This window comes from Emys orbicularis, chromosome 1 (assembly GCF_028017835.1).
Source record: "Emys orbicularis isolate rEmyOrb1 chromosome 1, rEmyOrb1.hap1, whole genome shotgun sequence".
Classification (NCBI taxonomy): Eukaryota; Metazoa; Chordata; order Testudines; family Emydidae; genus Emys; species Emys orbicularis.
In genome coordinates this window covers 73,627,464-73,915,821 of record NC_088683.1, presented here as the reverse complement: position 1 = coordinate 73,915,821, position 288,358 = coordinate 73,627,464, and the positions used below count along the sequence as shown (strand labels likewise).

Sequence of the window (288,358 nt, the reverse complement as noted above, 5' to 3'; positions counted from 1 at the left end):
GAGCCCGCCCCCCCCCCTCCTGCACCCCAACCCCCTGAGCCAGACCAGTGAAAATGAGCGAGTGAGTTACTGTGGGGAGAGCGAGCGAATGTGGGGAGAGCGAGCGACAGAGGGAGGGGGAATGGAGTGAGTGGGGGGGGGCTCGGAGAAGGGGCAGGGCAAGGCTGTTTGGTTTTCTGTGAGTAGAAAGTTGGCAATCCTAGATAGCTAGATAAATGCAAAATGGCAGACCGCATAATGTCAGATGAGAATATATCATGAGTGAATCTGCACAAATAAAGCCTCCTTTTTGACTTAGACAAAGGTGTTCTGAAGGCCTGAAGCTAGATTTTGGTGAGTGAAAAGAGAGGTTTGCTGACAGTAGTAAATGGAGACAAATCTCCGTTGGTCAGATAACCGAAAACAAAGGATCAGTGTGAAAAGAAAACACCATTGCTCCCCAGACAGTAAAGAAAGCTGTATTGCAGGCATAACAAGCCCAGAGTCATGAACAAATGAGGCCTAGAAGAGTCAGTGAAGCCTGCTTCCTTCTAACTCCCGCAGCAAATGACACATTATCCACAGCTGAACTGTTTGACTCACTCAAATTCTAGCCACATCTGCTCTGGGAGTCAAGAGACCGATCTGGGATTACAACGTTATTAATTATAATTGTAATGTGTACAGTGCCTTTCCTCCAAAGATCTCAAAGTGCTTTACAGGCATTAATAAACTAAGGGCTTGTCTACACAAACAGTTAGTTCATGGCAAGCTGGGTTGGGAATCTACCAACACTAGCCTGCTGCCGACTAAATGCCCATGTGCATGTTCACAGATCAAAGTGCACAAATGAAATTTTAATACACGTCAGCAGGGTCCACGCAGCCAGTTAGTCTGCAGCAGGCTAGTGCAGAGTAGATTCACACCCCAGCTTGCCGCGAACTAAATGTTTGTGTAGCTAAGCCCTAAATCACCCAAAACTCCTGTGAAGGAAGCTTTATTATGCCCATTTTAAAGATGGGTGAACTGAGGCACAGAGAGGCTCAGGATAAAATAGTGGCTTTGTGCCATTGCTTGACTTGCAGGGGTGAGGAGGAGCTGTATGCCGGGGCTGTTCCTAGGGGCATTTCATCAGAAGCAAACACAATGCCCCCAGGAGCACTGGAGAAGCACACACAGCAGCTCTTATGGCTACATCCTTTTACAGGGTGAGCTTGTGCTCTGCCTATGCTAATATAGCTCTTGGACAGTGGAGTGGGCAGGAGAATCATAATCCCACCATTGCCCCATCCTTCCATGTTTCCATCTCGAGTGTCTACCACTGCTCACAGCACTAGAATTCCTTGGTCCTTGTGTGTCAGTAGCACGAGGACAAGGAATGTGCCTGGCTCGTGAGCTGGAGTGCAATGGTGGGAAAGGTTTTCTGGGCCCTCCTTATCCACACAAGGCTATATACAATCTAGCTGTAACTAGTGAGTAGCAAACCTGGGAACAGAACCCAGGAGTCCTGGCTCTTCCACTGCCTTCTTTAACCATACACAAAACCATCTAAGAAGCTTACTATTGGATATAGAAGAACACATTGGTTCTAGAACACTGACCACAAATTCAGCACTAGTCTATCTCCAAGGATAAATTTGCGTTTTGTCTAAGCATTGAAAGTTAGTCACGTAGTTATATGCTAAGAAGTCCATTTCCACTTTTCTCTGACCCTCTTTCTTCTGTTTCTTGTTCTTAATTTTATTTAATCTTTCTGGAATATCCCACAGCCATAAAGAAAGTGTAATGAAGCCTGCACTACCAGCATCCTGTTTCTTCAACTGTCTTCCTTTCTGTTTTGTGCCCAGAATAGAATGGATAATTTAGATGATTTCACTGATGATTGAACATAACTGTTACTTCAGCACAGCCAACATTGCAGGAAAAGTAATAGGCATAATTGTCCTGAAGCAGCACTTAATCTAGGGATCTTGAGGGCAAATTCTTCTAGAAAGAAACATTTGTATAAAATATGTTATTTGGCACAGTCTTGCAAATGTGTGGCAAATTGCGATTTCTCACTTCAAATCTGACTTTCTAAAGTCTCACAGGAACTATTATGATCTTTTTTTACATTTATTTCCTTTGCCAGGCTTCCTTCTTATAATTTCAACCTCTTTTCTTCCCATAGTCCTGATTTCCCCCCCCCCAATATTTTTGTTCCTTTTTTCTGTTTACTCTTCTGTTTCTAGTCTCCTCTACTTTCTTCCCGTACCTAGGGTGAAGTAAATGATTCATTTAAAACACTTTGATGAATTTTGCTGCATTTTCTATTTGCAAACTAATTTTTAGTCTATTTGTAAAATGACCCTACGTCCTAATTTTACCAGGACAGTCCTGTTCTTTTTCATACGATCTCCTTGTTTCCCAGGATCGTCTTTCAGAACACCTAAAATGTCTTCCTAGTCCTAGTCTCTTTATCCATACAGTCCTAGCTTCCAACCCCTGCCATCCTCTACTAGCTCCCAGTCCCAATCTACTCCATCTGCTCTCTGCCCCTGAGTCTAGAAAGTGCTGCTCAGCCCTTGTATCCCTGGGCTAGAGCATGTTCAGCACTGACAGACTATTTGGAGAATTAAGATGCTGAACTCTACGAAGTCTATACAGAGCATTTGTGAACTGAGATATTTTAGTGACATCTAACCTTGCCAAATGTGGACTGTTTTTCACAGGACCAGCACAAGACAAATCCCTGACATCACAGGGCCCCCTTGCCAGATTTCAAGTCCCTGCTCCAAAGCCTGGAGGTGGGTGCTAGAACTTCTCAAAAAACTGGCATCAAGAATTATTTTTTTAACGTGAGCAAAACAGTGTATTTCCCCCTAACTGTATTCTCAGAAACAGCGGAACAATTTTTGCTGAAACTTTCCAAAAAAATTCGGCCTGAGGCAGACACCTGGCATGGAAAATTTCAGCTTGACTGGTTAAAATTTGGCAACATTATAAGCCACTGTAAACAGGGTCTTATAACAGGATGTGTCAGGCAGCCTTATCCATAAGCAGTGCTATAAGCTCTCCCTATAATTAGTAAGATTCATACTCTGAGCAATATGAAAAATAAGCAGTGAATAAAATCCAGTAAACATTTAAATACGGCAATAGAGTACAGAGCAGGAACACCAGTAGTTTGTACACTAGAAATCCATTTAGTTCCATGCACATTAGTCACAAGGCAAGTAGAATGAATCAAATGAGTATTCAAAGGGGCAGAGAGATGGACAAAATGACCTGATGAGTCTTTTTCATCTCTAATTTCTGTGAAGTGAGTCAATTAATCTCAGGTGAGGTATACAAGTTTACAAAGGCAGCAACTAATGAGACAGTAAAACGAGTTAATGTAACACAAAACCTCCATTTAACGGATCCTTTTCAAAATCCATAAAGGGCTGCCATATGTCATAGTAGCGCAAAGAAGCCCGACCAGCCTTATACGCTCAAATCTCAGAAGGCTACAGTTCATCAGCATAGTTAAGCCAGTGCACAAATCAGGAGATAATCACAGACTCTCCATTAATTCAAATCACTTTTCTTGCCAAAAAGAGCACACTGTATAGTAGAAGCTCATCATGCCAACTCTGGTAATGTGCTGGCCTGTGTCAATGTGTATCACTGCCCTCTGCTGGGCAGAATCAGACTGGACTGAGTGTTTTGTGGTCTGTCATTGTCTAATCCAGTGATTGATCTGTAAAAGAAAGTGATTGTGTGCTCCCTTCCACACAGCTCTTTCCCCCACCCCAAATACCAACCCCTTTTCTCATAAGATGTGAAAATAAAGTATGTTCCTCCCATTCAAGTACTCTTATTTTCCTATAGTGACTAGCCTAAGAGGATGTCAATCTATGTCCCACGGTATTGGGAATCTTCTTAAGTCAAAGCAAATTCAATGAGTTGGGTGCCTAACTCCTTTAGGCTCCTTTGAAGAACTCAACCCATGTTTGTACTGAATATTCACGTAGCACAGACCAAACTCCCAATATCTTGCTCCAGGATTCACTAAGCTGGTGTAAAACCTGGGGTGGGTTCTCTGCGGACAGTGTAGTCCAGGGATCGGCAACCTTTGGCACGTGGCCCATCAGGGAAATCCGCTGGCTGGCCGGGACGGTTTGTTTACCTGCAGCGTCCACAGGTTCGGCCGATTGCAGCTCCCACTGGCCGCAGTTCGCCGCTCCAGGACAATGGGGGCTGCTGGAAGCAGTGACCAGCACATCCTTTGGCCCATGCCACTTCCCGCCGCCCTCATTGGCCTGGAACAGCGAACCGCGGCCAGTGGGAGCTGCAATTGGCTGAACCTGTGGACGCGGCAGGTAAACAAACCATCCTGGCCCACCAGCGGATTTCCCTGACGGACCGCGTGCCAAAGGTTGCCAATCCCAGGTGTAGTCAATATTTGTTCCAACATCCTGGTCATGAATCTGGAAGTGACATTCCCCTACTACAAGAGGAAACTTATGAAGGTTTGCTTTTAGCTCAGGTAGAGTTTATTTGAGTAGATGGTGTCCCATGTGGTACATACTGTACTGCACTTTTGCATCTTCTTTGTGCTTTAGCTTTGAGTCTCTCAAGTGAAACACAAGAGACATTTTTTAATAAGACACAAAGATTTTGGGACAAATCCTTGGCCTTGGTCCAGGCCTTCTCCACCACTTTGGCAATGGAAGAGGCATAACTGGCCAGCTGAGGATTCCCAAAATCCCTCTGTTGCTTAAAACTGGTTTAGCTGGCTCCTATTCCCCCTCCCTGACCCACAATGTAGGGCTTGTATTGGGAACATGGATGGAGTGCTGCTGCACTCTATTGATCCCTGGCCATAGCCAGCAGAAATAATATAGGCTGCTGTAAAATATATCAGGACGGGTGGAAACTGCCCCTGTGATCAGGGAGCTGCAAGTGGCTCCTTTGGGGCTCCATCATTTAGCTGTGCCCAAAGCTTATTGAGCACAGCTGAAGACTGAGCCCTCCATATTTTGTTAAGACAAAGGCCATGCTTATAATACTATTTTTGTAAGAATTTTGGTGGGGTCATGTCTATGACATGTCAGAAGGATATTTCTTGAGCGGTCATTGCCATCTACAGTAGTAACACTTGCAGTTTGGCTATCACAAGGATCTGAAAGCCACATGCAGATTTCTAGTAATGGTGTGTCTTAATGTCAACTGACCAAATCCTTCTCTGACACTATCAATGCCAGCATAACGGCAACCACATTGCTTCTCTTCGGGTCTAGCCTAACGTCCCGCTCCCAGGGAACTGCACTGGCACAGATCAGGCAAAATGAACAATGCTACTTCTGAATATTTCACTGGACACATTAAATGAAAAACTGACCTTGCACATGCAACCAGAGGTGATTGTTATGAATGGGTCATGCAGTGGTGGAGAACAGTCCTCAGTGAGTAAAGCCAAGCTCTCCCAGGGACAGAAGAAAAAACAATTCCTTCCCCTCTGTGTTCTTTCTCTTTCCCATCAGCCTAGCAGCCCCTAGACCAGGGGTCGGCAACGTTTAGCATGCGGCTCGCCAGGGTAAGCACCCTAGCGGGCCAGGCCAGTTTATTTACCTGCTGACGCGGCAGGTTTGGCTGATCGCGGCCCCCACTGGCCGCAGTTCGCCGTCCCGGGCCAATGGGGGCGGCGGGAAGCGGCGCGGGCGAGGGATGTGCTGGCCACAGCTTCCCACCACCCCCATTGGCCCAGGATGGCGAACCGCAGCTAGTGGGGGCCGCGATCGGCCGAACCTGCCGTGTCAGCAGGTAAATAAACTGGCCCGGCCCCCTAGGGTGCTTACCCTGGCGAGCCGCGTGCCAAACGTTGCCGAGCCGCGTGCCAAACGTTGCCGACCCCTGCCCTAGACCATGCCATTGATGGAAACTTCACCACATATGGAAGAGAAGAAGTAAGTGTTGTGTTTACATTTTATACAGTGCTTCAGCCAGGTAGTGCTGAGTGCAGTGTCTCAGCACCAAAGGGAACATTAGCAGGACCAACCCAATGGCTACAGGATAAACCTGTCCCTTCCATGCACTGACAACACCTATTACTAAGGGCAGCTTGATGAAAGGATTTGGACCATTGATCTAGTGAAAAGCATGTTAAACCAGAAGACTGCCATGCTGGTACTCAGTCATAAAGAATTTGAGTAATACACGACAAAGAGTCCTGTGGCACCTTATAGACTAACAGACGTATTGGAGCATAAGTTTTTGTGGGTGAATACCCACTTCGTCGGATGCCCATGAAAGCTTATGCTCCAATACATCTGTCAGTCTATAAGGTGCCACAGGACTCTTTGTCGCTTTTTACAGATCCAGACTAACACGGCTACCCCTCTGATACTTGAGTAATACAGTGTTTGTGACATTGTGTTAAATTGCAATGACATTCAATATTATTGCACTACCCCAATACAAATAGTATAATGCATTGCCATCATATCATTTGCAACTCCGCTCATTGCTCTAGCTACTCTTACTCCTCGCCCTCACCTTCCTGGCTGCCGAGACCAGGGGATATTTTCTCCTTTGCTCCCTCCTCCCTTTCCATATGGGTCATTGTTCCCTTAAACACTTAAGGGCGTTTCAAATTCTCTGGTAGTACATAGCACATCTTCATAGAGAGCTTGTCTCAGAGCCCTCTATCTCTCCTATTCAGAATCACTTAACAGCGACATGGCAATACTGCAGTTGCATAGATGGAAAAGTAACCTTAAGAAAGCATGTAATATATTTTAACTGTCTATTAAATACATCTTAGCAACTGGAAAGGAAGAGGAGGAACCAGCACTATGTAACAGCTCTCCATGGACTATCAACAATTGCTCTGTGGAACACAGTTTGAGCCTATAAAGCCTCTAATACAATTGACATAGAAGCAGCTCATATTCCATGGTCAGACAACACAATTGCAGATGCTATCGCTTGATATTCTGCCTCTTAGCTGGCTATACTTCTCAAAAGGTTTTCCAAGGTGAACTCAGTGAAGATAGAAATGCCTTTAACAAATCAACTAAGCTACTAAATAAATAAACGTTAATGAAATGTGCTGTCTTGTCTGTGGACCAGCATCACACCATATACACCTTTCCTCCTTTATAACTGCTATCTGGAGCTTTATTATACAATATTTATTATTATTAATTTGTATTATTGTAGTGCCTCTGACATCTTAAAAAAATGTATGATCCCTGATTCTAGGAAAGATGCAAAGACTTAAACACAGAAACAATTATTATTGCACAAGGGTCGAGTGCACCAGCAGCATTATGGGCATTTTCCCCTAAGGGGCAGTTTGCATTGTTGAACTTTTCCAGCTTATTCATTACTTGTTAGAATACTGAGCACCTACCTCAAAGTCACCAGAATTCAAAGAGGACTAGGGTAAAAGCCTCTTCTCCACAGCACTTTTGGAGAAAAATGGTGGAAAATGTTACATTTTGAAAGTGAGTTTTAAAGAAGAGGAGAGGGCATTGGGTAAATGAAAATAGCTTATGCATGAATCAGACCTCCCACCAGGAGCCAATGGGCCCAATTCTCCACTGCCTGGCATCATGTATAGGGATTTATATCTGTGGAAAATGAGTGTGCAAAGTCGGTGTAAAAACAATGCCAAATTAGATTGTCAGTGTTTTACACCCACTTTACACAGGTAGAAATGACTACACAAAGTGAAATGACTACACTAGCTAAGGGTACGTCTACACTTAAAACACTATAGCAGCACAGTACGTGACACTTACTACAGTGATGGGGGGGCATTTCTCCCACTGCCGTTGTTAATTCATCTCCCAGAGAGGTAGTAGCTAAATCAACAGAAGAATTCTTCTGTCAGTCTAGCACTGTCTACACTAGGGGTTGGGTTGGCATTGCTATATCTCTCGGGGGTGTGACTTTTTCACACCCCTGAGAGACATACCTATGCCAATGAAAGTTTTCAGTGTAGACCAGTCCTTAAAGGTATTCTTCACTTAGTGATAGAAAAATAAATGGTTAATACATTACCTCTCTAGAACTTGGGGGAAATGTCTACTCTCCTTGACTCTCTTCAGTCAGCCAGGCTGTCTCCCAGATCTTTCCCCTACTCCTTCAACCAACTGGTTTTTAAATCCCTGGATCCAGGTCATCTCATATCAGTTTATCATCTCTCAGGGTGAGGTTACAGCAGCCTTCCCACATAGTAGTGCTTGATCTAGTACACTTTAATACTCTCTATTCCCCATACAATAATTCCACCTGTCTTGAATATTTATCTTAGATACTTATATGGCCCCCATTATCACAGTATGAAAGTGCCTCACAGCCTTAGTGTCTTTATCCTCCCAACACCCTTGTGAGATTGGAAAGAACTCTTATCCCATTTTACAGAGGGGAACCTGAGGCACAAAGAGACCAAGTGACTTGTCCAATATCACATAGAAAATCTGTGATGGAGAAGGGAACTGAATTCAGCTGTCCCAAGTCCCAGGGCAGTGCCCTAACCACTGGGCCAATTATTATTGTCCCATTGTTCAGGTATCAACCCCTCATCTAGCTCTAGAAGGTTCCCCCACCTTCTTGTCTCCAATCTGACCCCTCAACTAAGACAAGGTGGACAACTCAAACCAATTAATTCTTGTTTTTCCTCTTCATTCTCTGAGGGTTAGATTGTGACTAGAGCTACAGCCCTGAGCAAGGAGTGGCTTAGGCTGTCCCAGGAAGCATTGTGCCTTGGAGACACACTGGAGTCACATTCTTTTTCTTCTTGCTCCCTTGGCAGCAGTCAGTTATAACCTCTTTTGCCCAGGTTGTCTCAGCTGCGCTGGCCAGCAAGTAGGGTAGAGTGGAGCCAAGGCTCTATCCTTTCCCTGCCTATCTGCTCCAGGGAGGGAATAAGAAGGTAGACAGCACTAGCATATTCTTATTTCCTTCTTATTCCCTTGTATGGGTATGTAGTCCATGCCACAATCTAGCCCTAAGTCTGACTCTTTACCCAGATCTCAAGGCTATTTCCTGCTGCTGCCTACTTGCCAGCTTTCAGCAGCACTGGTACACACCACAGAAAGCTAGTGCGCTGCTCTTGCTGTGTCTGAAAGGAGGAAAGCCTTCCGGTGCATATTAGTGCCTACTGTGAGTGAGAAGGCAACAGATGAAAAACAGGTGTAAAAGGCTTGGGGACATCAATGATCCTTCAAGAAGAACAGCCAGTAGAAAATAAGACATCTTAAACAGTAGAAAAACATCAATGCTCCTTATCTGGTCACAGTTATTAAGGGTCTGTTTATGCTGCCCTCCTTCACACTGAATAGAATGTGTGACAGAAGGACTGGTCTCTGTCAATAAACCATATTTAATAGGGAGCAAAATTAGGGTAAATCTGAGTTTTGGAAGGCTAATTACTTCTCTGAACCTGGACAAAAGATGTGGAATGGAGCTGACCAAGCAGCCAAGAAGCTATCTGCTGGAGTAAGATTCTAAACATTTGTAAGGGGATGAATTAGCATCTTCTTATAAATTCATAGTTTGTAAATCCCAGAATGGACCACTCTGATCATCTAGTGTGACCTCCTGTATAACACAGGCCATAGAACTTCCCCCAAATAATTCCTGTCTGAATTACAGCATGTATTTTAGAAAAACACCCTATCTTGATTTTAAAATTGCCAATGATGGAGAATCCACTAAAGCTCCGGGGACATTGTTCCAATTATTAATTACCCTCACTGTTAAAAAACTACATCTTATCTCCAGTCTGAATTTGTCTAGCTTCAACTTCCAGCCACTGGATCATGTTGTGTCTTTGTCTGCTAGACTGGGGAGCCCATTATAAATATTTGATCCACAGATAGGTACTTATAGAGTGTGATCAAGTCACCCCTTAACCTCCTCTTTATTAAACTCAATGGATTGAGCTCCTTGCGTCTCTCACTATACAGCACATTTCTAATCCTTAAATCATTCTCATGGCTCTTCTCTGAACCCTCTCCAATTTATCACCATCCTTCTTAAATTGTGTACAGGGGTGTAGGTGACAGCACCTTACTTTGTGAGTTGTCCTGTTGCTTTTAATGTGACAGCTTGCAAAATAAGGTACTTAAAGTGAGTAAGCACAATAGAATCAGGCCCTACTAAGAAGTATTTTACTATTTATCACATATTGTAAAACCAATTAATACAAAAAAACCTTCACCACAAGTTACTGTAAGGATCATCAGGACTTGAACTCAGAGCTGTAGAGTGATCTGGCAACCAATAGCACCACACTGCCACGTGGCTGCAGCTGTAGCCTGTTACTCCCTGTGACCCACAATCCACAGAGGTGCAACACTCCTGGACATTCTATCTCAAGAGATCTGACTGACAGTGGTCTTAGTGATCCCTGGTTGGCTCCTTGTCCCTATATAAATCCATGGCGCGTACCAGGAAGTGTCCAGGCAATAATGTGGATTCCTAGCTAGCTACCATGACTGAATTCTTCCATTGACCTAGATACCACCTCTCGGTGAGGTGGATTACCTACAGCAAGGGGAGAGCACCTCCCATCACCGCAGTGTCTACGCTGAAGCACTACAGAGGCCCAGCTGCAGCTGTGCCATTAGCATTTTAAATGTAGACATAGCTGGAGTTTCTAAAATTGCTGGAACAAAAACCCTAATATCATAAGGGAGGATTGCTGTTACCCCATGTAATGCTGCTTTTACAAATGGGCCTGGGATTATATTGGTTATAGATTAGAACCTAGTGGTTAAAATGAGAGGAGACAAGAATCAACCCATGTTCTCAGTTTATGCAACGTGTATGGGTTTGTGGAGTGTGATGCTTCTTACAGTTAAGGCTTATATCACAAGAGAAAACCAGATACTATAAAAATCTCAGTATATTAAAAGATGCCAACTCAGCCAATAATTCAGGAATAATATAACAAAGTATATAATATATAAAGATCTATATTGTGTATAGAACACCACAAGTGCACATAGTGCTTTACTATAGGCCTGATTCTCCATTCTCTTGCATCAGTCTTATGCCAATGGATTTATACTGCGCTACAGAGTTTTCAGTCTAGTTCAGATATATTTGATACGCCACTTTAGCTAGGTAAGGGTTGCAGACGTTGTCAGTTAGCAGACCAGCATTAAGCAGCTTTGCAGAAGAAGAAAAGGTTTAAAGAGAGATTTAAGAAGCAATAAAGCAAATAAAAAATAACTGCCCTAATAGAGTTCCAATTTATAGTCAATCATTCTAGCGAGGGAATTAATAGCCTCACCACTATAGTATCTGAGGGCCTCAGAAATATTAAGATATCCACACAATGCCTTTGTGAGGTGGGGAAGTATTATTCCCAATTTACAGGTGGGGAACTGACGCACAGAGTGATTAAGTAACATGCCTAAGGACACACACAATAATGTCTATGGCAGAGACAGGAGTTAAAACCCTAATCTCCTGAGTCCCGGTCCAATGCCTTAGCCACAAGACAGTGGATAACAGTGGTTAAATAATCTGAGTTGCACAATCTTCATTGTAAATTATTTTTAAAAAATTAGAAATGTGGCTTTCAACTTAAAATAAGGATTTGAGCACATTTGAATCATCTGTTCAGTACTGAGAAAGGTTCTCCTTGCTCTCTGGAGTCTGAAATGCACCTCCACTGGCAGTGGGTTTAACAAGCACCTACTTGTCCTCTCTGATATCCCTAGGTTGGAGAATCCAATCCAATCCTTACCGAAGCAAATGCAGACTCCTATTGATTGAAAAAGAAACTGGATCTGGCCCTCTGCTTGTGGTTAGCCGGCTGTGTTAGTGAGAACACCCTGCCCTCTGCTGGACAGAAGATCTGTTCTGGCTCCCTTTTATTTGCAGTCTCCAGTTGTACCTTATTTTTTTCCTCAAAGCCAGATGTTCCAGTCAGTTTTGATTTTGATTTTTTTTTTAAAGTAAATTATTTGTTATTAGTTACAATGCTACTCCTGATTGTTTTATTATCTTGTGTGTGTAGCTTTCTTGGTTAATTCATTTTGTCTCAAATGTTCTGTTCTAGTCTCTAAAACTTCCAGGGCTGATTAGCACTTTGAGGACATTCATGGAGCATAATTCTCCACTTTGGTTCAACATAATCACCTTACATTCATGTTATCTGGATGTTTTCTAGACAAAAAGGCTTATGTCACAGTATTTTGTTTACACTGATTTAGGCACAGGATGAATCAATTTAATACAATGTTCCTGCAAAGCCAGCTTGTCAAGCTGACTAGAACAGAATTCAAAGTCATATATCCTGAAGTAGTTTTCCTACCCACTACAGCTCTTTATTTATTGCTTTACCCACAACATCTCTTTAGACCACTCTCAGAGAACAAGAATAAGAAGTTTCTGGATGCCTAAGTACACCAATGGAAATGACTGAGCTGCCCTAGATCCTTTGTTCAACCACAGTACAGGTGGGCTGAGCACTTCACTGAACAGATGTGCCTGTTTCAGCAAATATGCTTTTCCATGCATTAGATTATCAAAGAATGAAAACAAACAAAGGAATAGAGGACTAATTTCTGTACATCCTCACCTGCTGTAGAACTATACTTGTCTTTTCTTTAGGAAGCAATACAGCAAAAACAGCAGGAACCAACTTAGGGCTGGCTTTATTTTATACTGCCTGTCATTTGCAGTGCAGTGACTCATGTAAAACTTTGGTAGGTTCTGACTGGTTTTGTATTGCCAGTTCAGAAAGTGAGCTCTCACAGCTGGAACTCAATTCTTTGGGATCCCTGGGACTACTGTCTTTCTGTAGGACTTCAAGCTAGCACGTGTCTTAGACAAAGCACAAAAACCAGGCTTGATAGGTTTTTCCATCATACGGTATCTGGCATCTGTTTAAACTTCTTGAGGCTATCAGGAGAAAACACCCATTATAGCATGAGTTCCGTTAAAAAAATATTAAATGGTGCTTCCCTGTGTACCCTAGAAAGCAAGTATTATTCTGCAGCTTTATTAAAGACAACAGAAGCCATGACCTTTGCCTCAGTAAGCAAGTGCTTCATACACAGGGCATGTGCATACCCACACATGTCCTGTTTCCTGTCTTACCTCCCCAAGTAATGTAGGTTTGGTAGAAGCCAGTAGCTATCTGTTTCATTTGTACCCGTTTTAACGTGAGTCATTCTCCATTCTGTACTAAACCCAACAGAGATAAATTGAGCACATTGATGTGGTTGGTAGAGTCTTACAGAGCCCCTTTATGCTGTCAACACATATACATGCAAAATAAGTTTTTATTATCTATGTAAACACTGCTGATATTTACTCCCAAAATAAACCTGGCTTTTCAGTATGATGCAACATCACACTGCAGTAAAAAGCAACAATACAGCTAGACATATGGAGAGCTTTTCCTGCCCTCAGTTCCACAACTTAGAAATATAGGTCAAACATTTGGGTCCCTATATTTGCCTAAATATGGATTTATTTGCCTAAATATAGGCACCCAATTCTGAAAAATCTTAATTTATAGTTCAATAGTTTCCAAAAGTGTCATTCTCAAATAATTATTTAAATCATAACAATAAAAATGGCTGTTTGCAGTGTTGTAGCTGTGGCAGTGTTGTCTCTCTAATACAAATTATTGTTAGTCACTCTAGTGGCATGTAAATCAAGAAAACCAATACTAAAGACACATAGGTTGAAAACATTGGTACTCTGCTTAGTGCACATTTAGAACTGTCAAAAAATCAGATATTTTATGTCCTGATGAACAGCTGCCTATATTACAAAGCAATAAAAAAAAAAAAACCAGGGACAGTATAAAAATAAAGAAAGGTAGTGTAAATAGCACCAGTCCTATTTATTATTTATTTCTTCAAATGTACAAAATACAGCTCTAGGCACTTATCCTATGGTTTGGGAACTTATCCCCTAGGTTAAAAATACAAAATAATGCAAAAGGGCTGCCCACGAATATAGCCAACCCAACTCACAGCCTGCTCTCTCCTAAATAGCTAGTGAAAAGAGAAAAAAAGATAACCTTCTGGGTACTCTGTAAAGTCTAACAAATCCAACTCTGGCAGACCATGGTCCTGAGGAATTTGCTATATACAACAGGTCAAGTGCATGCTGACAGTGAATGAGGAGCCTGGGAAATTTTATCACAAAGCTATAACCTATAGTAGCAGCTGTGGTACACCTCCGTTGATCTCTATTTTGTGGAGTTACAATGTCCTAGCATTTTTCATGGTCTTCCGCCTAATACCCAAGGCACTTGAGACAGGACAATTTTCCCCCCCACACTCACAAGCCTGTTCCTGCTGCTGTAGATTATAATTGCCTCATGAACAGCCAGAAAGACAATACGGGGCCCGTGTGGTGCCATAGGTTAGAATGATAATTAATTATTTTGATTTGAAGCCATGTAAAAACATGAAAAATAAGAAAAATATCAATATATAAAATGGTTCCTTAGCTGTGTTCTATGTACACTTAATAGACGCATCATACACTCAAGCAGTGTCAGTATTGTTAAAGAATTAAGAGGGATATACACAGCTAGGAGATACTACTTAATCAAAACCAACATTCCCCTTGAGTATGATTTACCAGACTCTGGCATCTTCTAAATATACTGATTTTGAGATTATAATATTTATTAGCTCATCTGAACCTAATGTACCAAATTATAATAATAATTATAATTAATGGAGATATCCCATCTCCTAGAACTGGAAGGGACCTTGAAAGGTCATCAAGTCCAGCCCCCTGCCTTCACTAGCAGGACCAAGTACTGATTTTGCCCCAGATCCCCAAGTGGCCCCCTCAAGGATTGAACTCACAACCCTGGGTTTAGCAGGCCAATGCTCAAACCACTGAGCTATCCCTCCCCCCTTCAAAAGCTGGTATTGCCCCAAGATGGTATAGTAACTTTGAAATATTTTAATTTACCCATTTCCAGCCATCTAGTCAAATGAGGAATTTCTTTTGGGATGTGTGAAAGATGTACAAATGGGAGATGTGGAAGAATCAGTAAAGCTGAATATCTGCTAAGGCTTTTTTATTAGAGACAAAGTGCATGAGGTAATATCTTTTATTGGGCCAACTTTTGCTGGTGAGAAAGACAGGCTGCCGACCTTATACAGAGTTCTTCTTCATATCCAGGAAACTAACTCACAGTATTTCTGCTAAATACAAGGTGAAACAGGTTGTTCAGCATAAGTAGTTAACACATTGCGAGGGACTATTCAAGGTGAAATGGCCCAATACCACTGTTCCAGTCATAAGGAGGAAAGGAAGAAGTTGCTAGTGGGTTATAGATTGTTGTAATAAGTCATAAATCCAGTGTCTATTCAGTCCATGATTTTTAGTGTTTAGCAAAGTTATGAATTTGGGCTCCCAGACTTGTCTTTTGAAAGCATTGTGCAGGTTTCCTTTGAGGATGAGGACAGAGAGCGATTGGTTTATGAAAAAGTTCTTTTTGTCTGTATCATTTTCCTGTATGAGTTCATGAGAGAGTAGCAATTGTCTGGTTTCACCACATTGTTATTGGGGCATTTAGTGCATGGGATGAGATGCACCACATGTTGATAGGCATGTGTAGAACCCATGGATCTTGAAAGGTGTGTTGTGCAGGGTGTTGATCATTGTAGATATGTCTGCAGGTTTTGCATCTGTTGTACTGGCAGAGTCTGGTGCCACTTTGAGTTGGTGTGTCCTGGTCTATGGGAAGCTTGTGCCTGATGGTAAGCTTGGAGAGATTGGGGGGGATTGTTTAAAAGCCAGAAGAGGGGGTTTAGGAAAGATTGATTTCAGGACGTGGTCCCCCTCGAGTATGGCTTGTATTTGCCTGATGATACCCCAGTCGGGGTTCCACTATGGGGTGGTAGGTAACAACTAGGGGTTTGCAGTCAGAGGGAGGTTTATTTCTGTATGGAAGCAGGTTCTCTCAGGATTTTTGAGTGGCTCATTTCATGATACAATCTACTTCTTTGGTAATGTCCTTGTTTGATGTAGTCAGTTTTGAATGTCTTAAGGACAGACTTTTTCCCCAGAGCATATTCTGTGGTATCTGAGTGCCTGGCTGTAGATAACAGATTTCTTGGTGTGTTTGGGGCGGTTACTGGCTCTATGAAGGTGAGTGTGGTGATCCGTGGGTTTCTTGTATGTAGTTGGCTGCAGGTTTCCATTGTTGTAGACCAGGACACACCAACTCAAAGCAACACCAGACCCTGCCAGAAAAACAAACAGATACAAAACCTTCAGGCATATCTCTGCAGCTACAATGATCACCACAACCACAGACACCGGTTTCCTCCAGGCCTCAGGGCTGCTGAACACCCCGCTCTGCCCCAGGCTCCACCCCCACCCAACCCTTTCCCCCAAACTCCCACCCTACCCCACCCCTTCTCCCAAGCCCCCCCCACCTCTTCCAACCCCCGTTCCACCCCTTTGGGGAGGCTAGCCCCCAGCTCTGCCCCTTCCGCCCGTGCCCTCCCCACGGCTGGAGCCCCAAGACCTCCTGCCCCCCCCCCCCCCAGCCGGAGCCACAATTCCACCCCTCACAGGAGCTCCAGGCTGGCTGAAGCCCTGAGCACTCCCCACCTCAGCTAGAGGCACCCCGGGCTGGCCACAGCCTGGAGCAGCCCCCTGCCCTTTGGCTGGCCAAAGCCCTGAGAACCCCGCCCGCCCCTTCCCCAAGGAGCCCCGGGCTGGCCGAAGCCATGCTGTGCCTCCCCTCCCCGGACCCAGCCAGCCCTGGGGGAAGAAGGGGGAACCTTTTGTTACCTAGAAGACACTTTTGATATGCCCCATGCAGGTTCCGGGGTGGCTGAGGAGGCAGTATGTGCCTCCTCAGCTACCCCAGAACCAGGATGGGGCATAATAAAACAAAAACTTCACCACCAAACCCCGCAACCAGGGGCCCGGCAGTACCACCAGGGGAGGCAAAGCAAAGCCTGCTCAGCCTATTATACCCGCCGCCCCTACCCAATAGCAACTTATGTGGGTGAAACCAGACAATCACTGCACCCCCCCCGCCCCCAATGAACTAACACCTGAAAATGATAAAAGACAAAAACACCCTATCACCTGTGGGTGAGCACTTTTCACAAAGCTATCAGTCCCCATCCTCAAAGGAAACCTGCATAACATTTTCAAAAGATGAGCCTGAGAGCTTAACTTTGCTAGACTCTAAAAATCATGGACTGAATAGAGACAAATGCATCCGAAGAAGTGGGTTGTAGCCCACGAAAGCTTATGCTCTAATAAATTTGTTAGTCTCTAAGGTGCCACAAGTACTCCTGTTATTTTTGCGGATACAGACTAACACGGCTGCTACTCTGAAACCTGAATAGAGACACTGAATTTATGGCTTATTACAGCCATCTGTAACCCACAGAAATAGCCACCCCACCCCCTTTTCCTCCCCATGACTGCAGTGGTTTTAACTGGCCACTTCACCTTGAAATGTATTAACTACTTATGTCAACAAGCTGTTTCACCTTTAGAAGAGCTCTGTATGACTCAAAAGCTTGTCTCTCTCACCAACAGAGGTTGGTCCAATAAAAGATATTACCTCATCCATGTTGTCTCTCTGATATGCTGGAACCCACATGGCTACAACACCACCACATACAGCCAGGCTTTCTTATATTAGTCACTCAAGCCTGGGTAAGTTAAATTGTAAATGAAAAGCCATCACTAAGCTTGAATACACAAGTACATTGATTTAACTAAATTATGTTTTTATATTGACTTAAAGTAGTGCTGTTATGTAGACACAGTTAAATCATTTTACAACTGGCTTATCTTGATTACCAGCTGAAAGTAAATCAGTATAAATCATTTTAAGTGTGTCCACACCAGGGGTTTGCGCTGGTCTAATTAAATCAATTTTAAATGATTTAATTAAACTGCTGCAACTTTTGTGTATAGACATGACTTGAGATACTGAACTGGTTAAGGCTTGCTCAGCATGGCAAGAATACATGCAAAATGTTTCTCAAAGTGTGAGGCAGAGGTACCATCTGCAAAGCTTCTCAGAATAAATAGAAAGGGTAAATCCCAATCCCACTAGTTGAAGTCAATGGAAGTTTTACCATTAATGAGGCCAGAATTTCACTTAACATGGAAAGAGACAAGATGCAAAGAGGAGAAGAAATACAGCCCAAGTGTAGAGGAGATGGAAGGAAGAATGATAGAAACTAGAAGCAAAGGAGATGGTGAGGGGGAAAAAATGAGAGTGCACCAATGGGTTTTTCTGTGCCTGTGTCTTGCAACTCACATAGTAATTAAATTAGTATTCCTTTACCCTACCAAATGCTGATGGCTATTATAGGCAGACCTGGTAGTTAGAGCTGACCAGAACTGTTCTGATGGAATGCTTTTCCATGCAAAACTACTAATTTATTGAAAGCAAAACATTTCATGGAAACATGTCAATTGTTGACAAATCTTCTAACAGAACACAAGCATGGTTTGAAACTCAACTGCCAGGCTGGTTTCCTGCCAGCTAACCTGCCTAGCTCCTCAGCAGCCTGCCTGAAGGACTATCTTGGAGTTGGGACCCCAGTGCTTATAGGATCTGCCGTTTGGAGGCAGCCCTGCTATACAGACTGACCTGGAGCCAGGCTTTCAGACCCCTGGGCCCACCTGCTTCCTGGGCTATCCAGCTCCTACAGCCTGGGGATGCAGCTGCCACAGGAGTGGAGAAGTTCAGGGAGCCAGCTGGCCTGAGAATCTGTCAATCCTGGAAGCCCTGAGATCTCTGACTTGGTGACAGTTAGCATAGTGTGGCTGCCATGGAGTCAGGGACCCTGGAAGCCCAGGCAACAGCTGACTGAAATTGACATGATTCTTGGCAGTTTCACAGCTGCTGGACCACTGAGTCCTGAAACTGACCACTGCTATAAGGTGGTGGACAGCTGTGACATCATATGATTCTTGTCAATTTCAATCAGCAGTTGCCAGGACTCTAAGGGAGCATATCTGGTTTCAAAAACAATCTGCTGGTGTTTCCAAAACAAAATATTGTGGGATTTCGGTTCCATGAAAACTTGAGTTTTTTGCTTTTTGTCCCCATTTGTTTTCTGGAAACTCAAAAATCACAGAATGGAAATTCTGTTTCTCAGCCAGCTCCAGTGGTGATGCCTATAGCTAAAGGTTGCTCAGCACATCTCATTATAACATCCCATTTTCAGTTGCTTATAACTTTGTCAAATTGTAACTGTTTGAGATGAAACTTTCCATGCTGGGTGTCTGCCTCTGGCTACATTTTTCTGAGAGTTTCACCTAAAATGGTTCAGCTGTTTCCAAGACCCAAATTGTTTGTCTGTAAGCCTGCATGGCCATCCCTCCTGGTCCGTCTCTGAGGGAGGCCACACCTCTTCACTGTCAAGCCCTTAGCACCGCAATCAATTAGTGGGGGATTAGCAGTCTTTAGAGTTCAGTCCACTAGATCTGTACTGGGCAATAGCAAGTCTAAGAACCCCAGCCCTCAGGCAGGGCAGGGCATGAACAGTTAGGGGCTCTGGCCTGCAGTCAGGGCAGAATAACACAGTCTATAAGCCCAGGCCCTTAGCCTGGGTTGGGCAGCAAGCAGTTAGGGGCCCTGGCCTGCAACCAGGACAGAGTAACACAATCTCAGGGCTCAGGTAGGGGTGAGCACCAAAACACAGGCCTCCTTGTCTAATGCAGGGAGGCTGCCTCCCCAGGGGAGGGAGAATAGCAAGGGGCCTGGGCCCACCCAACTCCAGCAAGTCCCAGCCCCGGGGGGGGCCCTAGCAGTGGCAGAGTGGTCCGCCATTGGGTCAGCTGGGATCCACCCACAGCATGCCGACCTAGTATCAGGCCAAGGCCCAACCAGACTGTCATCTTGTTTCCCTGGGCTACTTCCTACCTTCCCAGGGTTTGGTACCTCTGTGCTGTAGGTGTCCTCTGTCTCCCTGGGATCAGTGGTCAGTGGTAGCCCAGCCACTCGTCAGCACCTCGGTCAGTCGGGGGTTCTGGGAGCTCTGGCCAGTCCTCAGGCAGCAGCCCCAGGAGTTCCTTCTCAACATCCCACTCAAGCAGCAGAGAAGAAGGGTTTGTCTTCCTCAACAGCTCCATCCCAATGAGCTGCATGGACTGCCTTTTGTATTTCCGCTTCCTGTCTCACCCCTCAGCTTTCAGCAGGCATGGCTTCCCTGGTTCTGTAGCCCCGGTATGCTGACTTAATTCCACCTCCATGAGAGGGGCAGACTCAATGTCGATGTAGTTAGGTTGACGCAGTGTCAGTGTAGACACTGCGCTGCTTACATTGACTGCTACTGCCTTTCAGAAGCCATCGCACAATGCCTCACACTGCCAGTACAGTCAGTACAAGTGCTCCTGGTGAGGACATGTACCGTCGACACAAGGAGCGTAGTGCGGACACGCAAAAGAAATTTAATTACTGCAGCAGCTGTATACTGATGTAACTTAGATTGACATAATTTTATAGGGTAGACATGCCCTAGGATTGGGAGCAAAGGATGGAAAGAAGACTTAGATTAGATGAGGAGCTGTAGGGTGGAGGGAGAAGACTGGGACTGATTGGGCAAGTAGATTGGGACAAGTAGCTGGGGGGGGGGGTGGCGTGGGGAAGAGGAGATTGGGCAAGGAGACTAGTACAAGGAGCTTGGGGGAGTGGGATTGGCTGGGCTAGGAGACTGGGACAAGCTGCCTGGGAGGGGAAGACTGGGAGCCAGGAGGAAAGACTGTGATTGGATGAGGCACCCTGGCTTAACTGATCAGCAGTTAAGTCAGGGACTGAGCAGGCAGGGAAATGGGTGGAAAGAAGACTGAGACTGCCTGGGAAAAGGTATTGGGACAAGGAGCCTGAGGGGGAAGATGGGGATGAGGAGCTGGGGGAGGGTGAAGATTGAGATCAGATGAGGAGCCCAGTGAAAAAGGATGTTGGGAGAGACTGCAACTGGATAGGCTATGAGACTGGAACTGGGACAAGAAGCCTGGGGTAGGGCAGTGAAGAAACAGGACAGAGACAGACTGAAGGGGACATGGACCAAAGGGGTCAAGATTGGGAGCAAGAGGGTCTAGAACCACTACAATATATTCCCCCTCCAGAATCTGAACTGGAACCCAAGATTCCTGATGTCACCATTCCTCTGATGTCAACAAAGAGCTGTGAAATCCAGTGGCAAAGTGTCTCTTGCCCCTCTCTAGTGTAGGGCCATGCAGAGGATGACAACCTATCAGCTACTGTTAGCTAAGTGGCAGAGGTCTGTGCTGTGGATCTAAAGATTCCAACCTTGCTGATGATCTATGCAGGTGTCAACACGATTCCTTATGATAGAATTGCTCTTTTTTCAGTTGTTTTTTTAAAACCTAGTGTAGCCAGGTGGTCACCTGCTCCTGCCCTGAGGGGTTTAAAACAGCCCTGGAGGAGGGCTGTGGAAGGGCAAGACGCCTGGGCTGATTGGGAGGAAGCAGGCTCAGCTGGGGCCACGCCCCAATCAGGGCCCAGCTGGCCCTATAAAGGCTTGAGCCAGGAGCTCAAGCAGGCAGAGCCTCCCTCTGAGTGGAGAGAGAAACAGATCTGGCTGCAGGGAGGGGACCTAGAGTGAGGCAGGGCTGGGGAAAGGCCGTGGGGGCTGGGAAGCCCTAGGCCAGCAACTCCCCAAGCTGCAGGACCTGGTCCTAGGCCCATATAGGTATTGGGGTTGCAAAGGGGCAGCCTGAGGGTGGGTAAAAGCAGCTAGTCCAAACTCCTTGTTGCCTGTGATGATTGGCTGATAGACTGCAGTCTGCCCCAGGCCATGGGGGCTAGATGGTGACTGGCAGTAGCCATGACTGAGGTGATGTGGGGATGGGGGTGGGGTTTCCCCTGGTTGGGGAGACCCAGAGAGAGAGAGTGGGGTACTGCTAGGGGGCAGCACCCAAGCCAAGGGCACTGGGGTCGGGGAGGGACACCTGGCCTGCAGAGGGTGCTCTGACAACTGGTGAGCTAATTCCCAAGATGACCAGCAGGAGGTGGCGCCGGGGTGAGTCTGTGCCTGATTACACCTAGGAGATTACAAATGCCAAAAGCTACATTAAAAGAATAATAAGGTGCAAAGTCAATCACTCAAAAATTAGGAAATCCCCAAGTTAAGATTGCCTTTACAAACTTAATTTACAGCCCCACCTCACTTTGTCAAGAATCAGAGCCTGCAGCAGAGCCAGTTTGGAAGCTGGGGCTGAAGCAGAGCCAGTCTCTGTGCAACCTAACAGACACGGCTGGCCTGTAGTAGGCTGCTTGATGGGCTGCACTGCTTGATTGGTTGGAAAGGTCAGCACAATCAGCTCTTAAACCCAGCAGCAGTAACAGTTGCTCAAAACATTTGCCAATGGCTGTGATAGTTCCTGTCCCTGCTTGTTCCCAGTCCTGTCTCTGCCTCTCCTAACCCCAGGTAACCCAGTTCTGACCCTCTGCTCTGATTCCTGATCTCAGACTTTGGTTCAGAGCCTTGGTTCTGGTATCTGTCCTCTGACTCTCCCTCTCCTGGTTACCGACTCCTGTTCTGTCTACTACACATGAGCACCAATGTCCAGTTCACTGACACCCTCGTGCGTGTGCTTTATGATACAATCTTTAATTACATAATCACATACTATTTTTTTCCCCCACAGAATCCCAGACTCATTCAGTGCACAGGATGGCCCTGCTCTGGGGATGACTCATGGCTGTGTAAATGGTTATATAACTATTTACTGCCTAGTATATGCCTGTGGGGGTCACAATAGGCATATTTTAACAAGTAATAAATGTAATGGTACATATTATTGGTTCTGAGTTATGCGGAGAAGATCACCAAAGTAAATAAGAACTTGAAATGGATTTTATTTGGTTGACTAAAGGGATAAGTTGGATAAGAAAAAAAAAATCTGAACAAAACAGAACTCTAGTGTAGCTCACTACTGTCTATTTGGATTTCATTCTGCGATGTGCTCGCAGATATCTGTGTCAATGCCCAAAGTATTTCACCGACAGCATGAAAATATCTTGCTACTGCAATGACCAAAATCATTAACTGTGAATCCTTTGTATCTGATCGCATGTTATTTATGGTAAGCAGGTAAGTACAAAGGTGTTTCCAAAGGACCCCAGGCAAAACAATGTGATGGAGAGATCTGTCAGGAAATTTGCCTGTCACACCCAGCTGGCTGCAAAATAAGCCAAGGGGGGGGGGGGGGGATGAAGGATGTTCTGCTTGATCCTCCAAACTTTCAAATGCCTCTTCTTCCACTTTGACAAGAATGTAAAAGAAAGCAGGCAGCAGAGGAGAGGCATTTCTTTCTGTGATGAAACCATCAGCAAAATGCTGAAGCAGGTATATTAACTTGATGGTCAAGTACAGTATGTCACACTAGTCAACAGGAATAGTAAACAGGAGAGTTTTGCAAGGGAGTTCTCCAGGTGAAGGAGGAGAGACTGTGACCCTTGGGGTGTTTGTTGTGTGCTTGCGTGATTAAATATTATAGTGAGTTCTGTTGTGGGGGCAGTGTGCTGAGCCAAGAGGCCTTCTAAGCTAGGCTGAGAGTTTACTAAGGAGGTTCTAGCCTGCCATACTTTGATCCCTAATCCCCTTTAGGATATGTCTACACAAAGAAAAACCGCAGTTGACTTGGGTTCTCAGGGCTCAGGCTGCAGGGCTGTTTCACTGCTGTGTAGACTTCTAGGCTCGGGCTGGAGCCCAGGCTTTAGGACTCTGTGAGGTGGGAGGGTCTCAGAGCTCTGGGTATCTAGTTGCTGTGTAGACATAGCCTTAGGACCCCTTGAAAAGGGGGTGGGGCTAGCTCAGGGAGAACAGGGTTTTAAAAAGACAGCTCCTTAAGTGACTAGAGGAGCTAACAAACCAGAATTTTGTGAGGGCCTTTAGAGAGGGAGTGTGAGAGGCAGATACACCACAAACATACTCTAAATTAGGCCAACAACCCTTCACCCCTCCTCCCCCAAAAAACCTGCAGAGAAGTTGAGCAGCAGAGTGGGGGGCTATCTAGTTTATTGCACTGAATGCAGCATGTATGATTATCTGCCTTGTGAATAGGTGACGTGTACATGTGGTGTAAGCAGCTCATGGTCCTCAGAGACATAGTACAGGTGCTTGAGGCCAGAGTGGCTGAACTGGAGGAGCTAAGGGAGACAGAGAGATAAATAAAGGAGACTTTCAGGGACATAGTAGAGTGGTCCCATCCCAGTCTAACAGCCTCTGTCCTGTTAAGAAGGATGAAAGTCTCAGGGAAGGAGAACATCAAGCTGGAGAGGAAGGAAACAATCCCACAATCAGGACCATCTTTCCAGATGATATCATGCTATCCTCTCACACTGAGCATACTCCTCCTGCAGAGGGAACCCCAGTTACTAGGAAGAACCAGGTAGGAATAATGGGGATTTGAAACACAGATAATTACAATAATAGATAATTGGGTTTGTGATCACCAGGAGAACCACATGGTAAATTGCCTGCTGGTCTGAAGGTTGTAGATCTCACATGAAATCTAGACAGACTTATGTGCAGTGGTGGGAAGTAGCTGGTGGTCATGGTACATGTAGGTACCAGTGACATAGGGAAAGGTAGGAGAGAGATGTGGGAGGCCAAATTTAGGCTACTAGGTAAGGGATTGACGTCCATGGTAGCATTCTCTGAAACACTTCCCATTCCATGCACAGGGCCAGGAAGACAGAGAGAACAGCAGTGTGTCTGTGTGTGGATGAGACAATGGGGTAGAGAAGAGTGTTTTAGATGTATTAGGAACTGGAGGACTTTTGGGCAAAGAGGAGCCTAGATGGGAAGAATGGGCTCTACCTAAACCAAAATGGAAGTGGACTACTGGCACATAAAATTAAGAAAGTTGTAGAAGATTTTTTTAAACTAAGGGCTGGGGGAAAGTCAACTGGTGCAGAGGGGCACATGGATTGGGTGAAGACATCACTTAGGGATGAATTTAGGAAAGCAATTTGTAAAGTACAGGTAGGAACTAGTGCGGAACAGTCAAACGTAAAAGAGTCCCATTTAAATATAACACAAGAAGGCAAGTAACTGAATACTGACAAAATGTACATGCTAAGGTCTAAATACTAATATAGGTGAACTAGAGTGCCTAGCATTAAATGAGGATATTGATATAATAGGCATCCCAGAAACTTGGTGGAATGAGCATCAAACAATGCCATGGATTCTGAATGGATAGAAATTCCATGCTTGAACAATAAGAGCGTAGCAGTAAGAATATACTATCAAGCAGAGGTGGATTATCGCACAGGCCAATGGGGCCTATGCCCAGGGGCCTGGCCAATTTGGGGGCCCCCGCAGGAGTGCCAGAACTCTGCCCCCATCCCCCCACTCCTCCTCTCCCCCCTGCCTCTCGGCCCTGCTCCTCCTCTTCTCCCTGAGGTCCTGGCCAAGCTGGAAGACGGAGCCTGTGGTATGGAGAGTGTATTCCTCCCACCATCCCCCAGGCCCGCCAACAGAAATTCCAGGGCCAGGGCTGTTCCTAGCGGGGAGGGGCCCGTGGTGAAAGTGATACATCCGTCACTTCCGGGACTGCCCACGCCGGCCCGTGGGGCCCCCCAAAGCATAGGGCCCAGAGCGGTCTCACATGCCTAGGCACCCTGCGGTCCACCCAAGCGATTTAAAAGGGCCCAGGGCTCCCGGCTGCCACCACTACCATGACAGCGGCGACGGCCGGCGGCCCCCGGAACCTTTAAAATCGCCTGGGCCCCTGGGCAATTGCCCCTTTTTCCCCCCACATCGGTGGGCCTGCCGTCCCCCATGCAGAGGTAGGCCAGCCTCTTGCCCAAGCCCCGCGTAGAGCTGACCTGAGCCCCCTCTCCCTTTGCCCCCTGCACCTCCTGCGTGGAGCTGGCCCGAGCCCCTCTCCCTTCCTCCCCACCTTGCCTGGAGCTGGCCCGAATCTCTCTCCCCTCCCACTGTGCTGGCCCAAGCCTCTCCCTCGCCCCGCGCACAGCTGGCCCAAGCCACTCACCCAAGTTCCCCTCCTCTCCCGTGCAGGGCTGGCTCAAGCCCCACCACTCACCATCACCCCCAAGCCCCTTTTTGGCAAAACTGGGCATTTGTTTCATTTGCAAACAGGACAAATACCAAGTTTGCCAAAAAAGTCGGGATGTCCAGGGCCAAAACGGAAGATATGGTCACCCTGAACCAGAGGTCCCCAAACTTTTTCAGTCATACCCCCGCCCCCACCAGTTCACAATCCCCTGGGAGCTGGGGCCAGAGAAGGGAGCAGGAGCTGGGGGGCTGTGGTTGGGAGCGAGACTGGAGATGTGGCTGGGGCGTGGCCAGGAGCAGGGCCATGGCTGGGAGTAGAGCTGGGGCGGGGGCAGGGCTGCAATGGGGCAGAAGGCACAGCAGGTCTGGTTGGCGCTCCCTGTCCACCCCCCCAGGGGGGCAGACCCAGGCCCTACTGTGTCCCCCGAGCGTTCCTACATGCCCCCTTAGGGTGGTGTGCCCCACAGTTTGGGGACCACTGCCCTAGGCTATGGTAAGAGCCACCCAGGAAGCCAGGTCAGCTGTGGGGAGCCCCAGGCCTTCCACCTGCCCTGGGTGGGGTGCTGGGGTGCCTGAGGGCAGTCCTCGGCCCATGTCCCTGCCCCCCAGGGCAGGTGGAGGGTCCAGGATTCCCCACAGCAGCCCGGGCTTCCTGGGCAACTCTTACCATGGCCTGGCTTCTGGTCAGGTCAGGGGCTGGGGCCTTGGTGGAAGGGGAGGAGCAGGGGGTGGGGTGACTGGGTACATGTCCCCTCAGGATGGGATGCAGAGATAAAATTTCTAGACACATTAAATGTCTGCTTCTTGGAGCAGCTAGTCCTGGAACCCACAAGGGGAAAGGAAATTCTTTATTTAGTCCTAAGTGGAGCACAGGATCTGATCCAAGAGGTGAATATAGCAGAACTGCTTGGTATTAGCGACCATAATGTAATTAAATTTAAACATCCTTGTAGGGGGGAAAATGCCAAAGAAACTCACCATAGTACCATTTAACTTCTAAAAGGGGAACTACACAAAAGCGAGGAAGCTAATGAAATGTAAAATAAAATGAACAGTCACAAGAGTGAAATGCCTGCAAGCTGCATATAAACTTTTTAAACACAGTAATAGAGGCTCAAATTAAATGTATTTGGGGGAAAAAAATGTAAGAAGACCAAAACAATGCTACCCAGACTAAACAACAGAATAGAAGAGGCAGCTGGAGGCAAAAAGGCATCCTATAAAAATTGGAAGTGAAATCCTACTGAGGAAAATAGAAAGGAACATAAATTCTGGCAAGTCAAGTGTAACAGTATAATTAGGCAGGCCAAGAAAGAATTTGAAGAGCAACTAGCAAAAGACACAAAAATGAACAATAGTTTTTTTTAAGTACATCAGAAGTAATAAGCCTGCCAAACAATCAGTGGGGCCCCTGGACAATTGAGGTGTTATTAAGGAAGACAAGGTCCGTTGTGGAGAAACTAAATGAATTCTTTGAACCAGTCTTCACTGCAGAAGATGTGGTGGAGATTCCTACACCTGGCCATTCTTTTTAGGTGATAAATCTGAGAAACGGTCCCAGATGAAGGTGTCAATAGAGGAGAGGAGACTTTGGAATAAACTGACAGATTATACATTAGTAAGTCACCAGGACCAGATAGTATTCACCCAAGAGTTTTGAAGGAACTCAGATATGAAATTGCAGAGCTGTTAACTGTGGTATGTAACCTACCACATAATCAGCCTTTGTACCAGATGACTGTAGGATAGTTAATGTAATGCCAGGGTTTTTGTTGTTGTTGTTGTTGTTGCTGTTTTTGGGGGGGGGGGGGAGTCTCCAGAGGTAACCTTGGCAATATCAGGCCAGCAAGCCTAACTTGAGTACCAGGCCAATTGGTTGAAATTACAGTAAAGAACACAGCTGAACATGATACGTTGGGGAAGAATCAACATGGCTTTTGTAAAGGGAAATCATGCCTCACCAATCTATTAAAATTCTTTATGGTGGGTCCACAGACGTGGACAAGAATGATCCAGGGATATAGTGTACTTGGACTTTCAGAAAGCCTTTGACCAAAGGATCCTAGACAAAGTACGCAGTCATGGAATAAGAGAGAAAGTCTTCTCATGGATCAGAAACTGGTTAAAAGACAGGAAACAATGGGTAGGAATAAATGGTCTATTTTCACAGTGGAGAGAGGTAAATAGTGGGGTCCCTCAAGGATCTGTACTGGGACTGGTGCTATTCAATATAGTCATAAATTATCTGTTCATTCCCTCTGAAGCATCTGGCACTGGCCCCTGACCCAATATGGCCATTCTTATGTTCTTTCACTCATTGGAGAAAGCAATTGAGATTTGGGCTGGGCTTCCCTGCTCTTTCCTAGTGAGTTATGATGCACAGGATGCTGAGGAAAATGGCAGACAGATGGAGCTGGTGATTTATGTGTAGTCAGAAAAAGTAACTGTGAGTGTTCAAAGGAGCCATCTGCAAGCTCTGTGCACTGCTTTTACAACTCATTCATTATTCCTGGAGTTGACACCTTCTGTGTGATACTGCACCAAGAGTGTTCTGTGATACACAGACAACAACGTGCTATGAGGAAGTTGTAGCAAGAGCCATTTGGATGAAGCCTTCTTTCATCCCTGAGAATAGGGGCTTATCTGAGCCTTTTACATCAGACAGGCGGCTCATGGAGAAAATCTCCAACTGTATACTTCACTGGATACACTGGTCACAGTTCCGGCAACTCCACCTGTATTCCCCTTCTGTGGTTCAGCAGGGTCACCCACTCCTAGGCTTCCAGTTCCCAGGCCGTTGCCTCTCTTGGGCAGAGACATGAGTCTCTCCCTCCTGACCGGGTGTATTTCCAGATGTGATGGTCTTTGCTTGTGGGGAATGTTGCCTAGTGGTCTCAGGCTTAGGCCCTTCAACTTGCAGAGAGGGGTTTTGGTAGGGGAGCCCAGGCCCTTCCATTGCATCAGGCTCTGGCCTAGAGAGCTGTGGGGGCAACCAAAGGGTCTGACACGAGTGCTTAATTTGTGCCAGAACTTGCCAGGGCTGAGCACCAGCACCTGGAGGCTTGGCAGTTCATAGCCCCGGCACCTCTGGGCTTGCTGCATTAGTTATGAAAAGAAAAATATTGCTTGAGCCCCAACGCCAATTGGTTGAGCTCCAGCACCTCTTTCATTTCCAATTAAACGCTGTCTGACACCCAGAAGCACCTTAAAACTGCTCTCCCTGGGCCACTTCCTACCACCCCGCTATTGTCCAAAGTTTGCAGTCTGTAACAGGGGAGGGTGTAGGGCGTTAGCTCACTGCTTGGCACCTCGTTGTGGCCAGGCATGGCATGGTAGCTCTCTGCCTCGGTCCTCTGGCCGGGTCAGTTCCCTTCAGGGGTAGCCCGCAAACAAAACATGGGGAATCAACACAAATAAACTGGGTTAGTAGGTAAGAGGAGGAAATGCCTCCCTCTCTGGATATAACAGAAGCAGGTCGTCCCTTCCTTCAGGGAGGGGCCTTCAGACAGATGTTGATGGGAGAGATCCTGCCTTCCCTCAGTAGCTGCAAGGCAAAGATCCTTTCTCTTCCCTGGCCTGCCCCCAAGTGTGCTGTTCTGCTCTTTTAATTCCTCCTCCAGTCTGAGCATCCCTTGCAGGTGTGGCTGGGCAGGGCTGGCTGAGCCCAGAGAAGCTCCATAACCCTTTGTTGCCCAGTGTGGGGTTTGTATATCCCATCACACTAGGCTGCACAGCTCCTTGCCAACACTGACTTCCCCAGCAAAGTCAGGCTGCCTAAGCAGGCCTGCTTTACTTTTCTCCTCAGAGATGGTAAACAGTGACAAGGGCATCCTCTACTCCCACAAGCTGTCCCGTTGGCTTAATGGGATTAGTGATGTGCATAATAGATATGAGTAAGGATTGCACAGCCATGGCCCAAACTCCGACCAGAAGCACAGCCTGCTACTGAAAAAAGCAATGACATGAACGTCAAGATTGAAAAGCAGAGAAAAATAAAATAGATCAAAATACAAGTACAGTAGCAGAAGTGACAGTGCTTGCTGTATGGCCATAATGGCGTCTTCTAAAAACTCAGCAAGATTGTCTGACTGTGTCCTACCACAGGCAAGTAGTACAATCTGACCTCCTCAATACATAAATGCAAAGACAAATCAAAAAATGGAAATTCAGCAGAGTTTTATTTTGCCCCACATATGAATGCAAGAAAGAAGGACTCTGAGCAAGAATCCCTCCTCAGGCTTCTTTCTATCTGAATCCTTAAGATCACTGTCATGTCACAGGCAGATTAGACTTTGAAGAAATTAGTAAAAGGAAGTCTGGTTCCAACCTGGACACCAGGGCCAGTCTTCATCACAAGTTAGGGATATTGCAGCTAATGTTATCTCTACTCCCACAGTTGTCATAATTGAGAATGCAACAGTAGTAATCTGTATCAAGCAAGAAGAAAAATTGTGTCTCATTTCCCATAAGCAGTAGATTTACACATCTTGAAAAAAGGAAGCAAAGTGTTTTATCATTTGGAAAGAGTGAGATTTACAAAACTAGTCCAAGAAACAATAATAGAATGATTCTCCCTGATATAGATAGGGCTACCTGAATGTGTTACTGTCCCGCAGAGAAACTATGCATTATTTGCAGGCATTCTAAATAATTCTTCCTGCAGGGCTGTAACACAATCAAGTGACCATGACTGTGAAAGGTATCATATGATTTTTGACCACATATCATCACGGTCATTTGACTCTGACCTTTCCTTTTCCAAGCACTGTAAATCTCCCTATCATCACGTCTGCACTATTGCCTACATATATCACTGCCCCACACCGCTTCCGCTGAAATTCTCTTTGATACTTTCCTGACCTCTCCCTTTGTTGCGTACTGAAAAATCATAAAGCACCGGCTTGGAATTCCTTAGCGACAGGATCCAATCCTGCACCTATTGAACTCAATGGGAGTTTAGCCATTGTATCAACCAATTCCTTAACTTTTCTTAAATAAATGAAAAAGAATGAGACCCCTGAACAGCAGTTAACTAGATTAAAAGCCAGCTCACTTCTCCAGACATGCCCCAGCTGCCCTGCTGCACAGCCCTGTCTTCAGACTAGATAACAGCCAACACTGCATTTATCACCTTGCAGGGCCGTAGCAACAAAGAACGTGGCCCCCTCCGAACGGTGGCCCCCTCCGAACATATGTCCAGGCGGGGCCCCTTACAATGCAGAAACTGGAATGCGGTATTTATTTTGCCACTTTTAGGGGCCCCCTTCCTTGCGGGGCCCCCTCCGGTCGGAGGGTACGGAGGGCGCTCGCTACGCCTCTGCCACCTTGTACTGTTTACAGGCATGTGTAGCCAACTGGAACACAGGAACACACATTCTAACCTATATGCATACACCATAGGATAATTAAGCCTTTAATTAATTAACTAAAATCACTGTGCATAACGCAATCTAACAGCAACTCCCTTCTTTACGGCTCACCCATGTCCCAACACTGCCTGTATTTTAAAACCTTTTTTTTTACTAGTAGTACAGTGTCATCCAGAGGCCCAGATCAGAATCAGAGCCCTATTATTATTGTTTAGTTTTATTTCTGTAGCATCTATGAGCCCTAATCACAGACCAGAACCACACGCTGCTAGGTGCTGTATGTGTTGGTAGTCCATCACTACTGATGAAGACGATATTGTTGCAGTTCTCATCTATGGCTACGCATATGACTCCAAGTCCAAAACCTGATGCACAGAGTTGGCTGCACTGAGGGCATGGGAAGTCTGTATCTATGATGTTTGATGATGCAACTCTGTTTGCCTTTCACGTGCAGCCTGGAGATGAATTTGTCAATCCTGCTCAAACCAGTTACATGCTGATCTTGTCAGAGACCACCAGTGAGTCCTATTCTGAGCCATTTGCTCAACTTCTTTGGGATTGATTCACTGGAGACTGCACTTCAAATTATCTTTGAAGTGCTTACATGGATGACCCTTCTTTCTTTTACTCTGACTCAGCTCCCTATACAAGATCTGTTTTGGAAGACGGTGGTCTTCCATTCTGATGACATGTCCGCTCCACATAAGTTGTGCTCTCAGCAACATTTCCTCAGTACGGGTTGTGTTTTCTCTTTCAAGGGTCTTAATATTAATCACTGTCCTGCCAGCAAATGCTCATTAATGAGCAGAGGAAGCACATATGAAATTGCTCAAGCTGTTTAATGTGACGTCTATAAAGAGTCCATGTCTCAGATCCATACAGGAGAGCTGTTAGAACCACTGCACTATAGATCTTCAGTTTGGGGGAGACACAAATGTTATGTTGGTTAAGGACTTTTGTTCAAAGTCAGCCAAGGGCCTGGCTGGCTTTACTAATTCTGGAGGAAATTTCCTTATCAAGGGAACTGTCACATGAGATGGTACTGGCCAGATACTTGAACTGATCCACATTTTTCAATGGTGTGCCTTGGATGAAGTTGGCTGGCACTGGGGCATTGAAAAATAGGTCCTGGTTGGAACTAGACCTCTGTCTTCCCAAGACTGATGGTGAGGCCAAAGAGCTGGGATGCTTCAGAAAAATCTATCAACGATGATCTGAAGGTCGTCTTGTCTCTGGGCCATCAAGGCTCAGTCATCTGCAAAAAGTGCCTCGACGAGAAGTCTCTGCAGCATCTTGGTCTTAGTATTGAGTCTTTGAAGATCAAAGAGGGAGCCATCGAGTTATAGTGGATGTATATCCCCTGTCCCCCCAAGTCCCTTGTGGCATGGCTGAGGACACAGGCAAAGAACAAGTTGAATAGCACTGGAACAAGTACGCGGTCTTGCTTCACTCCATTTGAGATTTTGAATGCATCGGAAAAGTCACCACTGGTGAGTACTTGCCCTGTCATGTGATCATGGAACAGACGGATGATTTGTATGAACCTTCTTCGGCATCCCAGTTTATGCAGAATAGCCCATAGACTCTCTCTGACCGTATCAAAAGCTTTGGTCAAATAGATGAAAACTGCATACAGGTCCATTGTTTTGCTCTAAACATTTTTCCTGGACCTTACAACAAAGATCAAGTCCATAATACTATGAACTGGTCTGAAACCATACTGCACTAATGGCAGATTCTCCTCAGATATGTTTGCAATGAGTCTGTTCAACAGAATGCGAGCTAGTATTTTCTCTGCTGTACAGAGGAGAACAATGCCTCTGTAGTTTCTGCAGTCAGCTTTGCTGCCTTTGTTTTTGAACAATGATACAATAATAGCATCTTTGAAGTCTTGTGGCATTTCTTCTTCCTCCCAAATGCTACTCAAGATGTCATGAAACACCTTGATGGCGTTGAGGCCTGCTACTTTATACAGTTCTGCTGGAATACTATCCTTTCCTGAGGCTTTGCCAGAGTTCAGTTGTTTGATGGCTTTCATAACTTCCTCAACTGATGGAGGGAGGTAGAGATCCTCTTTGATGGGTTTCTCAGGTAAATGATCAAAGACACACCAATCAACTGTGGATGATCTATTGAGTAGACTATTGAAGTGTTCAGCCCCTATCTGTACAATTCCCTCCTTGTCTTTGATGAGGGTTATGCCATCTGCCAACTTCAAGGGGGCTGTGCCAGATTGATGGTCCACAGACTGCTTTGAGAGAGTCAAAGAACATCTCTGCATTGTTTGTATCTGCATAATGCTGAACTTATGCAGCTTTCTTTTCCCACCACTCATCCTGCATTCTCCTCAGTTCAGACTGGGTCTTGCTTTGTAGGTACTTAAACCTATCTTTCTTTGAGATGGAAGTGAGATCATTCTGTGATTCAACAAATGCTTTATGCTTGTCACTTAGGAGTTTGGAAATGTCCTTGTCATTCTCATTGAACCAATCCTGGTGTACCCTTATCTTTGGCCTCAGCACTGATTTAGCTGTGTCAATAATCACGTTTGAACTGGTTCCATTTTTCTGTTTGGTTGCCAGTGCGGGCATGAAAAAAGCTTGTCATCAAGTGACTGCTGAAACTGCACCTGATAGTTGGCGTGCTTGAGTTTTGCTATGTTAAAGGCTATTTTATTAAGTTTGGGGCACTTGCTCTGTGAAGGGACTATATGCAGGTTAAGCACTACTCTTACCAATCTGTGGTCTGTCCAGAATTCTGCATCATGCATGGTTCTGGTAATTCTGACATCACAGATGTCTCGGTGGTGGGTGATAACATAGTCAATCAGGTGCCATTGTTTGGACCGTGGGTGCATCCATGTAGTTTTATATTTATCATTTTGCCTAAAGATGATGTTAGTAATGAGCAAACTATTCTGCACGTTTACCCAAGAGGAGGAGGCCATTGCTGTTCATCTTTCCCACTCCATGTTGTCCTCTAACACCTCTCCAGTAACAGCTGTCTCTACCAACTCTGGCATTAAAGTCTCCGAGCAGGATGAGCTTCTCATATGCAGGGGTTGATCTGATGATGGAGTCCAGGTCAGAGTAGAACTGCTCCTTGCTTTCCTCTGTGCTGGTCAGTGTAGGTGTATAGGCACTGATGATAGTGACATGCCGTAGAGGATTCAGGGAAAAAATCGAAGTTTCATGAGCTATTCATTCAGGCTAACAGGCTGGTCAGGAAGTTATTTCTGGAGAGATGTTCTTATTGCAAAGCCAACTCTATGGATCTTGTCTTCATCCTCTGCTTTTCCTATCCAAAAGAAAGTGTAATCACCTCCTAGCTCACGGATGGAACCTTCTCCAGCCAGTCTAGTCACATACAGTGCTGCAATATCAATATTGTACTGGGCAAGTTCTCTGGAGACAAGAGCTGTTCTTATCTCAGGCCTTTGTGCATCGCCTCCATCTATAAGGGTGCAAACATTCCATGCTCCTAGAATGAGTCTTTTCTTCTTTATTAAGTATCAGGGGGTAGTCTTTAAAGGTGCCACCGGACTCCTTGTTGTTTTTCTTCTTTACTGTTTTTCGACCTCTGTAGGATGATCTGCCAGCTGTGGTAGTCTGGCCAGATGTTATGGGGCAGGCAATGTTTAGGGCACCTTTTCTAGCCCCTTCCCTTAAAAAGCAGTGCTATCCTAAGAAGGGCTGCTCGGTTGCCTAGGCTGCTGCCGAACTTTTCCGCTGCCCGGGGGACAGAGCTGAACGGCAACTAGTCCCGAGGCCATCTACGTGGCTACAACTGCCAGCGGTCATCTTCACCTGTTGCTTCGCCATACCCCTATCACCACAGGACTTGGATTAAGGATGTAAGGATGATGAAATTTGATAAAACAATGTTAATGGGATGAGAGTTGTGAGAAAACCTGTGCAGGAAATTTTTGAGTGAGAAAACTGTTGCACAGGGGCAGTCCCACTCTCGGCCGTGGAAGCCAGATTCAAGTGGCATGAAGAATCATTACAGCTGGGAACTTCCTTAGCTGCTGTGGGTGACCAGGACATCTTCAGTGGCTTGTCATGCTCTCCATGCCCCACAGCATGTTGCTGAATCTCCTTCATGGCCCAGTCCGCCAGAACAGTCTTTGCATGCTAGAGAAAGGCAGTTTCCGAATCTCACCGAGGGTAAAAGATCCATCGGCTATCCTCACTGTATAAATGGCTATCCTCACTGTGCTGTATAAACACAGAACAAAAAGGTTAGTGCTTTTGTGCTGTAAAAACATACAGTAAGAGACAGACTATGCCTCAAAGAACTCCCAGTCTAATTTAAGAAAATACTCAAGTAGGTGTAACAAAGAAAGGAAGTGGGGGGTGGGCGGGAAGACTGAGAAGGAGGGAACAAGTGACTACATAGACCAGTGTTTCCCAAACTTGGGACGCCGCTTGTTTAGGGAAAGCCCCTGGTGGGCTGGGCCAGTTTGTTTACCTGCCGCGTCCGCAGGTCCCACCCATCGCGGCTCCCACTGGCCGTGGTTCGCTGCTCCAGGCCAATGGATGCTGGAAGCGGTGGCCAGCACATCCATCCGCCCGCACCGCTTCCCGCAGCTCCCATTGGCCTGGAGCAGCGAACCGCGGCCAGTGGGAGCCGCGATCGGCAGGACCAGTGGACGCGGTAGGTAAACAAACCGGCCCGGCCCGGCTCGGCTCGCCTGGGGCTTTCCCTAAATAAGCGGTGTCCCAAGTTTGGGAAACACTGATATAGACAAGTATCAGGGGGTAGCCGTATTAGTCTGTATCTACAAAAACAACAAGGAGTCTGGTGGCACCTTAAAGACTAACAGATTTATTTGGGCATAAGCTTTCGTGAGTAAAAACCTCACTTCTTCGGATGCATAGAGTGAAAGTTACAGATGCAGGCATTATATACTGACACATGGAGAGCAGGGAGTTACTTTGCAAGTGGAGAACCAGTGTTGATAGGGCCAATTCAATCAGGGTGGATGTAGTCCACTCCCAATAATAGATGAGGAGGTGTCAATTCCAGGAGAGGAAAAGCTGCTTCTGTAATGAGCCAGCCACGCCCAGTCCCTATTCAAGCCCAGATTAATGGTGTTGAATTTGCAAATGAATTTTAGTTCTGCTGTTTCTCTTTGAAGTCTGTTTCCACCTGGACTTCAACAATTTCCACCCCACCATCAACCTCAGCCTGGACCAGTCCACACAAGAGATCCACTTCCTGGACACTACAGTGCAAATAAGTGATGGTCACATAAACACCACCCTATACCGGAAACCTACTGACCGCTATACGTACCTACATGCCTCCAGCTTCCATCCAAGACACATCACACGATCCATTGTCTACAGCCAAGCCCTAAGATACAACCGAATTTGCTCCAACCCCTCAGACAGAGACAAACACCTACAAGATCTTTATCAAGCATTCGTAAAACTACAATACCCACCTGGGGAAGTGAGGAAACAGATTGACAGAGCAAGACAGGTACCCAGAAATCACCTACTACAGGACAGGCCCAACAAGGACAATAACAGAACACCACTGGCCATCACATACAGCCCCCAGCTGTATGTGATGGCTATCACCAGACCACTGATATAGACAGATACCCAGGCACAATTAGCAGATTTAGAGTTGAAGTGTTTTGTTGTTGTTGTCGTTTTTGTTTTTAATATAAGCAAAGAAGTTAGTGATCTCAGTATCCCTGCAGGTGATCTGCCGAGCCATTTTAATCTGGCAGTTTACCATACATCTCCTGATAAACTGGGTCTTGAGGAAGGATTTAAAGGCAGACCAAGCAGGAGGTTTATGGATTAGTCTGGGGAGGGTGTTCCAGGAGTAAGAGGCAGCACTGAAGAAAGCATAGGGACATCTGTGGGAGAAGTGCCAGCAGACTCCTAGATAGAGCCCACATCAGCTCTATCCTCAAACAATTCCATTGGCTACCCTTTCATTTTAGGAATCAGTTCAAAATTGCCCTTGTTTTCTTAAACCTTCTGAGACTTGTTTCAGTCACCCTTACAAACCTTGTCTACCTTTAATCCCTTCCCTGACCCTCCACTTGTCTAGCCCTGCCCCCTCTCTGTCGCTACATACAATCTCGCAACTGTTAGATTGAAAGCCTTCTTTAGCTCTTGTTATCAGAATCTTCTTTCCCCTTCCTCACTACTTCTAAATTATCATTTGTTTTCAGGTTTCATCTCAAGACATTTTTTTCCTATGCCTATACTTCCCTCTGCCGTTGCTTTTTATTTTAGCTTTGTAGCTATATCATTTAACTCTGTAAAGTATTTTGAGATACACTTGTAGAATGTTATACGCAAATACTCTTTTATTTTGCTTTCCGTTATACCACTGCAAATCTAAAGTAACTCCACCAAATTTAACTGAGTTACACCAGTGTAAGTGAGGTCAGGTTCAGGCCCACTGGTATTCAGAATGTTGAGAAATATCAGAAACAATAATCTGGGCCCGGATTCTGCCATCATTACTCATGGTGAGTATTACTTTATTTGGCAAGTAACCCCATTGAAATCAAGGTAGCAGAATCTGCCCCCAAATGGCTATTTCTCAAACTTCTCAACCTCTTGAACACAATGAGTTTGAATGTGATCTTACTTTCATGGGTGTAGCTCAGTTGAAATCAGTGGAATCACTCCAGATTTACCACAGTGTGACGGAGCGGAATCAGGTCAGAAACATGCAGTGAGGGCTTCCATGACGCATAGCAAAGGGCTCAAATTTAGAGCAGTCATTTTTGTCAAGTGTACAGTCACTTCTGTGGTTACTCTACTGATGATTAACGTTTTGTGAGTGACTTACTACAATAAATGTGCATCATGTGTTGGTTTGGCTTTATGCAGTTATTTTTGTTTTTCTATAAATATGAAAGGACTCCTGAATGGGCAACAATATTTTTCATGTCACTGAACAGTTAGTTTGCTCAAAACTAGAAGCCTCAGTACCTTCCCCACAGGCTTTCACAGCCTATTCCTGCCTGGCTGGTACTCGCAATCTCTCCCCAGGTTCTCTCTTCCACTCTCTTTATGTCCTGGGAAGGAGGAACCCACTTACACCTTTACCACTCAGAAGGAATGTACTGCAGTCACTACTGTGGGACTAGGGTTGCCACCCATCCAGGTTTTACCCAAACAGTCTGGGTTTTGGCTTCTGTTTCTGGGCGCTATTTATGGTTTTACCCAGAAGGTCCAGTTGAAAAAGGGACCTGGCAACCCTAAATGGCATCCAAACCAAAAGTCTGGTTACCATGGGATGGGGGATGACGCCCAGTCATTAACCTGAACCAGCCTCTGATCAACCAGGGCCATCTCCTACCTCCAGGCAGGCTCCTTGAGAAAATCCAGGAAGCAATGGCAGGAGGGAGGGAGAGGAGCAAGCAAAGGGATGGGGCCTTGGGGGGAAGAGGTGGAGCAGGGGCAGGGCCTTGTGGGTCCGGGTGCCAGCAATTTGCTGGTAAATGTGGAACACTGGCAGAAGAACAGTTTCAATTTTTCTTCTTGACACCCTGCTGTGATAAAGCACTTAAGCCCTGGCCTTGCTTTCTCAGGGTATGTCTACACTACAAAATTAGGTCGAATTAATAGAAGCCGGTTTTATAGAAATCGGTTGTATACAGCCGATTGTGTGTGTCCCCACATAAAATGCTCTAAGTGCTCTAGTCGGCGGACCGCGTCCACAGTACCGAGGCTAGTGTCGACTTCTGGAGCATTGCACTATGGGTAGCTATCCCACAGTTCCCGCAGTCTCCGCCGCCCATTGGAATTCTGGGTTGAGATCCCAATGCCCGAATGATGCAAAACAGTGTCGCGGGGGGTTCTGGGTACATGTCGTCAGGCCCCTCCCCCTCCGTCAGAGCAACGGCAGACAATAGATTCGCGCCTTTTTACCTGGGTTACCTGTGCTGACAATATACCACGGCAAGCATGGAGCCCGCTCAGCTCAGCTCACCGTCACCATATGTCATCTGGGTGCCGGCAGACGTGGGACTGCATTGCTACACAGCAGCAGCAGCTAACTGCCTTTTGGCGGTAGACGGTGCAGCATGACTGGTAGCCTTCATCGGCGATCTGGGTGCTGGCAGCCGTAGGGCTGCATTGCACCAGCCTTTTGCCTTTTGGCAGTAGATGGTGTATTACGACTGGTAACCGTAGTCTTTTCCTATTACAAGTTGGATCATCGCACATTAGCAGAGTCTTCCCTGAGCAGCAGATCGTGCAATAGGCCTGAAGGCCATCGTCATCATACAGGAAAAATGTGGCTATCAGTCTTAGTACACTAACTGCCAAGCGCCCAGTATTTTCTGCCAAGCACCCAGAAGATGCCGAGGGCTATCAGTCATGCTGCACCGTCGTCTTAATATGTAAAAAATAGATTTGTTCTGTATTCATTTGCTTCCCCCTCCCTCCGTCAAATCAACGGCCTGCTAAACCCAGGCTTTTGAGTTCAATCTTTGGGGGGGGCCATTCTGTGTGACAGTTGTTTGTGTTTCTCCCTGATGCACAGCCACCTTTGTTGATTTTAATTCCCTGTACCTGTACGCCATGTCGTCACTCGCCCCTCCCTCCCTCCCTCCCTCCCCTGGTCCGTCAGATACTAGTTTCACACCTTTTTTCAGACCAGACGCCATCTAGCACTGGGATCATGGAGCCCGCTCAGATCACCGCGGCAATTATGAGCACTATGAACAGCATGCGCATTGTCCTGGAGTATATGCAGAGCCAGAACATGCCAAAGCAAAACCAGGACCAGCCGAGGAGGCGATTGCAGCGCGGCGACGAGAGTGATGAGGAAATTGACATGGACATAGACCTCTCACAAGGCACAGGCCCAAGCAATGTGGAAATCATGGTGTTACTGGGGCAGGTTCATGCCGTGGAACGCCGATTCTGGGCCCGGGAAACAAGCACAGACTGGTGGGACCGCATCGTGCTGCAGATGTGGGACGATTCCCAGTGGCTGCGAAACTTTCGCATGCGTAAGGGCACTTTCATGGAACTTTGTGACTTGCTTTCCCCTGCCCTGAAGCGCCAGAATACCAAGATGAGAGCAGCCCTCACAGTTGAGAAGCGAGTGGCGATAGCCCTGTGGAAGCTTGCAACGCCAGACAGCTACCGGTCAGTCGGGAATCAGTTTGGAGTGGGCAAATCTACTGTGGGGGCTGCTGTGATCCAAGTTGCCAGGGCAATGAGAGACCTGGTGATATCAAGGGTAGTGACTCTGGGAAACGTGCAGGACATAGTGGATGGCTTTGCTGCAATGGGATTCCCAAACTGTGGTGGGGCGATAGACGGAACCCATATCCCTATCTTGTCACTGGAGCACCAAGCCACCGAGTACATAAACCGCAAGGGGTACTTTTCAATGCTGCTGCAAGCCCTGGTGGATCACAAGGGACGTTTCACCAACATCAACGTGGGATGGCCGGGAAAGGTACATGATGCTCGCGTCTTCAGGCACTCTGCTCTGTTTCAAAAGCTGGAGGAAGGGACTTTCTTCCCGGACCAGAAAATAACCGTTGGGGATGTTGAAATGCCTATCGTGATCCTTGGGGACCCAGCCTACCCCTTAATGCCATGGCTCATGAAGCCGTACACAGGCAGCCTGGACAGGAGCCAGGACCTGTTCAACTACAGGCTGAGCAAGTGCTGAATGGTGGTGGAATGTGCATTTGGACGTTTAAAAGCGCGCTGGCGCAGCTTACTGACTCGCTCAGACCTTAGCGAAAAGAATATCCCCATTGTTATTGCTGCTTGCTGTGCGCTCCACAATATCTGTGAGAGTAAGGGGGAGACATTTATGGCGGGGTGGGAGGTTGAGGCAAATCGCCTGGTCGCTGATTACGCGCAGCCAGACACCAGGGCGGTTAGAGGAGCACAGCATGGCGCGGTGCGCATCAGAGAAGCTTTGAAAATGAGTTTTGTGACTGGCCAGTCTACGGTGTGAAACTTCTGTTTGTTTCTCCTTGATGAACCCTCCGCCCCCCCCCCACCCGGTTCACTCTACTTCCCTGTAAGCCAACCACCCCCCCTCCCCTTCCCCCTTCGAGCACCGCTTGCAGAGGCAATAAAGTCATTGTTACTTCACATTCATGCATTCTTTATTAATTCATCATACAACTAGGGGGATAATTGCAAAGGTAGCCCGGGATGGGTGGGGGAGGAGGGAAGGAAAAGGACACACTGCAGTTTAAAACTTTAACTCTTATTGAAGGCCAGCCTTCTGATGTTCAGGCAATCATCTGGGGTGGAGTGACTGGGTGGCCGGAGGCCCCCCCACCGTGTTCTTGGGCGTCTGGGTGAGGAGGCTATGGAACTTGGGGAAGAGGGCTGTTGGTTACACAGGGGCTGTAGCGGCGGTCTCTGCTCCTGCTGCCTTTCCTGCAGCTCAACCATACGCTGGAGCATATCAGTTTGATGCTCCAGCAGCCGGAGCATCGACTCTTGCCTTCTGTCTGCAAGCTGACGCCACCTATCATTTTCAGCCCGCGATTCAGCACGCCACCTCTCCTCTCGTTCATATTGTGCTTTTCTGTAATCAGTCATTGACTGCCTCCACGCATTCTGCTGTGCTCTGTCAGCGTGGGAGGACATCTGTAACTCTGTGAACATGTCATCACGCATCCTACGTTTTCTCTTTCTAATCTTCACTAGCCTCTGTGAAGGAGAAACATTTGCAGCTGGTGGAGGAGAAGGGAGAGGTGGTTAAAAAAGACACATTTTAGAGAACAATGGGTACACTCTTTCACGTTAAATTTTGCTGTTCACATTACACAGCACATGTGCTTTCGTTACAAGGTCGCATTTTTCCTCTTATATTGAGGGCCTGCCGGTTTGGTGTGAGAGATCACTCACGCAGTGCCAGGCCACAGATTTCAGCTTGCAGGCAGCCATGGTAAGACACAGTCTTTTGGCTTTTTTAACCTTCTTAACATGTGGGAATGGTTTCAAACAGTAGTGCTCTCATTTCCCATACCAAGCACCCGTTGGGTTGGCCATTTAAAATGGGTTTGCAATGTAAAAGGAGGGGCTGCAGTTTCAGGGTTAACATGTAGCACAAACCCAACTAACTCCCCTCCCCCACACACCCAATTCTCTGGGATGATCACTTCACCCCTCCCCCCCACCGCGTGGCTAACAGCGGGGAATATTTCTGTTCAGCAGAGCAGGAACGGGCACCTCTGAATGTCCCCTTAATAAAATTGCTCCATTTCAACCAGGTGACCGTGAATGATATCACTCTCCTGAGGATAACAAAGAGCGATAAGGAATGGATGTTGTCTGCATGCCAGAAAACACCGGGACCATACGCTGCCATGCTTTGTTATGCAATGATTCCAGACTACGTGCTACTGGCCTGGCGTGGTAAAGTGTCCTACCATGGCGGACGGGATAAGGCAGCCCTCCCCAGAAACCTTTTGCAAAGGCTTTGGGAGTACATCCAGGAGAGTTTTCTGGAGATGTCCCTGGAGGATTTCCGCTCCATCCCCATACACGTTAACAGACTTTTCCAGTAGCTGTACTGGCCGCGATTGCCAGGGCAAATTAATCATTAATCATTAAACACGCTTGCTTTTAAACCATGTGTAATATTTACAAAGGTACACTCACCAGAGGTCCCCTGTGTGCCCTCAGGGTCTGGGAGCACGCCTTGGGTGAGTTCGGGGGTTACTGGTTCCAGGTCCAGGGTGATAAACATATCCTGGCTGTTGGGGAAACCAGTTTCTCCGCTTCCTTGCGGCTGTGAGCTATCTACATTTTCTCCATCCTCATCTTCCTCGTACCCCGAACCCGCTTCCCTGTGTGTTTCTCCAGTGAAGGAGTCATAGCACACGGTTGGGGTAGTGGTGGCTGCACCCCCTAGAATGGCATGCAGCTCCGCGTAGAAGCGGCATGTTTGCGGCTCTGCCCCGGACCTTCCGTTTGCTTCTCTGGCTTTGTGGTAGGCTTGCCTTAGCTCCTTAATTTTCACGTGGCACTGCTGTGCGTCCCTGTTATGGCCTCTGTCCTTCATGGCCTTGGAGACCTTTTCTAATATTTTGCCATTTCGTTTACTGCTTCGGAGTTCAGCTAGCACTGATTCGTCTCCCCATATGGCGAGCAGATCCCGTACCTCCTGTTCTGTCCATGCTGGAGCTCTTTTGCGATCCTGGGACTCCATCATGGTTACCTGTGCTGATGAGCTCTGCGTGGTCACCTGTGCTCTCCACGCTGAGCAAACAGGAAATGAAATTCAAACGTTTGCGGGGCTTTTCCTGTCTACCTGGCCAGTGCATCTGAGTTGAGAATGCTGTCCAGAGCGGTCACAATGAAGCACTGTGGGATAGCTCCCGGAGGCCAATAACGTCGAATTCCGTCCACACTACCCCAATTCCGACCCCCTAAGGCCGATTTTATCGCTAATCCCCTCGTCGGAGGTGGAGTAAAGAAACCGGTTTAAAGGGCCCTTTAAGTCGAAAGAAAGGGCTTCGTCATGTGAACGTGTCCAGGCTTAATTCGATTTAACGCGGCTAAAGTCGACCTAAACTCGTAGTGTAGACCAGGCCTCAGTCTTGGTTTCTTAAGTGCTAGATAATTGAGTTCCTGTGTGTCTTTCTGATGATTCTCCTGTAGGGTTTTGAGGGGTTTTTTGTTTTGTTTTTTTGGTGGAGAAACAATTTCAAAAAATTCTAAGTGGTTACAGAGATTTAATAACTTGCTTTTACTTGCATTAGGGGCATGTAACTCTCCATATATTTACAAGGCACATATTAGATAGGTCATCCATACTAGAAGGCAATAAAGAGAATTTTAAAAAGATGTTATTGTTTAATTCAACTGGAAAGAGTGCCCAAGGGATCCAGACAATTAACTCGATCTTCCCTTGAAGTCTTAAACCAACTCTATTGAATTAAAATAGATGCACTATAAATCTCCTTTGCTAAACAAAGAATGCTTCAGCAAGCGATAAACCTGGCCCTCCAAACACATCTCTCCTTAAATGTGACCAAGCTAGAACTCCTATAAATACCAGTGGGAACCAGAGGGAACTAAATGTACAAAACTAGGTATTGACAGTGCAAATATGTGATGACTTCTTCAGAAGGCTGATAAGCTAGGACCAAACAACGTTTAAAAACAATTATTAACCAACTGAATCTATGGTGGTTGTCACTTTAAAAAAGTAATTGCTGGGCACAACTTTAACAATAAAGCATATGTAGAAGTCATTAAAAATTTTCTTTGAGCAAAATAACACCCTTAATGTCAAATCTGGACAATTTTATCCCATCTAGACAAGCCAGAAATAGAAGGCTGATATCATTAATAAACTTAGTAATATTGCCCACTAAACTTTACCCCCCCCCAAAAAAAACAATCACTAAACTAAGCAGGCCAGACAGGAACAATCCATCAAGGAAATTTATTTAAACAGTATCAAGTTCCTAATTATCTTACTTTCAGAGATGCACTATAACATTCTATTTGTCTTCATCTCCATTGCTGCTGGAATATCAGTTGACAGGAGGGATGAGGAGTTCGTTTCACCATCTGTAAATGGTAGATAAATGAGCCTTTTAAAACATTTTGGTTCTAAACATGGGGATGCCTCTATTTCTCCTAATAACATGAGTTACCTGAGCGACTTTAGCAAGAAGGGTATTTATCTAGTCTACCAGGCCTCCCGACTCCATTTGAACATCCTAAAGCATCATTTTTTGTTTTTTTGTTTCTGAGATGATTTCACTGTGAACCCCTATGTATTACACTTCATATTTGGTGAAGCTGCCCAATTCAAATTAAGCAACATTTTCAAGCTATGTGCCTAATCCTGCAAGGTGCTAAGTAGCCTCAATTGCTTAAAAGCAAGCATAAATCCCAGCCCAGCATACTAGCCATAAAAAATTTATTCCAACTGTGCATTTTATTTGGGGTAGTTAGTTTCTTCCAATATGTTTAGTGACAGAAGAAAGTATAAAAGTAAGAGCCATCACAATTGGCACTAACTGGCAACTTTCATGGTAGTCTCAGTAGAGGCCAAGGAATGAATGAATGAATGAATGAATAGCAAACAGACATACAGTACAAAGTTCCTACTATTGTGAAACTTGCCCTCAATTCAGATGTTTGATGTACTGTATTAACTCTGGCAACACTTCTATATGGCCATTTGTATAAAGTTGTTGAAATGCAGACCAATCTATCCTTGCCCCCTAGAGATGCCTGTTGGTCAGGAATGAGGCACGCTACTGGGGCAGTTTGGGGAAACGTGTATGTTCACTGCTTGTGCTGTAGCTATTCTATTTTGTGACTGGCAACTTTCATGACATCTATATTCACACAAATAAAAATTAAAAAGGAAATAAGGGCCAGATATTTCCTGTGATACAAATTGTGGTGCTCATTGGAATGCCCTAGCAGATTTGTATATGAAGCAACAACACCCAGACAACTTCAAACTAGAGCTACAGAACACAGGAATGCAACATAGAGGAATGACAAAAAAAATCCCCGTAGCCAGGCACACTGGAAACTGCATGCATCATCTATTATCTGTGCTATTTACACCTATTAAGCACGTGCCAAAATAAAAGAAATACTTTTCAATCTGTCAAGGCTGTGAAACTAGATTTTAACATGTGTAACAAAGACCCAAAATAAGAGGCAGAATGAAAAATAACAGAGAAAGGACCTCAAAATTACATGGGTTGAATTTATTTAATATGCATGGAGTTTTCTGCAAATTCAGCATCAATAATCAGGCTTCTTAATGTCAGTAGTCTCAGTAATAAATGGTCAGATAACACTGGATCTCTGTGGAATAAAGGTAAAAATAGAGGAAACTTGCATGAGTTGTCTTTCACTAATTTGAAATTGTTTCATACCCTTGTGATAAGCTGGAGACCACATAATCATGTGTAGGTGGGCAGGGCCATCCCTCTGAGTCTGAGGGGGGCTACGCCTCCTCGCAATTTGGGTATGCTAAAGCCTTCTCTAAGAAGAACAAGAGTGGGGGAATTAGTGATTCAAAAGGGGGTCCATCCTTCAAGCAGGGCAGGCCGTACACAGTCTGGGCTCTGGCTGGTGACCAGGGCAGGGTGCAGCTGTCTATTCACCCAGCCCTTAGGCAGGGCAGGGCAGCCACCAGTTAAGGCTCTGGCCTGTAATCAGGCAGAGCTGCAGTAGTCTATTTCCCTGGCCTTTAAGCAAGGCGGGGCAGCCAACAGTTAAGGCTGTGGGCTGCAATCAGGAAGAGCTGTCGTACCAGCCAAGTGCAGGGGCTCAGGTAGGGGGTTGAGCGCCACACAGTCTCGGGGGCTCAGATTTGGGGTGAGTGCCACATGCAATCTATTGGGCTTAAGCAAGGGGTTGAGCTGAGGAGCACAGGCTTCCTGGCCTACGGAGGGGGAGTACTGCCACCCCAGGGGTTGGGTGGCAGGGGGGACGCAGGCCCGCCCAGCTCCACCATGTCCCAACCCAGGGCCCTATCAGTGGCAGAGCAGTCCACCACTGGGTCAGCGTGGATCCGTTCACAACACACTGACCTGGTTTCAGGCTCGCTCTTCACCAGACTATTGCCTGGTTCCCCTGGGCTGCTTCCTTCTTTCCTCCTCGGGCTTACCTGGATCCAGGGGTCATCCTCAATATCCTCTGAGTACACTGCCAAGGTTAGAGTTAGTAGCGCCTCTGCCTCAAGAGCATTGGGGCTCCCTGGAAGCTCACGCTGGTCCCTGGGGCAACAGCAGTTCTCCTTGGTGCTCGCCTCCAACATCAGGGAAGATGTGTCTATCACCTTCAGTGGCTTCTTCCCAGATAAGCAGCTGGGCCAGCCTTTTATATTTCGGCTTCCTGTCCCTCCCCTCTGCTTCTGGTGTGTGGGGTGTGGTCCTCCTGGCTCCTCCCACCTGGTGGCCTTTGGCGTTCGCTCCACATCTGCATCTGAAGGGGGCCACACCTCCTTGCTACAGATGACATGCCCTTGCAGGAGTGGGTGGAATCCTAATTTGGCTCCTCAGAGCAAAATAAAGATTTGACCAGAACTGTAGAAGGAGCTTTTATTGTCATCTCAATTAATGGAAAAACATCTCTGAAATCAAATCAAATATGACACCAGACTATTTATTACAAAATCCCCACAGCATTAAATGGATAACAACACTGAACAGAGACATTTGTTTTATGTTCTGTTTTCAGTAATTATTTACCCCAAGCCAAGCAACTACAGGATAAGTGTACTTCACTCTACTTTCCAAAGAAGTACAAAGGGTTTTCTTAAAATGGCAACATAGAAATTGGAAGTTTCGCCCTCTTATCAACTGCTCCATCTGGTAAAGAACTTTGATTAGTTACTTGGCATGATTCTTTTTGACCTCTGTGATGGTTTGGGCGGGCAATATGTCTGTATACAACGTACAAATTCCACTTTGGTTTTCTGAACAACCTGTTTTCTTACATCTTATGACTGTCTTCTTCCTGTGCTTCTTGTGTTAAGTAAACAGGGGAGTGGTGCCAACATATCAGTCTATGATTAAGTCAGTCATTAAAGACTATCAGCATCTGAACAGCTCTTATCTAGGAAGAACAAAGGCATGACAGCATCCTAGAAAAAAGCCAATAAAAGGTATTACTTTACAGACCTTGTATCTGTTTTCTTCTAAGGCTATGTCTACACTAGAGAGCTTACAGCTGTACTGTACTGATGCAGCTGCGCCACTGAAAGATCTCTCATGTAGCTGCTCTATGCTGACACGAGAGAGCTCTCCTGTTAACGTGACTAATCCACCCCCAACGAGCAGCGGTAGCTATGTCAGCGGGAGAAGCTGTGCACACTACCACTTATGCCAGCATAATTTATGTCGCTCGGGGGGGTTGATTATTCACACCCCTGAACGACATAAGTTTTGCCGACATAAGTGGTAGTGTAGATATAGCCTAAAGTCATTAATAAAAGCGGAGGGCTAAGAACTGATTCCTGCGGGATTCCTCTAGAAACACACTGTTCAATGATAATTCCACATTTACAGTTACATTTTTACACCTGTTAATTAGCCAGATTTTAATCCACTGAATGTGTGCCATGTTAGTTTTATAACATTCTGGTTTTTTAATCAAAATCTCATCTGGTACCAAGTCAAATCCCACAGAAATCTAACTATATTACCTTAACACTCTAACCTTTATGAACCAAACTTGTAATCTCATCAAAAAAAGATATCTAGTTAGTTTGGCATATCATCTGTTTTCCATGAACAATTGTTGATTGGCATTAATTATATTATGCTCCTTTAATTCTTTATTAATTGAGTCCCATATCAGCCATTACATTATCTTGCCCAGGATTGATGTCAGACTGACAGGCGTGTATACCTATCCCATTCACCCTTTTTAAATATTGGCACATTAGCTTTCTTCCAGTCTTCTGGAACTTCCCCAGGGTTCCAATATTTATTGCAAATCAACATTAATGATTCAGGGAGATTCTCAGCCAGCTATTTAAAAACTTTTAGATGCAAGTTATCGGGACCCATTGATTTTAAAATGCTAAAATAAGTTACTGCTGTTTAACATCTTCCTGAGATACTAGTGGAATAGAAGGAGTGCTATCATCAGCATGTGATGAGACTACATGTCTGTTTTTTTCCATAAGATAGAAATATTTATTGAACACTTATGCCTTTTCTACTTTAATATTGATTATTCTACTATTTATATCTAGTAATGGACCAGTACCACTGTCAGGATTCTTTTTGTTCCTAATATACTTAAAAGAAACTTTTTCTTATTGTCCGCCATAGATTTCTCCTTATGACCCTTTACTTCCCTCATCAATTTCTATAATTCCTAGCTTCTGATTTGGTAGTACTACCAACTTCTTTTTCTTCCTTTGTTTTTTTATATATAATTATTTTTGTAGCTGTCTTCACTTCCCTTCTAAACCAGATTGTTTTTTTTAACCAATATGGCCTTCTTACTTAATTGTGGGATTGTGGCTGTTTGGGCATTTAGTAAAACGTTCTTAAACAATTTCCAATTATGATTCACATTTTTCTGATTAAATTATTCCTCCTAGCTGATTTGGCTCATCATTGTTTTCAGCTTTGTGAAACTGCCAGACCTGATTAGACCAGCGGACCATCTAGTCCAGTGTCCTATCTTTGACAATTCCACCTTATTCTGAAGCATCTGGTACTAGCAAGTGTTATGAAACAACCTGACTATATGGATTGTTTTTTCTACTTCTTGGTAAAGTTGGTTTATGGTCTGAAACATGAGTGTTTATATCCCTTATAAATGTTTATCCTATTCTATGTAACTGAGCATGTTCTCATAATCCATAATCTAATCAGAAGGGAGGGATAGCTCAGTGGTTTGAGCATTGGCCGGATAAACCCACGGTTGTGAGTTCAATCCTTGAGGGGGCCGTTTAGGGATCTGGGGCAAAAATCTGTCTGAAAATTGGTCCTGCTTTGAGCAGGGGATTGGACTAGATGACCTCCTGAGGTCCCTTCCAACCCTGATATTCTATGATTTGCCCACAACAACAACAAATACTAATACAAAGAATTCTGAGAAAGTGGGTTATAAAGATATACAATCCAACAACCAAGCTGCAGGTGTACTCAGTATCTCTACTGCCGAGCACTTCCTCTCAGCAGGATTATCCAATTAAATACCTACTGGAACAGCTAAATATAATCTGACAAAGTGCAGTCTACTATACATGAGAAATTTGAAGCTCTGCACACAAAAATGGGGGCTTTTGCTACAAAAGCTAATTGCACTTGACAAGAAGATGGGGGCAACAGAGAAACATGTGGAGATGAAAATTGTCTCCCAGGACAACATGGCAGTTGACAGAGCAGATATTAAAAAGTTCTTGTCAGACAGGAACAGACTCCAGCTCAGGCATAAGAATATCTTAATGCTGAGAGTGCCTGATGATAAAGACCTATTCGACCTGGTGTCTGTTTGAATCCCAAATTCCATCACATCCTAGATAATAAAAAATAATGCCATGGAGTAGAGATGCCACATTAGAGAGAAGGAAAACCAGAGCCAGCTGCTGATGCCTGCAATAGAGGATCTTAGCAACTGAGCTGTCTGTAGAATAAAAAGTGACCTAGGGTGGAGGAATTTTCCATATTCATTTTCTTGCACCTTAGGCTATGTCTACACTAGATACCTTACAGCGGCACAGCTGTACTGATACAGATGCAGCGCTGTAAGATCTCCCGGGTAGCCGCTGTCTGCCCGCGGGAGAGAGCTCTCCCGTCAACATAATTAAATTACTCCCAACAAGCGGCAGTAGCTATGTTGGGAGAGCGTCTGCCGCTGACATACTGCTGTACACACCGATGCTTCTGCCGGTGTAATTTTTGTTGTGTGGTGTGTGTGTGTGTGTGTGTGTTTGTGTTTTCACACCCCTGAGCGATGTAAGTTATACCAACAAAAGTGCTAATGTAGACATAGCCTCTGACAACACACAGAAGAAAACAATTAAATATTCTGAAAAACAATTCCGTAAAGATAACAGTATAAGTCAGGAGAAATGGAAGACAATGGCATTACTTGTGATTCACACGGGTGGAAATTAGAGAAGACTCAGACCTAGTGTCTGCAACACAGCTCTTTGGACCAAATTCTACTTTCAATTACTCCCATACAACCACACTGACTTAAGATCAGAATTTGGGCCCAGGGTTTCTCATGAAGGTTATCCCTTAATCATGAGTTATGTACATGGAATCACATTATACACTGGTTCATGATGTCAGAACTGAGCAAATCTTTTCAGAACAGAACACAACTCAGTGGGGCACCACTGGCAACCCTAACCCTCCTTTTGTTATTACTTACTGTTTGTATTATCGTAGCACCTAGGAGCCCCAGTCATGGGCCAGGACCCCTTTGCGCTAGGCACTGTACAAATAGAGACAGGATAGAACCTAGGAAGCCTGAGTCCCAACATAGTCTACTGCTGTCAATAAAATAGTAATGTTAACTACTCGCAGAACATGTTAGCTCCTGGGGTAGAGGTCTCTGGTATGGCTCAAAATACTACAGTGATGAGCATCCTACCAAAGCTTGTAATCACTAGACATTTTTTCAAATAATACTTTAGATAGCCAATAAAACTAATAATGCTGGAAGTAATATGTACTTTAAATAAAACCTGTAATTCTGCAGATGAGCACATGGTAGGGATCAAATGTATCATTGATGTAAGGTGGGTGCAGTTCCATGGGCTTCAATCAGAACCTGCCCACTTATGCCAGCCGTGAATTTGTCACTAGATATGTAATGTCATAGTAAGCAGTTGTCACTACTGCACCAACATTTATCGGATAAAATTATTACATTTACATCTTTCATTGGGCATAATTGAAAAAGTAAAGACTCAGTCCTGCAAGGTGCTGCGTAAGTCCTACCGTTGACTCAAATGCATTCAGCGCCTGCAGGAAATGCTCAGCATCTTCAGGATTGAACCTTAAGTAATTATAAAAGAACATTGTCAAAGGATCAATATTTCCTACTCTGAGAATAAGCTTCCCAGCTCTAGGTGAATACATTTCTCATAATTTCCTCTGCTTTGCCTCAATTAGGTAGCAGTGGCATTAGGACACCATTATGCTGTGTTAATGTTCCATTGACATTATCTCTAATTCTGTTGCTTGAATAATAAGAGTTAATTAAAAGACTGAATTTTCTTTCCTCAATACTTGTTTCTTTTAAATACGTTTTTGAAAAAACCCTAAAATGTATTCCTGAGTACAGAAGATTTCTTCTTCTTCTCAACAATCAGAACTGAAATGCTAATCAGCTACTTAGAACATGTTTTCATAATTAGAAAGAATGGATTTTAAATGTCTTTTAATAAAGCTTCCCTAAATTAAGCAATGGTTCTCACCATAAGAAGTCCACAAAGGGAGATAATTCACTCTGACAAGAGTTATACACCAGGGCTTTCTCAATGTAGAGCTTTAATCTGTAAGGTCACCTGCAGTCCAGTGGATTGAGGGTAGCTCTGGGAACCAGGAGACCTGGATTCTATTGGTGACTCACTGTTGCCTTGCTTTGTGACACTAGACAAGTCACTTGCAGTCATATTTTCTAAGATATCACCCTGCGTCAGTCTGGGGTGTTCAGAAAACTGGGGAACTTTTAAAATCATGTGTTGAGCAGCCATGGATCCTGAAAACATGGTCACATGTCTAAATGTGCAAGACAAGTGGGTGCCAAAGACATTGCTGACCATCTAGGTACAAACTTGTCTAATGGACACACTCATATTTATCCATGCCACATTTGTTCCCTCTTCCTAAATGTCACAAATAAACCCCTGATACCCTTACAACGCTCTCCTAGTACTACAGTACCCCACATATTTGGACACCTGTGGTAGAAGGGGACAGCACACAGAGCCCAATATCACCAACCATGGCCAGAAACCCTAATAATAAGTGAGGAGGTATAGGCATCAGTTCATGTGGTATGATGAGGTGATGAAATATTAAAGCTGGTTTTCATAGTTTTTGCCTTAATGTTGCAAACCTGGAATGTGCAACAAAGCATATTATGATAAAGGGGCTCCCATATGGAAAGGGGAAGAGACCAGAATGACCCCATATTGTTATATTTTAAGTGTATACTCTCACCATATTGTGCCTGACATTCTTGCCTACAGATTTGAGACCCCAGAACATTCTGATATATAAGTAGGGCCTTCCCCTCTTAGCAGTGTGAGGTGTAGAAAGATGGGCAAAATATTAATAGAGGCCCTCATGGCAGCATTTCCTTGTTCCATGCACACTGTGGTATAGATACATACCAGAGGGACTGGGACATACTGCCAGACCCTACAGTTCTAATCCAGCCAGCCATGATAATGCGTGATCCCCATATAGTATATTCAGTGGGTCTACTGAGAAGTATGCCTATGTCACGGATCTGCAGGGTCTGTGCTACACCCCAGATTTTAAACAGTCTCTTGGAGGGACCCTGTTAAGTGTGTGTAGCGGGGTGGTCACCCGCTCCGGCCCTGAAGAGGTTAAAACAGCCCTGGGAAAGGGCTGCCCTGGGGAGCCAATACGCTAGGCTGATTGGGGAGGCAGCCACAGCTGGGGCCACGCCCCAATCAGACCACAGCTGGCCCTATAAAAGGGCTGCTAGCCAGACCCTTAGGCAGACTCTCTCTCTCTCGCTTTTGAGGGAGAAGGACTGGGCTGCCTGGGAGCTTAGGGTACAGGGATTGGAGCAGGGCTGGGGAAAGGCAGAAGGAGCTGGGGAGCTCCAGCCTGGCAACTCCCCAGGCTGCAGGCTTTGTGCAAGGCTAAAACTGGTACAGGGGTTGCAGAGGTGCAGCCTGGGCTTAGGTGAAGGTAGCAGGTCCAAACCCCCCTTGCCAATGATGAGTGGTTTATAGACTACAGTCTGCCCCAGTGAGCGGGGGCTAGATGGTGACTGGCGGTAGCTACTGAGGCGAGGTGGGGATAGAGGGTTGGGGGTTCCCCTGGGTGGGGGCAGAACCCGGATGTAAAGGGCACTGGGGTCTGGGAGGGATACGGGGGCCAGCGGCAGGCAAGACATTGGCCTGCAGAGGGCGCTCTGGGCTGGAAGAGCTAATTCCTGAGACAACCAGCAGGAGATGCTGCGCTGGTGAGTCGTTGCCTTGCTACAGTGTGCCAGATGCACAAGGGATCCCACTCTTCTTTGAGAGTAGGCCACGCAGCTTCACCACCTCCTAGACTGAGCTTCTGGCTTTCAGCATACCTGGTTCATACTGTGAGCTCTGCCCAGCAAGTTATACTAAGATGGACTCCTGATAGAGACTTGTACACTCTTCAGGGACTCATGCACCTCAGCCAGTATCTGCAGTGACACGCAAGCAGTGCTGTCAAAACAGAGTAGGGTTTATTAGTCAACTGGAACACAACATTGGAAGTCCTTAGGTTAGCACAGAGAAATAAAGGTTAAAGCATAGTCAATTTAAGGCAGAGCTGGTCTGGTGAAGCCAGAGCCATTCACCAGCCAAGCTATAGCAAACTCTGTCTCTCTCTGACCTCCTTAGTCAGTCCCTGCAGAGAGCCAGCTTCTTCCAGAAATAAACTCTTTTTTTCTAGTCATCTCACAAGTCCTTTGTTCTCCAGGTAGGGCCATGCTGAGTGCACAATCCCTGCTAAGGCAGGAAAAAGCTCCTTCTGGGTCATTGGTTACTAGGGATCAACGTCCTGGTGATGAAGGCTTTCCATTTTCTTCTTGGGTTTTCCATTGATATGGGTCAGCGTTGGCCAGTCCTTTTAATGAATCGTTTAGTGTGCTCAGACAGATAGGCAGCACACATACACCTATGGCTTTTTCCTGTTTTCCCCACTAAGTAGCAATGCAGAGTATAGGCGGAAACTGAAGCACACACAGGCTTCATAAAAATATTACAAAACATTCCTACTTTGTCACAGCCTGTGACTGGATGTACATGTCTGTCAGTTCCTTGATTATTTGCAGTGTTGTTGTAGCTATGTTGGTCATAGGATATTAGAGAGACAAGGTGGGTGAGATACAGCAGCGTCCAGGGAGGCAGCGCCACCTCCACCTGCTGACTCACCTCAGCAGACTACCCAGGGCTGGTTTATAGTGATCTGGGTTGAGAGTGGAGGGGGTTCAGCTGAAAAATTTTGAAAACTGCTCCAGCTGTGGGTGGGGGGGGGGCTAACTCAGGGTGGAGGTAGGGGACATCTAGGGGCTGTGTGCAGGCAGGGGCGCAGCTGAGGATGTAGGGAGGGGGCATCTAGGGGCTGTGTGCAGGTAGGGGGCGTATCTCAGGGTGTAGGGAGGGGGTAGCTAGTGGCTGTGTGCAGGCAGGGGGTAGCTAGTGGCTGTGTGCAGGCGGGGGGGTATCTCAGGGTGTAGGGAGGGGGTAGCTAGTTGCTGTGTGCAGGCAGGGGGTAGCTAGGGGCTGTGTGCAGGTGGGGGGGGGTATCTTAGGGTGCAGGGAGGGAGTAGCTAGGGGCTGTGCACCAGAAGGGCTCCCCTGTGGTCACTGCTCCCCAAGGGCTCTGCCGGTCACAGAACCAGGTCCCCCTGTCTGGGCGGCTCTTACCAGCTGTGTGAGCTGAGGAGCAGCCACAACCCCGGGCACCAGCAGCAGGAGATGGAATAATGCGGCTGCCCACTCCATGGCACAAGCCAGAGCAGCAGCTGCCTGCACTGTCCAACTCCAGCTTCCCGCTTCTGACCTGACCAAGGGGTGGGGCTTCAGGGGCAGGGAGAGGAGGAAGTGGGGGCGTGTGGAGCTGCCCTCGGGACTGTTCTGCTCTGGCACTGCGGGGATGGGGGCAACCAGCGCTCAGGGCTTCAGCCCCATGGTTCCCAGCTTCAGCCCCACAGCATGGGACACCAGGACTCCGAGCTTCAGCCCCATGGCGGGAGGGCCACGGGGCTTCCAGCTTCAGCGCCGGGACTCCCAGCTTCAGGGGGCACCAAGACTCAGGGTTTCAGCCTCGTGGCCGGGGAGGCGCTCAGGCTCTGGCTCTGGGTTCCAGCTGTGGGGTCCCACAGCTCCCCTGAAAAGGCTCAAGGCCCCCCAGAGGGCCACAGACCCCCAGTTGAGAACTGCTGTTTTATTGGACCAATTTCTGTTGGTGAAAGAGACAAGCTATGGAGCTTACACAGAGCTCTTCAGCTTCCTTGGTTGGCAGGGAAAGAGTTAACTTCCTTTCCTGTAGAAAGGTCACAGCTGTGTGCCTTCACTATAAGGATATTCAGGAGAGGAGGGAAGGATCTCTGCTCTACACTCTAAATATCACCCCCACTACAGCATAACATTTCCTTTAAAAATAGCAGAGATTTGGATAAGTTAGAGATGGAAAAGACCTGTGAGGTTATTATGTCCATATCTCTTCCTATGCAGGATAAAGGTGCCAGTAAAAATATAGATACAGTATTTCCATCTTTCAATGCTGTCCTGCCACCTGCTCCCTTCCCAGCAGACGGAGCAGCAAGAGGGTGAGGCAGAGAGTTGCTGGTGGACTATGGCTGCTCCTGACAGCTGGAAGCACCAGTTATAGGGCATCCTTGCAGCCCAGCCACATGAGTGAGCATCCATCCAGACTGTGGTAATTAGGGCTGCCAGCTGGATAAGTGTCCCCTCTCACCACCTCCCCCCCCCCCCCAGTGTGTGAACTCACAACTATATATTCAGCAAAAATTTCGATGTTTGCATTACCCTGACATCACATGCTTCCAGGGTTATTAGAGGATGGATCACTATAAACCAGCCCTGTGTTAGCTCATGGTAACACACATGTTGTTGGTTTAATTGGATCTGTAAACCAGAATGATACTAGAGGAAACATCAGTTTCTGAAGAGGTGTGGATGCTCTACTGCCCTGCCAGGGAATTCATTGAATTAGTTTTTGTCTCTCTGACAAATACCAAGTTATTTTTTTCTAATTTTCACAGTCATTTTTCATACGCATGCTAGAAACCTTGCTCAGCCCTAGCATTTGAATGAGGAATTGACAAGATCTAAAAACAAATATGAAAAATGAAATTCATCAAAACACTTTTATTTTCAATAAGGCTATTCATCACTTGCTTCCTTACAAAATGGGTTCAGTTTCATATGTTCATCAAAGCTTGTGGTTCATGTTCTCAATCTGAAAAGGATTTTTTTTAAAAGCTGAAATCCCGTTCTTCTCTGTAACTGCAGAAGCTGATAAAGAAGATGAGTGGTTTTTTGCCTGTTCTCATTATTAATGGGAAACCACTTTTGGAGGTAGTCAGTTACTCTCTGCAGTCCACTCTTAGCATTGCTCACAAAACAACCAGTTCCACTGGAACAATCAGTGGAACACTTTGCTGTACAGGTAACTGGTATTGCCACTCCCAGCCCAGCAATTAAATATGCATCCCTACAACCCCTCATCAGTTCTGCTCCCCCAGCTCCACCTCTGCTCCTCCTACAGCTCCAGGGATTCTTCACCCCCTTTCCCAGGCCTAGGGAGACAGCTGCAGCAGGGTCCTTTTTTCTGTCTTCCATGGCCTGGGAGAGGGGGCAGCTCCATGGGATCTTAACCCCTCCTTCCCCTTTCCATGCCAGAAAGGAGCAGCTACAGGGATTTTTCATCTCCTCTCCCCCTTCCCAGGCCTGGCGTTGCAGGAATGAAGAGGGGAGGGTGGAGGAAGGAGCAGAAAGCATACTGACCCGTTTTCCACGGTGGGGAGAGGGGGAAGGAGCAGAGCCACCCTGAACTGCTGTTTATGCTTGCTCCTCCTCTTGGGAGAATGGTTTCAGCAACTCCAAAAACTCCTCTCACCTCTTGAGAGAGGGAAGAGATCTCTCCCTGCTTCCTGCAGGAGCCCTGATTGGCTGTTCTTCCATAGGAGGCCAGGAAGAGTGGAAGGCAATCTATCAGGCTGGAAATGACATGAAGCCTGGAGCTATCAAACTGACGCTATCAGGAGCTAAAATCACAGCAGGTGGCAACACAGCAGATAGGATAGTCAAGCTTTGGCACATTCATTTGTAAGGATAAGGCCTTTTCTTGTAGCCATATTGTAAAGTCTGAGGCCTTTGTCTGCAGCCATATTAGGAGAGCAGCAGCCATGAGCTAAAAATCACATCCTCACATTCCATCTAAATTACATTAAAACAATGTAATATCAGGCTGCTAAGAAGTTGATCCTGTCCTAATAGTATCCACCATCACCAGATAAAAGAAACAGATCTTAAGATGGTAAAGAAAACTTTGTTTGATAGCATTCTGTCTGGAAAGAAATCACTTATCAACAGTGGTGATTGTAAAATCTATACTTCTCTTGTTTTGCATTTATGGTCCCTACTTCTATATTGTTTATCTGTATGGTCTCTGTCTGGTTCTTTGATTGTTTCTGTATGTTGCATAATTAATTTTGCTAGGTGTAAATCAATTAAGGTGATGTAAATCAATTAATGGGGAAAGCGGTGAATGTGATATATCTTGACTTTAGCAAAGCTTTTGATATGGTCTCCCACAGTATTCTTGACAGCAAGTTAAAGAAGTATGGATTGGATGAATGGACTATAAGGTGGATAGAAAGCTGACTAGATTATCGGGCTCAATGGGTAGCGATCAACAGCTCGATGTCTAGTTGGCAGCCGGTATCCAGGGGAGTACCCCAGGGGTCGGTCCTGGGGACGATTTTGTTCAACATCTTTATTAATGATCTGGATGATGGGATGAATTGCACCCTCAGCAAGTTCGCAGATGACACTAAGCTGGGGGGAGAGGTAGATACGCTGGAGGGTAGGGATAGGGTCCAGAGTGACCTAGACAAATTGGAGGATTGGGCCAAAAGAAATCTGATGAGGTTCAACAAGGACAAGTGCAGAGTCCTGCACTTAGGAAGGAAGAATCCCATGCACTGCTACAGGCTGGGGACCATCTGGCTAAGCAGCAATTCTGCAGAAAAGGACCTTGGGATTACAGTGGATGAGAAGCTGGATATGAGTCTGCAGTGTGCCCTTGTTGCCAAGAAGGCCAATGGCATATTGGGCTGCATTAGTAGGAGCATTGCCAGCAGATCGAGGGAAGTGATTATTCCCTTCTATTCGGCACTGGTGAGGCCACACCTGGAGTATTGCGTCCAGTTTTGGTCCCTCTACTGCAGAAGGGATGTGGACAAATTGGAGAGAGTCCAGCAGAGGGCAACGAAAATGATTAGGGGGCTTGGGCACATGACTTACAAAGAGAGGCTGAGGAACTGGGGTTATTTAGTCTGCAGAAGAGAAGAGTGAGGGGGGATTTGATAGCAGCCTTCAACTACCTGAAGAGGGGTTCCAAAGAGAATAGAGCTAGGCTGTTCTTAGTGATGGCAGATGACAGAACAAGAAGCAATGGTCTCAAGTTGTAGTTGGGGAGGTCTAGATTGGATATTAGGAAACACTATTTCACTAGCAGGGTGGTGAAGCACTGGAATGGGTTACCTAGGGAGGTGGTGGAATCTCCATCCTTTGAGGTTTTTAAGGCCCGGCTTGACAAAGCCCTGGCTGGGATGATTTAATTGGTGTTGGTCCTGCTTTGAGTAGGGGATTGTACTAGATTACCTCCTGAGGTCTCTTCCAACCCTAATATTATATGATTCTGTGATTCTATGGTGGGGTATAATTGGTTAAAGGATTGTTTTATAATATGTTACGATTGGTTAGAAAATTGTTCAGTAATATTTTAGTAAAATGAATGGTTAAGGTAAAGTTAAGCAAGACTCGAGTTACACTCCATAAACTGAGGTCCAAAAGGAAGTTCTTTGGAACCAACTCCAGGACACAGCCCCAAGATCAGAGCTGCCAGACCTCAACACTCTGCTAATGACACCGTGCAGAAGCTGGAGTCCCCCAGATGACCTGATCCTGACTGGCCATCAAGAAAAGTTCAGCTGACTGCCAGGTGGGGGTGGGTGCGCGGCTGTCCTAGGGAAGCGCAGGCGGAGGAGGGGACCGGGGCTAACGGATCTGCAAGGGGCTGGGGGCGGGGCGAGGAGCCTCCTCCGGAGCTGGCCTCAGGCCGCGGAGCTGTCAAACCCGCACCCCGCCCTCCCCGGCTCTGCGCCAATGAGTCCGGGCAGGACCTGTCACGTGCCAGAAGGGGCGTGGCTGCGCGTGGCCCCCGCCCAGCTGGTCCAGGGCGAAGGCGGCGCGGCTGGTGAGAGAATCAAACAGCGACGCTGCGCCGCGGCGGGGTTCGGGGACCGGAGCCCGAGCCCAGGAGCAGGACAGGAGGCGTCCCGGGCACGACCCCCTACAGCCGGCCAAGGCCGCGCGCGTCTTTTCGCTGCACGCGGGTAACGGCCGGACGCTCCCAGGTGCCGCCCGGGGAGGTGAGAGCCGCGGTCTGGGACGCGCTGCCCGCCGGGGCAGTAACTGGGTGGTACCGGGGTGCCCAGCCTGTGGCGGCGGCGGCTGTGCTGGGGCTTCCCCCAGACGTTGGAGTCCGCCCCGGTGCTGCCGGGCTGCGAGCGAGCTGGCCCCTGGGCTGCTGCTACAGACCCCTCCGCTGGCATGGCGCTGCCCGCACTGCGGGGGTCCCTCCTGGGCAGCGCAGCCCCTATCCCGCACCGTGTCGCTGAGGGGTCCGGGAGGAGGCAACGCGGCGCCCCGTTAACTGCCTTCCTCTCCGCTCAGCCACAAGAGCCCGGCGCAGCGCTGCGGACACAGAAGCGTTCGCTTCTCTGCAGCCCGTCCCTGCGGGCGGGTCACCCCCCGCGCCTTTGTGTGGCTGTTGCTTGTTCGCAAACACTGGCCGATCTCAACTTCAAACTGTGTTTTATCTGCCAAGGACGTCAGAATAACCAACTGGGTGGGTAAAATTGTTAGGATTGGGAGTGATGTAGCTGGGTTGTGGAATTACTTTTTTGGCAGGGACTGGGTGGATAAATCACTAAAAACTGGAGCACTTTACTTGTTGAAACGCGTGTAGAAGGTGGTTAGATCCATGGGGAAAATAGTTGAGGGTTGTGTGACTTTGCACGTGATATCATCATGCGTGGTTGTCCCTTGGCACTTAATGTGGTGCCTCATTTAGTTTTAGGTTAATGTATCTGCTAAGATACATTAAGATCTGATAATCAGACTAAGAAAATATTTTGCATCTTTAGAGAAAATGAAGAGCAATGAATTGTCATGCAGGCTGCATTGTCCTAGGAGGCTTAATGAGCAAGGCATATTTAAGCTGAAACTAGGAGTCAAGATAATATAGTAATAAGCCCTTTTAAAAATACATAACACAGTTTTAAAAACCTAGTTTTCTCTGTTGTCAGTAGTCTCCTTTCCTTAGTACTGGGAAAGAAGTCTCCCTATTAACTGTTTAATTCCCCCAATGGAACAAAACTTAAATTTCCCAAGCATTATAAACTGTTGTATGTCACCACTGACCCTCCTGTATATTTTTTAGAAATGTCTATTTGAAAGACTGATTTTTCAAGAAGAATGCACTCACAAGTATGTTTAATACTTAGTAGTTTAATGAAATACTGTTAATTTTTTAATTCTCAGTCCAGTATGGAGTAGCCATGTAATATTTGTTTTAAAACAATCTGTATAAATCACAGTGTCCAGGAAAGCTGCAAAAAACAAACACCCCCCAAAACCGCAACACCCTCCCAAACAAACAAATAACCCCCCCCCCCAAAACCAGTGTTCTCTAAAGGTAGATTTAAAAAAAAAACTTAAATGAGTTGAACCTGTCACTTTTTATTAGAAATTCATCTGCTTATATGTGGACTAATACGTGGTATTTAAAACAAAACATAAAGCTGTTCAAACTGAGGACAGAAAAAAATCTCAAAACATTAATTTTCATGAGAGGGCTTTTTTGGCGGAAACCTTAGATGTTTTAGTTTAATCCCTGGAGACAAATTAGAATGGAAATTAACACTTGGCATATCAAAACCTGACTTGTATGGTTGGGTCCCAACTAAAACTCACTTTGATGTTAACCTCATTTTTATTCTCCTTAAATCTGTCAGATCTTTGAAATAAGGGCTGTAACGGTTCTTAAAAACATCAGCTGTTGAGCAGTTGTCTGCTTACTACAAATGTTGTGGTGAGGATGTATTTAGTTCCATTCCTTTGCTTTCCTTGCCAACTCAGTTCTGGTGAACTCGCAGGAATCTGAAATTGATAGCCCTGCTTCCTTAAGCACAGGGTTTAAACCAAAAACAAACACACTTTCATTTCACTGACCTGTGATATCTTCAGAAAATACTGTAGGAGCTTCTCTGAATCCAATGCAATCATCTAGAGATGTTCTTTCACACATGCACTAATTTTCCTAAAAACTCTTTAGCTTCTGCTGTAAACTGGTTTGCCACCTGCCTATCTGATATGTACTGTGCAGTATTTTAGTCTTTAAAACCTACAGTAGCACTTGACAAGCAGGATTCTAGTCCATCTTAATTCATTGCCTGTTAAAAATGCTTCTAGCTGGGGAGAAGGGAGGTGTTGCAAAAGGGTGTCGGATGCTTGTTACCATCTATGGTTATGGTCACTTGTGAGCTGTTAGGCTTTAAGTCAGTGATACTCAGGCTAGGTCTAGGGTGGGAGTAAGCGCCGTCGACGGGAAGCCGCAGAGGTCGATTTTGCCACCGTCCCTACAGCGGGGTAAGTCGGCTGCGATACGTCGAATTCAGCTACGCTATTCCCGTAGCTGAATTTGCGTATCTTAAATCGCCCCCCCCCTGTAGTGAAGACGTAGCCTCAGACTGGGGCTTGGGAGCCGCAAATGGCTCTTTGCAGCACGTAGTATTAAAACACTGTGATTTAATTATTAACCAATCAGGATGCTTTTACAGTAAAAGCTTTGTTATCCAGCATGTTGGGGGAATGGAGGGTGCTGGTAAGTCAAAAGTTCTGGTTAACTAAGAGTTATACTTACCAATGGAAGGGGGAGAATGGGGGGCGCAGGCTCTGGGAGGGAGTTTGGGTGCGGGAGAGGGCAGGAGGTTGGGGCACGGGATGGGTTTCAGAGTGCTGGATCGGGGCAGTGCTCACCTCGGGCGACTCCCCACAGATGGCGACGTGTCCCTGCTGTTTCTAGACGGAGGCGTGGCCAGGTGGTTCTGCACATTGCCTCTGCCCCTGCAGTTCCCATTGGCCATGGTTCCTGGCCAACGAGAGCTGTGGGTGCAGCGCACAGAGCCCCCATGGCCGTTTCTCCGCCTACGAGCAGCAGGGATATGTCGCCAGGTAGGGAGCCTGCCGGCCCCTATGCCAACCGGACTTATAACGGATATCAGAAGTGCCGGTTTCTAGAGCTTTCTGGTTGTTAAAGTGCAGATCAACACAACTTTTACTGTACAATGTTATTAACCAGTTGTAGTTGATATAATAATACTTGGTCAGAATAACCAAGAAAATACATAAAAATATATATATAAAAAGTAGTAAATGAAACTGTGAATTTACACTACTGTGACTCTCTTGGGTAATGTTGATAGCTAATTTGGCTCATGAACAACTGAGGTCTGAGTATCACTGCTTTAAGTAGTTAAGATGTGACAGAATCCTTCTTTTGGAGAAAAGAAAAGCTAACTAAGAGCTGTGAATAAAGGGAACTGGTGCTTAGATGGCTAGATCCAAATGACAGCAACAAATTGAGCATTTTCCCTGCTTTTAACCAGGGGTTGCAGGGGGACTTTATTAAATTGGGAACGAAAGATCTCAAAATTTCTTTTTGTGTTTAAAAGCTTTTCTGTCTTCACGCTTTCAAAGAGTGTCCAAGGAAACATTTTCCCAGCACATACTATTTATTTGTCAAGGATCCCTTCACTTTTTTAGCAACTCTGAAACTAAGAACTTTTTAACAAAAGTTAAGGAAAACACTATGGCGTGGTCCACACTACCCCCCCACTTCGGACTAAGGCACGCGAATTCGAAGTACCTTAGTCCGAACTTACCGCGGGTCCAGACGCTGCAGGCAGGCTCCCCCGTCGATGCCGCGTACTCCTCTCGCCGAGCTGGAGTACCGGCGTGGACGGCGAGCACTTCTGGGATCGATCCGGAATCGATTTATCGCATCTAGAGAAGACGCGATAAATCGATCCCAGAACATCGATTGCCTGCCGTCGGACCCGGAGGTAAGTGTAGACGTACCCTATGTATAAAACCTAAAATCCTTTTCTCTTTTTTTGTGAAGGTTAACTGCACAGGAGAAAAGGTTGGGTTTGTGCTCTTCTTGTATAACAAAGGCCCAGTGTATATATTTTTTTAATCTTGCTTGTTTTTAACATATTACAAATTCAGGTCTTGTCTGCTCTGGAAGGCTCTCTGACTCTTGGAGTTGTTGAAACTATGAAATCCCTAGAGTCAAGAGGGTGAAAGCTGAGTAACAGAGGATTTTTAAATCTTCTTTTGCACGTAATGTTCTCTGTGTCTGTTGTGCTGGTTAATTTACGTACTTTAAAGACATGATCCAACTCCTGTTGACTTCAGTGGGAGAGATGGATCAGGCTGAAAGTCTGGCATAAAGTGCAGCCAGTTTGACTAATGTGCACCTAACCATGTTGTAGCTATTTTATACACCATTTCTTTAGGACGTGAGTCTCCGGGGAAGTGATGATACTAATGTTTTGAACCACATATTGACGAAATGTGATTAAGAGCAAGCCATATTATGCAGGATTTACATATCTTGGCATTCAGACTCTCTCTGCAAGAAACCTTCCCCCCCCCCATGTCTAAAAATTAGCTGCAGTTATTGATAGAAGCATACAGGTCTCTCTGCTCTCAGTTTTAAACTAAGGTTTACAAATACAGCAGACCAATTGTGTTTTTCATGATGGTGCATGCACCAGATATAAATATATATACAAAAAAACATTTACTACAACAGAAATGCCTCCCAGAACTTCTGTACTGTATATTCTGGGAAACAGCACTCCTAAAATGTCTTAATTCTTGACAAAAACTTGTGATTACTGATTCTTGGGTGAGATGCTACATAAGTGTTCAGTACTCTGAATACATTAGGAAGGGCTTGAAAAGAGATTATGAGCTTGATCTCTAGTTTGATGATCTCTGACTTTTTCCCCTTCACTTGGTTTCTCTGTTTCCCCAACTGTGATATCTTTCTATCTCGTGCAGTGTATGTGGCTGTCACGTTAGGCTACAAGTCACAAGGGCTTTCTAATTCAGGCCTCGTGCTCTCCTGCTTTTGAACAGGGAAAAGTCTTGATAAAGAAAGTAGATATCACTATTTGTAAAATATGTGCTAACGTGCTGCTTTGCTGTGGCATGGACTTGCTGTATGAACCAGAATAGCCTTCACGTAATATGTTTTGTCATTATTTTAATGTAATGGCTATCTCAGCTTCAGAGGGAGAGAAGATTTAAAAATAAATGAGCTAGGTATCATGAAAGGAGACAAGCGGAAGGGAACTGTTGTCTTAAAGTAGTAAGAATGAATCATTGTTTTCTGTAAAATGCAGTATTTATATTGGTTAAATGTTGCAATAGTTTTCTGGGAGTACCTACAAAGTACTAGATGCTGTACAAACATAAAAGATGGTGTTTCTTCCCCCAAAGAACTTACTATTGAATTTTTGGCTTTCTACTTCATTAATTACTTATCAGAAAACATTAAGTTTCTGCAAATAGTCTCTGTCAGAAGTGCTGATGGGGAGAGCAGTGGCTGGAACTCATTAAAAGGTATATTTGCATGGCTCCTATGTTTACAGGAAATAAAAAATTAGAGGCTTTGCAATTGTGCAGTTGCAGGCAGTCAGTGAGATGAGGTGTGGGGGATGTGCAGAGTGTTTGCTTTTCTAAATGTCAAGCTGAACAGTTTCTTTATGGAGTAGTACTAAATTTATTTTCTGCATTCTGTGCACAGATTTACTCATGTTAAATCAATAAAGTTTTTAAGTTTTAGTCCACTCTAACACATTTCTAGTCTGATTATTTTTAACAAATATGGTGTGTGTATACCTTACAGCATAAATAGTATTGGAAGATTAGGAGTTGGAGTTACCAGAGGCCAAGGGCAAAATTAGTCCTGGTGTACAACCCACAACCCCACTTCCACATTGTGTGTGTGTGTGTGTGTGTGTGTGTGTGTGTGTGGCGGGGGGCGGGCACGCTTTAGGATTCCTACTTGAGAACTGTCTTTGTATCCTGCTTGGTTAATTCATCTCTTGTAGCAGCCTTTGGCTAATTAATATTAGATTGAAGCCCTTTTTGCTCACCTCCAGCTGTTTAAAGAGGATGTGGTCTCACTCTGCACTCAAAACCCCAGAACTTCTTGGGTGTGGAAGGGAAAAGGAAGAACCCAGAAAAGGCTGATGGAAGGGCAAAGGAGGAAGCCACCCTCAGCTAAGAGGCTGCAAGATGGCCTCTGCTACTCCATTCCTTCTTCCTCCCTATAACCACACCCACAGCCAGGAAGCTCTGGGGTTTTGGGGGCAGAGTGAGACCCATGAGTAACTCCTGTGCCTGCCTCTGCTGGATAACTTTTCTAACTACTGGTAGAGTGAAATTGACAGTTGTGAACAGTAGCAATGAAAATGACTATGCTTGTTTTGTTTTGCTGCTTACTGAGAAAGGTATATGCAACTGCTGAAGCACTGGAGCTGTCTTCCTATAAATCTTTTAGACAGACAGCACTGCATCATGTTGACGCTAGAAGATTTTCTTTGCAACTGTAAGAAATCAGAACTAAGGCCCAGATTCTCAAAGGTAATTAGGCTCAGATCCTCAAAGGCAGGCAACTATGCTGCTATTCAGAATACAAGACTTAGTTATGTAGAAACCAATGGCTTTGGGCCCTTTCTGTTCTTGCCCCCTCTCAGTTTGGGGGAGGAAAAGTTCTTGTTGCTGGAGAGTAGACTTCCCCCCCCCCCCTCAAATCCAGGACAAAAATATTTGCCTCTTATTGGAGAGAGAGTACCACCAGTGTTAAGTCTTGCTTAGTTTTATGAATGACACAAAGCATAACCTTTTGGACAGCGAAGTAATCTCTTCAATCATGAGATTACATCAGTGAAGACTGAGTAGAAGAAACTTCAGTTACCAGCATTTAAAGCAAATACTTGGTCAGCTCATGGTAACAGCATGTTAAATGCTTTTCCAGCAACTTGGTACATGCTAATTTAGACCTCGTCCACATTTAAATGTAGATTGACCTAGCAATGTCAATCAGCGTGTGAAAAATTCACACCCCTGAGTACCATAGTTAAGATGACTTAGCCCCGGTGTAGAGGTGGCTAAGTTGATGAAAAAAGTCTTCTGTTGACCTAGCCGCCATCTCTTGGGGAATTGGATTACTTACATCGACCGAAAAACCTCTTCCATCGACATAGGAAGCGTCTCTGCTATCGGTGCTACAGTGGCATAGCTGTTGCTGTAGCACCCATAATGTAGCTGTGCCCTTAGCCTTGTAGCTTTATACCCACAACAGAGAGCCTTGCTGGTGCACCTTGGTGTTTGTAGATCAGTGACCTTGAACTCTGCAGTATAGGAGTACAGTATAGATAGGGCCGTACCAAATTCATGGTCCATTTTGGTCAGTTTCACAGTCATAGGATTTTAAAAATCATAAAGTTTATGATTTCAGCTATTTAAATCTGAAATTTCATGGTGTTGTAATTGTAGGATTCCTGACGCAAAAAGGAGTTGTGGGGTGGTACTGCTACCCTTACTTCTGTGCTGCTTGGCAGCGGTGCTGCCTTCAGAGCTGAGCAGCTGGAGAGCGGCAGCTGCTGGCTGGGAGCCCAGCTCTGAAGGCAGAGCCGCTGCCAGCAGCAGCACAGAAGTAGGGTGGCAATACTATACATGCCATCCTTTACTTCTGCGCTGCTCCCTTCAGAGCTGGGCCGTCAGTCAGCAGCCGCCACTCTCCGGCCGCTCAGCTCTGAAGGCAGCAGTGCAGAAGTAAGGATGGCATGGTATAGTATTGCCCCCCCCTTACTTCTGTGCTGCTGCTGGTGGCAGGGTGCTGCCTTCAGAGCTGGGTGCCCGGCTAACAGCTGCCGCTCTCTGGCCACCCAGCTCTGAAGGCAGCATGGAAGTAAGGGTGGCAATACCATTACCCCCCTAAAATAACATTGTGACCCCCTCTTGCAACTCCCTTTTGGGTCAGGACTCCCAATTTGAGAAAGGGTCTCCCCCATGAAATCTATAGGATAGGGTAAAAGCACACAAAGGACCAGACTTCACCGGGGGGGGAGGCGGGGAGAGACCAGATTTCACAGTCCGTGATGTGTTTTTCATGGCTCTGAATTTGGTAAGGCCATAATTATAGAAGCTCTTGGGGTAGGGAAGAGGGAGCAACTAGTAGTGGTTAACAGCTGGTTTTTGATGTGGGGTGCCTGGGAAAGTGAGGAATCAGTCCTGGCTTTTGGCAGTGAGGCGGCAGCTTGGACTCTGGTTCTGGGCGGTAAAGAAATCTTTGTTTCTTCCTACCTTTGACTAGGTGGGAATGTGAGTTTTGTTTTGCAATGAACTTCTTACTGCAATCTACAACAATTGCTCCTACATGCAATAAAAAAGAAGATACTTCAGTTCCACCCCGCCCCCCCCCCCCCCAAAAATTTTTAGCAGGGAAATAATTATAATTTTTGATATCTAAACTGTACAGCACGTAACCTGTGTAACTCCTCTTGCATTCGTTACCTTCACCTCATCCCCTATTCCCTCCATTTTTTAATTGGATTCATAAGCCATTGGATTCATAAGCCTTTGAGGGTAGTGACTGTTACTGTTTGTGGTTGTACAATCCCTAGCACAATGATCCTGAGCGGTGTCTCAGAGTGGTACTTCAATACAAATGCTAGTTAATTATATATGAATAGGAGCAATTTTTCTTTTTCTTTTCCAGACCTGTTCATTCTGCCTGCAGACATGTGCAGATGCAACTGCATTGGTCGGCTTACATTGTGAAGGTTATTTTATGGTGTTAAGGGATAGTTTTTTTTTTTTTTTTTTTTTTTTTTTTAAAGAATCTTAGATTTAGGTGCACAATTATACATCTGTTTATGCAGCTGCATGAAACAGAACCCTAGGGTACAGTTTCCATTCTAACTTCACTCACTGGCTTTTAACTTCCTCAGACAAGTTGCTTCTGGGTTGAAATTTATTTGCTTGATCTTGGAGCAAAGGTGAATCTTGTATTGGAAAGATTTTTAACAATCAATACAGCCACTCTTAAATTATGGGAATACTTTTCCTATATATTACAGGAGATGTCTTAATGGTCACATAATTGTAATAGGAGAAGGGACAACTTCCTAGCTGGTTGAAGTAAATACTTCAGATTTGAAGAAAACAGGCTTAGCGTTTAAATTACACATATTTAAAGCTGACTGGAAGCTGACAGATACATCAGTTGGGGAAGGTATAATAAAGCCCAAACTACAGTTCTGTCCAAACCTCTTTTTCTAAGGACTGGCTGTGCTAACTTGGAGAAGATTCAAAAATAGGATCAAAGTAACACAAAACACTCAACAACCAAGTGAGGTTGTTTAGCACATGGGGAGAGTAGAAGCACCCTTCCCCTGGGTAGATTCTCTTGATACCTTTTTGATCTCCTTAAAGTCCTCATGCAGGGTTTTACTTGAACATTCATTACTCTTGGGGGAATTCTGCACCACTGCGCATGCATAGAATTCATGTGCTGCTCAGAATTTTTTTTCTCAGCAGAAAATATTCTGCCACGAAGTGCTGCAGTTATGCCTTTTGCCCACCCAGGGCACCAGGACAGTGAGCAGCTGCTCCCAAGCAGGAGCAGCCCCAGCTGTGGATAGGGAAGAGAAGAGGCTGTATTCCTCAAAGCACCCTGCCCATGGCGCCAGGTCAGGATGCATGGGATATGGGGAGATGGACAGCATGGGGCACATGGGGCTGCAGGGGGGGTTGTCACAAACTGGGGTTCAGAATGGCTAGTGAGGGGGACGACAGGGGCAGGGGCTGAATGGGGTTGCAGAGACATGGGGATGGGGTGGATGTGCCTGACTGAATGAGAGAGGCTGGGGTCTGCATCGGGGAGGATCCCTAACAATCCCTCCTACCCCCCTTTCCCCCCAAAAAAACAACAACCCCGTTCCATACTTCTCCCACTGACACCCAACAGCCCTCCAAGTTCACACCCCAGGCACCTTCACAGCAATTACTTCCCTCTCCCTCAGCTCCTCTGTTACCCTTGACTCCCCCAAGTTTCGGAAGCAGTGCAAAGAGGTGTGAGAAATATGTTTGTACTGTAGTTTAAATGAATTATTATTCAGAATTCTGTATTAATATGCCTTGTAAGGAATCTATTTGTCAAAAAACATTTCCTGAATTTTTGTTGTTGTCTGTATTGTTACAGACATACTTGCTGACAGGTATTTTGAAATAAATTACCAAAATAATTGAAACTGGCGTGATTATATTGTTGTTTTTACAAATAAAATATGCAGAATTATTTATTTATTTATTTATGTTTTGGTGCAGAATTCTCCCCAGGAGTATTTCTCAAAGGCAGTTGCCTGATTCTTTGGTCTCATGACTGATAGACTGATTTCCTTCTTGGCAACTAAATTTCCCAGAAAGCCTATTCTGAAAGGGCCCAAGCACCTAATATAGGGCCTTGTTACACTGATCTCTTTTGAGTATGTATATTAAGATATGCTGTTTTTTTAGTGTATAAATGTACTCTTCAACAAAGCTAGTTCTTTTTTTTTTTTTTTTTTTTAAATGTAGGAAACTAAAACAAAATAATGGTTCATGTGGTATTAGTGATGCAGAACCATGAGCTCAAGTTAGGAAATTTGAAGAGTTAGTGCAGCAAGAACTATTAACTTGTCCACACTGTGCTTTTGTAGTGACTTCCATTGTTTTTTTGTTTTTTGTTTCAGTCTAAACTGTAATTATTGCTGTATTTATTCAAAAGTGCCATACCTTGGTCCCCTTGTATATCCTGTATATTTTTACATTCAGGTAAATATTGTAATACTTAGAAGTTACCAAAACCTGTGATTGATTTCTCAACCTGAACATTGTCTTAATGCTGTTTCCCTTTAAATAATAAATTTCATGTGTATGATACTTCAAATAATGAAGCTAAAAAGGCCTTTTGTTTAGATACTAGTTGACTCTAAGTTAATACCTGCCTTCTAACACGTCATAAAGTGAATACATGAACTTTTGTGCTTTGAAGGGGTACTGTTACATCCAACTTGGACACAAATCTCTTTAAGAACTTAATCCTAAAAAATCGAAGATCAATAGAAAATACTTTCACAAAACTTGTGAAAACCTATTCCAATGGGAAGCTTTTATTAACAAATAAACGTTTCCTGCACTGTCAGCAACTTGACAAAGATTGTGCAGGGGCATGAAACTAGAAAATGAAACGATCTATAAAGAAAAAAAATTGACAAATTAGTTTATTTTCCTTGCCATGGCTCAGAGAAATGTGAGAATAAATCTACTGAAAAATAATCAGAATTTCAATATTTTAAATATCTTTGATGTAGTAATACAGTTATGGGGAACTTCTTACCTTAATGAGCATTCACTCCAATACTAACGTCTTAATTCTGCTCGTTGCTCAAATTCAGTTTTTTTGTATTACATTTATTTATCTTTATATCTGAATTGAGTCCTCTAAAAGCAATGTATGACTCTGCTTATAGTGATCAGAAGATGGCAAACAGAGCCAATTGCACTTAGAGCAATCTCTGAGAATTGTGTGGTGAAGCCTATACGTTGGTCTGTTGTCTTATTACTTGTTGGAAAAGATACGTGGCTGAATTCCAAAGAGAAATGTAATTAATTTTGATAAGAGTCATTATAAAGCAATTAGTTGTGGAGGAACTTGTGATGTTGGTTTTGTTTACAGAGTGATCACATACTTCACATATTTAAACAAAACTTCCACATATGGACTAAAAAGTTTATCTATAACAAAACTTTATTCATAAGTTAAGAATGGCACTATTTTAGTTTCACTGACAAGATTAATGGGAAAACATGGCAATGTTTGGTGAAATGACCTCATATTTTGATGAATATACTGAAGTAATCTGTCCAAACAGTGTTCACCAGTCTGCAAGAATTTTGATGATATTGTGTGTTTGGATTCACATCAGGATATTCAAAACTCAGCTTCCAAAGACCACCAAACTTGGAAATACTTGTCTACTGGTATGCTGATCCTTCATAATCCTGTCCTTGTTCCACACTTGGAGTAAACCTAAAGGAGGGGAGCAGAGGAACATCTAAGTCAAAGTGAGGATACATAGTGACATACAACTTTGTTTTGGGGCTGAATATCTATTTTGTCTTTCATGGATGAATATTAAAGATATAATTGATGTAAGATTTTTCTGTCACTGAAAATGGTATATCACTAGCCTGCCATAACCACTGAATGTTAGCCATAAAAACCTGTTTTACCATTGTTTTCCACTCCAGGGAAAAGCCTGTAAATTATCTTTCAAGGCTTTGTCTACACTGGCACTTTGTCGGAAAACCTTCTGTTGTTCAGGAGAGTGGAAATTTTTTGTCGGCAGGAGAGCTCTCTCCTGCTGACAAACTGCAGCTACACTGCGCGGCTTTTAGCGGCCTGGCTATAGTGGCACAGCCGTGTTGCTAAAAGCTGCGTAGTATAGCCATACCCTTAGCCAGTGCTTGCTTGTGTCCCCACTTTGCACCCATCCATTAATCTAGTACAATCTTCCTGCATAACCCTAGCTCAATTAACGTCTTTACTGACTCTCTCTCTCTCTTGTCTTCTGCTTTTGTTACTTTTTCCCCCCCTCATCTTATTTTTACTCTGTTTATTATTTGCCCCCCCCCCTTTTGTTTTGTTTTGTTCCCCCTGCCTATTCCATTGCTTATCAGAAGGCTATATGGTGCTGGGGTAGGGTAGAGGGTCCACTGATCACTCTAGCACCAGGACATGAGCTCTCTTAAGAGAGTTTGTGTTACAAGACAGATTATGCATCTGCTCATACAAACCTGAACTGCTATTGGAACGGAAGGTGGCTTACAAGAAGCTGCGCTCTCTTACCCACCTCATGCGTTCAGTGAGAAGTTGAGTGAACCAAGAATCATGTGACCTCGTGTAGTAACTTTGGGCCGCGGTTCGGCCCTCAGCGGGGCTGTGGGGTAGCCCATTGCCTCGCTACAGTCAGAAAAGAGCCCCAAGCCCTCAATCAGGGTGGGGCAATAATCAAATAGCCAAGCAAATACCCAGGCCCTTAAGCAGGGGCTGGGTCAGTTTGTGGCAGCCCAGGCCCTAGGTCAGGGCGGGGCAGCAATCCAATAGTCAAGCAAGCACCTAGCCTCTCTAGGCCAGGGGAAAAGGGGGAGTCTGCCACCCAAGGAGTGGGTGGCAGGGGGAACGCAGGCCCTCCCACTCCACTGCGTCCCAGCCCGGGGCCCTAGCAGCGACGGACGCTCGCTGCTGTCAGTGGGGATCCTGGCCGCAACACACTGACATCGGCTCTGGCAGTGCAGCAGCCAGACTGGGGTCGGCTGCCCCCGGGCTGCTTCCACACTCCCCCTCGTATGGTACCTGGGCCGTCTTGGTGTCGTCGGTGCTCTCCACCAGCATTGGCTCCTCTGGGTAGGTAGCGAAGGGCTGGCTCGGCCAGTCCTCCTCGGGGTACCTGGCCCGGGGCTGGCTCGGCCAGTCCTCCTCGGGGTACCTGGCCCGGGGCTGGCTCGGCCAGTCCTCCTCGGGGTACCTGGCCCGGGGCTGGCTCGGCCAGTCCTCCTCGGGGTACCTGGCCCGGGGCTGGCTCGGCCAGTCCTCCTTGGGGTACCTGGCGAGAGGTAGGCTTGACTGGCCCGGTGAGTCAGCAGGCTGCTCGCGGCCTGCGGCTGTCTCCCAAGCGGGAGCTCGGCCAGGGACGTCCGCTCTCTCCGCCGGCCTGGGCTCCACTGAGTTCTGCAGGCGGGCTTTTATACTTCCGGGTCGGGGCCGTGACCTCGGAGGGGTGGGCGCCGGACATGGTGGCTCCGCCCACGTTGGTAGTAGGGGAGGTTCGGCCCTCAGCGGGGCTGTGGGGTAGCCCACCGCCTCGCTACACCTCCCCCCCAACTATCGCTTTGCTCCTCTGCCTAACACCCGTACTGCTCCTCTCCACAGCCCATTTCTCCTTGAACTGGTGTGTCCTTGCCCTGGGTGCCCAGATTCCAGGTTGAGGAAACGTGGCTTTAACAGATGGTGCTTGAGGGAAAATGGGGGGAAAAATATAGCCAGCTCTTCTTATTTTTGGTTTTGATATGGCTTGATGTCTGAGCCATTTTAAAATCACTGAGTGGTATGAGGCAGTCTGGCCTTAATAGATGGAATTTTACTGAGAAGTGTACCTTGGTACTTCATAAGAACAAGTAATTTGCTTTTTAACATGGACAAAATAGTTATGATGCTACTTGGACATTAAGTATAAGGGGGTAGCTGTGTTAGTCTTTATCCACAAAAACAACAAGGAGTCCGGTGCCACCTTAAAGACTAACAGATTTATTTGGGCATAAGCTTTCGTGGGTAAAAAACTCACTTCTGCAGAGTCTTTCAGGTGCCACCGGACTCCTTGGACATTAAGGTTCTGAATCTCTGTAAACTGCAGTTCTTTGTTCCACAGCTGTGGAAGTTGAAAATGCCTGATGTGCTGTACTGCTGAACGGTGCTGGGAGAATGAGTTCAGCATTGTTTCTTTCACTAGAGAGCTGTTCCTACAGATAAATAGTGTAGCCTGAAAATAAATACTTAATATGTCTAGAAACTCTAGTCCTTGTGATTGCATAACTTTTTGTCTGAAAAAGGCTGCAGGTCAGCCTTTTTGTAATAAGAGAACAGTCTCCTCATAATGAGTGATGTAAGTGCCCCGTTTTCTAATCTGTACAGTAAAAAGCAACCACAAAACCAGGATTATTTGTGGTACTCTTCAAATTGAATGAAGATCCTTTCCATAGCTGTGTATTAACTGAAACACTTTTAATAACTTATCAATTAACAAGAGTGCAGTATGATGTATATTACTTAAGCACTATGCTGTGAGTCGGGACTGATTTTTTTTTTTTTTTTTTTTTTTTTTTAATCTATTCCTTGTTTTTGTATCAGTGATCACACTTGACTGGAGTGACCTTTTCAGTTTGAAGTCAAGGGTACATAAATATATCTGCCCCTACCTTCTTTTGGGATATCTACCATTAGTGCAGCTCCAGCTAATATAGATGATGAGGCACAGGTGTTTTTACTGTTTCTTGTCTAATGAGATAACACAATGGTGATGCTTTTGCCCTGTCCAAATTACAGTCACACTGTTGCTACTGCTAGTGGAGCTGCGTTTATGATGGTTTATTAAACTCAGATGAATTTTGGGATCTTGAAAGTGGAGGCTAAACCAAACTTAAGTGAGCCAAGCATATTGCTGTCTGACACTGTGCTAGCTTCCCCACACCTCTGCAGTACTTTTGTTCATTTCACTTCGTGGTCTCTTCTAAATGTAGATATTTTACAGTGTGGACTAACATAAAATGTTTAGATACTCCAATAAAACAGAAGATGTAAAAATAAAATGGAAGACATCAAAAAAAGGAGCAAATGTAGCATGTGCCATTATCCCAGCTAGTGAAACATTTTCTGGTGGCATGGCTCTTTAAAGAGCCAATGATTTGGGACATACAGGAGTACTTTAAAAGACGCATAGTGAGGATGCTTGATCTTAAGTAACTACTTGCTAAGTATTCTCTTCCTAAGAGTGCTTTGTGTAAGCCTGAATTTGAGGAAAACATTTTAATTTTAGTGCTCAAAACAGAGACAAGAGAAGAAAAGAAATGCAGTCCTATGTAGTAGATAATTTTGAAGGAAATGTTCATCTTTGTGTCAACTCATTCACTTAAAACTTAAAATTCTATGTGTGGTGACTTTTTTTATTTTGTTTTAAGGGCAGAAGGGTCCATTATGATCATCTAGTTTACCTCCTGCATAACACATGCCATAGGACTTCACCCAGTTGTTTCTTCATAAAATTGATGAGTTCTGTTTGAGCTCTTAGAAAGATATGTAGTCTTGATTTAAACACTTCAACTGATGAACCTACCACATCCCAAGGCAAGTTGTTCCAGTGGTTAACTACTCTTACTGTTAAAAATGTGTGGCATATTCCTTGTCTGAATTTGTCTCGCTTCGCCTTTAATCACTGAATCTCATTATGCCTTTTTCTGCTAGATTAAAGAGCCCTCCATTATCAAAAATCTCTTACACATTTAGGTACTCGTAGACTTTGCTCAAGTGATCTCTTAACCTTCTCTTTCATAAATTACATACATTCAGCTTCCCTAGTTCTCACTACAAGGCATGTTTTCTAAACCTGGAACTATTCTTGTATGTCTTTTCTGAACACTTTCCAATTTGTCAACATCCTTTTTGAAGTGTAGACATCAGAAATGGAGACGATATTACAGTAACGATCTCACTGTGCTGTGAACAGGGGTGATGTCACCTCCCTTGATGTTCCTCTGCTTAGGCAGTCAAGAATTGCATTTGCCCTCTGTCACACAGAGCCCTGGTAGTGTCCAGCCAAAGGAAGAGCTCTATCTCCACACAGAGTCCATTGTGTTTGGAGCTCACCTCATTGGACTCCATGTGCACTTTAAGTCTCTTGAGTTTGAACATAATCTCTAGGCACTGCCCCGTCTGGAGGTGCACTTTTAGAGTGCAGATCCTCTGTCTAGTACCCCCTTCTGAATGCTGTGCCCAATTGCCTAGCCCCTGGAACTAATCCTGGCCCTTCAGACTTCTCTGTAGCCAGGGCCGGTGCAAGGAAGTTTCGCGCCCTAGGCGAAACTTCCACCTTGTGCCCCCACTCTCACCCAGCTAACCCCGCCCCCCCACGGCAGCTAACCCAGCCCCCCACCCGGGGAGCCCGCCCCGCAGCAGCTTCCTGCCACACCCCCCACCCGGGGAGCCCCCCCTGCAGTAGCTACCCCCCTCTGCAGCTAACCCCGCCCGGGGAGCCCCCCCCCAGCTCACCTTGGCTCCGCCTCCTCCGCTGAGCACGCCGGCGCCGCTCTAATTCTCCTCCCCTCCCAGGCTTGCGACGCTGATTGGAGGAGACTTAGAGTGGGGGCTGTGTGCTCAGCGGAGGAGGCAGAGTGGAGGTGATTTGGGGCGGGGAGCGGTTCCCCTGTGCGTGTCCCCCCCCCCGTTACTGTGGGCGGCCCTCCCCGTGCCCCCACCCCGCCCCAGCTCACCTTCACTCCACCTCCTCGCAGGGGTGGCATGTTTGTAGAAATTTTGGTGGTGCCCAGAACCCGCCCCCACCCAAACTCCACCCCCCCAAATTCTGCCCCCCACCTGCCCAAGGCTCTGGGAGGGAGTTTGAGTTAGGGAGGAGGTCTGGGGTGCAGGCCCTAGGCTGGGGCAGGGGATTGGGGTGCAGGGTGCAGGCTCTGGGAGGCAGTTTTGGGATGGGAGGGGTGCAGAGGGATGGGGTGCAGGGGTGAGGGCTGTGGGGTGTGGCTGCAGATGAGGGGTTTGGAGTGTGGGAGGGGCTCAGGGTGAGAGTAGAGGTGTAGGGGGTGAGGGCTCTGGGGCTGGGAATGGGGGATTTGGGGTGTGGGAGGGGCTCAGGGCGAGAGTAGGAGTGTGGGGGGAGAGGGCTCTGGCTGGGACTGGGGATAAGGTGTTTGGGGTGCTGGAGGGGCTTGGGCAGAGGGTCAGGGTGTGGGGGGATGAGGGCTCTGGCTGGGACTGGGGATAAGGTGTTTGGGGTGCTGGAGGGGCTCAGGGCTTGGGCAGAGGGTTGAGGGTGCAGTGAGGGGGTGAAAGCCCTGGCTGGGGGCTTGGGCTCTGGGGTGGGGCAGAGCTGGGGATGAGTTTGGGGTACAGGCAGGCTGCTCTGGGACAGGGGCCAGAGAGGAGGACTCCCCCCAGCTCTTTCCCTGCCAGCCGCAGCAAGCTCTGGGGTATGAGCCCCCCTTTCCCGCCCCCCCAGCAGCACACTCACCCCCACCACTGCCACTGCATGTGCTCCTAGGGTCCCTCTCAGGTCCTGGAATCTCCCTCACCTCCCCCATGGTGGGGCACTGCGTGTGCCTCCTCCCCTGCTGTTGCCCCTGACTGTAGCCTCACTGGGGGTGAGGGATGGGGGTGCCTCCTTGCCCAGCATGGGGCAGGAGCAGTGACTGTGGGCAGGGGGGTTCCCTGTGCTGCTGGAGGGTCCCATTGGAAAATGAAAGGGTCTGAGGGGGAAGGGCAGGCTCAGAGTCAGTCTGCCCTGGCTGTGGAGAAGGGGGGCACTAGGACCCTGCGGCAGCAGTTGTTGCAGGGAAGCAGCATGGAGGAGAAAAAGACAGATAGGCTCTGCTGGGGGGGGGGGGCGTGAAAGGCGAGCGGGGCAGCAAGTTGGGGCCAGGGGACACTCGGGGAAGGCGTGGGGGGGGGGGGGCTGCAAGTGGGGCCGGGAGGGGGACACACGGCCCCAAGTATTGCTGGAGCTGGGCCCCTGGCTCTGAATATTGCTGGTGCCCGAGCACCACGTGGATCGGCTTTTAGGCGCCCCCAACCACTAGGCGCCCTAGGCGGCCGCCTAGTTTGCCTAAATGGTTGCACCGGCCCTGTCTGTAGCTTAAGTACACCCTTCTTCTCCAGAATTTCAGCTGTGTGGCAGAAATTCTGACTTTACAGTTAAACTCTTCAGGGGCATATGACAGTGAAAGCAAACAGATATTGCTCAGGATTCCAAACACCATTACTCTTTACTTAGCAGCATGGGATATGTGCAGGTCTAGTCAAAATACAATACAGTTTTACACATTTTCGCTGTCTCAGCTTCTTCATCACACTGGGGAATCCTTTGAAGTGTTCAGAGTCCTTTCTTGAGTCTCGTGGCACCTTTTTGGGTCAGCTAGCTTTCTGTGACCTTGGCTGGTAGTCCTGCAGTTAAAGCAGAGCCCCTGCTGTGAAAACATGCCCATCAATTCCTCTTTTCTACAGCAGCTTTGGGTAGGTCTCTGTGAATTTCAAGTTTGTGTTCTCCCTACTAATAGTTTTAGTACTACTGCTGGTGACTTTTCCATTCTCCACTTCATCAACTCCTTGCAAATAAACTTGGTTAGACTGGTTTCCCCAATCAGGCAACCTCTTCAGCATACCCATTGTATGATTAGAGCACAGTCATTAAGACTAAGGACTATTTTCTTGGGTCTGGCAGAGATGTGCTACAGGCTTATTAGCAAATGGTGGATTCCACATCCGTTCAGAGGCATTCCATGATACAAAAATTTAATATAAACCAGAATTCATAAGTTACACAGTCACATTCTCTTAGCTACAGCAGTGGAAGCTCATGTTCAGTTGGCTATCTACCATGACTTCTAAGTCTTTTTCACTGTCACTGAATTCCAGGGTACAGTCCCCCATCTTATAAGTGTATCCTACTGTTTTTGTTTCTAAAAGTATGATCTTGGGCTCAAATGAGCCTACCTTGCCAGGTGATAGATCTGTATAATGGACCTGTCTCCATCATTTATCACTCCACCAATTTTGTGTTACTTGTTTAAAGAAGGGAGATAAACCATCATGCTTTAGGGCAGGAGTTGGCAACCCTCGGCACGCAGCTCCCATTGGCTGGGAACAGTGAACCGCGGCCACTGGGAGCTGCAGGGGGCCGTGCCTGTGGACGGTCAATGTAAACCAAATGTCTTGCGGCCCGCCTTCGGATTACTCTGATGGCCTGCGAACCAAAGGTTGCCAACCCCTGCTTTAGGGCATAATCCATCTACTAACTAATGTAAGTTTCTTCCAAATTCCAATGTGCAATTTACTCCATAAGTGTCCATTATAGGGTTACTCACCCTTTCCTGTGAAAAAGCTGGTTCTGGCCACTGTCAGGCAAGGCACTGAACTAGATGGCAACATGGATCATATCCAGTATGAAAATTCCTATGTTATCAGTGAAAAACAAAACAAAGATGGCTATTTGGAGGTCATATTATTAAATCTCATAACTATTGTGTTGAAAGTCCTCAGAAGTCTCTCAAAAGAACAGAGCAAAGATTGAAAAATTAAATATACATATCTCCTAAAAAGCATCAGAATCTATTTATGCTGAACAGCACCCACTGCACCAGGTTTCCTACAGAAAAAAGGAGCTTGACAGGCCATTTTTAAATTAAATGCTGAAATACGGATTTCAGAGCCTAACTGCAGGTACTCAGCTTTGAAAGTTTATGCCATTAATCATTATTTACAAAGGCCTTTTTAAAATTGCCAGTCAAGTTACTTTTTTTTCCTGTAGAAAACTTGATGGAATGGATGCTATTCGGCATGATTGTCAGACTCTAATGCTCTTATAATCGCCAACTTGCATCAACAGAATTAGTTTAAACAAAAAGGACAAGTTGCTATGATTCAAGGATTGTGTTGAAATTATTCTTGTTAAAAATAAGATATGAAGCTAGAAGTTAGTGAGCCAACATTGGTATGTCGGACAGTAGGCATAATTGATGGACAAAATAGTGAGGGGTTTGGCTATTCCACCCATCACTCAAAAGAACAGATGGAGGCTACTGAAGCAAGCTTCATCATCATGGCTGCCACCCCCACCTTTTTCTGTGACCCCAGGCCTTCATCCTGATCTTGCGAAATGTCCTTACTAGACCAGGCCAGAGAGAGGGAGAGGATGACATCACCACCCTACCAGCTCCAGCTGAATCCTAACCACCACCTGGGATGAAACGACTTTAACATCAGCAGTAATTAAAAAGTATTGATGCCATCTAAGAGCCTGTCAAACAAGGGTTTTTCCCTTCTAAAACTAGAGTGAGAGGAAACAAGAAACGTTAAAATGAAAGCCTTATTTAACACTTTACATTTCAAATGCTTTAACTGTATCTTTAATAGGTTTAAAGGGTTTTTATTGGTGTGTTTGCCAGGGTACTAAGCAGGCAGAGGTCTCTGTATACCAAACTACACACCTTGTTTAAAACTAATGTCGGACATAGACTGGGTTATGTTAACATCATTGGCCCACTTATTTCACCTACATTAAAATATTATTCCCATACTTTTATCTTCTAAATGCTCTGGGTTTCAGGAAAACTTCACTCAACCCCCATCTCATGCACATGCACAAAACTGCTCTTTATATTCAATAGCCAAATCCTCCAAAGTCTCAAAATACTGTGTTGTACATTTACACAAATATTATGCTTTAATAAAATTAAAATTAAGCAGTTGTTAAAATAAAGTGCACTGGTACGTTATCCTTGCTTTTTTATTGTTTACTTGCTAATATGAAAAATTCTGTAATCCACTAAGTAAGACCTAGAGGCTCTACTGTAATTTTAGAACAATAATTTCCAAAGTAGGTGGCAAAATATGGTGGTATTGGGACTTTTCTTTTCTTATCACAAATAACTATGAAAAGGCATATTCAAGAGCCTTTGGGCTACCAGCTGTGGTGATCTGTTGTGGAAGGAAGAACAAAAATATATTCCATTCCCTCCCCCTTTTACCGTCCTCTCCCCCTGTTAGAGGGTATCCACACACTAATCCATTTAAACAAGTTTCTTGTGAAGCACTAAGACAGAGTAACTTTACTTAATATATAAACCAGGTGTTTACATTGGGCAAAAAAGTACCAAGATACACAAAAATAAGCCAGTACTGCAAAATGGTGCACCCCATTTATTGAATAGCTAGGCTGTGTGCTTATGGATTTGAATTCATTAATCCTGATCTTAATAGAATTGGCTGCAATATTTCACATACTGAAACTAACCATTTTAAGAGCTCTCCACTTCAGAGTCCATTATTTAGTAATGTTCTACCATAATATTAAACTCGTATGAATTTTTTTTTTTTTTTTATAAACTAGAACAACCTCCACTTCAGGGAATGATTTACCTTGATTGGAAAGGCTCTTTGTGGTAGGTTAGTTTCCTTCATGTAAACTAACCTAAATGGATAATAATGCCTTTTTTGCTAGATGTGCTTAAAAATAACTTTACCTATGCTTTTTTTAATTACACAAGCGCTGAGCGATTGCCAGAAGACAACTAGGCATCCCATGATAAATTAAAGACTACAAGAGTGCTAGTCAAGGAGAGCTGTCTTATTATTTGTTTTAGCTGGACTAAAGATAAATAATTTAATTCATATTTCTATTTTATACACAATTTTAGAGAATTACAATAAAAATCAAATATTTATAAAGCATGCTGTAGAAAAAATAATTCAGCACACAGACACCTTTGCAAATATACATGCCCAAGTCTTTGCTTTGGATCTCTGAATTCCAACACTGGTAAAATTTAGACCTGTGAGCTGGAAGAAGCTGCATAATATTACTGAATTTCTGCTAGCACCAATGCAGCTGCACAGTTGCTAATAAATGGGCACAAAGTGGGCTAATGTAAAACAGCATAATTAAGATTTGTCTACATGCTAGTTCAGAGTGTTCTTGTATCACAGATGATGTTACAGACAACTTAAATAAGACCTCTGCCCTGAGGACTACAGTCTAGTTTAAACAAATACTTGGTGTAAGGGATGTGAACAATCTAATGACAAGACACACAGAAACATGTTCAAGAAAGTAGGGCTTTGTCCACATTAAAAATCTGTACCATTTTTAACTACACTGGCACAACCGCCCTAGTGAGGACACAATTGTGTGGACCCAGCTACACTGGCCTAGGCACTTCTATACCAATATAATTGCACCCACAATAGGTGTACTAGAATAATTATTTTGTTTAAATAACAAAAAGTCACACCAACTGAAATAGTTGCAACACTACAACATCTGTTACTTTAGTCAAGAAATTAGCGGATCAAATTAACTGGCAAGTGAGCTCTAAATATCAAATATATGAGGCTGTTAAAATAAGAGTAAATGCTTTCAGAAATGTCAGGATAAAAATTCTAGGAAGACACATCTGATATATTTTTAACTGCATGATGCTAGAGGTGTTAACTAAGTTGCTGTTGATATCACATACAGCTGGAGCATTCTACAAAATATGAAATTCAACCTTACAAGTTAGCATAAAACAGAACATCTGAACTGTTATCGGAATTACTTTAGGGCCTTATCCTTGTCCACTGGAGTCACTGAAAATTGCTGTTATTTCAATGGGACCAGGATTTAGCTGTTAGAATGCATATGTTCATCTTCGAGTTTCAGACTGTTGCCCATCACTATAGCATCCAAGCACCTTCCACATAAAATTAATAGTAATAGCTGACGTCCCTAGTAGATTTTATGGAGCCTGTGGTGGTTCTTCCTTTTCAGGAGTAAAGGCTCTGATTTTGGTTTTGGTTTTTGGGAGCAGAAGGCGGTTGTCAGTCTTGCTATAAAGGAAAGGCTTTCTTGAAAAGCAAAGTTTTGCACAGTATTTCCTAGAGATACTGTCAGATGCTAGAGTTGCCTAATCTCCTTCGGAGCTTCCTTCCACACCCAGATCCTTTTTGAGAATCCCTTGTCCCTAGCTCACAAATTTTATCCTGGGCTTTTTTACCTGCGTTCTCTCAGTTTGGTCTTTAGCACCTCTGTGGCTCAATCCATTATTTAGTCTAAAGGTTAGGACCAATGCCTTAAACTGACAGCAGAAACCAAGTAGGAATCAGCAGAGGGAATGAAGCACAGGCCTGAAGAGCTCATGACAGCCTAAGCCAGGGAAGCAATGAGCAAAATGCAGTTTAGTCAATCACTTCTTCAAAAAGGAGCCTACTGTATGTGGGAAACATAAATACACTTAAGTCCATAAGGTTGTTTCTAGGTACTCTAAAAGCTTTCTCTAATACAATTACTATTACATTGTTCAGGTCTGCCATTCAGCTTTAGTACAGACTGAAGAACTTCAGATTTCTATTGCATTCTAATCCTCTGATCTAGCAACAGCTATCTGGAAGTTTTTGTAATCCATCTCCCATGACTTGCAGTACTGTAACTTAGAGCAATATGTATTTTTAACATGGTAGACCACATCGAATTTATTAAATTTGCAAAACCAACTGATTTTATAGGGTTGCTCTAATATATTTTATAAGGTTGCTTTGATATAATGTAACGTGCTGCAGTGAACAGATGAATTATAGTGGGCACTAAAGCCTATCCACATATTTTCAATTAATTTTAATTGAAGATGTGTTGTACCAATAAAAACTAGCAGGATCTTATTAAGAGGGATAAGGCAAAGATGCCACATTTATTGTAAATATAATAATACTATAAAAGATAACAGTAAATAACGTTGTTTGGCTACTTATTTCTGTTACTACTTATTTCTTATACACACACATTATACCTAATACCTATACACTTACACACACATTCACACACACACACATCCATCAGATGTTCTGCAGCTGCTGCATAGTTACCAGTCCTGCTTGAGTTTGCAGCTTGAGTTTGCAGCTTGGGTTCGTAGCTTGTGGCGGCTAACTGGCCAGGAAAGCCGGGCACAAGGACGAGCTGGGTCTCTGTTGGGCATGCACCGATACCCTTCCATGTTGGCAGCAGAATGTTACCCTTCTCCCCAAAGTTTTCCATCTCACCCATCCTTTTTGTAGGCTTTAGTTTGAATTCAGAGTCTATAGGTCTTGCTGTGTCACGCTGCCTCTGGGTTTGGTGATTGATCACCCGTCAATTGCAGACATGACTTTCAGCCTCAGACCGGGCTTTGATCTTCCTTCTATTGTACCTTTTCTTTTTAGGGTGGATTCTTCTTACTTTGTTAGGGCTCTTGTCTGCATCTTCAGCCCTTGATGTTTGAACTCTATTTAATCAGGACAGGCTGGGGCTGGAGGTTGATTCCATCATCCATACATACCTCATTCACACATCTAAACTAAACTAATACGATTACAGCAGGGTTTGCAAAAATGAAGGTTGCAGCAAGCCCTTACAAAATGGAGTAAGCGTTTAAAAATGGGGTTTGAATTACAATATGGCAAACAGTGAACAGAAGTTACAATATAGACAAGTATAATGGATGGCAAACAGTGAACAGAAGTTACACTGTAGGCAAGTGTAATAAATGGTGAACAGAAATTACAATACTGAAACAGTGCAAGTCTCAGTGATTTAAGCAGGAATTGGATTGATAGTGAAACTCACAAAGGCAGCTGACTGAACAGCTATGGCTCTTAACAAGCATCTTAACTGTTATTTAGCCAGTTATTGGGGTAACCGGTTTTATGAATGAATATTGTTTCATTCATAAAACTTTACTTATGAAGTTACATTAATAAAGTAAACAATTAAAAACAATTTCATTCATGAGTCCTACAGATGTATAGCTACATCCTCTGAACTGTTTTGAAATCTCAAATATAATTTAACATCCCCATGGTTCCTTAACATTTGAAAAGGCTTGACATTCTGTTGCATTCACATCATCTATGAATGGGAACCTGTCAGGCAAATCATAAAAACTAAAAAGGAGCTATCCTATTCAATAATAGAAGTCTTCTGTTCCCAGACCTTTCAAAACTACTCAAGATAAACATGGGATTGCTTCTGTTTAGAGCTGACTTTTCCATCTTAAGCTTTCCCATCCTTTTTCCTGCAGTTACAGCAATAGAAATCATAAGTAGTTTATTTTCCTCTGACTAGAATGACAGGAAAGATTTTTTGCTTTTTCATATTAGAGGAAGTGATCTTTTCAGATAATTTAGAAACTAGGTCTGATGTAATGTTATCTGATCATGTTTAATTTGTTTAAAATAGTTTGATGCAAGTTGTTTGTTTCTCTTTCATACCTTTCCCCATCAACATTTGTTGTTAGAGGACATTGTAACATCATCTCAACTTTATGAACATCCGTACCACAATTGAACATCCCCTTAGCTTGAGTCAGCTGGCATGGGCCATCCACAGGTTTTTAATTGCAGTGTAGATGTACCCTAAGACTGTAAGATCTAAGGTGCATAACAGATTTCAGGAGTAGCGTTTAGGCCTAGTCACTCTTCAGAATTCTCATGTGAAGTCCATGGCAGCAGTTTACAAAAACAAACCCTAAGGAGCCATGTGGCTCCTTTTATTGCTGTTCCTACAGCGGAGAGACTAGGATTCCCTGCTCTTTCATCTATCTTTTTCTTCCCTCTTAAGTAGCACTATGGAAATTCCTTCTTTGGAAGGTTCTAAAAACCTACCCTGAATAAACAGGTAAGGTTAGCAGTAAGGCTGTAAAAGAGCTGCCTCGATTCAGGTAGAATGTACATTAACCATGTTGCTGGGTAGTCAGTGTTTTAATCTGAGGCACTAAGTGGGGGATGGTGGGGGACAGACATAATTTGTTGTCACAGGACAGAGAAAAGTACTTAATTGAAAAAGGTAATGTAACTTTTCAGCTGAGAAATGGTTTGAACTTCAATTAGAGTATGCTTCCATGTCAAAGTTGATGTCCTTCCTCTCTTCCCCCACATCCTCATTACTGAGACTTTTATGGCCCTCCACTTGCTGTTGTGCATTGAATAATAAAGTTGGAAGTGCTCATCTCCTCCTGATTTCCTTCTGTTTTGCCTTTGCCCCGGAATGAGTCATTAGCTGAGTTTCCCCAGTCATTCCCTTTTTCCAGGCCTTTAACAAGTTAAATCAGTATACATGCAATTTCCCGGCTCTACTCTTTTGGCTGGCAGGGGCATCTGACTCTCATTGCTGTATTGGTCTTCGGAAGAGTGGGAGTGATCCAAACTCTGCATTTTCTAACTTTCTCCAGCCAGCAGCTCAGACTCAGCATTGTTTGGGACTGACATGTCTTCCTTCTAAAGGGTGGCATGTTTGCACTGAGGTACTACTTTTGGACACCTGGTGCTCTTCTGAAGTGTGGTTTGGTCTGGTCTCTTTAATCTTTTCACCATTGTATGATATCTGCCTCATAGAAGGAGTTCCAAGGTACTGCGGAGGAGGGAGGTTAAATGTAATCATGGACTTCACAAAAAATTATTTTTTGTGGGGAGAAAGGGAAGTATTGTGAGTGGAACAACTCATGTAAACTACCAGTTAGCATTCCCTAATTTAAAATAGTCTGAACTGTGTTCAGATTAATGTACCTCACTGATTTGTGAAGGGATTTAAATTACATGTTATTTGCAGAAGCTCATTAGAAGGAGTCTTCACAAGATTGGGCAGAGCAACTGCATATCCGTGTTTACAGTGGAAATTATTTTCTATAAACCTTTAAGTTAGTTTGCACTCTACTTTGGAATCTAACTTACAGGCAATCCATATTTAAATGTCTAAATTGTGTGTGGCACACACAACAGGAAATTAGGATAGCTCGTTTTGAACAAAAGTTTGAATCTCAAAGCTTCCAGACTAAACTAAATAAAGATTTTGCTATATTGTCGATTATGCCTCTGCCGGGTTGCATCCCTGGTGTTGCAGGTCTTAGGATTTTGAGTCTCACAATATTTGGGGTCTTTCTGATAGCCCCAGTTGCTGTAGTCATGTGAATAAATCAGAATCTCTGCTTTCAATTAAAAAAAATTCTGGACCTCATGATTGCATAGAGAAGCTGGAAAACACGGACCCTAAAGGCTCAAATACTAGAAGGCACATAAAAAAGTTGTCTTTTAAAAGTGTTATGACTCTTTTTAGGGACTGACTTATGATTTTTTTTTTTTTTTGTTATTCTTGGTGTTGGCAACACTGCTTTGCATAGTTATCAGTAATTACAGCTTTTTGATGTGCCATTTAGTAAGGTGGAAGCTGAAATTAGATAACTTGATCTGAAATATACATAGACCCTCAGTTTGTGCTACATTGGTGGATGGAGTGGGGAGTGTTGGCTGATTTTTCTGTTGCTGGTAGACAGCCCATAGGACTAAATTGTTGATGAGCATGTATCTTTCCCAACAGGCTGTATAAGTGCACTCTAGGTATTATGTAAAATGCAAACCTCTCTCCTTTTGCATAGTCTGGTGTTATTGACAAAACTGTTAAGATAACACACAAGATCAGATGAAACCTTCTCTCTAAATTAGGCTGCTCGTAGATTCCCTCTGTTAGGTCTACTCATCCCAGATCCTCTTACCTGATGGTGTAACAAGTCATCTGCCTCAATGAGTCAGAAAAAAAAACACTCAACGTTTTCCTAGCAAGTTGAATACCTGCTATACAGGATGGAAAGTCCCTGGCAAACACTGCCAAGCTGTAACAAGGGCTTTCGTTATCTTGTACTTTGAAGATACAGAAATGAGCTCTGTTTATCAAATAGTCATATGAGCAGCACAACAAGAAAGGAAAGCAAATAGAATGTTCAAATAAGGCAAAGATCAACAATCTATTCACATAATCTTTTGGTTACTCAGTTCTGTGAATATACTTCCCAGCATTGCTAGGAGAGAAACAAATCCCTTCTCATTATAAAAGAGGAAAAATAAATACAGATGTTCAGTACTAATATCCTAACTAAATTCAATATAATAAAACATACTTGCCAACAGAAAACTAAAAAGAAATGCATAGCTATTGTTGAAATTGTCTTCCTTATTCATTATGTAATTATAGATGTGGGTTTTTTTTAATCTGTGTCTTTTTTGTGGGTCTGTTATATCCTAACTGTGTAGTTCATGGTAAAATGGGCTTTACTACATACTCTTACTTCATGTCTTCTGGTTTAGTGCCTCCTTAAAAGTAACTTGCCATGATACACACCAGCCTGTTTGTTCTCATTCAAACTGTATTCAAAACATGGGAAAAAGTGTATGAAGAAAAAATGGCTGTCTAGTATGCTACCTTACCCAACCATTGTTTGTGCAACAGCATCGACAAATGCTTTAAGCCCAGCTGTATCAATATTGCGCATCAGGTTGCTGCTGAAGATCCAATAAAAGGATTGTTAAAATATTGTATGTGGTTCACCCCCAACCAGTAGAAGTTGTTTCTTGAGTCCATGGATCAAGGTGTCGTTCCTCCCCCGCTCTCTCCTCTCCCCCCCCCCCCCCCCCAGTGAGTTTGCATGGCTCTTTGGGTAGGTAAATTATGGAATAGTTTTTTTCCTTGGTGAATAGTCCTCTTCAGTTTGAGTAGATAGTGAACAAGACACTTATTGCAGTGTAGTTTAGTGTTAAGAGCAGAAGATTTCGGATTTCCTGGGATCTGTTCCACTGATAGCTCTTTCGCTGATTCACTCTCAGATAAGCTTGATTCATCTACCTCAGTTTTCTGTTTATCTGTCATGCATGGATATTGAGGGCTGAACTGTATGTGTGAAATGGCTGTTTCCTCTAATGAAAGCTATCAATTGCAGAGTACTATCTGGGTGGGTGGCCTGCTCAGCCCACTAGATTGCCAGTCACAGAGGGGAGAAACTGAATGGTCATGGAAACTGAACTACCGGTAAATTTACCCTTGGAACATGATCCACAGAGAACAATTGAGATTCACTTGCGAAACATAGTATGAGTTTGCACTGTTGGTGATCCAGCTATTCTATGGATTAAAAAGACTACTTCTGTTGAAGTGCTATGAAACAATGTCTTATAAGCACTTAGTTTAGTATCAGCTGCTGTAGATATTTAGCATATGGATGGCTTTTCCATCTGGTTGTACAAATTTTATTTAAAACTGTGGAATTAAGAACCTTTAAATTGCCTCTTGCATAGCAAGGTCAGTGCCATATATCTGTTTCAATTTTTCCATTCACTTCCAAACTTTCATGGGAGAAAAGCAAGCCAACCAGAATATTTGTGTTATTCCAAAAATAAGCTGTTCACTTCCTGAAGGATAGGGTCAATGTAGTGTGTTCAGCTTATAGAGAATCATTGATGACAATGATATTTGGATTCCTCTTTAACCAGGTACTTGTGAATACTACTGTGTCCAAAAAAAAAAATAAAAAAAAAAAATTGCTCTCACAAAATAGCTGCTGGTATTCTTATTACTGTAACTTGATCTGAATTGGTCTTCTGCAAGCTGCATTCTGTGCTTCAAAATAAAACAGTTCAGATGGCAGGAATTTGAGTAATGAAAAACAGTTTCTAACATAAATCCTAGACTTCCATGATGCAAACTCAATAGGAGTCTACCCTCTCATTGAGAAAAGGGGGTTAGTAAGACTGCAAGGTAAAACCTAACTTAATCCTACCTATCAAGTCATCCTTTTGTCAAACCTGTAAAGTTCAAGAAAAGATTGAAGCTTTGGGAGAGGATTTTGGTTCATAAATACCAGTCCCAATAAAGGTTTAGTAAAATATCTATTATTGCCACTTCAGCCTAGTGAAGGGTTTCTCACAGAAAGCATTAGTGTATTGCCATCCAGAATGAATATCAGGTGCTGAAAGACTTTTGCTACTGCTTTGGCTCCAGGAGGCTCACTCTGTCCACCTTCCTATAATAGATATGAACATTCCTTCTTTAATAGGTCACTGATAATACTTCTCAGTAGCTTTGTTTGAAAATCCAAAATATAACTGTTACCCTATTAAATGTAGACATACTGTAAGTATCTTAAATGCAGAAAAATAGCATTAGTAACTTTATTGTTTAGAAGTAGGTTTTTTTTTTTTTTTTTTTTTTTTAATTTTGGGATTCTGACTATCCTTTAGGAAACGGAGGGTCTGATGCTTGTTATGTGGATCTCTGGTGGGGAAAACAATTTTCTGTCTTTAAATGTCAAAACAGAATTTTTGTGCTACACGTATGCATGACTCATAATAAGCTGAAAATGTTTTTAAATGGGTCTCCATCAAAAGTGGTCTAGGAGTGAAATGCTTTTGAAATATTTGATGTTTTGGGCATTTAATATATTTCAGTGGAAAAAATAATTGATCTTCAGGCGTACTTTTTAGAACTTCACTAAGTCTCTCATACTGGAGATGACTAGCAGTATCCCAAGAGGATAAAATTATCCCAAAACTTTCTTCAGTTTGTTAGTGGAATTTTAAGGGGTCCCTCAAAAGCCCTGTCAGCATATTTCTGTCACAACTTAAGGTGCATAATATGTTTGAAAATTTTATGAAGTGTGTACCTTTCAAACTTTCTTGAAAGACGATAATAAATATCTCTCCTCCTCTCAGCATCATCCATTGTGACCTTACTACTCCACCGACTTATTAGCTGCTGGCTTGATCTTATTTTCAAGCAAAATTGCTCTCTTGGGTTCCTTCTATCTCATTTAACATCACTGACCTTAGCCCAGGGGTAGGCAACTTATGGCACGCGTGCAAAAGGCGGCACACAAGCTGATTTTCAGCGGCACTCACACTGCCTGGGTCCTGGCCACCGGTCCGGGAGGCTCTGCATTTTAATTTAATTTTAAATGAAGTGTCTTACATATTTTAAAAACCTAATTTACTTTACATACAGCAATAGTTTAGTTATAAATTATAGACTTACAGACCTTCTAAAAACATTAAAATGTATTACTGGCATGTGAAACCTTAAATTAGAGTGAATAAATGAAGACTCGGCACATCACTTCTGAAAGTCTAGTATCAGAGGGGTAGCCGTGTTAGTCTGGATCTGTAAAAAGCAACAGAGGGTCCTGTGGCACCTTTAAGACTAACAGATGTATCGGAGCATAAGCTTTCGTGGGTGAATGCCCACTTCATCAGACCACCCACGAAAGCTTATGCTCCAATACATCTGTTAGTCTTAAAGGTGCCACAGGACCCTCTGTCACTTCTGAAAGGTTGCTGACCCCTGCCTTAGCCTGATTTCTTTCACTCTCAGCCCCCTCTTCATAGACTTCTCATCAGTCAGTTGTCCACTACTCCTTTTTCTTCCACCTTTGACTCTGTCTCCTATTGTAAAGTTTGTCCTATTAACCTACAGAGCTGGCTTATGTCCAAATCTGATTTCTGTTTCTGCTTCTGTTTGCTGCCGAACATCTCTTGGGTAATCCCATGACCATGCTGACTTACTCCATTACAGGTTGGTTCTCTCCACCTTCAAAACTTCTGTCACCCACCAAAGCATACATTTTTCTCGTTGAATCCCTCGTGCCATAATCTTATTTGCAGCCTTTGATTCCTAATGCTCTTGCTGCCTCCTTTCACTGGGCAGGATCTTGTGATTTCATAGCAAAGACAAGCATTCTTCCTTTAACACGTGCTCCTTTCTTACCACCCAACCGTGTGGTCTCCTACCTTCTCTGGCAAATTGCAAATTTACTGTCATTATCAAAATGTGGACATGCCCATATGACACCCTAAATAACTGGCATATGTACAAAACAAACTAGATTGACCTTTTTTAGTAGGTGCTTTGACAGTTTTGAAAATGTCTGTCACCTTATGAATTTTATTTTGTATCACTTGTGATTGTAACCTGCATTCATTAGGGACTCCATTTTGTACCTGATCATACTTCGTTCTGTGTTGAGAGCCAGTTTGATCTGCTATATGTATAGCCTGTTTGTGCTATATAACAGCAAAGCTGGAGAAGCAGAGGGCGTTTCTCATCTTGTGAAACGCTAATGCAGGAGGACTCATCCAGATTGCTCTCTCCAAGAACTACTCACTTGCTTGAAGCTGATGTGCTTTATCACCCCCTATGAAACAAGGGTATTGTGCATGTAAAGTCAGCATGACTGGGGCTTGACCAAGACATTATCTTTAAGCAGGAGGGGTTCTAGTTGCAAAGATCCATGTAGCTAGCATGAAGGATGGGCAAGAGAGGCTTTGCTTTCCCTCCATGCAAATCAAGGTTTTAAAATCAAGATTGGATGTGGTTCTTAAAGATGCTCTAGTTCAAATGGGAATTGGTTCAGAGAAGTCATATGGCCTGTGTTATACAGGTGGTCAGACAAAATCAATGTGGTGGGTGTTGGCTTTTTGTGTGTGTGTGTGTGTGCGCAAAGCCTTTGTTCCTTGCTCTAACTGTCACATGGTCATGGAAGAGTTAAGCTTTAAACTAAAGCAAACACAGCCAAAAGAGACCCTGGGAGAGAGTGCATAAGCAACTGAGGCAGGTTGGGAGATTTAAGGTTAGTCGGGGGGTGAGGAAAAACAGGAAGGGCTGTGGGACTTGGGTGGGGTGGCCTCTCATGCATCTCCAGAACACTGGACATGCTGCACAGAGGATGCCATTTTTAAGAACGTGCTGCTGTGCACTCACTGGCGTGACTCCACCCAGACTCAGTGGGCGTGAAAGCATGGGAGCAGAGGCTGAGTCCATTACACCAAACTGGTGACCGTCCACAAGGAAGGACACAGCTGAGGCTTTAACAAGTGTGTGGTACCATTAGAGAAGGTTGTCTTGATTTTAGTCAGCTAAAGACTTAAATTAGCCTGGTCATGCAAAGATAGGCACAACTGAAAGACAGATCTCCCATCTTTTTAATGCTAAGCTCATACAGTAAACATCACAACATTTCTTTATATTTTAATTTCTTTTCAAATATCCTGTTCCCCTTCTCAGATAAGTGATTTGTATTAATTTAAATCTACAAGCCCAGTTTTCATGGTTGATCAGGTATGGCTGTACATCTGTTTGTCTAATATGATTCTCTGTTTCCTTGGCAGTAAATAAGATGACAAGATTAAGACTTTGTTCTCTTAATTTAAGCCATTTTGTTTTATTTGCTTCTCTGAATATTTTAGCTGAAGACTTGCTGTAGCTCTTTCAGTTATGAAAGTAATTGTTATATCTAAGTCTGGGTTAAGATAAGAACATGACTTGTAGAAAGTGAAGAACTGGACACAGCATTTGGCATGCCCTGTGTGATAGATGCTTGTTAGGAATTAAGTGTATGAAATCAGCGAGAGGCACCCTTGAAACATTACAAGGTGAGCATTTTCAAAAATAGTTAACTATCAAGCCTGTCACAGTAAGTGAACAAATGTATTCAGCCAGTAAACACTGCCAGAAAAAAAGCTCTCACGTCATGCCGGTTCATTATGAAATAGAAATAATTGCTCATGAAACTTCAGACAACTAACTAAATTACAAATTATTAAAAAAAGGTTCACTATGCTTGACCTTCAGTCAAATTGCAAAAGCTGAGGAGCAAAGTAATGCCAAGATAGTGTAAGAATGTTGAAAGTAAAATTCTAATTTTAATCTAAAAAAATTAGTTTGTTTTAATTTGCCATCTTAAAATAACTTACAAATGGGGTTCATGGTCATTGCACAAGGGAAAAAGTAGAGACTCTGCTGTCTTGTTTCTGACTGTTCAGCCTTGAGGAAGGAAATGTTATTACTTTGTTTTCAGTACAAATGCTGCAAATATCTTCAAACTTGTGATCTGGTGTCATGTGAAATAACCATGATTAGTTATTGTGTAAAAGGATTGATACACTAATTGACAAAAGACTTCTGAGCAATTTTTGTATTGTGACAACCTCCTATGTTGAAATTGTAGTGAAGAGACATTTGGATGAGGAAGGAGAGAGTTCACTGCGTCTCCTGCTCTCTGGGCTCACTCTAATGGCCCTAAGAATTCCAATCACTTCTTATATTTAACCAACTCTGCCTAAAACGTGCTATTTTAGTAGGAATGTTCATCCTGAAGTGGAGGATTAGGGTAAGGGTGGAGATGGGTGCTCAGGAATAGATATTTTTTTTTTTTTTTATTTGAGCTAAATGGAAGAGGATGCTTAATATTCAGCTGTGTTCACAGTGTTTGAATTTGGTGTTCAAAGCAGCTCCTGGTTGGAATTAGTATGTCATGAAGGGTTTTTACAAGTGGTTAGCAGCAAAACTCATCCTCAAACATCATGGGGAGTCTACTTCTCTTCTGCAAGGGTAGACTATTAAGTTGATATTTTCCATTACTCTGAGGGATAATAGTTGAACAGTATACTGAATGTCCCAGCTGCAGAAAAAATAAACTGTTGAAAGATAGATTTGTAACTACTTGCCAGAATTCTTCCACATATGTGAAGAACTTGACAATAGGTCAGGTTTTTTTTATATTTTATGAGAGAGGCTGTGTAACTGGCTCAGAGTCTGAAGCATAGGTGACAATATGAAGAATTTGTATTCTTGGAGAAGCAAAAACAAAACCCAGAGCAAATTATGAATATCCAATAAATAGCATTTGAACATTATGTGAAACTTTTCAGTATAACAACAGTTGGCATACCAGGAGTTTCACAGCTCACCCGTGGACCTACACAATCTTCTCCAAGTAAACTGTGCCACTAGTGAAGCATCTCTAAAGCTGTACTTAAGAATCAAAGGGCACTTGATTTTGGGAATTTATTTCCAGAGTGCACCTGGTCTCTCTGAGTCTCCATATTATAAGTAGCAACAATACCTATAGCTCTAATAGAATTACTCCACTGTGATCCACTAGAGAAGAGGGTGGAAAGAGGCCAACTAGAAAAGACAGGGATTTCAGCTCTCACCCACATGTTTAGTCATTGTCCTGTTAACATATATAGTATAGAAAAACAACCTCTTACAGCAGCATGAGTCTTCTAAACACTTTTGTTCTTGGAAGCTGTAGCTATCTGTGAAGGAAAGAGAAGAAGAAGGAACCTCCTGCTCTTCAAAGTCTTCTTCAGAAACCCTTAAAAGAAAATGGCGTCCACACCTTCAGAAAGTGCCAGTGGCTATATCACAAATACATATTTATGAAAACTAATTAATTCATGTTATGCCCTCCAACTTGTTAGGTAATAACTAGGAGAGGCCTGTAACCCTTCATAAATGTTACAAGCTCGCTGTATTAGTCTCTGCAAAGTGTGCTCCAGTTCTTTTTGATGTGTGCTGTCCCAGGTGACGAAAAGAATATTTACTACAAACACCCACAAATCCCCAGTGATGTGTATGGAAGGTAAGACTTGAATTTCTGCTCTTCAATTGATCTTCTGCTAAATTCAGCAGGCCTTTTTCTTTAGGTCCAGTTGAAATAGACTAGTGGTTTTAAAACTTTTTTTCTGGCGACCCAGTTGAAGAAAATTGATGCCTGGAACCCAAAGGAGTTGGGATTGAGGGGTGTGGCTACAAATTTGTTTTTGTTTGTAAGCAGTTTGTTGACAATACTCTATTCTGAAAAATAATATCACAGGAATGTAGTATCTTGCCTCTAGTAGAGACCATTTCAGAGAGAGGTGAACGTTCCTCTCTATCCCTGTTGTGACAAGATGGCCGATGTATCCCTGGCCCTCCTGTATCACACTGTTTAGTGCAAGTAATCAAATAGGCAATGATATTTATTGCTCAGGTGATATAGTGTATGCTCCGAATCATGAGACTTGATTTACTCTTTTCTGAGCTTACGGATTTATAAATGTTAATGATGAAAGCTAGATAATTTTGACCAAGTACAGCTGGTTAAATACATAGGTTGCTGACATTTCCTTTTTTAATCACTAAATTTAGTGGCCAGAAACTTCACTGAATTATCATTGGTCCTGTCTTCTGGGACAGAACCAAAAGGGGTTCTGTCGCAGGGGACGCGCCCCCTGTCCCCTTTTGGGGCTGGGTGAGGGTTACCTATGTGATCACCCCTTGCCTCGGGATAGGATGGCCAAGGGGCAAAAGTCAATACGACTCCCCTCTCTCAGGGCTGAGTGGCCCAATACCCAGAGTCAATATACCTGCCCCCTTCAGCAGGGCTGTACGACTTAAGGGCCCCAGTCAATACAGGTGCGTGGCCTAGTGACCAGAGTCAGTATAGTTGCCTTCTTCAGCAGGGCTGTGTGGCCTAAGGGCCTGACTCAATATGGCTGCCCTCTTCAGCAGTGCTGTGTGGCCTAGAGGCTGGTCAGGGGAGTGGGCCACCATCTAGGGGGTGTGGGGTGGTCAGGCCCTACCACTGCTTTACTGGGTCCCAGCTCAGGGCCTTGGCAGTGGCAAGTGCATTTGCCACTGGGTCAGCGGGAGATCCATCTGAAACACACTGACACCACCCGGCACACTGAATAATTCCCCCTGAGCTACTTCCTACCCTGGCCCTGGGTAGTGGTCATGGCATCTCTGAAGTCTTTGTGCTTCTCCACTTGTGCAGCTTTCAGCAGCTTCATCTCTCCTTGGGCATCCACAGGAGCTTGGGCATTTGCCTGGGTCTCGATGTCTCTGGCTTCTGCCATCCGGGGCCTCAGCAGTTTCCAGGCTGACTGCCAAGGACGGAGGATGCACGCTGGGCGCTCCAGCCTGGGATGAGCTGAGCTGCTCCCTTTTATGCCTCCAGCCAGAGCATGCCCAGCAAAGCCAAAGGAGCGTGGTCTCTTTGGCCCAAAGGGTGAGGTTAACCCTTGCAGTACCATTGCAGGGCAAGCGTGCCCCGTCACAGGCTCTTATTTTCCCCCCTTTATTCCTGATATTTTTATTAGTCAAAGTCCTACAGTAAAAAGCTTTGATCTAATTTTTTGGGTATGGAAGTGTCATAACTAGAAAGGGAAGGGTAAAAACCCTCCTGTATACAATACTATTAAAATCCCTCCTGGACAGAGGCACCTTATGACAGGGAGGGAGAAAATGGTTGAGACTTATAAATCTCAACCAATAATCCTAGGATTTTTTCAGTTTCTTACATGTAAATCCTGCTGTGTCAGTAACTATTTTGGCTGCCTTTCTCTGGACCCTATCACTACTGTTGTAATTTGTGCAGGATGAACATGATTGAAATCCTTATTTCAAAAAATCCAACAACCTCAAGATAAACAAATCTGTGAAAGGAGAGGATTTACTATCAATGAAGTGATTTCAATTCTTGCTGTAAGATTAAAAGGGGTGCTGTTAAATTAAATATTTTTATTGAGTGTGATTTTTATTCCAGGTTATTGGCTTTAGTTAAAAAATAAGATCAGATAGGCATCAAATTACTTTCCTTAGGGTCTCAAATGACTGCTCAGAATTTGTTAATGAATGATAGAATAGAATGATAAAATACTACATTGAAATTGGGATGCATTTCCTATGGAATATAATGTTTTAGGAAAAATCCATCTTGGGCTAAGAATTTGACAGTGAACTCCTGCATTATGGTAAAGAACAAGTTAATCATGGATGCTATAGGAGTAATGGAAGCCATTATATTAACATTTGAAAATACGACTTAACATTATGTATTTTGGCATGATTGGTCAAACAACTCAATTTCACTCAGGGCTGCAAAACTAACAAAAAACAAACACAAAATCCTCAAACCCTGGGCTTTACATGTTTAATAGATTATTTTGAGAGCTCGTGGTCTGCTATTTTTTATTAAAGGGGTGCTCAGCTCCAGTAGTTTCCACTGAAGTTAATATACCCTAACTCCAATGTACAGAGAATACTTTAAAGTCAGAGGCAGTTGTGAGTGTGTTTTTGCACCTCTAAAAATCTGGCCATAAAACTTTACAAAGTCGTCATGCAAGAGCTTATGTTCTAAAGGTTCACGGTCACACTGCCTATACTGATTGCATTTAAAAAATGAACAAACTTGAACTGGATACAAAATGTCAGGATTAACTTTACTGGCCTACATTTTCAAAAGTGACTACTGATATTTTGGGTTTCCAATACAGGCATCTTAAAAGGAGGCTTAATTTCAGAGCATGGGTGCTCAAACTCCTGGAAAATCAGGCACCTATAAGGTATCTCAGATTGGACACCCAAAATAAGTGGTTGCCTTTGGAAGATCTAGAACACTGTATTTTTGTGCTTTCTAAGTCTGACTTACTTACCATGGTCCCTAATCACTAGATTCTATGCATTCATTGCACAATTGAGAAGAGAGGGAAAACTAAGAAAACACATTAGACACGTGGCACGTGAGATTTGCCAATTGAGTAAGAGGTGTAATGTGCACAAGGATAGACATCAGGGGTAGGCAACCTATGGCATGCGTGCCGAATGCGGCACACAAACGGATTTTCAGTGGCACTCACACGGGTCCTGGCCACCGGTCCGGAGGGCTCTGCATTTTAATGTAATTGTAAATGAAGCTTCTTAAACATTTAAAAACCTTATTTATTTTACATACAACAATAGTTTAGTTTTATATTCTAGACTTATAGAAAGAGACCTTATAAAAACGTTAAAATGTATTACTGGCACGCGAAACCTTAAATTGGAGTGAATGAATGAAGACTCGGCACACCACTTCTGAATGGTCGCCAACCCCTGATAGAGATGCTTGGCATAGCAAAGTTTGAAAACCTATGGTCCTAGCAATCCACTTATTGGATTTAGAAGCATGTTGAAGATGTTGCTGCTAATACCAGAGTTGAATGGTTGCTAACTTCCACTCTTTACTGTAAAGGACTGATGCACTTTACTTGATCTCTAAATGCCAGATTTTAAAATAAAAATGCAAATTATGATGTATGTAAATGAAAGCATAAAATCATGACAAGCTTATTAGCTATGATAGCAATACTAGGTGCATAGAATAACTTTAAGCTAGTATCAAATTTATGCAGTAAATACAAAAAGGGAGTGTTATCTTTTAAGTTTAACAAAATCCAGGAATTTCTGTCTGTTTGTAACTCAGATTATTGTAGAGGAATGTGACAGTGGTATAAGTAAAGGAAGAAATAACAGTTCTCCTTTTATGAATGCTTAAAAAGGTCTGTCAAGGAAGGCTAAAAACTGCACAATTTGTGTGAGAATTGGAAGAGGCTCCTTTTAGACCTATTCTTGCCTCGTAATTATATAATGCTACATTTCACTGGGGAAAAACAAACTTGTGCTATGCCTGGGGCTCCATGGTCTTCATATAGATTTGTCACATTTAAAAAAAAAAAATTGCGCGATTTCCCAAGCTTGGAAAGCCAAGCTCTCAAAAGTTAGGAAATGTCAGAATTAAGGTTCTCATGCAACTTTATACCCTCCTGTATGTTTGCATGTTGCTAGTCTTCCATTAAGTGATCATACTATTCTCTCTCCCTTCCCCCCCCCCCCCCCCCCCCATGAATGTTCAGCCGGTTGTGAGCAGAGGATCTTCAGATTCACAGCGCACACTTTTCCACTTGAGCTAAATGATTAACTGGTAACAGAAATGTAGACTATTATCCTCTGTATCAGTCCCTAGAAGGGGACATTAAATACATGTTGCCAGTGAATTGTGGAATGTTTTGGTATTGGGATTCCTGGTCTCTATTCCATAGATTCCAACACTAGAAGGGACAATTGTGATCTAGTCTGACTTCCTGTATAACACAGGCCATGGAACTCCCCCAAAATAATTTCTTTTGAACTGGAGTATATCTATTCTAGGCTTTGGGAGCAGAATGTTTCCCAATGGTTACAGAAGATAGCAAAAGTTCATAGCCTTTTGGAATGAAAGAGCCACACAGATTTGGCACAAACTTGGTTCTGATCTTTTAGAGGCCTGAGTCTTTTCCCAGTTCTGCCTAAAATTATCTTTTGAGCAACCTCGGATACCTTTTATATTAAAAACAAGAGTAAATAACTGCTTTTCTCCTAGAGTTAGGGATATGAACACTTGGCCTATAATTAGGGCCCTACCAAATTCTCGGCCATGAAATACACGTCACAGACCATGAAATCTGGTCTCCCCCTCTGTGAAAACTGGTCTTTTGTGTGCTTTTACCCTATACTATACAGATTTCATGGGGAAGACCAGCATTTCTCAAATTGGGGGTACTGACCCAAAAGGGAGTTGCAGGGGGCTCACAAAGTTATTTTAGGGAGGTCGTGGTATTGCCACCCTTACTTCTGCACTGCCTTCAGAGCTGGGCAGCTGGAGGGTGGCGGCTGCTGACTGCAGGCCCAGCTCTGCAGGCAACAGCGCAGAAGTAAGGTTGGCAATGCCATACCACGCCATTCTTTCTTCTGTGCTGTTGCTGTCAAAGCTGGGCTCCCACCCTGCAGCCGCTGCTGCTCTCCAGCTGCCCAGCTCTGAAGGCCATGCTGCCACCAGCAGCAGTGCAGAAGGAAAGGTAGCAGTACCGCAACCTCCCCTTCAATACCCTTGCGATCTGCCCACAACTCCTTTTTGGGTCAGGACCCCTACAATTAAAACACTGTGAAATTTCAAATTTAAATAGCTGAAATCATGAAATCCAATGACCGTGAAATTGACCAAAATGGACCATGAATTTAGTAGGGCCCTATCTATAATATATCTGTGCAGTTCGCCACCCTTAACACTAGTCATTGGAAGAGGTGTGACTGAAACCATAGTCTCTTGGCTCACAGCCCAGAGTACCTTCTCATGTGCCAAAAGGGGTTTGTGTATATCTCTTACCCAGTGAAGATATGGAGCGGTATGACAGGGCTGCCTAATGTGTGTGTCATATGAGGACACTCGGGAGGCCTGCATTACAATAATATTTGACTACTTCAATTGGCCAAATGAAAGTGAAACATTCTTGATTCAACCTGTTAAATTTAAAGGCCGAAGTGCATAGGATACAGCATGACTCGACACACGGATCTGAAATTCCTATGATTCTTTTGCATATTGGTTCTACAAAGGATGATGCAGCAGCCTTAAAAGGACAGGCTTGGGTAATTCAGGCTCAAAATGTAGGTCTTGTTAAATCTTTACAAATCTTTACTTTTAAAAAGAAGTCTGTAAACATTTCTATTTGAATCGCAAACAGTGGAGCATTGTGCTAGTATACAAGAACACAGAAGTGAAATTTTAACTAGGCAGGCAAAGTAAGTGTAACTGTAAATTTAGCAAAAATGGTGGAAATTACACTTCCTAAATCTTTTGATTTAATAATCCATGATGCTAAAGGCTGGCAAGGTCACTTTACATTTGTAACCGTTAGTTCCTTTAAGTCACATTTTCTTGTTTTTTTCCCCCCCTCCCCCATTCTACTTTTATGGTATTTGATTTCTGTTCTTTTTCATCTACTGTGGGAATCTATTTTTGTTCTGAAAGTGCTGGAAGATAATTTCCGCAATATCTGCAGAGAAATCCAACTTCAAAGTCTGCTATTTCTCACTTCATCATATTTTTTAATCTACAACAGGAAGAAGCTGCTGAATTGCACACATTAAAGACAAACTTTAATGGGTCTATATGATCACAGTGGTTCCTTCTGGCTTTATAATTTGAATTCCCAACTAAATTGTATTGTATTGCAAAGTCAGTATGCTGCTAACATGTAGTGTTCTTTATTTTTTTTAATCCCATAGTTAATATGCATTCATAGATTAAATCAGGTAAATTTAGATTTCTAAGCCTTTCTGTGTGGTTTTTAACTTACATTACCTTTCCATCCTAAATAACTTCAGTTACAGCAAGCTGTGCATGATGATGATAGTTGTTGGCTGCATGTGTGTGTTCTCTCTGTGTGCTGTTCCAACTCTGGCCAGGTAGCCAGCTCAGCAGACCTTGATTGAATTGTCCAGAAAGACCACAGACTCGGTTCAGTGGTGAAAGTGCTTGGCCAGGTTTATTGACGACAAAGCATTGCACTTGCACCTGATGGACTCTAGGAGGCATGCTCGTGATAATGGACTCAGCTCAGTGAACTGCGGGATCTTCCGCTTCCCCCCTAGGCTGGACAAAGACACTCACTCTGCGACCCCTCTTTTATACACTATTACAAACAAGTTACAAATGCCCCCTCTGACTTGATTAGTTACCACACTTTACATTGTGCCTGTTGGTTTGATCAAAATATCTCTGTCACCCTAACCTTATCTTTAGGAGGAGTCAGTGTGTCCCTGTATTATCATCAGGAGGGACAGCTCAGTGGTTTGAGCATTGGCCTTGCTAAACCCAGGGTTGTGAGTTCAATCCTTGAGGGGGCCACTTAGGGATCTGGGGCAAAATCCGTACTTGGTCCTGCTACTGAAGGCAGGGTCTGGACTCAATGACCTTTCAAGGTCCCTTCAGTTCTAGGAGGTAGGATATCTCCATTAATTTAAGAATAACATTGTATGGAGGTGTTTTGGTACCACCCTTCTAAGAATGTGTTTACGTGAATGTTTAGTACCTAGGAGTGCTTGTGTTTTTGCAGTGCCAGCTCTGTTCTTGCCAAGTCCATATACTGACTCTTGCTATCATTGCAGGGCCTGACTTTAGTTTGGGCCTTAGGCCTTGTACCAGGCCCCATGCTTCAGGCTCTCTTTCTACTACACATGATAAAGAGAAATTGGGAACATCTTTATTGGTAAACTGAAATTTTGGCAACAGTTATACACTGTCTGAATTAATGCAGTGATGTCCTTCTGAGGGCTGGCCTACACTACAGCTGTAAGTTAACCTAAATTTTATGCTACTTTAGTAGTGATTGCTTTGTGAAAAGTGTTCACCCATAAGTGACAGGTCTTTTATCATTTTTGGGTGTGAGTTCATTTGAGAGCGTAAGTGCTTGTCTGATTTCACCCACACAGTTGCTATTGGGGCATTTAATGCACTGGCTGAGGTATGCCAGATGTTGAATAGGCATGGGTATGACTCCTGGATCTTGAAAGGTGTGTTGTGGGGGTGTTGATCTTTGTAGCAGTGGAGATATGTCTACTGGTTTTGCATCTGTTCTGGCAGATGTTTTGACACAGTGTCCTAATTGGAAACATTGTCTACTGGTTCATTAAAAGCTATTGAATTGTTTTCTCGGTGTCCTTTCTCTCAGACATTTTTTCATTTTAGTGAATTGAATCTGATACTAGTACTATTACAGGCATCTATTCTCAGGCTTAAAATAGTAAAAGTGCTGCCTCTTTCCTTTTATGCTTTCGCTCTACATTCCACAGCAATGTCAGTCAAAGGAGAAGGGGAAAAAAGTGTTAATTTTAAAAGAATAGGATTGGTTTTGTTTTGGTAAATGTTACATGCAAAGGAAATTAAAATCTGTATTTAGTATCTCTTCTTAGAACTGCTAATTCCACTCTGGCATTAGAAATGGAAAGAACCTATTCTTGCACCTATCCATCCTGTCTGTGGAAACACCATTGTTAACTTAACTTCCTTTGTTTCAGGAATTTGGCTGGAACAACTATATTTTGTTCTGTTCGGCTTGTCCCCTCGCTTGCATTAGCTTCTCATCAGTGCTTGTATTACTTACAGACAGCTCACAAACCTATCAAGATAAGAAACCAAAGGAAATATTAATTGGTCTTTATCCATCAAAATACAGATCATTTTCTTGCCTTGAGATATTGACAGGAACATTTTAACTTCTCACGCTAATCATTCTCTAGGTGAAAATGAATTAACTAGGTAGAGAAATAAATTTTCTGATTAACTTATTTATTTTAGTAATACTACAAAAGAGTTGGGAAAGAAATTTCAAAGTGCTGCTGGAGTCAAATGAAGGCTCCTCTTTTGAATGAAAATTGTGTCACCCACTTATCATAGATAACATAGGTAGCAACAATTTGTGGTAAATGTTCTGTCATATCATTAGAATTTTCCCAGTTTCAAAGTCTTATTTAAAAATAATGAAGAGTGGGTGGAAAAAGTGTGTGACTCTAAATCAGGACATAATCGCAGTGTTCCAGGGTGGAGTTCCAGGGGCAGAGGGGGCGGGGATGGGACCTTTTTGAACATTTGTTAGCCATTAAAGGAAAGAGCATCAAGGTAATCACTTTTTTTCAAACAGACTGTATGAAATATAACTTGTATACGCAGTACTAGCATTACAAGATATTAATATCTACTGTAGGTTCCACTCAGTGCCTGCTTAAGCATTTGGGGCAGACCAGGTGTTATCATTCTTCCATTACAATGTTTAATTCTTTCCACAAGATGAGAGAGAATAGGTTTACAGTGTCATACTGGTTTAAGATCACCAAGCAAGAAAGTTACTGCAGTCCATGGAACACATAGTCCTGCAGATATGTAGCTTTCTAAAAAATCCTTCCTATGTCTAGAAAAAAAACCCCAGAGATAAGATTTTACTAAACCTGCATTTTCAAGGTAAAAACAAAGAATTAGCCCCATCTGCAGTTTCATCTGCATGTTGCTTCAAAAAATTACCGGCTTCATCCGATTTGGAAAATGCAAGGGGATGCCCCCAGAACTTATACAGTAAGGATTAGGAATTTCCTGTGAAATACACTTGTTATAATAGAGGGCGACTACTTTTCTTAAATTTGAGTAAAATTAACTTCACCCAGTTTTCAGTCCATTTGAAAGGGATCTTCTCATGCCAATTTGAATTGATGTTTCAAGTGATAGGGTATCTCAGACTTTCCAAGAATTTCATTGATACCAAGGTATACTGCATGTACTATGTTCCCTTGTATGTTGAACTTACAAATCTGATAACTAAATTTGCCATGATGGGTTGCTTTATAAACTCTTGATGGTCATTGCTAAAAGTTCCATTATTCTTTAGATATTCAGATTATGGGCCACATTTTATTAGAGAAATAAGGTAGGTTTACTGATAGGTCAATGCTAGCATCACTGACTGCATTTTAAAAATTGAGTAGGGAGCAAAGGTAATACCATTCCCTGGTACCACTCTGGGTATTGATAAAAATTAAAGATGGTAGATGTGAAGTAACTAAACTACATATGTTAATGTTTTCTAAGTATCTATTAATGGATTCTTGTCAACAGTTACATTTATACATTTTTCATGATCTCCTAATTTTAATGCTGCTTATCTTAGTTTTTTTATAGTGCTGTCCTTTACTGTAGTGCCTGAGCACCTTCCATAGAAAATCAATAGCAATAGTCAAGTCCCTAGTGGATTTCATGGAGTCTCTGGTACTTCATCCTTTTCACGTCAGAATTCTGTTTGGGATAGTCCTTTTTTGGAGGGGGAGGGGCAAGGAAGAAAGGCAGGGTTAGAAGGGTCTTGGGAATAAAAGGGGCATATGAACTCAGTGTCACTAAGGGCAGTAATTACTGTGGTGGCTGATATCCACATTACCCTCCTTCTGTCCGTGGTCTGCGTCCTTACCAGGAGCGCTTTCACCAAATGAAGAGGGGCAGTGTGGGGGCTAACAGCTGTGGCTTTCAGCTTCGTGCAGCTCCCCGCTGGGAGCCCAGTTGGCCTCTGGGCTTCTCACCTTCCTGCTCCCAGCTGCCCAGGGCTTCTTGTCTCCGGAGGGGAGATCTGCGCCAGAATCTAGTCGGCTGCCATGCCTGGCTCCTACCCAGCCTGGAGAAGCTGGGAACAGTCATTAGAGGGGAAGTCTGGCTTCACCCCTGTAGCCCTTGACTGAAGCATATGCAGTCAGTCTAGTGTTGCATAGGAGCTGAGAGGCTCAGGCATGCTTAGTGAGGCTATATCTTCAGCAATTTTAGCTGTTAAGCTTTAACAAGTCTCTACTGAGCATGTGTAAACTTGTAACTTGGGCAGATTTTCACAGGTTTGGCAAATGGACCATCACTGACATAAAGGTAAAATTTGAAGTCCTTGCTCCAAAGAATGTTGGCAGTGCTATATTTTTTTAAAGAACCGGTCACTAGAACTTTAACACTTACGTGTATTTTTTTCTCTAGCCTGTGTTCTTGGAAATGGCTGAACTATTTTGGCTGAGTTTTTTTTTGCCAAACCAATTCTGCCTGAGCCAAATAAGCTGGCATAGAAAAATTCAGCCTGAATGGTTAGAGTTTGTCAAACTTATAAGCAGCTGAAAACAGGGTCTTACAATGGGAGGTGTGGGGCAACCTTAATAGGTGGTGCTACCAGCTCCATCTACAATATGCTTTGTATTACCCAGAATGCTGACGGTATTAATTGACTCTGTTCTAGTTTGGTTTACTCCCCACTGTTCCATTTCTAGTATAGATTTACTTCTGATATTTGAGCTTTCCTCCCAACCACCCTTCTTTTAAAAGCTACTTTGGCAACTCCTAATTCCTTGTCACGTTTTAGGTTGATAAATCACACCGTAAACATTATAGAAACTAAATTTAACTAGTAGAAGATACTTTACCTAAAAGTACAGATTTTATTTCTGCATTTGGTTATGATATCTTGGGTTTCCAGATCTTCACATTTTGGGTTTTTAATATTGCTTTATGTTGCACCTAGCTTGTTAGATACAATTTTCCAAAATTTGCTGACTCAGAATATAATCTTGTACTGAAGTATCCCATGAACTTGTTAATTATGTTGACCTCAGGTAGTTTGTGGTTACCAGCCATCTCTATTATTCATGTTATAGTTCTTATCTTTAAGTAGTAGTTTCAGGAAGACTTCTCCTGTGGTTGTATTCTTTACTTTCTGGATATAAAATTGCCTCTTTCATAATGTAGAAAACCCACTGATCCATTTTTAGCTGCATATTTTACCAAGTAGCTGTCTGAGTTTGAGCTGCTTGAGAGTTTGTACAGAAACTTTTCATGACATCTTATTTCAGTCTTGGAGAAGAGGGTATGGGGTCTGTTGCAGTTCCCCTTTATTTATTTATTTATTCTTTGTGTTCAGCCTCAAGTTTTAGCACCCATCATATTAACATATGTTAACTACAAAATTATCACACCAAGTGCAGTGCACTCTAGTACCTTTTGAAATCCTTTGATGGGAGGCTCTGGAATTTCTAATACTAATGAATTAGCCTTACAAGCTACTCTTGTCCAGTAAATCATAATTGATGTGGCCCTCAGAGTAGTCTTGAGAAGAAAAATCAGTTAATCAGTTTAACATTAATCTGTTACCAGTTGTATGAATCTATTCCTGTAAAAAGCTAAGCTTGTGGATGAAATCAGCAAACTTTTGTAACGTACATTTGCTGAGAGCACTTGGGAAATGCAGTATTGACTATTCTCACTATTTTATCATAATCTCTGAAAGTTTAGTAGTTTTTTTTTTCTTAGTGCCAACTCCTGTAGCAGGTTAATTACATGGGGCTGCTTTTATTTTAAGGAAAGTTGGTTTGTTTCTTGTCCTTGAGCTTTTTGAGAAAAGCTTGAAAATGTGAACTCTAAAGGCTTAAGAACCAGAATGCCAATAAGAATGCAAAACTTAATTTTTTTTTTTAATCCAACTCTTGAATGCATATGGTGTCAGTACTGAAACTGGCACATCTTAAGTGACTCGAGGATGTTTAACAGAAGCTACTAAAATTAGACGTTTTAAAACCAGCAGGTCCAGATAAATTGCATCCAACAGTTTAAAAGAGCTGGCTGAGAAGCTCAGTGGACTGTTAGTTGTGGTGGGTTTTTTTGTTTTTTGTTTTAATTTCCAATAACTTTTAGAACACTGGAAAAATTCCAGAAGACTAGAAGGAAGGTAATCTGGCGCCATTTATTTAAAAAGGGTAAATGGGATAATCATAGGGCTGTCAGCCTGACATCCATGATAATGGAATGGCTGATATGGGCCTTGATTAATCAAGAATTAAAAGTGGCATTAGTTATATTATCCAATCAACATAGACTTATGGAAAATAGATCTCGTCAAACTAACTTGACATCTTTCTTTGGATGAGATGACAAGTTTGATGAAGGTCATTGTGGATGTAATATACATAGACCTCAGTAAGGCATTTGACTTGGTACTGAAGGATGTTTAGATTAAAAACTATAATACAAAATCAATGTGACATGTTAAATGGATTAAAAACTGAATAACAGACCAGATCTCAGAGTGATTGTAAACAGGGAATCATCAAACAGGTGTATTTCTAGTAGTGTCCCAGAGGGATAGGTTCTTGGCCCAATGCTATTTAATGACATGGAAGAAAACATATAATATCATTTCTGATGATAACATTTGCAGATGATACAAAGCTTGGGGGAGTGGTGGCTGGAGGGAGGGACTCTTTGTGTGCAGGCTTACATATCAAGATTGATATTGAACAGTTTATTTGTGCTGGTAAGTCTACTAGACTTTGTCTTTATCTCTCCTATTCTCCAAGATTGAAATAAAGTGATCCTGAACATTTCTGTACAAAAAGCAGACATTTGCTTGCTAAAATATGCAGCTAAAAATGGATCAGTGGGCTTTCTAAGTTGCAAAAGAGACTTTTTTTTTTTTTTTTAAATTCAGAAAATAAAGAATACAACTACAGGAGAAGTCATCCTGAACCTACTTCTTACAAGATAAAAACAAAAACATGAATAATAGAGATGGCTGGCAACCACAAGCTGCCTGAGGTCAATGTAATCAGGAAGAAGTTCATGGAATATATCAGTGCAAGATTATATTTCAAGTCAGCAAATTTTGGAAAGTGGAATCTAGCAAACTACGTGCAGTAGAACACAGTATTTAACTCCAAAACTGTGAAGAGCTGAAAACTCAAGGTATCCTAATCAATTGTAGAAATAATGTATTAGATTTAAATATGAAGGCCAGATCCTAACTGTCTTAAAGCAGACTTCGTTTTCTCTATCTCCTCATTAACAAAGCAGCAGAACTCCTTTTGAACTCAGACCATGCTCTATGAAGTCTCACAAGTGCCCTTTTGTTTGTTCTTAAATCTGCAAAAACCATGAGAAAATTTAATGTGTCACTATTCAAAAGTTATTCTGGGCCCTAATTAAACTTATACTGCAGAGGTAGAGCTGGGGTGATGCGCCTTTCCTGTGAATTAGACACTTTCATTTGAGAAGGGGTTTGGATTGGCAGGAAAGCCCATGCACTTGCCAAAAAAACTGCATAAGACAGCTCCCAGAAATAGGTTTGGAGGCTGAGACCTTTGGTCTTGCCTTTTAAGTGGACTTGGTAGTCCTGGCATGCTTTAAGTCGTACATCCAAAGGGGGGAAGGCCTTCAATAGGTTTGGATGATATTGGCTGCCGCATTGTTCCTCCTTCAAGCAGCCTGTCCTGATAGAAATGTAGGAGATCTTGCTTAAAGTAAAAGTTTAATAAAGTAGCAGGTTTCAGAGTAGCAGCCGTGTTAGTCTGTATCCGCAAAAATAACAGGAGTACTTGTGGCACCTTAGAGACTAACAAATTTATTAGAGCATAAGCTTTCGTGGGCTACAACCCACTTCTTCGGATGCATCCGAAGAAGTGGGTTGTAGCCCACGAAAGCTTATGCTCTAATAAATTTGTTAGTCTCTAAGGTGCCACAAGTACTCCTGTTATTTTTAATAAAGTAGCAGCCACTTAACCAAAAGATCATAGTGTTTTTCTGCACTTGTTGGTTACCTGCCATTTGCAAAGGACTGAGTGAATTTTCTAGACCATGCAGGGCTGGATTAACCTTTTATGATCCCCGGTGCCAAACATATTTGTGGGCCCCCATGTAGTCATTGTAGGGCCCCCATGTAGTCCGAGTGTGGGCCTGGTGTGGCAGTGCCATTGGTGCTATAGTATACCTGGTACTGAATCTCAAAGACATTTTTCATTTTGATCAGACACCCCTGCATGACTATATGCATTGCCATACACAGCTCCCTCAGCCCCCAGTTTTTCTCATTGAGCTGTATGCCCACTGGGTTTATCAGTGTCCACAGTGAGCAGAACTTTCATAGTGATCAGGGGAAACTCCCCATAGATTTATCTCCTTCCTCATTCAGACCTTCTATAGCCATGTCTCCAGTACCACCCTATGTCACCGTCACTGTATGTGGTTCTGGTCTTCCCCAGGCTGGCGATTTAAAGGGCCTGGGGCTCCCGGCAGCGGCTGGAGCCCCGGGCCCTTTAAATTGCCACCAGAGCCCCTGGGTGGCTGTAGCTACTAGTCTAAGGAGGGGTGGCAATTCCAAGGCTGAGCATGCTTGAACCTTGCAACGGTGGCCCTATGGACTCTAAATCCTCAGCGCTGGCCCTAGGCAGCTGCAGACTCTGCAGTTAGGCACTTCCCTCCTCTAGGCCGTGGCTTTAAGTACCTGAGATGCCCATCACCTGCAGCAGAGGCCACCAATTCCTATGCATCCCTCAGCTAGCACGTAGTCTAGCAGAAAGTGCAGCCTGAATGATTTTGGAGGCTGGAGTTCCAGGGGGTTCCCATCCCTGAGCAGCAGCTCTGCAACAAGCTCACATGGCCCCACTCCACTGTGGGACCAGGACCCTATGAAGACAGTGGAGTTACCCCGTGTATAACCAGTTCTGTCCAAAGCCTGTTGAAGTGAGTGGAAGTCTTTTTATTGTCTTTAATGGGCTGTGTATAGAAGCAAAGGACCCCATTCTAGACTCCAGGAGCAAAGTGCATTCTATGCTGCACTGGTTTACTATTGTAACAGGAAGGTTTTACATTACCTAGTGAATAAGCAACATCTTCTAACTTTTTCTGAGAGGCTTCCCACCCAATTACTAAATGTAAACCTGCTTAGCTTACAAGGGCTGAAAATATCATGTAGTATGGTTACAAAAGCAAGGTACTTCTGAATTCAGTAGGAATTTTGGATGGGCACAGAACACAGACAGGACTGGTATCTGCATGGTTACAAAACTGCAGGTGGCCAGGAGCCCCGGGGCTTGGGCGGCGATTTAAAGCGCCCGTGACTCCGCGGTGGTAGTGGTGGCGGAGCCCCGGGCCCTTTTAAATCACTGCCCGAGCCCTGCTGCTAGAGCTCTGGGGTAGCGGCAGCGAGGCTCCAGCGGTGATTTAAAGGGCCAGAGGCTCCAGGCACCACTACCGCAGCGGAGCCCCGGGCCCTTTAAATCTTAATTTAAAGGGCCCGGGGATTTAAAGGCCCTGCCTCTTCCAGTTGAGGCCCTGCCCCCTGATCAGGACTCCGGCGCACTGTTAAGTCCTTTAAGTTACTTTCACCCTGAAAACAACCTTTCCTGTTTCAACTTCTAATTGGTTTCTTAACTCTGAATACCCTCTACTCATTGAACGGAACGAATTGAATAAACTGAAATGAAAGAAGTATTCTCTCTGCACCTGCAGAAGATACTACTGCTGCCAAAGCTGGTTCAGCACTTCAACAAACTGGTTCCATGTGCTTAGCCCATGACTTCCACCAGTTCAGTGGTTTGGTTTTCTTTAAAAATTAGGAGCAAATATGTACTGCTTAGCATTACCTTTTGTATTTAATATAAAGCATTTAAATTGATTATAATAAATTTTGGCCTTAATTTCAAATTTTAATTTTGAACAGGTTTCCATTTAAAAAAAAATAAACTAGTATTTAATTTAAATTAAATAAAATCTGAATCTTGATTTTTTCCCCCTAAATCTATTTTTATCCACCCTACCCCCTCACACATCCTCATTTGCCTAGATCTTCTCCTAGAAGGGGTATTTGCACTTAGCCCCTCTGACCCAGCACAGCAGTCGTGCACTTCTCCCTCTCCATTCTGTCCTTTTAAAGAACAGAACTACAGAAACGAGTACAAGAAATGTACTTCTCTTTGTGGAAAACCACAGATCAAGGAAATGCGAAGGCAGGTGGTGAAGCTCGAGTGCAGAAGAGAGCATTTTTGTGGGTGCGTGCTGCAACTTGACAAAATAAATTGTGATACATTGTGTTGTTGGATGTTTATATTGTACGCGGGGGGGGGGGGGGGGGGAGCTTATACTAGAAAATTCTTGGTTTTATTATTGCCATGCTGTAGCAGACCCTTAAACTGAAGAGAGAATTCCTCAGTTCAGGTGTTTTAAGCTTGTCATGGGGTCATTTATGGATGTCCTTTCCACAAACTTGGCTTTCCAAGAATCTTGCATTTGCTGTCAAGTCCTGCCAATCTCTGGCTCAGTTCCTTTCCTCAGTTCTCCCTCTGACTTCCTTATATCTGTTATGGGATTTTGTTGAGAACCTATCAATTTTGAACAATTAGAGAGGGAGTGCAGAAATAGAAATGTATATACCTTGTTTTTCTGCTTATTAGTGCAGACTTGGAAAAAAATAGTCTTGTCATGTAAAATGTCTGAATTCCTTAATCTGTACTTTGATTTGTAACTGCTATTCTTACACAAGGATCTACACCTACTCATCTTAGACCAGGGCTAATTTTTTAAAGAGCCCTTTTTGGTGCTTTTTCTTGGCACTGTCTCTTATATACGTCAACCAAGTTATTTCAAATTCTTTCACAGGTTCTACAGAACTGTGTGTGTTGATGATAACCACATTGTGAGAACTATTTCCTGTAGGTAGTATGTTTGTAGTGCTATCATGACTCTCCAGGACTTCAGAATATAAACCTGTTTTGGTAGCTTTTGCTGCATTTCCACCGTTGGTCTGATTCCAGTACAAATAAACTGATTCTTAATTAATCTCCAGCTTCTTTCAGAATGCAGGTATGGATGGTCAACTCTTTTTTTTGCAGCACTAGTCACTGAAGACAAATGTGACTATGCTATTTTAAAGGGGTTCTTGGTTTAGTATTGTAAATTGGTATCAATGTTGAGTAATATTTTTCACTAAGGGCTTGTCTATACTTACCGCGCTGGTTCGGCGGCAGGCAATCGAACTTCTGGGTTCGATTTATCGCGTCTTGTCTGGACGTGATAAATCGAACCCAGAAGTGCTCGCCGTCGACTCCGGTAATCCTGCTCGGCGCGAGGAGTACGCGGAGTCGACGGGGGAGCCTGCCTGCCGCGTCTGGACCGCGGTAAGTTCGAACTAAGGTACGTCGACTTCAGCTACGTTATTCACGTAGCTGAAGTTGCGTACCTTAGTTCGAATTGGGGGGTTAGTGTAGACCAAGCCTAAGAAATGCCTACTCCATATTCTGTGCCTTGAAGATGGTACTCTGTTGGTTTTGTAGGCTAACAGGTATAGCTGGAGACCCCAAAGCTCAACACTCCTAGTCAGATTTGTAATGGTATGTTCTGCAATAATTAACTGATTTGGGACAATGTTAAGATTTTTTTATATATTACACTGTGCAAGCTTCCAAGTGTTTTGAAGATTTACACATTTTTTTTGTATGTATGCATACCATACATACATGTAGCCACCCCCGGACTGCAACCTGGGGACTGTTAAAAATGCCCAGCACCACTACACAAAATAGGCCAGGAAGGACTTTGGGTAAAGCTTACCTGAACTGAAATTTGATAGGATGTTGGGGGTGACGCTCATTCTCCTACAAAAGGGATTGATATTTTAGACCAGTAGTTCTCTGGGCCCACTGGGGGGCCACGAGCAGGTTTCAGGGGGTCCGCCAAGCACGGCTGGCATTAGACTTGCTGGGGCCCAGGACAGAAAGCCGAAGTCCTACCGCCTGGGCCTGAAGCCGAAGCCTGAGCAACTTAGCTTCACAGGGCTGCCTATGGTGTGGCACCCCAGGTAATTGCCCTGTTTGCTACCCCCGAACGCTGGCCCTGGCTTTTATATGCAGAAAAACAGTTATTGAGGCACAGGTGGGCCGTGGAAATTTTAGTGTGAGTGTGTGTGGGGGGCACTCAGAAAGAAAAAGGTTGAGAACCCCTGTTTTAGACTACAGGTGTTATGATCTTATGACTTCAACATTTGAAAGTTTATACGTCCAGCAGTACGCTATTCAACACCATACCAAGGCACATGGTCCCTATGGATTTCCAGGGCGTGTTTTCTCAAGACTACATTCATCAACTGGATTTTTCCCTGATAACGCCTGTCAAACTACTGATTTGGTGGATCTCCTGTTTCGCTACAATAATGAGACAAGACTAAATTTCAGTTGGACTGTTTAATTATACAAACCTGCATTATTGCAATCAGAATTTTTAGGTTTGCATGAACATTTATTTCGTTCTGATAAAATGTAACAGTGAAACAAAGAGCAATAGTATGTGAATCTTCAATACAAAATTAGTGAATTCAGAATTTAAGCCAATTGAGCAATGTGGTTTTATAAATGTCACTGGTATTAGACTTTATTTAATATTTATATTTCCATAGTGCGCTAGTGTACCATTGTGCTAGATGCTGTCCAGATTCACATCAAGATATAATCTCTGCTCCAAAGAGCCTGCAGTCTAAGAAGGAAAGTGACCTACTGTGGGGGGAGGACAGAAAAGAAGGATGCTACAACAAATCCACCCAACACAATTTTTTTGCACAAGCTTCTAAAATTATAAACCGACTGCCAACTATTCCCAGCTGTCTCTCAACCTAACTCTTCTTAACTAAGGAGTAGGGGAGTGTGGGAGGTGGTATAATATCCTAAATCATTAACAGTGTATGCAGGGTCATAAAATCAGGTCTTGGCAGTTTACTTATTCTGACTAGTAAAAATATAGTGTATTGCTTTTTGTCTAAGGTAAATTTGTTAACGATGTGAAATTGCAATCTGTGCTTTTAGAAACCAAATGATTTCTACATAGCAAAATCTTGAGTGGTGTCACTATGCAGTATTCTTTTGTTAGCCTTTATCTTTCTGAGACCTTATTTCATCAGCAACAGTTTGGTGTACCCATATTTCATTGCTTGTATGTTTTGAAGACTAAAAACAATAAACAAACTCCTTAAAATGTAAAGGAGGCATTCTAGGGTTGAAATTTATATGCAGGGTTCTATGTGTAATGTGATTACGCAGCTGGCAAATTTTCTCTTTCTTGTAAAATTGGGCTAAATGAAAGCTTAGGATTTTGTAGCATAAGTCTATAGCCCTTGCAGTTGTGAAGGTAACCCAACGGTGCACAGTGTAAACCAATGCTGTGATACTTGCAGATAGCTTGGAACAGTAGGTCTGGGTGTCGTGAACAGAGCTACTTATCTCCATTGGATATTGGCTCCAAATCCTAACCAAGGATACTTTAAACATTGACATAGCTTCTCTGATCTTGGCAGAAATGTCAGGCTAATACTTCACCATTGTTGGATGTAAGCTAGTTGCTGTCTGGGTCTTGCTGGTGTGGAGAAGGAAGAATTCTCTATCCCGTTTTGCATAGGAGTGGAACAAATGATGCATCGCTTCTCCCCATGGTACCAAATTCCAAATGCCTTTTGATTCCCAGAAAACAAAACCACCACCTACATCTTTCTGGCTGTCCAAAGCCCCATCTGCCAAAACCTCAGTCTTCCCACTTAAAGCCTCTGCAATGCTGTTGTGTATTTTAATACAGAAATGACAATTGGGGGAGGTGGGGTAGTGTAGTGCAAAATGAAATTAAACTTGCATTTAATATTAACAAGAAAAACTACATATTGCACCATACTGGAAAGGAGCAGCAGCAGTGGGAGAGGACCTATAGGAACAGTGTCACCTAATGTAGAGGTCCCTGACACACACAACACAGGTCTAAATTACATTAAGTCAATACAGATATCTGCCAGTCCCACAGTTTCCTATTACACCCTAGTAACTTGAGGGAAATTGGAGAGTCCAACTGTAACTGAGATGTGTTGGGCTCCTGACCAAATAGTCACAACTAACTGTGGCAGTTTTCAGTTTAATAGTTTTCAGAATAATAGTTGCACCTCTTTGGAGTCTGCGAATGCAAATTTTACTTATACAAGAAATAATTCAAATGTTCCTTATAACCGAAATAACAAACTTTTTTTTACCTAATAGTTAATATTTAATAGTCCCTTCCATAAGGACCTCACTGTCATTGTGATTAGCAAGCAGGTCATCCCCAAAAGGGTACTGAAAATGCTGTTTACCTTGTGTGCTTGTTAGGTTGGTCAAAATACCTGCCAATTTCCTTAAAGAATAACTTACTAAATGTCATGTTTTTCAATAAAGTGTAAATTCATTCTAGCCTCATTGGAGAGCAGAGTCCTAAATATAGAAATTTGCCCGTGTTGAACTATTCCTTCCCTTAACTACCATCTTCAGTGTGACTATCAGTGCACCTTAAGTGATAGTTACTTCTAACATGAAGGAAGGGTGTATGCATTACAAACCAAATTAATATTTGTTTCAATTGTACTGTCATAGTTACAGGACTGGTTGCACTTACCGCTTTTCTGGTCCTTCAGATGTTACATATCATGCCTTTACTTATCCTGTGGTGGGATTTTGCAATTCTCTCACTCTAGAAAAACAACAAGGAGTCCAGTGGCACCTTAAAGACTAACAGATTTATTTGGGCATAAGCTTTCGTGGGTAAAAAACCCACTTCTTCAGATGCATGGAGTGAAAATTACAGATGCAGGCATAAATATACTGACCTGTTAGTCTTTAAGGTGCCACTGGACTCCTCGTTGTTTCTGTGGATACAGACTAACATGGCAATTCTTCTGATACTTCTCACTCTAGACTGATCCCTAGGCTACAACTGTTCTTATGCTGTATGTTTGAGTTTGGGCACCTCTGGCTCTTCCCTTGAGGAGTCTCACTAGTGGTATACAGTGATCAGACAGTCTTCTTAAAACAGAACTATTGAGGTAATAGCAAAGCTTTTAGAGAGGATTTTAAGAGTCTGTGTGCATGTTTCTTACCTAAAGGCTTATCCCCTGCTGGTGACCTAGGCAGGCCCAACTTCTTCAGACATCTCCAACAGGCTTCCTATGTCTTAGACTGGTTCCTCCGAAACACCTACCATCATTCTCTTGAGAGAGGGTCCCTTTTTAAAACTGAGAACACTCTTTTTTGTTCTTTTGCATTCCTGGGCTTTGGCCATTCTGGTCAAAACCAGTTGTGTAGGTTGGCTGGAGCCAGAGTAAAATCATCAAAGCTAATAGATGTGGCATTGTCCCTTAACAATTCTGAAGTGTTTGAGAAGTGGCTATCCTGAGCCATTATTTTCCTTCCTGCTTGTTTTTCCCAATAGCCTCCTATTAAATTTATATAGTCACACAATGAACACCTCAATTGCCAGGCCAAAATATAGTATACATAAATTACAAAGCAGCTCCAAGTCTGTGGTGTATCCACAGATTATGAACACATTTTATTTAAAATATACAAAGATATACTTGTGAGCCAGAAAATCTTGGATCTCTCTTCCTTGCACTTCTACAGACTTGCTGTATGTGACATTGGCCAAGGCACTTAACCTGTGCCTCTCTGTAGAATGTATATTTATATATTTCACATGGTGGCTGAGGTTTAAATCATTGAACTTTTAAAATATTTTGAGCTTCTTGGGGCAAAACAGAGTAAATTATATTTTTAAATATGCAGCATTGTTGTACCCAGGATGGTCCCAGGATATTAGAGAGACAAGGTGGGTCAGGTAATGTCTTTTACTGGACCAACTTCTGTGGATCAGAGAGACAAGCTTCTTGAGGTTACATCGACCTCTTCTTCAGGTCTGGGAAAAGTATTTTTAAATAAGCATTTTGAAACCAAATCCTACAGAAGACCTCCTGTGGACCCAAAATAAGTGGTAGGTGCAAAATTTGAAAGTTTCAAACTATTATTTTTTATATAACAGTGGCCTGCTATGTGAGACCACTGTTGGGCCAAGCAGCATTTTTGAAGGGTAAAGAAAATAGTTGATGTGCTATACAGTCGGGGAGTTCTGATGACATTTCAGTAAATTTGAGTAAAATCAGAATCCCTTTATTGTCTTCATTACCGTATCCATCTCAGTAAATGTAGACTGCCCTCCCTTTTCTCCAAGGAGCTCTGAGTGGAATTTTCCTAATAGTAATCAAAAGAATCTCTCTTGAAAATCATATTTTATATCTACTGCTGTCGCAAGTAACTCCAAAAAGGACTGTAATAGGTTGCCAGCTCTCATTGTTGTCTCTGGTTTTGCTATACTTGATTATGTGACAAGCTGTTTATATTAATATATTGTTCTCATGGTTGTGGAGTAAAGCTTGAAAATGTGACCCAACTGCACCCTAAAGAATCAAAAGCCAGAGGCAAATGACTCAAAGTATATTTTTTTAAAAATCTCATAACTCCTAAGCAAATCTCATGATTTGTCCGTGTATGTTGTGACTTAGAATTTTTGAATGTTCAGTGGTTTGCCATACTGATATAACTGAAAGACTAGAAGAAGAAGAAACTTTTACAGTATTTTCAGTTTGTTGACTGTGTGCATTTGACAACACCTAGTGTATAATCACTTGCATTGTTTGTTGGTCAACTTCTGGCCTTGCTTCCTACATCAAAATCCTGAGGGGCAGCAGAGGGAAGAGGATATACTATCCCAGGCCTAGCTGCCTCTGCTCCCCAGACTTCCCATGATCCTGCTTCCTGGGACCCATGGAGGAGTCTCCAAAGGTTTACAGGAGAGCTCTCCCCTACAACTGCCCCCAACACATACCCTACCTGTATCAGTTGCCTGGGACCCATGGGGTAGCTACAGCCAGACAGGGCAGTGCGCAGCCAAGAAGAATGTTTCAGACCCAGGGACTCCTCTGCAGATCTCAGGGAGCAGATAAAGTTGGTGGGTGTTGGAGAATTTACTGCTGCTGCTGTTAGTGCCTCTATAGAGGAAGAGGCCTGGAAGATAGTGGGTGCACAGAGGAGAGAAGAGGATGAGAACATAATTGTTGTGTGCTAAAGTCTGGTCTCTCACTCGCTGAAAAACACATATAAAGATAAGTCTAAAGTTTTGCTTTAAAAAGAATACTGTACATTCTGAGTCAGACATCCACTATTGTTGGATAACTAAATATTTTTACAAATTTATGAATGTGAAAAGACTGCTTTAAACATGTATGTAATCTGGAAATTGATTTTTTTTGTATCACTTTAAACATTTTAGTGTTTTAGCAAATTAAATATCTTCAGATAGCTTAGTACTGATGAATAACACAATAACAGCATAAAATGGTAGCTGGAGATAGAGATAAAAATGGTAAAGAACAAAATTGTCTTGTTTCTAAGGAGTTGTTGGGGGGGGGGGGGAATGGCAATTTTTCAAAAATGAATTTTTGGTATTTTGTTAATCTGAATTCCCTGTACACTGTGTATAAGAGAGCTTTGGCACAGATGTAACTTCTGGAACTGAAGCTGCTGAAAGATGCTTCATTTGTCAATGAATTGTTTTTCACCCCAAGTAACTTAAGATGAGTTTTTACTTTTATTTGTTAATTTTTAAAAAATAACTTTTTGCCTTCTGCACCACCTTGAGTTGACTCCTTGTGACCTTTCTGTGTGTTGGGAAATAGGACCAGTGTGTCTTTTAAAGGAAAAGTTTTTAGCCAAGTACGATGTATAGATTTTCAATACTTCAAACAATAACATCAAAACATGAAGCTGCCACACTGTCTTGAGTAATCCAGCTATATGGCATGTCACTGCACCACTTTTGTAAGATCAGCTTCAATCCTGTGATCCTCTAATAAAGAGCATTAGTCTTGCAATTTCTAGCTACAATAGAAGATATAAGAGTGCAATGCAACAGTAACCCATGCCTTCATTACTTTTAACATGTTCTCTGATTTTAATATTGCAATGGATTTATTAAAATAACTGTTAGTTTTGTACACGATTCCTTTAGGAATTTTAACTAATGCATACTGTAGTTATATAACTTTAAAACAAAAAAACTTTACGGAATGTTCTGATACTGCCTAACAATTGTTCATGGTGGAATTTCTGTCCTTGTGTATGGACGTACTGATACTGTCTCAAATTACATGATCTTGTATGCTATCTCTCTCCCTCACACCTGGCCTCAATTTCTTGTGTACATTAAACAGTGAATGGGGGTCCAGAGCAGTGTTCCCTCTAGTTTTTTTCCACCCATGTGCGGAATGAATTTTATGTGCACCAATATGGAGGTGGTGTGTGACATGTCACCTCCATATTGGTGCACATAACAAAATTCATTTGGTGGGGGTGGGGCTGAGGGGTTTGGAGTGTGGGAGGAGGCTCAGGCCTGAGGCAGAGGGTTGGGTGCAAGGGTGTGAGGGCTCTGACTAGGGGTGCGGACTCTGGGGTGGGGCTGGGGATGAGGGTTTGGGGTGCAGGAGGGTGCTCTGGGGCTATGGCAGGGAGAGAACTCTTCCCAGCTCGCACTCTCTCTCCTCCCCGCCCCCGCAGCAGCACCTGGGCTGGGGGGGAGAGGCGCCTCTCTCCGCCATGGCAGCACCTGGCCTGGGGCTGCAGGATAGGCACCCCTTTCGCGGCCCCAGGAGGTCCAGGCCCGGGCCGTGCCTAGGCCGGGAAAGGGGTGCCCGGGCCGTGCCTGGGGCCGGGTTGCACTGCGCCTGGGGCTGGGTTGGCGGAGGGGCACCCCGACCGCGGCAGGTCACCCCGGCTGCGGCAGGTCACCAGGTGGGTTCCCTGAGCGCCTGCGCAGAGCTAAATAGGGTGCTGCATGGCTCCATGGCCGTGCAGCTTACAGGGAACTTAGGTCCAGAGTAATTCATGTCTGTTTTTGAGGGTTTTATACTGTGGTGTGAACAAGCCTGGTATCTTAGCACCCTTTCCTTGTTCCATACAAAAGATTGCATCATATATAGAGAATAAGGCAGTGGTCCTGAGGAAGGGGGTGGAATGATCCTGTGTGTCTTTTGACTGGAACCTAAAAAACATGGATCCAGTCCCCAGCTTGTCCAGAAATGGCACCATAAGTGGCAAAGTCACTTAGTCTCTGTGCCTCGGGTCTGTTTAGGCTACTGCTTAAACTGTAGTGGAGATCTTAAAAATTCATAAAAATTTCTGACTAAATTGAGTGCTACAGAAAAGCTTGTAAAAGAAAACCATTCCTTGTTCACTGTAGGGATTGGATGTTCAGTAATTGAGGCCTGGAGCTACACATTGAACTAAGAGGATGTAAAAAGATACAGAAGAATCTGGTTTTTGCTTACTGACTGTTGTTTATTCACTGGCCTTTGTCAGCTCTATGCCTTGAACGAGTGTGATCCTGTGGGGAAAATGACATGTTATATTTTAAGACTATCACAATGCATGTGCAAGATAGGCCAACCTTAATGTGATCATTTCTTGAGTTTTGGGCGCTTCACTTTGCAACCTTAATTTTCCTTTAATGTAGGCCCTTTGTACAGGTAGTGTGTGGAATCTTTGAGGACACATGATATAAATGGCATATGGTAGCAGTTAAGCCATTATTTTTGTTGAGCACTGCTCTAGTGTATTATTGTTAAAGAACACTAATGATATCTGGTTGCAGTGTTAATTAATTTCAGCCACTGATGATTGATTTGTTTTCTTCCAGGATATGCAGGTTTGCAGCATGGAGGAACTCTAATTGAAAGAAATACTGAGACAAGGCCCCTTTCAACATGGAGACTGTTTTATTTGAAGGGGAACCCGACAGAACTTCGGTGAGTAACGTCAATGTGATTGAATGTATTCAAATTAAATAAACATGGAGGTTTTTTTAGGATCATTGATCTTGAGTTTGTATCTTAAATTTTGGGTACTGTTTGGTCAGTGCGTGTTAAAAGTAAATTTTATATCCTATCAGCAGGGGTAAAATGTACCAACACTTGTTAAGCAGGGCCTGCCTGGTAACCTTGTAGTAGTACATTTCATTACCATGGAAGAAATGTTTGATTCCTGGACTTGGTACTCACTATTGGGGGGGTAAGGTAGTAGAGGGCATTCCTGTCAGTCTTGCTGATCAGCATATGAGCAGGGCAGACTAGCTTTCTTTTTCCAGTCAGTGATTGGTAACTGAAGTGCTGCTTCATGAGATAAGGGGTAGGAGGAATGGTAGGGATTCCGAGGACTTTTTCAAGGACAATGAGTACTTTCCATCGAGGATTGTAAGCTCTCTGGGGCAGGGACCATGTCAACTTCCATACTGCACCTAGGACTGTGGGGCCCTAATCCCGATGGAGGTCTGTAGGTGCTACCGTATTTAAACAACTATGTTAACATACTAAATAAAATAGTGAAGATGATGAACTGCTGAAGCCTTTATATATGAGCAGGCTTGGAAGAACTAGATTTTTATTGGTAAATGTTGAACATTGATTTCACCATACAAACACTAACAGACAAAAAAAATCTTTCCATCGCTTCTGATGATAAATTTACAGATAGGCAAAGTAAGAAAAATGCTGTTTGATAACTCATTAGAATTTGATTTACAGATATTTACTTTGTATATTTTGACATGTGATGTTGACAACTTGAATATTTAAAGGTATAAAACTTTTAATTTTTTGAATGTCAACATCTACTATCATTAAATAATCATCTTACACCTCCCACGACTGAAAATTGAAATAGATAAAAATCAGAAAAATGCTGAAACCATAATTTTGCGTTACTGTGAAAATTTAAATCAATAAAAATAACTTAAAATATTATCGTTTAAGATTACAGAAAAAAAAATCATCGAAGCTTATATGTGAGGTTTTCATGACACAAGATGCACTAATGTTTTTTTGTGGGGTGGTTTATTATATCTAGGGGAAAGATATAGCTTTTGAACTTCTTCCCCCCACATAGACAATTCTTTAAAAGATTGTCATTTACTTGGTAAAGACTCCAATACTCAATGAATTTCCATGAGGGCCTGTTACATACAGAATGGTCCAGTGGGATGTGACTTTTTTCTCCTGAAGTCATTTTTTGAGCTAATCACCTCCCTTCAAAAACAAAGTAAAACTCATTTAGAATTTTTCCTTTCTTTAGTGAGAATAAAGGAATGCTTAAATTAATTCAAGAATATTTTTTTTTTTTACTTGATACAATTTTTTGGTCACCCATAAAAGCAAAAAGAAAATCTTACAGCAGTATTTGGGCCATAAAAATAAGTAATCAAAAGCAGCTGTTTTTCCAGGACATAATCAATAATATGGAAAATGTGTTTCTATCTGGAGATGAGTATAAAGTGAGCTACTTTACAGCCTGCAACAATGTTGGATCGCTCTTTGCTCATTCAGAATTACAACGAGGAGGTTGGTGGCACCTTGAAGACTAACAGATATATTTGGGCATAAGCTTTGTGGATAAAAAACCCACTTCTTCAAATGCATGTGGATACAGACTAACACGGCTACCCCTCTGATACTTGACATAATTCAGAATTGAACTTCTCCCTGGGAGAGGGTACTCTCCTTTCCAAGGCCTTTGTTCACACCTTGTACGTCAAATGTCAACCACAATGTAGGGCCCGATTGAAGAAACTCCCTGCTCCTCCTCCTCCTGTGGTCATGGTACCTTAGTTGCAATGATGAGAATCCTGCACCTTTCCTCTGTTATCAATATTTAGCAAATATAGAGATAAAGGTAAATTGGGAGGAATGCAGACAACTTTAAGTGTGTGGTGTTGGACCTCCTTGACATGCTTTAAAAATGAGATCTATAGAGTAGGTTTTTCTAAGTTCGTTAAGGCTACAGATACACTATCCTGCGGTTTGGACTGTGGGGGTGTGAAGAGCAGTGCACGCCAAAGTGTTGTGCTGTAATTCCCCCAGGCGGACCCTGTGGGCACGAACTAAAAGTTTCCTGGTTTGTGTTAATGTAGTCCTGTTTGAATAGGACGACGTTAATCTGAACTAGGAACTTTTTAGTTCGTGCTCACTCGGATCACCTGGGAGAATTACAGTGCAGCACTTCGGTGCGCACTACTATTCACACTTCCAATGTCTGAACTGCAGGGCAGAGTGGGCAAGCCATAAATCTAAAACGTTGTGAATTCTCCTCAGAACTGATGTTAATGTTAAGTACTTTTTTCCACTGTTCAGCATTGCTTGCCAGATTAATACTTACAGTAGTAATTAAGTTTGACAAATGTGTACCTTGATTATAGGCAGAATGTGAAGTATCATTTAATGTTTCTATTTTATACCACAGCTATTGTGTTAGAAGTGTTTTTCAAACTGTAAGCACAATTAAAAGTTTCTCTTTTGGGGCCAAAACCTTATCTAAGTACAGTATCTAATTTTCTTAGACTACTACACATTTTAGTTTAACTTTGCTTAAAGTATTTGAAAATCAATACAGAAATATTACTACTGTATTTAGGATCAGTACAATATTTCAGTTCCTTCTTTGTTTTGAAAATCCTTTGTGCACAAATACCCAGCGTCTTACAGGTTTTGTATTTTTGAGTATGAATAGGGTTGCCAACCCTCCCAGATTGGCCGTGAGTCTCCTGGAATTGGGCTCAATCTCCAGGAGGCTATTGAAGCCAATCCAGGATATTATAGGCCACTAAAAGTCTGGCGGCGCAGTGGGGCTAAGGCAGGCTCCCTGCCTGCCCTGGCGCTCCACACGATTCCCAGAAGTGATTAGCATATCTAGTTAGGCACAGGGGCGTCCACGGCATCTCCACATGCTGCCCCTTCCCCGACTGCCAACTCTGCAGCTCCCCTTGGCTGGGAACAGCGGCCAATGGGAGCTGCGGGGTCAGTACCTGCAGGCAGGGGAAGCACACGGAGCCGACTGGCTGCCCCTGAGCCTAGGAGCTGGACATGCTGGGCACTTCCCAGGAGCTGCCCAAGGTAAGTGCCGCCCGGCCAGAGCCCGCACCTTGCACGCCCTCCTGCACACACCCCAACCCTCTGCCCCAGCCCTGAGCCACCTTCCACACCCAAACCCTTCCAGAGCCCGCACCTCAACCCCCTACCCCAAGCTCAGCCTGGACCCCCTCCCACACCTCTTCAGCACTCCAACCTCCTGCCCTAGCCCAGTGAAAGTGAGTGAGGGTGGGGGAGAGCGAATGATAGAGGGAGGAGGAGATGGAGTGAGTGGGGGTGGGGCAATGGTGTTTGGGTTTGTGTGATTTGATTAGACAGTATGAATAATATGGCAAGCAAGTGTGGATAGCCTAAACTTGAATTTATCCCCTAGAGCCCCAAAAGACAGGAAACTTGCTGAAGTATGCAGGATAGCTGTGTAATATTGAAGGGTTTGAGTAGTGGGAGCCAGAAGTAATAAGGGCCTTTAAAAAAAAATTCCTTCACTTAAACTTGTGTGCTGTGACCTGGTTGCTTTTGTTCTAGTACTGGGGAAAATAAATTATGACTTAAATTTTCTGTTGCCTGAGTCGCATAGTACTGTATTCCCCTTCTTCAGATTGGAGAGAATTCTGACTCTGTACAGAAGCCCTTGACTGCCATGGTGCTCTAAATTATAAGAGCTGATACAGGCTGAACTGCTGAGCTTTTCATAGGCTTTTGTAGATTTCTGTGACTTTCATATTTCTTGAAATCTGTGGGTTACTCACAGGATCCAGGCTCAGGCTGGCCTTCAACTGATGCATGTATTGACTAGGATTCTGTTCATTCATATTGGGATGTATTCTAGAGCAGAAGTTCCCAAATGGGGTCCATAGGCCACTTACTGGCAGTCAGCAGAGATCTGTCTGGTTTACATTGTGCTGGCTATTCTTATTTAAGCTGAGAAAAGAACAGGTGACAGGGGGCTAAAATCATACAAGAACATAAGCATGCAGTGTGATTCCTTTTCTTCAAAAAACGAACCATTATTGGGGTAAAGATGACCAAAAAATACTGCCTAATACTATTTTCCTGCCTAAGCAATAGCTGTAGTTACCACAGAGGGAAGTGATCAGTGTGATCACAAATGTGAGTGGGAAAGTAGCTCATGACTCAATTTCTTTTAATATTTAGTGTATACTGTATATACACTAAATATGGTGGTGTGCCTTCAGAAGTTGGAGCAGATTGAGGCCCTATTGTGCTAAGCGCTTCACATACCTCTAATAAGACAGTATCTGCCCTGAAGAGCATACAAACTAAATAGACACAGGGTGGGGAAAAGAAGTATTATTCACATTTTACATATAGAAGAACTGAGGCACGGATGACTTGTTCAGGGTCATCCCCTTCCTCTTTCTTTCTCTCCTTGTAGTTTTTTTTCTTGTAGAGCCATAGGTTCATTATTGCAACTATGCAACAACTGCAGCATAATATAATATTCTCCAGGTCACATGCAGATATTGTGTGCTATGTGTAAACTGACCTCTCAGAGTAGGGTTATTGTGTTATAATTTGAAATATACTGACCAAGATTTAGCAGTGGTCCATCACAGGGGTGGTATAATTTACTCAGCATGTGAGAGATTGGGGGATGGGGGGACGGGGAATTACACTGCGGTAAAAGATTGTGGGACGATAGACAAGATAATAAAAGTGATCGTCCAACCAAAATAACAGGGATTTTATTTACACTGGAACAAACAGAACTGAACTCTACCTACCTACAATGTCTAATATAGGAAGTGTATAATTAAAAACCCGATTCAAACACACATACACACACACACACACACACACACACACACACACACACACGTTCAAATGTGCGCGCATACTAACTTACTACTAAGTCTACTTAACTACATATAACCCTCTAAATAATAAAAAAAAAATCTATCTCTGTGTGCACAGGCTATTATCTTATAGGTTGTTGTTGTTTTTAGTTCAAGGTTCCCCTTTCCCCAAATATCTCACTGGGTGCTGTCTAACACCGAAGTCAGTCTCTGAGTCTGAAGCACCTCTCGTGACTTCCTGAAGAGATGGTCTTGACTCCAGTGATGCTTGCTTACTGGGATGCACGTTAGACCAGACCCACTGGATCTGAAGGACCTTTGGTTCTCCTGTTCTGGATATCTGGGACAACATGAATCAATGATAGGAGATTACTATATCCAATGATCAGGAATATAAAGGAATGGATGCTCAAGAACACGCGATTAAACACGGACTGACGTGACCAGCCAGCTTTAAACTGACGGGATCCTCTCCTGCATATCAGTCTGTCCTGCCAAATCTCAGCCTCTCCACTTACTCTGTTTCTCTCAGTCCCAGTTTCTCTATGCCATTCTGGATGCCTTCCCTCCATCACCCTGTTTCTCTCAGGTTACTCACAGACAGTTTCTCTTAAACTAAACTAAGGGGGGAGGGATAGCTCAGTGGTTTGAGCATTGGCCTGCTAAACCCAGGGTTGTGAGTTCAGTCCTTGAGGGGGCCACTTAGGGATCTGGGGCAAAAACAGTACTTGGTCCTGCTAGTGAAGGCAGGGGGCTGGACTCGATGACCTTCCAGTTCTAGGAGAGATCTCCATTAAAAAAACAAAAAAAACCCCTCTCCCTCAGGTTCTCCCCTCCTGCCTCTGTCCCTCAAATGTTCCCCCCTCTTCTCCTCCATCACTTCCCCTCCCCCTGAGGGGAGATGTCACCTCCTCCCACTTTTGCAGAGGGAGTGCCACCTCTTCTCCACAGAACAATGACAGTGCATTCACCCTATATCATATGTCCCCATACAAGGTTGAGTCCCTTAGTCTTATTTACATATGCTTTAATTGTAAGACACATAACTTCCAATATTTCTAAGATGACGTCAGATGTAATCCACCATCCCTAGCTGCTTTTCTGTTGGGCCTTTATGCTGTATAAGGGCTATGGTGCAATGCATCTTGGAGTGCACAGACTTGGAATTTCATGCAATTTATTAATTCAAAAATCAAATATCAAAATATCCTGGTTTAAACTAGTCTCTTTTTCCTAAACTTCCCACTGTTTCAGCTTCCCTGGCGCTAGCAGTAGTGGGAGTACCAATGTAGATAAGAGACTGGTAGCCAGTTGTCTTTATCATCATCTTGTGTAGACCTGTTATGAGCATAATTGGCCTGCATGGTGGTAAAAGTGCTTGCGTCACTGGCCATCATAATGCTGGTGGAGCTGAAGTGGGACTAAGAATAGTAGGAATTATTTTGGAGGAAAAGGCTACTGTTGACACAATATGTTTTGAATGTGCAATCAATAGAGGGAATCTAAAACATATGCGCTATGTACTGGTTGCTGAGAAAGTAATGGACTAAATTCAAATGTATAATGCTAGTTTAAACTCTGATCTAGGCATGAGTTCTACTTGATAAATCAATCCCACTTTTGTTTCTGTTTCGTTTTTGATTTTTCCCTCCTAAGGCTGAGTTGGTTATCCTACTCTGTCCCAGTGTTTCATTTGGTTTTGAGTAAGAACAAGGTCACCGGGGGGGGGGGGGGGGGGGGGGGGAAGGGATAGCTCAGTGGTTTGAGCATTGGCCTGCTAAACTCAGAGTTGTGAGTTCCATCCTTGAGGGGGCCATTTAGGGATCTGGGGCAAAAATCTGTCTGGGGATTGGTCCTGCTTTGAGCAGGGGGTTGGACTAGATGACCTCCTGAGGTCCCTTCCAACCCTGATATTCTATGATTCTATGATCTTTGTTTAGGGACAGATTCAGTCTTAAGGAAAGCCCTTCCTCTATATATTCTAGAGTCCCTGTAACGATCTGCAAGGCTCTTCTGCTTAAGACAATTTAATCTTTGACCATTATGATCTTTTATTCATCTTTGCCTTTTTGAGGTATACATTTTTCCTTTTGACAGGGTAGCTGCATCTCTGAACAACTCTTTCTGCATTGTTCAAACATAAATATAATTCTGGCCCCAAAATGTAGTTTAAATGATAATGAAAAGAAAACTTACTGATGGTGTGGGAATGGGAAGAAAGAAGAAAGTGTAATTTCCATGGAAGCAGATGTTTTGCTGCTTGTCTTTATTCTAAAAAAAAAAAGTATCTATTTTTAGGAACAGCAATGGGAGCAGATAATTCCAGATCAGAGAAAGTGACGAAAGGCTAACTGAAAAGTGAGATCTGAGGAGGAATTGGGAGTAGAGCGAGACTTCTTGGCATACAGGGAGAGGATGTTTGGGTACGGGGTGGTACAAGAAAAGACATATTATTGCAAGTTTGAAGGAGATAAAGTAGAAGTGGTTGGCCTAGAGGCCTTAGAGATGGAAAATAAGAGGTGATAACTTGCCAGGCAGGTGGGGGCAGAACTTAAAGCCTTCAAGTTGAAGAGAGTTTGAGGTTTGATGTGGAAAGAAGTCAGTGATAAGATTTAAGGGAAAGGTGGCACAGTTGAAAGTGGTGTGAGACAGATGCTTTTAGATTTGATATTTTGGGAGAAATGAAAAGGGTGGTGAGGCGTGTACACAAGTCCAGTCTTGTGTGCACCCTTGAATGTAGTGGATACTTGGAATTGTGTAAAGATTGAATGTAAGAGGTTTGGGACAGTAATGTGCAGTCTCTTACTGTAGATGAGTTATTTGTTTAAAAACTTCTAAGAGGGTAAAGGGGAGGCAAGGCATATTTTTGATGTTCATGGCACTTTCTTTTAAATATTGACAGGAACCTGTTATTCATCGTCTAGCACACAAATGTATAACTTGCACACTAGGTAAAAGGTTTTTAAAATAAAACAAGAATGTTTTAGTTCTGACTAAAAAACTGTTCATCTGTTAATTATTTGTATTGTATATTTTTGTTGCTCTAAAGCAGAAAGCTATCTTAATATTGCCTCTGTAGAACTGTGAAACAGTAATGTAGCTTAGGTTCTTCTTTGTTGTCTAACAACTTCTTGGGTTGAATTTTCATATGTAGCTCTTATGGAAGCAATGCAGTATGGTAAAGTATCTCTAATCTTACCTCTCCCTCCCCCTCCCACTGTGCCCTTCTACATGAAATTGTTAGTATATTAGTCAAATTAAACAGTTCTACAAACTTTGTGATTATATTTGTCAAACTTAAAGAACTTCAGAAAACCTTGTAACTGTTCTTCTTGGGCTATTGATGGGCTATACAGAGAATCTGAAAGTCTGGACACACTATCATGGGAGTGTGCAACCTAAATTATATCAAAATGTAATCTTATTGCTGACTGGAAGAGCTGTTTAGGACAGAAACATTTTGTTTTATGTACATAAAGCCATTCTATGAAAAGAACAAAACTTTATCTGAAGCAAAGCTGTGTGCTGCATTTGCAACTGTGTTGTGTATGAAATGTAAGCTTTCTTTACCAATCTTCGATTTGTACAATAGGTGAAACTTACTGTTGTTTCACTTTCACGTCAGGGACGGTACTTGGTACTGCTCTGAAGGCAGGGGACTGGATTCAATGACCTTTCAAGGTTCTTTCCAGTTCTATGAGATAGGTATATCTCCAGATAACTTTGTCATTTTAAAGGGTAGAATATTGAACTGTGGGTTCTTCGTTATTTGTATTCAAGTTGTATAATCCGCTCTTTGGACAGTTATTGGTCTACCATGAAAAAACAGTAACTTTTCCATAAAGATTACAGTTATGTTACTGTTTTAAAGCTATATTTTGCTCCCTTGCTAAAATCTATTAAATCAGCTAAGTTTGAAAATCGGTAAAAACAAGTCTTGAGCTTCTTACAAAATCTACCAAATTTAGGTCTTTCAAACGGGGGTTTCTGGCAGAGGTCACCACACAAAATAGATATTTTCAAAGTTGCAAAAGCTTTCTAACACTCTATATTTATTAAGGGGGGGGAAAGGTGGTGGTGGGGGAGGGACATGAAACTTAGTTTACCAAACTCGCCTAAGCAAGATTTTTATCTATGATACCAAAATTTAGTTGCATGAAATGTGAAGTATTAAGTCTTGCAGCTCCAAAAAGAGGAAAATGCTAAAGATAACCAGGTTCCTGTGAATTCATCAGGGTACAACAGAAATCCTAATTTTTCATTTATAAAATCTGAGGTGAGCACCCTGCCTTCTCCCCTGCAGAGAAAGCTCAAAATATAACAGGATTCTAGGGAGGGTTGTTACTGGGGAAAGGGCTCACAAGTGAGGCTGCTTGACAGGCTATGTTAGTGGCTGAGACACAACAGCCAGTGATCGGAGAAGTGGTGGCGATCAGGAGGAGATTGCAGTTAAGGGGAAGAGGAGCTGTGGGCCAGAAGGGCAGGAGTTGCTGCCATCCCCCAAACAGCTGCAGCTCGGATGACTGTTGCTTTCTGGATTAGCAGACGGGATGGAGGGTGAGCAGGAGTACTTTGGAGGAAAGTGGGTTTTTCCTAGAATATATAGAGGGACTGCCATGGGTAGACAAGTCTGTAGGAAGTTAGAGAGCCCCTAGCTTTTTTGCTCCCTAATCCTATGTCACTACTTTAAACTAAAGAAATTCACCAGGCAGACTTTAAGGTGGAGTTATGATTGTGACCACACAAAGCTACAAAGTCATTGTGCTCTTCCTGAATGTGGGAGTTTAAATGTCTAAATTCTAATACTAGAAAACCAGGAAATTTAGAGATAAGGGCACCCTGTCCTCCAATATCTTTTACAAGGATGTTAGGCACAACTTTAAAAACAAGTTTTCAGTGTGTACTTGTTCTGTTACTATTAGAAATTCATGGTCCGCTTTGCTGATACAAATAAAAGGGCTTACCCCAAGATTCCCTGGAAAAGAGTCCCTTGCAGGAGGTGCAGAGCCCGTTCTTGCCTTCCACAGGACACCCTGGCACCAGGAATGGGACAGAGTGGCTAGAGCGTCAGCATTGAGATAAATTCCATTGTCACTCTTCAAGTCTTATCAGTCCAGCGTTTTTTGTGACTACTAAAGTTCAAATAATAGAAATGTTTTATAAACACTGATCTACATATGCTATTTAAATCGGTCTGAGAAACTAGTAAGTGCAGTTTGGGATGATCACTTAGGTTCAGGTTCAGCTTTGGTGGTAAGATTTTGAGATATATATGCACAGAAGGCTACAATTACAATACCATGAAATTTCAGAATTAAATATCTGAAATCATGAAGTTTACAATTTTTAAAATCCCATGACTCTGAAATTGACCAAAATGGACTGTGAATTTGGTAGGGCTCTATTAATAAACAGTAGTTTGCAAAAATAGCCTTAATTATTGACCTCTGACAGTGAGATGATCCTTTTTAAGATAAATCCTTTAACAATGTGGTTGTGGGGTAAAATTTTCAAAAGCAGCTAAATCCTACTGGAAGTCCAATGGGACTTAATCACCTGAGTGACTCAGGTGCTTTTGAAAATTTTACCGTTGGTCTTTATCTTTGTTATGTACAGGCAACATAATTGTTTTTTTCTTAGTGGACTATGGATATTAAGTTTACATAGTTATGCATGCTTAAACATAGCAGTTTAGGTGAACAAACAGCAACTTAACGATGAGCTTAAAAAAAGGGTCTTGTTTATAATAAGTGTATATATTAAACTTATTTTAATGTTTTTTCTAAAGACTATTGCTCACTTATCTTAGAAAATTAATTATTTATTGGAAAATATTGAATACTCCCTCTAGATTCTGGAAAGGAAAATGCATGTTTCACACAGTTTTATGGCATGTTTATGAAGTATTTGAGTATTGGAGAATTTTGCTGGCTAAAAGTGAGCCCATGCCTGTTTCTTGATATGAAACTTTCTGTGGTTTGATTTGTGGCAACACAGGACTCAGTCCTTCCTCCTTGCTCTGACAGTTGACTGCCAGTTGCTAGGGGTCCTTCTTTTGCTTCGCCAGTTTGGATTCCTGCCTGAGTCAGAGCAACATACAGGACAGAGCAACAGAGGGTCCTGTGGCACCTTTAAGACTAACAGAAGTATTGGGAGCATAAGCTTTCGTGGGTAAGAACCTCACTTCTTCAGATGCAAGGCTTGCATCTGAAGAAGTGAGGTTCTTACCCACGAAAGCTTATGCTCCCAATACTTCTGTTAGTCTTAAAGGTGCCACAGGACCCTCTGTTGCTTTTTACAGATTCAGACTAACACGGCTACCCCTCTGATACTTGATACAGGACAGAGGCTGTCTGATGCACCCGTGCATGTTAATACTCCATGACCTAGCTGGCAACAGGGTACTCTTGAACTTGTATCTCCAGCAGGGTGCCTCAGATATTGCTACACCTATGAAAGGGGTGCCTGTTTCCATCCTTATATGATGTAGCCATTCTATTTTCCCCATGGGATGTAGGGCAATTTTTTTTGGGCTACTTTGTCCAGAAACCTAGTTGATATTTCCTGCAAAAGAATTTCATCAAAGACATAATCTCTGGATCCCTAAGGGCTCAAGCTTTCCCCTCTCTCCTGGTGTGTCTGTTCCTGAATGTGGTGACCTTTTTCAGTTTTTCAAGTTGGAGAATTAGATTCTATATATACAAATTGAAATCCTCCTCCTCTGATTTATGTGGAGGGGTGGGACTGAAAATACATATGGGCAATCAAGTTTTCTGAAGTGGTTTTTAATATCTTAAAAATTATCATTGTACACCTTATTCATATGCAAACTTGCACTAGTTTGACTAATTAAACACACATTTTTAAACCAATTTAGGTAAATCTTCGCAAGTTTACATATAAATAAGGTGTACAATGATAGTTTTTAATATCTTAAAAAAACATTTTAACTAAGGTTTAATAAAGCCATTTTCCAACAGTTATAGTAGACTCTCTGTTGGTTTAATTTGTTTTTCGCCTACAGAAAACTTCAACTTTTCATTAAAAAAAAAAAAAAAAAAAAAAAAACCCCACAACCCTCTAAACAAATCAGTTTTTAGCCCCAAACTCTAAACATACATAGTAAGAAGAGACTTTCTGTGGATCATGTTTAGTTGAAACCCCAGTTTTCTGGCTGAATAAGTTTTTGACTGAAAATTTCAAGCAGCCTTAATATCAACACACAAACTTGTACTAGTTTAAATAACTTGTTTTAACTGATACATATTTGTATGAGGACAAGTCTTTAATAGGTGAATTCATATGCAGACATGAAATATTTTTAAAACAAATGTTTGGTACTCAGACATTTGTGTTACCGGCTAGTATTTGAATTCAGGATCACTTACCCCTGCAACAGTTGGACATTACAGGTATCCTAAAGTAATCTTTAGACTGCCACTTTTCTGTATTGCTTTAGCAGATACCCAATCTTCTTTTGCAGGAAAAATCCCTGACAGTAGGTCTTGACAAGCTTAAAAACTTTTCTTTCAATTTTTAAAATGTCATTCTTAAGGTTACATGTGTATTCTGTCAATGATTTGTGATCGTTTAAAAGTATATATTTTTAAATTTAGTTTATAGTACATAGTTCAGTTCTTTTTCCATCAAGAGCTTGTATGTTTCTGCTATATATCCTGATCACAAATGCATCAAACCAGAAAGTAATTTTGCACAACAAAACAGGTAGTAGGTCTAATTTTAGGCTTACCCCTCTTTAAAATGAGTTTAAACTTGAAGGAACACCTGTATAAAGACTTTCTTGTCTGTAATCAGAGTTATGGTTGCTGTCTCTAGTGACCGCTTTTCTGCTTTTTGCTCCTTTTAAACTTGCATAGCCAAAACAGGGGTAGGAGAAGATGGGTTCTGTTTCATCTTGTTGAGCACTTCTGTTGATACACCTGTGCAAATTCAGTGAAGGTAGTGGGACATGCACAGGTGTCATAGGGGCCTAATTTGACCATTAAAAGCTTTTTCACTGGTGACCATGTGAGAGAGAACCAAGCTTGACTCTGAGTGTAGGTTGTTTGCAGAGATGGCAGTTTAAAAAATAATAAAAAAAATAAAATAAAATTAGCATGTTTAATATAGAAATCATGGGGAGGAAATAACATAGAATCCCTGATGCTATTTTATTCACTTTTCCGAGTAAACACTGTCAATATAGGTAAAAGTCTATCCTGACATTTTATCCCTTTAGGAGACTTATTACTGCATATAACATATTTCAGTATGGACTCCAGATGATACCTGAAGGATTCTGTGAAGTAAACAGAGGTCTCTTGTATCCAGAATAGATCCTGGAAAGAGGTTATCTTCAGTTAAGACTCTAGATTACAAACATATACTTTTGTGTTGTTAGGTATAGATGCACTGTATAATATCTATAGTTCAGGCTGGTGCTTGGGCATTATGGACTCCAATCTCAGTATAAACACTGTGCTTATTGGTGAAGATCAGGAACAGAGTTAGACTTGTGTTTCATCCTATAGCATAGAAGCTCTTTGTATCAGTCCAAGGGTTAACCATACAGTGCTAAAATATTTATATAAAAGGCCGTAGTCATCTCAGGTGACAAGCTCTCCTGCTCTATGCGGTCTAATTCTGATGATGTTACTTGGTTAAGACAGTACTTGAGAGGTAGTTAGTGGTGTAAAGACTGCTGCTGTGCTTTTTCACTGTGTATTTCACCACTATGACAGTGTACAGACCATTCGCAGGGGTTCTTGTAACAAATTTTTTGGTGGCCTCAGAGTGTTTGGCCACCAACTCTTGCTGGTGGCCGCACGGACACTTTCTCTTAAAAATACTTGATTAACTTTAGGAAAAACAAATAAATAGCACATATACACATCCACATCATTGTAATTTATTCATGTAGGTTTTTTTGCAGACTCAATAATAAAAATATTACTGTGAGAAGTGATATTTGTATGTTTGTTAATATCACTTTTCTCAGCAAGTCCCAGGAAAAATTAAGCCCTGGATGGGGGACAGGATGGGGTTGGAGGTGGAGGCAGTGGGGTCTGGGGTGATGGAGGGGTAGATTCAGGGCTAGGAAGGTGGTGGGGTCCAGGAGTGATGGGGAGAGGGGCATGGATGCGGGGCCAAGAGAAAGGAGGGTGGGTGGCGAGCCCTGCAGCTGTGCGGCTGGAGCAGGGTGTTGGCGCCCACGGCCAGAGCCCAGAGCTGGGGGCAGGAGCTGCACGGCTGGGGATGGGGCCAGTGCCTGCGCTCGGAGCAGGAGCTGCATGGCCGGGGCAGGGAGTTGAAGCCCAGGGACAGTGCCCACCACCACGAGGCTGAAGCTAGCACCCGCTGCCACATGCCTGGGGATCAGCGCACACCTGGGGCCAGGGATCGGCGTGGGGCCGGGGCCAGTGCTTGCTGCCATGCGCCCAGGGATCGGCGCCCACTGCCACTATGAGTCAGCAGCCAGGGTCAGCGGCCAGGACTGGGGATCGGAGCACGCGACTGGGGGTTGGTGCCTGGAGCCAGCAGCTGCCGCTGGGGTCAGCACCTGGGGCCAGCGCCCAGGGCCTGGGGCCAGCACTGTGTGACCAGAGACGGGGATTGGAGCCTGCTGCTGCGTGGCCAGGGATTGGAGCCTGAACTGAAGCCCATGGCCAAAGTCCAGGGCTGTGTGGCCAGAGCTGGGGGTCAGTGCCTGAAACCCTGCAGCCGGAGCCGGGTGTTGGCACCTGAAGCCCCATGGCTGGAGCTCTGGTCTGCGCAACCAGGCTCCCTAAATCCCGCCTCTGGAGCCTGCCTCCCAACCACCCCAGGACTGAAGCCAGAGCCTCATTGCCCTCCCACGCCAGTAGAGAACTCCCTGTACTCCTGCAGCATTGTACCCCGCCTGTCTCCAGGGGCCGTGCAGGGCTGTGCATCCAGGAGGAACAGAGAAGGAAGTGGGAGGAGCAGAACCTTTGCCTCCCCCACCATCACCGCTCAGGAAGCTGTCGTGGCTGCATGGAAACCCCCTGGTTGCCGTATTTGAGAAACGCTGATTGATTAGGAAGCTTAAATTGCAGAACCCTCTCATCCCTGTATGCTTGTTCATTAATACTTTGTTTCCCATCTCTCCCAACTCCTGCTTTTGCTTTAAAGCTCTTACTATGAACTGGCAGATGTAGCAGAGTGGTGCAGATCAGGAAAGGCTTGGTGTTCTGACTCATTATCACACTGAATTAATTCTTACACCGTTGTTCTATTACTGCATGCCTCTCTGCTGTTTTGTTGCTCTTGGAACTTTCTCAAATCTAAAAACAGTAAGGTAATATAATCCCATTTGCGATAACATGTATTATGTTCCCATTTTAAGTATGCTATCGTACTGTATTATGCAGTTAAAGAGAAACCAACTTGATATATGTCCAGTTTTTTTAAACATGAGTTTGATACTACTTTAGTCCCCAAGTTTCCTTTAACTTCTGAGGGTTTTGCAATCACATTCCCCTATTTAAAAACATGTTCTTTCTCTCACCTGATACTCTGTGAAAGATCCAGGCAAACAGAGTGAAACTAACTAGCTGACTAAACAGGAGAAACTGAAATGGACTATACAGAATGTGCTTCCAAATGCGCCCAGTAAACAAACTGAAAAATTTGAAGTTTTCTTTTTTTACTGATCTTGTTACAATAGTAACAACATTTTCAGACTGAACTGAGTATTAACCTCTCCAGGGCAGCCAAGTGGCACAGGAACCCCCATCGCTAAATAGGGACATGGCCATGTTCTCCAGGAGGCAAGAGACTCCTTCTGATACACCTCACAGAGTTGGGAGCCTCGGGGGGTGACATGGGCTCATGTTTGCTGACATGGAGGCAAACCTGACACCTTTTTTAAAATATGGCTAGGGTTTGCCATCTCAGTGAACACTGGGTAGGGTTTTGGTTGGGCTTTCCAAAGCACTGGATTTTATACTTTTTTTTTTATTATTTAAAAAAAGTTAGTCAGATGTGCAAAAGTCCTGTTTAAATCACTCTCTCTCTCTCTCTCACTCTCTCTCTCTCTCACACACACACACACACACACACACACACACACACACACACACACACACACACACACACACACACACACACACAACTAGACTAGGAAAGAGCTAAAATTGAAAAGATAAACTATAGCTTAGCAGAGGAGCAATTGGGGATATTTTTTCCCCAATAGTGGGCATGTCACAATGCTTGTTTTATCCTTTGATCCCAACATTTATGTCTCTTTTAAAATGGTAAGCACTTGGGGGCAGGGATGGATCATATCTTATATCTGTACAGCCCCCAGCCCAAGTGGTCCTGATCCTGACTGGAGCTTTGGATACTAATGGAATATAAATGATTAATAATACAAGTCAAATTACGTCCCATCCCAAAAAAGGTGAGGTGGGGTGGGCTGTTACTTTATAAGTACTCCATCCTCCTGCAATGATTACAACTATATATAGTTCAGTGGAGACTTAGGTGGGGGAAATTTGTGATACAGCTTACAGTTCTTTGGAGATGCACGAACACAATGCTTCTTGTTTAACTCTTCAGTTTCCATTGTTTGTCTTGTTTCCTACACAGGAAAAATATGTTGTGTGATGGGTAGCTGTACTTAATGAACTAAAACACTGAGACTTCTAAAATAATAATTTTGCATAAATGGTTATGCGTGGCTGCATCATACTAGTGGATGCTGCACATTTAATGCGCTTTTAGGAATGTTTCTGTTTACATGTACAATTTGAGAGAAACGATTTTTTTCTTTTAGATGGATTGTCCTAGAATCCTAACGCTTTCATAGGACATTGTGGTTTTCTGAAACTGATTTAATTACAGATCTTGAGACATGTTCTGTTGTAATGAGTTTTGTGAACACTAAATTTCTGAACATCTTTCGGAAGACCTACTTTTGTCTATCTAAAAAGGGATATTAGCTGCTCACTAACTGTATCTAAGCTAATAATGGCTTCCTATAAGCATATTTGTCAGTTTTGTTGCTTCAACGTTGTTTTGTTTCTGAACTGTTAAGTCCTTTTGAAGTCTTCCCTTAATATTGATGTGCATGTTGTATTTTAGTGATAAACTAACTCTGTTTTCATTGTGCTTCCTCTTTCCTTTTGCTCCTGTTGCTGACGTCTCTGCACATTTTGCTTCTTCCTGGCCTGGACTTTTTTTGTTCGCTGTTCTTCGTTCTCCAATTGCATTGCACACGCAGAATCATGGTGAGATCAAAGACTCTCATGGACCATCAAGTAAGTGACTGACCTCTTCTATCGGGTGTTTGGGCATATTAGTCAAGGTCACCATCTTCTTGGGTGAGCACGTGGGCCAGTGGACATAACACTAGGGTTTCATGTGTGTCATGACCTAATTGAAGAACTGAGATAACAAGGACAACAACTGTTAGAGAAATACTTTATTCTGCTTGTTGGTCTTGTCCGTAGGTGTTTGTTAAATTTAAAAAACCAACCATAATTCATAGGACGTGTTGTTCTTCTTCAGTCATGGCTAGAAAAATATGAATCCTTTTAACACTCCACTTGGAGTTTTGAAGTTAAAATGGAAATATTTATCACTTTAAAAGAAAGGGCTGTCTTTTCACTCTGTTTATACAGTGCCTAACACAGCTGGGCTCTAATCGGAGTTGGGGCCTCCAAGTGCTACTGTAATATAAACAATAAATAGGACACGGAAAATAGTAGTTTAACAGGTAGAAGCAGCTTCTTTTATTTGGAGCTTAGGGCAGTGTTTGCTTTCAGTACCTTGTTGTCCAATTAGTTTTAAGAAAAAGCCCTCTCACATACTGAAGTGTGAATAAAAAGAGGTATCCCAACATGCAAGGGAGACTAGTTTGGATGCATTTTTACTAAAATACCATTTAATAAAAAGGCAGTGACCTATGGGAATGCTACTATTAGAAACTTTTCAAATCCGTTGGGGGTTTTGTATATTGCTTTTTTCTTGAAAAAGTGAAATGAATTAAGTTATCTACAGCTGAAAACGATTTACAAATAAAATACTGTTATGTTCAGTCACATGCAGATGGTAGGTCAGTTTGAATTTAGTTTAAGGTGTTAGACGTACTTTCTTTTTTTGGTGGTTTCGCCTTTCTGTCCCTCACAGAATTTTCTTCTTAGTTCTTGTAGCAGCACCAGCTCACCATTCTGGTCATGGGCTAATAAATTTGTTAGTCTCTAAGGTGCCACAAGTACTTCTATTCTTGCTGCCCCAGTTTCTCTTCACTCAGTCTGGCTCTCCCAATTTTGTAGCCTGGTTTAGTTGCTGTGGTGATTTGGCCCTCCGGCTAAATCACTAACGAAAAATTTCATTCTTTCCAGGGTATCCAAGTCAAAATAAACACAAACCAAAATCTTCAGCCAGTCTCAAGCTAGGCCCGCCCCTCCTTCCTAAAGGTCAGTCTTCTCAACTGATCTTTTCCGGGGCTTTTTTGAGACTTACCTTGCTGTCTACCAACAGCAACTCCCAGGGCTTTCTACCAGGATTCACCATTCTCTGTCTTGAGTGTCTCCCCTGGCTTCTGCTTTCTCTCCATCCCACAATGCCTGCTTGTCATAGGACTTTGCTTATTTTGTCCAGGGGTGGGGGAATGCAAGCTAAGTATGACACAGATGGGTTGGACCCGTATGATTCATAGATTCCAAGGGCAGGAAAGGCCATTGTGATCATCTGGTCTGATCTCCTGTGTGACACTTCACCAAAATACATTCTAGAGCACGTCTTTTAGAAAAACATCCGATCTTGATTTAAAAACTGTCAGAGAGAATCCACCACGACTCTTGGTAAATAAGAGGGCTGAAACTGGCAATGAAAGTTCCCAGCAAAGCTTCCACATGACAGACTGGAGACCTTGAGACTGTTGAATTTGTCTCCTCTAAAGTTTCTGTTTTGAAAAAATATCTTTTGAGCATGAGGTCAGAAGTTTAGATTTTCAAATCTCATGTGAAGTTTCATTGAATGTGCATTGTGAAGAGATTTGGCCAGTTGTGTCATATCCTTTAACCTGAAGTTGAAAAGAGATGTTTATGTTGCGGATGGGGGTTCTGTTTTCTCTTTTGCTTTCAGTGAGAAAAGGTGTTTCATTTCTAAGACTAACTGCCTCAAGGTGTCTGTGGGCCATGTTTTATCATGGCTCTTTGTTGCAAGATGACAGCTCTTCAGTTACATTGCCTTGAAAGGCCTCCACTCCAGAGACCTCTTGTAGAAAAATGGAAGTTGCTAAACCAGAGACTGGAACACTAATTACTTTAGCTCAAATACTTTGGAGAGCCAGTACAAATTTCTTGAATCAGTATACTTTTCCAAGCACTAGTCCAGTTTCAGTGAACACTGAGGGAAAATGAGAGGATTGGGAGCTTGCATGTAGTTCATACCGCAAATTCAATACTGAAGATGAGACAAGTCTCAAATAAAGGGAAATCAGACTCTGAGGCTTGAGTCTGATTATTATAAAGGACTGTTCGGTGGCGCTAAGTACTGGAGGCTTAATCTTTAAAGGACATGTTCTAAGAAGACACGCACTTATATTGCTGCTGATTAATGCATTAGGCACTTAAGTAAATTTAAAAAAAATACTTCAGTTAGGACTCTTGCATTTGAAGCTCTGCCCATTGTAAGCACAGTGCTGTTACTTATTGAGAGATGCAATAAAACTGGCAGATATCTTTTTTTTTAAAATAAATTCAAATTACTGATGTCTTATTAACACTTGTTCTCTGATATTCTGTTACATCTCTAGTTTTCATTTCCCATCTCATGAGCTACAGACAGTGGTACGAGAGATCTCTTAAAGGCTTTGATTGCATGAGAATTTTATGTATTTTAAATTACAGACTCTGCTTAATATAGGCTGGAACTGGAATGTTGGTTAAATATGGAGGTTTGGGATTCTGATATATTAGTGTTTACAGGAGTGAAGCCTTTTATATATTGAAGCATTACAAACTCCTGTGATCTGATTTCTATTGAATAGCATAGTATCTGGTATTTCTCTTAAATCCCTAGTTCTTAGAGTCTTCTTCACTTTTTTAATGAAAACTGAGATTCTCATGTAAAGTAAGTTTCTAGCCCTCATAGCTGCAAAGAAGAGCTTGAAAATGTCGAATCCTAAACCCTTAAATACCAGAAGGAAAATAAAAATAACCTAAAATGTAATTTTTTTTTTTAAATCTCATCCTAAAAATGTTGTTTTTAAACCAATCTCATAACTTTCCTTGGGCAGGCTGTCATGCTTTTTTGAGTGCTCAGGGTTGACAATGCTGGAATAGGATTTTATTGGAATCCATTGTGGTATTGAGTTTCCAGTGCATTATATTAAAGATCTCTTACTATATTTTCAATAAGGAAACAAATGAAAAGGTAACTTGCCATTTCAGATACTTAAAATAGCTTCCACTGCAGAATCTGTGCAAATTTGACATAAAGACTCTTAATTTGTAATTTTTCATTTCAATTCTTCATTTCATATCTTCTGTTATTGACTTGCTATGAACTAGCATCCCAACAGCTGAGCAGAAGCAAGTGTGAGGAAATGGAAAAAGGTAAATAAAAATGTTCTTAAAACAGAGTTGTTGGCCTAGCCTAGTGGTCTTACTGGTGTTGGAATGTTCCCTCATATGGGGATCAGAGCTTAAGACCAGAACTTTGTCTCTTAATCCACATTATACCAGTAACTGATTTTTGTTTCCTTTCCTAGCACTCTTATTCCTTTTTAAACTCAAAATGATTTCTTTGGTTCCAAACATCTTAATGGCCTGTTTTGGGCATTTTTCCATTTACTTACCTTAGTAAATAGCTTTTGAAAATATTCATTTTGATTGTTTTTAAATTCTTGCTGTTTCCATTTAAAGTGAACTAGGCTGTTTCTTAAGTGTTTCCAAAAGAGCTTTGTACCAATTAGGATTCAAAAGATGCTGGGTACTGCCCCTCACAGACATATAGGGCATAATTTTACAGAGATGGTCAATCACTTGATGCTCCCATTGACTTCAGTTGGAATTGTGGATATACAGCACTTCTGAAAGTCAAGGCCTTAATAAAAGCTACAGTAACTCCTCACTTAATGTTGTAGTTATGTTCCTGAAAAACGCGACTTTAAGCGAAACGATGTTAAGTGAATCCAATTTCCCCATAAGAATTAATGTAAATGAGGGGATTGGGTTCCAGGGAATTTTTTTTTTCACCAGACAAAAAACCACACACTCTCTCTCTCTCTCTCTCTCTCTCTCTCTCTCTCTCTCTCTCTCTCTCTCTCTCTAAGTTTTAAACAAACAATTTAATACTGGTACACAGTGATGATGATTGTGAAGATTGGTTGAGGTGGAGGAGTCAGAGGGTGGGATATTTTCCAGGGAATGCCTGACTGCTAAATGATGAACTAGCAATTGGCTGAGCCCTCAAGGGTTAACTCTCATAGTCTACAAGGCAGCAGGAATGGAGGGAGGGGAGAGAGCATCGCAGACAGACACACACTGTGTGTGTGAGAGAGAGATGCGCATTTCTCCTTTAAGTACACTGCCTTGTTAATTAGATCAGCCTGCTGAGACCACAGCTGCTGCTGCCAGCAAGCTCCCTCTGTCCTGAGCCCAGTCGTGTGTCTCCCCTGCTCTATGGAAGATGGGGTAAGCGGGGTGCAGGAGCGGGGGGAGGGGGACACCCTGACATTAGCCCCCCTCTTTCTCCCCTTCCCCTCGCACAGCAAGCAGGAGTCTTGCGGAGCAGCTCCAAGGCAGAGGGCAGGAGCAGCACATGGCAATGGGGGGAGGGACAGCTGCAATTGCTAGCCTGCTGGGCAGCTGCTGCACAGGGAACTTAAGGGAGCGGGGAGCTGATAGGGGGGCTGCCGGTCCACCCTGGTTCCAAGCCCCCACCAGCTAGCTGTAACGGGCTGCTCTTCCTGCAAGCAGTGGACAAAGCAGGTGGCTGCCAAACGACGTTAGACGGGAGCATTGCACAACTTTAAACGAGCATGTTCCCTAATTGATCAGCAACGTAACAACGAAACAACGTTAACCGGGATGACTTTAAGTGAGGAGTTACTGTACTTGTTAAAATAAGAAGCTGAGGCTCCCTTCGATCTTGCATAAGGTAAATGGCTCCACACTGTCATCTGGCCTGCTTACCAGGCACGTGCCAATAGGAGAGCCCATAGCAATTAGGGGGAAGGTTTGGGGGTTTTCTGGAATAGACAAGACAGATGATTCCTAGCTTGTGCTTGCTGTATTACCTGCAATACAGGCAGAAGTGCACCTGCACTGAAAACTTTCCATTCACCTTCTTACTGTTCTGTAACACTATGCTGACAAATACCATTGGAGTTTAACAACTTTGAACTCCTTTCTCTTCTGCTGATCACTTTCAGCTTTACAGATTAACTTTTTTTTTTATTTTTATTTTTTTAAGCGCCCACTCAATTGAAGAGGCTAATGTTAAAGCTTCATAAGTGCAAATACAGTTAAAAGACAAAGTCCTTGACTTGAAGCACTTATAAACTAACTTAAACACACACACTATATCACATAGCAGTTCAAAAGGAATGGTTTGCAAATATTGTTAGCGTGTGTGTGCCATCACTGTTTCAGTATCATGACTAGGTGAACTTTGCAGTAGCACTACAACACTGTGTGTGTTGGGTACATAGCAAGCTTTAAGCTTTCAACAGGGTGGGTGGTGGTAAACTTTTCCTTAAAACATGACTGTTTTTACTAAAGAAAGTACTAAATTCATTGATGTTCTGTGTATTAATGAGCCATGCACTATGAGGGATTAGCATTCTGAGTTACTTGTGACAACTAACCAAGAGTATTCCTCATTATGTCTTAAATAAAAAGTGAAAAGCAGCAACTACTACATCGATTTTTTAAAAGTTAGGAAAAGTTAAAAATATAATACTGGTAATATAAATGCCCCAAAAGAGGTTCTTGGTTCAGGTAAACTTACTTTGGCAATACTTTGTGCAGTGTTACTTTGATATTATATATAAATAACCAATTAATACTAAAAACCTGAGTGTCTGTCCTCCTTTGGAGTACATGTGATTTTGATTGATGTGTATACTGGACACACAATTGGAGGCAATTTGGACATTACAATGTCAAAATTGGAGAACTTGAAATGATTTTGCTTCCAGTACGGTAACCAGCAGAGGGCATTATAGTTCTGTACATGGTGACGCTCTTCAAATTGTCAAGTGACTCTCTCCACTGCATGTCATAGCAGAAATGAAATTGCAGCTCCATTGCAACAGTGTGAAGGAAGAGATGTGAAAGACGTAAAAGGCTTTTTTGGCTGAATCAAATGGCAGGAGAGGGGAATTATCTTTCAAAATTCTAGATTTTAATTGCTTATGTGTTATATACTTCAAAGTTGCTGTTTTAAAACAGATTAAAATATATTTTAAAGAACAGTGTCATAATTTTTTCTTAAGACTGTTCATAATCCACCGAAGCTCTAAAGTGAAATTTTGTTTCCTTTATAGATCTTCTGCACCTTTGCATTTTGCTTCTATGCTGGCTTATAGGGTGACTCTGGAGTACCGGCCAGCCAGCACTGATATGTTTCGATCTCTTGAAAAAGCGTTTGATTTTAACCCTACTCTTTCCTCCTTCCCCAGTCAGGAGGAGGGAGAGGAAGTGCTACTTTTTCACCCAACTTTCCTGATCAGCAGGTCACATAAGTGTATGTAGTTTGTCCAGAATAGAGCTATAAAGTGGGGACTACTACTGTCCTTTTACTCTTTATGCTGTCTTCATTGGTCATTGCCACTGTTGTGGAAAAAATAACTTAGTGATGATAATAAAAAAACAAGCCATCAGGCATCCTTGGAATGTCATGTCTGGAAAATTAAACTCCTAACCTGACGTGGTTTAAAAGTACAGTTCAGAGGCCCAGTCTGAAGAGACGTGGAAATCTTAAGGCATGGTGAAGTCTGCAGCCAAGGGGCTCATATCTTTTTATTTTTGCAGCCTGCCATGTAGTGACTTGTTGAATTAGGCATCCTTTGTAATGTCCCAGTTTTCATTTTGGTGTTTTATTTCCCCCCCTCCTTGTTTCATTTGTCATGACTACTCATTCCAATAACACCCATAGTGTGCCAGCCACTGTACTATTACAGAAGAAGGGAACAGTCCCTACCCTGAACAGCTTATAGGTGAATACAAGTAAAGTGGTCGGTGATTACTGGGCACTTATTACTACAGGATTTACTCTCTAAAGCTTTTTTAAAAGATGTTCAATTTCCCCCTCATCCCTGCCATTGTTTGCAAACTTCATGGAAGAAATTTCTATTTTTATTCACTTCTGCTTTTTCATCTCTCTCCTTTTGCTCCTCTGCCCATTCCCTCACCAGAGGGCTACATGCTTGTTATGGTAACGTGCATCCATTGATCGCTTTTAGGAACAAACACATGGTCTTGCAACTGAGACATTTGAGCTGGCGAGCTGCAGCCATGGCCTGTGCCAAACTAAGGATTCCCAAAGACTGGATCCAGAAGGGAAGCTGGATTTCAAGTGGTTCCCCCTCTTCCCCCCTCCCTCCCACTTGACCTATAGGAGTGTGTTTTGTAATGGGTTAGTATAGTGGATTCCAGGCCACATAGCTTTCCCAATTCCCAATACTCTTTTCCTCTGCTGTATACTTCACTCTCCCAGATCATTGTCTATTCCCAACAAAATCGCTGGTTGGGAAATTCCTTAGCCTGTTCGAGAGGAAAGCGCACGTGTGGGTTAGAAAATGAAGGTCCCAAGGATTTAATCTGAAGGGCAGATTTTTAGTAATTAAAGATTATTTAATTGCTGTCATTTATTTCTTTGTCATGCATAGATTTCTATAGTTGCGTGACCATCCTTTTTATGTTCCAGCTGTGGTAACAAACAGTGATGAATCACACCTTCTGACTCCAGGAAAGATGAGCCAGCGCCAGGGGAAAGAAGCACATCTCACTCCAACCAAAGATCTACTCCAGCCGACGCTCAGTCCAGGAACTGTCCACAGCCATGGTAAGAGACCTTTACTTCTATTACTGAAGGGTTTAAAATATTCCAAACTAGGTAGTTGTTACCTATTCCAACCCAAGCATCAAACATTCGTTCAGTTCTTGACAAAATATTGCTTTTAAAACTGAGGTTTCAGAAAAAGGAAACTTGTCTAAGTACCCTCTGGTGTAAAAGCTTCCAATATAATTAACTTAAATTTATTCTGTTAGCCAAAGCATATTGTATGGAATTCTTCATACCACTAAAGTAAAAGTTGTTAATTGCACAACAGAAGAGGATTAAAGCATAGCTCATGGCACTGTTTTACATAAAGTACACATTATGACTTGTGGAGAAATATTCCGTATTGTGACCGTGAATAAAGGTGACCGCATATAATCTTGTAACGGCTATTTATGTCACATCTAAGCATTTTATGCAAGACTGTTTATACAATACATTTGTAAAAGTACTTCAAGAAAATATAACTTGATGCAGAGAGGTTTATTCATCATCAATTATACTGAGTGGCATGGCAGAATGTAGGACTGTTCTTGAAAAATCTAGTATATGGATGTGGTTATTTTTATCTGTGTGATAAGATATTTACACTTGTTACTTAATACACAATGGGATGTCCTATGCCAGCTCAAATGATGTATTTAATCTTATTTTCCAGCAGATGGAAACATGAAACATCCCAAGCATTTCAACTAAACCACACTGTTTTTAGGTAAAATATAAAACCGATCTATTAACTACAGAAAGATAGATTATAAGTGGTAGACATAAGAGTTCAGAACTAGTTACCAAGGAAAATAAAAGATAAGCGCACAATCTAAATCTTAACCTTATTGCACTAGGCAGTATTTAGATTAAGCAGTTTTCTCACCCCCCTGGATGTTGAAATTCTTAATACACAGGCCTGTCTTAAGCATGGACCAGTCTTCTCAGTTGAAGTTTTTGTCTTCTCCGTGTTCTTGTTGCTTCCGGCGTAGGTGGGGGAGAAGAAAGGTGAAGGCATGCTGCCGCTGTTCCCTATTTTATATCCTTAGTCCATTTGCCTAGAAGACACGTGCCCAGACATGTCCTGGCAGATTTTGCTGAGTCACTGGGTTGGGCAGTCCCCCTGGAGTGGTCTTGTGCAACTGTGTCATGGGGTCAAGCAGTTCCCATTGTGTGGTGCTTGCACAACTGTCATTGAATTGTAAATCCCTTGATTACAGTTCCCCTTCTGATTGATGGTCATTGAACACCCTCCTGGGTGGGGGTCCTTTCTGTGCCACTAGCAAATTTACAACATATTTTAGTAACAACCATACAGCAAAATCTCATAACATACACACTAACAATATACATATTTGGATGGAACAATGGGGTTCAGCAGATCATGACCTTTCATATGATACCTTACATGGCATGCTTTGTATGAAATATCACAACCACATATGAATGATGAATATGGAGGTTACAGGGTGCCGTTTTGAGGTACAGTGTGTTACACATACCTGCCCACAGACAGGTTTCAGGCAATGAACGCCATCATATCTCACATCATGAACCACCCACATGTACCGCTCAAGACATGCCTGTCTCTTCTGGGCCACATAGCTATGTTACCCCTTTCCACTAGACTTCATCTTTACTGCCTCCAGATGTGGCTCCATTCCGTTTACTCACCAAGCCATCACTCTTTGGATCTCAGGCTGAAGATTCTGGTACTGTTGTCCCTACTACAGTGGATCGTACCCCCCCCCCACCCCACCCCACTCCCCTGGTCATGTACTGCTGGGGGTTCCCTTTCTTCCCTCCTTTCAAAGCAAAATTATCATCACCGATGCTTCCCTAATAGGCTAGGGAGCCCATATGGACAACCGCACAGAACAAGGCACGTGGACCCCTCTCGAGTCCAGGATGCACATCAACATCCTGGAACTTGGAGCAGTGCAAAGGGCGTGCAAACCATTTCTCCCACTCTTTCAATTTCATCATGTCAGCCAATACCACCACCAGTTTTCTATATCAACAAACAAGAGGGAGCGAGAACCCCCGCTCTCTGCACAGAAGTGGTCAAGCTCTGGAACAGGTGCATCACACATCAAATTGCCCTATCTGCAACTTACCTCTGGGAACACAGAATGTGCTCACGGACTTGCTCAGTAGACACTTTGCAAGTGACCACGAATGGGAGCTTCACAATATGGTGCTATGCATATTGCTATCTTCAAACAATGGAGAGTCCCTGCCACAGACATATTCACTTTTCAGACCAACAACAAATGCACCACGTACTGCTCCAGAGAAGGCATCGTCTGTCACTCCCCAGGTGATGCTCTCCTACTCTTGTGGTCAGACCAATTCAGCTACGCGTTTCTTCCACTGCCACTCCTACCTCAACTTCTCCTCAAAATCCAATGAGACAGGGTGACGGTCATCCTTAGGGCCCCTTTTCAGCCCAAACAGTTCTGGTTCCCCAATTGCCTCCGCATGTCCTCTTGTCCCGATTCCCATCCTGAACTTTCCTGATCTCCTCACCCAACTTGGTGGCACCCAATCCACATCCGCTCCATCTCAGGAAGTGTTAATTAGATAGGCATCTACTCTAGAATGAGCATGCTCCTTGGCTGTACAAGACATTCTCTCTAGCAGCAGGAAGGACTCCATTAGACAATGCTACCTGGCTAAGTGGAGGTGCTTTTCCTCTTGGGCCCAACTTAAAGGAGTTCCACCAGAAGAGGTGGAAATCCCCTGATTCTGGACTACATTCTATCCCTGAAGTCATTGGGTCTCACCTCAGCATGTTGACTGACCACTTGAATGCAATTAGCACATTCTGTCCACCAGTGTAGCGGGCTTATTTCTTTTTACACACCCTAGATTTTGGAAGGGCCTACTCAGAACCTTCCCTCTTCACCAAATGGTCGCATCTCAATGGGACTTGAATTTGGTATTCTCAGTTTGAATGACACCCCCCCGCCATCACTGGCAATCTCCTCCTTGTCCCTCCTTCCCATGAAAGTTGCCTTCCTGGTAGCTATCACTGCAGTGAGGAGAGTCGGTGAACTCTGTGCTATGATGGCGGACCCGCCATTCACAGTATTCCACAAGGAGAAAATCTCCTCATGTCTACACCCTAAATTTCTACCAAGGTGATAACCCAGGTTAACTAAGCTATTCACTTACAGGTTTTCTTTCCAAAACCACATGCCTCTACACAAGAATGTCGGCTCCATTCCCTCAATGTCAGGCATGTGCTGACCTTCTACCTGCAGAGAACGAAACCTATCAAAGTCCCGTCGACTATTCATTGCAATACCTGAGAGACTCTGAGGACAGGCCAGCTCCACCCAGAGACTCTCTCCAGGTGGATTTCTGACTGCATCAAACTCTGCTACCAGCTGTTGGACCTACCTCCCCCTGCAGGGATACAGACTCACTCCCTTAGAGCGCAAGCTACCATCATGGCTTCTCTCCAGGGCATCTCTCTCATAGACATAAGTAAAGCAGCCACGTGGAATTTGGTGCACATCTTCATGACACTTTATGCCCTGGTGCGAGACTTGGCAGTGGATGCTTCATTTGCTTCAGCTGGTAACGAAAGATAGGAAGGCATAGTTGCTCAGTGCCTACTTTGCTTCAGTCTTCTCACAAAAAAGAACATGTGACCAGATGACTAGCAAAGTTACCATAGACAATAAAGGGGAAAAGATGCAGATCAGGATAAGTAAAGAAGGTGCAAGATCTTCTCACCAATTTGAATGAATTCAAATCAGTGGGGCCAGATGCTATTCACCCGAGGGTACTGGAGGAATTAGCTGAAGAAATCTCAGAACCACTAGCAATAATATTTACAAACTCATGGATGACAGGAGAGGTGCCGGAAGACTGGAGAAGGGCTAACATAGTGCCCATCTTTAAAAAGGGGAGAAAGGAGGAGCCGGGACACTATAGACCAGTCAGCCTGACTTCGATACCTGGGAAGCTACTAGAGCAATGTGTAAAACATTGTTTGTGAATACTTGGAGGATGAAGGGGTAATCACTAGCAGCCAGCATGGATTTACCAAGAACAAATCATGCCAAACCAGTTTGATTTCCTTCTTTGACAGGGTAACTGATTTGGTGGATAGGGGGAATGCGGTGGACACAATATACCTGGACTTCAGCAAGGCTTTTGACACAGTCCCACATGACATTCTGATAAGTAAGCTGAAGAAATGCAGGCTTGACAGAACTACCATTAAGTGGATCCATAATTCATTAAATAACCATAAATAAAGAGTAACTATTAATGGAATGATGTTGGATTGGAGGGAGGTCTCAAGTAGGGTTCCACAGGAATCTGTTCTGGGTCAGGTGTTGTTTAACATCTTTATTAATGACCTAGATGTAGGAATAGAGAGAATACTGATCAAATTTGCGGATGACACAAAGCTAATGGGGTTTGCCAGTACTTTGGAGGATAGAGCTAAAATTCAGAGGGCTCTTGATAAATTGGAGAACTGAGCTGTAGACAAATGTCAGGTGCTACACTTAAGGAAGAAAAAACAAATGCACAAATACAGAATAGGGGAAAACTGGGTTGGCAGCAGCACTGCTGAGAAGGATCTGGGAGTTGTGATGGATCACAGCCTCAACATGAGTCAGCTGTTGCAAAAAAAGCAAATGCAATTTTAGGTTGCATTAACAGAGGCATAGCATGCAAGTCACGGGAGGTGATAGTACCACTCTACTTGGCACTGGTTAGGCCTCAGCTGTTTGGACTCACGGCTGGACTCAGCAGTACTGTGTCCAGTTTTGGTCATCAGTGTATAGAAAGGCTGTAGAGAAACTGGAAAGGATCCAGAGGCGAACAACAAAGATGATCAAAGGGATGGAATACAAGCCATACAAACAAAGGCTGAAGGAACTGGGTATATTTAGTTTGGAAAAGAGGAGATTAAGGGGGGGCGGGTATGATAGTGGCCTTCAAATATTTGAAAGGCTGCCATAAAAAAGATGGAGAAAAGTTCTTCTCTCTTGCCACAGAGGGCAGGACAAGAGGCAATGGGTTCAAACTACTGCATAGCAGATTTAGATTAAATCTTAGGAAAAAGAAGAGTAGGACAATGGAACAGACTGCCTTACGAGGTTGTGGAAACTTCTTCAGTGGAGGTTTACAAAAGGAGGTTGGATAGTCATCTGTCTTGGATGGTTTAGACACAACAAATCCTGCATTTTGAGAGGGAGTTAGATTAGATCCTTGCAGTCCCTTTTAACCCTATGATTCTATTTTGCACGGTAGTCCTCTGCACGACCCTTCCATCATCATCCTCGCACCCTCCACCAACTTAGGTACTGCTTGTCAATCTCCATAAGTGGAATACAATAGGGACCATCACTTGAAGAAGAAAAGGAGGTTACTTACCTGTAACTGGAGATTCTTCAAGATGTATGGTCCCTATCTGTATTCCATTTCCCGCCCTCTTTCCCCTCTGCTGTGGAGCTCTCAGATTTGTGGTGAAGAACGAACCATGCGTGGACCAGCGGATACTGCTTTCAAATTCTCTGACTCCGGGCATGTGGTGTGCATGTGTAACCCTCTGGAATACAGATAGAGACCACACTTGTCAAAAAATCTCCAGTTGCTGGTAAGTAACCTTCTCCTTTGAAACACTAACTGAAGGTGTCAGGGAATCACCCCAGTTTCTGTATAATAGGCCTGTGATTTACAGCTGTGTGGAGCAAATAAAATATGCATTGTATGTGTTCAAGGTGGAAGTCATCAGTATGTGAGACTCATTTATTTCTTCCTCTCTCCTAAAACCCAAAATGCCGTGAAGCAAATAGCAGAATTTTTGAATCAAGTAATGCAAATTTAAGTAATTCCCTTCCAGCGAAGGATGACTATGATACTTCAGTATATTAAATGTAGCTCAGGAGCCTTCTGTACCATTCCATCTATTGCTATGATTTAAAAGAAATTAACAAGCTTCTGAGAATTCCCTCTCTGATGGATGGAAATCCTGACAACCATTCTGCAAGCATTAAATCCATGGGAATTCTTACAGTTGTATGCAATACTGATTCTTCTGGAGGGTGAATTTTAAGATTCTCCCTGCTTGCCAAAAGTGTGTTTTTTGATTTGTTAAATTTCTGCCCTTCTCCTAAGAATAATGACCCCTTCTACTTGGGCAGTGTTGACCTCCAATGTGGAACTTCACTGGGACTGTCAAGTGATCACTTGAGTTTCACCCTATATTTTACAGGCAATATATGACAGCTTCTTCTGGGGTAGGTGGGGGAGTCAGGGCCCTGCACCCCCTAATTCCTGCGATTCACCATGACTCTCAGCCAGCCAGTAAAACAGAAGGTTTATTAGATGACAGGAACATAGTCCAAAACAGAGCTTGTAGGTACAGACAACAGGACCCCCTCAGTCAGGTCCATCTTGGGGGGCAGGGAGCGTAGACCCCAGCCCTGGGGCTCCCTCCGTTTCCCCAGCCAGCTCCAAACTGAAACTCTCCAGCCCCTCCTCTGGCCTTTGTCTCTTTCCCGGGCCAGGAGGCCATCTGATCTTTGTTCTCCAACAGCTTCAGTTGGCACCTTTGCAGGGGAGGGCCTAGGCCATCAGTTGCCAGGAGACAGGGTATCGGCCATTCTCTGTGCAGACAGCCTCACACTGGCCCTCTCGGGCTCTGCAACAATCACACAGCCTTATCCCACCACCTAGATACTTGAGAAATGCATAGGGGAAACTGAGGCACCCACACGGTATTCAGAGAAAACATTAAGAACGTCCCCACTTCATCACATCTTCTCATAGTCCCATTTTCACGAATGGGTACTGCTGTAAGCATCCTGCTATCTGACATGACAAAGTATATTAGAGAAGTCTAATTTCTTACCTGTCAAATTTCTTTAAGTCCTTCTTTTACAGACAGCCAGGTTTTTTTCTTGGACTTCCAGGATGTTTCTGCAGTAGATCTGTTGAAAATCTAAATCTGACAGGGTCAGTCTAACAAACCTTCCTGAGCACATTATACCCCTTTGGTCAGAAATAGCCTGAATTTTTGTTGGTCTTCTGGGCATGCTTCAAAGGACAGGTGTTCAGATTCTTGGAGAAGGTAGAGGATATGCTTCCTAGATGGGGCAGAAAGAAATTTTTGTAGGTGGCTGGCTGAGTTCCTATGAAGTTGATCATTTAATGCTGTTGAGATTTAATTATGTTGTTAACGGTGTGTTGGGATAGCTGTGGCCTTGGATAGGTATCTCTTGAATTAATTAAATAAAAATATTCTGCTCTTAGTTTGCTGTATTTTCACCAGTTAATTTTGAGCTTTCATTGTGTTTTTGTTTTCCATTTTGACTACAAGGGTGGAAAAAAGTCAATATATTTGGGAAGAATTCAGATGACACTTGTGAATTCAGCCAAAAATACCACTGACTTACTACTTTGTTCTGTTTAGTGTTTTCCCCAGATTTATTTTACTATGATCTTCTGCACTACTGACTGCTAATTATGGTATATTTTGTAAAAGCTGCTAATATTTCATTGCAACAGGTACATAACCTCCTGACTCATGCTGTAGTCTATACTTTAGGAACAGTCTTGCTGTAAAATTTGTCTAACTTTAATATTAATAAATCTTCTAAACAAGTTTGTGGTGGTGCTTTCCTATGAATACTTTGCTATATCTTTTTCTTGACCAGAAATGCAGTACCTGTATATTTAGTTTCCTAAAACGTTTTTTTTATAAAGCCCGTAATGTAACCGTTATGCCTGATGATATAGATGTGGTCAAGCATTCATTGTGTTCTTTACTGGCTTTGCTTTTGCTCACCAAAATAATTGAGACCAGTCTGTAAATTTAAAAAAAAAAAAGCTTGGAAAAGATTTATAAAAGCAATAGGCTAGATCATACTACAGTAATCATTTCATTGATACTCTGTCGTCCCTCCTATTGTCTCATCTTTTGCTTATATAAGTTTTTTGAGGAAGGGACACACTTTATTTTGCATGTGTGTATGGTCTAATACAATGGGGTCTCAGTCCATTGTTGGTGGGATTTTTGTGCGACAACAGTACAAACAAGTTACTTTAGTGTCTTAATTCATGCAAATGAACTGACCAATATGGGTGGTTAATTTAGCCTGTTCTATTATTTCTGTAAACTTCTGTAAAGATGTGAATTCAGTGCTTTTGAAAGTTGGTGTATTGGCATCCCTGGTGATTTAAGTCCTCCTATACTTGCTTAGAGAGTAGGTAGAGTATAGGGAGGCCTCATGCTGTCCTCATAATATGCTTCAATCCCAGCATAGTTGGACTTTTGAGTGGTAGTGCAGTCTCCAGGCTCAGTCAGTCCTTGGGCCAGTCTGCTATCAACAAGCATGGCAGTTGTGGTGCTCTTCATGATGTGAATGTTGTAATGATTGCCTTGAAGTGACAAAATTGTCTGAACAAACCACCACCAATTAATTTTATAGCACTATGCAAAAATTCTACTTGTTCACCTGCACAGAGCAATATCTAGAAGTAGAAGTAAAATAGCAGGATTGACCATTATTCCAGTAAGTGACTTCCACTCAGGTAGAAGTGTCCGTTTCATGAAAGCAATTACAGGATTTAGTGCTTTCCAACCACCAAGAAATAATTAATGGAAAATGTAAAAACTAATACATGATTACTTCCTGATCCAGTACTTTTACCCCAAAAACTAAAAGCCCCAGTGGTTTGTAACATGATTTTTCATAAATGCTGGAACAGCTTGTTCTGCTAGTCAGTGTAATTTAATAGAGAATCACAACAACTCTGGGCACCATTTGTGTACAAATTAAACTGATTTGTAAGCTTTAACTCCTGTGAGCTGTGCAAAATCTTATTATTTTTATTATTTAATACTAACAGCTCAGTGCCACCAAGGGATACTCTCTCTCTCTGTGTGTGTGTGTGTGTGTGTGTGTGTGTGTGTGTGTGTGTGTGTGTGTGTTTCTAAATTCACTCAGTTCAGAGGTATTTAACTTGACAGTGTCTCTTTAAAACTATACCCCAAGGTTCATTTAAACAAAAGACTCACAAAAACAGACCAACCAAATTTCCCATCACTTTTAAAAGAAAAAATCCTATGGAAAGTGTCTAGTCAAACATTTCTTAACGCTATTTGCCATCATCACTGCACTTAACTAGTTATCAAATGAACTTAATTGTCTCAGTAACCAGAAGTGAAACTGACTACTTTTGCTTTTAAGATGAGAAATGCAGAAAGCAAATGGAATAAACTGTGAAATGTAATTTACATTTTAATTTACTTTTGCTGTTAGGTATATTTATAACATAAATGAAAAATTAGGGTGGGATTTTCCAAAGGCCCTAACTGGTTTAGGAGTGCAAGTCCCATTGAAAGTCACCCACGGTGCTCTGAAAATCCCATCCTTGGTTATTTTTTAAAATAGGGGTACATAACTTGACACATTGCTTTTTAAATAATATCTCGAGTGTACAAATATGAGTAATGGGCACAATATATAAGTAATATATAAGTAATGGGCTTCAGGTTAAATGTAAAATATTTGCAGGTAAAAGTACAGTAAAGTCCTTGTTTTCAGTTCGTGGAGCATATTGCTAGAACATTATAAACCATGGTACCCAGAAATATTTTTTTCTGTTCAAGATTTGTGTAATTTTTTTAGATGGCTGTGCCAGCTGCAATGTTAATATTTCCATCAACTTGCAATACGAAGTAATGATTCATGTATTTGGAGTAGTTTGAATTTCAAAAATGAATATTTCATATATAAATATTCATCTAATGAAGTACAAATGTTAGAAATATATTGTAATCGCAGTGAAATTGACCCTGAAGAGGGTGAGATTCTGTGATTGGAACACACATGTATTTGTAGTACAAAAATAGCATTGCTTCCAGATGTTTGCATTAGCTCTGACTGACCTGAACTGAAATCCTTATTCATGGGATTGTTTAACATCAGGACTGATATGTACAGTAGAAAGGAGTGAAATATGGCTAGGTACATTATTCCTATAAACAAAACACTTTTAGAAAACATAGCAACTTCTTTAGTCATCTGTTGGAGGTTTAGTATTTGCTAGGCCACCTGACCAGTGGCAAGTTAAATAAATTCAGTGAATTGTCTGCCATGCCAAACGTTGCCATTTTTAATTGTAATAAGTGTATTGTCAGTGTGATGCAAGTTTTTATAACTATAAAAGTGTATAGGGTGGTAGAAATTTTGTTTGAGGCCTGTTTTTTAAAGTAAGCTTAGGAATACTTTGACTAACACTTATTCTAGTGCCATAAAAGTAAGTTTGTTGGTCATGTAGCTTTTGCAAAAATGAGAGGCTGAACTAAAGTAAAAGATATGCAAATATTCTATTTCCTATGCATTTTGACCTGCTGTTTTGCAGGCCTTGGGTGGAATGCAAATATAAACTTTAAAAGAAATCAAACTTTTAAAATATCCTGATCTTAGCTCTAGTACCTCTGACCTCATGCAATGCTTTATCGTAGCACTAGAAATAAATCTACCCTAATTTGTTCTGGATTTGGTTTCAAGCCCTGGTTTACATCTCTCAGGAAAGAGTAAGGGTAGAAGGGAACCAGTCACTCTCTGAATCACAAGCAAGAAAACAGAAAATACTGTAAATGGAAGTGGTCATATTATTGTGCTAGCTCTTGCTGCTCTGAAAACATCAACTTGTTTGTCTTTAAAGTACATCTTGAGATACAGCCTGCAGTAACTGAACATGTCTTCATATATTTGAAGTTTGGATGGTAGCTTTAAAGAAATAACATTACTTAATACCGGGTCTTGTTTTAAATAACTGTGATGTATTGCTATTTTTTCTTGACAGTTCCTTACATGAGAAGTATCAGAGGGGTAGCCGTGTTAGTCTGAATCTGTAAAAAGCAACAGAGGGTCCTGTAGGACCCTCTGTTGCTCCTTACATGAGAGTTGTTTTAAGTTAACTGAGAAACTGTTTTGTAAGAATGATTATAGGATTGTTCCTAGTCCAACAAGAGTAGATGAGTTAAGTGAGTCTGCCAAGTTTAGTAACCTCTAGCTTACACTTGCACAGAATTGTACAGAATTGTAGTAGTGCTGACGGGCACTTTTTTATTAATTGGTAAATAACATTCTTTGCAGTAACTAAGGTAAAGTGCAGGCTTTAGATGAAGCTCATACTCACTTGACTACTCAGAGTACAGCATGTGTTTTGCTTCAGCATCCTCTAGTGCAGTGGTTTTCAACGTTTTTCATTTGTGGACCCCTAAAAAATTTGAATGGAGGTGCGTACCCCTTTGGAAATTGTAGACATAATCTGTGGACCCCAGGTTGAAAACTACTATTCTAGTGGTTGATTTAAGAAAGTTAATGTTGGCATCAGTTAGCCTTCCTGAAACTTCACTATCCTCTATTCCTTTAAGTGCTTTTCTTTAAATTTTCTATCAACCTCATTTGGTTAAAATGTCAAACAAGGCACAGTATTCTCTGTGTAACCTAACAGTGCCTATATACAGAAGGGACTATCGCCTCCAATTACTATGTGATCCTTTTGTATACGTAACCTGAAATCATACTTGTTTTTTCCTCTGCCATACCTCTTTGTAAGGTGATACCTATCATCCCTAAATCTTCTTTTTTTTTTCCATTACTACTATTGGAGTACTTTCCCCTCCATTCCAATATTATTACTTTTCCGCATTAGCACAGTGTAGAGGCTACACATGTAAAACGCCTGGCTTAAATTTAGCTAATACTTCTAAATAAATGAACAGACTAAACAAGAATAAAATCCAAGTATTCCCTGGCTGGCAGTAAGTCATCACTGGATAGGTTCAAGAAGCTACCAGATAGACAGGAGTCTTTCAAAGTGGGGGGGGGGGGGAAAGAATGAACATGTGTAGAGGCTCCAAAGATCTGTAATCCTGGGGGGAAAAGTTTAGTTTTTTAAGGAGGAAGGCAAAAGTCTTAAGACGCTAGTCAAACAGTGACTTCTGCGGTTCTAGCTGTTGAAAATTAATTTGGTACTTAATGCTTCTTCCACATTGTGATCAGGACTGTGGGCCAGACTTTTAAAGGTATTTAGGATCCCAAAAATGCAAATAGGAACCTAATGGGATTTTCAGAAGCACCGAGGTGCCTAACTCTAATTTCCCTTGATTTTAGTGGAAGTTTAGGCGCCACTGGTGCTTCTGGGAATCCCATTATGCTCCTGTATTTAGGAGCCCAGTGTGCTTTAACAACATGCTTCTGACCAAGGAAGAGCAGGTAGCCACACCTCCCTGCATATCCTTGTACAGTAGGTCAGGTGTCTAACCTGACAGTGTCAGGAAGTGAGAGTTCATATGTATTTTAAAAAAAAAACAATTTGGTTCTGCCTTGTTCTGCTAAATTATACATCTGAGTCACCTGATGACACTTGTGTTTATTGTGGTCTGGTTGGCAACCATAAGATGTATCACAACTGTTAGAACAGCAGTGCTTATACTATAGAAGAGGTTGTCAAGGGAAATTTCTAAGTCATCAAGTTTAGGTCTGCTAGAGGTAGAGGATAGGTTCTGTTTCTGGTTACTGTAGCTAAATGTAGGTTATTTGGTAGCTTGCTTAAATAAGTAATAGAAAGGGGCTAATCATATAGCTGTCTATTGGCTGAGGTACACAAACAAAATTTTTTTAATTGTATTAATTATGTAATTTCACTTGTATGATACACTTGATACAAAACAGGCCATTAGCAGGTAACTGAGAACAAAAGATCAGTGAAAAAGTGTGCACATTTGTGGCTTATTTTGTGCTTTGAGCTCATGGGACTTTGCATTATTACAGTCACGGGTCTGTTTAGTATTTTAGTATTATATATAATATATAATATTATATATAATAATAATTACCTTTATTATTTATGTTGTTGTTGTTGTTGTTTTGTATTCATAGGCAGATGGATTCAGAATTTGGCCTATAAAGTGATAGTCTTCCTGATAGAAGACTTTGAGGGAATTTGACAATTTTTTGCTGTAAAGCTTGATTTATTTTTGTAGGTCCTATAGTGCATTGCTTACAGCAATGATGACTTACGTATAGCAACATATTTTGGCAAGGACTACTATACTTGGATTTTAAGACGACTAAAACCTCTGCCACAAAGGAATATTTCTGGAATACAAATCAAATGACATAATGTGGTCAAATGCCCAATTTTATATCTATAAATCATCAAAGAGTTGTAGTTTGATGTTGACAGATTTTTGACTGACTTCTTCACCCTGGCTTTGATTTCCCCTCTCCTCTTCTCTCCCCCCCCCTCCCCCCCCAGTAGAGTTGCAGCAGAAAAACAAAGTACAATAGGCTAAATTTATTTTTAATGTTAAAAATAGATATGGCAAATATTGAAAACAAGATTGGAGTTTTAAGGTAGGTCTGCACTGCTCCCAGCCTGGGTGGACTGACTCGTGCTAGCAGGATGTGAGCTAGTGTGCTAAAAATAGCCGTGTGGATATTGCTGCACTCGCAGAGACTTGGGTGGGTCTGATCTCAGGTGGCTATCCTGACCCTCTGCTGGCACAGCAACATCCACACGGCACACTAGCTCAACATCCACGCTGCTGTTTTTCATGGGTTATATAATAATATATGGAGATATACCTATCTCATAGAACTGGAAGGGACCCTGAAAGGTAATCTAGTCCAGCCCCCTGCCTTCAGGGGGACCAAGTACTGATTTTTGCCCCAGATCCCTAAGTGGCACCCTCAAGGATTGAACTCACAACCCTGGGTTTAGTCTGCCAATGCTCAAACCACTGAGCTATCCCTCCCCCCAAGGGTTAGTATGAGTCTGTCTACCATGGATGGGATACACGCTCCGAGCTGCAGTGTAGATGTACCAGAATGTGCAGGAATCTTTGATTATAACCTGAAGTTGTTTACATTGTTTGTTATACAAATCATCCTTTTCAAATTGGACTCTTATAAATCATGTTAATTATTCTTCCAAAATTCAGAAGTGTCCTCAGAAATTGAGCATCCAAAATTGTCAGACTTTTGAATTATAAATATGTTCCCAGGCTGTCTTGATGATCGGTTACCTGTACTTGCAATAACTGAAATAGAAAGAAAACTCTGACTTGTAATAGATACTGAAAATTAAGATGCTTTGAAAAAATTGATTGCTACTAGTATTCAGATAAGATTGTGTTAATTTATAACTTAGTGTTCACCCTACTGTCCAATTTTTATACATAGGTATTAAAATATATTTCATGGGTTTTACTTGCTAGGAATATCTGCTTTTTGCTGAGTGACAGGAGGATGGTCTTTGGCTTTAAAAAAAAAAAGGGTGTGCATGTGACAACTCCATGTAGAAGCACTTGTGAAAAGAATGGCACTAAATGAAGTCTGTAATGCTAGGTTATCTAGGGATTTGAAGAAGAACAGTAAGGTAGTTTTGCACATGTTAATGAGGGACACCTTCCCTGTCTGAGGGGTAGCAGGAAGGGTGTGCAAAGGTGTTTGCTTGAAAACAGAATCACTGGGTTGTGATGGCTGCCATTATTGGAGGAGGAGAGTAGACAACTTGATAGCCTATGATAGATGGGGTGGGAGTAGTCTGTGAAGGACCTTAACACGCATACTACTTTTCTTCACTTTTATGCATTAGAGAAGGGGGAACCACAGGTGGACAGTAATAGAGAGGTGATATGGCTAAAGTGATGAGCCAGGAAACCTATCATTGCAGTAATGCTTTGAATGGATGCAAGTGGGGCAAGATTGCATTGGTCATAACCATGGAGAATAAAGTTGCAGTAAGTCAAGATGCTAGATGAGGGCCTGAATGAGAGATTTGTCTGTGTGGACAGAGGGAAAAAAGGCCAGGTTGTTAGAAGTGTTATGAAGGAAGAAGTAGCAAGATTTAGATATGGCCAGGATGTGAGACCCTAAAGAAAAGGCTGCGCTTGAAGATATCCAGATTACAGGCCTGACAGGAAGCATGTTGGGTTGTCCACTGTGCATGGAAAAGGAGGAAGCAGGACAGCTCTGGGGTTCTGTATGTAAAGGTTAAGAACTCTGTTTGGCCAGGTTCAGTTTAAGCTGAAGCTTGAAGGAATCACAAATCAATGTCCAAAAGATGGGCCAGAATTTTAATCTGAATGGAAGGAAATGTAGATTTGTGAAAGTCACCAGCACAGAGAGAATAGGTGAATATCATAAGACAAAGCATAGATAGAGTGAGAAGGCGGGGTGGGAGGCAAAGAACTGAGCCCTGAGCCAGTCCAACAGGAAGTTGGAAAGTGGATAAGCAGGCTCCTCCAATACAAAGACCAAAGGATCAATTTGAGAGAGAGAGAAGAACCAGGAAAGGATGGAAGCATAAGAGCCAACAAATGAAAATATTTCAAAATGACAGTCCTAGTTGTTGGTGCCAAAGGCAGCCAATGGTTGAGAGGGATGAGGGTGGAGTACTGGTTCTGAGTTTTGGCCAGGAAGAGGTCATTATTTTAATGGTGAGTAGGAGGTGGAAATTGCATTGGAGAGGATTTATGCTATAATTGGAGAAGAACTCCAGGCAGTAGTTGTAGACTGTGCATTCAATGTACTTGGAGGAAGGGGAGGTAGTAAGTATTACTGACTCTTACAGGTATTGAAAGCGAGGCAAAGATTGGACCAGACTCTGCTGCCTTTGTTAATGAAGAGTAGTAACTTACTATACAAGTGATCCCATTAATTTCACTGGTACAGTTTATGCAGTCATATACTGGTAAGGGGAGAGTCAGGTAGAGACAGATTGTGCCTCAGAACCTTAGTGAATTAGCAATATCCGGATTAGATTGTGGGAATTCTGCTCATTCTTGTTGACCACTTCTTTTACCACTTTTGACTCAAAGTTGGAATAGCATTTGTTTTTTTCTGTTTCTGCCTCCAAGTCCTTATCTCATACTACCTCCTCCCCATTTAATATATTTGAGAAGTAATAAAATAGATGTAAAATGCCTTTTGCATCAATGGCTTTATATAAATAATAAATGCTGTAGTCAGATGTAAAGCATCATTTGTAAATTTACACATACAAATAAATTGACAGTGTTGTGACAGTGCTTTGCAATAGATTAAAATATGCTAAATACAGAGGAAAAATTCCTTCAGAGTTTGTATTGAACTTGGAACAAAGCTAGTCTTACTCCCGCTCAAAACAGTGGCACCTCCTAGACTATGTCATTGTAAGAACACATGATCTAAGAGATGTCCAAATCACCCATCTCATGAGAGGAGCCAATGATTGCTGGACTGACCACTGCCTGGTGAAGTCAGTCATGTCCATCAGGATTGCATTGAAACATAGAAAGCAATCCAAATCACACAGATGGCAATATGACATCCAAAGACTTAAATCCTCAGTGCACCAAGAGAACTTCCAAACACTCTTCAGTGAAAAACTGACCATATGCACACCTGGAAATGACAACACAAGTGTCGAAGAAGACTGAGAAGCCCTAAAACATACCATCCATGAGGCTTGTGAGGAATCCATCAGCCTTGCTACCTGCCACCATCAGGGCTGGTTTGACAACAACAACATTAAGATTACAGCCCTTTTGAACCAGAAGAGAAAAGCTTTCTGCGACTGGCAAAACCAACCACTAGCCAGTCAGAAGCAGAGCTCTTTCCATCAGCTCAAAGCTGAAGTTCAAAGGAGGATCCGAGAAATCAAAAACAAATGGTCTGAGGACAAAGCAAAAGAAATCCAAAAGTTCGCTGAAAGACATGATATGCGAAGCTTTTTTATGAGACGAAGACCCTGTATGGACCAAGCTCATGTGGCCTCACACCTCTGAGATCCGAAGGTGGTAGTACCCTTCTTAAAGATAACGAATCCATCAAAGAGCGCTGGAAGGAACACTACCAAAAGCTTCGAGAATCAACTGTGACTGACGACACCATCGACTCCATCCCTCAGCACCCAATCTGGGAAACTCTTGCTAACCCACTGACACCTGAGGAGGTCTGCAAAGCAATTAAACAAATGAAGAACAATAAAGCACCAGGTCCTGATGGCATACTATCTGAAGTACGGAAAGTGGGGGGGAAGAGAGACTGACTAACAAGCGTCATTTGCTGCTCCTCAAAATCTGCGCATTGAAGAAATCCCTTCTGACTTGTGTAATACTAACATCATCACCATTTTCAAAAAGGGAGACAGGGTCTACAGTGGCAACTATCAAGGCACTGCTCTCCTTTCCATCTCTGGGAAGATTCTTGCTAGAATCCTTACTGAATCGCCTGCTCCCTCTTGCAGAGGAAGTACTTCCAGAGTTCCAGTGTGGCTTCAGACTATCACGAGGCACAGCTGACAAGATTTTTGCAGCTAGACAGATCCAGGAAAAATGTCAAGAACAACACCAGGAGCTGTATATGGCCTTTATCGATCTGACCAAAGCCTTTGACTCTGTCAACCGTGAGGCTCTGTAGAAAATCATGTCAGAGTTTGGCTGCCTAAGCAAATTTATCACCATTGTAAGACTCCTCCACAACCAGATGACTGCCTCCATCCTGTGCGGTGGCTCTGCCTCTGAGCCCTTTGTCATCCTAACTAGGGTAAAACAAGGCTGTGTACTGGCACGCACCCCTTTCTCCATTTTCTTAGCAGCTATGAAAACATTAACCCAAGACTGTCTACCACAGGGCATTGGCATCCAGTATTGGACTGACGGCAACCTCTTCAACCTTTCTCGTCTCTGTGCCAAAACTAAAATAATATTGGCAACAGTAACCGAACTCCAGTACGTAGATGATTGTGCTGTAGTTGCACACTCAAAGGAGGATCTACAAACAGCCCTTAATTGCTTCTCTGAAACTTACAAAAGCCTAGGGCTAACTCTGAACATCGGCAAAACAAAAGTTCTCCACCAGCCAGTCTCTAGTCAGTCATCAGACCCAGCAAGGAAGATCTACACTGACAAAGAAGAACTGGAAAATGTAGAATACTTTCCCTATGCTGGCAGCCATCTCTCACAGAGGGCAGACATAGATGTCAAGTTTCAACACAGAATCTGCTGCACCAGCCTTGCCTTTGGCAGTCTCTCGCCAGGTGTTCAACAGTTACATCAGAACATACACTAGTCTTAGTTTATAAAGCGGTGATAATCCGAACTCTCCTCTATGGCTGTGAGACTTGGGTGACCTATAGACAACACCTGGAACTCCAGCACCAGCACTTCCTTCAGAAGATCCTCAACATAAAGTGGGAGGATTGTTACACTAATGTCAGTGTCCTCACAGAGGCCAACATGTTCAGTGTTGAGGCCCTGATGATCCAGCACCAGCTGAGGTGGAGCAGGCACTGTGTGCGCATGCCTGATGTACGCTTACCAAAACAACTGCTGTACTCCCAACTCACCAAAGGAGAAAGGAAACAGGGAGGCCAAAAGAAACGCTTTAAAGACACCGTCAAGATAAACATCAAGAGATGTGGCATTGACACCGCACACTGGGAGATAGCAGCCCAGGATAGGGATAACTGGCGAAGACTTGTCAGAGAGGCACAACCACTTTTGAGGAAAATCACCTTGCCCTGGTAGCAGAAAAGCACCAGAAAAGAAAGGAAAGACAACTGTCATGCAGCAATCGTGGCCCAACCCTGTCTTCCAACACCACCTGCAACGTGTGCCAATGAGCCTGTGGCTCAAGGATCGGACTCCTTGGTCACCAAAGGACCCATGAAAAATAAAACCTGTGAAAGAGATCATCCTCAACCTCGAGGGATCTCCGATAATAATGATTAAATATTAGGGCTGTCAAGCAATTAAAAAAATTAATCGCACTGTTAAACAATAAGAGAATACCATTTATTTAAATATTTTTGGATGTTTTCTACATTTTCAAATATGTTGATTTCAATTACAACACAGAATACAAAGTGTACAGTGCTCACTTTGTTTATTTGTGAGGTACAAGGATTTGCACTGTAAAAAACAAAAGAAATAGTATTTTTCAGTTCACCTAATACAAGTACTGTAGTGCAGTCTCTTTATCATGGAAGTTGAACTTACAAATATAGAATTATGTACAAAAAACTGCATTCAAAAATAAAATAATGTAAACTTTTAGAGCCTGCAAGTCCACTCAGTCCTACTTCTTGTTCAGCCAATCGCTCAGGTAAACAAGCTTGTTTATATTTGCAGGAGATAATGCTGCCCACTTCTCGTTTACAATGTCACCTGAAAGTGACAACAGGTGTTCTCATGGCACTGCTGTAGCCAGCATGCAAGATATTTACGTGCCAGATGTCCTAAAGATTCATATGTCCCTTCATGCTTCAGCCACCATTCCAGGGGACTTGTGTCCATGCTGATAACGAGTTCTGCTCGATAACAATCAGAAGCAGTGCGAACCAAAGCATGTTCATTTTCATTATCTGAGTCAGATGCCGCCAGCAGACGGTTGATTTTCTTTTTTGGTGGTTTGGGTTCTGTAGTTTCCACATCGGAGTGTTGCTCTTTTAAGACTTCTTAAAGTATGTTCCACGCCTCGTCCCTCTGATTTTGGAAGGCACTTCAGATTCTTAAACCTCGGCTCAAGTGCTGTAGCTATCTTTAGAAATCTCACATTGGTACCTTTTTTGTGTTTTGTCAAATCTGCAGTGAAAGTGTTCTTAAAATGAACAACATGTGCTGGGTCATCATCCGAGACTGCTAGAACAAGAAATATATGGCAGAATGCATGTAAAACAGAGCAGGGGACATACAATTCTCCCCCAAGGAGTACAGTCACAAATTTAATTAACGCATAATTTTTTTAATGAGTGTCAGCAGCATGAAAGCATGTTGTCCTCTGGAATGGTGGCCGAAGCATTAAGGGGCATACAAATGTTTAGCATATCCAGCATGTAAATACTTTGCAATGCCAGCTACATTGTAAATAAGAAGCGGGCAGCATTATCTCCTGTAAATGTAAACAAACTTGTTTGTCTTAGTGATCAGCTGAATAAGAAGTAGGACTGAGTGGACTTGTAGGCTCTGAAGTTTTACATTGTTTTGTTTTTGAGGGCAGTTATGTAAATTTTTTTTGTTGCATATGTAAGTTGCACTTTCATGACAGATTGCACTACAGAACTTGTATGAGGTCAATTGAAAAATACTAATTCTTTTATCATTTTTACAGTGCAAATATTTGTAATAAAAATAATATACACTTTGATTTCAGTTACAACATAGACTACAATATATTTGAAAATGTAGGAAAACATCCAAAATAATTAATAAATTTCAGCTGGTATTTTATTGTTTAACAGTGCGATTAAACCTGCGATTAATCACGATTAATTTTGTTTAGTTAATTGCATGAGTTAACTGCAATTAATAGACAGCCCTAGTAAATATACTAGTGCTTTCTCCAGTCTAGCGTTAAATGCCAGATGATGGGACTCCCACCACTTCCAGGGGTAGATTCTCTAGCTAAGATAATTTGTCAGTAAGCTCTTGCTGATACTCAACCTACGTTTTCCTTATTCATTCCATTATCCTCCTTGTTATAACTCTTTGGCCTGGTCCACACTACCCCCCCACTTCGGACTAAGGTACGCAAATTCAGCTACGTTAATAACGTAGCTGAATTCGAAGTACCTTAGTCCGAACTTACCGCGGGTCCAGACGCTGCAGGCAGGCTCCCCCGTCGATGCCGCGTACTCCTCTCGCCGAGCTGGAGTACCGGCGTCGACGGCGAGCACTTCCGGGATCGATTTATCGCGTCTAGACAAGACGCGATAAATCGATCCCAGAACATCGATTGCCTGCCGTCGGACCCGGAGGTAAATGTAGACGTACCCTTTGTATCTCCAGAATAATTCCTCCAACTGTGGCTTTTAGACTTTCCTTCTGAAAGGCTGTCTCAAGTATGTGTGATTTATATAATTTATGCATTTCTTTTTTTTGTTTGCAAAAGCCCTTGCTGGATTCTTGGGCACAAAAATAGGGGGGGTTGTTAAATGGTTTAAAAAGAAAACACACTTGACAGACTGTTATTCCTTAGTCTACAAGTTGTTTAGGTATATGAGGGATTTCTGGGATGTTCTCTTGTAGGTGAATCAAGGTTAGCCAGAGTGTTATCTGATTATGCCATTTAAGAATATATATATTTTTTAAAAGTGATAAGATTAGAGAACCAATTAATTAATTAGCAAATGGTGTAAATAGTATAATATATAAACTATCTCAAAGGAAGGTAATTCACCCCTTATGTTTGGCTAATCTTAGGCAAACTGGTTTTCATAACAAAACAAAGAACTGAGTTTGTCCTCTGTTCCCTGAAGAGATACAAGACTGAACTTGCTTAGAGACTAATCCCTAGAAACAATACAGTACTCCCTCCAGATCAGATCTGAAATCCCCATCAAGAGACCAGCATGTTTGATCTCTGTTCTTTGAGATAGCTTTGCAATAGACAGTGCTTTTAGATTTTCAAAAATTAAACGGAGGTAGGAGGAAATTGTTCTCAAGCAACGCAACCTGAGATGATTTCTAACCATTTTGTGTTCTTTGGGGATTTTTGCAATGTCTTTGAGTATTCCTTCTGCCTCACCCAAAGAAAGCAGTTTTCACTTTTGTCATATTTTGTTCCATCTCATTCTGATGTTACCTATTTACTTCACTTTTGCTTCATGTTTGTGGCATTCATTATGCTCCTTAAATTAAGTCAGGACATAATGAATGCCACATGCCCCTTATCCTATGCCACTCCAAGAATCATTTAGGCAGAGGGAGTATGGAGCAAGCAGTATTGCTGGCCCATACCCATTAGCACCGTGGTCTCCAACCTTTTTACGCCCAAGATCACTTTTTGAATTTAAGGGCAACCCAGAATTTACCCTGCCCCTTCCCCAAAGCCCCGCCCAACTCACTCCATCCCCCCCCCATCTCTGTCACTCGCTCTCCCTCACACTCACTCACTTTCACTGGGCTGGGTTTAGGAGGTTAGGGCTCTGGGCTGGGGCCAAGGGGTTTGCAGTGTGGGACGGGGCTCTAGGCTGAGCCTGGAGCAGGGGGTTGGGTGAGGGGTGCAAGCTATAGGAGGGAGTTTGGGTGCAGGAGGGGGCTCTGGGCTGGGGCAGAGTGTTGGGGTGTAGGAAGGGGTACAGGGTGCAGGCTCTGGGATGGGGGGTCAGGGCTGGTTTGGGGTGCTGGCTCTGGGAGGGGGCTCAGGGCTGGGACTTGGAGTGCAGGATGGGGTTCAGGGTTGCTGGCTCCAGGAGGGTCTCAGGGCTTGGGCTTGGGATGCGCCACGCAGCACTCACCTCCAGTGGCTCCCGGTTGGCAGCACAGCGTGGCTGCCGCTAAGGCAGGCTCCCTGCCTATCCCGGTCCCATGCCGCTCCTGGAAGGAGCTAATGCGCCCCTGGGGCAGGGCGGGCGGCACGTGGCTCCGCACGCTGCCCATCTCTGCAAGCACCGCCCCCGCAGCTCCCATTGGCTATAGCTCCCTGTCCCGGCCAATGGGAGCTGCGGGGGCGGTCCTTTCTGACAGGAGCAGCAAGCTGAGGGAGACCCTTGTCCCTGCGGGGCCACACTGGCCGCTTCCAGGAGCGGCGTGGGGCCAGGGTAGGCAGGGAGCCTGTCTTAGCGGCAGCCCCACTGCACCGCCAGAGATCGCGATCCACTGGGAGGTCCTCTAGGAACGACCCATCGATTGCAATCGACTGGTTGGTGACCACTGCATTAGCAGATCTCACAAAGTATCTGAGCTGTCTTAACCTGTGACAGAGCAAAAGGTAGGTAGTCCTGATGTGTTTCTTGAGCCCAAGGCTTGTTACAACACATGTTGCCACATAAGCCCCCAGAGAGAAGTCCTGAACATATTAATTACCTTTAACAATGAAATGAAAATGTCACTTTAAAATCTGCTTCCTCCTGTTATTGAATAGATATGGCTTATCTTTCATAAGACACTGGAAATGTGGTTAAATGAGTCTGCCATATGGAATTTAAGCTTTCCTTGTAGGACCCTTATTCATCAGTAGTCTTGCTAATTTTAATTAATAACTCATGTGAATAAGGTTCCACTTAGATTGAGCCCCCAAGCATTAATTTTAATCTCTATATTGCCTAATTAAAATTTTTATACATTTTTCAAGTTTTGCTTTGTGATTGTCTTTAAAAAAATATTATCTTGGCAGCATGCCTGCTATTCAAATAGCATACTCTATGAAATTCTAAATTAATGGGAATCCCCTTTGTGTATGTGTAAAGGCATTGTATTTTGGAAACAATTTGCCATACAACAGAGAGCTGCTGCTTGTTAAAATTACATTTACCTATTTCTATATGGGTAGCAGCTTTGCAAAGACATAAAATATTCATAGGACTATGCGTTAAGAGGCAAGTGTATCAGATTAATGTGAAGGAGAAAAAAGCTTTTCAACCAAGCTTTCTTTGCAAGTAAATCTCAGCAAAGCTGACCTACTTGAACCTGAACTGTTGCCCTGGAATTTCACGAGTGTTGTGAAGAACAAAATTATTGAAACCTGAGTAGTGAACAAGTCTACGCACTTCTGCTGGGAGGAGCTGAGGGACAGTGCAGCTGGTGAAACACAAGGATACAAGCATGTACAAGCTGCAGAGAGCCTTGATGCCAATGCTTGTACTGTAATCAGAAGTATCTAAGGAGTTATGCTTCAGCATAAATTGTGCCTGGTTTGGAATTACTAAATGGTGGAGAAGAATATTTGGCAGGATTAAATTGGTTTTCCCTTAGCAGACTATTAGCTCTGCTTTCAGAGTGAATGGCATTGTGGCTCGGATGTCTGCTTTGTGACTCACTGGTGTCTGAAGGCAAGTATACCTCTAAAAGAGCCTGTTGATCCATAGGAGAAAAACAGACTTCTTAATTATAGTGGCTTTTAAACTAAATGTAAAATATGCATGCTGTATAGAAACAATTTTGATGTATCTGACAGCTGCTAATAGTTGATTTTTTTTTTCCAATCGCTTACATACTGTAGGAGTTGCTACATACTGCAGATTCATGTGGGTAACGTGAAATTATTTACAGATCTATTTTTGAGGAAGCCAGTTGGATAATATTGCATTTTAGAAATGTCAGGTCATATTCCTGTCAGAGACTTAATTGCACCAGGGCTATTTTCCCCCTTACCACCATCCCTCCCCCTCCCCCCGGCTTTTACAGTGTTGATTGATTTAAGGTCTCTGTTTCAGGAACTAAAAGGAATTTTTTGCCTTCCTCTTTTTTTTTTTTTTTTTAAGTATGGATATTGCATAAGAGAATTTAAGCTGTGGCTGCTACTGCACCAGTAGTAGCATTTCTTGATTGTATACTGAGCCTATGTGCTATATCAGCTAAGAATACTCTCTGAATGTAGTGTAAATTATTTAAAAGTGCTGATTTGCTCCGTAAAGGTGTTCAGTTTGTGCTATTGATTTGGAGCTTAATTTGCATGCTTAGTATTAATACCTAATTCATCCAGAGAGCTTTCTTCTTTTTTGACCAACTCATGATTTTTGAATTGTAATTTTTTCCCGTATAAGAATAATTTTTTATTAAAACCTAACCTTTTCTAAAATGTGTTGCTGTGCTGTTAACATACCAAGACCTTTAGATTGTGTCCATCGTGTGCACTCTGATTTAGTTCCATCCCAAGCAATCTTATAAAAGACTGTCTTAAGGAGAGGGTTATGACATATTTTTTCAGCTGGCTGAAAATAAATTTAAAAATTTATTTCTAAAAAGAAAGCCCCGATTTAATTGCAAATACATATGGGGCATACATTGTGTTCTTCAGAAAATGTCTTCAGTAGATTGCAATCTTCTTCATTGTTACCCACTTTTCAAAGTAATCCTTACCATACCCATTTCAGACCATCAGGTTTTTTTCCTTTGATGTTCCTTGTTTTTATAGTACCATATTACCTTATTTTTCTATATAAACGATGTATTAAAATCAAAAGCTTGCTTGCATGAAGCATCTAAAGTTACTGGTAAAAAGAATCTTAACAGTGTCTTACGGGCACAGATGCACTTCGGATAGGATGCATTCAGGATATAGAATGGTTATCACACAATTCATATTGAGTCATCTCCCACTCCCTCCTGTGAGTTGCCAGCAGATACACTTGGTAGTTTTGTTGACATTTTGTAGTCTTGTCTCCTAGACTTTACATGGGGTGCGTAAACGCTACCATCAATTTTATAATCGGGGTGATTCTGCAGACAATAGATCCTGACACTCAGGGGTCTAGGAATCCTTTTAAATGCCCTTTTAAATTTTTTTTATCAATTCTAAAGGTTCTGGCTTAGTAAATGTGCGTTTTCCAAGTGATGATGGCACTTGCTGTGATTGGCGTTCTGAATTTGTTCTGATATGTTTAAAAAATAAAATAAAAAATTCACAACTTTTGAAGCGTGGTAAAGTGCCAAAGTTGTCATGTAGAAGATGGCCAAAATCTGAGCATTTACCAAGTTGTCCAAAGTGCTAAAGTGTCCCTCTCAGCAGAGGAGGCTGGTGCTGGTTGTGGTAAATTCAAAAGGGTTTTTTTAAATTTGGGATGCTGAACATATTGAGACTAGAACATTCTGTTTCTCTAGCTTGTAGACTGCAGAACACATCTTGTGCTTCTTACTGTCACAATATGGAGTCTGATGAAATCTGGGCCTGGAACTAAAGCATCATAGGATGGAATGTTGACTACACTACAGGTGTTAGTTCACATGTCCACCACAGTATAACAGCGCTGTAGCGGTATCAGTAACATTTTTTAAAATTTCCCTCTCCTTCCTCACCCAAGTGAAATGCTGAAACTAAGGGACATACATAAATAAGAAATAAAGGTAAAGTTCACAAGTAATGAGTGTGATGCTGAAAAAAGTAGAGCGCTATTAAACACTCGTGGCCAAATCCTACTAATAGATCTCCAGATCGTAAGGAATATAGGTTAGTGAAGTATAAGGGAAGAGAAAATGAAAACATGAAGCTGGGGAATCCACAGAATTATCCTGCACTTCAAATAGTATTTTTATGCTGGATACATATGTTACATGTTAGTGCCAAAGAAAGCATCATCTTTGGTCAAAAGGGACATTTTAAAAACAGTGGACCAATAAGTGAGATTTTTCCATCTTCATGCTGAGTTAAACAAAGGGCAGTTGATTAAAATATGTGATGTAAACCAGTGGTTCTCAAACCAGGGCCGCCGCTAGTTCAGGGAAAGCCCCGGTGGGCCGGGCTGGTTTGTTTACCTGCTGCGTCCACAGGTTCGGCCGATCGTGGTTCCCACTGGCCGCGGTTCACCACTCCAGGCCAATGGGGGCTGCAGGAAGGGCGGCCAGCACGTCCCTCGTCCCGCGCCGCTTCCTACAGCCCCCATTGGCCTGGAGCGGTGAATCGCGGCCAGTGGGTGCCACGATCGGCCGAACCTGCGGACGTGGCAGGTAAACAAACTGGCCTGGCCCGCCAGGGGCTTTCCCTGAACTAGCGGCGGCCCTAGTTTGAGAACCACTGCTGTACACCAGTTTTCTCAGTTGAACTGCTATTCAGGCTGTACATTTCAGCACACACTGTGTGTGCAAATGTAAAGGTTGCATTAACATTGGCGTTTATTGTATCCATTTTGTCTACTAGATTCCTTTTTAAGCAGGAAAAAGAGGAAGTATTTATTGCTGTCCTTTGTTTCATCCTCTCTGTAGAGAAACTGGGTGTTTAAATTTTCAGACAATCAGAACCACCACTAAGCAGAAATAAACTCAAATACATTAGAATTCATTTGGAAACTTCTTTGAAATTTCTTTCTTGTGGGATGAGCAAAATGGACAAATATAGGGAAAAAACAAAATGTTTAGATGGATCATTTCTATTTGAAGGCTTACGTTGGAACATTTTGAAGCATGTTTGACAGTAAAGAGCATATGTCTCCACCTGCCTTTTGGCTGTAGAATTGCATCTAAGCTGTGCCATGTTTCCAACTACTAATAGCATGACTTGGTTTAGATGGCATGGTTCAGGCCAATCATAGACATGTGACATCTCTTTTTTGGTTAGTAATGTGAACGCACCGTGCTACAAAAACATTACATTCCTGCCTGCCGCATTCATTCCACAGTGAAATTGTGCAGCTGTTACCTAGAATGATTTAAATCATTCTCAGACTATTTTTCCTTGCAATTTTAGAGAAAATTAAATGAATATCACACCTTTTTCAAAAAGGGAAAAGGTTAATGAGGTAGTGAAATGGGATCACCAGAAGTAAAAGGTAAAGACTGGAGATCATAAAGGAGTAGTATCAAGAGTCATGTCACAGGTTTACCATTTAACAGGAAATATAAATTTTATAGTGGCAAATCAATGAAGTGTGGTAGTTAATTGGGATAATGGGTATAAAAACTTGATGTTTGTATGTTGCTGAACTGGATCATTTAGCAAGGTTCTGGCATACTTAGCATTCATGTTACCCTTGGGTATTTTGGAGCTATGGTTTCTGTGGATGGCACATGAGTTGGGTATTTCAGTCACAATCCTTCTTTAATCCTTGCCTTTGGCGTGTGCTAGAAATTATTAGGCTGTTAAGAGGACTGAGTATTATTTCACAGTTCACAGCATCACAGGGAGTAGTAGAGCTACAATTATTTTTCTAAACTGAAAGACATTTTTATGTGCCACATACATACTTTGCACTGTTACAGCTATGTTTAACAGCCATTGTAGGGACAATAGAATACTGCAGGCTGCTGTGTTTAGGTGTGATCCAGTGAAATGATGTGACTTGAGGATGCTTAGCACCCCACAAAATGGGAGTGAGTGAGCATTAATTACAAACTGTTTTATCATTAACTTGATTTTGAGAATGGCTTCCTCCAACGGTGAAGAAATAGCCTTTGTGTGAGGAATGAACCAGCTGAGCTAACTGTATATTTCTTTCTTTTGCATTGTCCAATTAAAATGAACCAGGTTTTATAATGACTTTTGTCTCAGATGCTGTATAGTAAGAAAATGGAGCCAGCAGAAAAGTGCCCAGCAGTGAAGAAAATTAACTTGTGGGAGTGGATGTGTTTAAAAAACCAAACTGCTTAGTGGTTACTGACAATTTGAATGGTGTTAATTGTTAGGTATGGGAAACGGGAGAATTGGCCATATAAAATGATCGGTAGGGAGAAGGAAAACTGATTTGGTTGTTTTACATGTGAGAGTAACAGCAGGTAAGGTTTGGTTCATTGGGTTACTATAAGGTCAGCTCAGAGTTCTTAAATGGATTTTTTAAAGTGAGTTTTGTCCTCCTTTGGTTTGCTTGGTTGCTTCTATTGAAGTCTTAATTTTAGGTTTAAAAAGGTGATTCACTGAGCTGCTAATCTTAATTATATTTATTGGGTATAAGTGTTTCTGCATTAAGAAAACATTATGGTTCTTTTTATTTTTGTGGAGGTTATGTTTTGTTACTTGTGCATCAGACATGTAGAAAGAAAAAGTTAACAGAAGAAAAAAATTAGAATAAAATGCTTGCTGCATAAAGTGGCTGATTGCTTAAAAATCAAAATAAGTAATGAGAATTCAGGTCAGTGTTAAGTTAACAGAAAAACCATCAGGTAGGGTTGCAGCATTGATTATTAAAAGTTAACTAGACAGACGTTAAACAAGCCTGGTTTTAAGAACGTGCTAAGCAGTTGCCCTCTGAAAGCCAGGCACCTCTAAGGTGTGTCCAGTTAGGCATTCAAAAATTGAGGTACTTAAAATCCCTATTCTTTTTAGGATGCTGAAGCCAATACTAGTCTTCAGAATTGATATAAATTTCGTGAATTATTAACTGTTAGCAAATGGGACTCATCCTCTGTTAACATGTAGACTTAAAAGGTTTATACTGGATTATTGTTTGGAGAGAGAATCAAAATGCATCTCTCGCTTTGAATTGTAGCTTTTATTCTAATTTAGAATCCACAGTAATCATAGGTGACAAACAGTGACTAGCAGGAACCTAAACTAAGGCCTTGGCTACACAGGCGGTGTACAGCGCTGCAACTTGCTGCGCTCAGGGGTGTGAAAAAACACCCCCCTGAGCGCAGCGAGCACAGCGCTGTAAAGCGCCAGTGTAATCAGAGCCTGCAGTGCTGCACGCTCGCTCGCAGTGCTGCAAGCTATTCCCCTCGGAGAGGTGGAGTACATACAGCGCTGCGAGAGCCCTCTCGCAGCGCTGGCAGCGCGACTACACCTAAACAAGGCCTAAAAGTAGAATTTAATCACTGTTATATAAAATATAGCATTGGCTCCCTTCTCCAGTACTCATGGTAGCATAGTTTTGAAATGAAGTATCAAATAGGAAATCCATATTACTACATTAGATCATGAGTTAATCTTTATACAGTATAAGTTTGGGGCCAGGGAGACAAGCAGGCAGCGGAATCTATTTAACAAATCCATTCTGAAACCCTAAGTAATGACAGTTGCCTAGTGCCCAGCGAGCAGTGCTGAACAGCAGCCTGACTTGAGATGTACTGATTGAATTAAATGTGAAATATCACTGAAGTAGGATGGTGAGAGGGGGGACAATCCATTCCACTTTCAGCTCATTAAGAGAATCTGCAGCAGCATAATTTGAGCCTATAATGTCTCTGTTTATTGCTGATTTTGACATCCTCTGGTATCTCCTCACATCAGTGTATGTGTGTCCTTTGTGTCTGTTCCCTTTGGATCTTACTAATCAGAATGTGAGGTAAAAGTCTGTTACTGCAACATTCTTGTTCCAACCAGCTAATGCTAACCAGCTGTCTGAGTGAACATAATCCTTACACAGACCATCTAACTCATGAAGGAAGAGGGTCCACTGCGACGTAGGTTTTCATCATGTGCTGGGGTTTCGCCTGGTGTGTTTCCTGCACGATCTGATGTCCGAAAACTTGTCCGGAATGCTTCGTTTGGAGGATACAATGAAATATCTCCTGCTTTACCAGGTTTGTTTTGTCTCACTCTTGCTCAGTAGATCTTAATAAAAACAAAAAACAAAACTTACAATCTCAAATCCATCAATTTAGGTGAAAGCCCTTTACTAAGACGTTGGTATTACAGTAACTAGAGTGAATATTCCAAACATATTTCTGGATGAAATCTGATTGTGGGAAGAGCAGAAATTTTGTATCTTTGACATGTGAGTAAATAAACTAGCTTGTTTCAGAAAGAACATAAGTGTGTCTGCCTAAAAGGGATTCTGTACATGCTTGATAGAGAATGTGGTGCTTTGCTTTGATTTGCATACAGGATGAGTTTTTTGCAACTGAAAAATTGTACAATGGGGAGAGAGAATGTCCCCAGACGACTCTTAAAGTGAGAGACAGAGGTTTTTAAACTGTGTAGTTTATAGCAGCTCCATGGTAACTGCTGCAAAGTTCACACACAAAATGTCAGTGGTCTTGCTTCGAATGACAAGTTAAGGCTAAAGTTTTATTCTTAATCACAACCCCCCTCTTTTAGTATTGCAGGGGTCTCCAGTAAATGACTTTATATAGGATGGATTGAATCTCATCTTGGTCATACATTTCAACCTGTTCTGATAGGTGAAGGTGTGCAGGGAAAAGTGTTAATTAATAATAATGAGCGCTGTGGTGGATTTTTAAAAAACTTTTCATTCTACATCTACATAAGTGTGATTCAAATCAGTATTAATGGGCATATAGTCCTATATTATACTTTAGGAAACTTAGACTTTAAAAATGTATTTCCAAGCATTGTCAGTCTGAAGTACAATTCTGCTTTGACAGTTACAATGTAAAAATGGTGTGTGTGTGTGTGTGTGTGTGTGTGTGTGTGTAAGGCCTGGTCCACACTAATCCCCCACTTCGAACTAAGGTACGCAAATTCAGCTACGTTAATAACGTAGCTGAATTCGAAGTACCTTAGTCCGAACTTACCGCGGGTCCAGACGTGGCAGGCAGGCTCCCCCGTCGATGCCGCGTACTCCTCTCGCCGAGCTGGAGTACCGGCGTCGACGGCGAGCACTTCCGGGATCGATCCCAGAAGATCGATTGCCTGCCGCCGAACCAGGAAGTAAGTGTAGACCTGCCCTAAGTGTAATATTTATTTTTGTCAGGTTATCTCCATAGAGCCAGGAGAGCTGGAAGAGGAAGCTATTTCATTCCTTTGTTTTTCCCTCAACAGAATAGCTGGCTAAGTTGCAGTTAGTTACATCTGTGTAAATCCATAGAGGACAGTTGGGTTGCTGAATGTCACTGAGGGGCAACTTCTTAATACTCAAGTTATGCCAAATGTCACTGATAGCCTGATTTTGCTTGCAGAACCTTTACTACAAGTGGAGGTAGACAAGAAGAAAAGAACACAATAGGATTCCCCAGGCCTAAGCTGAATCTGCAGCACTGGAAATTAGAGAAATCCTCTCTTTTACTTATAAACCAAACTTATACGGTAAACAGAGATACAAGAAATATGGACCACAGAGCACCATTTTTAGTCTTTTGTCTAGAGTAGGACTGCACATTAAGTGTTCTCTGACCATTACTTCGACAATAACTTTTTTTTTTTTTAAGTAGGACAAATGGAAAAGATGGGTCCAAATCTGGTGAACTAGACCAGGGGTTCTCGCAACAAATTTTTTGTTGGCCTCAGAGTGCGGCCACCAACTCTTGCTGGTGGTTGTGCTGACAATTTTTCCTAAAATACTTAATTAACTTTAGGAAAAACAAAATAAATATGCACATATACATGTCCAAATCATTGTAATTTACTTATGTAGGGTTTTTTTTCAAACTCAGTAATAAAAATAATTTACATTTGTCTCTATTCTTTACTGGACCTAAACAGAATAGAAACACAAATAAGGCGCTTTGCATGTTCTTTGCATGTTCTTTTTGTTGTTGTATCTTTTGCTTTTTTGGTTGCGCTTCCCCCCCCCCCCCCCATCCCCTCCCCCCTCCCACACACACCCTCCAAGGTTTGCTAGCTGGTAAGTCTTCTGCTGTGATAAGTGATATTTATATGTTTGTTAATATCACTTTTCACAGCAGACTTACTCAACCCCGGCAAGCCCTGGGACAAATTAATCCCTGGATGGGGAGGGAGGCAGCAGGGCCCAGGGACAGTGGCGGGGTGTGGTGAGCCTGGGGTCAGAGCCTGCCACCGCGTGTGTGGAACCTGAAGTCCCGTGGCTGAGGCCTGCCTCCCCTACCCCTGGGGAAGTGGGGAATTCACCAGCTGTCTGCACCTCCAGCGTTTGTGTCTCTGGAGGGGGGGCAGGGCCCAACCACCTCTGGCGGCCCTGGGAGAGGGCCACTGCTTTGCGTCCCCCCTCCCTTCATCAAACCCCAAGAGGCTGTGACCGCAAGAAAAGGCACTGGTGGCCACATGCGGCCACGGTGACTACGTTTGAGAAACACTGATTTAAGAAGTCTGTGGGAATTACACACACAACAGATTTGTAGCTCTATGAAGCTCTTGGTATGTCTTGTGTAAATACCTATTTAGGTAATGCATCTACCTCACTTGATGAGGTAGTCTTTTGATTTGTTATGTAAATAGCTGTTTATGCATACACGGAAAACACCTGGTGTAAAACAAGCATACTTAGCTAAAGTCCTGAGGAAATGCCTTGGGGAAAAATAGTTACTGTGGACTTACTTTATTCATTTTTTCAAAGCAAAATCTTATTTAGAGAAAATAGTAACCAAAGTTGTTGTTATACAGTTGCCAATTGTATTTTACTACTATAGCTTGCTGATCATGAAACACTTGAAACTACTTAATTTCCAACAAAGATATTAAAACTAGTTGTGGGGAAACACCCAGAAGTTGAGTATTCACACTGTAGGTGTTTGTCAGTGTGTGTCTCCTGCATTGTTCCAGACAAAACGTTGTTCCAGAGCTAAATATGCTGTTTCCCTTTTATGTCCCATGAGCCTTCTCCAGTGCTGCTACCTTCCCTTAAGCATAACTCATATAATTCTTTTGAGAGTGCTTAATTCTTCAGTTCAGTGTATTATCTTTCAGAGCTGTTTATTGCATCCACTCCTCAAGTTAACCTGCTTCTTATCTTGATGTGTCAAAGTTGACAGCCTTGTCACTCAGTTGACTTTAGATGATCTTCCTGATCTCTTCATTTATGCTTTCATTTTTGCATTGGTGCACATATGGACTTCAGAATTAAAAACACAATAAGTGACCGTTCTTACATTTTGAATCATAATGGGTTTGGTGTTGGTATTAAGTAGGAATTGATTTCTTGTTCTATTTTTTTTCACGTAAGCGTCCTAAATGTGAAGGTTATTTTGTTGTGAAATGCAAAATCAGCGTATGAAATGATGCCCCCCTTTTTTCTGCTACAAGATTGATTGCAGGATATACTTACAGGTGCAGCATGAGAAGAAATGAAATTAACATAGTGATGAAATGCTTCATTTGCGAGGTTTAAGAGGTTAAACTCAAATTCAGTTTTAAAATGGCACCATATCATAAACTATGTGCCAAAGATTACCCTGCTTAAACAAGGTAATGACTAATCCTCTTGCTTTTTTGAAATCAGCTTTCCGTAGAGGGCAGAAGAAATATACTTTGTGGAGGACTTTTTTAGTCCAGAAAATATTGTCTTAAATATAGAAACTAATATCTCCTCATTGTGTTTTAAATAGATTTTTAAAACATCAGAGCTCTTGGTTATCAGTTCAGTTAATATGTAACTACTAAACTCTGCCTGCTGTTGTATAAAAATACTGTCTTGCAATCAGTTGGGTCTCATTTAAGTGTGATAAGACAGTCAGTTATTAAAAAGAATTGCCCTAATGTTTATAATAGGTACTAAAATTAGTGCCTGAACCAAAACCCATTGACTTCAGCGAGCTTTGGATCAATCCCTTGGTGAGTTTATAATCTGAGGGCCAGAACCTGGCCCATGCCAAATCTGCTTTGTTTTGGTCTGGTGGGGAAAGGCAAATTTAAATATTGCCTTAGTGGATTCTCTACGGAGATCCCACTAGTGGTGTATAGCCAGCCTGAAGCCACTCACCACCTCCCCTCCCTTTACTGCTTTCAGTATATGGCATACGAGGGGAGGGGCTGTTGGGAGTGCAGCAGTGCCCTGGCCACTATTCCTGGCTGCTGTAACAGCCCCTTGGAGATCATTGCAAGCTAGGCTTAGGTTAGAGCAGCTTTTAACTTATCCTGGGCGTGAACTTGACCCTGCTTGAACTTGAATCTGCTTTAACTTATCCTGGGGGTGAACCTGCAGCTCTGAGATCAGGTGAGAATTAAGTTTGTCACCTTTGCCATCCCACTTGGTACTGTGCTAAGTACATCTCAGCCAGACCCAAGGATTGGTCTCATGAGCACAAAGTGGGATGTGATGCATAAATCTGAATTGATTCACACATTGGGACAGAAGAACTCAGAGTATTTTGTTCTTAGTACTGTAGTTTTTGTGTTGAAATGGACACAAGGACTTTTAAGGCTGACACATCTGTCTGCACATATCTTCTTCATTTGAAAGATATACTTTAAGTTTCTGGTTAAACAGGGCTCAATGTGCAGAATATTTAAGTGTACCCAAGAAACCAGTTACAAGAAAATGAAAGAAGAAATTAAAAAGATGAACTGAAAACTGTCAGTGATTCAGATTGAAGAACTTGAGACCTGGGTTGATTTTAAACACTGCTTCCAGCCCCTCTGGCATTGTCAGTTCCAACCTCGGACAGTGACCTCAAATGCATTTTGCATTAGCATTTAGTGCCACGAAATGCAGACTTCCAGTGCCTTAAGGGCTAACAGAAATACAAATATAGCAATAACACAGAGCATTAAGTTCAAACAGATGGATCCTCCTCTGTTATGCCATGTTATCTCCATCAAGATTCTATATGCATGTATAAATAAATTCACAGTGTATGGCTGATGGAAAAACCAGGTATATTTTTGTCTACAATAACAAAAAACAAATATACCCTCTAACACAAATTGTTCCGGAAGGTAATAAGTTAAGGGGGCAGCTAATCAGAACATGGTATCTACAAAGTGAAATTCATATTGACTACAGAGTTTTGGCTAACAAACAATTTTAGGGTTATTTTGGTACAAATCTCCTTGAACGAATTAGACTAATAGTGCTTCTGTTAAAATGAACTTAAAATACACAGATGCTTCCATTGTATAAGAATACATGACAAAAGTAATGTTTTACTATATAAGGCTGTGACTAGGTTAGAGGTAGAATACTGCGTTTTATAGACTATTTTCATAACACCAAGGAGAAAAATCTGAAGAATATATTTAGTAGAAGTTTTAAAAAGCTGCCTTACTGTTGCTGGAAAAGAGGCAACACCAAGGCAACACAATGCTGGGATGCACAACTATGCAGGGGTTTTTTTTGGTAGTGGAACAAAGCTCTTTACTGCAAAGGTTCAAAATCCGGGACACTGTATAAATAGCAAGCTGAGTGCAATAGTTTTGCTTTGGTTAATTTTTAAAGTTTAATTGTTCAATAGAATAGTAAGGGTTTGAAACAAGTACTACAAATTAGTTTGATACAACTGAACACTTAAGAGAGAAGAAACTGAAGCATGAAAGTGGAGTTCAAATAAAAAAAGATGACCGTGGATCAGATAGCATCCTACTTTCCTGTAATTCCTCATGTCCCAATTGATGTATGCAGTTTTCATTTGTGCCTGGTGTAGCTAATTAAATCTATTTAACTTTAGGAAAGTTTATAGTGTGTGTGTGTGTATATATATATAAAATTAAGTTCTTAAAGCTGTCATCCTTTAACAGGAAGCTGTGAATTTATAGCTTCTATCCTTTTAATCACAATTCTTGATGCTAAACATTCTTGTTAATTCAACCTATTATGTCTTTTTGTAATTAGGATAGCTATTTTCTGCCCCTTTCTCCATTAACTTTTCTGCTTAACATCCAGGAATGTCAAAACTTAGACTAAGGTGGGTGAGGTAATATCTTTTATTGGATCAACTTCTGTTGGTGTGAGAGACAAGCTTTTGAGCCCAGACCTGAAGAAGAGCTCTGTGTAAGCTCGAAAGCTTGTCTTTCTCATCAACAGAAGTTGGTCCAATAAAAGGTATTACCTCACCCACCCTGTCTCTCTAATATCCAGAGACCACTATGGCTACAGCACTGTATAAAACTTAAATTGGTCTCTTATTCTGTGTGTACTAGATAGAAATATGTGCTTGTCTAAATTGTTGCTTTAGTTGAATGACTTAGAAAATTTATTTTGGTTGCCTTAAATTTTCAGGGAGCTGGGTTCCTTAAATTTTAAATTATGCGCCTTCACAGTCCATATCAAATATCTAATTAATTTTTTTTGAAGGCCAGAAGGAACAGTTATCAGGAGTGGCAGAAGCTCCCTTAAAGTGTGTGGGGTGACTGGCGCCAGAACAGTGGCCCCCGCCCCTGTACCACCTCTTCTTCCCCCCCCCTTGTTTGCCCTTATGGCATAGCCCTCCCACTTTTAAAAGTGATGGGGCCATGGCTCCGCCCCCTCCCATTCTGGCGCCCCTGACGATTAGGATCTAGTCTGAGCTCCTGCACAATAGACGGTAGAATTTCACCTGGTCATTTCTGTATTGAACCTAATGACTGCTGATTGGGCTAGAGCATATTTTCTCAAATGACATCCAATTTTGATTTAAAGACTTACAGTATCTGAAAATCCACCGTGTTGATTGGTAGATTGTTCTAGTGATTAATCCCTCGCTGTTTAAAAATGTGCACCTTATTTCCAGTTTATTTGTTTAGCTTAAACTTCCAGTCATTCTATCTTGCTATGCCCTCATATTTTAGATTAAAGAGCCCTCTATTACAATTTTCTCCCAGTGTAGGGACTTAAACACTGTGATCAACCTTCCATTTAACTATTGCTGTTACCTGGGCGCTGCACTCCTTGATCTGCCAGGGAGAGACCCCACTCCTTCTGAGCCCCAGATCAGGGGCTGCTGCGGTGGGGGAGAGGGAGAGACCTCCTCTCCTTCCCAGCCCCAGCTCGGACGACTTGTAAATGAAGGGTTTTAATAGCCTTCTATGAGCCACTCAACGGGAAGATCTACAAGGAATACAGTTGTCTATGCACAAAGAGTATTTAGAATGTGATGTCCTTTTAAATTAGTACCCAAAAGGAATAAACTTATTTTTAATATACTGAAATGTGACGCCCTCAAAGTTAGTTTACAAAAATGTGAATTTGTTTTTGGCTACCAAACCAGAACAAAGAGAAATATAGCAGTTCTTGCATAACCTGGAAATTCCTTATATGAAATGATTTAGGGCAGTGGTTCTCAAACTTATTTTTTCGCGGGCCTCTTGAAAATTTCCGAGGGTCTCGGTGGACCACTTAATGTTCTTTCCAAATGCTGTTTGTATCATTAGCTTACAATTGTAAAGTGCTTTGGATAAAAGCGCTATATAAAAAAAACCTTTATAATAATAATTGTTTTTCATTCTACAAATAAAAGAACACAACTCACATTTTAATATCAGTAGTTTTACCTTTCTAATGTGATGGATGTGCCCTCTCTCCCCCACCGCAGAAGCCCCTGATCTGGGGCTGGGAAGGAGTGGGGTCTCTCCCCGGCAGCCCCTGAGCTGGGGCTGGGGAAAGTCGCCTCTTTCTCTGGTGCCGCAGCCCTGCACGTCCCAAATTCCCTCCACCCCCTCTTCTCACCCCACTGCCCCGCCCACCTACCCCCTGTTCCCCCCCCCAGGCCACCACCTCACCTTACATGTGCGTCTTCTCCAGGGTCCAGGCTCCTAATTAGTGGAGCCACGCCTTCATGCTCCACTAATAAAGTGGGTGGCCCTTCATTCTGTCGTGTGCGGCCGCCCAGGCACACACCTTAGAGGGAACTATCCGTGGACCACCTGAATGGAGCTTGCGGACTACTAGTGGTACACGGACCACAGTTTGAGAACCACTGATTTAGGGTTTCTCGTCAAGTTAGTTCTCATTTGAGGTTACTTTTTGTCACATGACTCCAGCACCATGAGGAAATTTCTAGAAATGGATATTTGTGCTGGATCAGGTCATTAAATGGTATCTGATATCTTCTTGGCATCATAAGTCCTGGAAGGGTGCAGATGCTGGCCCAGAGATGGGCTCTGGAAAATACTGGTTTCTGTTCAAACCAAAAAGAAAAATTGTCCAACTTTACAGTGGTGAGGGGGGGAATCTACTTTTAGGGTGTGTATTGGGGGAGGGGAGGAGGAATGAGCAACCCATCTTCTTGAGGGAGGCAATCTATTTTTTTCCACAGGACCTCCCTACGTACCAGTGTCTCCACAATTCCTAATTCTTAAGGCAGTCCTTCAACCTGCAGGAGAGGTGTAGCCCATTGGAGTAATTACTACCCATGCAACATTTCTGTCTGGTGAACTAGCTTTCTTGTGGCCCAAGGCTTTATGGTATATTTGCAGTCAAAATGGTGCAAGGCCTTTCATCTGGCTGGGTCTATTCTGAGGTATGTTCTTCTTTCTGAGGTGACCTTTAAATTATCTGTGGTGTACCTAGATGGCATAGTAACAGGTATACTTTGATATACTGAAATATATGCATCAGGAATTTTTTATTCTTGCACTGGAAAAAACTATTCCAACAAAATGGGGCACTGATGTAATCTGTTCCAGCATTTCATCACATGCATGGTATTGACTTCTTCCGCCACTTTATACTTAAAACATTTCATGCTGTAAAAGTGAAGTGTGCCATCAAGTTGTAGGATGACAGCTTTGACGCTGATAAAAGCCCAGTGTTATTGCCTAACTTACACACACAAAATACTGTAGATACAAAGGAGTGTTAACTTTAAAACAATTGAAACAAAAGTTAATATTGTATATATCACACACACACCATGTTGGACTCAAAATGTAAGCACATGTTAAGATGTGAAGCAATCTGTAATCTGGAGAAGAACTACAAAAGGGCAGTTCCATCTATGTTGTGTGTGCACTTTCACATATATCAAACATGTCAATTTACTGCTTATGTACAGTAGTTTGAAGTATTTTAATGACCATGGCAAGGGAATTTGTTGTTTTTTGTTTTCCTCCTTGAATTTATATCTGAGAGACCAAATAGCTAATAAATTCCAACCAAAGTATGGGCGGTGACACAATCTCACTATATGGAATCTTCATTAGCATAAATCCTGGAAGGGTGCAGGTACTGGCCCAGAGATGGGCTTTGGAAAATACTGGTTTCTGTTCAAATGAAAAAGAAAAATTGTTCAACTTTGCAGTAGGAGGGAAGCTGCTTTTAAGGATTTGCATTTGTCCAACTGTTTGCTATAATCATTAGTACAGGTATATTATGCATTACAGGTGTTCGTTTGGTAGTGAAAACTGTGACGTTGCATATCATTTTAATTGTAACCCTTTATTCTGAAAAATTCACCTTTTTCAATGAAGCTTTCCATGCTTGCATCTGCCTAAAAGTTAATTTAAAAAAAAAATAGAGCAAAATCTCTTTGGCCAGCTTTGAGTCAAGTTTTCTTTTTTTGTTTGTTTCTATTTAAAACAAAACAAAACACATTTTTTCCAGTGCCAGGAAGTATCTGGAATTTGTAATTGCATGTTTTGTTTTTTAAAAAGCAACGAACAGTGAGGAGTGTCTATTTAGTTTGAAAAAAGTTGGTTCTGATTTAATAAATTTGCCTGTTTAAAACATTGTGTATTCCATGTGCACAATATAAAACTCTGTGGAGTGTAGAGGTGCACATTTTGGGCAATATTTATGGTGTATGTGTGAGCAGCTCAGAATCTCAACACTTCTAAGTCTGAAATGGCAGTTGGGAAAATCGTATATAATGTGAAATTTAAAATATGAATAAATACACAGAATAATGTATTTTCAGTGAGGAAACTAATTTTGTTAGAAACTCAGAAGTAGCTGTACAGCAAGTGATATGTTGAAACCTCAGATGTATTTTTACTAAACAATGTTATTTAATCACATTTTATAGGGGGCAGTGTTTTTATTTTTTTAATTTATGTGCATAGTTCTGGATGATGACCAGACAAGTGAAAATTGCTAATTTATGTTTTACTTTTCAAGAGCCAGATAAAATGTAGTGTATTCAAATGAGTTATTTTATCATATTGCAACAATGTCATCTTCTCTTTTAAGGTTTTGATAGAGGGAAAGATGATGTGTCACAAAGTAAAGAAGATTCAGCACATTCAATGTCAAAAAGCAAGGTAAGCACAGCCAGCTTTCCAAAAGCTGGTTTTAAAATATGCAATTACACAGTGGAGTTGTTCCATGCACTGGGTTTAAATGCAAGTGTATTTAGCCACAGTGAGTGTTAATCTGGTGGATTGCTGTGAAGACTTCTCAAGAGAGAAGGATTAAATATTATTAAAAGCATAGTGTCTACTTTATTAGGGTGACTTTAAACATAAACCTACAGTGCAAACTCAAGAAATTGAGTTATAGTTTCTCATGTCGTCTTGTTAAAAATCTCATTTAGAAGATGGCATCTCTTAACTTAAATCCACTGTACTTTTGGGCAGCACTGGTCTTGATATAGAATGTGAACTTCCAGCCTTTTGACCTGTAGGTGAGAGTGCCATTGATTGAGTCATAATATCTCCTTATGGGACGAGTTGAGGGTTGTGGGAAAAGGTGTGTTTTCCAACAATCATTCTATTTATATGTAGTTTGTGTTTTGAGATACGAAAGTATTTTTAATTTAATGTTGCTATTTAAGAGCATGAAGTAGTCATTCATGAGTTCAATATGAAGTCCCATTTCTGTTAAGCAATGAGGGCCTCCTAGGAGGTGCAAAGTGCCATCATCTCCCATGGCAGTCAACAGTCTACTGATCTTTAGTATAAGAAACTATGGTCACTGGTTTCTTTACATTCATTTTAAAACTAGAGCTGGTCATTAATTTTTTGACTAAACATCTTTCATTAGAAAATGCCAATTTGTTGAAGTCGCATCTGTTCTCTGGAGAGATTCAGTTTTGATTAATTTTGCATTTCAAAAAAAGTTTCGAAATGATCAAAACTTCTTGTTGTAACTTTATGCGCAAAATAAAAAACAAAAACCAGAGCCCAAGCTCCAGCCTGAGTTTATAACATCAAAGCATCATTTACACAGCTACTTTTAGTGTGCAAACCCCACTTCCGTAAGTCTGTAGACCTGGTCTGGGAGACTCAAACCCCTTAGCTTAGATCCATTTGGATTTAGAGCCTGATGAGTTATTCATATAAAGGTTTTCCGGAACTTGCCTCTGTATTGTAAGATGTGGTATTTTTACATCAGACATTTTCTAAGAGTTTTAAGAAATTCCCAGATTCTGGCCTAGGACATCTTAAATGTGGAAGGTCAGTGTACTACTAGAGAGAACACACGATTGCCATATTCCCTTTGTTTTTTTTGCTTCACAAGTTGTCAAGGCTAAATCACCACTCTGGCACTTTGAGTGCAGAAGGTAGGGCCTGCAAGGATTCTAAAAATTAATACTTGCCACTCCAGGCTTACATTAAACTTCCAAGGTTACAGCTTTTTTCTGACCTTAGCTTGGTAAACACTGCCACCACCCAAATGCAAACAAAAAACAAAACCTTGGACCCAGGAAGGAACACTTGGGAATTCCTCCCTGTGGGGTAACCTCAAGCCCTTTCACCCCTCCTCTGGGGAAGAGCTGAGGAAAAAAAACCAAAGGAAATTAGCTGTAACCACCAGCTAATCAAACAGCATATGCACAAACCTCTTAGGACACCAAAAATTCAATCCGGTCTTAAAAAAGGTATATTTTATTAAAAACAGAAAGGAAGAAAATATATCTGGAACTTAGGCTTTTGCTAGATTTTAAAAGAGCAATTCCAAAAATTAAGCACCCAAACTAGCCTTCTTGGGGGTTCATCTTAACGGTTACAAGCAAACAAAAGCATCGGGTTAGCACAGAGGAGATCCACAAGCCAAAATAAGCAATAAACCCGATAGCGTCTAACTAAATATTCTCTATCCAAATTATTTTTTCTACGTATGGAAGATACTTTTGCATACCTGGTTCAAACCTTACACAGCATTCCTGCTTATAGCAGTACTGCGCCGTGTCGCTCCAGCCCAGCGAACAGACCAAGGGAAAGTTTCTTTCCCAATTTTAAAAAGTTCTAGCCTTCCCATTGGCTCTTTTGGTCAGGTGCCCACGTCTTTTTTTTTTTTCTTTACCTGGAGGACTTTTTAACCCTTTACAGGTAAAGCAAGTAGAGAACAGCTACAAAGAGGGATTTTACAGCTAACTGGCTGGCTGGGTGTCCATCAAAGGGAGCAACCCGCCATCCCTCCCCCCTTCATTACCACACAAGTACTTTAAGTTTACAGTCTATGGCTGCAGAAATCTTACATTTGAAAAACCTGTACTTGTAGAGACTGGTGTAATATGAGGTAATTTTTATTTGTGATGCTTTGTGACCCCCCTAATTTTGCTGTTCACATCCATGCTACAACTTCTTGGTCAGGGCCTAAGTGTCTAATATGTAGGTCTGCCTTTGGTGACTCTTGTGTATTTGGTGGCACATGAAGTTTTAATGTGGAATAATGGCCTTCAGTATCTTTCTAATCAACAGTCTGTAATGTATATCTTTCTGTGTGGTTATAAAAAAGGTCACATTTTGCACAACATCTGTATGAATAAGAGTAAACAACTACCGTTTGGTCACTGAATTGAAATTATTTGTTTTTATAGATGAGATTTTCTGACAGTTTTTTCTCAGGGCATTTCTACAAGGACAAAGTGAAAGCTGTTTAGGTACCTTAACTGAATGTTTCAATTCAATGGCAAAAAAAAAAAAAACCTGTTAACACAGGGTTAAGGTTGCTTGGTAGTATGTCGACCCCTTGTAGAATGTTGAGTTGAGGGAAAACTCAAACTTCTAAAAACAAGGAAATTCACAGTTAAGATTGCCATGTAACTTTAACTCTGCCCTTTTTGGGTAATGCATGCTGCCAACCCCACAATTGCTGAAATGTAGAAGCTCTTCACCAACTTTTTTACTATTCCATCTAACATTATTAAAGGGAAAATAGGTTGCCCACATTACCTTCTGTCTCTTCCTCTGGACCTGGCAGTAGCCAAGGGAATTATTAGGATACACTGTAGGTGCAGTTAGTGTGTTAACTGCATTTTCTGCTTTTCAAAAGTTTGAGTTGTCCTCAACATTCTGCAAGAGACAACATCCCACCAAGCAACCTTTTGACTGCAGCAGCAGTCAAAAAAGCTAACAGTGTTAGGAACCACTAGGAAAGAGAGAGATAATAAGACAGAAAATATCATAATGCTACTATATAGTATACCCACACCTTGAATACTGCATGCAGTTCTGCTCTCCCCATCTCAGAGATGCATTAGACCTGGAAAAGGGCAACAAAAATGATTAGGGGTATGGAACAGCTTCCACATAAGGAGAGATTTAAAAGACTGGGACTGTTCAGTTTAGAAAAGAGATGACTAAGGGAGGGATATGATAGAGGTGTATAAAATAGTGTGGAGAAAGTGAATAAGGAAGTGTTATTTACCCCTTCACATAATATGAGAACCAGGGTTCACCCAATTAAATTAATAGGCAGCAGGTTTAAAAAAATATACAGAGGTATTTCTTCACACAAAATACAGTCCACCTGTGGAACTCGTTGCCAGGGGATGTTGTGAAGGCCAAAAGTATAACTGGGTTCAAAAAAGAATTGGATAAGTTCATGGAGGATAGGTCCAGCAATCGCTATTTTGCCAAGATAATTGTCCTGTTCTGTTCATTCCTTCTGAAGCATCTGGCACTGACCCCTGTCAGAAGATAGGATAGTGGGCTATATGGACAATGGTCTGATGCAGTATGGCCGTTCTTGTGTTCTTACCTACGTTAATACAGAGTTATTTGCCATTGAATAGAAACTCACAGTTCAGGCACCCAAACAGTGCCAAACTACTATAATAACAGACCGTCCCTACCTCAACGAGCTCACAGTTTAAGGCCTGGTCTATACTCCATAGCTTACGTCAACCTAATTATGTCAGTGTACATACTACAGCCTTGTCCTGCCGATGTAAGTACCCAACTACACCGACATAACTCCACCTCCAAGAGACGGGTAGCACTTATGTCGATGTTGTTCGAGCAATGCAGTGTTTGTGTAGACCAGGGGTCAGCAACCTTTCAGAAGTGGTGTGCCGAGTCTTCATTTATTCACTCTAATTTAAGGTTTCGCGTGCCGGTAATACATTTTAAAGTTTTTAGAAGGTCTCGTTCTATAAGTCTATATTATATAACTAAACTATTGTATGTAAAGTAAACAAGGTTTTCAAAATGTTTAAGAAGCGTCATTTAAAATTAAATTAAAATGCTGATCTTACGCCACCAGCCTGCTCAGCCCACTGCCAGCCTGGGGTTTTGTTCACCTAGGCCAGCAGCAGGCTGATCAGGGCCTGTGGCCGGGACCCCAGACCTGGGGGCGGGGGGGTGTTTCAGGGGTCAGGGCAGAGGGCTGGTGTGTGTGTGGGGGGGGGGGGGGGGTTCAGAGATCAGGGCAGAGGGCTGGGGGGGTGCAGGGCAGAAGGCTGGGTGTGTGTTGGGGGGGTTCAGGACAGAGGGCTGGGGGTGTGTGGGGGTGCAGGGCAGAAGGCTGGATGTGTGTTGGGGTGTGGGGGTTCAGGGCAGAGGGCTGGGGGGTGGGGGTGCAGGGTAGAAGGCTGAGTGTGTGGGGGGGGGGTTCAGGGCAGAGGGATGGGGCTGTGGGGGTGCAGGGCAGAACGCTGGGTGTGTGTTGGGGTGGGGGGGTTCAGGGCAGAGGGATGGGGCTGTGGGGGTGCAGGGCAGAGGGATGGGGCTGTGGGGGGTGCAGGGCAGAAGGCTGGATGTGTGTTGGGGTGCAGGGCAGAGGGATGGGGCTGTGGTGGTGCAGGGCAGAAGGCTGGATGTGTGTTGGGTGCAGGGCAGAGGGATGGGGCTGTGGTGGTGCAGGGCAGAAGGCTGGGTGTGTGTTGGGGTGGGGGAGTGCAGGGGTGCAGGGCAGAGGGATAAGTGTGTGTGGGGGTCAGGGGGTTCAGGACAGAGGGGGTGGGGGGTGCAGGGCAGAAGGCTGGGGTGCTCGGCTCGTGGGGGTGCTCCCAGCCCCCTGCCCTGAGCGGCTCATGGCAGGGGGCTGGAAGGGATATGCCCTGTTCCACCCCCTTCCCCCTGCTCCGTCCCTACCTCTCTCTGCGTCCTCTACGGAGCTGTGTGCACGCTGCCGCTCTTCCCCCTCCCCCTCGCTAGGGCCATCAGCTGATTGGCGCAGGGAAGGAGAGGAGGAGGGGCAGGAAAGCACCACACTGGGGGAAGAAGCGGGGGAGGGGGAAGCTTGGCTGCCGCAGAACCAAGCTTCTGCCTCCTGCCCCCGCAGGGGAGAGCGGTGGGCGGGGGGGCTGAGTGGGGCTGGGGGCCGGGACCGCGGCAGGGAGCTGCGTGCCACTTAAAATCGGCTCGCGTGCCGTGTTTGGCACGCGTGCTGTAGGTTGCCGACCCCTGGTGTAGACACTGCATTGATTGCATTGGCCAATGGCTATCTTGTCAGTTTCACGGCTCCAGCATGGACAAAATTGACAAGAAATCTGGGCAGCTAGATCCCAGCTTCCCTTGCCTTCCTACTCCCAGCTGGGCTGCTGCCCAGAGGCTTCCCGCTCAGCCCCCCACTCTGCCCCTCTTCAGTCAGTGGAAGCGCTCCTGGTGAGGGGGGCATGCACGACTGATAGGAGGGTAGCGTGGACATCAGCCACTGCAGTAATTACTGCAGTGGCTGTAAGTCAACCTAATAATGTAGGTTGACTCAGTACTGCAGTGTAGACATGCTCTTAGTGAATTGGTGGGCGTGAGCAGGATATGCACCTGGGCTGAGCTTCATTGGCTGAGTGGGAAGGAGAGGAGGGTTGGAGTTCACTGGCAGAGGTGGGGCTGCGGGAGGGTTGGGGTGCATGGGGGCTGGACTGAACTGGCAGAACTGTGGGGTGCCAGGGGTTGGGGTCCATTGACAGCTGTGGGGTACAGGGGTTTGGGGTGCAGAGGAGTTGGTGCATTGGCAGAGCTGGAGGGTGCCATGTCTCCCTCACCTGAACCCCAACCTTGCTCTTCTCCCATACCACCCATACTTATTTGTTTCCCCCTTTTCCACCCCCCCATGCTTCCCAGGAAGCATTCACATGTCTGATTTTCCACAAAGGTTTTAATTACACTTCCCCAAAATAAAATTGCTAGGACTCACAAATTGCAGCAACCTCCAGCCACTCATTTCAAAACTCTTTTTGTTTTAGTTGTGGGTTTTTGATTAACTTATCAAAATGAACTTAGTTATATTAACTGAAGGGTGAGTTCACAGTCATCTGTCTCAATGAGGCCGGTGATTAATCCAATGATTAGTACCTCTCAGTTTACTAGTACAAGGCAGCAGAAGGAAACAGCATTTTTTGGTGGGCCTTCTGTAACGGGAACCTCTTGGTCGAATTACCTCATATTTCAGTCATTAGTGCTACCCCACTTCCTCATGAGGCAGACCAAATTTAAAAGCAATCAAAATAATCATTCGGATTTTAGAGCACTCACAAGAGTTGAGCTTTAAAGCATATAAACTGGTGGGAATGAAAACCCTCTATCTCAGTGGTTCTCAAATTGTGGGTCAGAACCCCAAAGTGGGTCGTGACTCCATTTTAATGGGGTCTCTAGGGCTGGCATTAGACTTGCCCTGGGGCTGAAGATGAAGCTAAGGCCCCCCTACCCTTCCCATGGCTACCTGGGGCTGAAGACGGGGCTTGGGCTCAGGTTTCGGTCCCCCCTCTTTTGTCTTCAAAGGGGATTGTGATACAATGAAGTTTGAGAACCGCTGCATAGCTGTTTTTTCTGTACTGGTACATGCACACTGCAAAAACCACACATTTTCTTAAATACTGTTCTCAGTTTGGGTCATCCACGATTTAGTGGGGTTCCATGAACCTGGGGTAACACCTGACAGATTGTGCCACTGTTTTGACCTGCATCGTAGTCATAGTTTGATCTCTAGCTCTGGCTGGGGAGGGTGGAGAAACTTTTTGAAAAATAGCGTTTTTTCAGGGCTTATCTCTGGAACCCCTGGCTCAAATGACCCTGCCCCCCCTGCTGAGATGCACAGAAATCTTCAATTACTTCAAAGAAATCTAAGCATGTAGTTTTTAGAGGATTTAGGAAGGTCAACCTTTAAATTTGTGACACAGCCTTAACTATCATGCTGCTGTTGCCTACTATATTATCTACATCAGTGGTCTCCAAACTTTTTTGATTGCACACCCCTATCGGTAAAAAAATTTTGAGCACGCAGCCCCTGCCGCGCCGAAGCGCAAAAAAAAAAAAAGCCGCTCGGACTCCCGCCTGATGAAGAAAAAAAAGAAAAAAAAAGTGCTCCTCCTGCCGCGCACCCCCAAGGATCCTCTTGCGTGCACCCCACTTTGGAGACCACTGATCTACATCACCCTGATCCAGAGGCTTTATAGCCTATTTACACTGGAAGAAAAGGGCAATTTGTGGTAGAGAATATGACTTGAGTATTTACTCATAGATTATTCTCTGTAAGGAGGATACCCTGTATTCTTCATGCAAAAACAAAAGGTTGTTTAAATTGAAAAATTCATTGCAACCTTAATTATGGAGCTGTTATGGAATTTCCATAATCATCTTGCAGGTCTTAATTTTTTTTTTAAATGCTTTTGCCTTGGTGTAGTATCCTATAGCTACTCATTCCTGTCTCCCAGCCCAACTGTTCTGTAGCTGATGGAAAAGACTTGGAATTCTGTGATGTCATAGTTGAGAAGTCTAGACCATGTCAGCCTTTGTTCAGTCTTTAAGCTCTGACTCTGGATTGCTTCAGATGCAAAACAATACATCATTCAATTCTAGTCCACACTCAGGTCGTACTGGTCAGGGAAAAGGAGAAAATACACTTGGTCGTTATCCAGCTCCTTTATGATCACAACAGCTAGTTGGTCCTGAAGCTTCTGAGCCCTCTTTCTATTCTATGATTTTTTTTTTTAACTGAGAGTCTTTAATTTATAATTTAACTAAATTACTGATCTTTGAATATTAATCCAATTTATTTTCTCAACTTTCCATTTCAGGTTCTTACTCTTGTTTTCCGTCCGATAACTTCAGTCTTTCTGTCCTTTCCAGTTACTGTCTTATCTAGACCTCTGTACAGCTGCAATAAGGAGACAAAAGATGTTTTCTTTCCTCCATTAACACCTCCTTTTCCACCTTCGGTTTTGCAGTAGCTGTTTGCCTGACTTTTGATAGGAATCAACAGCTCCCTAGACTTCAGGATAAGCTTTCAGAGAGACCATTGGCTGTCCCAGCTACAAAGGCTAAGTGGTAGCCCTTTTGTCTAAGCATGGACTGGACCAGCAGTGATGAAAGTTACTCACCACCCAGTACAAGGAAGGTACAGCATGTACCTCACTAGGAGTTGCAGTTGGCTCTTTTACAATGTTTCCTGTTTAAAATGTTTTCTCTTGTCATTTTTAGATGTGAATTTAGTGCTTGGGAAAGGTGCTGGCTTGACATCCCTGGAGTTTAAAGTCTTCCATTTATCTACTGAACAAGTTTCCCATAGGCAGTTTCATCACAATGCTTTTCTAACAAACTTCAACTCTTGCATGGAGACCAAGTTTTCATAGTTCTAGGATTAATGTGCACCAGTGTGGGGTCCCACGCACATATATACATTTCAGATAGCATTAGATTCCTTTTAACAGGCAATCTGAAAAGTTCAAAGTGTTATTTCGGGTTGTGTTCCATTACGCCTTGCCTTTTGGATTCCCTGGCTCATCTCTCCTCAAATGCTTGAAACAGAGCAACTATTTCTTCCCCTTCATCCGATGCAATGAAAGTACTTGAATCCTTATGACTTAATAGACCAAGGATTCACATGTCCAGTTGTGTATTTAGAGTTTAAATCTAAGTTTTATTTTGTTCTGAACAGGCTTCTAATATGAAATAAACAGTGCTCCCTTCCCTCTCATTATCCCAAATGTAGGGAATCTCCATACTTGCACATTTTAGTCTCAGTCATTCATAAGTGTTTCAGAAACAAACTTTTTGTGAATGAACTTTGTATTGAAATTTGAGACTTGAAAATGGACAGCTGGCTATTTGAAAGGCTAAATAGAGTAAGAGGTTGCTTTCAGAAAATTGTCCTCTAATTCAGATTGGCAGCAAGAAGACTGTATTGGTACATGGGCATTTTGCTACAAAGCAACTCTTGTCAATCAGGGTTGTTTCGGTGCATAGAGAAATAGATCTCTTTTTAAATTTACTTTTGGGTTGGTAGGAGATAACTACTGAACAGTTCCCAGTGGTGATTCACTGGATTGCAATAGTAATGACAAGTGATAAGTTGTAACAGCACAACAGACTTCCCTTACAGATGGCCACTTGCCAGTCTTTGGCTGGATCAGTCAGTGTCCTCTTCCAGTTCCCTTTCAGCTAGTAGGCAACAGATAAAAAGAAAAAAATCTTTGGATCTTTTAAGACATGACACAAAACAAATCATGTTATGATGAGTCAGCACATTGTCCAGCCATGAATGAGGCCTCGGGTTTTATAAGCAACTCTCCAGTCTGGTGGCACTTGGGTGCTCTGCTGAGATATCTTGATCTTCTGGAGTTTGTAGGAGAGGGGAAAGCAGTGACTGAACTCTTCTTGAGCAATCTTAGTCCATTGACTCATGGAACAGATTCAAGTCTAGTTTAGTCTGAAGACGTTGCATGATTCCCTTCATGGATTGGGGGTAAGTGCCTAAATAGCAGTTGGCACAGAAGGAGTTGTCCAGTTATAGGTGTTGAATATTGAAGAGTTGAGCTCCTCCCAAATAGAGCATTTAAAAAAAAAAAAACATTCAGCCAGAGATGACTCGTGTCTGCCAATAGTGTGTGTGTGGGAGAGGCGGGGGGGGGGGATTTTGGGCAACCGGCTTCAGCAGTGTTACTGAGTATGCTCAGTCTATATGACTTATACTGAACATGCTCACACAGAAAATGGGGTGGGGGGAGAACGTGACCCCTCTTCCCCGGCGTCTCCCCGCCCCCTGCAACAAATTTACTACATGTAGTTGAGCTTCTTTTGGAGGATTCACTTGCAGGGTCTTTCAGCCCTTAAAGTAACTGACAAAAGCAGGGGTCTCAAACTCAATTTACCTTAGGGCCAGTGCCAGTCCTCAAATCCTCCCAGCGGGCCAATAATGTCACTGAAGATGGTGTTCAGAAAAGAAAACGTTTATATTGTATTTTTTATTTTTAATTTCTTAGAAATAATAAAACTGTCATACAACTTTATACAATTCTTCGCCTGCCAGAGAGTTTTTAGTATTTTCCAGACACCTGGCAGCGCTTCAGTTCTGTCAGTTTGTTGATGTTTGGCCTCAATGACTGAGCAGTTGAAACTTTCAGGATTGCAGCAAGATGTGCATAAGATAGGTGTGTTCGGTATTTTGACTCGTTTATATTCATTGTGGAAAAAAGTGATGCTGCCTCCATGGGTGACTCTGCCCAGCAACTAATGATGCTGCCTCCATGGCTGACTGCGCGGCGACTAGTGATGCTACTCTGTCCCTCTCCCCCAGCCAACAGGAGCTGCGGGGGGTGGCGCCTGCAGCAGACATTGCTGGCAACGTGTCTGCATGTGTGTCTCCTCCACAGGCTGTAGTGGGGAGGTTCTTGGGCCGCAGACAGCCCGCGGGCCGGGACTTTGAGACCCCTAGACAAAAGTATAACTCTGTAAATAGTTCTTGAATGAACCAGGTTGTGAGAAATTGATTTTTATTGAAGGAAATGAAAGGAAATGGTGAAGACAGTAGAAACCTATAGAAATATCTGTGCACATCACTGATATTTTTTTTTGTCTGAGTGAAACACTATCCTAATGTGTCCAGGTATCTATCAGCAATACTTACTTATTCTTTATTTTGTAAATTTCAGTCTGAATCCAAGCTTTACAATGGCTCTGATAAGGACATCTCCTCTACTTCAAGCAAGCTCACAAAAAAGGAGTCTCTTAAGGTGTGTCACTTTCCAAAATAATTTAACAGCTTGTAATTTGACTTTCCAGTCAGCCCTCAGAAGCTAAATAGGGATAAAACCTCTCAGGTAGAGCCCTACCCGGGACTATTTTTTTTAATCCAGCTCCCATCCTGCCCCGCAATACCTACTCCCTCATTGTTTCTTGCATTTTTTATTCTGCTCCCACCTGCAAAAACCTTGGATCCCACAAGAGAGACAAATTCCCCCATGCTACTAAAAAAAATTTGATTAATATATTGTATATTGTATATATAAACAATATTCAGGCACAATTTTTACCACTAAAAGAATAAAACAAATATTGCTTAAACTATGTAAAAAAAATACTTTTAACTCCTGTCATAGACATCAAATCTCTTTCTATCCCTTGCTTAAATTTAAGTATTAAAAGCTTTATTTCAAAAAAAAGAAAAACATGCTCTACATTGCTGAATTTCTATTTGACAAACTGATGAGAGATTTAGTTTTCCTGCAAATTACTGCAGTCTGGTTTTGTTTATGTCCATCCAATCCTGCCCAAAACAAAGTACAGTTTACCTGCTCCTGCTATTATGGCAGCAGGTCCTCTGGGACCCGTGGGATCCCAGTCCCGCTGCTGTGCTGCACTCTAAGGAATATCTAGGACCATTGCCTCATGATGACGCTAAGGTGACTTTGTGTTTCTGTGGTGCAGCCTTTAGGATCACATGTAAAATGGGAAGAGTGCCACTTGTTGAATCACCAACACTGTCTTGTGGTACCTATGTTTTCCTTGTTGGTGTTTCCTCCATATATTGACAAGATCAGACCCTACAAACTTTAAAATCACTGCCAAAGGTGTTTAGCACAGAATTTTTCAGTTTGGAGTCGAAACCAAAAAGCTTTAAAAAAAAACCAAACAAATAAATAAATAAAAATCTGGTTTGATTTGAATCCAGAACAATTTTTTTCCTAACTTTTCAACAGATTTGTTTTGAATCAACCAAAACATTGTCAACTTGAAAATAATTTTTTTCTGTCTTTTTTTAATTTGTTTTGAGTTTTTGTTTCAATTTGGTTGTGTGGGTGTTTCACCCCTTTTTTTTTTTTTTTTTTTAATAAATTGGCCAGCTTTTGAAATTGAACTGTCCATTTTGAAATGAAAAGTCAAAACAAAGTAGTCCAAGATGAAACATTTCAAAATGGTCAAAAAGAATCATTTCACCTCTTTAACATTTTTTTTCAGCTGAAACTGTTTGCCAAATTTCAAATTGTTTTGGGTCCTGAAAAATGCAATGATGAAAAAGCAATTCATTGAAGAAACTTTACCCAACTCTTGAGGTGTTATAGCCACAGACCTTAAAGTGGTCGGCCACCGTGAGAGGAAAATGGCATCACTGAATTTCTACTGCAAAAAATAGATAAATAAAAAGTAAATACTTTCATGTCCCTCTTTCCTTATTTTTCAATGTAATGGACATTTAAACATGCATACCTCTCCTAAACCCAAAATCTGCACAATTGTGCCAGTGTATGAGAACTTGAAATTGACTACTAATTGATTATAAATAAAAGTGAAACTAACTGGTCTACTTGCCTTTCTGATAAGGAGCAATGAAATAAACAATAAAATAGTTAAAAATAAGTGACTTCAGTTATTTAAAAAAAAATTTAAGATGATGTTTGTAACATTTTTTAATTTGACATTAGAAGTGACTTGTCTTGAAACTGAGCAGGGAAAAGTCTTGTGTGTTCAAGACAAACATTCTTCCACATTTTAAAGCTGCTTCTTTGTCTATATTGTTACAGGTTGAGCTTTGCACCTTACAATTTTCCTGAGTTTTTGTTAGTTGCAATGTTGTTTTTTTATTGCTCTGACTTGCTTTTTCCCTGTGATTTAAAATAGTTTTACCATCTTCTATATTTGTTAATTACAGGTTCAAAAGAAAAATTACAGGGAAGAGAAGAAGAGAGCTACGAAAGAATTGCTTAGCACAATCACAGACCCATCAGTTATTGTTATGGCCGACTGGCTGAAGGTCAGAGCTTGAGTGTGAAACCTGAGTTGAAGTTGTAGCAGCTGCCTGGTGTTTACCTACCAAAATAGAAAAGGCTCAGAATCTTGGTGGATTGCTGATTAATGTTTTTCAACTAGCAGAGCATCTATTAATTGCAACCCAGAGGCTCCATGCTTGAATCCTAGGGGATAACTGAGGAACCTGGCTGTTACTTACTGCAGTCACCATAGTGACATTGATCTAATATGTACAGCAACTAATTTAAAAAACTAGTTGGGGTTATGGGGTTTTTTTTTGTACTTGTTGATTTTATACTTGATCATAGAGAATTCCTTAATTTCTGTTAGAAGTCACAAAAGGAAGGTCAGTAATCTTCTTAGGTATTTTAACACAGGTTCCTTCTTGCACATCTCTTCCTCTTTTTTTCTTTTTCCTCCCATATGAAATAGCTATAATCCTAGAAGCTTATTTCCATAGAAGGGATGAGACGTTCATCTGTCCCAAACAGTGGGCAGTACCACCAGCAACAGGGCATTGCAAAAGCAGTGTGGGTACTTTCACAGAGATTAAAGTAAATGGCTTATGTATAAGAGGTAATATTTACCCTGCTCATGGAAAAGCCTTACTAAATAGAAGGATTAAATCAATACTACGGAGGTCAACAAATTGGTATTTGGTCAGCCTGATAGGGAGGTATAAGTTCTAGAGTGGCCAGAACTTAATCACAAACATCCAGACCCCAGACATTCAAATCCAAGGAACCCAAGAACTCTTGGTGGTGCACAAGAGGAGGTGCTCTCTCAGATAGCCAGTGACCCAAGCCAGATCTGGAATTTTTATATATCTATAGATTGGTTGTTAACACCTTGATTTCTATTCAAAGTCAAGTATTAAGCACTCTGAGACCTGTTATGACCTACCATCACTAACAAAGAAAAACCTATTGCTGGCCAGTGCCAGCTGACTTGGGCAGGGGCTACAGGGCTGTTTCGTTGCTGTGTAGACTTATGGGTTCAGGCTGTAGCCCAGGCTCTAGGACCCTCTGAGGTGGAAGAGTCCCAGAGCTCGGGCTCCATCCTGAGCCCAGAAGTCTACACAGCAACGAAACAGCCCTGCAGCCCGAGCCCCGTGAGCCTGAGCCGGCTGGCGTGGACCAGCCGTGGGTTTTTTTTTGCTGGGTAAATACACCTTAAGTAGGCAATTGCGTTCTGCAGCAACTGTATCTTCTGAGTTGCATTCATAGCAATTCCATTCAGAGTCTATTATAGTAAACCCATATGTCATGAATAATATTGCTAATGGTAAAATACGCTCTGGCCGTGGACACTCCTGGGGAATCCAGAAGGAATCAGGGATCCAGAAGTACTTCCAGATTTTGAACCAATTTGTACATCACTTGCATAACAAGGGTAATATTCACCAGCCCTGGAAGGAGGAATCTGCATCTAAACATGTTTCTTCCACAAGGAAGTACAGAACACTGTTGTAGAATCAACAGACTTACTTTATTTTGGGTAAAACAGTCAACTGACTTGGATTCAATTTTCTTTTCAGCAGGAGGGGGATGACTTTGATATTTATTTTTGACTTTATGATATTTATTTTAATTGTGATGAACTAAACCCAATTGTTAATATTTTGTAGATTCGTGGTACATTGAAAAGCTGGACCAAACTGTGGTGTGTGCTGAAACCAGGAGTATTGCTCATTTACAAAACCCCCAAAAATGGCCAGTGGGTGGGAACAGTGCTCCTGAATGCTTGTGAACTCATTGAGCGGCCTTCCAAAAAAGATGGCTTTTGTTTCAAACTTTTCCATCCCTTGGAGCAGTCCATCTGGGCTGTTAAGGTTAGTGAACATCCATTCTTTAAGAAGACATTGCAGAATGTGTCTATGTTCCCAGCATTGAGTAGAAGCAGCCTCACACGTAAGAGGCACTACGCTTTTCTATATAGTCATCAGTGTTATGTTTTCTAGCTATTCTTAATTTAATTCTGTGTTAATACAGTGTCTACTGCTGTACTTTTCATCCAAAAGAGTAACTATGTGACCTCTATGATTTATACTGGGTAGATCACGTTGCTTACATGAATAGATTAATCTTTTGGGGAGCCCTTAGAAATACATAGGATGCTATAATCTTTGCTGAAGAGCATACAGTGTGTTTCATGTAACATGTCTTGCTGAAAAGTCTTTCATTCAATATTTATAAATAGTTATTTCATTTCTTTAGATTTGATACTTGAGTAAATTAATAACTTCATACAAAAGCACTTGTTTTAATTGCTTTTGTACACAGCAATAATGATGGAGACCCTGTAGGCATTTGAAGCTTATATATGATTCTGTATTTTGAAACATAGTGGTGGTGATTATTTGAACAGTAGAATCCCATTTATCTGACCCTCCCTTAACAAGCGCTCCACATTTACCAAACAACTTGGACTCGAGGACCAGAAGCGGGCAATCTCTCCTGTGGACGCTAGATGGCGGTGCATCATCACATTTTTCCCATTCTCTGGTTTATCCAGAGTTTTTTGATGATCTGATCTGGCCCTGATCCCAATTAGACTGAATAAACAGGGTTCTACTGTATTACCTTACCTCCTAACAGCCCTACTAATGGATGAGGAATTTATTATATTCTCTGCATTCTGCATCTGACACACACACATGCAAAGTACCTCTGCAGCTGTTTCATGTCATGTCTCATTGGTGATGGAGAATGGTAACTTTCTTCTTCATTAAGTTCAGGCAGTTAAAGTAACATTTATTCTGAGGAACTGTTGTCTGTTTGAAATCTTATCTCTTCTTAGTATGAAGTACTCAAAATATTAGGGTTTTTTATAATTGGTTGTAGATTTACTATAGTCTAAAACCACTTACCCTACCAATTTCTCATTGTTTGTTTGCTGCACACTGCTTTCCCCCATTCCTTTCCTAGCTATATGTATTTTGTGGTTAATGTGACTTAAAAGTTCAATACTTTATGTGCACCTACATCAAGAAGGTTGTTAACAGCTGTTTGACTAGGGTGACCTAGCTCTGCAGAAGATGACAAATCAGTCTTAGGCTGAGATCTGCATAAATCAAGGCTATATTTCCTAATTGCTTGAACGTTATTAAAGGTAGGTCAAATTTTAAACCTGAATAAATCAATATTGTCCATTTTAAATGTACTGAGGGCTATTGTGGCATTTGTTCGTTCTGGTATGGCTATGTACAGTGGAGAATTATTAGTTTTAGTTAGAAGTCCTTGTTAAAATGAAGTCGTCTTCCCTATCCTATCCCCCCGTCAGTAACAGCAATCCACTAGTGAAACTATAGATCCTGTGGGAGGCAAACTTTCATAAGGATAGCAGCCGGTAACTTTACTCTCCAATAAGCTTTCACCATTAGGCTCACAAGAGAAAAAGCTTGTTTTTCAACAAAGAACAGGAACATAAGAATGACTATACTATGTCAGACCAAAGGTCTATCTAGCCCAATATCCTGTCTTCCAACAGTGGCCAATGCTAAGTGCCTCAGAGGGAATGAACAGAATAGGAAATCATCAAGTGATCCATCTCCTGTTGCCCATTGCCAGCTTCTGGCAAACAGAGGCTAGGGACACCATCTCTGCCAATCCTGGCTATTAGCTATTGATGGGCCTATCCTCTATGAATTTATCTAGGGTTTTTGGAAACTTGTTATAGTCTTGGCCTTCACAACATCCTCTGGCAAAGAGTTCCACAGGTTGACTGTGTGTTGTGTGAAGAACTCCTTCCTTTTGTTTGTTTTAAACTGGCTGCCTATTAATTTCATTTGGTGACCCCTAGTTCTTGTGTTATGAGGAGTAAATAACACTTCTTTATTTACTTTCTCCACACCAGTCATGATTTTATAGGCCTCTATCATATCTCCCCTTAGTCATCTCTTTTCCAAGCTGAAAAATCCCAGTCTTATTAATCTCTCCTCATTTGGCAGCAATTCCATACCCCTAATAATTTGTTGCTCTTTTCTGAACCTTTTCTAATTCCAATATATCTTTTTTGAGATGGGGCAACCATATCTGCACGCAGTATTCAACATGTGGGCGTACCGTGATTTATATAGAGGCAATATAATATTTTTCTGTCTTATCATCTGTCTCTTTCTGAATGATTCCCAACATTCTGTTTGCTTTTTTGACTGCTGCTGCACATTGAGTTTTCAGAGAACTATCCACAATGACTCCAAGATCTCTTTCTTGAGTGGTAATAGCTAATTTAGACCCCATCATTTTATATATTTAGTTAGGATTATGTTTTCCTATGTGCATTACTTTGCATTCATCAACACTGAATTTCATCTGCCATTTTGTTGCCCAATCACTCAGTTTTGTGTAGCTCTTCGCAGTCTGCTTTGGATTTAACTATCTTGAGTAGTTTTGTATCTGCAAATTTTGCCACCTCGTTGTTTACCCTTTTTTCCCAGATCATTTATGAATATGTTGAATAGAACTGGCCCCAGTACAGATGCCTGGGGGACACAAGTATTTACCGCTCTCCATTCTGAAAACTGATCATTTATGCCTACCCTCTGTTTCCTGTCTTTTAACCAGTTATTGATCCCAGGAGAGGGCCTTCCCTCTTATACCATGATAGTTTACTTTGCTTAAGAGCCTTTGGTGAGGGACCTTGTCAAGACTTGTTCACACCCAGTCTGGAGAGACACCACCACTCAGAACTATGTACACAAGATGTATAGGTACTGCAGAAGTCCTTCTTTTCCCTAAGTGCACTTTTCATAGTGTCTGGTTCCTCCATCTGGCTGACTGCGCATGCCTTTCTATAGTAGTTTGGGGCTAGTCACTTATCATGCTCCCTTGATGTTATGCTCTTCCAGTCTACAGTGTATAACGGATCGGCAACCTTTCAGAAGTGGTATGCCGAGTCTTCATTTATTCACTCTAATTTAAGGTTTTGCGTGCCAGTAATACATTTTAACGTTTTTAGAAAGTCTCTTTCTATAAGTCTATAATATATGACTGAACTATTGTTGTATGTAAAGTAAATAAGGTTTTAAAAATGTTTAAGAAGCTTCATTTAAAATTTAATTAAAATGCCGAGCCCCCTGGACTGGTGGCCAGGACCTGGGCAATGTGAGTGCCACTGAAAATCTGCTCGCGTGCCATAGGTTGCCTACCCCTGGTGTATAACCAGTAGTATCCATTCTGTTGTGTTTAAACCAGTCTGAGACTTCAGCACACTAGTTGCTTGGTTCTCCCTCAGACACTCAATATTTCAAATATTGTCTTTCTGAGACTCAATCAGATAAGCTGAAAAAGCACTGCAAATATATTTCCATGAATAAACGGAGTTTTTAAAACATTCTTCATCCACCCCCTTATTGTTTGCATCCCTTTTGCATTCACTTTCCACAAACAGCCAAGACATTTTAGTTTTACTGGCATGAATGTGCTGTGGAAAGTGAACTTCAGAGTCTTATGTTCACTTACAGAAACTGAAGTTAAAATTTACCCATGAATGTTTGTGCAGGGAGTGCTAGAACTATCATCCAGTTAGGGAACAGAAACAATACAGTGTAACTTCTCACCGATTGCAACTAACCAACACATCTACAATAGTGAATATCAAAGACTCTCAAAACTATTTGCAATCAATCTGTACGTTTTTTAAAAGTATCTAATGTTTTCAGAAAACTGATACATTATAGAAAATCGTAATTTACAAGCAATTATTCCATTATCAAAAAAGTTCATTTGTTCAGTTATTCACTGCAAATTACTCATTCAGTTTTACTCATTGTACTTTGCCTGAGCATCTAACCATATCACTATCATATGCTTTATCCTGAATGATGATAGTCTGGTACAGAGTAATTAATGTATCTCGTATAACCCAAATTAGAGTCCAGGTAACTTGTCTCACTGACAGACTTCTGGCCTCAGACTGTAGTCTCGCCACCTTAAGATTTTACACATTATCACAATATCCTTCCCCTTAGTTAAGGCACTTTCTAGATCACCTACCCATATTGCTCATAACATCTTGGATCTGTGGTGACCTATACTTGGAGGATTGACAGCTCTTCCTGCATAAAAAACTGTGGTTTCTTTCACAGTCTGACTGTTAACTCCCAATCTTAAAATGTCCTTCTTTCTAAATATACTCTTCATAGACCCACCAATACCTTTTGTCTCAATTCTGAGGACTTTCCCTTGGGGGACAGTTCTTGTTTTTAATCTCTGTAATAGGAGTTCAGAAATTCCTGGCTATGGTTGAGACTAGCACTAGCCTATGTACATTGTTTCTTTAACACTGGCTGTTCCATATGATAGCTTCTAAAAATCACTGTCGTCGTCTTTGAGTGATTGTTGTATTCCACTGTGGTTTACACACGTGCATCAGGCACCCAAAGCCGGAGAATTTGCAAGTAATGTCCATTGGGTCTCACATGCACCCTGGCTCACCTCGTGCCTCCGTCCAAGGGGATAAAGGGTGGGGCAGACCGACTGTCTCTCCTGTTACTTCTCACCACCTCGTGGTCTGCGTTGGAACCTCCAGTGTCTGTAGCTTCAGCTTCGTCCTAAAAAATAAGAATTAGATTTAGCTTTGTAAATAGTTTTAACAATTTTTACAGTTTATGATAGAGTTTGCATCCCTTCCTCTAAACCCTCCTCAGTACTGCCTCTGGGGGCCACTGTCATGAGAATATTCTTAAACAAGAGATGGACTCCCTATTGGGGCGAGAAGCGATAGAACATGTCCCTCCTCAATACCAAGGGAGCAGGTTTTACTCGACTTACTTCCTGGTACCCTAAAAAAGGGTGGTTGGAGACAATCCTTGACCACTGCCATTTCGATCACATCATTTGCAAACTCAGATTTCACATGGTCACGTTGGCATCTATAATCCCATGTTTAAACCAATCTCAGCTTGGTTTAACATAGGCTTGTTGCATTTCCTCTCCACATTGAGGGGGAGGCAAACTGGATAATAAATTCATACTGGTCGGGGTTTTGACCAGGGCAGGATGCTACAGCTCTGGGGTCCTAGGCTGGGAAGCTGGTGGTTATTTTGGCTGTAGCCTCTCTTTTGTTGTTTTATGCAGTGGCTGGTCAGAGAGCCTGCATGTAACACTGGTCTACAATTTTTGAGAAGTCGTGCTTCAGAGATAAAATGTGCTATTTATTATGTATTTTGATGTGCTGAATTCAAATATGACAATTAAAACAACTGATTGGCTACTGTTTCTAAGATATTTAAGTTTTTACATTTTGTGTCTATGTATATTGTGTAGATAGTAGAGTTTTTTAATCATAAATTGTAAACCTAGGTCTTTTAATGTGTTTATGGTTGCTTTACATGATAATATTTCACCTGTCCTGTTTATGTAACACTTTAAAAATCAGCAAAAGGGTTATATAAATAAAATTTATTATGAAACAAAAGGCAAAAAACTATTCTGTACATAGTTTAGTCCTATTCAGTGTCTACTCGGCGCTTCTTGTCTTGTCTCTTGTATTCATTAAATGGAGCATCTCTTGTCACTGTCCAGCAATAGTCTGCAAGCATTGATGGGCTCCATTTGCCCTGATAGCGTTTCTCCATTGTTGCAATGTCCTGGTGAAATCGCTCGCCGTGCTCATCGCTCACTGCTCCGCAGTTCGGTGGAAAAAAATCTAGATGAGATTTCAAAAAATGTATCTTTAGTGACATGTTGCAACCAAGACTTTTGTATGCCTTGAGGAGGTTTTCCACCAACAACCTGTAGTTGTCTGCCTTGTTGTTTCCGAGAAAATGTATTGCCACTAACTGGAAGGCTTTCCATGCCGTCTTTTCCTTGCCACGCAGTGCATGGTCAAATGCATCATCTCGAAGAAGTTCACGAATCTGAGGACCAACAAAGACACCTTCCTTTATCTTAGCTTCACTTAACCTTGGAAATTTTCCACGGAGGTACTTGAAAGCTGCTTGTGTTTTGTCAATGGCCTTGACAAAGTTCTTCATCAGACCCAGCTTGATGTGTAAGGGTGGTAACAAAATCTTCCTTGATTCAACAAGTGGTAGATGCTGAACACTTTTCCTCCCAGGCTCCAATGACTGTCGGAGTGGCCAATCTTTCTTGATGTAGTGGGAATCTCTTGCACGACTATCCCATTCGCAGAGAAAACAGCAGTACTTTGTGTATCCAGTCTGCAGACCAAGCAAGAGAGCAACAACCTTCAAATCGCCACAAAGCTGCCACTGATGTTGGTCATAGTTTATGGACCTCAAAAGTTGTTTCATGTTGTCATAGGTTTCCTTCATATGGACTGCATGACCAACTGGAATTGATGGCAAAACATTGCCATTCTGCAGTAAAACAGCTTTAAGACTCATCTTCGATGAATCAATGAACAGTCTCCACTCATCTGGATCGTGAACGATGTTGAGGGCTGCCATCACACCATCGATGTTGTTGCAGGCTACAAGATCACCTTCCATGAAGAAGAATGGGACAAGATCCTTTTGACGGTCACGGAACATGGAAACCCTAACATCACTTGCCAGGAGATTCCACTGCTGTAGTCTGGAGCCCAACAGCTCTGCCTTACTCTTGGGTAGTTCCAAATCCCTGACAAGGTCATTCAGTTCACCTTGTGTTATGAGGTGTGGTTCAGAGGAGGAGGATGGGAGAAAATGTGGGTCCTGTGACATTGATGGTTCAGGACCAGAAGTTTCATCCTCTTCCTCTTCCTCGTCTGACTCAAGTGAGAATGATTCTGGTGCATGAGGAACTGGCAGTCCTTCTCCGTGGGGTACTGGGCGTATAGCTGATGGAATGTTTGGATAATGCACAGTCCACTTTTTCTTCTTTGACACACCTTTCCCAACTGGAGGCACCATGCAGAAGTAACAATTGCTGGTATGATCTGTTGGCTCTCTCCAAATCATTGGCACTGCAAAAGGCATAGATTTCCTTTTCCTGTTCAACCACTGGCGAAGATTTGTTGCACAAGTGTTGCAGCATATGTGTGGGGCCCACCTCTTGTCCTGATCTCCAATTTTGCAGCCAAAAGAAAGGTGATAGGCTTTCTTAACCATAGTGGTTATACTGCGCTTTTGTGATGCAAAAGTCACTTCACCACAAACATAGCAGAAGTTATCTGCACTGTTCACACAAGTACGAGGCATCTCTGCGCACTTTGGCTAAACAGAAATGTGTCCCTTTGCAAAATCAAACACTGACAAATAAGAGAGCATGACACTGTATGATTTCTAGAGCTGATATAGGGCAATTTGTTCAGCACAGTGATGTAAGCTTTGTTATGATTGCATCATCCATGACTTCTAGGAATAACATGATGCAATTCATATCATGTATGACGCAATACCAGCTTCAGATTGCATCATTCATTGTTTTGCCTAAAAAGCAAGTACTGTCCAAACCCAGCCATAGATTTATTCATAGATCCAGTCAAAGATGTATTTTAGTCATTTCTGGTTTAAATTGAGATCCCTTCCCTTTATAACTCACTTATCCTCCGCCATTCCCAAGTCAAGGGTCGTATATACTGACCCAATAGCATATCTTGAAAACTAGAGCCAATCAACAATTTTAAGCATCATTTTCGTTCTCAGTGACCCAGAATTAGTAACGTTTGACTACATTTATTTCAGAAGCATTTTGGCTGTAGAGCAGTGTAATTGCAGCTGGGTTTGTCCCTAGCTGTATGAATGCTGGAGGAAGTGTAGGACCAGGAGCAGCTCTGCAGCTTATCACAGCAGCACAGTGTGAAAAGGAGCCCAGGCTGTTGGGTCAGAGGGCTCAGTGGTACCCCAGTTCCAGGTGGCACCCTGGGGGGGAACTCCTCACATCTACTCCCAGGGTGATGCTCTGCTTCTTCCTTGGTCGGATCAGTTCAATTATGCCTTTCCTTTGCTACCGCTTCTACCATGAGTTTTATGCAAAATCTGGCAGGGCAGAGGTCATCCTGATCGCCCCTTACTGGCCCCGACAGTTCTAGTTTCCCCACCTCCTACACGTCATCCCGGCTACTAATCAACCTCCCAATGTTTCCTGAACTCCTGACCCAATGGAACAGCAAGATCAAGCACCCTGATTTGCGTCCGTTCCACCTCAGGGCTTGATATTTGGATGGGTATCATCGTTAGAATGTTCAGTTGGGGAGTGAACCTAACCCAGCCTTGAGAGACATTCTTTCTAATATTAGGAAGGATTCTATTAGAAGATGTTACTGCTGGGAGGATTTTGTGCCAAAAATTTAAAAATTCTGCATATTTTATTTGTCAAAATAATGTAATATAATCACATCAGTTTCAATTGTTTTACAAGCAACAACTATGGCATCATTTCAGAAGGTGCCTTTCCTTGATGTCTGCAAAGTGGCCACGTGAGGCTCTGATCATGCATTTGCAAGACATTATGCCCAGGTGCAGGACTCCTCTGCTGATACTTCCTTTGAGACTGCAGTCCTCCACTCAGCTCCACTGTCTACATCCTCACACCTTCCTCCTACTTCAGTAGTGCTTGTCAGTCACCCACGGTGGAATACAATAGGAACCATCACTCGAAGAAGAAGAGGAGGAAGTTACTGACCTGTAATGGAGGTTCTTAGAGATGCGTGGTCCCCCTCTGTATTTCATTACCGTCCCTCTTTCCTCTCTGTTTTGGATCTTCTCTGATTTTCAGGAGAGAAAGAACTGGAGAGATGGTTGGTCTGCCTCACCCTTTATGCCCTCGGATGGAGGCTCGAAGTGAGCCAGGACATATGCACGGATCAACTGACCTATTTTCAAATTCTCCAGCTCCGGGCGCATAGTGCACATGCATAACCCACAGCGGAATACAGATAGGGACTGTACATCTCTAAAAACCTCCATTACAGGCCACTAACTTCCTCTTCACTTGCTTTTGTTCAAAACTTCTTGTTTTTACATTTCCTCATCTAACTTACCAGTTTCCCATTAGATTCATTGGGGGAAGTCCATCCCCCAACACCCAAACAGGTTTTCTTATCAATTAGGCTGATTGACAGTAGATTTAACGTAGCCTCCAACCATGACTACAAACCTAATGCAAACCCCTTTACCTATCAGTTGTCTTAAAATTTCTCTAACTTATCTGTTTTTAGAGTGGGCGCTTGAGTGGTGTTTTCAATCTTTTATCCTCTAAGCACACTTGACAGAAATAGAAATATCTGTAGGAATAGCACTGTTTACAAATTCCAGATGTTTAAAACATTTCTTTAGAGTTTATTTAGGTCTGTCAAACAGTTAAAAAAATTAATTGTGATTAATCGCACTGTTAAACAATAATATAATACCATTTATTTAAATAGTTTCAGATATTTTCTACATTTTCAATATATTGATTTCAGTTACAAAACAGAATACGAAGTGTACAGTGCTCATTTTATATTTATTTTTTTATTACAAATATTTGCACTGTAAAAAACAAAAACAAAAATATTTTCCAATTCACCTCATAGAAGTATTGTAGTGCAATCTCTTTATTCTGGACGTTGAACTTACAAATATAGAATTATGTACAAAAAAATAACTGCCTTCAAAAATAAAACAATGTAAAACTTTAGAGCCTACAAGTCCACTCAGTCCTACTTCTTGTTCAGCTAATCGCTCAGACAAACAAGTTTGTTTACATTTGCAGGCGATAATGCTGCCTGCTTCTTGTTTACCATGTCACCTGAAAGTGAGAACAGGCGTTCGCATGGCATTGTTGTAGCCAGTGTTGCAAGATATTTATGTGCCAGATGCACTAAATATTCATATGTCCCTTCATGCTTCAACCATGCATCCATGCTGATAAGAGGTTCTGCTTGATAACATCCAAAGCAGCGTGGACCGACACGTGTTCATTTTCATCATCTGACTCAGATGCCACCAGAAGAAAGGTTGATTTTCTCTTTTGGTTGTTCAGGTTCTGTAGTTTCCACATCTGAGTGTTGCTCTTTTAAGACTTCTGAAAGCATGCTCTACACCTCATCCCTTTCAGATTTTGGAAGGCACTTCAGATTCTTAAACCTTGGGTCGAGTGACGTAGGTATCTTTAGAAATCTCACATTGGTACCTTTTGTGTTTTGTCAGATCTGCAGTGAAAGTGTTCTTAAAACAAACAACATGTGCTGGGTCATCATCTGAGACTGCTATAACATTAAATATATGGCAGAATGCGGATAAAACAGAGTAGGAGACATACAGTTCTCCCCCCAGGAGTTCAGTCATAAATTTAATTAATGCTTTTTTTTTTAACGAGCATCATCAGCATGGAAGCATGTCCTCTGGAATGGTGGCCAAAGCATGAAGGGGCATACAAATGTTTAGCATAACTGGCACGTAAATACCTTGCAATGCCGGCTACAAAAGTGCCATGCAAACTGTTCTCACTTTCAGGTGACCTTGTAAATAGGAAGCGGCCAGCATTATCTCTCATAAATGTAAACAAACTTGTTTGTCTTAGCAATTGGCTGGACAAGAAGTAGGACTGACTTGTAGGCTCTAAAGTTTTACATTGTTTTGTTTTTGAGTGTAGTTATGTAACAAAAAAATCTACATTTGTAAGTTGCACTTTCACGATAAAGTACTTGTATGAGGTGAACTGAAAAATACTCTTTCTTTTGTTTGCCATTTTTGCAGCGATTTTGCAATAAAAAATAATACAAAGTGAGCACTGTCAACTTTGTATACTGTGTTGTAATTGAAATCAATATATTTAAAAATGTAGAAAAACATCAAAAAATATTTAATAAATTTCAATTGGTATTCTATTGTTTAACAGTGCGATTAATCATGATTAATTTTCGTAGTCGTGATCGGGTTTTTTGAGTTAATCGCATGAGTTAACGGCGATTAATCGACAGCCCTAAATTTAATTTGAGATTTGTATCTGGAGCTTTGCATCGCTTCCTGTTCGGAGACAGAGTGGCACACTCTCCTGCTGATTCCTCTTGCAGAAGGCACTTGGAATCTACAGTAAGGGCGGTCATAGAAGTACCTAGGACAGATAGTATCCTTGTCACCTACTCATAAGTCCGTTTCTGTGAGGGGAGGAAGGTACCTGCACTGTAACCTGACTTAGGGGAGGAGGCAAGGAAACAAGGTAAAAGAGCACGGGGTGCTGCTGATAGGCCAGGTCATAGAAGTTATTTGCCACAGCCAACTAAAGCCTCCAGATTAATTTTAAAAAATAAATTGGAATAAACTGAAGACCTTTCTCTTAAGTATGGTTCTCAACTCAACCCCACTTTAAGATAAGTGTCTGAAGAGGAAAATCCAATGAAAGGAGGCAACTCATCTACAGAACCATATCTTCATTAGTTGTTGCTGTGAGTGACAGTAGAGCTTCCTGCATTGTAATCAGCATGTTACTACAGCAAATAAGCCATGAAACAGCTGATTCAAAATAATGTCTAAGGGTGTTGTATTCATATATTTCTAGGGTCCTAAAGGTGAAGCGGTTGGTTCTATAACTCAGCCGTTACCCGGCAGTTATTTGATCATCCGAGCAGCTTCAGAATCAGATGGTAAGTAAATTTCTTGTTTAGTTTTTATTTTTCATTTTTAAAGTGCTTGCTTATTAGAGATTCAAATTATTCCATTTCTCTTGTACAGTGTGTAACAGCATCATATTTGCAGATCCGTAGTTCAATTGAACGTGCTCTTTTTATTAACCCAATATATTAGATAGCTATAATGCAAGCATTTTTATTTCATATCATGAAGTAACTTTGCAAAGTTTTAGTAGTTATAAATTTTGACTTCTTTGAACTAAACATTTGAGCCTACTTAAAAGAGACTAACAAACACTGCCTTGTAGAAGAGATGTTAGTCCACAATAAATGCCAAATATCTTGGAAGATGCTAAATTAGAAAGAATTTCAAAAGACTATTGTGTAACTTTGGTGAGTAGCTGCTATTCAACTGCACTAGTTAATTAACTTAGCACTGCAATATACATTTTATATAGGTCTTATTGTTGAAAGAGTTATGGCCAACTTAAAATCTAGTAAATTTCAAGAAATGAATGAAAAGTAATTTCATGACCTAGTTGTCCTAAGTTCGCTTTCAATTTATTTAGTTTTATAATCAATTTCTTATTTTTCAAAATGCTTTTTGCTCCCCTATTGCTGTTGAAAGACCCCAGAAAATTGACCAAACATGGGAAATAGTAAAGATGGTTAAACATAAAGTATTACAGTGGAAAAAAACAGTTTTTTCTGTGATCTTTCAACTATAATCTTGGGTCTAGTCTATTAGAGTTCTTTGGGTGTATCAACAAAACAGGGACAGAAAACGGAGGAGGAATAAATGGTCAGTTTTCAAGATGGCAAAAAGTTAATGGCTGGGTGCCCCAAGGTTCTGTTCTAGGACTGGTTGGTGTTTGATCCCTTTTTCAGAGCATTACTAAATTGAAGGGCAAATTTTGCATATGACAGAATTATTTATGTTAGCCAAAACTAGAGAAGGCTGTAGGGAACAGCAGAGAGATCTAATAAAGTTAGGTGACAAAGCACAATAGCAGATAAAGGTCACTGTTGTGAATGGAGAAATGGTACATTGGCAAGAATAATTTGAATTAATCAAACATTAGCTGGGGTCTGAATTAATTAGTCAGGGGGAAAAGGTTGGTGTTCTTGTGGACCACTTGGTGAAAACGTTTCCTCGGTTTAATTGTAAAGTTAAAATGTAAGTATGTATAAAGAATGGAATGTCTGAATTGGACATTTGCTGATGTGTTTTTGTAAGCAGGTGCTTTTAAGACTGAAGTTTTATGTATTCGCAGTAAGGAACAAAAATATTGCAAACAGGGAAGGAGAATTCAGTACAGTTGACACTCCATGCTTGAAAGTTGAGTTGACAGGCAAAGAAGGGAGGTGGCAGTCTGCCTCTATGAGGGAAAAGGCATATTTGCTGTGGCTTCTTCTGTTATAACTAAGGTTAAGATTTTGTCTCGGTTACTTTTTGTTTATTAAAAATTCACGGAAGCCCATGACCTGTCCGTGACTCTTACTAAAAATAACTGTCAAAAAGGGGAGTGGGGGGTCCATCGCCTGTTGAAATGGATCTTTAATGGCCCAGGGCTGGGCAGATTGTTACCAGTACCAGTGAAAATTCAGGTTCAGTTTGCTCAATGCACAGCAACTTATTTGAGAGAGAATCACACAAGCAGTAAAAGGTTATGTAATACATCCTCCTAATAAGCTTCAATTCCCCAAGCATAAACCCTCAGTAACTATCTTGGCCCTACACAGTATCCTGACAGGCAAACAAAGCAGGTATAGCTACCAGTCCTAGATAGAGACTTCTTTTCTTTTCTTCTCTTCTCTTTTCAAGTACTTGGTTATTCTGAGGCCCTCTGGTTCAAAAGTCCCTCGCAGGGTGTTGGCTACCCCTAAGACCCTCTGTCTTACAGCATCACAGACCTCTTCAGATGTTAATTGGAGAGCTAACTAACGAACTAACTCTGCATGTATGGTATCCTTAACATTTATACCCCTTGCTCTCAAAGGAGTCACGTCCCAGAAATATGCCCTGTGGGCGTTTCATTACTGGTTTTTCTAAATAATATTTTAAAACGGACTGCAAAATAGACAGAGACCAAAGATCAGTTGACATTTACCCTCTCATCAATCATTCACTTGAGCTCTTAGTGTGGTGCCATCCTAAAGGGTCATTTTGACCCTGGTCATTCAATACCAAGCTCACTGATAGCATGTCTTCTGCGTTTTCTTTACTTTTGTGAGCTGGCCATCGGCTGACATGACCAGAGTTCCAAGCTGAAACACACACAGATAGAGTCTCTGATTAACAATTCAAGTGCAATTTCAGCGGACTCAGTAAATTTCCATACAAACGGTCTGATGTTGAGAGCCCTGCTCCCAGAATCCTCTAGCCAATTCAAACATACCAAGCCATACCAAACTCATGTTCACCACATTCATTCATATCAGTCACAGTAATTCACAATACAAATTTGGCACCATCCCAACATTACCCATCGCTGCTGTCGCTCGCGGCGGCTGGGAGCTCTAGAGTCTCCACCACCCCACAGAGGCTCGGAGCTCCGGGGCTGGTGGCTTGGACCTGCGGGGGCTCCCGCCGCGGCTCGGAGCTCTGGGGTTGGCAGCTGAGAGCTCTGGGGCCCCCGCTGGCTGACAGCTCTGGCCCCGGGGCTGAAGCAGAAAATGTCACAGAGGTCTCTGGAAGTCATGGATTCCGTGACCTCTGTGACATAATCGTAGCCTTAGTTATAATGTTCTGGTCTATGATCTTGCCAGTCCTACCCTGGAGTCCCTTTCACATCTAGACAGGGAGTAAGTTATTTTTATATTTTAGGTCTGGAATGATATTAAAATCCAAGTCACCTAATGTCTGTGGACTAAGTGCATTTATTATTCTAGTATGTGCCTTTCAAAGGTAAGGTATGGGGGGGGTCCTAAATAACTCCTCATTGTGAAGTGAACAATATCAAATTCCATTACTAACAAGCATCTATCTTTAGGCAGGTGTTGGATGGATGCTTTGGAACTGGCTTTGAAATGTTCCGGTCTGCTTAAACGTACGATGATTAGAGAAGGTAAAGAGCATGACTTGAACTCTTCAGCAGAGAGCACACATGTTTCTCTCTATGGCTTATTGCGTGCTAACAACTTACACAGTGCAGAAAGCTTTCCGTAAGTAATCGAGCCCTTAATTTTATTCTTATAAGAAAGTTACTAAAACTGGTGTAAAATTCTTAAATTGTTAAGGCAGATCTTTGAATTTGAAATGATAATATCAAAGTGGAAACCTTCTTAAGATTGGAATTCCTTTTGCCTCCTAATGCCCCTTAAAGAGCTTAATTGTGTATTTTTTTTAAAACTTAACATTTAAACCGTGCAGATGTGGGTTCTTTACTTGATGCTCTTCAAGTAGCTCTGCTTATTCTCACTTACGAGTACTGTGTCTCCTTATGGTGCCTTGTGGTAGAACCATCTTCTAGCAGTATTAGCTAGGGAACTCTTGTGCCTCCCCCTCACCCCCCCCCAATGTCACACCGCGCCAAAGGCAAGGCTATACAGAGGGCGGAACACCCTCACCACCTCAGTTCCTTCCAACCACATGCCACAAACATATGTGAACCTCTCCGGTCTGTTCAGAGCTGGGTTTTTTTCTTCTTAGATAGTTACTGTTAGCTGTTGATTTAGTTGGTGATTCTTTTTCTGTTCTGTGATATGGCGGAAGTGAAGAAGCTGGGTTTTAAGAGGTGCGTTTCCTGCCCAGCTATCTTCCCGGTACACAACGACCATGTGCACTGCCTCAAGTGCTTGGGAGAAAGACATTTGCCTTTTGATTGTTTGATTTGTAGGACCTTTACTCCCAGAGCCCACAAGGACCGGGAGACTCACCTGCAGCGCCTACTATGGAAAGAAGCTCTCAAGGCCAGACCCTCTGGTTCTGAGCAATCCTCCAATCCAAGGTTGCAAAGGCCAGTCTCTGCCTCTGTTGTTCCCCCCAACAAAGGACCGAAGGGTTCCAAGAGGCTGCATCCCGAGTTGGGACCGGACCCAATCCCTGTGGCTTCCTCAGTTAAGATTCTGAGGTGACACATGGCCAAACTGAGGGCCATGTGATCGGATACCACTGCCCAGTTCCAGAAGAGAGGCCAAGACAGTTGATCCACCCTCATTGGTGCCATACTTTGTGCCTCACAGCTTTCTGATCCTGAAGGAACTCAGGTGGTGGTACGGCTAGGATCAGCTTCAAAGTCCACTTACAGATGTAGGAAGATGGAGTCCATTGGTGTGCCAGAACCAGGGTAGCTAGTGCCTTTGGTGCTGTCAGTAATGACACTGAAGAGAGAGGGGCATAAGGACAAAGTGGCCACGGTGAGCAGTTCTGGTTCCTGGCACAGGCATCAGAGCTGTCAGATCCATCTGATTCAGACCAGGGCACTACGGCTCCGAAACGCAGACTTGTTCAGCCTTTTGCGTCAGAAGCAAGGGAGATGGACTTACATATAACACTGGATTTGATATTGTCTCAATCTTCAAATCTGTAGTTTGGTTCCCATTTTGGCTCCCATTTTGGTTCCAGCTACATCCTCAGTTCCAGAGAGTTCAATCATTATGGCAGTCTAGGTTCACCTTTTGATGCCGCTGCACATGTCTGATCCAAGAGTGAAATGCAAGATCTCTAAGAGGAGGCATGTTTCCCCAACTCGAAGATCATCATCTTTGCCCCTGTCAGGAAGAGGAGGCTAGAGGGCATCAAGGTCCCTTTCACAGATTCTCTTATGCTCCCTCCTTCTAAGACCCCTACAGGATCTCCCCCAAAAGCTGGCTCCTTATATCTTCTGCCAGATCTGTAGTTGTCCCTGGTTCACTCTATTTCAAATCTAGAGTTTTATCAAGAAGAAGATAGAGGAAGAATGCAGAGACTGGCAGAGTTTTTACAAAATGTGTCTCTCTCTGGTGGGAGTTCATCTGAGGAATCAGGGTATTTTTGTTAACCCTTGTTTAGATGACTGGCTACTGAAGGCTTCTGTGAATGAAGATCTGTTAAACAGTCTTCATGACCAAGCTCTTTTCAGATTTAGGGCTCTTTCTTCACCCAAAGTCGATCTTCTGCCCTTCACAAAGGATCCCTTTTATAGGCTCTATACTAGACTCCATAGAGCGGAGAGCTTTTCTCCCGAGTATAGATTTATCAAAACAAGCCAGTATTTGTTAAAGATCCAGAGAGTAAAGTTTTTCAGGGGTCTTATGGTAGCCACTACTATGTGACGCTGTTTGCCTGTTTGAGAATGAGATCTATGCAGCAGGAGATGCCTTGGTCTACAGACCAAGTTGAAACAGTCTTCAGTTGTTGGTACCCATGCTTTAGAGGATGATAGTGTCCCTAGACTGGTGGTCAGTCAGAACAAATGTGCTCAGGGCTGTATGGGTCCAACCTGGATAGTGACTTCAGACGCATCAACCAAGGGCTGGGGAATCTTTGTTTCTGAGTGTTAACTTTATTGGAGCTACTTTTAAGTAGTGAAAAAGCTTATATTGACAACCAAGAATACATCCATTATCAATCAGTGTGTTAATTCCTTCCTGGAGTTAGTCTAAAAATATTGCCTTTTGAGATCTCTTTGGTATCTGATCTTCTTGCTTGCTTCCTTTTCTATGTGCCATGTTTTTAAAATGTATTTTAGTCTCTTTTTTAATCTTGTAAGACATGCATAAATTCCATCCTCAAAAGTGTATCCTGTAGAATGTAGCACACAGGTACTCTTCATTTGTAAATAAGTAATGCTTGTCTTTTGACAACAATTTCTATTTTTAAAACATTTGTTTCCAGTTTAGAGCATTACAGTTTTAATATTATCTGCTGATCCAAAGTAAACACATTGAAGACTCATTTAAGCACATTTCTAACATCTCCCTCTTAGTGCCTTTTGGCTCCTGCTCAGTGTGATGTCCCAGCTTGCACTCTACTAGTGACATCACACCCAAAATAGGAGGATATTGGTAACTCAAGTTTGAGTTTGGTTTCCAAATAATCTTCAGTGGTGGGTTTATCAGAACGGATGCTGGGGTGCTATGACACACTGAGAGGAAGCAGTGATAACAGAAGGGTATTTGTCTTCACCTGAATAAAAAGGTATGTGTTGGAAATGTACTCAAACTCCCCTTTTCTACAAGTCCACATGGTACATGCTAATCCCCATTTTGGGTACAACTCCTAACTGCAGATACAGGAGAAAAATCTCAGCATTATGACTTCTTCCCCTACGTGATGGTTGCATTCATATTTACAGCAAAGAGAGTTCCTCTGCTACGTGAACGAGCTTTTGCATACTTGATACTTTTGTTCAGAGAATCTTCACCTGATGCTTTTATTTTCTGACAGGATTTGTTTACTATCATGTGCATGTATCAGTTTTTTTGCCCTTGGGCATTTCCAGACTTTCCAGTGTTTGAATTTATTTAAGTTTAACCCTGTATTTCTTGGCTTTCTATTGCTTGTTTTTTTGTTTAACTACAATATCCCTCGCGGGGGCGAGGGATAGCTCAGTGGTTTGAGCATTGGCCTGCTAAACCCACGGTTGTGAGTTCAATCCTTGAAGGGGCCATTTAGGGATCTGGGGCAAAATCAGTACTTGGTCCTGCTAGTGAAGGCAGGGGGCTGGACTCGATGACCTTTCAAGGTCCCTTCCAGTTCTAGGAGGTAGGATATCTCCAAAATATTCTTGTAAGGTTTTTAACCCTTACGTTAATGATGTACTTTCAACCCTACTGTGGCTTAGTGAAGATTTTTGTCTGGGCATTTTCTCAAGGTTTTAAAACTTTGAAATATTTAACATGCATAGGGACCCTAGACTAAATGAGCTGAGAGCCCTATAGGGCACTGGGAACCAAGGAACTCTGTGGAGTTTAAGACTTGCAAGTGACCCTGGATTGTCAGCTTCTTCATACACCCCAGTCTTCCTCACTCCACAAGTGGCACATGGTAATGGTGTTTATGGAAATCATGGATTCTTCAAGTGCGAGCTCATGTCGATTCCATTTTAGGTGTGCGTGTGCCCACCTGCGCGGCCGTCAGAGATTTTTGCCTTAGCAGTATCCGTAGGGTCGGCTGTGGCACCCTCTTGAGTGCCGCACCCAGGCATTGGTATATTAGGCACCGCCAGCCCTATGCCCTCTCAGTTACTTCTTACCGCCCGTAGTGATTAGTCGGAGCTCCTTTCCTTGCATGGCAAGGGCTAGCATTTTCGTTCCTTCTGACTTCAAGCCTTAGGGCTTTGTAAATAGTTTGTTTATAGTAGTTAGTGTTAAGTAGTTGTTAAGTGTAGTTCGAAGTTAGAGTTCCAGTGGGGACTTCGCCCCAGGCGGGGCATGCCCCAGTCTCCAGGATTTAAGCCCTGCACAGATTGTAACAGGCCTGTGCCTGTAAGTGATCCCCATAGCAGCTGCCTCAAGTACTTGGGAGAATCACATGTGAAGGACAAGTGTCGTATTTGTAAAAAATTTTGACACAGGACTCCAAAGGAGTGAGAGATTCGTTTGCGGGCTCTCCTTATGGAGGCTGCTCTTCGTCTGGCTTCTGAGCTGTCCCGCCAAGACTTGCCGAGTACCTTGGCCTCAGTGTGCAGCGCACCCCCGGCACTGGACTCCACCCGGCACTGCTCTCTGCCGGTGCCCCAAAAGAAAACAAGGAAGCACGACTCCCCAGCGCCGGGCAAGAAGGGCCATGGGTTATTGGGCAAAGGACCCAGTTCAGGCTACCCGGCCACTCCAGAGCCATCTGTATGTGCCTCCCCAGTTGGGGCCCTTAGCTCCCTGAAGGGTCCACCACGGACTCCCAGGAGCTGTAAGGGACCCAAACTCCTGACGGCATCAACGCCTTCCCAGAAGTTCCCCCAGTGCCAAGAGAGTAGAGGCCTCCGCCTGCGCCGCCGGCACCGTACGTGCTGGAGGAAACAGCAAAGGCTCCCTTCAAGGGCAAGCCAGCTGCTAAGACCCCTCAGGGGCAGTGGAGTGCCACACGATTCCTCCGAGATACGGCAGGTCTCCCCACCTCCCCGCCTCAGATCTCCGAACTTGCAGTCCAGATCCTCTGGGGCTCACCCTCAGGCACCGCGATCACGGTCCCCGCTGTCTCGACGCGGATAACCTAGGGGAAGATGCTGGTCTCCATACTGCCAGCACCAGTTGTCCTCTTGGCGCAGATCTCGGTCGTCTGTCCCGTGGGAGCGCTCCCCGTCTTGACCATGGTCCCCCCCCAGCACTGGTCCCCTCGATACCGGCACTGATCCTCTTACTCCGGGCAATGGTCTCCGGTAGTGACGGTCAGTGGGCAGATGCAGGCGTCGACGGCCCCACCGTAGTCACTGGAAGGGGATTCTTCTGGCACGGAAGGGCAGGTCAGCCCCTCGTCCAGACTCCACCGGTGCAATTGGGCACCCAAGGCTATTTGGACATGGATAGCGCCACCTTGGCCACACGGCCAGTGGCCAGCACAGTGGCCTTATTGGAGCGCGTGGGGCATGCCGGTCATGACAATGACCCCTTCGCACTGCTCATCTGCCACTGCCTCAGAGCAACAGTTGGCCATACCGACGGCACTGGGCTCGGTGCATGGGTCACGCTCAGAGGTCGGGTAGAGGACACTGCACCCACCCCTAAACCTTTCTGCCCCCATGGGGGATGATGCTCCAGAGCCTCCTCAGTCTTCATTTTCATCCCAGGACGAGGTGGTCGCGAGATCCTTGAGGTCCAGACCACTGGACAACTTTAAAGAACACCAGGCTCTGCTTCGACAGGTGGCCGAGAACTCAGGCCTAGAGGTGGAGGAGATGGTTGGGCAGGCAGACACCTTGTTTAACATCCTCTCAGCCTCTACCCCTGCCCATGTTGCACTACCAGTGCATGACGGAGTCCTCAAAATTTCCAAGCCCTCTGGCAAACCCCATCATCCAGTCCTCCCACCTCCAAAAGGGCCAAAAAGAAGTACTTTGTCCCAGCCTTTGAGTACCTTTATATCCACCCACCTCCGCAACTCCCAAAAATAAAGAGGCCAAGGGACTGGACCTTTTGGGGAGGAAAATTTATTCGACTGCCAGCCTGGAATTCCGGGTGGCGAACCATCAGGCCCTGTTGAGCAGATATAGTTGTAACTGATGGGACTCCCTCCATAAATTCAAGGAATCCCTTCCGTGGGGTTTGGCCCAAGAATTCGGCACCCTGGTAGAGGAGGGCACTGCGGTGGTTAGGTGCTCCTTCCAAATGGCGTGGAACGCGATGGACTCGGCAGCTAGGGTGGTTGCAGTGGTTATGAGGCACAGCTCCTGGCTTCAAACCTCCGGCCTCTCCCAAGAGATGCAGACCTCCAATTGGATTGGAACGATTTCTTTTCAGAACAGATGGATGCGAGGCTGCATGGGATAAAGAACACTTGGGCCAGCCTTCACTTGCTGGGCATGCATACGCAGTAGTCTGCACAGAAGCAGTTCTAGCTACCCCTGCCACCAAGGCCTTAGCAGCCTCGTCAGGGGTCTGCAAGGAGAAGGGATAGGAACATAAGTTTCAGTCGCCACCACCCTTCCTCCTTCCACTCACCTGCGCGGTCCGGCTTGGCAAAGCATCCCGGGGGCCAGAAGCAGGATGTTAGAATTCAGCCATCTACTCCAGGACATGTGTGCATGAGGATTCTACTCCCTTACCTTCCTTTTGTGGGAGGATTGTGTTGTTGCTCATCTCCCCAGTGCAGGATGCTGAACATTATGCCATTATATGCAGGGGAGTGGGTGAAGACCTGCATCTGGAGAAATACAGTGCAGTTGCCTCTGAGGGGACCCCTTGAGACTAGGGTGAAGCTGGGGGGAGGAGGAGGAGGCCTGTTGCGTCAATCCTTGGTTCATGGCCCAATCCGGGGTGTGTGTGTGTGTGTGGATTATCAAATAAGCCCGTGAGAACTCTTGGAACAAGTACTGTCCTCACTCTACTGGCTCCTTTCAACCAATATATATGATCTGCTTCCAGCTGGACACTCAGCTATTACCCAGAGAAACATTAGTGAGATGGTATTTCATAGAATTTTGCAAAAATCTTCCCTTGGCCTTTCTTTTAAAGTTATGCAGTAGCTACTACCAACACTTGACACTTTTGAAATGCAGTTATCTCAGCTATGTAAGCTAACTGGACCATAGATCTACCTGTATATGTATGTATGTATCATACAAATATAAACAGCTTTTAAAACCCACTAAAAGTAGCTAGGTCACTGTTAGGCAATCAATCATACATATTGTTTATACACAAAATAGTGAGGGTTGTAAGGTAAAACCTGTCTGAGGACGAAATTGTTGTAGGGTTGGTAATGAGCTTCATAGTTCAAAACAAAAGCAAACTAAACAGATTGCTATAAAAGTTTCAAGGAAGGCTGTTCCTTGTGATCCTTTCTTACTGCAGTGCTATCAATTTGACATGGCTATCAGGTATTGGTAATGACACTAATGTCCTGCATTAGGTAAGTTCCTGGTTTGAGGATGTTATTCATAGTGGTGGACAATTTGAAGGAGAGGGACAATCACAACATTTTAGATTTATTTTTTGTTTATTTGTAGATTAAATGATAGTGAAATTGAAAGGCATCACTTTAAAGATCAAGATGTGTACTCAGACAAATCTGATAAGGAAAATGATCATGATCATGATGAGTCTGATAATGATGGCCTGGGGAAAAGTGAAGAAAGTGACACTGACACATCAGAGCGACAGGATGACTCTTACGTTGATCCAGAACCTGTTGATCTTATCAGGGAAACTACCTATATGGAACAGATTCATGAAGAACTTGGAGAGGTAAATAATGTACTCTTAGTAGTATTTACCTTATTTCCAGATAGCAAATTGACTTAAGAGTTTTTGAAGTCAAATTGAATGTCATTGGAAAGTTGCCTTGCAGTGTTGGATTTAGTAGTTTAAGGAGACTTGTGAAAGTGTGACTGCTCCCCCTCATGCCCCTCTATTTAACAGATTCCTGTTCACCACTAGTCATGTGGCTGAGCAAGGGACTTTGGAATACTCCCCAAACTTAAGGGACTGATTTTACACAGAAATTGCCTCCTGCAGCAGAAGTGGAGTCCAGCTGCTTGTCCTTTCATTATTAGTGATTGGTTTACATTAGCTTGGTTTCAAGGCTCTCTCCTCAAGGAAAAGGGCAAGAAACTTAGTTATTAAATGAAGTAAAGAGGTTTCTTTACCTTCTAGTTTCCCCCTTAATCAGAGAGGCCAGTAGCCACAAGATTTGCAGGGCTCAGAGGTTGCTTTTGTTGCCTTCTGTCATTTAACAAATTTAAGTTGATCTGACTCTGACATAGCTTCTGCATGGCAAAGCTCCACCTGCCTTTGAGGTCCTGAGCATTTGTGTGATTAAAAAGTAGCAGTCACCATAAAAAAATCACCAGTGCTATTTGAAATAGTAACACTCTGAATCTGACTTGTTTGAGCCTCCCTCTTGTGGCTTTTCACTGCTAGAGACTTTTTTTTTTTTTAATAGCAGCAGCAGCAGCAGGGAATGAATAAGATGTTAGATGATGATAATTTCTAGCCTACGTTAATGCTGCTGTTACCGATTTCTGCTCCAAAGATATTTGAACTTTTTTTAGACAAAACCCACTACTAGTTTTTTTTGTTTGTTTGTTTTTAAATTGGAAATAAGGTAGCTTCTTCTAAAATCCTGGTTTCATTTCCTGAAACTCTCTGGAAAGGAGAAAAATCTCCCTTTTCTTCTCCTAGTCTAGCAGAGTGTCAGCTGGAGATGTGTAGATGGGAGAGAGAGCGTCCTCTTGCTGCTGCTAGAGGGAGGGAGGCATATGGAAGAGTGCTGGACATATCAAAGGGTGGAGGTGGAGGTGAAATGGCAGATTCTTCATCAGCATTCAAAATGTGAAATTGATTAATGTAACCAATGGCCCCTGGCTGGTGCATTCACTGCATGTGAGAGAAAAGGGAAACACATAGTTGATGGCTGGGAAAGGAACAGGCTTCTGACCATGGTCCCATCTAGAGGGCTCTCTTGATATAAAATGTCATAATTATTGGGGCAAACCCAATTCCTAAAAAATAAATACTAGATAGCATATCTGATATGCTGTGTTAATCAGGTAGCATATATTAAACTTTTCAGAATGCCTCTAACAGGGCTAGTTCCCATACTCCTGCAGGTAGTTGGTTAGCCACCATGTATCCTAAACCTAACTTATTGTTTGTCCTAAATGTGTGTAGTTTTTTTTCATAGGATATGTTGAACTGTTACTGTGTTTCTAGTTTTTCATCAACATTTTTTCCTGGTGGAAGGCAGGGGAGGCTTGTCAAACAGAAACAGTGTCAGAGGAGAACAAAAGCCTGATCTGGATGCTGTTGAAACAAGTCCGTCCAGGAATGGACCTCTCCAAGGTTGTACTGCCTACGTTTATCTTGGAACCTCGTTCTTTCTTGGACAAACTCTCTGATTACTACTATCATGCAGACTTCTTGTCTGAGTGAGTTAATTCTTTTCACTTTAAAAATAAATTTTATTAAATAGTGAAATGGCTTTGCAAGGTTTTCTATCCATCCCGGTTAAACTGAAGCAGAGAATGCTGAATGTCTGAATGCTCATCTAACAATGTATTAAACACCATGTTGTGGGATTTCCTTGGCTTATTCCTAAAGCTTATAAAGTATATCTCAAAGGCACAGTATCCTGGTCAGAAATTGATAACTCTGACAGACAAATGTGCTTGTTAGTGCTACTAGAAACAGAGGATAGGAACCTTTGGAAACATCTGTTTTCCTATGCTATAAGAAGTTAAGAGCTAGTTAGTGAAGGCAAAGGAAATTAAATATCCTAACTATCTACAAAACAATACCATTTAAGTAGTCCAATTAACGTGTTTTGTTAGCTATATGAGGGCCTAGATCAGTGGTTCTCAACCTATTTACCATTGCGGGCCGCATCCAATACTACCTGTATGGCCCTGAGGATGTCACATGGGCCGCAGCTCTGTGCTGATTGGGCCACAAGCGGCCCGTGGACCGCAGGTTGAGAACCACTGGCCTAGATGAATTCACTGGAGTTATCTGAGAACCAAAAGGAATAAGAAGGACCTAAAATGGAATGCTTCACTTCAACTTGGAGTTCTGTGAATTTCTAAAGCAGTCTTCCCAGATTGGAGTACTGAATGGATAAGATTTTGCGGTGCATGGGCCTAAGTACTATATCTTTGAAATGGCCATGCTGCCCAGAATTGGACATAATTGGCTTTGCAAAAGAAATAGTTTCCCCCATGACCTTTGGCTTTTAAGTGGAGAAAACACACAATTCTCTCAAGAGCCAACAGTTCTCCAGTCTGTTCTCAAGACTAGATTTTCTTGTTACTTTATTGTTTTGACAAACATTTAATAATAAATACAAAAAGGGCTCTACTTCACCCTAGAAATGTTTTCACCCCTCAGCTCACAGTTCTAAAATGGGGATTACATCACATGGATCAATATCTGGATCAACATCTGTCTACAGAATTAAACTATATTAGAAAGGAACAAAAGTCCATAAAGGAAAACAAAATATTTAGTTGAATTTCAAGAATCAAACCAAGCTTTTTGATCATAAAATGTGCATCTTCTTGTATTCAAGAAGCTTATTGGGACTCAGTATTGATAACTTTCTCCTTGGACCTCACTAGTCTGACTAGCAGCAGTATCTCCCCATCTATAGTAGGAAAAGTTTCCAGTGAGATATTTGGGAAGCAGTCTCTTGGTAATACTGTCAAATCTTGAAGAAGCATGACTTTTTTTTTTTTTTTTTTTTTTTTTTTTAATTTGGCAGCTTCTTGGTCAACTGTATGCCAAAAGACATTCTTGACCCTTATTCTGAGTACTTTCTAACTATGTCCATTCAGTTACCAGTGGATGTGATAAAATTATTTGATACATATATACTTAAAATATAGGCGTGACTTTAAATTTCCCATGTGTACTAATTCAAAAACGTGTTACAAGATCTATTTTCTGGTCAATAGATAATAAATTATAATACATATCAATGTAAATTGTAATATGCTGATAGTAGATAATAATGATAGAAGATCTATGATGTGTCTATTTCAATTTTATCTTTAATCCAGTAACTCTGTCATATGTTATAGGGCTGCTCTTGAAGAGAATGCTTACAATCGTATGAAGAAAGTAGTGAAATGGTATTTGTCAGGATTCTACAAAAAGCCAAAGGTAACCTTTTGCATCTTCCTCTGCTATTAAAGGATGATCTTAATGTTTAGTTATTTTAAAAGTAATATAGACAAATATGAAGCTGTCTCTTATATTTGGACTCAAACCATGGTTGAAATGGACTGCACTTAATGCACATTTTTGGCAATGAATGTTGCAATATGCATTTTCAGCTAAATTGGGCAGTTCCTATATTCTTGATAGTCATGCTCTCAGTGAGGAACATCAATCTCAGTAGGAAATTACGACCAGGATTAGATAGCAACATTTTTAGTATTTTATACTTGGCCCCTACTTGCTTCTTAACACTTCTTCTTTCTAGCAGTGCTGATGGGAGGGGTATTGAATGACACACAGCTTGCCTCTGCTTAATTTCAGACAGATGGAGATGAGTGATTAAACCAGTTTTCCCACAATAGCCCAACTGCTCTATCCCCCATCATAAAATGTACACAGAATGAGAAAGGATCTCTGAAGTACTAATGAGTACCTGTTTCTATTCTTTGTCCCCCAGAATTCATGGGGTTATCTTCAAAGTTGGACTCTCTCATAGAGTATATTCTAGTGTCCTCTGCTCTTTTTTCCTTTACATTTGATAGTGCTAATTCCATTTTCTGTAAACTGTTTTGCATTTTCTGTGATTGTATTGTCTGATTGAAATCTCCAATGTTTCTGTTCAGGGACTAAAGAAACCATACAATCCTATACTTGGTGAGACTTTCCGCTGCATGTGGATTCATCCCAGGACAAACAGCAAGACTTTCTATATTGCTGAACAGGTATTGGCAAAATAGGTTTTGCTATTAATCTGACTTTTTAATATATGCCATCAGTTAGTTAGTTTTTTTGCTTTGCTTTGTAGAACAGATAAAATAACGATATTCTGTGTAGTCATAGTGACCCCAATTTGGCAAGGTACTTAACATTTTTGCGTAATATATGAGTAGTCCCAGGGCTCCTTAATACTGGCTCAGTATCTTGCTGAATCAGTATTTAAGAAATGATTTGATGTCTTTGTTTGAATGCCTATTTGCTTAGGGGAATGGCTGCTACATGAATTACTAAGTGTCTGAACACTACATCAAGAGCAGATGCTGATTTTGGGAGTGGAGGGACAGAGTTTCACTCATTGTTCAAATAATAGTGTTTCTTAGGTCATCTTCTCAGGGAAGTCAGTGTTAGTCTCCTATAGGGGCTCTGCGGCAGTATCATGGAGGAGAAAAAGGGTTATTCACCAGCAATACGTTTTCTCTGTGAATGTATTACTGGCATGTTCATCCTCTGTCTCAGAGCCCAGCCACAAATAGGATTTCTAAAGGCACAGAGGGAAACTAAGGGATGGGTAGAAGAACTGGCATATTTGTACCCCTGGAATGTTGGGATTGAGGAATTGTGCACATATTCCTAACTGCTACTCAAAAATAGTTCCTTGGCCATGTGGCTAGGCACCCGTCTCTTACAGTGGGGCTGTAGCGAGACAGTACTATTCAGTAACCTCTAATCTACTAGTTTCTCTTTCTGAAAAATAAAATGGCAGCTAGCTTTGGAACTTGGCAGAGGAGGCAGTAAAACAACTGCAATCAGTAGGACAGGAAAATCCAAGCATATGGTACTTCTGGTCCAAGCTGAGGTGGAAAATCTGGGAACTAGGACACTCAGACCAGGCAAATGCGTGATTCCAGCTAGTGAGACAATTCATGTGTTCTAGGCTTTGAGATTAATTATTAATGGGTAGTGGTGCTCGCAAGGGACAAACAGTGCTAAGTACGTGAAAAGTATTCAAGAAGTTCTGCTTACAAACTTGGTCTTTAATGGTACTCTGGATTTTTACTAGACATAGGTGGTTATACAAGAGATTTCTTTGTAATAGTCTAGCATCTGAAGTTTTCTAGTTACACCTTGAATTCAGTAAGGATGTTGACTTTGTTTGATCGGAGTATAATTTTAAATATGTCCTGACTTCTATCTATGAACATTTCCTATAGATGCCTTTCTTTGAATTTTAAATCCACGTGCACTTTTGGTATGTACTCTCTGTAGCTCACTTATTAGAACAAGAATTATTGCAACACTTCAACTGCTTGTGTTCAATTTTGTTGCATTCAACAGGTGTCTCATCACCCCCCAGTATCTGCCTTCTATGTTAGCAACCGAAAGGATGGGTTTTGCCTTAGTGGTAGTATCCTGGCCAAATCCAAGTTCTATGGTAAGTTCTTTATGCTTTTTTATATACAATGGAGCCCCAGTTATCCAATCTAATAGGGATCAGGGCCAGATCAGATAACCAAAAATCCAGATAAACCAGAGAATGGGTGGCTGGGTCTCCCACTGCCAGCCCCGGGTGGCTGGTGGTTCGGTAAATATGGAGTGACTGGATAATGGAGGCTTGGTTAAACTAGGTTCTACTGTATTATTGCACAAGGAATCTATAACAAGTTGGAAATGCAATTAGATGTTTTTATTAAATAAATGCAAGGAGTGCCTAAAATTCTAAGGATTATTTAAACAGAGAAACTTTGCTTTAAAAACTTTAAGCATCATTTACAAAACATTAAGAATCAAGTCAGTTATTGACATCTCCTTCCTCCAAATAGAAGTGCTCTGTTCATGGCTTTGGTATAGATGCTATATTTTGTAAAGGGGATACTCTACAGCATATGGGCTTCACTATAAGGACAGAATGCAACAGAGGATGACCCAGTCTCTTTAATCTATTGCTCACTTACTGGGAAATGCTGCCTATTGTCCATTGGCTTTGAAAAATACATAGTGTAATTTGGTTTCCTTGTCTTTCAGGGAATTCATTATCTGCCATATTGGATGGAGACGGTCGACTAATGTTCCTGAATAGGGGAGAAGATTATGTAATGACCATGCCATATGCACATTGTAAAGGTAGTTTTGTTTTTTTTCCTTATTCAAAAGGTGGAAATGTTACAAAATTAGATGTTATCATAAGCTGTAGATAGGCTTGAGTTAGAGAGAATCTACTCTAAAGTGAAATTGTCTGAACACGCAAAACATTATTATATCCAGGTTCTTCCAGACCTGAAGAAGAGCTCTCTCTGGCTCGAAAGTTTGTCTCTCTCTCCGGCAGAAGTTGGTCCAATAAAAGATATTACCTCACCCACCTTGTCTCTCATGCATAACATTGATGGTTCTCTAATTCTATGCTTCCACATCTGTTAATAGAGCAAGTACACTTGTGTGGAGGGACTCCTAGTTAATGCTGTATTTTTGTTGTGGTAAATTTTGAAGAAAATCATGTGGCTTTAATGACAAAAATATATAAAGCCACCTGGAATTGCAGTAAAAGTAATTAATGAAGTCAAGGGCTTGCACCTATTTTTTTTTTTTTTTTTTTTTTTTTAAGGAACAAACCAATCAAGCGACACCATTGCTACCTCCTGGAGATCTTAATATTTTAAACCAGTTTTTTAAAAGGGGTACCTAATTACTATTCTGCTTTTTACCCTCTTCTAGATTTTCTTTCTGAACTTGGTCTCATCAGGGAACATAAGAAATTATACTTCTTGCTGTGGCTGAAGTGTTTGTGCGTTTTGTTCAAATACTTACCAACCATATGTACAAAAATGTGCTCACACACCATCTTAATTCAGCCAGATTTCACTTCATTCTTTCACTGTTAAACCAGCCCTTGAGCTTGTGATCACAAGATACAATGCAGTGCAACACTGCGGGCAGGGGGAGGAAGGGGATGCTGTTCAGCTTAAGTATTGAACTAGTGGTTTAGCTGCTTAGCTGGAACTAAAAGATCCCTTTGAGACTCCCCAAAATAGTTGAGGATGAACCATTTGTCATGGCTAACATTGTCAATGAATTTTAAAATGTCGGTGTTCCATTGGTGAATATCAAAAGTCTAATAGCCAAGGGTGTATATATGATTTGAGTACAGTGGGCTAGTGTCCATTTGCCTGTAATCATTTCACTCTCTGGGAAGTGAGTGCTTTTTATTAAGCTATTTGGGCAGGCGCTGGGTGTTGTGATGAGAAACAGTACAAAACACTTGCATTCAAATGGGACTAATTTTAACACAATTTGCTGCTTATTCCAATACATATATTCTCTGGCAGAGACTGGCCAAGTGTCTGCCATAAATGCTGCCACTTGCGTGTAAGACGTTGCATTGCAGCAGAATAGTATAAACAGAATTAGCTCCAGTTAGCTGGATTTTGGAAAGCTTAGCTATGCTCTTCTCACTTCTTTCCAGAAGATTTTTTAAAACTTATTTCATGCCAGAAAGGGAAGAACTTTTGTGTGGTTCTGGGACAAACGTATATAAAATATATTATGTAATGTATCCACAGAGTAAGGGGCTGCACATACTCATGATTAGGAGAGATCCCCTGAAGAGAAGCTAAACTGGCTCTCTTGGCTATTCCTTTTTCCACCTGGCACCAATAAACATTCATTCTAAGGGTTTTTTTTTGGGGGGGGGGGGGGGGGGGGGGCTATAAGAATTTAGCACTTGTGTGTATCTTGCTCAGTTATCAATAGAAAGCAAATGGGTGTTGTAGGGGAACTCTGTTTGCATGTTATGTAAAACAAGTTCTGTTTTCCTGCAGGAATTCTTTATGGCACAATGACTTTAGAGCTTGGGGGAACTGTCAACATTGCATGTGAGAAAACTGGATACAGTGCAACAATTGAATTCAAACTAAAGGTAAGAGGGCTCTGTATGTGGACACAAGAGGAATTAAGATAATAGGAAAAATGGATGTAGCTCTTACCAGGTCACTAATCAGATTTTCAGAGTTGGTATTGATTTAACTCTTTTCTTGGAAAATGTATAGTTTCTTTATGCTAATTGTTGTATATCAAGCTATGTTAGTCAAGCTAATCACAACACAAGTGATTACAGTACTAAAAGGAACAGCATCATTAATATCTACATTGATCATTAGGTAGAATACTCTTCTGGGTCCAAAGGTCAGGACCTGGGCCCTTTGCTGGGACTTGGGCTCTGACCTTAGCAGTGCACCATCACACTGATACAGTGCTGTTGGATGAGTCTAACGGATGACACTTTGGTTTAAATATCTCAAAATCCTTTCTCTCTGCCCAAGTAAAATTCAAGAGACATCCGACCCTTTAGATCAGTCAGGGATCATGCCAATGTTTTGACCAATAGTCCTTATGTTAATAAAACTGTTTCAGCATAGCTTTTTAGAAATGACGGGATGACTGAACAAGATGTCATGGGCTGAGCCTTAACTCTTGGATTAGATAGCCATGCGATAGGTTATTTTAAAGTAATTTTGGCTGTCACACCAGAGATTTTGTAATTGCATGTTTTTGTCCTAATGTTTAACTTTACTCTAACATTATCTCTCACTAAAAAATTAACGTTTTTCTTTTTGTTTTGTAGCCATTTTTGGGCAACAATGACAGTGTTAATCAAATATCAGGGAAAATTAAACTGGGCAAAGAAGTTCTGGCTACTTTGGAGGGCCACTGGGTGAGTAGTGAATGCGTCTATAAAATAAACTATTTCTGTTTTGCTAGTAATGACAAGTAAATAGTACTCATCCTTCAAATCTGTTGTAAATTCACCTAGATATAAAGCTACTTCGTTTTGGCTGTAAACACTGGCACTTATAAAGAGGCGGCTCATGATAATAGATATCTTACTATATATACTCAGCTCTCAGGAATGACTCTGGAATTTAGATAATGCTGATTTTAAATGACGCTCTTGTTTTCGTTACTTTATGTACTTCTGAAAGGGGCAGAGTTGGACGAAAAGGGTGGTAGTGCATTTGTGAGTGACATACAATGTTCCTGAAGAAAAGAAACCGTTGGCATATATGGCATGTACACAAAAACATAATATATATCCATATATAATGTAATACAAACTAAGGGAACTAAAATGGGGGCGGGAGGGGAAAGGGAATTGAGGTAAGAGCCTGGCATGGAGTTACTGGGGACTCTGAAAGGAGAAACTGAGGCAGACACAACTGTTGTGCTGAGGCCTGCTGCAGGAGGGTGCTCAGGACAGGTCATCCTATCACAGATAGCTAGTAGGCACTCCGGTAAGTAGTCAGCTTTCAAAAAATATACATATGGGCTGTCAAATGACTAAAAAAATAATCGCAATTAATGGCAAGATTAAAAAAAGTTGTGATTAATTGCAGTTTTAATTGCACTGTTAAACAGTAATAGAATACCAATTTTAATTTATTGTAAATATTTTGGATGTTTTTCTACATTTTCAAATATATTGATTTCAATTACAATGCATAATACAAAGTGTACAGTGCTCACTTTATATTACTATTTTGATTACAAATATTTGCATTGTAAAAAAAGATAAAAGAAATAATATTTTTAAATGTACCTCATACAAGTACTTTGTTTGATCTGTGGTCTTGTAGTGATCCTGAAACTCTGTAAGCGTACTCTGTCGCGACTGGCAGGATTCATTTGCTATTGGTGGGTTATCTATAGCACAAGAACTAGAGGCGAAACCATGTTTTAGCACGGAGGTGCTACTGCAGACTTGAAGTACTTTGATGGTATTGGAACTCAGCTACAGATAACTGTCTTTTTATCCAGAGAACCATCCAGAAGTTTTTTAAAAATAAACTTCCTATTCAAAAGACCTGAACTTTTGTTGCTTTGCTCCATTAATTTTTGCTGATAGTTAATCACTCCAGATTATGAGAACACAGTAGAATTGTGCCAATTTCCACTAAATGATGAAGTACAGTATGTGAAGAGGGTCAAAACAGAGGTGTGCGATTAATTCTCATTTTAAAAAAATGCATTAATTTGTTTTGTGTTAATCGCTTGCATTAACTGGGTTTGACAGCCATAAAAACAATAATTCTATATTTGTAATTTGCACTTTCATGATAAAGAGATTGCACTAGAGTACTTGTATGAGACTAATTGAAAAATACTATTTATTTTGTTTCATTTTTACAGTGCAAATATTTGTAATAAAAATAATCTAAAGTAAGCACTGTACACTGTATTCATAAACAAACTAGGGAAATGCAACCTAGATGGAGCTACTATAATGTTGGTGCAAAACTAGTTGGAAAACCATTTCCAGAGAGTAGTTATCTGTGGTTCACAGTCAAGCTGGGAAGGGCATAACGAATGGGGTCCCTCAGGGATCAGTTCTGGGTCTGGTTCTGTTCAATATCTTCATTAAGGCAAATATAGTACCCATATTTAAAAAGGGGAAGAAAGAGAACCTGGGGAATTACAGACCGGTCAGCCTCACTTCAGTCCCTGACAAAATCATGGAGCAGGTCCACAAGGAATCCATTTTGAAGCACTTGGAGGAGAGGAAGGTGATCAGGAACAGTCAACATGGATTCACCAAGGGCAAGTCATGCCTGACCAACCTGATTGCCTTCTGTGATGAGATAACTGGCTCTGTGGATATGGGGAAAGCAGTGGATGTGATATATCTTGACTTTAGCAGAGCTTTTGATATGGTCTCCCACAGTATTCTTACTAGCAAGTTAAAGAAGTATGGACTGGATGAATGGACTATAAGGTGGATAAAAAGCTGGCTAGATCATTGGTTTCAATGGGTAGTGATCAACAGCTCGATGTCTAGTTGGCAGCCGGTATCAAGCAGAGTGCCCCAGGGGCCAGTCCTGGGACCGGTTTTGTTCAACATCTTTATTAATGATCTGGATGATGGGATTAATTGCACCCTCAGCAAGTTTGCAGATGACACTAAGCTGGAGGGAGAGGTACGCTGGAGGGTAGGGATAGGGTCCAGAGTGACCTAGACTAATTGGAGGATTGGGCCAAAAGAAATCTGAGGTTCAACAAGGACAAGTGCAGAGCCCTGCACTTAGGAAGGAAGAATCCCATGCACCGCTTCAGGCTGGGGACCGACTGGCTAAGCAGCAGTTCTGCAGAAAAGAACCTGGGGACTACAGTGGACTAGAAGCTGGATAAGAGTCAGCAGTGTGCCCTTGTTGCCAAGAAGGCCAACAGCATATCTGTATTAGTAGGAGAATTGCCAGCAGATCGAGGGAAGTGATTATTCCCCTCTATTCGGCACTGGTGAGGCCACACCTGGAGTATTGCGTCCAGTTTGGTCCCCCACTACAGAAGGGATGTGGACAAATTGGAGAGAGTCCAGCAGAGGGCAACAAAAATGATTAGGGGGTTGGGGCACGAGAGTTATGAGGAGAGGCTGAGGGAACTGGGGTTATTTAGTCTGCAGAAGAGAAGAGTGAGGGGGGATTTGATGATAGCCCTCAACTACCTGAAGGGGGGTTCCAAAGAGAATGGAACTAGGCTGTTCTCAATGGTGGCAGATGACAGAACAAGAAGCAATGGTCTCAATTGCAGTGGGGGAGGTCTAGATTGGATATTAGGAAACACTATTTCACTAGGAGGGTGGTGAAGCACTGGAATGGGTTACCTAGGGAGGTGGTGGAATCTCCATCCTTAGAGGTTTTTAAGGCCCAGCTTGACAAAGCCCTGGCTGGGATGATTTAGTTGGTGTTGGTCCTGCTTTGAGCAGGGGATTGGACTAGATCAGTGTTTTTCAACCTTTTTTTGGGCAAAGGCACACTTGTTTCATGAAAAAAATCACGAGGCACACCACCATTAGAAAATGTTAAAAAATTTAACTCTGTGCCTATATTGACTATATATAAAGTAATTCTCTTGAATAGGAATCAAATAAACACAAAAAGTATTTTATAATTACTTTATTATGAAATAGTAAGTAAACAGAAATATGAAAAATTATAAAATACTTTATTCAGTGCGCAATATTTTTTTCCCACGGCACACCAGGCAACATCTCGCGGCACACTAGTGTGCCGCGGAACAGTGGTTGAAAAACACTGTACTAGATGACCTCCTGAGGTCTCTTCCAACCCTAATATTCTACGATTCTATGATTGTGCTATGTAGTGCATCAAAACCTCACTGAAATTGCCTCACACATTTAATAATCTAAGTTAGTAGTAGTAGCAGAGGCAAGGAAATCTGTTTTTGAACTATAACTTTTGAGCATTACCAGCCATGTGTGTCAAAAGGGAATAACAAATTCTTCAGTTGCAAAAAGTGCTGTATCCAGGGTCTCTGTTCCTCAGACTTGTTCTCGCTGGCTTTGTTTAAGGCTGCTACAATTTTTGGTAAGTAAAGTAATTAAAAATGTTAAACTTTACAGGACAGTGAAATTATTATTAGCGACAAAAAGACAGATGTTTCAGAGACCTTCTGGAATCCAACATCTGAGATCAGGCAGCGCAGATTAACAAGATACACAGTGAAATTTGACGAGCAAGATGACTTTGAGTCAGAGAAGTAAGTTCATGAACTATTAGCTCCTTTTCTTTTAGTTAATTACATAAAGGAGAGCATATATGCTGTTTGACAAATAAAATATGGAAGAGAGCATGGCCTATTGGTTAAAGCATAGGATTTGGAGATGGTGATTTGGATTTTAATTCTGATTATCCTGAAAACTTATCTTTGTGAACTTGAGCAAGTCATTTACCTTCTCTGTGCTTCAGATTCCCAGTCTGTAAAATTGAGAGAAATAACACCTTTAAATGCAACCTTATTTACAGAAGTTCCAATGTAGGAAAACGTGAATAAAATAAAACTGGCAAACACAATAATGCAGTAAATAGTATCTTTATAAATTGACGATCAATCTCATTTTACCTCTGTCAAAGCAATATTTGTAGTTATTTCTGTCATCCTGATTTTGATTCTTTCACCCTTATTACATTAATTTGCTAGACTTTGGCAACAGGTGACTCGAGCTATAACCAGCAAAGATCAGACAGAAGCTACTAATGAGAAATGTGTTCTGGAGGATGCTCAGAGAAAGGCTGTCAAAGAAAGGAAACTGAAGGGTGAAGAGTGGACCTGCAAACTGTTTGAACAGGATTCAATCACAGGGGAATGGCACTACAAATATGCAGAGTGAGTGGTGGAGTGTTTTGCTTACAGTTTAAACTATTCTCTATATTTAAAGGTGTTATTATGTAGAGAACTTGTTTTATAGTTTCAGGATTGAAAGAACATGAAAATGTGGATGAGTTCACACTTGTCCAACTGGTATTGAGTAGTCTTAAATCTCTATTCACCTAAAGCCATATCCACACTACAACATTAAACTTACTGTGTAAACTGGCATGGGGTTGGCTTTGGATGTGGTTAGTGCCTACGCAAGACATGGCTGATGTTCAGTTAAGTAACTGTACCTGATAGTAATAATTTGCTGCTAATAGAGGGACAGACTGGCTTATATTTTTTTTTCTTCTTAAACTAGTTCAGCATGCTTTTTTGACAAGTGGATGAGACCCCCTAACTCTTCCTGTGTAATCAGTTTGGCTGGTGTCATCTTCCTAGTTCTTTATGCGTATGACATCCTGGAATGCATTGCCCCACTTGCTGCTGGTTGTGTTCTGTGGGCTTGTTCTCTGAACACTTGCCTTCTTAGGCAATGTAGAATATCCAGATTTTCCCAGAATGGGCTGATGCACAATTGTGCAGCCTGGTAAATGTGAACTTGAAAATGTAGCTGTAATAGCAGAAAAGCTGTTTGGACATAAACTGCATCATGCAACTTGTTATTGGTAAAGGTGACTAACACTGACAGGCTCCAAAAACACAGTTGCCGCGTGGATGGGTCCACACAGCTCTCTTCTCCTGACAAGTGTAACACACACTGAGTAGCTCACTGTTAAAGGCTTATGGTGGTTCCATGCATCAGAAGGTGGAGGGGTAACTCTACAAGTATACAAACAAATGTGAAACTTGAGTCCAGTCTTGGCATTGATCCACATCCTCAATTCCCACTGACTTACAAGGAGTTCAGCAAGAAGAGCAGTGGCAGAATTGAGCCTTTTATCAGTAACAGTTACCACAGGATCAGCATGCTAAGTCTTTTGTTCCTTTTTCAATTGAAGTATTAATTTATACTAAAAAGGGGAAAAAGTAAAATATCCAGGGATATTACAGCCATATAAGAATGTAGTAGTGCTGAAACCAATGTTATATCTAGCTTTGTGCTGACAGTTGGTTCCAGAGCTATATACCTTACGGTGAACTCTATTGTACATAACAAATTTTCACAACTGACAAAAATACCCTTAAAATTGTCTACGCACCATATAAATTAGTGTTTTCCCTTGCTCTTTCAAAGAGACAAAGTAACAAGATTTTTCTTCCCCGGTTCCAGAATGTGGTATGTTTATGTAACATGTCAGGAAATCTTTACATAGCTCAGTCTTAGCATTTTTGTTATGCCAGTACCTATCAAAATTGAGTGATACTCTGGCTGGCATTCTCAATAGCCAGGGTAGGGATTGACCTGTGCATGGAGACTGAGTTTTCATATCATCTTTGGGTGTATAATCCCTCCAAATCAGAGGTGAGGCACATCAGCAGGTAATATGAAGAGGCTTACATCACTTATGCCCGTTCTATACTTATCTTGTGGGGAGTTCTGAATCTTTTGGATGTCATACTAACACCTTTCACTCAAAATATTTGCTTGAAAGCTTTCCTCAATTTAACAGGAAAATGAAAATGCCTCTGATGTGTTATACAGTAACACTGTGTTCATTCTGTTTCTGTGTAGAACCAGACCATGGGATCCACTGAATGATATGATACAGTTTGAAAAAGATGGTGCCATCCAAACAAAAGTCAGGCATCGGACACCAGTGGTACGTTCCGGCTTTGTAATTGTTCTCAGTAAACATGAGGTCAGACACTGGCAAATGTCAAGTTATAAATCTAGAATTCACAAAGCACTAGAGTGGTTCTTCACCCGTGTCCTACAAAGGTGTAGTCCAGTCAGCCCCTAGCCTCTCTCTCTCTCTCCTGCTGTTCGCTATGTAGGAAAACTGACGTAATTGGATAGGTATTGAAAGTTACATTACCTTAATTCCACTTACAAAAAACATCCACACTTATTTTAATTAATCTAATGTAAACCCTCCAAAATCTCTAGGATATCATTTTCAAATATTAACTCAAGTTTCTAACACACAGACATTATTATAATAGAACAACAGCTTTTTCATCAGAATGTTTGATTCTGTGCAGATAAGTATTACGTGTGTGAATTGCAGGTTAGTGTTCCAAAAATAAAACGAAAGCCAACCAGTCAGTCGAAGAAAGGAGAGTGTGGATTCTCTTCCCCAGAACCTGATAACCAGGACTCCTCTGGAAGTGAAGGTAGGATAAGCTGCATCTGTTAAGCAAATTTCATTGTTTTTCTGTTCAGTTAGACTGAGCACTGCTACAGTACAGTCATGCATTTACTTTCCTATTCTTTATTATCCCAAGATATTTGTGGTATAAAATAATTATTGGAATATGATAAATTACAGTACTAGTGCATTACTACGTGACTTCATAGAAAGACAAAAAATGCATAGCACAAGAAAAGGAGGTGGCCCATGGTGTTACTAGTGAGAGATCTGAAACTTTCCTACGTTTATAAACATAGGGCTGTAATTTAAGTAGGCTTTACTACTATAGTTAGTACCTGTGGTACAAATACTGTGTTCGTTCACTTGTAAACAAAAGGATTAGTCTCTGCATTAAGAAAGCAGCTATTTAAATATATAGCTCAATAGGTTTATGTAAGAATGAAATGTGTAAATAATTGTTGGCACTGTTTATAATCTTAAAACTTCTGTACTCAGTTGAAAAAAGATTAAACACTTCAGTTGTGGGCTTCCTGGGATATAAGTGACTGGAACAAAGCTTTCAGCAGGACCTCAAATTGGAGAATTTCACCTAACTGTGTTTTCTAAGTAGTTTTATTGTAGGATTAAAGGAGTTTAGATTTGGATAAATTAGTCATTCTAACCTATTGCATCTGTCTGGCATATCTTCATAGCACAACTACTAAAGCATAATACAAGAATCAGAAAGAAGGGGGCAGACCTTGGTGAACTACAAAGTGCCATTGAATCTATAAAAGAAACACAAGAAGACATTAAGAGGTAGTATTCGATGATAATATTTTAAAATAGATTTTAGTGTATCAGGCTTGTTCTGTTTAAAATAAGCTAGGAATATAAACTGTTCTTATTTATTTTTCACTTCACTGGTTTAAATATAAATACATCAAAACAGAAACTTCTGCTAAAAATTGACATGTTTATTGTTCTTGTCATTAATTCTGCTTTGTATAATATACTCTGGAATAGTTCAAAGAAAATGGTAGCGATGCGGGACTCACCCCTGCGGCGCCGCCTGCTGGTCTTCTCCGGGAATTAGCATTTCCAGCCTCCGGAGCACCCTCTGCAGGCCGGTGTCCTGCTGCCGCTTGGCCCCCCGTGTCCCTCCCAGGACTCGGGTGCCCTGTTATCTGGGATGCTGCCCCCTGGCAGTACACCCCTCAGTCTCGGGGTATCCCCTCCCCGGGGAACCCCCACCCCCATCCCCACCTCGCCTCAGTCGTAGGCTACTGCCAGTCACCAACTAGCCCCCGCTCCCTGGGGCAGACTGCAGTATAAGCCACTCATCACAGGCAAGAGGGTTTTGGACCTGCTGCCTTTCTCTGCAACCCAGTACCTCTATGGGGCCTTGGACAAGGCCCTGCAGCCTTGGGAGTTGCCAGCCCCTCTGGCCTTTCCCCAGCCCTGCCTTACTCTAGGTACCCTGAGCTTCCCAGCAGCCAGCCCCCCCCCCCCCCCCCCCCCCCCCTCTCTCTCTCTCTGAAAGCAGAGAGAGACTCTACTCCCCAGTCCACTGCCCTCTTATAAGGGCCAGCTGCGGCTACTTCCCCAATCAGCCCAGGTTTTCCCCTACCACAGCCCTCTCCCAGGGCTGTTTTAAGCCCTTCAGGGCAGGAGCGGGGTTACTGCCCCGCTACACTGCTCTAACAAGCCTGATTACTTCATCTCGGATTCAGAAACTGGGTAAATACAGTGATTAATGCAGATCACTTTCACTGTATGTTTGTCAAATTACAAGTAGGTTTACTGGAAATAAATACCATATATAGCACAAATTTTGGGTCACTGGATTTTTTAGTATTTCCATTGTTTTCTGGGGTATTTTTTTAAAGTTTCTACCCCTTCCATACGTGAACCAATGCAGTGTTGTTTTTATGATACTGCAGAGGGATTTTGCCTAATTCTTCTTATTAGCATATTAACTATGAAACCGAAAGATGACTGTTTAAATGTCAGTATGTTTACTAAAATAACCAGTAGTGAAATAGTTAAGAGAGCGCTTGGGAGCCCAACTGCATGCATCTTATTGCATGATTGGGTCCTAAATGTCCAAACAAATATTGAGATTTATTTACTTGTTGGACTTCAGTGTAAAGTTATTGCAGGAAGAGAAAGGCAAAAGCTCTCTGGGGACTTGAAGTTTACTCAGGGAGAGACGATATGGAGATAGCTGTTAATTTAAGTGGGAATGAAAGAGCTCAACGAGGGAGAGGCATTTAAAGAACGATAATAAAAAAAATAGACTGAAATAGTCATTTCTTTAAAGCTACTTATTAGCAGATAACTTACTACTACGGTTGCCAATTTTGGTTGGATGCATTCCTGGAAGTTTCATCACATGGCATAATCTTTAATTCCTGGAGACTCCATGACAATCCTGGAGGGTTAGCAACCCTATTTACTACACAAGTCATCTAGAATTGTCATGTATGTTGAAGAAATGTACTTAAATTTCCACCGATTTTTGAATTTTTCTGCCAAATCAAGAAAACGACCTCGTTGTTCTATTGATCCTAGTTACAAGGCTTTTTTAATTTTTAATTTTAAACAATAAATTTTATCTCTATTCATAAATTTATAAACATCCCTTTATATAATGTGTTTCTTGGCTGCAAAAGAGAAACTCCACAGATTTGATGCTGCATTAAATACAGTTCAGCAATGGTACAAGAATGGTACAATGATAGAAATTGTAGGATGTATAATAAATGAGGAAAACTGAAATTTTAGAATTAACCTGATCTTAATTGCCTTCACACTACACAGCTGCATATTGGTAACTAGAAGATTATTGATTTTCAGTTGTTATATGCAGGTGTTTGAAATATGTTGTACATCAACATAAAGTTACAGACTGCTTTGCGAACATTGGGATTAAAACAGTTGTGTTTTTCTAATAGTTTGTGTATGCATTACTTTGAGATTGACATTCTTTTTTTTTTCTGCTACCCTCAATAGCCAACTACAAAACAGGGTTTGTATTGTTTAACTTAGGGGTCGGCAACCTTCAGCATGTGGCCTATCAGGGTAATCCGCTGGTGGGCCGCGAGACATTTTGTTTACATTGACTGCCACAGGGACATGCTGGCCGCCGCTTCCTGCAGCTCCCATTGGCCGTAGGGTGACCAGATCACCACACTAAAATATCGGGACACATTAGGGTGCCATCAGCCCCACCCACAGTCCACCCCCGCTCCTCCCAGGTTCCGTCCCCACTCTGCCCCAGGTCTCGCCTCCCCACTGCGCCTTTCCTCATCCCCTGTCCCTCCTCAGTCCCCCGCCTGCTTGCCTGCCACTCGCCTCTTCATCCCCCGCCCGCCACTCACCCCTACGGCGCCGACTTCCCCTCTGCCGGGTGGGTGCTCACCCACCCCCCGCCTCTTCCCGCTCCTGCACCACCCTCGCCCCGCCCCCATTCCACCCCCTTCCCCAAGTCCCTGCCCCTGCCTCTTCTCCACCTCCTCCCCTGAGTGCGCTGGGTACCTGCTCCTCCCCCCTCCCTCCCTCCTGGAAAGCGCTAAGCGCCACCAAACAGCTGTTAGGAGGCAGGAAGCACTGGGAGGGGGGGGAGGAGCGGGGATGCAGCGCACTGGGGGGAGGGAGGGAGAAGGAGGCGAGGAGGGGGGAGCTCGGTTGCAATTTTTCCCATGGGTGCTCCAACACTGGAGCACCCACGGAGTCAGCGCCTCCCTCCCGCTCGCCTCCTTATCTGAATATCTGGACAAATGGCGTCCCGATCGTAGATTGATCGGGATGGGAGACAAAGGGTTAAATATCGGGACAGTCCCGATTTTATCGGGACATCTGGTCACTCTAATTGGCTGGGAACGGCGAACCGCGGCCACTGGGAGCTGCGGGGGGCCATGCTTGCAGATGGCCAATGTAAACAAAATGTCTCATGGCCCCCGAGCGGATTACCCTGATGGGCTGCATGCCGAAGAGTGAGAGGGGACGTGATAGCAGTTTTCAGGTATCTAAAAGGGTGTCATAAGGAGGAGGGAGAAAACTTGTTCACCTTAGCCTCTAAGGATAGAACAAGAAGCAATGGGCTTAAACTGCAGCAAGGGAGGTCTAGGTTGGACATTAGGAAAAAGTTCCTAACTGTCAGGGTGGTTAAACACTGGAATAAATTGCCTAGGGAGGTTGTGGAATCTCCATCTCTGGAGATATTTAAGAGTAGGTTAGATAAATGTCTATCAGGGATGGTCTAGACAGTATTTGGTCCTGCCATGCGGGCAGGGGACTGGACTCAATGACCTCTCGAGGTCCCTTCTAGTCCTAGAATCTATGAATCTATAAAAAAACCCTGGTTTAACTGAAGAGAATATGTTGACTAGTATCTATTGAACATGAAGGAAAATGCAATACTGACTCTTTCTGCTTTGCCGTATTCTTACTTGCAGACTTCAAGGCCTTCAACAAATATGAGGAGTTTGGGATGAGAAATGTTAGTTTCTTGCCATTTTATTTCTCATTTGAGGTCTTTTTGTTGTTGTTGTTGTTGAGTTGGTGTCTTGATATTGTGTATCTAAAAGCCCAGTAGAATTACATCAATTAACCTTTTCTCCAAAAGTGACAGAAAATAGCCTCTTGATATTTCATGGTGTTCCTAACAGAAGTCAGATAATGTAAGAAACTGTTTAAATCATCTTGATGTCCACTTAAGAGAGTTTCTTTTTATATTTTATAGGGATATTATGGCTCTACGGAACCGTGTTGCTTCAAATTCACCACCACTGGAAAACAATTTCTTGCAGCTTAAGCACTATGTCTTTATTTTTCTCATGGTTCTGGTGCAACTTATCATCAATTTCGTGTTCAAATAGAAGGTCTGAACAAAAGACTCTTTGAACTGGAATGCTCATATACTTACTGGGACCATATTTTAAGTTGGTTTGGACTTTAAATGATGCAATATTATCTAAAAGAGCCCTGTAGTTAAAACTTAAAGAACTTCACCTCAGATCTTTATGCGTACATGGATCAAGATCTGTCATATTCCTGCCTAGCCAGTTGAAGTGGGAAATGTGTAAGTGCCAGTACTCTCTTGCTCTTTGTGTATGCCTCACACAAACACAACAATAGCCTTCTATCTATAATAGCTCATAGGCTGTACTAACAAATTTCAGTACAGAAAATGTCAAACTCAAAATTCAGAAATCTGTTCCCCTCTCAGTGGGGACAAGTAATGTCTATTGATAAAGATAAATTGAGAAAAGAACAAACTTAAATTAACAATTTTGTAACAAAATAACTTCTGAAGTAACCAGCTTTACTATTTTATTAAAAGTACTGTATGGTGAAACATGTTTCAGATCAAACAACACAAATACATTAGTAAGCACCATAAGTAATAGGAATTGGCTCAACACAGAGTTGAAGGCTTTACCTGAAATCTTCGTGTTTTAATGCTCTGATTTGGGAGGAGGATTTTCTAAATATATGGCAGTATTTTAATTCTAGATTATTGTGGTGATATACAAACCACTAGATTTTCATGGTTGGCCACTTCAAACCTTTTATTAAAAACACTGTCTAACGTTGTACAAAGAATGAATTGTACAACTGTACAGTACCCATAACGACTACTATGTTAATGGTCCACCAACATTTCCATTATGAATCCATGTGTCAGAGATTTATAACTATGTAGTTAATTTTTTCTCAGTTTACTAAACTTGAATTAAATTGTGTGGGCACTTCCAATAAGTTGAAGAAGATAGACTACTGCTATCAAATGGTTTATTTGGTGGTTTCTGTAACTCAGAAAAAAATATTAACATGCAAAGCTGTGTTAAGTGTGAAGGGCTTGATGTTAAGTTCCAAAATGAAAGGCAGTTTAGAACTAAGAGTTCAGTCCTGCTATTAGATTACCACTGCTACTTTTATAAAATACACAGCAACAAACCTTAGCTGTTTAAGAGCAAGATGAAGCCCTAAATCTTCATTAAATTCCTCCTTATTGCAGTATATACACACCATGGAACTCATCCCGATATTCCACAATTGGACAAACTAATAATATAGAAGTTGGACTTGGATTTTAAATGTGACTTTTTATTCTAACATGGTTTTGGTCTGAATTGATATGTTTCCAAACAACCAATTTTTTTAAGCAAAATTAAGTTTAGATACCAGCATTTACAGGGTGAGATCTCCCTCCCTCCTCCCCCCATTTTGACCCATCTACACAAGTTAAAAGGGGCTCTAGAATCCCAAGTTCTAGATGGGGAGACCTTCCCTGGTGTAGACGCTGTGGAAGCCAGCCATAAGGCTGTTTTCCAAGTAGCCTCTCTCAAGTCTTGGCATGCAGGGGGTAGGGCCACAGCACTGCAGAGATTCTGGGCAGTGCAGTGGCTGATGCGGCAGCCTTTCAGGAATGCCCTAACTTAAACAGGCCCCAGGGCTCTCTAGGTAACACCGTGGGCCTCTCCAGCCCCTAGAATAACCTGTGACTGGCAGGATGCAATGGTGTTTTAAAGCCACCTTCCCTTGGGCTGAGAGTCCTGTGCTCTTACCAGTCTCATCCAATGTTAATGCAAGTAAAATTTAGTTAGATTTGTGCTTTGTCTAACCAGCTTTTATCTTCCTGTGTCCCTAACATACAGTTTTTCCCAGTCCTTTATTGCCCCCACACATGAGACAAATTTTACTCTTTAAGCATCCTGCTTAAATTTGGTAATTCCCCACCCCCTTTGTCATAATGTAGTTTTGTCTTGAACCATTCTCTACAGCAGTGCTTCTCAAAGTCGGGCCACCGCTTGTTCAGGGAAAGCCCCTGGTGGTCCGGGCCGGTTTGTTTACCTGCCGCGTCCGCAGGTTCGGCCGATCTCGGCTCCCACTGGCCGCGGTTTGCCGCTCCAGGCCAATGGAGGCTGCGGGAAGGGCGGCCAGCACATCCCTCGGCCCACACCACTTCCCGCAGCCCCCATTGGCCTGGAGCGTCGAACCGTGGCCAGTGGGAGCCGAGATCGGCCGAACCTGCGGACGCGGCAGGTAAACAAACCGGCCCGGACCACCAGGGGCTTTCCCTGAACAAGCAGCGGACCGGCTTTGAGAAGCACTGCTCTACAGCACTGTTCTTTAACATGACTATGATATAGACCGGTGTTGTGTACACAGGCACAACCAAATTCTTGTAACTTGGTTGGAACACTATCGTGTTATACCTTGTGATTAAATTTTTAAAATATAGAAAGAGCTTTACTGTAGAGAGGAGATAGTTCAACACAGTAAGTTCCTAATAGAAACTAAAGGTGGCAGCCATATATAAAATGTTAGCAGTCATAACATAAAGGGTAGGTTAAAAGATGAAAATAGAAAGTTGTAATACTGATTTGACACTGCCAGCATTCAAGAGATTGTCATTACACCACTCACATAGAGAGATCTCTTATGCAGATCTGTTCCAAGACCTGCAATATAGTTGGTATATTTGTATAATTTGTGCTATACATGACAGGGACACGTGATAATACATAGGCAAATGTGAGAGCTAACTAGCACTACCCCGAGAATTTGGGCAGTAATATTAGATCCCTGAGATATTCCTACAGTTTTTATGTGTTGAACCTCATATTTGGTAATAACTTACCTAAATTTAAAAGTAATGTTTGTTAAAAATGTCCATCTTGCTCAGTATTTATGGTTTTTAACTGTTTTTTTTTCAAGGGCAGTTAAGGAGAAGCCCTTTACGGATATATTTTTAAACTGACTTTAATTTAGTATTGATTTGCAAGCGTGTATAGAACTGCATATTTATACTCATGCTGCCATTGTATAGGTCAAAATATTGTAATCGCTAGCTGACGGTGTTTTGGCCCATATCAGAATACATGTGTGCACACCATATATTCCATATTTGAGATCCTGCCCACTTCAACTCTTGTGTTTTGCATATGCATATACTTAAATAAGATGGAGCTAGACAAAATGCCCTTATTTACATGCAAGGTTATTTTTTTCTCCTCTCTCAATATGTTTTTAGAGCCTGACTATCTAAGATATAAGAGCTGTTGGTTTAATTCCTGTCCCAAGAGGCAAGAGTACTTCATGAAATTTTTTAATGAAAAAGTAAAGCAACAGGTCTGCTCTTAGGTGTATTTATTACTCGTATTCTAAAAAGCACATGCACTGAAAGCCTGATAATTCCTATTTTGCTCTTCTTTGTATGTAATTCCCTTATGTGAGCAGAAAAAGGTATTTATTGCCTGATTTTTAGGGTAAGGTTGATTACAGGCCTGGTTTGTAAAGCCTTTTCTTAATACATAATTAACTTCATATTTAGCCATGATGTGTAGTTGATCTTGAAATATTCTTTACTAAAGATTATCAGTTTTCTGCACATAGTCATAAAAACTCTGCTTGTACAGTTTGCAGATATCTGAAGGCAATGGCCGCCTGCTAGTTTTTAATATTTAAAACAGAGCACTTGTTTTCTCACTTGATTAGATTCTTTATTTTTTTTTTCTTGTACAGGAATTAGGAAATATTCTGAACTGATGGTTGTTGCCATGTGTTTTTTGATTGTTTTTTAAAATGCACTCTAAGCCTTTAATTTGCCACTTAACTACTGTAGTTAGGTATAATTGACCTACAAAGAAAGTAAGCGTCATGTGAAGAGCATAGTTCCAGCAATAGATAATGTTTCTTGTATTTCATATGTTGGTTATTTTAAAAATAGTTTGCATTATTTATAAGGGTACAGCATGTCTCCCCCCCACCCCCACCCCCCGCTCCAAATTAAATCCTGAAAACTTAATCTTATTGTTGTCTTGTAAGATGTTTCATGGATTTTTACAGTTCAGTGCTCTTCTGTGCCTTTGGGAAATCCTTCTTGTCAGTTTAATGTTAATGAAACAAAATTTGGATTCAGTATATTTGTCTAGCATAAATTGGTGGTAGTTTTTCTTAAAGGCCATTATTTCATCACTTAGTTTTCTTTTTGTAAACAAGAATGCTGTACTCTTATGAAAGTTTGACTAATCATTGTATTTCAAATATATCCTGAACTCTTTGGACATCATTGAAAATAGTCAGATATTTCTGAGTATTGTAAACAGTGCCTTCTTGATGGATTTCACACTGTTTTGAGGTGTATAAAGAAGACTTGTCAAATTTGTGCCATACATACAACTGACCTTTTGTGGGGGCTATGTTTTTGAAAACTATCTTTCTCCCTTCGTCAGATTTTTGAAATCACTATAAAAAAATCCATCCTTCCACTTCTATTTCAGTTTTCTAGAATTTCTAGCTAGTGAGCAGTGTGTCTGGTCTTTGCTTTTTTGGTCTTCTGTACAATGAAGCTGCAGTGCTTTGTTTGTGATATTAAAGAAATAGCCATAATAAAAGCTTAACATCACAGACAGATTATTTTGGCTTCACTTTGTACTTGACTAAATTTAATCGAGAAATTAACTGATACAAAGAAAAAATTGGGGGGAGGAGAGATTTTCAAGGGCACAAAGGGCAACAAGGCACCCAACTCCCATTTGTGTGTCTTGAAAATCTTCCCCTTAAGCATGTATACCTTTTTAATTATCTAGCCATTTTGTACAAACTACAAACCAAAGGTATATTTAACTGCATGGGGAAAGTGCTCTTTAAAATACATAGCTTGCCACTATTCTCTAATTCTTCATTTTTCTCTAGTTTCAGAACTTCAGGTAACTCAGACTAGCACATTTTTATTCACTTTTTATTATGTTACATATTGTTTGAATTTTTGTACTGTTACATTTTTTTAGAAAATTGAAAATGGACTGTTATACAAAAGCTGTATAGGACCAGTGTTTCATTAATCCAATTCACAGAATATGTAAAGAGCCAGATCCCATGACAAAAATGAATGTGAATGTATGTACTAAAATATTTATATAGGGGGAAAATCCTTTATTCCTGTATGTTTTGTTTCTGCATATATCATGTTAAAATTGCTTTAGTATAGTATTGCACAGGTTATTTAAAAAAAAACATGCTCCATGTAGTGTTATAAGAACTACTATGAATTCTTTAGAAAGATCCACAAGTTGTGACCATATTGCATGCTTAAATGTACATCTGAGTTCAACATTTTGTTAAATGGCCATTTGTAAATTAAAGCACTACCACTGGTCAATAGTTTTGTATGACTAATGAATAGAATAAAGAGATGTCACCAACAGCATAAGCACCGTATGCTGAGTCATGTTTGTGTGTCTGACACCACTACGTTTAAACAGATGATAGGAATGGTACTGAGAGGAACATTTCAAATTTGTTACAGAATCATTTATCCCTGAGTTTCCATTGCTCCTTATTTAGTTTCTATTTCTGGTTTCTGATTACAGTTTTAGTATTTGGTCTGCCTAGGGTATCTATTGTAGGTGTTTTACTGTGGTAAGAGGTCTCTGGCAATTTAACTTGTACTGTTTATTTATTTGTTCTGCTGCTGCTAGGATATCATGTTCTCATTTTGATTCAAATTTCCTCAGGGAGCGTGTCTTGGCACTTAAGTAATTAGACCAAATATTATAAATTAAATAGCAGGCTACTTTGTGGTGGGTTTGCTGATTTGGTGTGAAGGTTAGTATTAAGATGTTGCGGTGATTTTACATATATTAGGGCTGTCAAATACTTTTTTAAAATAATCACAGTTAATCACAAGATTAAAAAAATAGTTGCAATTAATCAGTTTTAATTGCACTGTTAATAATTGAGTCTCAATTTAAATTTATTATAAATATTTTTGGATGTTTTTCTACATTTTCAAATACACTGATTTCAATTGCAACACAGAATACAGAATTCAGTGCTCACTTTATATTATTTTTATTACAAATATTTGCATTTTAAAAAAAAGAAATAGTATTTTTCAATTCACCTCATAGAAGTACTATAGTGTGCTGGTTCTCAACCAGGGTTATACATGCCCCTGGGGGTACGCAGAGGTCCTCCAGGGGATACATCAACTCATCCAGATATTTGCCTAGTTTTACAATAGGCCACATAAAAAGCACTAGCAAAATCAGTATAAACTAAAATTTCATTCAGACTGTGATAAATGAAAGTGGGGGGGGAAGTAGCTTCCTTTTGATGGACACCCAGCCAACCAGTTAGCTGTAAAATCCCTCTTGGTAGCTGTTCTCTACTTATTTTACCTATAAAGGGTTAAAAAATCCCCCAGGTAAAGGGGGGGAAAAGTGGGCACCTAACCAAAAGAGCCAATGGGAAGGCTAGAACTTTTTAAAATTGGGAAAGAAACTTTCCCTTTGTCTGTTGTTCTCGCTCGGCTGAAGAGACGGGCAGCAGGAATGCTGTGTAAAGTTTGAACCCTCAGATCATATCTAGAACTACTTTTAAGAACCCAAATATGTAAGTAAATTAGGAATGATGCAATTAGGTTTATTTCTGTTTATTTTGCAAGGCTTGTGGACTCCTCTGTGCTAACCCCAGATGCTTTTGTTTGCTTGTAACCTTTAACCTAACCCCCAAGAAAGCTATTTTGGGTGCTTAATTTTTGGAATTGCTGTTTTAAAATCCAGCAAAAGCCTAAGTTCCAGATGTATTTTCTTCCCTTTTGTTTTTAATAAAATTTACCTTTTTTAAGAACGGGATTGGATTTTTGGTGTCGTAAGAGGTTTGTGCATGTTATTTGATTAGATGGTAGCAACAGCTAATTTCCTTTGTTTTCTTTCTCAGCTCTTCCCCGGAGAGTGGGTGAAAGGGCTTGAGGGATCCCCACATGGAGGAATTCCCAAGTGCTCCTTTCTGGGTCCAAAGGGTTTTTTTTGCAGTTGGGTGGTGGCAGTGTTTACAAAGCCAAGGTCAGAGAAAAGCTGTAACCTTGGGAGCTTAATACAAGCTTGGAGTGGCAAGTATTAATTTTTAAAATCCTTGCAGACCCCCACCTTCTGTACTCAGTGTGGGAATTCAGCCTTGACATGGATTTTACAGCAAACTTGCTGGCTGGGTGTCCATCAAAGGGAGTAACCCCCCACTTCATTTATCACATAGACAATGACTTGTTTATACTGTTCTAATTACTGTACACTGAAATGTACAGTACAATAGTTATATTTCAATAGATTTCTTTTATAATTATATGGTAAAAATGAGAAAGTAAGCAATTTTTCAGTAATAGTGTGCTGTGACACTTTTGTATTTTTATGCCTGATTTTTAAGCAAGTAGATTTTAAATGAGGTAAAACTTGGGGTTACTGAAGACAAATCAGACTTCTGAAAGGGATACAGTAGTCTGGAAAGGTTGAGAGCCCCTGCTAGAATGTAATCTTTATTATAAAAATGCAACTTACAAATGAAGAATTTTACATAATTGCACTCAAAAACAAAGCAATGTAAAAGTTTAGAGCCTACAAGTTGAAGCTTGAAAGGGCATAAGAATATTTAACATATCTGGTTGCAACACCGGCTACAATACCATGCACTTTTAGGTGACATAGTAAATAAGAAGCGGGCAGCATTTTCTCCTATCAATGTAAACAAACTTGTTTGTCTTAGCAATTGGCTGAACAAGAAGTAGGACTGAGTGGACTTATGAGGTGAAGTGAAAAATACTATTTCTTTTGTTTACAAATATTTGTACTGTAAAAAGAGAATCAAAAATATTAATATAAAGTGAAGCACTATACACTGTATTCTGTGATGTAATTGAAATCAATATATTTGAAAATGTAGAAAAACATCCAAAATATTTGTAATAAATTTAAATTGGTATTCTGTTTTTTTGGAATAGTGTGATTAAAACTGCAATTAATCGTAACTATTTTTTAAAATCTAGTTTACTTGTTTTGTGTTAATTGCATGCATTAACTGCGATTAATTGACATTTCTAATATATAAAAATACAGGAGTGGGGTGTGACAAGTTTTTATCTCTGTGCTTTTTGATAGAAGGAATTTGTATTGTTTTGGTTGAGATTGCACCAAAAGCTGTGGTCCTTTATGTATATAGATATCCTGCCACAATCCTACAGTATTTCTGATCTGCAGCCATATATTGGAGTGTTCCTGTGTGTATATCATATTTGTTTGTTAGTTGTGTCCATTTGAGTAGTTTGTAGTTGATTTAGCTCTATTATCGTGAGATGCTGTTGAATTCTATTACTGAATAGTTTTGGCAGTAAGTTTAATTGGGAAGGGTTCTGGCTAGGGATGCGGGCTCTGGGGTGGGGCTGGGACCGAGGGGTTGGGGCTGCAGGAGGGTCTCCGGGCTGGGACTGAGGGGTTTGGAGGATGGGAGGGGGGTCATGGCTGGGGTTTGGGAGGGGGGCAGGCTCTGGGCAGCGTTTACCTCAAGCAGCTCTTAGAAACAGCAGTATGTCCCCCCTCTGGCTCCTACACAGAGGTGTTGCAGGCACCTCTGCGCACTGCCCTGTCTGCAGGTGTCACCCCTGCAGCTCCCATTGGCTGAGGTTCCCAACCAATGGGAGCTGCAGAGGCAGCACTTGGGGGTGGGGGCAGCGTGTGGAGCCCCCTGGCTGCGCTCTACATGTAGGAGCCGGAGGGGGGATATGCTGCTGCTTTCAGGAGCTGTGCAGCATTGGGCAAGACACTGACCCCTGGCTGGCGCGACAGAGCGGGGAAAGCCCCTGACACCACTTCCCAGTGGGAGCTCAAGGGCCTGATTAAAATGGCTGGAGGGGCCGGATGTGGCCCCAGAGCCGTAGTTTGCCCACTGCTGGCATAGGGTATGCATGTCTTATGCCTTGTACTAAGAGGGGAAAGCCTGCAGAATACAAAGAATGCTACTATTATGGAGAATGAAATTAATGATGGTCCCAGTCTACAAGGCAAAATTTATCCTGTCCCTCTATGGCTGTGTTGCAAGTGACTGCTGAGCACCACGAAGGGGGACAGAAACCGCGCCAGCAGGGAGAAGGTAAGGAACAGCATCGTCCTAAGAAAACTGTCCTGTATTTCTGAAACAATGCCGGCAACCAGGCGGTACTGACAGCGCTGGGGCAGGGCTGGCTCTAGGATTTTTGCCGCCCCAAGCAAAAACAATGTTGGCTGCCCCGCCCCCCCCCCATTTTTTCTTACCCCACCCCCTGCCCTGCCTCAACTCCGCCCCTTCCCTAAATCCCCAGCCCTGCCTCCTCCCCCCAGGCTCTCAAGCCTAGGAGGGAGGGGGAGAAGCGGTGCGCGGGCCGCTCGGAGTCTCCCCCTCCCTCCCAGGTTTGAGAGCCTGGGAGGGAGGGTGAGCAGCGGTGCGCGAATCAGCTGTTTTGCCCACTGTAGCGGGCAAGCGGCAGCAGGGGAGGTGAGCTAGGGCGGCCGGAGCACATTTTTAGGGGCGGCATTCTGGCACCGGCCATGCTGCCCCAAAAAATGTGCCGCCCCCAGCACCAGCTTGTTTTGCTGGTGCCTGGAGCTGTCCCTGCGCTGGGGTGCCAACTCCACGTGTTCAAACACTGAGTCGTGCCCCAAAAAATCCCCTTTTTGTTGAGGACTTTTTAGAGTTGCCCTGGGGCGTGAGCCTTTGGGCTGCACGTGGGTCACCGCTCCAAGATTTTCCCTCCCGCCAGCAGCGCCAGAAACTGATGTTTTATCAAAGGAAACGCGGCTTCCCCCCCTCGGCGCGTAACCCCGCGCATCCCCATCTAACGATCGGCTCGGCTCAGAGCGAGGCTGCCTCCGTCGGCGGCCCCGCGCGCCTCTGGGAGACGCGGCACGAACTGGGAAAGGCGACAGCGGGCTCGTCCCAACCGTATTAACCCCGCCCCTTTGCCTGGCACGTTACCGCGTTCGAACGTGATGGCGTCACGGCGCCTTAGGGCCCCAGCGGCGGGCGGTTTCCATGGCGTCCGCGGCGTCCCTGGACTTGGGGCGGCTGGTGCAGGAGGCCGAGGCGCTGGCGAGCGCGGTGCGGGGCGCGCTCGGGCCGCGCGGGGGGCAGGTGCTCATGACCCGCCCTACGGGAGAGACGCTGCTTACGCGGGACGGGAGGCGAGTGCTGGAGGCGCTGAACCTAGGCCCGCCTACGGCCAGGTAACCCCGGCCCGGTTACATGCCTCGCGGGCCCGCTCCGGCAGCAGCGCCCCGCCTTCCCGGGGCTGCCGGTGCCGCCTCCGCGTTTCAGTCGCTTGTGGCTACGATCCCCCCCCACACACACACACCCTCCCCGCCATTAGGGGCCGGGCCTGCAGCGCCGCTGTGCGGGTCCCGGGCGCAGAGTGGTGGCGACTTGTCCCCTCGCAGCAGCCGGGAGGCAGTGAGAGGACAAATCAATGGAGCAGCTGCTCACCCTGGGCAGAGGCAGCACAGCACCTTCTGCCAGCAGTTCCGGGGCTTCGTTACACGCAGCTTCATCCTCCCCTCCATGAGCCCGGTGCTGATGGGAACGATACAGTCCCCCTCCTCGCCCTTCACAGCACCTGGGGACAGGGAGGAGTTTGGGCTTCTCGCTAGGTTGCTGTGGTTTTTTGCTGTCACTGGTGCCTGCCTGCCTCTTGTCTACCTCTGTGTCTGGCATGTCTTTCAAGCCCTGGGCAAACCTTTCCATTTGTTAAAATGGCAGCTGGGAAGCACCTGCAGTCGGTCATGAGTAAGACTACATTTTAGTCATGGGTATTTTTAGTAAAAGTCATGGACAGTAAACAAAAAAATCACAGCCCTTGACCTGTCCATGACTTTTACTATATACCCCTGACTAAAACTTGGTGGGGGGGGGCACACCACGGATACTTGGATGGCCTGGCCCGGGGGTGCCTGCCTGGGGAGAGGGGGGGAGTAGAGGCAGGCTGGGAAGCAGCGACCTCCAGCTCCTAGGTCCACATGCTGCTTCCGCTCCTCCCCCACGCCCCTCTTCTGCAGCTTCCACAGGTTGGGAACTGCAGCCAATGGGAGCTGCAGGGGTGGTGCCTGCGGTGGAGCTAGGAGCTGAGGGAGGGGAGTTCCTGTTGCCCTTCTGAGGAGTCCCCCCAGGTAAGCATCACCCAGAGCCCCCCTTCCTCCCAAACTCCTGCTGTTGGGGCGGGGGGAGGCAGAGTGCCCCAGCAGCAGCCGGTGCAACTCGCCCAAGGGCTGCCCGAGCTGCTCAGGTGGCTCCCAAGCCAGCCACACGAGACACTGCAGAAGTCACAGAGGTCACGGAAAGTCACGGAATCCGCGACTTCAGTGACAAACACAGAGTATGAGTCATGAGTGGCTAGTATTATCTGTTGAAAAGTAAATATACACCTCTACCTCGATATAACACTGTCCTCGGGAGCCAAAAAATCTTACCGCGTTATAGGTGAAACCGGGTTATATTGAACTTGATTTGATCCGCCGAAGCGTGCAGCCTCCCCTCCCCCACCCCCCCCAAGCGCTGCTTTACCGTGTTATATAGAGGTGTAGTTGAAACACTTCTCTGTTAATAAATTGAAGCTATTGATTAAAATATGTTGGTAAAAGCCACCCTTAATTTACTTTGTTTTCCTTTTTCTACCAGAATGATGGTAGCATGTGTCTCCAGTCACCACAGCATGACTGGAGATGGTGCTAAAACATTTATCATCCTATTGTCCAAATTACTCAGAGGACTTCAAGCAATTCTTGATAAAAGAGAAGGATCTCCATTTTGTGAGGATATTCAAAGGAGAGAGAGAGATCAAAAACATTGTCACAGTCTGAAGCAAATATCTCAGTCTCTTATGACATTTCAGACTCACATATTGGACCACATCATGGCACAAGACCTAAGAAAACATTTTCTATCTGCTTTTTCTAGTTGGGAAGGAGAGATAAGTAGGGACACAATGGAGTCAATATTAGAAGCTTACTTTTGTGGAAGAATAGGAAATAGTCATCAGAAGCTTCTTTCCCAATTGAGTTGTGATTTCTATTACAGGTGTATACCTTTCAAAAATGGTAAAAATGAAATGCTGGATTTGGTGAATGAATATTTTCTAGAATTGCATTCTGCTGTAACAGGTCTTCCTGTTTCAAATTCCAGGATCTTAGAGGGACTCGTTCTTCACAGAGATTTTGCTGTGTACTGTCCAGCAGATGGTGACATAAGAATGTTAATTGTAACGGAATCAATTGACTCTGCTCTTTCTGCCTCTGGTTTAGAATTTGTTGTAAATGCAGAAGTTCAGTATCAGGCTTCCCAAGTCTGGATTACAAAAAGAACAGAAGCTATAATGAAACACTTGCAGAACAACAATATAAAAGTATTATTGTCAAGTGTGAAACAACAGGAAATAGTTATTTACTATGCAAAAATAAGTGGTATATCTATTGTAGAGTGTTTATCATCAGAAGAAATCTCTCTTCTCTGCAAGACCACAGGTATCTCACCTTTTATACCTACTCAGGACAATATACGTAGTGAGATCACTGAAACCATGATAGCAAAATTTTGTCGGCCTCTTGTACTTGGCTCCAAGAGATATGTTCATCTTGGTTTGACAAGGACATGTGCCTTTGAGCCTCATTGTGTAATATTTTGTGGACCCGTGCATGGTGTCACTGAGCAGCATGCATCTGCTTTTCACGGAGCATTTAAAATGTTACAGCAACTATTTAAAGCAGTTGATCTGAGTGACGGATGTGAAGCACAACCTGAAAACCCAAATAATACTTCAAAAGCTGTACATTGTAGTTGGCAACAGTCAGCTACTCAACAAAAATTGATAATGGAGAATATTTCTTGTAATAGGGAAAAGGTCAGTGACCAACAACTGAAAACATCTATGGCTGAAACAGAAAAACAGTTTATAGACTCTTCTTCATGGGTAGGTGAAAATCCATCATGTAATCAAACAGACTTGCAAAAATCCTCAGACCTAGCCATGCCCATTGTAGAATTAGAGAGTGATTTTATGTTTTCAGCTCTAATTGACAGAGGTAGTTCTGTAAGAGAGTTACAGAAACTGCCACTAAAATGCAAGCATCCAAGTGAAATGTGGGTAAAGAATAAGAGTGAGCCAGTTGTCAACAACCACAGGATTTGTAATGATGCTATGACAGCAATAGAAAACACCAGTACATCAGTTGTGTCCGAACAGCTGAATGCTGCTAAGGAGTATTGGAAACCAGGCAATCATATAGTTCCATTTAAGTATGAGAAGAGTTATAAACACACAGTCCAAAGTTACACCAACTTGGTCATACAGGCAGGATCAGTTTTGTCAGTTGGAGGTAACTTTGAGATCCTGTTACATTATTATCTCCATTCCTATGCAAAACAATGCCAACAACCAAAAATAACTGTTATTTCTACTGTAATTGCTGATGCATTGCTAAGCATTCCAAAAATCCTTTACAGGACAACAAAAGAGAACTGTTTTCCTCAGGTCTATTTCAAAGCCACTAGTGCACTTCAAACTAATCAGCAGCTGCCCATGCATCAACAAGGTCTAGAATCAGTGTATTGTAAATATCAGTTAGTAGCTTCTGTTCTTCATTGTCTTACAAAGCTTCTCACTATTGATTTAATAATTGGTATTAAGAGACCACCTCAAAAGACTGAGGTTAATGATTCAGAAGAAGATTTATGAAAACAATGTTTTTGTTTCTCCTATGTTGTTACCGGAAGATTTTGATTCAGTTATATTAAGCCAATGATGTTACTTTAGAAACACTGCTTTTAATTTAAAACCTTTATTTCCAATTTATCTATTTCGGTATTAAAGGTTGTGGCCCGCCCTAAGGGATTTTCCCAGGAAAGTCACAGCTAGCCAACTTTCCTTTGAAGGACACGAATACAGCCCTCCGCTCAAGAATAGGCAACAAGCAATAAATTATTCGAAAACAAAAATATTTATTTAGAAGTGAATAGTTACAGTAAAAGAGTAGAGATAGAAGTAATAGAGTTACAGTATAAACATGAAGCGGCATCGCAAATAGACACCGCCCTACAATTACTGTTTCAATTACTATCACATACAACAATATGATCATTCACTTTATACCTTATAACAATATTTATTACATATACAAATTAGGGCTGTCAAGCGATTAAACAAATTAATCGCACGATTAAACAATAATAGAATACCGTTTATTTAAATATTTTTGGATGTTTTCTACATTTTCAAATATATTGATTTTAATTAGAACACAGAATACAAAGTGTACAGTGCTCATTTTGTATTTTTTTTTTATTACAACCTAATACTGTAGTGCAATGTCTTTATAATGAAAGTTGAACTTACTGATTAGCATATGCTAATTAGTCACTTGTACAGAAAGCTCCTTCTCTGTCCCATAGACTTCTATGGACTCAATGCATCCTTACGGGGTTTTTCAGCTGACCTTTGGATGAGCCCTAGCTATTTCCTGCCTGGACATCCCATTGGTTTCTATGGGCTACAGTGTATTCCTATGGGGTTTTGCTGAGTCATTCCCCACAAGAAGTGATGCAATACTTTGCCTTGATTGCATCATCCCTATTCATTTCTGTGGGCTTCCATGCATTCCTATGGGATTTCCCACTACATTACCTAATCCTATACTATAGCCGCCATCACTGTATTTTCTAATTTAAACTATTCTTAATTTTTATTTAATTAAAGCTTTATTCTTAAAACTAATTACTATTCTAAGCATGCCAAAGGGTCCTGACACTACCACTACTCATTTTATATTCAATTAAGCAATTTAAAATTTTGGCAAATTTAAACCCTTTTCGAGGTTTTTCTGCGGATTTCCAATTTAGGGCTTGGTAAGGCATTTCGGGCAACTGAGGCAAAAATCTTTTGTCACAATGTGTTCTGGTCAAGTCTGGATGCCCAAAGCTCAGTGCAAGGACAAATACTTCTTCCCGTAACAAAGAGGGAAGAAAAAGCAGATCATTGCAGGTTTGGATTGCTGTTGAACTCAGCAAAGCAATTTCTGTTAATTTATCAGGCAGGTTTCAAACACAAGCAAATGTAATAGTATGCATTTAGTGTTAAATTGATTCTGGCCCGTTGCACCATATTGTGGATGGTCTTGAGATTCACCATTGGGCAGACTTGCACACCTCATTTTTCACATTTCAATATTTATGCAAACTAAATGTGAATTTTGGTTTCCCTGGCAAGTTACCTGTGGCATGTGCCATCAAAACTTTGCAAAGCTAAAGAACTAGCTTTAACAATTGTTTAAAAAGTCAAAATGTCTCTGTAATTTATTGACCTTCATAAGGAGTTGAATTAAATATGATTTTAAACAGTATGTTGTGGTTTTGTATATATTTTCTCTAATTTTTTTCTGTCCACCATATTCTTATAATCCATTTCACATCAATATTTTCACTGTTAAGACAGCCATCAGTAGACTCTAGGCCACTGTAGTATATTCCTGTAAATGACTGACTGAATATGATATATAGAATTTCTATTCTTTATCTAATAATTTTGATCATAGTAGCAATAGTAGGAAGTAAATCCACATTATGACTGGCCAACATTTGATCTGTCAAATTGATTTTACATGGTATTCGTGGCTTCCAATATTTTCAGCTATTCTGGCTCATGTTCTCGTGTCACTATAAAAATAAAATGAGTGTAGAAGAGAGGCTGTACTATTAAACTACTAAACATCTTTTCAAACTGTGTCGATCATCAGTTTTCTTCAAGTTTCTCATCCTAAAACTTACTTGAAGATTAGACTTAACTTGATGCCTTAATTTACCTGTTTTTTTAACTGTCTACCATAGTGATGCATGGAGGAAAGAGAATACTGAGTAAATGGGCAGCTGCAGCTGGGGGAAGTGATAATATTTGTATCCCTAGTAATAGTATTAGGTATTAATACTAATATCAACAGGGATTTTATAATCAATCATTAATTTGAAGTAATATTGGAAATTTAAAAATCATATGTTGTAAACAAATACTTTTCTCTCTCTTGTCAATAAAGGAGTTGAATTAAATATGATTACATGATTAAAACTGAATGTCAGGTTTCTTCATTTTTTTGTGCTGTTTCCCTTTTACATTTTTCTCAGTATATTCAGTGGTGATTGATTGAAGTCTTTTTCACTTTCAGGTCCTCCTACTGCCGTATTTTGTTTGCAAATAGAGTAGCAAACTTTTATTTAAATACAAATTTATGCACATTAGTGTAGACCATAGGCTCCAGTAAGTTGCCAGTGCAGCTCTCATTTGGGAAAAATGTGGATGCCTTGGTCTGTTCTAACACAAGGAATATCAACTGTAATGACTAGTAAATAATGTTTTGTTTTGTTTTAATTTAGGACCTAGTCCTGCAATTAAATAGTCCTGCAATCATCTCCATTTGGGTGGACCCCGGCACTTGATTCATTTGAAAACAGTGGGTCCCAGCGTAGGCGTGTCTGCCTTTACAGTTCTCAAGGCAGGCTAAAGGTCTAATTTTTTTTTTTGCTAGCATAGTCACTTGTTTGTGGGGGGGGTTTAGGAGGAAGGGCTGGAAGAGGATCACTCTGGCATCCCCCTATTGCTACAAAACATCATTAGGTCCTTGAATACATGATGATGGGTGCAGTATAAGTAAATAGAAATCACCATTCTAAAAGACCTTGAAGTACAGAGAACTATATGCAGCTCACCCAGCATGCTTCAAGGCCACTCTGAGTACCTTCTGCTGGCCTTCAAGCTGCAATCTTGAACTTGGATTCTGTGTATTAACCTGATACTAGATTACTAAAACAGCCTAACAGGTATGCAGGTTCCTATGTATCTTGTGGAAACTGGTCCACAGCTTTGGTGAAGGGCGCGTGAAATCTGCAGCACTCTGAAGCTTCCACAGCATAAACCATTTACATTTTAAAGTTTGAGTTTTTATTAAATATGAAAATGAGTAATACAATCAGGACTCTGTCCCCTGGTGTTATTTATGTTGACATTCAATTTATTTTACACTGTTGTCACATTTTCAGTTTATGTACCACAGATTTTTATATAGATAAAGGAAAATTGTACTGTAGAGTATGAAGGGTCTGATAGCTGGATAAGAGAGTAGTTAGGATTCCTGGCACTTGGGGAAGCAGTTTGGGATTAGCTCATTACCTATCATTTGCCCCACAAAATAAAATTATTTAGATTATATTTTTCTTATCATGGTTAAAGCATTAAGGCTAATTAAGAAGTTGGCAAAGCTGATGTCAGGTGTAAATATCCTGTCTTTGTATACAAAAGTTATGTGGGAGAATTTACAAAATAGAATGATATACTGTCTCTGTGCCTCAGTGGGTCACATAGCTGAGGATGCCAGATTCAGGACAAACTGCTGAGAAATAGGGCAGATTTACCCTAAACTGGTGGTTATTCTACCATTAGATATACCATGCCAGTAACAAAAGTAAAAGTCTATCTAACCATACTGGTTAACATGAAGTCAAAAATGCAGTTTCCTTAGGCATTCCAGCATTTATTTCACCACCCAGACGCAAGACTTTATGATGAGTGGTTATAGAAAACCAATTTAATCAAACAAAGGGTTCTTCTGATCTCAAGAGACCAGCCATATAGCCAGATCAGTATTTTAACTCAGATCTTACCCAATAATCAGACTGCTGGCAATCCTTTAGTAACTAAAATCTAAAGATTTATTTATAAGGAAAAGAAGCAGAGAGTTAAAATGGTTAAGGAAATCATATACATACAAGTAATTGCAAAGTTCTTATGTCAGATTTGAAACAGTGATGGAATAAACTGCTACTCTGCAGATGTCTCTCTGGAAATTACCCAGACAGCTTGGGGGTCATCAGTCACTGTTTAGAGCTTCCTTGTTAGAAACCCAGTCCAGAGAAATGAAGCAGGAAATTAAGACAAAATGGAGGTGTTTCCAGGATCTTTTATATCTTCTCCCAATCCCATGTGGATGGAATTTTACTGTCCCAAACAAAGCTCCCAGTCTCAGATTGTGGAAAATTACAGGCACAAGAGGGAGTCCAGGGTCACATGAGCAAGTCACATGCCTTTACATGCTTTGATGACTCACAGGAGCAGCCACTGCCCATATTCTTTCTAAAGTGTCCATAGGAAGACTTGCTGGGCTGGATGAGCTTCTTCTGTGGCCCATTGTGAGAGTTAATTTTCTTTAGTGGGCCATCAACACAAAGCTGTCTGGCTTCATTGTATATTTTACCTGGTGGGTATCACCCCAGGAACAAACACAGTTGGGATACAGATCTATAGCCAATATTCATATCTTCAGATACAAAAATGATACATGCATCTAAACAGGATAATCATACTTGGCAAATCATAACTTTCCATCGACACCTTACATGATATACTTTGTTTAAAATTTGTTGCAGTTGTATAACAGTGGTAGCAACAATGATATACACAGTCACATTTCAATCATATGGCATCACAATACCATATAATTATTTTAAGATACATCTCCACTGATTCTTTCCACCTTTCCCTCAACATCTGACCCTGCTTTATTGCATCTCTCACCACTGAAGGCCGGTTAAGTTGGGTGTTTGAATTTTACCCTCTTTCCTGCTCTTACTTTGGGAATGGGTTTTTTCACTTTTGAACTACTAAAGACAGCTGAGAGCATGGCACTCATTTTGTGAAGAAGACAGGGACACAACTCTTCCAAGAAGAACACTAGTTCTTTCTGGATTGGCCATTATGAGGCACTTATCCAGCATATGACTATTTCATTTTCAATCCTGGCATTATGATCATATTGTGCCTATGTTCCACAGGCTCGGGGAAAAGAGAGAAAGGCATTAGTCCAGTCTTCTGGGATGCCACCAGGTTCACCTACTGATCTGACTTTTTCCATAGTAGAATCCTCTACATTCTAGATCTGTGGTTCTCAACCTTTTCCATACTGTGACCCCATGTTAGAACAGAAGAATGTTTTGGGACTTCCCACCTTCTGTATACTCATAAAGGGAGGGTGGTTGTGACTCCTCAAAACCTGTCTGAGACCTTCCATGTCCTAGATCAGAGCTAGTGTGTCTCCACTGGTATTTTCTCCTTGAAGCTTTTGTCCATCTCCACTGGGTGGCACACGCACATTTTTAAGTGCTCTAATCTGCGCTGGCAGATGACATTCACTTCTTCATGCATGCAACTTCTTAAAAAAAATATGCAAGAGTTTTAGCCGCATATCAAGTAGCATGATAACAAATAGAGGCCACATTTTGAAAATGTGGCTAATACAGCAAGTCCAGGAACTGAAACTGTATCTCTTGTAGGTCAACAGAGTCAGGATGTGATGGGCTTTTAGGCTGGCAATAATTCAATTTTTCAGTGTTGCTGTTTGGGAGTTTTTCCAGTCTTAACATATTCATGGGTGATGTGACATTGCACCCCATATTTGTCATATTAATATTATTATGACATAATTATGATGCATTTTGTAAAAGATAAGTTATGTGAGGTGCCACTGAAAAAGTTTTTTGCTTAATATGATTATCCTATTTGTATGCATGTATCCCAGGGCCTACAGCAGCGATTGGGCCCTGCCCCCTTCAGAGACACAAACGCTTGAGGTGCAGGCAGATGGTGAATTCCCCACTTTCCCAGGGGTTGGGGAGGCAGGCTTCGGCCACCGGGCTTCAGGCTCAGTCCATGTGATGGCAGGCTCTGGTTCCAGGCTCCGCTGGGCCCCACTGCCTCCTTCCCACCTCCCCATCCAGGGCTTAATTTGTGTCAGGGCTTGCCGGGGTTGAGTAAGTCTGCTGTGGAAAGTGATATTAACAAACATACAAATATCACTTTTCACAGCAGAAGACTTACCAGCTAGCAAGTCTTGGGGGGGGGGGGGGGGGGGGGAACGCAGCCAAAAAAGCAAAAGAAACAACAACAAAAAGACAAGAACATGCAAAGCGCCTTATTTGTGTTTCTCTTCTGTTTAGGTCCAGTAAAGAATAGAGACAAATGTAAATTATTTTTATTACTGAGTCTGAAAAAAACCCTACATAAATAACTTACAATGATTTGGACATGTGTATGTGCATATTTATTTGTTTTTCCTAAAGTTAATTAAGTATTTTAGGAAAAATTGTCACTGCGGCCACCAGCAATAGTTGGTGGCCACACTCCAAGGCCAACAAAAAATTAGTTGTGAGAACCCCTGGTCTAGATAGTTTTCAGAGTGGTAGCCGTGTTAGTCTGTATCAGCAAAAACAACGAGGAGTACTTGTGGCACCTTAGAGACTAACAAATTTATTTGGGCATAAGCTTTCATGGGCTAGAACCCACTTCATCAGAGGTATGGAGTGGAAAATACAGGAGGAGGTATCAATACATGAAAGGATGAGAGTTGCCTTACCAAGCATGAGGTCAGTCTAACAAGACAATTCAATTAACAGCAGGATACCAAGGGAGGAAAAATAACTTTTGAAGTGGTAATGAGAGTGGCCCATTTCAGACCATTGACAAGAAGGTGTGAAGGTCTAGGTAGTGGGTGGGGAAGGGCCTATTCAGGGTAATGAGCCATTAGGGAAAACAATAGGCCTTAGAAGACGTTTATCTCCCACCTGTGAGCCTTCCTGAGAACACTCCAGACAGCCTGTAAATAACAGCTGCTAAGACTCTACAAGGACATGTGACCAGGCCACATGATTCTGGACTCCATCTTGGGATGTCAGTATTTTTCCACAAACCAGTCTGAGAACCAAGTTTTGAAACAAAGGGTTCCCTCCATATGATAAAGCTATATAAGGCAGGGAGTGACATCATCTATTGTTCTTCACTCCCCACACAAGAAGACTCCTGGAAACACCTGAGAAACAAAGACTGAACTGGGGGAAGTGATGGACCCAGGCTAAAGGGATTTCTAGCCTGTGTATGAAAGATTTGGGGATTCCAAGCTGTAAAGCAAGTGCAGCTTGTCCCTTAAGATTCCCCTAAGAATCTGCAGCCTGCTTGTATCATCAGCCAGGGTGAGAATTTGCTAAGTCATATCCTAACTTAGATTTAGTTTGTATTTTTGTTTATTTACTAGGTAATCTGCTTTGATCTGTTTATCACTTAAAATCTATTTTTTGTAGTTAATAAACTCATTTTTGCTTTATCTAAATCAGTGAGTTCGAGTGAAGTGCTTGGGAATCTTAGCTCAGAGAGGCTGTTGCATATTCCTCTCCACATTGAGGGGTGGGGGTGTTATACCAATAAAATAAAAACCAGCAGGATCTTATTAAGAGGGATAAGGCAAAGATGCCACATTTATTGTAAATATAATGATAAAGCAAAAGATAAAAGTAAACAACGTTGTTTGACTACTTATTCCTATCACTACTTATTCCTTATACACACACATATATATAGATAGATAGATAGATAGATAGATTCATTCACACAATCATTCATTCAAGTTCTGTATAGGTGTTATAGTTACCAGCCTAGAAGTTGCTCATGCCAAGTTACTGGCCAGGTAGCTTAGTCATGAGGATGGAGCCGAGTCTGTGTCAGATGCACCTGATGCTCCTGGAGGTTGGCAGCAGAACCAAAGACTCAAAGTCCTCAGTCTTGAGAGTCCATTCTTATAGGATTTAATTCCTATGTTAGTCTATGGGAGCTGTTTCATCCTGCTGTTGCTGACTCAATCAGCAGATGGCACACATTCCTGTCCAAAGTGGCACATTCCTGGTGGCTCCACACTGTCCAAAGTTTGTGTTTCTCATCCTTCCAGGTGATGGGGTGGATCCCAGTTTACCCTCCGGGGGTTTTCTGGTCATCCACTTGACACATTCTTCGGCGATGGATACTTCCTTTCTAGGCTGGCACCTCCCTAACCATCCATGTATATCAAGCATTCATCAGCATACATTCCATACCTTAACCATATTTTAATTTACTGTCTCCACCACTTTCAGAGTGTGTGCTAATTCATTTGAGACTCCCGGCCCTTTAATCACAGAGGGTGGGGGGTCTGTCCTAGGAGCCGTTGAATGAAGTGAAAGTCACTTAACCGCTTATAGTGTTTGTTTACATTGTATCAATTACTTCAAGAACAAAGTCAGTTAACTTGTTTGTAAGTTTTACATAGTAGTAAAGTATCTTTCACAGGATAGATATAATCAATGGTTTCTACAGACAGTAGCTTACAAGTTTTAACAGAAGGCCCAAGAGATTTTTGTACTTGGTGAAACTGTTGGATTTTAAAGTGTGGGGGCCAAATTATGAGGGGGTCACTGTCTCTTGGGGGAATCACTGTTAGTACCTTCTTTAATATCCCTACAGGGGCGAACTCTATGAGTTTACACTGGACAGTTCCCTGTGCAGCGCAAGACGGTATAATTTTGGGTTTATGCTCCACAGGGTGTGCGTGCCTGGGGAGCTGAGACTTACCTTGGTTTTAGCCTTTCTGCTGTTGGTTTGTGCAGTGGTTAGTCAGACAGCCTGCATGTAACTGCAGCTGGGTGTGTCCCTACTTGTGTGTGTGCTGGTGGAAGTGTAAGACTGGGAGCATGTCTGTAGCTTGTCACAGCAGCACAGCGTGAGAGGGATCCCATGCTGGTGGATCGGAGGGCTCAGTGGTACCCCAGTTCCAGGCGGCACCCCGGGGAAACCCATCACAGATGGTATTCAACATACTTCTAGATACAGTGACATACAATCTCCTGCCTCTTTTGTGTGGTTAACTTGCCCAGGTCCTCTTTTTGGCAGTTGTGGCCATATAGATTGCTAATGGGGACAGATTTCTATGTGGACTACCATATAACCATCTGATGATTTATAAACGTACTAAATGGCTTGAATATATTGTTACTTATATATTGGGGGCTTTTTCTCCCCCTCTTTCTTCCCGGAGCAACTGATGCACAAAGAAGTTTGTCATGCTTGGAAAGGCTGATGGCTAGAAACTTGACTTATTATTGTTGTGAAAATGTGTTACTGGTCTGATGAACAGTAGGCAGCAAGTGGAAGTTCTCAGTAAGAAAGATATGACAGTGAAAAATTGTGCTCTTTTTGTTTGATGGAGCAAAATAAGGTGCCTACAATGGTGGCTGTGAAAAGGTCTGAGGTATCCAATCTAATTTCATCCTCAGCTTCATGCAGATGTGCCTATATGGAACAACCCACACTTGAAAATTGGGAACAAATCTATAATTTGGAAGAACTGTCAGAGCAGGGGCATCATATGGATTTCCCAGTTAGTCACTGATGAAAGCTTTGTCTCTTTTCTAATGCAAAAGCAGTGCTATGTCCTGCCACCCTCCGCATAGTGTCCATACTTACGACTAAGTACTTGTCTACACTTCAGAGTTTTGTTGACGCAGGTTATGCTGACAATCAAAAACCAGTATAATTACATCGCTTGTTTGTGCATGTTCAAACAATGCTCCTTCTGTCAGCAGAGCACATCCACAGTTGGTGCTCTAGCATTGACAGTGAGAGCAGTGCACTGTGGGTATGTATCCCACTGTGCTACTTGCCACCTTTTGCGGCCAGTTGTGGGAAGGCAGAGTGGATTGCAATGCATCATAGGTGCGTGCTCAATGTCCCATGATGCAGTTTTTTCTTTCCCATCATTCCGTGGGCTTCAGACTGAGTTTCTGCGGCGGGGTGATAGATGGCGCACACAACCCAATTTTGGGCCAGGACTATCTTGTTTTGGAGTACTTCAATAAAAAGGAGTGCTTCTCTATGGTATTGCAGGCGCTTGTTGATCACTGACAACAATGTGGGCTAGTCCAGGAAAGTGCATGACACACACATCTTCAGGAACACTGGCCTGTACAGAAAGCTGCAAGCAGGGACTTTCTTTCCAGACCAGAAGATTTCAGTGGGGGATGTCGAAATGCCCGTAGTGATCTTGGGAGACCCAGCATACTCCTTACTTCAGTGGTGGGCAACCTGTGGCCCGTCAGGGTAATCCGCTGGCAGGCCGCAAGACAGTGTTCACATTGACCGTCTGCAGGCACAGCCACCCGCAGCTCCCAGTGGCCGGGGTTTGCCGTTCCCTGCAGCCCGCACTGCTTCCCACAGCTCCCATTAGCCAAGAACGGCAAACTGCGGCCACTGGGGAGCTGCAGGTGGCTGTGCTGCAGATGGTCAATGTAAACACTGTCTCACAGCCTGCCAGCGGATTACCCTGATGGGCCGCAGGTTGCCCACCACTGCCTTACTCTGATGGGTCATGAAGCCTTACATGGGAAACCTGGACGGCAGCAAGGAGCTCTTCAACAATAGGCTGAGCAGGTGCAGAATGACCGTAGAATGCTGGCACTGCCTTTATGGCAGGTTAGACCTAAATGAGGAAAATATTCCCATGGTCATAGCACCTGCTGTGTGCTCCGTAATAGCACCTGCTGTGTGCTCCATAATATGTGTGAGGCTAAGGATAGAAAGTTTCCCCCAGGGTGGAGCGCGGAGGTGGATATCCTGGTGACTGATTTTTGAGTGCTATTAGAGAGGCACAACAGGGGCTATTTAAATCAGGGAGGCTTTGAGGCACCATTTTGACAATGAGCACCAGTAATGTGTCTTTCCATACAGCACACTTCCATGTTTTAACTTGCCACCTTTCATGAAAATTTTGATTCCTGACCATGATTTGTAGTCACCAAATGATCAAAATTGCAACTGTATCTTAATTCTGGCAGCAACCACCGTGTTTAGGAGACAAATAAAGATTGGTTATCTTTCAGAGAATATGTTTTTATTAAATACCAATGAACAACAACACACAAAAGGCTCAATGAGAAAGGAGATAACAGTGAAGGGCAGTGTAGGCTCTTATAGTTGTGTGTAAGTCCAGCTATCATTTTGGAAGCTGTCCGAAGGGGTGGAGTGAATGGGGTCAGGAAGTTGCAAGGAATGTGTGGGAGGAGTTTGGGAAGGCCATGGAAAGCAGTTCTGTATCCGCTGCAGTGGGGGCCGAGCATGCATTAATTATGCCTGCAGCATGATTAGGGACTTCAACATCTCTGGTTACTCCTCCATCACTTTTTATCATGCACTCCTGGCCCATTAAAATTTGCTCCTGGCTCTCCTTTCTGTCCTGCCTGTCTGTTTTATAATTTTCTTTTAAAGTCTCTCTCCATGCCCTGTGTTCTTGTTTTTTGGCTTCTGAGGATTGGAGCACCTCTCGAAATATGTCATCCTTGTTCTTCCTTGGTCTCTTCCTTATCTGGCAGAGGCGCTCCACCGGTGTGTAGGGGGTTCCTCTGAAGGCCACATCTGCATAAACAGAAGAAACAATAAACAGAAGCATGATTGTTAGTGCACACACCCAGCATCGAATCATTGTAGTAACATGAATCTCTTTTAAAATACAAATCTCACTGTTCCTTGGCAAGCACACAGCTCGGCAAATGCTGTAAACATGGTGAGTTCAGCTGGGAAGGGGAGGATGAAGGGGGCACTCAAGATGGAGGAAAGGGTCTTGGTGGTATTTTAAGGGGATCACTGCAGGTGACTTGGAACAATATTATAAATTCTGCCACCACTTTCCATATGCAGGGGTCATTGAAGCTGATGTCTCACTCCTAAGGGTAAGTAAGGGTGCATCTCCTGCATGCGTGTGGCTTCAGACTGGGTCTTTCTGCTGCTTGCTTGTGTGCTGCTTTGGTCCCCGCACAAATGATTTCTGATTGGCACGGGAAACTGTCCTAAAACAGGTAAAGGAACAAAACAGCTCTGCCAAGGAACCTTCAGCAGAGGATTGGCGAGTACCTGCAGGAAAGTTACCTAGAGATGTCTCTGGAGGATTCCCATATGAAATCTCAGTGTGCATTAACGCACTGTTCCACTGCACTGTTTAGCTGCACAGGGGAATGTGAAGCACATGCAAACACAGCTAGTTGTGTACATTTCTATCCCTTCACCCACTTCTAGAATATACAAAGCAAAGGGCAGCTCTACCTCATATAACCGAGCAGCATCAACTCAAAAAGATCACTTACCAGAGCTCTTCTCTCCTGCATTATGCATGCCAGACATGGACTTCTGGGACTGGCTAGACCCTGCCGGAGTGGAAAAGAGGTCCTGACTCGCCGCACCACCGGATGACCCTGCCGTGTGCGCCACGTCGTCCTCCAACTTGATCTCCTTGTCCACTACTTTGTCCTCTAGGTTGAGTCTGCTGCCCACTGTCTCCAGCCCTGCCCAAGTATCCACAGGGCTCTTGGCAGAAGAGGTGGGGTCACCACCAAGGATGGCATCCAGCTCCTTATAGAAGCGGCAGGTCATCGGCGCAGCAACAGAATGACGGTTTGACTCCCTTGCCTTCTGGTATGCCTGCCTCAGCTCCTTCATCTTTACATGGCACTGATGTGTGTCCAATTCGTAGCCCTTATCCAACATGCCACAAGAAATCTGACCATAGGTATCAAAGTTTCAATGGCTGGAGCGGAGCTGGGACTGCACAGTCTCCTCTCCCCACAGGGCCAGCAGATCCAACAACACAGATGTGCTCCAAGCAGGAGAGCGTTTGCTGCGTGGAGCTGCCCTGGTCATCTGGGAAGATGCAATGTGAGCTGTTCTCGCCGAGCAAACAGGAAGTGGAATTTCAAAAATTCCCAGGCCTTTAAAGGGGGAGGGGCAGATGCCTGTGTATCTGGATGCAGCGGAGTTCGAACTGCTGAACAGAGCGGTCAGGATGGGCATTGTGGGACACCTCCTGGAGGCCATTTACAGTGACATAACGAAGCGCAGTGTCTACACTGACATTTTGTCGATATAACTTTGCCGCAAAGAGCTCTACGTCTCTTGTCGAGGTGGTTTTATTTTGTCAGCAAAGCAGGGAGTTTTGTCAGCAGAAGGAGCATTGTAGTATGTACACCTTTGCTGTTTTGTCGACGAAAACTGACTTTTGTCAACAAAACTTTGTAGTGTAGACAAGGCCGAAGATGCTTTCTTATATATCAACTTGGCTCATACACCCTAGGACTTCCAGAATTACTGGGAGCTTTAGAAATGCTTCTTTAACTCCCCCCCCAGGCCCACATCCACTGTGTATACTTTATTAATAAAAACTCAATTAATTGAGTTTTTTGTGAAAGCGTGGAAAGGGGATTTATCACAGTCCTTAGAAAACGGTCAATGACAGAGCATGTTATGTAATGTTAAAAATGCCTCTGCGGATCTCGGGTTAAGCTAGATACAACAGAAGAATTTATTCAGAATGATGGGGTACCATAGAGGTTGCACAAGATAAGGCATTATCATCTGATATTTCTTAGCATAATACCATGGGACTGTTCAACAGTCAAGCAACCGTGGAAAGAAATGAATTTAAGCTAAAATGGCATTTGACTTCAACAAGCCAAACCTCCGCTGAAAATTATGTCCTAGGATACTTACCCGTTAATCTGGGTTTAACTCCATTGCAGAGCATGCGGTTTTTGAGGGCTGCAGTGATCACCGGATGGATGATTTAAGAAAAATGGAAGAGTAGAACAGAGGTATTCAGACCTGTCTGTGTTGCAAACAAAGAAAGAATAGTTCACCACTGTAAACTAGTGATGTGAATTAGAAGAAATTTGGACCGTTTCTAGATATATTTGGATAAAAAACCTTGACTGCTTGACAAATGCAAACCTCCATTGCACCTAACTTTCCCCTCCTTTTCTCTCCCCCTGTCCATTCCTTCTCTATTCTACACTGTCCACCCTATTCATGCATGTCTTCTGTTTTATTACTGTAACCCCCATCCAAATGTGATATGTAGTATTGTAACCCCCATCCTAATGTCTGTGTAGTATTGCCTTGTATTTGTGCAGCTTTGACAAGTTGTAAAATTACATAACTCTGTTAGAGCTCCCATAAAGTGTACAGTATTCGGGAACATATTCAACCTGTAACTTGGCTTCCTTTTTCTTTTCTGTTTCTTTACAAAAATCTATAAAATATTAATCACAAAATAGTGGAAACTCTCACTTTTAGTACTGGTAATTAGCAAGTTCACCTGTGTTCATGTTTTAATGTATTTAAATCTAAGGCATATTTGCCTGTAAAGGTGGACTTTGATCATATTTAAGGCAAATACTGTCAAAGATATTTATTTTTGACAAGACCGCCTTAAGAGAAAGCGGAGTGGTAAATGAGAAACAGAATAGTTCTGCTACAGAAAATGCTGGTTCAGCAACCAATTTATCCCACATGAAATCACCAGCAGATAAAATAACTGCTGCATTGAAGCTCTTATTCAGTGTAGGATTAAGGACACATCAGTAACATTGCTTCCCATGTGGCTTCATCCTACCCTGCCTAGAGCAAAGCCCACTGTATACCATTATATCTCTATTGTGAGGTGTTTTTTGTTTTTTTTTAAATATTGTCTCTTAACAGACTCCGCGGTACTCCTCTCGCCGAGCTGGAGTACCGCAGTCGATGGCGAGCACTTCCGGGATCGATTTATCGCGTCCAGACCAGACGCGATAAATCGAACCCGGAAGTTCAATTGCCAGCTGTCGAACTACCGCGGTAGTGTAGACCTGGCCTTAGTGTTATGTCCAGGCAGATTTTAACATTAATCGTCATGTCTAGTAACATAGATGAGGATTATGTTTAGGCTTTAGGGGCAATGAAAATAATTGTTGAGGGTAGTGAACTATGTTCATGAGGAAAATGTGTATAGGATCCGTTTCATAACAATATAAATATTAACTCAGTCCCTTGAACACACATGCAATATTGGAAATAGTTCTATATTGCTGTGAAAGTTTTGATGTCTGATCAATTTCCAGTCTATTAGAAGTGCATTTTATTAATGGGTTGTTGGGTTTTGGAGGGGTCCTTTTTTTCCCTTCTTTTTTCTAACTAACCAACTGTGAAGGCAGAGTCTAATTCTTAAGGGCCTAATCCTGCAGCTGTGCTATCAGTGATAGTTCTTAATGCAGAGCAGCTGCATAAAGAGTGAACTGTCTAAACCTGAAGGAGTTTCAGCCTTGATCTTGACTTTTCCAGTGTTGACTGGTCGAAGCAGGTCTGTTTCAGTACCTTGTTATTCATAGTGTAAAATATAACAGTGCAAGTCACTTTTTAAAATGCTCAGGTGATGCAATCTTCTTTCATGAGACACTTTTGTTTTTATAATTGAACAAAATTATGAAGATTCCCAGTAGTGTATTTCAATATTGTATGTGGGGGTGGTAGAACTGCCTATTATTAAGGTTGCCCAACACTTCCCATTATAGGACCCTGTTTTCAGTTGCTTATAATTTTGCCTAAAGTTCTATTTGAGTTGAAATTTTCCCTGCCAGGTGTGTCTCAGGCTTGCTTATTTATTTAATTTCAGCCAAAATGTTTTAGCTGTTTCTGAGAATGAGGCTAGGGAAAAATATATTGTGTTGCCCATGTTAAAATTCTGGTGACCTTTGAGAAGATGTAGTGCCTCCATGCTTTGGAGCTGGGACTTGAAATTTGGCAGGAGGTGACCTGTGGCAGGGATATGCCTTTATCATCCCTACGAAATCTTCCCAAATTGGGCTTACATTATAAGCTGTTGAAAAATTGCAGTTTTCATGTTCTCAGTAGAGACTTACTAGACCTTCACAGCTAAAATATCTGAAGATTGTCTTGGGTGGAGTGGGGGAAGAGGGAAACTGATTGGGGGTGAAGGTGATTAAAACTTGTCTCTGTCACCAACAGAAGATGATCCAATAAAAGATACTATCTCACCCACCTTGTCTCGCTAATATCCTGGGACTGACACAGCTACAAAACCACTGCATAGTAACACATGCATTCTTAACTATGCTTCCGCTCTGCAATTTTAAAATCTCCAGTCCTCTTTGTCAGATGGCCCTCTGATCAGTCTCATCACATGATCAGTCCCCCATCATGTGGTTCGCTGCCTAGTTACCAGTCCACTTGAATACACTGTTTTTTCTGGGAAGTAACCAGCTCTTTGTCCAAGGGGGTTTCTATGTGAATAGAGGATCATCAAGGTTTAACAACCTTCCATTGTTAAATTTGTGTTCCTTGGAATTTCAGTTCAGCATGAACGTAAAAAGAAAATTGAGAAGGCAGTGAAGCCCCACCTTCAAAATGGAGTTGTAGCGTGACATACAGAGAGATCATAATATTAAACTGGATTTTATAAATGGTACCTGGAGAAATGCCCCAACGGTACTCCAGGGTGTCCACAGGCCCTGCTGATCAACTCCTCCCCCTCCAGAGGTGCAGCAGGGCTAAGGCAGGCTCCCCTGCCCTGGCTCCGCTCTGCTTCCGGAAGTGGCAGCATGTTCCTGCGGCCCCTGGCTGGAGTAGGGGGGGGCAGGGGGTCTCCACGCGCTGCCCCTGCCCTGAGTGCCAACTCCACAGCTCCTGGCCAATGGGAGCTGCGGAGTGGTGCCTGTGGGATGGGGCAGCGTGCGGAGACCCCCTGGCTCCCCCGCCTAGGAGCCGCTGCCAGAGAGATGTGCCAGTCGCTTTTGGGAGCTGCCTGAGGTAAGTGCCGCACCCCTCACCCCCTCCCACACTCCTATCCCCTGCCCCAGTCCAGAGCCTGCACCCCCTCCCGCACCCAAACTCCGTCCCAGAGCCTGCACCCCAACCCCCTGCCCCAGCCTGGTGAAAGTGAGTGAGGGTGGTGGAGCTTGATATGAATATGACATAACTGAGATATACTCTATGCAAGTTGGCACATGTGAGATATCATTGGAAAGGTTATGATTTACTGAATGTGATTATCCAATTTGTATGCATGTATCTAAAGTTAGGAATATGGACTATGTAACCATTACAACTGGGTGTATATTGGGAAGACACCCACCAGACAACAGGCCATCAAATTTGATGAGCCATCAGGAAGGAACAACAAAACCGTGAAGATACTAGTCTCTCTCCCTCCTGGGAGGTGTCTGGGTATGTAAGTGTGACACTACTAGGTCAGGTGGTCTTGTCAACTGATACTAAACATTACCTGGGACGTCTTGTAACTTTCCACTGAAAGGGAAGGGGGGCCAAGTTTGGGAAACAAAGGATTCCTGCCTTATGTAAATCCTACTTAAGGGTGGGGAGGAAGGCAAACGGGACTCTTCCTCTCCATGACTGTCTGCCCAAGAAGAAAGCAACCTGAAGGGAAGGCAGGGGGGGAGTCCAGACTGAGACAGGGGTCCAGTCTGAAAAGAAATATAACTGGAACTCTGAACCACAGAAACGTTGCAACCTGCCTAAAATAACATTTAGGGTAAGAAATTATATTTTGTAACCTGTTTCTTAAATATATTGAGTTTAGCTTTCATAATTTGGTTTATTTGCTCAGTAATCTGCTTTTTTCTGTCTGTTATCTCTTATATTCACTTAAAATTCACCTTTTGTAATTAATAAACTTATTTCTTGTTTATAACGTAACCCAGTGTGTACGATGCATAAGTAAAGGGGGAGAGGGGGTCACAGGCTGTGCATACCTTCCTCCACATTGAGGGAGGAGGCGGATTTCATAATATATCTTTGGTCTGCACTCCAAGGGAGGTAGACACCTGAGTGAGCAGGCAAGTCTCTTAAGCTGAGCCTTCCCAGAACTGATCTCAGTGTCTGCTTCATTCTGCAGTTTGGTTTGGCCCTGTCTGTGTGTGTGTGCTGGAGGAAGCTTAATAGCTTGGCTCAGCAAGACAGGTAAAAAGGGTGCCCAGGTTGGCATAACAGGCAGGCTCAGTGGTATCTCGGCACATCAGGTGGCATCCAAATGGGGGCAACCTGTCACAGCCTCAATGCTGAAGTTCCCTACTTTAGTCTCTAGGGTTCTAGGTTCTCATCCCAGCCCTAGATGTCTCAGGTTGGGAGCCCACAAAACTGAGACAACCCTAAGTTAGTGGGCATGTGACATTTTTGTCCTTGATCTTTGTGTCTCAATTTTCCTTTTTGCAAAATGGGGAAAACAGTACTTACCAGTTTGAGAGTTATTGCATATTTTATTCTGATTTTTCCTTGTGAATTTAATAGGAAAATTGAGATTTTGATGAAGAGACAGAAGTGAAAGCTCCCTTGTATTAAATTCTTTTATTTCTTTTCACAGTAGTTTTGGAAATCTATATAGTAGGGATTCTCCCTCCAGTCTTTCATTCCATGATACCTTGCAATATAACTAACCAAAGAAAAGACAGCATGAGGAGCTCTTCCTTTTTTTTGGATGTGGCTATATACTTGATTCATCAATCCTTGGAGCCATTAACCAGCTTTTGAACTCTAAGCAACTCAGAACAAACTGTAACTAGAATATCTGGCATAAACAAGCATCCAGTAGGAACATTCCCATCTGTTATTCTATGTGTTTGCAATTGTAGAGAAACATAAACAGAATTACACTTGAATTTCCCTTCTGCGTCTTTGTGTTCAGAAGAATGCTCTGGTTACAAAGATGAGATGTGATTTGGGGGTGGGGGAGAAAGACTTCTTTACAAGTATTAGGAGAAGCAGCCATGTCTAGACTATAGCAATGGGTCTATTTCTGGGATTCATGGACCACCAGTGATTTGTGGAGTCTTTCTCAGAGGTCTGCAAAGAGAAACCAAGCAGGGAGGGACTAAAGTGCTGACCATGAAAGGATTTTTCTCTTGCAAGAACAATGGATGTTGTAAAGAGGACATGGAACCACTTTTTTAATTATTCAACATGGTCAACAGTAACATCCTTAAGATGTACTGTAGTAGAAAGAGAGAGCCTGAGACATGAGGCCTGGTATAAAAGGCCTAGTGTAAGGCCTAAGGCCCAAACAGAGTCAAGCCCTGGTAATATGAAGCAGAGTTAGCAAGAGTCAGGCCCTGCCTGTTACAAAGCAGATGCCTGCTTGCAGGTTCACTATCTGATACATGAGCTTGGCAAGAACATGGCTGGTGCTGCAAAAACACAAGCCCTCCGAGACACTAAGTATTCATGTAAACCCATTCCAGAAGGGAAGTACCAGAACACCCCAATACAAGGTTATGGTGTAAACACAGTCCCCAAAGATGATACAAGGACACACTGACCCCCTCTTAAAGATAAGGTCAGGATGACAGGGCGATGAATAGAAATGTTTTGATTGAACCAACATGTATAAGGTAAAAGGTGGTAACTAACTATGTCAGAGGGGCAATACGTAACTTGTGTGTATCAGTGTATAAAAGAGGGGTCACAGAGGGGGTGTCTTTGTCCGGCCTAGCGGGGAACAGAAAGTCTCACTGTTCTGAGCCGAGTCCATTGTAATGGGCCTACATGTATTAGTGTACCTGTAGCACGTATAGGACACTAGGACTCTGCTTCGTCAACAATAAACCTGGCCGAGTGCTTTTGCTACTGAACGGTGTCTGTGGTTTTCTGGGGAAGTTCTATCAGAGCCTGCTATACAGGCTATCTGCCCAGAGCCAGTTTAGCATGCAGAGAGAACATGCACACGCAGCCAACAACTGACGACCATTTGTTACTTATCTTAGGAAAAACTATGCAACTTTAAGAATTGTGAGGCATTGTAACAAGTTACCAAAGGGGGAGGCAGTGAAATTTCAGCCCTTGGAGGTATTCAAGGTTAGACTAGTCACCCAAACATTTGTATAACTGCCATGGTTCATGAGGGATGACTAATGAGAAATCCATTCTACCCCACATTTATCATGGGCCAGATTCTGCCATTCTTACTCCAAATGAGTAGCACCTCACTACAAAAGAAGGCTGACTAAAATCCTAAGAAAGCAATGAAATCAATAGGCCTGCTTGCATAGTAAGGTACTACCCAGCCTGAATCAAGGTGGCAGAATCAGACTCTTATTTGTTTACGTTGACCATCCACAGGCATGGCCCCCCGCAGCTCCCAGTGGCCACAGTTCGCCGTTCCTGGCCAATGGGAGCTGCGAGAAGCGGTGGCCAGCACGTCCCGGCAGCCTGCGCCGCTTCCCGCAGCTCCCATTGGCCGGGAACGGCGAACTGTGGCCACTTGGTGCTGCCGGGGGCCGTGCCTGCAGACGGTCAACATTAAAAAAAAGTCTTGCAGCCCACCAGCGAATTACCCTGATGGGCTGCATGTCGAAGGCTGCTGACCCCTCTCATAGATATTCACAAATTTCAGAGGGATTCTATAGCAGCATAGCACCTTCTTTAAAACTGTTCTATCCACTGTAGCAAAGGCTTTTTGGAAATCTATAAAGTTCATATATAGCCGTTACTGCCATTCGATTGACAGTTCTATGATGATATTTAGGGCTTACTAGTAGATCTATACATGATTTCTCCTGTCTGAACCCTGTATGTTCTTGTAACTTTGAATCTACTTTCTTTATTATATGTAAATTCCTTACCTGGTATTGACAGCAGTTGAATGCCTCTCCGGTTTTTATACTGACTTAGGTCTCCTGTCTTTAGCAGCTTTACTATATGACCCGTTGTCCACTCATTTGTTTCCCCCCTCTTTATCTTTTGTAAGAGGCCTAGCAAAATGCCTACTGTGTTCTTCAAGTCTGCCTTAAGAACGTCCATTTTAATTTTATCCTTTCTACTTTTTAACCAATTGACTGCCCTCTCTATTTCTACTTGGGTGATAGATCTTAGTTCAACATCCAGATCTTCTTCCTCTATATCTGAGTGATTCGCTACTGACGCACTGTTCAGTAGTTGACTAAAATCATGCCTCCATATATTTAATTGTACTGATGTCTTCATTGTTAAGTTGCCCTCATTCTCTTGAACTGGTCCATTGTTATTTATTTTTCTTCCTGACAACTGTCTAATGAAGTCTTCATGTCTTTGTGCTGCAGTGGTCTGTGCATCTGTTGCCATTTTGATTATAAAGCCTTGTTTGTCTTTCCTAGCATTCTTTTTGGCCTCTTGGATCTTTGAGATATTCCTCATGGAGTCACTGTGTCTGTGTTCTAGTTCTTGCTTGATTTAGTTCATTTAATTTTGAATCTTTCTTCTATTTTCTGCCATATATGCTCAGGTAAACATTCACTGTGACGTTTTGTCCTGAATCCCAGCACGTCTTCACAATTTTATGAAAGTTTCCTTTAATACTTTCCATTTGCCTTCAACTGTTCCATCATCTTCATCTTCAAGCACCTAGTATCTATTTCCTAGCACAATTCTAAACTCTTGTGTTGTCATCTCTTTTAGCTTGGTGATGTTATAACATGGACATCTCTGTTGTTCAGATCTCTTCTTTGTTCTTATTTTCATTCTCAATTTAGCTACCACTACTACATGGTCCTTGAAGATTTACTACCACCATTAAAATAATAAGAAACCCATGGCTCCAGTAAAGATCTGCATAATACTCTCATTTATCTCCGGTCTTTATTATTTTATTTCTGCCTTCTCAGACCTTCCAAGGTAATTTTTTGTAAAGGCATAAGCTCTCTGGGTCCAAACCAAAGCCCTGGCTTTATGCAAACAACCCCAGATTTTGGGATGTTTGGGATCTGGATCCATATTTTTCAGTTTCAACACATTGATCCTAGTTTACCTGAAAGAGTCCTATAAAGATAGGTAGTATTTTCTTTCTGATTCAGTGCCAATATGTAAGAGCAGCCATTGGTGGAGTCAGAGATGATCTGGTATGCATAAGAAATACTAAACTGGCATATACTGTACCACTTCAATTTCTATACCTCCATATATCTGGTACATCTTATATGTGTTCTAGAAAAATATTCAGACATTTTGTGTGCACCTAGGCAATCTTTCAGTTCTGATTTTGGACCTTAACATAGCTAACCTGATACAGCATCCTAGACTGAGATATGATTGTACTAAAATTGTGATGTCATAATCCTGAACATTGCATTGCCAAGTGAGAAGGAACTGAATCTTGTGCCACTAGCAACTGAAGCTGAAGCCTTAATTCTCTGCTAAAATATATTGACATATTGGTATTCATAAAACAAAGGGGACACACACAACATATTTTGGTTAAAATCCAAACTCTGTAGCAAAGGAAATTTACTGGAGAGCCACACTGTTACTCATTATGCAGGTGACGTTAAATGTCAGAACAGTGATGCAACTCGGAAGTGAGTGTAGCTTTTTTGTTGTTTCTTTTGGCTTTGCCATGACCAGGAGACATAGAATAACCTACTTCCATGGGTTATGAATAGTTGGAATGCTGCCTTTGCTTCACTGGATGCAGAAATAAGTCCTTTAGAAGGATTTGTCTTGACAGATTATAAAAATCAAGATGAGGAAAGAGGAGCCTTAAAATTCCACATATACTGTGGGAAAAGAGTGGGGAGTTGGCTTTTTTTGGTTTGGGGTGTGTGTGTGTGTTTTAACAGGCACTGTCCTTTTAATAAAATTCATTCTCCAGGGCAGAAAATCTCCCAGAGAACAGGACTTTAAAGGTTCTAGAATTGTTGGATGCCTTGGTAGTCACAAGACTGAAGGCTAAGGGCTTGAACCAAAATTCGAAGGCTCCCATTGACTTCTATGGACTTTGAATTGGGCCTTAAGTGGCTTAATTTGTATAATAACTGAGGTAGGCTTGATAATAAATAGAGGCCTATTGGGCCTATTAGTAGTTTTAATAGTTAGCCTAAGTAGCAAAAGAGTTAGTATGACTGTGTAACCTAACGTTATAAGATTTAGCAATATTTTGCAGTGAGTACCTTGTGTTACACAAGTACACCACAATAGCATGAAATAATGGATATTTGGGCGGGGATGGGGGTGATTTGTAGTATGTGTAACCATGAGGTTAACCACATTAATGTATTGGAAATCATTGGGAAATGTATTAACACAGTATTGATACAAATAGCTTATGTCAGCAATCAGAACCCCGATTATGAGTACCCAGATTGCCACATATGCATAAGGGGCCAAGACTTAAGTAAAATATGGTCATGGATATGTAAATGTATGGAAAAGGGAGTATAAAACCGGATGCACATATGTTCACAAAGTGGGACACTGGGAGTGAATGAGTAGGCATCAGTTCAAAACATTGTCATCTCTTGCAGTGCCCTTGACTGACACTTCCTTTTATTTATGCTTTTAATGGCCTTCATAAACTTGTAAATATGCACAAGGTTGTAAGTATGTCAACACTGGGGGATTCCTTTATCTTGTACCAGCCTAAGGCTGCACAATACAGAGGGTTGTTTTGCTGTACTTCACAGACTCTATATCTTAGTTTCTTATGGTTTCGATTATACTTGTCTGTACTAACTAAAGCTCATAAATTCTGTGTGCGTGTCACCAATCTCAAACACAAATAAAAGTTCTTACGTAGCCAGCTGAGTGATGAACCTGTTGTTTGTGATAAATCCATTTGCACCCTAAACTAATCCAGGCAGAAACACGCTATTGTTACATAAAGCTTCCCTAATCAGGTATCTAGGGATTCGTCTGCCCTGAGGGAATCTCTTAATACCATGTTACCAGCATAGCAAGCCTAGCACCACCCCTCTCTGGTTTCCTGCTCCCAGTGTATCATGTGGAAGGGGACATGGCCAGAGCACTTTAAAGTTTACCTGAAAATTATTTATTGTTATGTTAGTGGATGGGGGTCTGTTGTGCTAGGCACTATACAAATACAGTAGCAGGCAGCCCTTACTCTGAAGACCTTTCAATCTAATTTATGTGCTTGTCTCTTTAAATTTTGCAATGAGAAAAGCCTGTCTCATAGCCTCCTCTATTCTTTCTGCTTCCTTCCTGGCCTCCATATACAGTACACTGGGTCATCAGCCTCTCCTTGATGTGCTGTAGCTATTCTGGAATGCCATAAGATGCAGCAGGGGAGATAGCCACCTGAGGACCACAGGCTGTCTCAAGTCTTCTCAGGTGCTCTAGAGCAGCAGGTCCTCTCGCCCCTAGGGCTAAAGAAGCCTCAGCTACCTCTATCCCACACTATGACAGGATAAAAGGAAACCCTTTTTGTCTCTTTCCCTGGAGGCTCTTGCCTTCCCAAATCAGAAGCTGTATCATAAATGCCTGAGAAGATTAAAGAATGCAATGTTGAAATTCTTGAAATGTTATCAAATGCTGAAGGAGGAACATGGAGCCCTCAGTACCTGAACTGAAGTCCTCACTGATAAGCCTACAAATACATTTATTTGTTGGGGGGTTTTAGGTCTGCAAGTGTATTCTGCTAATGATTTGGAATGTAAAACACAAAGGTGTTGTAGGGTATTTTAAAAACACTTTTATTTGCATCCCTCAAAGTATTAGACATAGTCTTGTCAGGGGAAGTTACAGAAGGAAACATTTGCATAGATATTTCAATCTACTAAGGGTAAGATCAGAAATATAATTGTCATAAAAAGAGCAACCTTGAAGGAAGTAGGGAGCTATTTTCTGATTTTTCATATCATTGATAACTTAAAAGTAGATTTCTTTTTTAAGCATCTCAGTTTTTCTTCCCTTTTTAAAACTTTTCTTTATCTCTGGTCACCAGCAGCTCACATTAAAGTATCTGGTCTCATGCAGGCTGCTGCTTGCTTTGGGCTCCTGCAGCCCTCTAAAGTGTAGATAGTACAATCATATTCAGATGAAGTTAAATTCTAAAATGTAGGGGGCAAAATACTTTGCATTGTGGTTTTTTTCTGCTTTCTCATGGGTGTTTTGATAGGTGTGTTGCTAATGAGTTCTGGTCTATATGCTCACAAATATGTATACAGATACGAGCAACTTGGATTTGCCATTGGCCAATCGGGTCATATATTTACATAATCTTGCCACTTTATTGTAAAGATTATGCATCAGTCTGGATGCTGGGGATCAGATATAGGCAGGAGGCTGGGATCATATTTTATTAGTATCTAGGCAGCCTGCTTTTCAGCCTTCATATGTCCATCTAAGACTAAATGGCACAGGAAATACCATATGAGCTACAGATATAGCCAGATATCATTGACAGTACTGGCGGGAGGGAGGGGATGAAAGAGGAAAGGAAACAGGTCATGCAAATTAGAGATATCATGTCTGATGCTCCCTAACAGATGAAAGCCAACAAGGGTATATACTTTGACTATCCTAGAACAGATTATATTAAAAAAACTACTTGGTTTAAAAATCCCATTCCTGTTTTTACCTGTTATTTACAAATAGCCCCTGAAATTACTATAATTAAAGTAGATTAAAGAAAAAAATCTCTTCAGTTTGTCTATTTGACAGCACCTTGTGAACAGACCATTGCATTGTTTCCCCTGTATAGTTAGTCCAGTTCCCCTTTGGTTTGTGTGGGTCTTTCACAGAGCATTAGTTATTTGTTCCTGATATTGCCCATCATGTACTAGCTCGTTTTCAAACATACGAGAAAACACAGTCCCTGCCTCAAAGAGCTTAATAAATGCAGACTATTGGCTGAGGCTCTTAGAGGCAGTTGTAGAACCTGACATGCCAACTAATTTTTTCAACGTTGACAACTATTCAGGTTGATGTTGGCCCTTTAACTATGATGTTTGTATTACCTAACAAATAGTCTATATGGATCCATTATCAGGAGGGTGTGATGGTTCTTGGGGTACCAAGAAGTGTGAGTCATCTTGTTATCTCCCGGCCTCCAGCAAGAGGGAGACTTGCTTGTGCTTAACTGCGTGTCAGCTTTCTGACACCCCCAGCCTGTTAGCCACCCAAACCATCTCCTCCAGACTACGCCAGCCCTTACTTTGCCTTGTAGGTTAACAATAGGTGTACCTCAGTCTCCAGGCCCCTTTGAAATGTTCCTCTGTAGAGTCCAGCCCCATCTCCACTGAACTCTCAGAGAAATACCAGGTCTGCTGTCCCCAAGGGAACAGTGTAGACACCAGGTTGTAAGATTCAACTCAGGATCAGCACCTTGTTTAATAACACAGCACTGAGATATATGTATAGTAAAAGCAATACATTTATTATCAAAACTTCAAGAGATAGTGAGCAAAGATAATGGAAACAAAAGGTTCATATATAAAAGAAAATCATAACATGCTTTCTAGAGACTAACCTTAACTGGCTAATCTCCTGTCAAAGGAAGTCTTATCTCACCCAAAGTCTTTTGCAGCATCTTCCACCAAAGTAGGCAGAGATCCTGTTTTCATGAATGTAAATGCGCTGTCTGTTTACTTTCTAGGTACAAGATAAAGTGATGTCTTTTTGTCTTCTACCAAAGTTCATTGTCTGTACACCGACAGTAAGCCATTCTGTCACTTGTTTTTCCTGCGTTCTGCTTCTTCCCTGTTGATTTCACATCCCCCGTTGAATCTATATGTACATGTGCAGCCATTGTGTTGGCTTACAATACTTAATTTACAGTTGACAGTCACAAGTGACAGAAACCTTGTTTGTCAACTCTGCCTATATACAGACTTTAAAACACATCTTCAGTATAAATACATAACTCCTTACATAGTATCTGTACATACATTTCACAATGCTATTAATGACCAGTGTGACCCTGGCTTTCATTTAAGTTCTCATATGACATTCTTTGAACCAGAATATACCAGGATCAGGATATTCTTGTAACTCTATAGCCGGTTGGCATTGAGAGGTTTCTGGGTCTCACAGGGTCTTTGGAAATAATACAGCAGCATGCTATTGAGGGAGATTGGTTTATAGCAATAAGGATGAAATATGTAGCCTGCATATTAATTGTTTTACTAACAGAGTTTTAGAGCACAGCTGCAGCTGATGGTAAAAATTTAAAGGGGCTGGATTCTGATCTCATTTTCATGACTGTGAATCTGGAAGCTGGCAATGGAGTCATTCCAGATTTGCACAAGTGTAAATGAAATAAAATAGTTGCCTCTAAAGTATATTTTCCTCTCAATCTTCATGCCTAATCTTAATTAGCCTCTTGATGTAGATGGGTAACTCCTATTGCCTTTAATGAGTTACACCTGCTCATCAAGGGTGGAATAGACTCCTGTTAATGGCAAACTATATTAATAGTGTGTAATGCAAAAAAGCCTAAGAATTCTTCAAATCTGATTTTCCAAGTGTGATGAATAAATATAGCATCTATTCCATGGAAAATCTGAGTGAAGGGTATTAGTAATTCATGAATGATCTGGTCCATTTGTGAGCTCTACCACCCAGAATTCACTGTAGCATAGAGAACATCAAACAAAAAACCCAACTGACTGTCATGCATTTAAAACAGAGGACTAAAGGCTTAATCTTGGCTAAAAAAACCCAAATATTCACTGTGATTTAGTGAATGAAACTAATGGATGAAAAGGTTAAAAACTTGCTAGGTAATACGTTGAAAGATGAACATAAAAAGGCAGAATTACAACTAATGCAAATACAAAAGGATTACAGATGACAGTGAAATTGGGATATGTAACAAAGCTGTTGTTCATAGATTTCAAGATTCATAGTGATCATCTAGCCAAGAGATCCCCCTTGGAGGGCGTGCCCTCCTTCGGGGACACCGAGTAACATTCAGCGCCCGGGCCAACCCCCACAGGGGAAAAGGAGAGAGTGACTCCCAGCCCCCCCCCCCCCCCCCCGGCCCCAGCCATGGCCCTGGCTCCTGAACATGTGCCTGTCCCCATCTCCAGCCTTGGCATAGCTCCGCACCTGGCTGGGGGCCCAACTACTGGCCCCCCCCCATGGGCCTGGTGGTGGCTCTGCTCCTGGCCCTGCCCCCAGGCTCCCCACAGCTCCATTCCTGGCCCAGGGCTGAGGCTGGGGACAAGGCCGGGCCTGGCTGCTGACCCCCAGTTCAGCCTGGCAGCAGCTCTGCTCCCACTCCTGCCCCCACTCCCAACCCCTGTCCGCGGCTCCATCCCTGTAACCACTCCCAGCCCCACCCCCAGCTGCGGCCCAGCCTCTTACCCCTGTTTGCGTGTCCCCCCCAGCTGCAGCCCTGCTCCCTGCCCTGGCTCTGGGAGGAGGGCGGGGGGGGGGCACAGACTGGGGTAAGGGAGAGCATGGCCCTCAAAAGTTTGGGGACCACTGATCTAGCCTGGCATCCCCGTGTAATACATGCCATAGAACTTCCCTAAAATAATTGCTAGAGTACATCTTTTAGAAAAAACATCCAAACTTCTTCACACAACTACATGCATCCGACGAAGTGGGTATTCACCCATGAAAGCTCATGCTCCAATACGTCTGTTAGTCTATAAGGTGCCACAGGACTCTTTGCTGCTTTTACAGATCCAGACTAACACGGCTACCCCTCTGATACTTGACACAACACACAGTCAGTCTGTGGAACCCTTTGCCACAGGACATTGTGAAGGTCAAGACTATAACAGGGTTCAAAAAAGAACTAGATAAATTCACGGAGGATATGTCCATCAATAGCTATTAGCCAGAATGGGCAGGGATGGTGTCCCTAGCCTCTATTTGCCAGAAGCTGGGAATGGGCGACAGGGGATGGATCACTCAATGATTACCTGTTCTGTTCATTCCCTCTGGGGCATCTGGCATTGGCCACTGTCGGAAGACAAGATACTGGGCTAGATGGACCTTTGGTCTGACCCAGTATGGCCGTTCTTATGTTCTTGATTTAAAAATTATCAGGATGGCGAATCCACCACTACCCTTGGTAAATTGTTCCAATTGTTAATTACCCTCATTGTTAAAAATGTATACCTTATTTCCACTTTTAATTTGTTTAGCTTAAACTTCCAGCCATTGGTTTGTGTCATACCTTTCTCTGCTAGATTGAAGAGCCCATTTGTTCCCCTTCTGCGTACTTAGACGGTGATCGAGTCACCCCTGAACGTATTCTTTGTTAAGTTACTATGTAAGTCTCCATTAGTTCCATATGCAGAATTCTTGTTAGCAACTCACTGTGCACATGTAAGAGATTATTTCCCAAGGGAATGTGGTCCAATAGAAGATATTACCTCACCCACCTTTTCTCTCTTAATTCCCAACAGAATTTCTTCACATTTGTCAGATGCACTTTGTCTTCACTAAAGACACATCCTTTGGCAAGGAAGTGGTTTTCAGTTCAGCAGTTGTGAGTGCCAAAATAAGTACTGGAACTGTTTCCTTAACAGGTAATGGTTGCTCTGATAACTCAGCCAATTTTCAAAGTTTACCTTGGAGCTAAGAGCCACCTGGAGAACATTTAAGCTCAGTGTAAATTCCCTTCGTGAAGTTGCATGCACCAATGAACAGAAACTTGGAATGAAGTGTGCAAGGCACAGTCAAGCTAAGGCTATAGGCAGTGGTATAATAGGCCAGAGGAGGCTAAGCTGCCCCCGGTGCAGCCACCGCCGCCAGGCTGCGGGTTTTGGCGGTTTGCACGGGCTGGGCTTCCACCGGAGGAAGTTTTTGTTTATTATTATGCCCCATGCAGGTTCCGGGGCAGCTGAGGAAGTGTTATCTGCTATTCAGCTTCCTGGTTCATCAGTAATCTCCTGGGACTCCAGAAAGATTACTGATGAACCCTTGAGTGCAAATACTGCCTCCTCAGCCGCCCCGGAACCTGCATGGGGCATATAAAAAGCTCAGGTTCTTCGGGAAGAGCTTTTCCTTTTCCTGCCGGGTGTCTCGGGATCTCAGGAGGGGAGGCGTGGCGCAGCTGAGGTGGCTCGGGATGGCCCGGGGCTCGGGCCAGCCGGTGCGGCAAGTTTCCCATATGGCGGCTCAGGCTGGCCTGGGGCTCCTCTGGCCATGGGGGGATGGGAGGTGGGGAGACTCAGAGCTCTGGCCAGCCCAGGGCTCTAGGCTCTGGCCACAGGGGACCCTCTGGCAGGGGGATGGGGCAGAAGGGGCAGAGCTGGGGTCTAGCTTCCCCAGAGTGGGAGGGGAGGGGTTTCCTCCCGCCGCCCATGCCTAGGGCTCTATTCATGGGTGCTTAAAGTATTGAGGTAGGCTTCCCCCTCTGACCTCAGCATGCAGAGACACACATATCCCATGTTTGCGATACAGGAAGCCCTCCCCTAGCAGGAGACATTTATAGTCAATGTTTTATTAACACAATTACTTTACAATTTCTTCTGTAAATTAATGGTGTGAATTTGATTGTCATTGCTATAAACCAGTGCTAGTCCTTTTAATTTTTTTAAACATAGTACAGTATATACAAAGCTATACTAGACCCTGCAACGTGTATTGGTTGTTAAACCTTTTCACTCACGGTGTTATTTTGAAAGGTTATGAACTCTGTACTGAACATACG

The 288,358-nt window shown here is 42.5% G+C and overlaps 2 protein-coding genes across 3 annotated transcripts; both read left to right on the top strand.

The window, feature by feature from the left end:
* Positions 1 to 108,754: 108,754 nt before the first annotated feature.
* Positions 108,755 to 244,414, top strand: OSBPL8 (oxysterol binding protein like 8). 2 transcript variants are annotated; one of them, XM_065406921.1, is made up of 24 exons: positions 108,755 to 108,841; positions 121,454 to 121,562; positions 138,732 to 138,768; positions 146,393 to 146,530; positions 186,614 to 186,684; positions 197,460 to 197,540; positions 199,457 to 199,558; positions 201,182 to 201,385; positions 212,985 to 213,069; positions 216,048 to 216,219; positions 223,641 to 223,878; positions 225,376 to 225,560; positions 227,208 to 227,289; positions 227,970 to 228,068; positions 229,399 to 229,495; positions 230,086 to 230,184; positions 231,876 to 231,973; positions 232,679 to 232,768; positions 236,468 to 236,604; positions 237,046 to 237,231; positions 238,895 to 238,982; positions 239,391 to 239,496; positions 240,167 to 240,272; positions 244,201 to 244,414. In XM_065406921.1, the coding sequence occupies exons 2-24, from the start codon at positions 121,521 to 121,523 to the stop codon at positions 244,334 to 244,336; spliced, it is 2,679 nt and encodes an 892-aa protein (XP_065262993.1). In that variant the 5' UTR covers positions 108,755 to 108,841; positions 121,454 to 121,520; the 3' UTR covers positions 244,337 to 244,414. The 2 variants fall into 2 exon arrangements, with proteins under 2 accessions (XP_065262993.1, XP_065263001.1); XM_065406929.1 differs by lacking the exons at positions 108,755 to 108,841; positions 121,454 to 121,562; positions 138,732 to 138,768; positions 146,393 to 146,530 and adding an exon at positions 176,294 to 176,438.
* Positions 244,415 to 254,306: 9,892 nt separating this feature from the next.
* Positions 254,307 to 257,994, top strand: BBS10 (Bardet-Biedl syndrome 10). The gene is made up of 2 exons (XM_065423842.1): positions 254,307 to 254,497; positions 255,942 to 257,994. Exons 1-2 carry the CDS (start codon positions 254,307 to 254,309, stop codon positions 257,992 to 257,994), a joined length of 2,244 nt encoding a protein of 747 aa, XP_065279914.1.
* The last annotated feature ends 30,364 nt before the right edge of the window (positions 257,995 to 288,358 follow it).

Bases quoted from the DNA above. Each gene is read 5' to 3' on its own strand.
- OSBPL8 (XM_065406921.1), top strand. From the start codon at position 121,521: ATGGAGACTGTTTTATTTGAAGGGGAACCCGACAGAACTTCG. The intron at 228,069-229,398 runs GTATTGGCAAAA...TGCATTCAACAG, and splicing joins CTTTCTATATTGCTGAACAG to GTGTCTCATCACCCCCCAGT. The intron at 230,185-231,875 runs GTAGTTTTGTTT...GTTTTCCTGCAG, and splicing joins GCCATATGCACATTGTAAAG to GAATTCTTTATGGCACAATG.
- BBS10 (XM_065423842.1), top strand. From the start codon at position 254,307: ATGGCGTCCGCGGCGTCCCTGGACTTGGGGCGGCTGGTGCAGGAGGCC. The intron at 254,498-255,941 runs GTAACCCCGGCC...TTTTTCTACCAG, and splicing joins CTAGGCCCGCCTACGGCCAG to AATGATGGTAGCATGTGTCT.